At 35.7% G+C, this 249,931-nt stretch overlaps 6 protein-coding genes across 8 annotated transcripts; 5 read left to right on the forward strand and 1 right to left on the reverse strand.

The window, feature by feature from the left end:
• The first annotated feature begins 18,330 nt into the window (after positions 1–18,330).
• Positions 18,331–23,881, forward strand: LOC121409500 (calcium-activated chloride channel regulator 4A-like). The gene is made up of 6 exons (XM_041601418.1): positions 18,331–18,531; positions 18,863–18,997; positions 19,575–19,725; positions 21,385–21,501; positions 22,049–22,270; positions 23,242–23,881. Exons 1-6 carry the CDS (start codon positions 18,358–18,360, stop codon positions 23,739–23,741), a joined length of 1,299 nt encoding a protein of 432 aa, XP_041457352.1. The 5' UTR covers positions 18,331–18,357; the 3' UTR covers positions 23,742–23,881.
• A 31,709-nt stretch (positions 23,882–55,590) lies between these two features.
• Positions 55,591–137,513, forward strand: LOC121406848 (calcium-activated chloride channel regulator 1-like). Its single transcript, XM_041597719.1, has 23 exons — positions 55,591–55,647; positions 56,415–56,660; positions 60,598–60,822; positions 62,023–62,319; positions 77,381–77,608; positions 78,145–78,279; positions 88,559–88,709; positions 90,649–90,765; positions 91,229–91,450; positions 92,439–92,745; positions 109,031–109,145; positions 109,819–110,107; positions 111,030–111,322; positions 116,874–117,119; positions 120,791–121,015; positions 122,175–122,471; positions 125,318–125,545; positions 126,083–126,217; positions 127,202–127,352; positions 129,322–129,438; positions 129,902–130,123; positions 131,104–131,486; positions 137,247–137,513. The coding sequence occupies exons 1-23, from the start codon at positions 55,591–55,593 to the stop codon at positions 137,511–137,513; spliced, it is 4,953 nt and encodes a 1,650-aa protein (XP_041453653.1).
• A 5,754-nt stretch (positions 137,514–143,267) lies between these two features.
• On the forward strand, positions 143,268–145,628 carry LOC121409501 (calcium-activated chloride channel regulator 1-like). The gene is made up of 3 exons (XM_041601419.1): positions 143,268–143,663; positions 143,834–144,122; positions 145,169–145,628. Exons 1-3 carry the CDS (start codon positions 143,454–143,456, stop codon positions 145,471–145,473), a joined length of 804 nt encoding a protein of 267 aa, XP_041457353.1. The 5' UTR covers positions 143,268–143,453; the 3' UTR covers positions 145,474–145,628.
• An 8,169-nt stretch (positions 145,629–153,797) lies between these two features.
• LOC121409502 (toll-like receptor 5) lies at positions 153,798–156,338 on the reverse strand. Its single transcript, XM_041601420.1, has one exon. The coding sequence runs from the start codon at positions 156,176–156,178 to the stop codon at positions 154,241–154,243; it is 1,938 nt and encodes a 645-aa protein (XP_041457354.1). The 5' UTR covers positions 156,179–156,338; the 3' UTR covers positions 153,798–154,240.
• Positions 156,339–156,784: 446 nt separating this feature from the next.
• Positions 156,785–192,485, forward strand: LOC121406849 (calcium-activated chloride channel regulator 4A-like). Its single transcript, XM_041597720.1, has 10 exons — positions 156,785–156,835; positions 181,042–181,293; positions 182,225–182,449; positions 184,810–185,106; positions 185,675–185,902; positions 186,854–186,982; positions 188,920–189,070; positions 189,917–190,033; positions 190,344–190,586; positions 191,166–192,485. Exons 1-10 carry the CDS (start codon positions 156,785–156,787, stop codon positions 191,705–191,707), a joined length of 2,235 nt encoding a protein of 744 aa, XP_041453654.1. The 3' UTR covers positions 191,708–192,485.
• A 10,494-nt stretch (positions 192,486–202,979) lies between these two features.
• Positions 202,980–239,711, forward strand: LOC121408284 (diacylglycerol O-acyltransferase 1-like). Of its 3 annotated transcripts, none has more exons than XM_041599691.1 (18): positions 202,980–203,074; positions 216,695–216,772; positions 221,099–221,186; positions 222,447–222,487; positions 222,910–222,995; positions 223,753–223,805; positions 224,704–224,806; positions 225,932–226,165; positions 227,411–227,467; positions 228,481–228,584; positions 229,748–229,786; positions 230,998–231,039; positions 231,286–231,330; positions 232,814–232,926; positions 233,960–234,025; positions 234,591–234,678; positions 235,654–235,716; positions 236,754–239,711. In XM_041599691.1, the coding sequence occupies exons 2-18, from the start codon at positions 216,702–216,704 to the stop codon at positions 236,916–236,918; spliced, it is 1,458 nt and encodes a 485-aa protein (XP_041455625.1). In that variant the 5' UTR covers positions 202,980–203,074; positions 216,695–216,701; the 3' UTR covers positions 236,919–239,711. The 3 variants fall into 3 exon arrangements, with proteins under 3 accessions (XP_041455625.1, XP_041455626.1, XP_041455627.1); XM_041599692.1 differs by lacking the exon at positions 202,980–203,074 and adding an exon at positions 210,035–211,280; XM_041599693.1 differs by lacking the exon at positions 202,980–203,074 and adding an exon at positions 212,108–212,253.
• The last annotated feature ends 10,220 nt before the right edge of the window (positions 239,712–249,931 follow it).

Genomic DNA, 249,931 nt, shown 5'->3' on the forward strand with positions numbered 1-249,931 from the left:
CTTTCGATAATTATTTTGACTTAAAAAAATAACACTTTGACTTAAAACTTATTAGTTTTACACCTTTTTTTATAAAAAGAACAAACTCAAGTGCGGCATTTGCAATTTGACAATCTGTGTATCTTAATGCAAGCGCGAAGCTGAAATTTTCGATATTCTGAGGGGGAATTTAAGCACTGTCCAACATAAAGGAAAAATGTGGAGAGGATATATGGATCTCACTATGCGAGCGCGAAGCGCCAGCTTAGCTTTTAATGTAGATTTAGACATAAAAAACAAAACATTTGAAGCTATATAACCTTGAACAGGATGGATATTTTTAAAAAAATATATTACTATATGATGCTAATTCCAGCGTGACCCGACAGTTCATCATTTTTCTGACAGGCGTCGATCTCACTAAACATGAATGATGCGAGCTAAAAATTTTGGGTGATTTAGACCTAATATTGGAACATTCTAAATTTCTAATCACTGTCGGTAGATGAAGCCCTTGGAACAGCCCTGGGTGACTCGACATTTACATTTTAATCACTGATGGTACATGAGACAGTTGGAAATTTCCAGCGTGACCCGACAGTCTATAATTTTTCCGATAGGTGTCGACCTCACTAAATGAATAATGCGAGCGCGAAGTGCGAGCTGAAATTTTTGGCAATTTAGACCACAACCGGGCCATTTTACTTACTGTCGGTACAAAGCGCCTGTTCACTTTTAGGCGATTAAGACCGAAAATCAGTAAATTCCAATCACTGTCGGTAGATAAAACCGTTGGAACAGCCACAGGTGACCCGACAGTTTATTATTTTTCGACAGGCGTCGGTCCAACAGCCCCTGCTTTCCTTTTTGTCTCACCTGCGAAGCAGAGTGAGACTATAGGCGCCGCTTTTCCGACGGCGGCGGCGGCGGCGGCGGCGGCGTCAACATCAAATCTTAACCTGAGGTTAAGTTTTTGAAATGACGTCATAACTTAGAAAGTATATGGACCTAGTTAATAAAACTTGGCCATAAGGTTAATCAAGTATTACTGAACATCCTATTAGAGTTTCATGTCACATGACCAAGGTCAAAGGTCATTTAGGGTCAATGAACTTAGACCATGTTGGAGGGATCAACATCGAAATCTTAACCTGAGGTTAAGTTTTTGAAATGTCATCATAACTTAGAAAATATATGTATTGTCTTTCATCTGGGCATGACAAAAATTAACAAGTGGAATGCCTCTGGCCGTCTCACCTGCATCACGCGGTTCAATATAGCAGCAGTGCTGACTTTGAATACTACTCTAACTCACACAAGATGTTCAGCGATACATGGTTACTCTTATGTCCACTTTTTATGAACTAGACCAATAAACTTACAGAGATATGATGGTTATTCAACAAAAAAACCCAACATGGCCAAAGTTCATTGACCTTACATGACCTTTGACCTTGATCATGTGACCTGAAACTCGCACAGGATGTTCAGTGATACTTGATTACTCTTATGTACAAGTTTCGTGAATCAGATCCATAAACTTTCAAAGTTATGATGGTAATTCAACAGATACACCCAGTTCGGCCAAAGTTCATTGACCTTTGACCTTGGTCATGTGACCTGAAACGCGCACAGGATGTTCAGAGATACTTGATTACTATAATGTCCAAGTTTAATGAACTAGACCAATAAACTTTCAAAGTTATGATGGTAATTCAACAGATACCCCCAATTCGGCCAAAGTTCATTGACCCTAAATGACCTTTGACCTAAATCATGAGACCTGAAACTTGCACAAAATGTTCAGTGATGCTTGATTACTATTATGTCCAAGTTTCATGAATCAGATCCATAAACTTTCAAAGTTATGATGGGAATTCAACAGATATCTGCAATTCGGCCAAAGTTCATTGACCCTAAATGACCTTTGACCTTGGTCATGTGACGTGAAACTCGTGCAGGATGTTCAGCGATACTTGATTAACCTTATGTCCAAGTTTCATGAACTAGGTCCATATATTTTCTAAGTTATGATGACATTTCAAAAACTTAACCTCAGGTTAAGATTTCGATGTTGATCCCTCCAACATGGTCTAAGTTCATTGACCCTAAATGACCTTTGACCTTGGTCATGTGACATGAAACTCTAATAGGATGTTCAGTAATACGTGATTAACCTTATGGCCAAGTTTTATTAACTAGGTCCATATACTTTCTAAGTTATGACGTCATTTCAAAAACTTAACCTCAGGTTAAGATTTGATGTTGACGCCGCCGCCGCCGCCGCCGTCGGAAAAGCGGCGCCTATAGTCTCACTCTGCTTCGCAGGTGAGACAAAAAGGAAAGCAGGGGCTGTTGGACCGACGCCTGTCGAAAAATAATAAACTGTCGGGTCACCTGTGGCTGTTCCAACGGTTTTATCTACCGACAGTGATTGGAATTTACTGATTTTCGGTCTTAATCGCCTAAAAGTGAACAGGCGCTTTGTACCGACAGTAAGTAAAATGGCCCGGTTGTGGTCTAAATTGCCAAAAATTTCAGCTCGCACTTCGCGCTCGCATTATTCATTTAGTGAGGTCGACACCTATCGGAAAAATTATAGACTGTCGGGTCACGCTGGAAATTTCCAACTGTCTCATGTACCGTCAGTGATTAAAATGTAAATGTCGAGTCACCCAGGGCTGTTCCAAGGGCTTCATCTACCGACAGTGATTAGAAATTTAGAATGTTCCAATATTAGGTCTAAATCACCCAAAATTTTTAGCTCGCATCATTCATGTTTAGTGAGATCGACGCCTGTCAGAAAAATGATGAACTGTCGGGTCACGCTGGAATTAGCATCATATAGTAATATATTTTTTTAAAAATATCCATCCTGTTCAAGGTTATATAGCTTCAAATGTTTTGTTTTTTATGTCTAAATCTACATTAAAAGCTAAGCTGGCGCTTCGCGCTCGCATAGTGAGATCCATATATCCTCTCCACATTTTTCCTTTATGTTGGACAGTGCTAAAATTCCCCCTCAGAATATCGAAAATTTTAGCTCGCGCTTCGCGCTTGCATTAAGATACACAGATTGTCAAATTGCAAATGCCGCACTTGAGTTTGTTCTTTTTATAAAAAAAGGTGTAAAACTAATAAGTTTTAAGTCAAAGTGTTATTTTTTTAAGTCAAAATAATTATCGAAAGATGTCAGCTCACGCTTAACCAACAGTGATAAAAACGGCTCGGTTTAAGTCTAAAAAATTGTCACCTTGCACTTTGCGCTCTTATCATATATTCAGTGAGATCCATATTCTCTCCACAATTTTCGTTCATGTTATAGACAATGCTTAAAATCTCACTTTCGGGTCAGTACTATACCGACAATTTCGACTCGCGCTTCAGGTTCGCATGTTGTTTTTTTAAGGTACACAGCTTGGTCAATTACAGAAGCAGGAAATAAATTTGTTGAAAAGTAAAACGTGTAAACATGTTTAGTTTTCAAGTTAAAATATCAAAATTTTTTAGTTCGTCTTCGCTCTATTGAGAAATGTATTGAGTCAATAAAAACGGTTTATTAATATGTCCTTTCCCAGAACGGTTCTTTAAGGGTATCGGATAACAATCACATGAATTATAATATACTCATACCATTCATGCAAAAAGTGCTTAGAATGTAAAGTTTTCTGGCCGGAAATCAAAATTTTCAACTCGCGCTTCGCGCTCGCATCAATTGTTTGGTTCTTATGTCCATCCTCTTCATGGTTACAGTCAAATTTTTTGGTCGAAATATATATATATATATTTAGCTCGCGCTTTGCGCTCGCTCTATTTGATTAGTAAGAAATGTATTCTATTAATGAGTCACTGCAAACAGTTAATCAACATGTCCTTTTTCAGAACACTTAATTAAAAGTTTAAGCTCGCGCTAGCTTGAACTGGTCTAATTATATACACATTAGTCTTCCAAAAAGTGCTTAGAATGTCCAGTTTTCTGGTCGGAATCACAATTTTTAGCTCGCGCTTCGCGCTCGCAACGATTGTTTGGTATTTGTATCTATCCTCTTCATGGTTACAATCAAGTTTTCAGGTAATAATTTTTAGCGAGCGTTTCGCGCTCGCATTTTTGGATAGATGATCACTGCGAACAGTCTTCAACTAATCTTTTACTGGCCAGTATATTAAAATTTCAGCTCGCAATTTGTGCTCACATGGATCGTTTAGTTAGATACCCCTCTAGTTTATGATAACAAAAGTGGTCACAATGTTTAATTTTAAGGTCTAAATATGTAAAATATCCACACAAAAAAAATTAGCTAGCGCATTGCGCTCGCATGGTAACGTATATCTAGGTCACATAAAATACCTTAGCTAATGAAAATTTAGTCAGAACAAACCCCCCAAAAAATTTGGCGGCCGCGACTTGGAAATGCGGATGAAAATATTTTCGCCCCCCCCCAATTCATAAAATGTGGAACTGTTCCTTGGCGTGACGAAAGAAAATGGGACTAAAGAGAACAAGATTCATGGTCGCGGGACATCGGTAATCGGTACTGATATTTGTCGGTAATCAGAGCCTCCACACCCCCCTACTGGAAAAGGCCCAGCGACGCCCCTGCCCCTGCTGATAAGCTCTTTGCTTCTTAAGGGGTCCGCACCTTATCTATCAATTGCTAATTTTGTTGCTAATTTTGTTGCTTATTCTATTGTACCCATTGAAGAACAGTGGTGTTTTATTAATATTTATTATGGCCCCCTTTTGGCCATATTGGGCGCCATTAATACCGCTGATCTAAGTAAAAATCCGGGACGGGCGCAAAACGCACGCATATGAACACACACCATTGAGTTATAAAAACCTAACGTATTTAACTCTATGAAATCACCATATTCGAGCGCCAGGAGCTTGCTTATTTTGTTAGAATTACATCTAAACACATGAACTAGTTTTTGTATAGTAATTGTAATCATGAACATAATACGTATATCACTAATTAAAGAACAAGCTGAAATTTTTTGAAATTCAAATCTAAAGAGAGGTATTTTGATACAAAATATTGATAAAATTTAATTCTATAACTTCGTTATTTGTTGAAATTTTCAGCATTTTACTCTGTGAATTTTACTCTATGTATTTAGATATAAATAATTTTAGCCCGGACGATCCCTTTAAGGATTGTTTTTAGGAATTCATGAAGAGCTAACATATCTCACCAATCCACTGATGCGAACGTAAGCACGGATTGGAAAAAAAGGGGGCAGTCATGTAAAAGAAGCATTATATTATAACTGGAACTATAGGGCTATTTGGTTTATTTTGACTTGAAAACGGGATGATTTAGTACAACAGGAATTAATTAGACAATGCGAGCACCAGGAATGATGGACACATAGGCCCTAAGTAATTTATGTTTCATAAATATTTGAAAAATATTTCTTATAATATAATGTAATATAAAGTATAAAAAAGTATAATATAATATACATTAATTTCTTCACCCCCACTTTTTTTCTCCCTTTTCCCGTTTTTTTTTTTTTGGGGGGGGTGTTGCACCCACAAATGTAATAACGCCCACAAATGTAATAACACTTTACCCACAAATGTAATAACACTTTACCCACAAATGTAATAACGCCCACAAATGTAATAACACTTTACCCACAAATGTAATAACGCCAACAAATGTAATAACACTTTACCCACAAATGTAATAAATTTGAAGGGATTTTTGGCGAATCCGTTCTAAACTAAAATCCTATAGTAATGCGTCCATATAACACAAAAGTGCAAAGTCTTTTTTTTCAGACCGGGTTAATAAAACATCAAAGTACAAGTCCAAAGTCTTTTTTCCAGACCCGGTTGTTTAAAAAATCATAACATAAATCCAAAGTCTTTTTTCCAGACCCGGTTGTTTAAAAAAATATAATAAAAGTAAAAAATGTATTTTTTTTCCAGACCCGGTTGTTTCAAAAATTGTGATATAAGTCCAAAGTCTTTTTTCCAGACCCGGTTGTTTCAAAAATTATAATATAAATCCAAAGTCTTTTTCCAGACCCAGTTATTTCAAAATTTATAATATAAGTCCAAACTAAGATACGATAATGATATTCCTGTGGAAAATATGGGAATCGAGCTTAGTCTTTTCTCCAGACCCAGTTAATTAAAACTGGTGGAATTAATGTCTTTGTTGTTGTTTCAACTTATACGGTGTATATTGTGAATATATGCACTAAGAGTAAATTGAGAATCAAGCGTAGTCTTTTCTCTAGACCCGGTTACTTGTTATTTAAACATTATGAATAACAGTTTAAAAACAGTATAAAGACCCCATAATCTTATTAATGCTGGATATAGCGTAGTCTTTCAGCCCGACCATTTTTTTCTTCAAAAAAAAACGCTAATAGTAAGAATTAAAAAAAATCATAGTCTAAGACCAAACAAACCTTCAACCTAAGAACCTGCTTTAAAAGAGGCTTAGAGTGTTGTCTTTATTCCAGACCTAAACAGTTACGAAAAAAAATCTTCTAACATAAGACCTTATATTCTTATTCTCGTGGAATAACACGAGTTTTAAAACGTACTCTTTCCTCCAGACCCGGCTATTAAAAAAAAGTAACTGAAAAACTTCAAATCTAAGACCAAATTTCCAAAGTTTCACCCAGTAAAAATGTGTCCATTTTTTAGATAATACTACTACCCCTACTTACGCGTAGGTAAAGCAGACATCCTTTCTCCAGACTTGGTTACTTTTGAAAAATAAAATAATTTTTACAAATATTCTAAAACGAATACCCAATAATCTAATTACTGTGGAACAACATGAAGACCGAAGATCGACTTTCCTCCAGACACAATTATTTCAGGAATAAAAAATCAATAAAACTCAACCCCCAACAACGAATCTAATAACCAACAATCCTCCAAATTAAGACCATGCATGTAGAAAAGCACATGTTTAGAGCATTGTCTTTATTCCAGACCCGGTGACTTAGTGATTTAAACAATCCTAAAAACAAAAGACTCATATTCTTATTCTTGTGGAATAACACGAGTATTATGCTTAGTTTTTCCTCTGGACCCGGTTATTTAAAAGATAAAGAAATATTGAAAAAAATGACAGCTGAGACCAATCTTCAAAATTAAACCCACTTAAAATGCTTGGGCTTAGAGTGTTGTCTTTACCCCTCACCGACGTACTAGTATATTATAACTTTTGAAACGACCGGGTCTGAAAAAAGACTTTGGACTTGCATTATAATTTTTGAATTAACCGGGTCTGGAAAAAAGACTTTGGACGTATATTATAATTTTGAAACAACCGGGTCTGGTAAAAATACTTTGGACGTATATTATAATTTTGAAAAACCGGGTCTGGAAAAAGACTTGGACTTGTACTGTAATATTTCATTAACCGGGTCTGGAAAAAAGACTTTGAACTTTTGTGCTCTGTGAACGCATTACTATAGGATATTAGTTTAGAACGAATTCACCAAAAATCGCTTCAAATTTATTACATTTGTGGGCATTATTACATTTGTGGGTAAAGTGCATTATTACATTTGTGTGTAAAGTGTTATTACATTTGTGGGCATTATTACATTTGTGGGTAAAGTGTTATTACATTTGTGGGCGATCAAAAATTATTACATTTGTGGGTAAAGTGTTATTACATTTGTGGGCGTTATTACATTTGTGGGTAAAGTGTTATTACATTTGTGGGCGTTATTACATTTGTGGGCGATTGTTACATTTGTGGGTGTAACAGGGGGGAGAGCAACCGTGCCCCCCCCCTTCCTCCGTAGTTACGCCACTGACTATCTTCCTATTCCTAGGCGCGAAATGAAACTTGTCGCTATTTAATTCTGGAAAAAGGATAATTCAGTTATTAGGAATAATTCATGAAAATATCTTATTTATTAATCTAGTACTGTAAGCCTAATTAAATTAAAGGACGAAATTTGTTGATATTTCAAATTCAAATTCAAATTCAAATTTATTTTCATTCTTCAAAATGATACAAATAATTACAAGATAGATTGATTCAATCTAAATAAACAATAGCATGAACAAAATTCAATATTGGAAGAAAAAAATACATATTTGAAAGTAATCTAAATATAAATTAACATACATGTCAAATTAAATCAATATAATCAATATCATTAGATATAATTGAATCAATGCAATTATATATCATAAGAAGAATGGAGGGGTCCACTGAAAAGCAAAGCTTGTATAATGTGGACCCCTCAAAAAATAGATACAAGGAATATAGAAATATACGTAAAGTAATACATGAAGATAACAAAAAGGCAAGTAATAATAGTAAATAACACGAAACAACACAACACATGAACATGAGGTGGACAATAGTACGATAACAACTGCCTAGAATATAGAAAGAAAATAGAGATAGGGAGAGGGATGCAAAGCTAATTTGCTGCATATAATTATATTATATTATGTCTACACATACATACACATCAATACACACACACACACACACATATATATATATATATATACATATATACACATACATACACACATTACAAATATACATACACACACCCCTCCATACACACATATACAAATACACCATTTCACACACATATTAAGGCCTGGAACTAGATATTTCAAGTACTTTTGTAATTATAAAGGGGATGCATGGATTAATATATATCTCACAATTAATGCAAGCGCAAATCACCAGCCGGAATTTTTTATAATCTTTTATGAAAAGGGTAGTTTTATAGATCTATGGAGGTATACATAACCTGTCAATATAAATGCGAGCGCGCAGTGTAAGCTGATACGTTTAGACAATCCTACCTGAAAAGGGATATTTATGGAATACACGAAGACAATAAGGTACTTTACTTGGCAAATCAAATAATGCAAGCAAAATAATGAAAACTCGATGTCCGAGTTGAAGTATGTTCTGTATATTAACTTAAAAACTGAATATTTTAAGCTCCGTGTCACCTTATTGAGTAAGACATGTATCTCATCGAACAGGCAATGCGAGCGCGAAGCGCGAGCAAACTTTTATATAGTGATATGATTTTTGTTACCAAGTCTGCCTCTCACCACATTTTATTCACTCGTCTTCCTCCTCGTATTTTTCCTCTTCCCTTTCCCTTCTCTCTACTCTTTCTCCCTTTTTTTCTTTTCCCTTTTTTGCCCCTCCAATGGGGGGGGGGGGGGCTCGGGCACCCCTGGATCCGCCTAAGTGATGTCTGAGCTGAAATATGTTTTGTAGATTGATTTCAAAACTTGACATTTTAAGCTCCATATCAGCCTAATGAGCAAGATACATGTATGTATCTCAAACATAGAACATGCAATGCGAGCGCGAAGCGCGAGCGAAAATTTTATTAAGTGATATGAAAGATTTTTTTATATTTTTCAAGTCGCCCCCTCACCTTATTTTATTCACTCGACTTCCTTTTTTCCCTCTTCTTCCCCCTCCGCTCTTTTCCTTTTCCATTTTATTTTTCTTTTCCCTTTTTGTTTTTTTTTTGCTCCGCCAAAAGTGAGCCCGGCCCCCTCGGTCCCCTGGATTCGCCAATGAGTGTGGGCAGTTGCCCTAAGAGATTTTGAAAGCTTACATTTTTACTAAAATTTTTCCTAAAATTGATTTAAAATAGTGCACGTAATCCTTCCATTTCACTATAGAAATGCAAAAGCGTCCCATTACAAGCTCTGTCATGTCGCTTCCTTGCTTTTGAGTTTCTTTTAAAAAATATGGGTCTACCCCCCCAAGCCCCGATAAAACACACGCATCATGTACAGGCCATGTCACGTAATATACGATCATTTTGTTCATTAAAGTGCAATACTTCCTTCACGTTTGTTATATAATCATCGTGAAATTATTCTACAATGTTTGGGGCATGGACAGTGTACGACACACCTGTGCTTATCGCAATGCCACTACGACGTGTTTAAAATCAAGTCCACCTCAGGAAAATGTTGATTTGAAACAATAGAGAAAAATCAGACAAGCACAATGCTGAAAATTTCATCAAAATCGTATGCAAAATAAGAAAGTTATGACATTTCAAAGTTTCGCTTATTTGTTAACAAAATAGTTATATGAACGCGCCATTTACATCAAAATGAGAGAGTCGATGATGTCACTAACTCAGTATGTCTTTTGTTTTTATTTTTGAATTATACAATATTTCAATTTTTACGAATTTGAGGATTAGGACCTTCTTGCCTGAAGCTCAAAATGTTAAAGTAATGGAATTCCACGTGTTCAGGGAGGAATGAAAATTCATTTCACATGACAATGACAAGAAAATGAAAATATTTCATATTTCATATAATAAAATACAAAAGAAATAGTGAGTGAGTGGTGTCATCAGTTCCTCATTTGCATACCGACCGAGATGTGCATATAACTGTTTTGTGAAATGAAGCGAAATTTTAAAATGCCATAACTTTCTTATTTTACATCAGATTTTGATGAAATTTTCAGTGTTATGCTTGTTGAATTTTTCTCTTTTTATTCAAATCAAGTTTTTGTTGGGGTGGACTTGTCCTTTAAGAGCTATATACGATCTCACAACTTTTGAACATTTTTTTTTTCAATTCAATTCAATTTTATTTATTTCACTTCCATCAAACAAAAACAAAGTGTATACCATATATAAACATAAGTATTTGTATCTGTTTCAAAGAAACAAAATAATAATACATATGTTGTGAAAAAACACACAATTTGGGCAACACATTGGAGGTTTTAAATAAGTATACTATTTTTCAATAGAAATTAAAATTAAGATGGAAGTGGAGGGACCCACTAAAAAGCAATGCTTGTACAATGTGGGCCCCTCAAAGAAATAGATAACACAACCAATAACAAAGTACAAATACAGATATATGTAATCAAATGAGAAAAAATAAATAAATGAGAGAGAAATAATACTCACAAAATAAATACGAAGTTATCAAAAAATATAGTTTGTATGGGACAAACCCGTCCTAAAATATCCCCACCCTTCCCCACCCCCCGAAAAAGAAAAGAAAAAGGGGAGAATGCCCTGATAGGATGGATGGGTGCTGCTGAACGTAGGTAGAACACATGCAATCGTGGACTCAAGCAAACTGGATTCAATGATGTGTATAAAAGGAGAAAAAATATATAAAATGACCTGGAAAGAATATAATGCGCAAAATGTGACTGATGCCGTAAATAAATAAGTGGTATAGGAAGGCGGATAAGCGAATGCTAAGCGAATCGGAGATCATGTTACGATGATGAGCAGGATGCACCCTCTTTACACGGTATATCAAAATGTCTTGACTAATTCTTTCTTACTTCTCTTGACTAATTCTTTCTTACTTCTCTTGACTAATTCTTTCTTACTTCTTGACTAATTCTTTCTTACTTCTTGACTAATTCTTTCTTACCACTAATTACTAAACCAACGAGAGAAACTAGCCCTTCTGCAACTATTATAAATAATATTTTTAGTAATGTAACTTACCCTGCCCCCATAGCAGGTACAGTGATATTTCTGATCACTTTTCAATTTTTGCGAAGTTGTCTAAAAATAAACTTTTTAAGAATGAATCATATAATACTTCCTATCGTAAAATAACCGATGATAACATTTCCCGTTTAATTAATGACTGGTCGACCATTTTTGACTCCACAGACGTTGATGTAGCCAACGACTCTTTTATAACCAAATTAACGTCTTCTTTAGATACCCATGTTCCTGTTATTACCAACCGAAAATCAAATTATAACAAAATCCCAATACATCCCTGGATTACTAAATCTCTCTTACGATCTATTAACCGTAAAAATAACCTTTATTATAAATACATCTCTAAACCAAGTGAAAGCTCTCGTTCTAAGTACACTTGTTATAAAAACACCCTTACCACATTAATACGTATCGCCAAAAGGGAATACTACATTTCTCAATTAAACATCTACAAGAATGATATGAAAAATACATGAAAGATTATCAATAATGTACTGAACAAAACGAAAAAAAGCTCTACAATCACAAAAATAAAGTCAAACAATACTATCACAGACGACACTAACATAATCACGAGAGAGTTCAATTTGTATTTTTCAAATGTTGGCAACAACTTGGCTAAAAATATACCTCGAACTAACAAATCATTTTCCGATTTCCTCAATGACCCTAACCCAAATTCTATGTTTTTTAATCCTACTAATTCAATAGAAATAATAAATATAGTTAGCAATCTACAGAATAAGAAAAGTCCGGGGTACGATGGCATACCTAACTTTCTACTAAAAAAAAATTATTGCAGCCATCGTTGACCCATTGGTACATAATCTTTAACACCTCTCTTAGCACTGGACGGGTCCCCAATAAAATGAAAATCTCCAAAGTCATCCCACTGTTCAAAAAGGGTGATAGCCAACTCGTTTCCAACTATCGTCCGATATCCTTACTAACCTCAGTATCTAAAATTCTAGAAAAACTTGTCCATACCAGAACAAGTGTTTTTTTCAAATTACACAACATTTTATCAAACTCCCAATTTGGATTCCGTGAAAACCATAGTACTTCCCATGCAATTTTGTCATTTATTAATAAGGTCACCACTTCCATCGATAATAGTTGTCATACTGTTGGTATTTTCCTGGACTTCTCCAAGGCCTTCGACACTATAAACCATGAAATTCTTCTTCATAAACTACGTCATTATGGAGTTAGAGGGAAGGCCTTGGAGTGGTTCAGGAGCTACCTCACTGACAGGACCCAATTTGTATCAGTAAATAATAGCATCTCATCTACTCTTCCAATTACGTGCGGTGTCCCCCAGGGTAGCCTACTAGGCCCTCTTATTTCTATTACTGATTTGCTTTCATTTATACTTTTTGCTGACGACTCCAATATTTTTTTCCCATGATGATATTAACCAACTCGTTAGAATCGTAAATTCTGAACTAACAAATGTTACAGATTGGATCAAGGCCAACAAACTTTCACTTAATCACCAGAAGACAAACTACATGCTTTTTAGTAATAAAATCAATACTCTACCAGACAGTATTTTCTTCGACAATTTTGTTCTTAATAATGTTTCCACTACCAGATTCTTGGGTGTCCTTATTGACAACAAATTATCTTGGAAGCCTCATATTGATAGTATATGTAAAACAATTTCTAGAAACATTGGAATTATTAATAAACTCAAATTTTTTCTCCCTTCTCGAACTTTGTTAACATTATACTACACCCTTATTCTACCATATATTAATTACGGAATAATTGCCTGGGGATGTGCAATACAAACACAACTAAATAGAATACTACTTCTCCAGAAAAGAGCTCTAAGAATAATTTTTCAAACACACTTTAGATCACATACTGATATCTTATTTTTTGAAAATAACATTCTCAAAGTAAGTGACATATATCTCTTTGAACTTAGCCAATTTATGTTCAAATTAAGCAAGGAGGATCTCCCCACTATTTTCTCAAATATGTTCCATAAAAATGCATCAGTACACTGCTACCCAACACGGCAACGACAATATTATCACCTTCCTTTAACAAGAACTTTATTTGCAAAGAACTCATTTGTCTTCTCCGGGCCTGCCTACTGGAACTCTCTGCCTCAAGATTTTAAAGAATCCCCTAATATATCATATCTTTAAACGCAAACTTAAAAAAAATGTTAATTTTGCAATACTCGTTGCAAGCAGATCGTGCCGAATAACTGTTTTTTTTCTTTCTTTATATTCTCGGCGTTTATGTATATGTGTATTGTATGCTTTCATATTATACACATATACATGTATGAATTGTTATTACTTTTTTCTTTTTTTAAATCGCAATTAGCCAAAGTACCTGCTCCTGCTGCCCGCTTTCTTTCTACGTCATGTACACTGCGCTTCTCTGCCCCTCCCCTCTTCTTCCCCTAACCTCCCCCTCCCACCCTAATGCTATAAAACAAAATATTTTTGCATGATCCACCTGTTACTTTTTTTTCGTAAAGTGCACCAAAATTGTTTGTATTATGTTTGTTAGTCGTTTAGCCGTGTACAAACCTTTGAGGGCGTAGGATGGGGGTGCAATAATTGGTGAACTTGCACCCTGCCGCTGAGGCAGAGGAGTTCCGACACTGGCAAGCACCTCTTCATGTCCAAACCAGTTTACGCCCTTGACTTGTAATGTTACAAAATAATCATTTGTTTTGCACGTCCTTAATATGTCCTTAATATGTTATCTTTAAAAGTGAGAGGTATGCAAAATGCAATTAAAAGGAGGAGTAGTTTTCATTGGGTGCGAAACCAAAACGTAGATGTTGTAATGTTGCAGGAGACCCATAGTTGCCAAAAGGATGAAAGCTACTGGGCAAGTGAATGGGGTGGCAATATGCTTTTTTGTCATGGAACGACCCATAGCAAAGGAGTCGCCTTCCTTTTTAGAAATGGATTAGGTATAAACATTAGACAAATATACAAAGACTATTGTGGAAGAATTTTATGTATCCATTCAGATTGTGGAAACGTACATTTCCTTATAGTTAATATATATGCACCAAATATAGAAAATATGCAAATACAGTTCTATAAAGATCTGTTGAATGTTATCAGAAAGGAATGGAATGGTGAAGAACACATAGTAATTGGAGGAGATTTTAATTGTGTCTTAAACCCCAAAATAGATAAAATGGGTGGAACAAAATCTAGTAAAAAAAATGTTGTTGAATGGATCAAAGATATTATGATTAATTTCAATTTGATAGATATCTGGCGAAGTATGAATGTAAATAAATCCTGCTTTACTTGGAGACAAAAAAGGCCTTTTGTCCAGTGTAGGCTAGATGATTTTTTAATAGATTGTGATCTTAGGCAAAAAATTAAGAAAGTTGATATAACTTCTGCCCTACGAACAGATCATTCTGCAGTATGTATGTCAATAAAGTTGAGTGAAATATCCAGAGGAAAGGGATACTGGAAGCTAAATACATCCCTATTGCAGGATGACAATTATGTTAAAGCACTATCAGAAAGTATTAAAGAATGGAAAATAGACTTTATGCATATAGACCCTCAAAATGGGACTGGATAAAGTATCAAATTAAACCATTTACAATTAAATACTCAAAAAATACGAATAAAGAATCTTATCATGCTGAAAATGATCTGCGAAAGAAATTAGAGATCCTTGAAAAGGATCTAACAACCGTGAACAATACAAACAAAATTCAAGAGATAGACAAATTAAAAGAAGAAATTGTTAAAATTGAAAACAAAAAAATGGAAGGTGTTATGGTAAGGGCTAGATGTAGATGGTATGAAAAGGGAGAAAAAAGCAATGATTACTTTTTAGGATGGAAAAAAAGAAACCAAACAAGAAAAGTATGCTATTCTCGTATAAAAGATTATACGCAGGAATTGATTACAAATCAAAAAGATATTTTAAAGATACAAAAGGAGTTTTATGAAACATTGTATAAATCAAGAACAAAAAATGACGCAAACCAGGAGGCGGAGAATTTTTTACAAAATTTACAAGTGCCTTCTTTAAATGAAAGTGAGAGAATTATTCTAGACAAACCTTTAAATAAGAAAGAAATTAAAGAAGCATTATATAGTATGTCGATTAACAATAGCCCTGGAAATGACGGCCTTCCCGCCGAATTTTATAGAGTTTTTTGGAATATTTTAGAAGATATCTATATAGAGGCGGTTAGCCTAAGTTTGGATAGGGGGGAATTTACAACGTCACAAAAACAAGCAATTATTACACTGATTTAAAAGGAGGGAAAAGATGAACGCTATGTAGAAAACTGGAGACCGATCTCACTACTTAATGCAGATATTAAAATTTTATCCAAAGTCTTTGCTACTAGACTCTGCAAATTTTTACCTAGATTGATACATCCATGCCAGAAAGGTTTTATGAAAGATCGATACATAGGTGAATCGATTCGAACTTTCATAGATACTATGTTCTACACAAAAGAAAATGATATACCAGGTTTGCTTTTATTTTTAGACTATCAAAAGGCCTTTGACTCCTTAGAATGGAATTTTATTTTTTTCTACCCTTAGCAAATTTGGATTTAGTCAGAAATTTATAAAGTACATTCAGTCTTTTTATACAAATATCAGTAGCTGCATATGTAGTAATGGACATTCATCAGGATATTTCGATTTAAATAGAGGGGTTAGACAGGGCGACCCCTTGTCCCCGTATTTATTTATACTTTGTATTGAATCTTTTGCATGTGAGATTAAGCAAAGGGATGATATTAAAGGTATTCTTATAAATGAAAATATGATTAAACTGGCCCAATATGCCGATGACACGACATTGATTTTAGCTGACAAAAAGTCTGCAGAGAAAGCATTTTCAGTTATAGATAAATTTTCCTCCTTTTCTGGTGTGAAAATAAACAGAGATAAGTGCAAAGCCATGTGGTTGGGCTCGTTTAGAGAATCTCAAGATAAATATTTTGATATTGAGTGGCCAGAAAACCCAATTAAGGGTCTTGGCATTTTTTTTTCTTATGATACTAACTTAGCTTTAAAGCTTAATTTTGACAGATGTATCAAAGATGTAAAGCGTAATCGTAACGTAATCTTACTCTGATAAGAAAGATACAATATCTAAAAACTTTTGCATTATTAAAGTTCATATTTTGTGCCTCAGTTTTATCTGTCCCTGAATATGTGGTGGAAGAACTTGAGAAAGTTGTACATACTTTTTTATGGAATGGAAAAAAGAACTATTTAAAGAAATCAACATTGATTGCCCCTTATTCTAAAGGGGGGGGGGCTGAATATGATCGATATTCGTTGAATGTTTAAGGCACTCAAAATAAAATGGATAGTAAGATTTTTTGATGAAGGATCTTCTTCATGGAAAATGTATTATAATCATTTTGTAAGAAAATATGGTGGGCACTTTTTACTTTATTGTAATTTTGATAAAAAATATTGTTCAAAGTTAAGATTTGTACCCTCTTTTTATAAAGAGGTCTTATATGCCTATTTTGAGTTAAGAGATCTGACTAACCATGATGCATTTTCTCATGAAAGTATTATTTTGGAATAATAGACAAATAAAAATAGCTGGTTTGAGTTGTTTTGTGAAGGAATTATTCAATATTCGTATTTGGTTTATACAAGATTTATTTCATGAAAATGGTCAATTAATCCCTTTTTTTAAAAGGCAACAAATTGGCTTTAAAAACTATCTTCTTTGGCGTTCAATCGTTTCTGCTATCCCACAGATAGTTAAAGCTCGTTGTTTGGAGAAGCGACATTTGTTTAAAAAATTAGATATTTTTATAGTTTTTGGTAATAAAAAATGTTTATATAAAAATTGTCAACCAAGATCATAAATATGATATTAAAAGAAAATAAATACCAAACCCTACTTCTGAAATATATTGGAGATCAAGGTATGATATAAGTAAAGAAGATTTTAGTTTTATTTATGACTTGCCTTTTAAAGTTATTCCAGATACAAGAACAAGAATATTTCAATATAAAATAAATACAAGATGCCTACTAGTAAATGCAAAGTTAAAGAAAATGAAAGTTGTAGACAATAAGTGTTTTTTTTGTAAACAAGAACAGGAAACAATTGAACACCTACTGGTAGAATGTTCGCATGCTCGAGATTTTCGGAATGAATTTCTAAGAAGGTGGCATACTAAATATAAAAAGGAAACTATCCAAGTGAAGGATGAAGAGATTTCATTCGGAATTAAAAACAAGCAAGATGTGTTATTGAATCATTGCCTTATTGTAGCAAAGAAAACTTTATATCTGTGTAGATATATTAATATCCTTCCTTGTTTTGACTTGTTTATCAGTAAATTAAAACAAGTGTATCAAACAGAAAAATGTATTGCTTATAGGGACACTACTATGTATAGATTTGTTAAAAAATGGAATCTATTAGATTTTGGGTAATGTAGACGAACAGACCTGTATTGGTTTTCTATGTTTCTTTTCTTTTCCTTTTGTTAGTTTTGTATGTATTTTTTTAATCAAATTGTAACTTATCCATACTGTACACTGTTATTTTATATTGTTATTAAACTTGTTTGTGATATGTGTAAAAAAAATTGTTTTGCACGTTATAGACTTTATACTTCACATTTAATCAATGTCATATCAGATTTTGTAATCTTCAATTTTCCTCTAATATTGATAAAGAATTGAAAATTTCGGAGGTAATATTGATCAGAAATCACAATTAACCATGAAAAGCAGCATTGCCACTAAGTCGTTGATTGAAAGCAATTATCATTGCTTTCATGGTCGATCTAAGAAGAATATATTCATGATATTGCCTTACACACCCTTGCAGATTGTAGGTACATCTCTTAAAGTAGACTCTGCTAAGATCGAGACCACCACGATCATGATCGATGCTGCTCTAGGATTGGATACTATCATGACATTCACATGGGCGGCTAATCCCATCATCTTCACTGAATTGACAGGACCAGACGGAACCAGTTTGGACAGCAACGATCCAGAATATAATATGAATACGAGCTCGAAAATTACAACCTTCACCATCGGAGATGCTGAGGTACAATAACTCGATTAGAAAAAGATAAGTCTGAAGCGTGTACATGCAATAAAGAGGGCATGCCTTGGATTTAGTATTGATTAATTGATGGATTTTTCCCCCCAAGTATAACATATGACATGCAAATGTACGATTTGGAGTATCGAAAGGATAATCCATGGAAGCCGACTTGGTTGTACAAAAATAAGACAAATCTGTTGTTTCTATGCCTTTTTTTACGGTAATGACGAAATTCAACAGAATGGAGACTAGTAAAATATATTTGACCGAAGGCAAGATGAATACTTCATGCATATATTTTTTCTTTTCCTTTTACTGTGTCATCTCTTAGCCTGGCTTGTGGGACATTGAAATCAGTAACCCAGACTTTAACAGTTTTGCAGAAGAAGTTAGTATGAACGTAATCTCCAAACCTCGTTCGCGAAATGTTTATCCGCCGGTTGTCAATAGTTTCTTTGGAGCAAAGGTACATACGTTCGGAAATTCATTTTCTTTTATTGCTTACTTCGTCTGTTTTTTTATTGCCTCATTCTGTGTCCAAGAGCCTGTTTCGTAAAACTTTTTGTGATAATATATTTACAATAAGAGTTAAAAGCTATTGATTTTTTTTTAATCTGGTAGTATGAATTTGGTATAGAAACTGTTCATTTGTTATTAACAAGTCTAGATGAACGGGCAAGTCCTTTACGTCTGTTTTTAATCCTTTTAGTAATAGCATATTCCAGTTAAATCTAATATGAAAAACGCTCACTTTTTCACAATATCTTTTTGGTTAACATGTCCAAGCGACCTTATCCTCCCCATTTCCTTTACAATTGAGTATATTCTCTTCCTTTTGCGCCAATACCTCCTTAGTCAAACGCTTATGACTAGAGAACCTTTGGTGATATTGTCTCTCAGCTTGCAACTAGCGATTTGCTATCAGTTAAGTATGATATTGTCGTATTCAAGTGACATCATTTAAAAATGTAAGGATGTGACTGTATACATGTATGTGCTCAAGTATTAACTTTCAAATCTGATATCAACTCCCATCCATTTAGATTGTAAACTACACTTCATTTCCCCTGGTCGAGGTCTATGCCTATGTCCATACCAACTACCAACCGGTGATCGATGCGACGGTGATTGCTACAGTAGAGAGTACAATATCAGGGAATATGACAACCATCCCACTCCGGGATAATGGACTAGGTTAGTCAGAAAAAAAAGAGTCTGAGTTGTCAGAAATTCAGTCTTAAAGTTGTTTATACGATTCCCAAGCACACACGTTTATCATAGTTAGAGCTAGGTGCACACAGGCTTTTAACAAATTTGGGGAACTGATCATTTGGCCGACAAGAGAACAGATTAATCCTCACTAGGATTATTTTTTTACCTATCATCCGAGGACGTCATCGGTTCGGTTAATCATGCCAATCGGTTCCTCGTCTTATTTGTAAGCCGTGTCTATAGTAAACGAATAATTTGTTAAAAATATCTATTCGACCAATTAAATCCAAGTCCCGTGTGTGTCTGTGTGTGTGAGGGTGTGTGTGTAAAGGGTACGAAGTGTCTTCGATTAGCGGACTGTATGCCCACGTTATGTCTAAAAAATGAGCCAGATTGGCGGATTCAATTATACATTTTTAATTTACCCAGCACTTTGTTGAGTAAGTGATAAATGAGTCACCAATTGTCCAATTACTCGAATGTGTGTGTATGTGTGTGAGGGTTTGGGTGTGTGTGAAAGTGTGAGTTTGAGGTATACATTAAAAAAACACATTGGAATATTATTTGTGTGCGTGTAAAATGTCCTTGTGCTTCTCCCCGAAGTAGGCCTATTAAATCCAGGAAAACTCCCAAATTAAGAGAGTAGTGAATAACTACGACAGTAAAACACACATCCATAGAATGCTGGTTATCAAGTTGATGTAATCATGTTAAGATATTACTTTTTTATTATTGTTATTCATTTATTTGTTATTATTATTTTACTTTTTGTGCTTTTCATTTACTGTACTAAGTCATCAGCGGGGTGGATTTTTTTCCCTCACTGGAACTATTTAGTCTTCCATATAGGAAGAAAAATGTTGATGATTATTGTCATTTAGAGGCCTTTTCTATAGTGTAATAGTATATCCAAATAATCTTCAAAAGGGTAAGTATAGATTCGTGTGTAAATCAAAATAATATCATCGGCTACGCGCTTCCAGATCGATTATTTCTACTTTATTTGCATCGATTTCATTCTGATTTTTTTTAAAAATGTACATACTACAAACATTAAAAAATTATTGATTGAATGATTGGTTGGTTGGTTAATTGTATGATAAAGAATTTAATTGACGTTTCAACAATTAAATTACATAGCAAGGAACAGGAAAGCATAATGAAATGAAATTAAATGAAATGACATGTCATGAGCACTTCCTGGAAAGTGTGTGTGTGTGTATTTGAGTTTTGTCAGACGTGTATCAATCAGATATGATTATTTACGTCTGGGACCGACCTTTAACGTCACCATCCGAAAGACGTGACCAGGGCTCGAACCTCTGCATCAATTTGTAACTTCCCCACATAGCTTGGATTACAGGCGCACGCCACAACGCCCGCCACAAAGCATTAATTGTGAATTCTAAATATCTCTGAAGTTACATTATAAATCAATTATTTTTTTGTTCATCAACTATATTATACGAAATGTAAACGTCTTTGAAATATATTGAGATTACTGCCTACATATGAGATTAGCTAAGAAAATGTACAAATAACTAGATTTTAAAAAGGGAAATTGTATGAACAAAAATCCATAAGCCTTGCAGAAAAAAGTTCGCCCAAAAATTTGACTTTCTTCTCCTTCACACTTTTCAGGAGCTGATTTGATCACTGGTGACGGTATTTACTCGGCTTATTTCCTGGACTTCTCTTCAAATGGACGTTATGGCGTTAGGGTAGATGTAAACGGAAAAACAACATCTTCATCAAATGGTGAGTTGTGTATACTTTATCCAATTGAACTTCGTGCGGATCATCAGTTTGCTCAAAAGAAATCTTTTTCTAAAGTTATTTTTGTGTGTTACACTCAGTAAAATTTGTTCCATTGAATTGGAGTGAACATTTATTTTCTTACAATTTGACATTTCTCATATAAATAAAGCAAAAACCGATATACATGTAGAACAAACACAATTAATATCAATACCATATTTAAATCATAATGGAAGAAGGCGTAAAACCCAGAAAAGTTGATAAGTTTTTACCTCCTGAAAAGAAATATGTCCAATATATATAAATATATATATACATGTATATATATATATATATATATATATATATATATATATATATATATATATATATATATATATACATACATACATATGATTGCTTGTGTTGAGAAAACATTAGATCACATTAAGGATTTCTTTTCAAGGAAGAAGTGATTGTTGTACCAAATTATTAATTGAATCAAATCAATATTCGTTTAGATAATGTACTCTATGCAGACGCTGTGATATCTGTTTTCTTGTTTCAGTTGGTCTGAGATCGAAACGAGATAAAGCAACGTTTCAAGGCTTCCAGCGTACAACTACGGCGGGTGTCTTCCAAGTCGAAAACTACTCCCCGGGTCTTAATGTTGACATCTTGGCCCCATCTAAGATCGCTGACATTACGAGCGTTGAGAGAACCTACGATGAGAATAGAAATGTAACATTGGTATGGACAGCTGTAGGGGATGATTTGGACCAAGGAACTGGTATGATGCAGCACCCTTCTCAACCACAATGGCCTGTATTCTGAAGTCGGGTTTAATTTAAACTCTGGTTTAAAGTTGTGGTTTAACTATATGGAAAGCAAGTTGTTACATAAATCTCTAAGAGTAAAGTTTCAATGTACAAGTTCATTTGACTCCCTGAACATTATCAACTGCCTGGGAAGGATAAGTAAGATAGTTGTCTCCACCATTAAATAATAAGTGAAGAGCACATTTAACATGAAAAACATTTACTGTAACACAGAATTTTTAAACATTTGGCTTCCCATAATTCTAACACAGATTTAAACCATGGTCTAAGTTAAACCTGACCTTATTTCAAATAAACATTTATTTTCCTCCATTTTACAAAATTTCTTCATTTTTAACAACAAAAATTCATATGAAATCAATATCCATAAATTATGTAAATATATACAGCTTATGTGTACAGAGGAAGGCGGAGGTCCCTATAGAAGCACATGCTTGTGGCGGAATACGCCTAGAATACTGGCATATGGGTGTGGGAGTAAATGGTCGACTGTGCTTATTAACATAACAATGTTACAAAGAGTGTATTCTGAAGTTTTCGCTCGATTCTGTGATTGAGAAACAAACGTTTTATCACAAAGAAGACAATCACTTCAATTTTGTCGACCTGACCCAAATTTTCAAATGTAAAATCACAAAATGCATCCATTGAAACACGCTTTTGTTTGCTCTTATTCACTCATATCATCATTCATCATAATTCAGAAATAAACTGCAATAGTAACCAACACTTATGGGAGGATATTTATGAACTTTGTTAAAGAGAATAGAACTTTGCAGGAAAAAATATAAGTATTTTTATTATGGAGGTGGCAATCATGAAAATATTGTTAAACAGTTCAATAAAGAATACATCCTCGATCTTAAAGAGTATTTCATTTATTTTGTACAGTACTTCATATTTTTTTTTTATTTTTACACAGCTGCCTCTTACGAGCTCCATTTCTCAGATAACTTTACCCAACTCCGAACCAATTTTACCTCTACTTCTGCCATTACCGATATAGATCTCATAGTCGGTAACCTCTCTCAAGTCGCTTCTTCTGGAAATATTGAATCCATCTCGTTTCTTCTGCCGGATGAAGACTCAGATGCTATCTTTTATTTTATAATAAGAGCCTGGGATGAGGCTGGCAACGCGGGTCCTTTATCGAATATAGTATCCGTCTCAAGGCGCCGTGTACCTCCGACCAGCATGGTGCCGACTTCCAAATCATCCATGGCGCCGACTTCCAAATCACCAGCAAGATTAGAGTTATATATCATATTTATCATTGTAATTTCCTGTATCGTGTTCTTGGCTTTACTCACTTCTTCCATCGTCATTACTGTAATTTGTAGACGTCGCAACCCCAGGAAGCCATCTGAAACGAATGATACTGCTCATATCAATTATGTTTATGAAAATCCAGAAAAATTTTGAAATTAAGTGAGTCATTTATTCGCCCGACGTCCAATTTAAGCATATATCTAAGTTTTGATGATGCAGATTTGAATACAAGAAGAATTCTGTACATTAACGATAAAATTTCAAACACTAATCACCATAACTATAACATGTGTGATAGGTGGATATACATGTATATATATCCTATATATGTATATATAAGTCATATATATATATATATATATATATATATATATATATATATATATGTACATACATGCATCCATAGTTTGAAATATGTATCAGATCAAGCTTGATTTGAAACCATATTTTAAAAAAAAAAACCTATTACTGTTACTCTGTGATTATAATACCCTTGTATTTGCAAACCATTGCTTCTTGTTTTTATTATTTTTTTAACATGTAGTTATAATAACAACGCCAGAGCTTTCAATATATTACTGCAGATACGAATCTGCTCTTTGTGGATTTTTTTTCTTCTGAAAAGAGCTTTTAACTATTTTGGTTATTCTAGTCGACCTAGGCTGACGATGTTTTCATATTGTTTTTAGATTTTACTATTTTTCTCTCATTTATACATTGTCATCCATTTATCAATAGTTTGCCCCTCTGATTTGCAATATTTGTAAAATGGAAATCAATGATACACGCCACAGTCGACGAGTCACGTGATTGTCTGGATCAGCATCTGGGATGAAGATCGCTGTTTCTTCAGATGTGTTACCCGTCATAATCTTAATGATTATTTTCGTTGTACTTCGTTGAGTCTAATATATTTGTATTTACTGATCACAAAACATGTTTACCTATGCTCCTTTATCTGAATACCAGGCGCGTTTTTTGCGCTTTGGGTACTGAAGCCCCCCCCCCCCTCCCTCCCCGCGGAAAAAAGATCCTATATGCATATGTATTGATGCAGTATTCCATTCATGTTGTGCTCTGAAATCAAAGTTCTTACTATTCAAATTTTCTCGGTCGGTAAACGCTCCCTCACAAATTACATTAATGTTCTCTTAAAGTGCGAGTATCTGGAGTCAATGATCTCTTGCAATATAGTAGAATGCCTTGCATTTTTTCTCCAAATTAACCCCCATAACTGACCAGGCACCACAAAACCCACAAAAAGTCGCCAGAAATTAAATTTTAGTTAAATAGCCCTTGTGAAAGAGGAGATTCTAAGCTTATAACTCATCAACAATGATTGACCATAACCCTCTCAAGTAAGAGGAAAATGCTCACTACCATGGAACACTCCTTTTGATTAAAAGGGAATTAACAATCACTTGCCTATTGAAGAGCACTTACTCTTCGACTATTGTGTATTGTATACAAAAGGAAGATTAGAAATAAGTAGAATTTCATTAGTATATAGGAATAATCAGATTGCCCCCCCAAACTTCACACACTGATTACGTACATCCCATCCATTAGTTTTAACAAGTATCAATGTTACATCTTATCCTGTCTTGAATTAATAGGGGTTCAAAGAGAGATAAAAACAAAACATGTTTACAATTAACTCAAAAAGACAAAAAGGTCAAACACTCAGAAATTACACTTTAGATTTGATACATCCCATCCATTAGTTTAAACAAGTATCGATGTTACATCTTATCCTGTCTTGAATGTATAGGGGTTCAAAGAGAGATGAAAACAAAACATGATTACAATCAACTCAAAAAGACAAAAAGGTCAAACACTCAGAAATTATATTTTAGATTCGATTGTTACATCCATTTTTTTAGAGTAAATAGGGGAAAATATACACTTTCAGAAACACTAAAATCTTGAATTCGAGCTTTCTGACCAAAATATTTTTAATTCGTTCTTATTGAAAATCACACAGTGCGACTGTTTGTGGATTTTGTAGTGCTGGATCACTTAACCCACCAACCAAGAATATAACAATACCGTGTTTTGTGAAAAGCGCTCCGAATTTTTGTAATTCTTTAGAATATAGGACATTTTTCATCAGGGAATATACTCCTTGATTGAGACTAAACTTATCTAAAACATATAGTTTTAGTAGAGTCAGGAGGGCTGACTCAGATAGGTTTCGGATGGAGAGAGGGGGTTAAGACAATGCACAAGATTTTCGGGGCGTTCTGAGCGCCAAATTATAATGCGGAATTTTGCACGTGAAGCACACCGAAAAATTTACAATTTTATATGTTTAACAGTATTTTGTGTTAAGTTTCATGTTTCTTTTCAAACAAATTTTGGCAATGGATTCTTATTTTTCATTTTTGTCAAAATTATTGGCATGGTAAATCGATATGTTTGCTGCATCCCCAATATTTTAAGACGTTCGCCCCCATAATATAGATGAAGAATTCTCGATCAAATATTTTTAAAATGCGATTTTTTTTTCGATCGGTCGATAAGCCCCCTCGCACGATATTACTGAGAGTTTTTTGATGGGGAACTTGCTGATTGGTCAGTATAAAGCTATCAAAAATAGCCATTCTCATTGTTAAAAGCAACTTTGAAAATTTGTCAAGCCCCCAGAACCCGCCCCCCCCCAAAAAAAAAAATAATAATCTAGAATCGCGCCTCATAATCATGTGAAATTTATTTATTATTCAGAGATCGGGCACTACTAGCCTGTAACAAATTTGGGTGTGAGTAGTTTATTACTGCACAATTTATAACAAACTTCGATGGAAATTTTGGTGTTATTTACTTTGTTTTTTCTCAATATGTTTAAATCATATATTGTAGCGCATTTTACTTTTAGATCTTCATGACGAGAAACTTGATCGTTCAGTGCCCTTAATCGTATATGTTATCTGGTAAAGGTGGTAATGGTAATGATGCTGATTTTTTTTTACCTGATTGCTAAGAAAGCATGAGTGCTTGTAAGCTAGCGACCAGAGGACTGACGGCGTAAGGTCCTCTCCGAAGGACCTCGTAATGAGGATTAATGCCTTACCAAAAGGGCACTAGCGCACCAAGTGGGAGTCGAATCCGGGTCACCGGAATCCGAAGCCCCCGATTTGTAGACTTATAGATTTGCATAGGCATGAAACAAATCGTTCGGATACTATATTTTCAATTATGTGGGTAAACTTGTCTGCATTGTAGAGCTATATATAAAACAAAATGCGTGTTTCATCCATCTCCATCATGTAATCATTAAAAATAATGTGTTTAAGGTGATTGTTGTTATAATCTTATTTCATTTTCATAAATAAATAACAGGGTTCCATATGGTTTCAATGAATAGTAATATAGACCTACACTGTGGCAATACATTCGAGTGATTATTTTCTATCCTTTGTATGCATTTAACGAGCTGGTAGTTTGATTTTTTTTTAGGTGATGGAGTCTTAATAACTGGAATGTACTTTTGATTCCTGGATGTTGTAATTCATAAAAATTATAGCAGACAAAGATATGCAAGAAAAAGATTCGTGTATTACCATGCAATGACAATGCCACTGAATGAAAGTTGAATTTGATTACCAAGAAGCACATTTATCAAATAAGTCTAAAGCCAAAACAAAATTATACTTACCATGTTTACATTCAGTTGTAACTTTGAAAAACTTAATTTCAACCCATATTATAATCAAGAACACTCGATTTTCAATGTGTTCGTGCATTTTGTTCGATGGGTCACGAGTACCTAAATTACATTGTAGTTATGTGTGTAGTGTGCGGAAGGTGTGGCGTGTGTGAGAGGATGGTGAAAGATCGAGTGATAAGGAAGAGGGAGAGAACATGTACGGTGTGTGTGTGTGGGGAGTCCATGGGGATGATTGTTCGTGTGCTGGTGCATGAACGCGCGTGTATGTGAGGATATTATGTTTTGTGTTTGTGTACGGAATTGTAAAAATTGCACAAAATATACAGGCGGACACTTGCGTGCCATACATGAGAGTGTCTTTGTGTGCTTATATCCTTATTAAGATTTTTATTTCAAAGCTCACAATTGCAAGCTCATATTTTTCATTGATTTGACCTGTTTCAAACCAACTTAACATCATGTTTTTCACTTTGATTATGTATTGAAAAAAGAGGAATCATTTTTTTCGTTTTAGTTATGTCGTTCAGATTTATTAAGAGATACATAAAAGCCAAATGTTATTATTTAGACATATTAAATTCAATCCAATCAACGGCCTTATGTGTATTTCTCAAATCTCAAGTCCAATATAAGGCCTTATCTACTGAAAATAATAAAATAGAAATATTGTTTTATATAACAAACCAATTTTGATTGACGCATATATTCCTTTTTGAATGTGAGGGCCATTCAAAATACAATGTTTTTTACTCCCACAGACCGACATGAAATAATTAAAGTAGTACAAGCTTTAACATCAAAGAAGTCAACAGGCTATGATGGTATTAGTACAAAACTGTTAAAGCAAATTGTAACATATATTGTTTCTCCATTGGAACATATTTTAACTTATCACTCTCCACTGGATGCTTTCCTGATCTATTCAAAATAGCCAAAGTAATCCCGATTTATAAAAAAGATGATCCTACCCAAGTTACAAATTATCGGCCTATTTTATTAGAAAGAATTGTTTACAAAAGATTGGATTCCTTTTTGTCATTTAATAAGATTATTACACCAGCCCAGTTTGGATTCAGAAAAAAAATTATCTACCGATTTCGCAATAACCGAATTGCTGGATAAAGTTGTAACTCACTTTCAATGAAAAAAAAATCACACCATTGCTTTATTTATGGACCTAAGTAAAGCTTTCTATACCATTGACCATGGTATTTTACTTCATAAGCAGTGGCGTAGCTAGGATTTTTTTCCTGGGGGGCACTGGGGGGGGGGTCCTTGCTTTTTCAGGGGGGCACCATTTTTTCCGGTGTGTGTGTATGTGTTACAAGGGCGGATCCGACTTTCGCCAATAGGGGACGGGGACCGAAATTATCTTCACCTATTATTTTCCCCTTTCAGTCACTTCTTAGTTTTATTCTTATAAAACAACATAAGCATGAAATAATCTCATAAGCCTTATCGAGCGATTTTTTTTTTACTTTCATGTGTTTTTTCCTGAAAATTTAATATCCTGGGCAATGTTATGTGTGATCCTGAACAAGATTCGTATGTAACTAGATGGTTACTGCGAACGCCATGCGCGAGCAGAAATTTTTATTAACTGTTCTAGCATTATCGAAAAAGGACCTGTTAAAGACTGCTTACAGTTACCCACGAAAATGATATATTTCAATAATGCGAGCGCGAAGCTCGAGCAAAATTTTTTGACAATCCTACCTAAAAATATGGTCATTCCAAGCACTTTTTGTATTAATAAATGGGATAGGTATGTATAACTAAACAATCGATGCGAGCGCGAAGTGCGAGAGTAAGAAAAGACCTAAAAGTCCTAAAAGCGTAAATTTTGTAAATCATAAATAGGATATAGTTAATTGGGTATTATTGATAATGCGATCGTGAAGCGTGAGCAGACAATTATTGATATTCTGATGTGAAACTGGATAATTTTAATACACTTTGAATAAAGAGCATGCAGGCTATCGTGCATGTTTTAGATTTAGACCTAGAATCTTGGCATTCTGAATACCTTTTTAATGGAACATTATGGAATACACGTACACAATAGGAACTTGGCAAATCAAACAATGTGACCACGCAGCGTGAGCTTAAAAAGCTGATATGCAGACCATAAAACAGATTTGTAAATGTCGATGTTCGAGCTCAAATACGTTTTGTATATTGACTTCAAAACTTGCTCCATATCAGCCTATTGAGCAAGATATGAATCTCATCGAACAGGCAATTCTGGCGCGAAGCGCAAGCAAATTTTTTTACAGTAACATGAAAGTTTTTTTTGTTGCAAGTTTTTTTGTTGCAAGTCTTCCCCTCACATTATTTCATTCCCTCGTCTTCCTTCTCTTATTTTCCACCTTTTTTCTTCTTCTTTTCCCTTTTTCTTTCCTTCTTTCTCCCTTTTTTTTGTTCTGCCAATTTTTTCAGGGGGGGCACACCAAATCTCAGGGGGGCACGTGCCCCCCAGGACCCCCCCGTAGCTACGCCACTGTTCATAAGTTGTATAATTACGGGATAAGGGGCATGGTTTGGTCATGGATTAAGAGTTATCTTTCCGTTAAATCTCCTGTATCGTTTATCAATTGCGGCGTCCCGCATGGTTCTATTCTGGGACCTTTATTATTTGTATTATACATTAATGATATAGTAAATTCATCTTCCATTCTTTCTTTTATCTCATTCGCCGATGATACTAATATTTTGTTATCTCACAAGAACTTACCAGAATTAATAAATATAATGAATTTAGAATTAAATAAATTTCATCATGGTTTAAATGTAATAAGTTATCTCTTAACATAAGTAAAACTCATATTATGCATTTTCAATCATCTCACAGAAATGAAAATTTTACACAAGATATAAAAATTGATAATGTGCCTTTAGATAAAAAAAAGAATACGTAAAATTCCTTGGTTTCACAATAGACAAGCATTTATCAAGGACTCCACACATAAGCAACGTGTCTTCCTCTGTAGCTAAGGAATTGGTATACTATGTAGACTAAAAAAATCTTACCAGAGAAATCTCTTGTTATGATGTATAATACATTGATTTTTACCATATATTCACTACTGTAACCTCATTTGGGGGAATAGCTGCAAGACAAGGCTTAATCATATAATTTTATTGCAAAAGAAAGCGGTTAGAATTTGTTCAAAATCTGCATAACTTTCACATACAGACTCACTTTTTTATCGTCTGAAAATGTTTAAGATAAATGATATTAATACTTTACAAATAGCAGTGTTTATGGATAGATATAATTACGACATGCTACCTCCAGTATTCACGGATTTATTTTGATATAATAACAATTTACACTCATATCCAACAAGAACATGCAGTAATATTCTCTTAAACAATCCCAGGACAATATTTGCACATAAAACACTAAGACATCATGGACCTGATATTTGGAATGCATTGCCAGATTCAGTCAAGCTGACAAGATCATTTTATTCCTTTAAACGCACTTAAAAAGGATTGCAATTAAACAAATACCTAACCAAAAAAGAGAAAATCATTACCATTGTTATTATTATTTTAATTAGACACTGAATATTATCTAGAACATGTATAAATTAAAATCAAACAACAAAACGTGTTATTTATAAAATTCCATGCTAAGGACCAAGCATCTCCCTTGTCCCCCCCCCTCCCAGTCCCTCATGCACCTGCACGTTTAATGACAGTAGACATTTTGGCTATTTTCCAGGGTTGTTACGTTTTCAAGCATTGCGTTTGTGACGACCCTTGCAACCGTCCTATTTATTGTGTAAGATATGTAAGATATGTTTGAGGATTTATATACAATACTATTGTTCATTATCTTGATGTCAAGTTTCAGATATGTATTTTCTTGTCCAGAATTTAGTTATGAAAAATGTTGCAAAAACAAATAAATGAAATGAAATGAAAAAAAGGCGATTTATGGTCAATTGATTATTTTTAGTATCAACATTGAAATCTTAACCAAAGTAATGGTTTTGAAGAGACCATGGTTTTGAAGAGACCGAGTTAATAAAACTTGGATATAAGGGTAATCAAGTGTCACTGATCGTCTTGCTTAACAATATCAAAAGCAAAACATGTATCATATGAATATAAAAAAAAGAGAAAAATATTTCTGAATAATTGTGTAAGCAAAATACACGACATCGTCCTTGAAAATCACTCTAAATCTATTTTTCTAGGTCATTTTTAAAATCTATTTATAAGCGTGACTACTTATACACAATTATAATACGATTATTATTGGCATGTCATCACGTACAACTATTGAATTGATACAAATGAATACTTTTTTCTAATGTGATACGTTTGCAATGGAAAACCGATGAATTTTTCTAATGTGATACGTTTGCAATGGAAAACCGATGAATTATTCATTTATTGTCTTTTTATCATAGTAGCTTGCATTTAATCATTTATTATTTGTATCTTCTCTGTATATGATTAAATCATGTCCTTTGATTTTTGTATGCAAACTTAACATTTTCAACCTGCGAGCTGCCATTTTCATATTGTTTTTAAACAAACAACAAACAACGGTAAGCGAGATTACCGAAGATGCAAATACTTGTTATTACTCTGATGTGTGTTTTATGTAAATAAGGTAATCAGTCTATTATTATTTTCTACGCTTGCTCGTAAAATGTAGGATAAAGTATCGTTCCGGACAGCAAACACAGCGGTGGATCCAGCCTTCGCGAACCGGGGGAGGGGGCGGAATTCAGTTTTTTTCAGCCATATTTTCCCATATCGGCCGCTCGAAGTTAATTTTTGTTTGTTCATTTAAAGGGGTAGTCCTAAATTCTTATAAATATATAATAATGTTAAAATCTTTATTTAAATATTGTGAGTGCGAATCGCCAGCTATTTTTTTATTTTATGTATTTTGTCCTAAAATTTGATCATTCTGGGCCATGTTTCTGATCCTGAACAAGATGTTTAAGCAACTAAATAATTATATTCGAGATCATGAGACCTAAAAACGGGACTTTTTATTCATGTTTTGTAAACCATGGAAAGGATGAGTAATTGGAGATCTTCCTGCATTAATAATGCTAGTGCAAAGCGCGTGCAGAAAATCTAAAAAGGGGGTCAATTTAATTTCTATGTTTCAAGCAATTATTTTTAGGGAGACTGTGAGATGGATGTGGATTGCATTAAGAGCTGATATTATTCATTATTATTACTTTGAGTTTTGACATAGGACCGGACATTCTAAGGAAATTATGTCATGATATGAAAATGATGACTATCTTCCTATTCCTCTTCCTAACCACGAGATGAAACTTGTCAATATTCCATTCTGAAAAGGGGACAATTTAATTACTAGTCTTAATCATTAATCTAATAAGCCTAATGAGAGCGCGAAGTCTATTAATATGATGGCATGAAAACGGGAAATTTCAAGCACTTTAATTTGTAATTATGAATAAGATGCATGAGTTAATTTTTCTTTAACAATTAATGCGAGCGTAAATTGCGAGCCGAAATTTAGATAATATGTCATTAAGTGGGTATTTTAAGTAGTTTGATATAGAATTGATATTGAAATATACATAACTCAACAACCAAATGTGACCGTGCAGCGCTAGCTGATACGTTTTTGGCAATTGGACCTGAGTAGGGATGTTTTGAGAACTTTATGCACTACACGAAAATAACAGGTCCCTGATAAATCAAATCAAATCAAAGCGCGAGCAAAGTATGTTAACATTAAGGCCATAAAACTCACCTTTTTACAGAGGACTTTTTAAAAATCAATTTGTAAATCCAAGAAAATAAAAAAAGTTCTATTTCCGAGCTGAAATATGCTTTGTGTATTGACTTCCAAACTAGGTATTTTAAGCGCTATATTGAGCAAGATATGTAAATCACGTAACAGGCAATGCGAGCGCGAAGCGCGAGCGAAAATTTTATACGTTGACATAACAGATTTTGTTTATTTTTCAAGTCTTCCCCTCATCTTATTTTATTCACTAATCTTTCTCCCTTTTTCTTCTCTCTTTTCCCTCTTTTATTTTCCTTTCTTTATCCCCTTTTTTCTCAGCCAATAGGGGGGGGGGGTGGGCCCCTTGCCCTCCCCCTGGATCCGCCTATAAGCAAACAATTAATACCTCAGTCACATCGGTTCCGCGTGGGTTGGAGGTCTCGTTTTCATCTGGGCCCCGAGTGGGTTCAAGTATAATTTTTTTTTCATCTGGGTTCTTTGTGGTTCCCAAATGGACCCCATGTGGATTCAATGTGATTGAAGCACATTTTTACAACTCCATACTTAACATTTCACTTTCATACTCAAGCCATATCAACTTATCCTATCCTAAACTCCTACATTCTATTCCTAAATCCTTGCTAATCGTATCCTATATACCTATCCACCAAATATATATTCTATGTATTGAGCAAGTTCAATATATATTTGACAAATCGTGGTTAACAATTTCCAAATTTAACCCCAAAACATTCTTCTAAATTCTGAATGCATATCTCACCCACCCAAAAATGCTAACGCGAAGCGCGAGCTGAAAATTGTTGATAATCCGACCTGGAAACTGGAAATTTTAAGCACTTTGTTTAAACATGAACAGGATGGATATCTTTTCAACCAACTGACGCGAATCGTGAGCCAATCTTTTTATATCACCTAAAATGTGTTACTTCAGAAAACGGTCTTTCATTTTGAAAAAAAGGGCATATTTAATCTTGACATGTATATTTTCCAATTCCATTTGAAAAAGAGCACTTTTCATTTTGAAAAAAACCTTGATGGGAAATTGGGGGAGGGGAGTGCTCCTGCCCCACCCCATCGGTTCCGCCGCCCCTGTGTGGTCTGAATCTATGAAAAGACAATAGGGTTGACCACAGTTTGTTGGCACACATTTTAGTATTATGTGCAACGCCTCAAAATGACTTTTTCAAAAAGGGCAGCCAAACTAAGTTTGCCAACTGACATCAAACTGCACAGCAAAGTCGTCAACGTCAGTATGAGGCAGTAACAAATCATACACTTGTTACATCGATACCTATGAAATATTATCCTATCATAATTATTATGAATCCCCATCATTCTCAAAACATAGGGTTGAAATCCCTACCATCATGACCATCTTGATCCCATTTAGAACTACCCATGTAATAACCCGAGTCGAATATTATTGGACCAGATTAAACCCACATAGGTACATTATGTGTATTACCATCCTGATCCAATACCCATCTATACCTAACTGGGATATATCTTTTCACATAAAACCCATATGTTTCCCATATACTAACTACCGTATTCATCCCATTTATAAATATACATCTATAACCAAAGTTGGGTATATGAACGTGATTATAAAATCCCCATGGGTCCCACATTGTATATGGACCGTCTTGATCCCATGTATTTAGAAATACCTATCTGTAACCTTACTGGGATATATGGGCACAGATAAACCCACATGCGCCCCTTATGGTTTTGCCCATGCTCCTGACCCCTTGAAGTGGAATTTATATGGGAAGTATGGGCCCATGTGAGATCGACATGGGACTCAGATGTAAAAACCAAATGGAACTGTATTTTGATGTCGGCTGGGTAGGCTGATCCGGGAATAGCCCCCCTTTTTTGCAGAACAAAAAAAAATAGAAAGGGGGATAGAAAGGAAATAAAAAAAGAAGGGAAAAGAGTCGAGGAAGACGAATGAATGAAATAGAGTGAGGGAAAGACTTGGAAAATACAAAAAAAAATCTTTCAGGTCATTATACATGTTATAAGTTATACAAATTTTCGCTCGCAATCCGCACTCTGATTGCACGTTCGACGAGATACATAACTTGCCTAAAAAACTTATACATACGCATTTCGTTCAGGATCACAAACATTGCCCAGAATGTTCTATTTTCAGGACAAATTTCATTAAATTTCAAAAAAAGAAAAAAAAAACTCACGAATCGAGCTGGCACTATTTCAATAGGGCTTATGAGATTATTATATATTTATGTTGTTTTATAAGAATAAAGCTAAGAAATGACTGTTAGGTCCACCCCTGCAAAGAAACAAACAAAAACAGCATCGAGCGACGGTCAATCAGGGATGGGTGCATTTTTTTGCCCCCCCCCCCATTGATGAAAGCTGAATCCGCCCCTGAGAATCTATGAGCGTCAAAACTTCGAAAGGGCAATTTTGGTGCTTTCTTGGGTGCTAGTTTTCTCCAGATGGTGACTACCACCTGTGGTTTTGTAGTAGTTAAAAAAAACAGAAATAGGAGAGAAAAAGAAAGAAGAAAGAAAGAAATAAAGAAAGAGGATGGTAAAGGACAGAAGAAAGAAAAGTATAAAATAGAGTTCTGGTTCGAAACATGAAAATATGCTATTATAATAAACACGACGTCACCCTACGTCCCTTTGTTACTCTACCAAAGTACGTTGACGCTGGCCCTGAATTCCCCGCTGCGTACATCAGACATGAACTCGTACCAAATATAGAGAACTTACATTATTACAAAGGAGACAAAAGTTGTCTTGATTCTCAATGCCGAGATCAATCTTTTATGATTATTCATAGTACCGTAAAAGACAGCTCCAAGGTTCAAGAGGAGTGATCGGTATTTCGTAATTTAAGACAGAGTACAAAAAAGAAACTTTGTCATAATTTGTTTGAAAACTGTGAAATATGTATCAGTGTTGGTACGTGGAAGAAATAGCTTCAGCTAGAATCTCATAAATCTTCTCGCGGGAAGCTTTTTGGTCTGATACCCCCGAAACCTGATAACTGATTAAAAACCTGACATTAAGTAGTTATTAATAGCATTTCTTCTTGCTTTCATCATCAGAAACATCACAAACACGTTAAGCTATGTTGGAACTTTTTCACTATGCATGGATCTTGGTCTGCCTTGGCCTAATTTTGAGCAGCGAGGCACAACAAGATCGGAATCAAATCATTCTTGAAAATGGAGCATTTCAAAACATTCTTATCGCTATACCCAAAGCGATCAAAGAAGATCCAAGAATCATTGAAAATATCAAGGTAAGAATATTACTTAATATAAGACTTGAGGAGCCAATGGTATGACAACCCCGATTCCGATGACCATTTACAAATATGATGACTGCATCTTGATGATTTCGATCGCTAAATTACCAAATTGAAAATTAGGATTATGATGGACATCTAATGAAAAGTTGTGTACATGAACTGCAGTACATTCTTTAACCAATGAATTTTCTGGATGGGTATTTTGGATATTGGAATATATTCAGCATCGCCTCTCAACTGACAACTTTCTACATCAGCTACATCATGTGTTAATCTTAATCCAGGTGGGTGTTTCATAAAGCTTTTTCCTTTAATAGCTAATATCGACTTTAAGAACGACTGTTGAACCTTTCTCATGCGCTAAATATTCACCAATTAATATTTGATGGTGAATATCATTTACCAAAAGAAAGGATCACCAGTTGTTCTTGAAGTCACTCTTAACTTACGAAAAGCTTTATGAAACGGCCTCCAGGGTCCATTGAAGTATTGTGTAATACTATAATTCACTTTCGCCATGATTTAATGATACAAGCGAAAAGTATATCTAAACTTAGATACCGAAAACAAAATTGGGATAATACTCTGCATGTCATGGATTAATGATCCAAAACATAATTTGTACCCTTCCGCGTAAAAAAGGGTTAGTATGAATCACAATGTTATTATGGTTTTGAAATCACAGGAGATCTTCACAAAGGGGTCGTCCGTCTTATTCTCTGCCACCAATCGAAGAGTCTATTTTGGAAGTATAAAGATTCTAGTCCCCAGCAATTGGACCAGACAGGCAGAATATGAGGTTGCCCAGCTGGAGGCCTATGAGAATGCTAACGTTATCGTTACAGATCAACAGTCTAATCATCGTCCTCACGTTCAGAACCCATCCGGTTGTGGCAAAGAAGGACTATTCATAGAACTATCCAAGACATTCCTGATCGACCCTGAACTGCGTCAAAATCAATTTGGAGATTCTGGTAAGACAAGCGTGATTTATATCATTCCGTTTGTTAAGTTAACTAATTCATATTTTAACGCACATGGGATTCCAAGTAATTGAAATGGAGTCCCACAAGGTTATAACTTGGGCCTTCTTTTATTTCCCGTTTATGTCCGTAATTCCTATGAACCTTTAATCACTAGATTTCCAAACATAACCTAGGGGCGGCAGGATCCCTGAAATAATGAACGATTTTTTTCAGTTTGACAATCTTAACAACTAATTGGTTGAGAAAATAAGCTGAATTTGATATTCTCTGGGTTTACGGGTATATATCAACACCTAAACCAACACACTCTCTTTAACAATCATTCTCAAGCTTTAATGTGTTTGGAGTGGCTATTCAACCGCAGTGGTAATGATTTGTATGAACTTCAAGACGAAGACGAAGAATAAGGAGAAAAATATTGAATGTTTAAAAAGATGTTTGAAATATGAGTAGAATTATGAACAGTGTATCACAAATGTACAATTTTTTTAATTAGATCGTGACATAATTTTGTTCTTACAATAAACACCATTGTCCCCATGATGATAAAGAGAGTATTTTGCTTTATGTTCTCATAAAGGAATGTCCTTGTTTTAAAAAAAAGTTCAATTTTGTCATTTTGCATATTGGAAGATATAGATTAGTTTTACCGTGCACCGCAATGACATCACCAATACAGCCAATTTGAAATTCAAATAGAGATTACTACTTTAAATAATTCCTAACAATCTTATTGATTAGACGATTTCGTTCAGACGTATATCTGTTCCTCTGATTTTTATTGAAACAACTGTACACCAGGAATTGGGTCACCTATTTAATATTTTCCATGTGTAGTACATTCATGACCAAGTAGTGTATGCCCAGGCTATTGTCCAGAAAACATTATTTTAATTTTAATCTAAATCTTTTTTTTTGGTAGGTAAGGTGATTGCTCGTCAGTTTGCCAAACTCCGCTGGGGTGTTTTCGATGAAGATTACGTACCAGGAACTGGTGCTGACCCTTACTACCCATCAAACAATGTAACGGCTACTAATGGATTTGAAGGAACAAGATGCTCTTCAGAAGTTCGTGGAGATCTTCTTGATGAGAATACTGGATCACCATGTCAGAACGATAATAATGGGAATTTACCCGACTCTTGTAGATTCGTACCTAGCAATGTCGGGCAATCAGCTCGGGCATCGTTGATGTTCGCATCTAATATCCACTCGGTAAGATTTAATTCGTAAAAGGGAAACAGGGAATTTGGTGCCTTAAATGACATTTCTATTTCATGACCTCCCCCCCTCCCCCCCAAAAATAATAATAAAAATGAATATAAATTAATAGATAAATAAATAAAATAATAATGTTAATAATAAAGAAAAAAAATTATAGTGATAATAAATAAATACATAAAATCAAAATAAAGGTTACGCCAAATGTTACATCTTTGGAGGTCTCAGCAACACAGTCTCATGTGAACCAATTTCCAGAAAGGGGGGGGGTCAAATTTTTTTATTTCATTTATTTATTACACATGTTTAAAAAAAGGGTAGCCCAATCAGCAGATACATTTGTTTTCACTGGGCCCATTGTAAAATACAATGTAAAATATGCATGAAAATAACCACAGCGATGTATATCAGCCCAGTACAACCAGACAAAGATGATAAAACAAGACTTAAAGTACACTATATACATAGTGTACAGCAATGTGTTCCAAAGTACAAAATAAATATGAACATTTAGAAACCTAAAAAAAATGAGCAAAAACAATAAGTTTGAATAAATAAAATGCATGACAAACAACAATAATTTCATACTTTTTTTCTAAAACAAGTGCACACCAAGTTAGCATTTCCTTTTACTATGTATTTGACAGCAGGATAAAAGAGCATTGTACGTTAAATGCATTGCTCAAGGCATAGGTGCCGCGGCCGGGATCGAACCCCGGACTCCATGTATAGCCAGGCGCCTTAGACCACTCGGCCACGGCACATCCACTGAAAATACTGATCGATTCTTAACCACAAAAGATTAATCTAAAGAATATAGAAAATGTAAAAAAAAAATAATAATGATAATGATAATAATAATTGTAAATTTATATTGCGCAATTTTTATTTGGATATGCTCAACCGCGCATTACAATATATCACAGATAAGCAGAAAAACAATTATTAACAGGATACGCAAAGATTTTATAAGTAAGTTTAAGTTCGCTAAATTGATTGAAGAAAAATAAGTAAAGACTAATTATTTCTACAAAAGAGTTTGGGTGCAGCACTGATAAAGGCACTGTCACCTAGTGTAATCTTTGTTTTACATGGTGGGAGACTGAGGAGCAGTGTGTCATGGGAACTACGAAGCCTGTAAGACTGGGTGGGTGGTTTTAATTTAAGGAGTTCACTGAGATAGGTGGGGGCCATGTCATGTAGTATCTTATATGTTAGGAGCATTATTTTGAATTTGATTCGCTGACTACTGGAAGCGAATGTAGATCGTAAAGTAGGGGCCTTACATGGGAAAATTTGGGGGAATTACAAATGAGTCTGGCACATGCATTCTTAACACGCTGTAATTTGTTTATCTGAGAATCTGGTAAGCCAAAAAGTAGTCCATTACAATAATCCAACTTGCTTGTTACAAATGCATGGACCAGTGTATTGATACATGTGCTGCTTAAATATTTTCGGATATGACATAAGTTGTAGAGATGATAGAAGGCAGTTTTGCATGTTTTTGGATATATGGGTTTCCATGTTTAGCTGCTAGTCAAACCAGACACCAAGGTTTTTTGCAACCATGGTCTGTTTGACTTCAGTATTTCCAACTGTTATGCAATCTATATTTAGTTAAGACACTTGTCTAGGTGGTCTCATGATAAGAAACTCAGTTTTGCTATCATTGAGTTTCAACTTACTGCTCAACATCCATCTACGAAGTTCCTGTAGACAGTGTTGAAGAGCCAAAACACAGGACTGTTCTTGTTCCCTAACTGGGCTGAAGGAAATGTATAATTGAGTGTCATCTGCATAGCAGTGACAATATATTTTTTCAGAGTATGCTTTGATGACCGAAAAATGCTACTAGAATAAAGGGAATAAAGGAGAGGTCCGAGCCTGGGCCCTTGGGGAATGCCCCATCTAACGTCAATTTCTTTGAGGTAATCACTCTTAACTTTTAGTAGGGCTGTTTCTGCACTGTGAAACTTCCTGTAAGCTGACTGTGTTAAGGAGAAGAGTTATTCCTGAATTTGAGCAGTGACTGCCTCTTCAACCAACTTTGACACATTTTGAAGGTTACTTATTGGCCTGAAGTTATTGAAGTTTACTTTAGGTTTCTTTAAGTTTGAATTAGATTTCTTTGGCACAGGCCTAACTAACGCTAGCTTCCAACCCGAATAACACTTGGCATCATGTTATGAGAGATTTATGATTTTCGTAAGCACAGGTAGTAAGGTATCTAGACATTCAACGACCAATCTTGTTGGCATTGGATCGAGGGAACATGATTTTTTGCTAATTTGGCTAAGCGAATCAAAATAAATGTTTACACATTCGCTCTCAGTATAACTTCCATAGATACAAATAAAACAAAAAATACGTATGTGTTCAATCAAAACAAAACTTCTAAACAAGGTATTTCATGAATTCCACCCTCTCTATCATGTCCATCGAATATTAAAACAAATTGGAGTAATAAGGAAAGCTAAAAGAATGAATAATAAATGATTTTTTTTTGTTCTTTTGAAACTTTTTATTGATCAAACAATAGGAATGTACAACAACAAAAATCATCATATAAATCACATGTACAATGGTATAGGATCGGATACAAAAACAATACAAAAAACTTACATGACAGTACATGAAAAGTGGGTAAAAAGTATATTTTTCAAAAGGGGTGCAATTTATATAGTGCAATCCTTCAATATGCCTCTGTTTTGCAATGTTAAGTTCAACCAGTTTAGTACTAGAAATGAAAGTTATTAGCCCTCTTGTATATGGTTATGTGTTTTTACACTTATGTACATAAACATATCTTTTGAACATTAGTACGGAATGGTTTAGTAGCATTTTGTGAGGGCCTTTCCAGTCCATAATGAATCCAAATATCATTATTTTCTTGCCAATTTAAAAAAACAAAAATTGTTGAAAATAATTATTCACTAAGTGGTCTGGTTATGAACCCAGATTTTTTTTCTTGTATACTGCTTTGGATTAAAATTACATAATTCAGAAATCACATTCTCTTGTCATGCTTGTTATAACTGATCTTCATTATTTTTATACAAAAACATTTGTAATGTCAGCCGAAATCCCAGCACGCCAAAACGAGCCAAAAATCTGACGATTGTTAAAATTACGATTATGTTTGTCATCAATTTTTTGTGGAAAAAAAAATCAAATTGATTCAGACTGTTGAAAATGCAATACAAAAATCCCTCGGCATATTCAACATATTTGTGTCGCTGCTCCCACGACACGTTAAAAAAGAATCACACAACTCTATTATCATTAGTTGTATCTTTGCCAAAGATTTGACGATTTGATTCTCCCTTATTTTGGTTTTACATATTTAAACCAACCTGCAAAACGAATTTCCATTATGGAAAATATTTGTGCATAGACTCCGTTTGGTGTATTTTTAAAGATTTCTTTTCATCTATTGCATCTATTGTATTTTGGTATTTGACTTCTGCTTTCTGTACTTTGGGGGATAAATGAATTCTACTTTCTTGTGTGTGTGTGGGGGGTGTTCATCGTTTAGGTTCGGTCTATTTAGTGACAGACCAAGGATTGACCAGTAAGGGGATGGGGTACAAACAGTGGCGTAACTACGGGGGGCATTGGGGCACGTGCCCCCCCCCCCCTATCGGCTGGCAAAAGAAGGGGGAAGGAGAAAAGAAGAGAAACGGAAAGAAGAAATTATTGTTCATTATGATGTTATATTGTATCATAATTATGTTATGTTATAGTACATAAGAAACATGTTTTCATAACTTTATGGTGCTCGCATTGTCTGTTTAACGAGATATATTATCTTGTTGTACAAATCTCCCGTTTTCAAGTCAATGTACATCAAATATTTCCTCGCACTTCTCGAGTTATTGTTTTATGTCTAGTGACATAAGTGATTGCCCCATTTAAGTTCTTATATAAAACATTTCCTGTCCGTGCTTACGTTCACATCTGGTCTCCATTAATTCCTAAATTTAGTCCTTAAAATGTTATTTTTTCTAATCTGAATATTAACAAATTTTCACCTCGCGCTTCACGCTTCATCATTTGGTTAGTGAAATACGCATGGTCTTAGTGATTTCCTACGAACAAGCCTTGGAATGGCCTTCTTTAGGTCTGAATTTTCTAAATTTTCAGCTCGATCTTCGCGTTCGCAATATTTGATTAGTAATATATATGCGTATGCTAATCATGATTACAATGACTACAAGTGCTTCATGTTTTTAGATGAAATTGTAACAAAATCACCTAGCGCTTGGCACTCGCATTAGATGACTATGGTGAGAAATGTATGCTCTAAATGAATTCCTAAAATATAGTCCTTAAAATGTCCCTGTTTAGGGTCAATGTATACAAAAAAAAACAGCTCGCACTTCGCGCTCGCATTGTTTAGCGAGACAGGTATATATTATGATTACAAAACTTTTATTATGATGTCCCTTTTAAGCTCTGAATATCAATTTTTTCAGCTCGCGCTTCGCGCGCTCACTAAATGACTCAGTATATTTGCTGGTGCCTTCCCCCCATTCCGCGATCCACGGCAAGCCACTGGGTACAAATAATTGGCCTACTCAGGTTTTCTTCACAATTTCTGACAAGCAAAAAGGTCATCTCTCCAGTCATCCCCCTTGATGCCAGGAAGGGGGGCAAAATATGCACACTCTATCACATTTTGAAATAATTTTGATACTTTTCATCCAGGAGAGGGGAAGAAGAGGAAGATGGAGGTCTTTTTTCTGGTGGGAGTTTCTTTGGAAAATATTAACTGAAATATATTCAAATTGTCCATGGAGCTCTGTTGGGTGTATTCTAATTTTTTTCTTCAATATAATTATATATATTTTTTTGTTGTTTCCTATTAAAAGTTTTCATAAATTATGATGGGGGCGTATTGGGCTGGGTTTGAGTGTGTGATCCGAGGATGTTGGGAAGGGGTGGGTTGTAGTTGCGGAAGCTGGGATATGTATGTCTTGTAAGTTGTGTACACTATTGCTGATGTACAATGAAGAAATAAATTTAATAATTTATATATATGAATTTTACATTTTATATACGCATGTATGTATATATATATATATATATATATATATATATATATATATATGATTTGATTTGATTTATTGTTTTCTTCTGCATCCATAACATTCGTATAATACATTTTTCATAACATAATAAACATTAATATGTTAGCATTTTTGTTTGGCATGAATTATAAATAAAGAGTACTAAAAAGATAATTGCAGACAAAAATGATTAACTATATGATATTGACAATTTGCAGGAGAAGGATTGTCATCATACGCAGATTGCTTGAAAAAAATGACGATCCCAAACTTAAACTAATTGAATTAATTAATACATTTATAAAGCAGAATGGGCATATATTTTCAAATAGCTGAGGGTGACGGTGATATGATGATGATGTTGATGATGATGATGATGATGATGGTCATGATGAAGATATTGGTAATTACTTAATCAAAGGAGGAATAAATTCACGATAAAAAGGATACGACACAGAAATTTTACTTCAAGTATTCTGATAATAACATAGATTTAACGTTTGCCTTAAATGAATGAAGAGACGAACATTGTTTAACAGGCTCTGGTAGAGAGTTCCAAAAATCTGGACCATTGTGTCTTATGGATCTCTGTGCAATAAGCAATTTGGGGTTGGTTAAATAGAAATTTGAAGAGTTACGGGTTGGGTATGAATGAATAGATGTATTCAGAGTATGAAAATTTTGGAATGAAGGTGGGAGCATGTTATTTACGTACTTAAACATAAGTAGTAAGCTTTGAAGAGTATTTATGTCAAATACTGTTAGAGTCTTTAGTTTATGGAATAATGGATTTGTGTGTGATAAAAATTGGGAATCAGTACAGATTCGAATTGCTTTTTTCTGTAATAAGTATATTGTATTAATTTCAGTTTTTGCACATGTTGCCCAAACTATGCAATACGAAAAGGCAATATTAATGAATTGCATAGTATGACAAGAGTTGTATGTGGAATTATGTTCTTCATTTTGTAAAGTATACCAACGTTTGTAGAAATACTAGTAGTTATACAACGTACATGTTCATTCCAATTTAAATTTTCATCTATTGTGACACCTAAAAACTTTGTTTCTCTTTTCCTTTTGAGAGGAATATTGTCTATGTTTATATTATAAGGAAATTCGTTACCATGTAAGTGTGTATGCTTGAAATATATAAAGTTTGTTTGTCTATATTGAGTGAAAGCTTATTACACAAAGATAGTTTTGGTAATTCACGGTTAATTATATCTACTAAAGTTTCTAAGCTATTATGTGAACAAAAAATGTTGGTGTCATCTGCAAATAATACATATGATAATAAAGGTGTTACAGAAGTCAAATCATTAATATATATTAAAAAGAGCAAGGGGCCTAGGATTGATCCTTGTGGAACTCAGCATTGTATTAACTGAAAATCAGAAGGAATATTATTGTGAATTATATATTGTTTTCGATTGGACAAATAACTCTTAAACCAAGATAGTGTAATTCCGCAAATTCCATAATTTTCAAGTTTTGTAAGTAATATCTGGTGGTCAAGAGTGCCAAAGGCTTTGCTTAAGTCCATGAATACGCCTATTATATGTTCTTTATTTGCCATTGCATTTGTAATTTTATCGTATATTTGTATTAACGCCTGATCAGTCAAATGTCCTTTCCTGAATCCATATTGGTTAGAATTTAGAAAATGAAAATTATCTAGAAACTTATGAAGTCTATTGTAAATAATCTTCTCTAATATTTTGGAAATGCTTGGAAGAATAGAAATAGGCCTGTAATTTGTTATTTCATGCGGATTGTCTTTTTTTAAAACAGGATTTACCTTTGCAATTTTTAGAGAATCGGGACATATTCCAGTGCTAATTGACAGATTAAAAATATGACACAAAGGAGAGGCAATATAGTGTATGATCTGCTTAAGAAGGGAAGTACTAATTCTATCAATTCCCTGTGATTTGCTTGATTTGAAATTTTTTGTTATTTCAATTAATTCCTGAACATTTGTTGGGTTAAAGAATAAAAAAGAGTTAATGGGTGTGGGAAGAAATTTTCCAAAATTTTCAGCAGTTCTGTCAAGTTTGTTTGCCAAGGCGGGTCCTAAGTTAACAAAAAAAGAATTAAAGGTATCAGCTACATCTTCTGAATTTATCGCAAGATTATGAGCTGTGAAATTATCTTTTGGTAATATTTTGGGTTTCTTGCCAATCAAATCATTTATAATCTTCCATGTTGCTTTCATGTTTGATTTGACTTTGTAAAGCTTCTCGGAATAATATAATTTACGAGAAGCTCGAATTGTATTGGCTAGTCTATTTCTATAAGTTTTGTATTTATTTTTGTTTTGAATAGAAGGGTTCTTTAAAAATGCCTTGTAAAGTTTATTTCGGGTACGTATGGATCTTAAAATTGCTTTAGAAATCCATGGCATTTTTGCCTTCTTTCTTTTGACCTGTGATATCAGGGGAAAATTTTTCTCGTAAAATGTCTGCAATTTATTCTTAAAATTTGTGTATGCAATGTTTGGATTAGACTCATGAAATACATCCAACCATTCTTCAATTGCAAGATCCCTTTTAAACGATTCAATGTTATTTTGATATTCATTTCTATACATTGTCGATTTTAGTATATTTTCTTTTGGAATATCATTATCGCAAAATGAAAAAAACCGGCAAATGATCTGATATATCAGATATTATCAGATATCCGCTGGTAATATTTCTGTTTAATAAAAATGCGAGAAACATGCACATTTATACATTAACAAATATGCTGTGAAAGAAATGAATGAAGACAGTGGCGGACCGTGACCCGGAGGAGACAAAGCATTGGAGGGGCATGTTACAATGTTACAACCGATAATGTCGCACCAACGCATAATGTCGCAGCAACGCATAATGTCGCAGATTGCGACATTATACCAAGAGCGTCCGACGCATTTAATGTCGCAGTCAACGCATTATGTCGTAGTTTTTCTAACGCATAATGTCACATGTCGCAACGCATAATGTCGTAGCAAAGTGTCAACGCATAATGTCACATGTCTCAACGCATAATGTCGCAGCGGTAGTTTCTTCAGGACTCGAGCTACAAATAAGATATAAAATATGCTTTCACTAAGTATTTTAAGACACGAGAAAGAGAATTAAGTGATTTGGAAATCAGTATAACTCTTTTATGGATATTTATCGGTTTATTGCCATTTCGTCTACTGCCTTTTTTTCCATTACCGCATGGTCTGATATCATTTCGTCTACCATTAGTTAGTCAACCATCAACATAGTCCAATAATAATTTCGTCTAATTACCATATCGTCTAATAGCCAGTTGGTCTTATAGCCGTTTTGTTTATTATCATTTAGTCTAATTGTATTTTTTTTAATTGGTCCAATATCCACTTTGTCCAACATCATTACGTCGCTTACCTTTTGATCTAATAGCCAATTGGTCTAATAAGGTGTACTCTCATTTCGTCCATGTTCCATTTGATCTATCTTCAGTTGGTTCGCTATCACTTTGTCTAAACCCATTTCGGCTAATAATCAATGCCATAATTTGGTATCGTTGCCATGGGTCCAATCACCGATAGGTCCAATCACCGGTTCCGGGACAATTACCACCCGGACAATCACCTTCTGGACAACTACCCCCCAAGGACAATTACCCCTGGACATTTACCCCCTGAGGACAATTTTCCCCCGAGGACAATTACCCCCTGAGAACAATTACCCCCCCCAAAGACAATGACCCCCCGGACAATTACCCCCTGGAAAACTACCCCCGGACAATTACCCCTGAAGACAGGCAATGAGAATGCGAAGCGTGAAACGAAAATTTCATATACTGTAGTGACATAAAAACAAAGTCTTCCCCTCACCTTATTTTATTTACTCCTCTTTTTTCCTTTTATCTTTCCCCATCTTTTTTCTTTATTTCTCCCATTTTTTTGCTCCTCCATTTTTTTTCAGGGGACGTGGGGGGGTTGGCACTTGCCCCCTGGTCTTGTGCTACCATGACATAAAAATTATGTTAGAATTTTGGGTTTCGTAAAGATTTGCAGATGGAGGTCACTTTTTACGGCTTTCTTACTGCGTTCGTTTGATTCCAAGATACTCGAGAATGCTTTGAGTACTTCTTTCGTCAAACGTACGGCCTGTTACAACCGATAATCGCAATCTGCGACATTATGCGTTGCTGCGACATTAGGCACCTTTTGCAAACCTCTACAACGCGAGATTAGAGTCGGGTAACTCAAAAGTTAACGATTAATCATAGACTCGATTTTCTAGATTGATTGTACATTACATGTAATGTACATTACATGTACATGTAATGTCTTTACATTACAGTCAATACGATAAAACGTAGAAAACTGTTCTACAATCATTGCCAAGCTTTGTGTTACAGGCCCTGTAGATCTTGCTTTTTGTATGCAAGCTCTTTCATACGATACCAGCATGCCATGCCATGCCATTTGCCTACCTGAGCTCGCGGCGGGACTGTACCTGTATCATGGCTATGACTCCAGCTGGCTGGAGACATGCGAAATGTAGATTATGACATGGATAAATAAGTGGTTTTTCAAACAAATCGAGTACATATTGAGTAAGGAAAAACTTACCGAATTAAGGCTTAGATATAGATCATTACAGTCTATCGAATCGATATTGCATTTAATGTGCATTATTTGTGGATCACTGGTAATGGATTCCATGGGTCAGATCACCTCTCAAGCCGAATTATTTCGCATGCGTTGACATATACACAGCATGCAACAGGCCATAAACCGTTTAAATTTGCGGAGTTTTTTCTTTTGCCTGCACCTTCTACACAAACGATATGCCTCTAGCACACAATGTAATGGGCAGTATGTTTTACTTTTCCGCAGAAATGGGGGGGGGGGGGGTTTGCCTGGGGGTACACTTCCATTGATGAGTGGATACCAGGCGCGACTTTGGGGTTTCGAAAAGCACCCTAAACAAGGGAAGGTCTTTTCCAGATTATGAAAATGCATCTCTCAACAAGTATTTGGGTTGTGACACCCTACAAGTAGTGGAAATATATCCCTTTTTCAGTATTTTAATCATCGTTTTTCACACCCTTATCACGCTACATAGGCCTATACGTAACGTACTTACCCACTCTTTCCCTTTTTACGTGCGCCTGGTATCCACCATTCAATGGAAGTGGGTCCCCCGTGCGGCCTCTCGAGCTCTGGGAGGAACCGAATTTGGATTTGGAAAGTCGTCCTAAATCGGATATATCGCTGTTACCATAGTAGCAACCAGAATTTTGCACACGAAACGCAAATTGAATGTTTCCGTTCCAGATGCGAAACGAAAAAAAATCTCATGTCACACAATTTGCATTACAGGACGGAGTCTTACGACCATGACGACGGGCCCAAAAGTCTCTTCCAACATGAACTATATCGTCCTAAATAAGCTTGCGCGTCCTCAAACGAAAGGTCGGGAATATCGGTTGTAACATGCCACTCCAATGCTTTGTCTCCTCCGGGTCACGGTCCGCCACTGAATGAAGACAAAAAAGAAGGCGTATCACCAGATCGAGCTATTTATTTATTTATTTATTTATTTATTTTGTTTTATTTATTTAATACTGCAGGGTAGGCCTGTTCGGTTCTTAAAACTGCTTTACAAAGGCGCCCTGCAGTTTAAAATACATGTCAAGATAACTATAAAATATATCAGAAAAAAAAAACAACGTCAAAAATACAAAATGCAAACTATTTAACATCAGAAACAATTAACATAACAAAAATTTAGAGTGGAAAGTGACAATCTAAACATACAAGTACATAGCAATGTAAATCAATGAAATATTATTTCGCTCTTCATCAATTTGTATGAAAGGCTTTGCATAATTTTTTAAAAACTAACAAGGAGGTACACGTACAGGCTTGTAAATTTGAAGGAAGTGCATTAAATAATTTTGTTTCCGAAATATGCGAAAGATTTTCTTTTATATTCAGTTCTAGCTTTGGGAAGCTGAAGGGGGCATCGCAAAGAAAACCTTGTCCTGTATTTCACAGGCCGTTTACATACTAAAGGTTTTAAATAATTTGGAACTAAATTGTTCATTATTTTATATACAAAAACGCAATACTGATATTTTATACGCTGATCTACTGATTGCCACTTCAGTGACTGCAACAAAGAAATTTGTGATGTATTATAATCTTTTTTCAAAAGCATCCTGGCATATTTATTTTGAAGTTTTTGTATCTTATCTAAATGTATTTTTGCACTGCTTCCCCAAGATGTACTACAGTAATCAATGTAAGGTAAAGTCATATAAAAGTACAGCTTCTTCATGATATCAAAGGACAGTAAATGCCTAATCCGCCTTATACAACCTATTGCTCGAGATATTTTACAAACGATATTAGTAATATGTTCACACCAAGTCAAGCCCGGATCGAGCATGACACCTAAGTATTTAATCTTTTTTACATTTTCTAATTGTATGTTCCTGAATTTCACTGGCAAATGAGCACCCCTCAACTTTATCTTTTGACCAAATACCATGGCTTTTGTTTTTTGCGGGTGTAAATGCATATTATTTAAGTCTAACCATTTACATATTGAATCAAAATCATCTTGCAAATACTTTTGTACCATCTTAATTGATTCACCGTGATTAAAAAAGGCGGTATCATCAGCATAAAGAGACATTTTAAAATGTACATGCAATTTCAAATTACACATGTCATTAATAAAAATACAAAATATCAATGGACCCAATATAGATCCTTGTGGAACACCTGATTTTATCTTTAAAAATTCACTGCGACAATTGTTAATCACTACAAATTGCCTTTTGTCTGTTAAATACGATTCCATCGAGTTGTATTCATTGCCAGTAATACCATAGTACTTAAGTTTTGCAAGTATAAAATTGTGAGGAATAACATCAAAAGCTTTGCGTAGGTCCAAGAAAAAACCACCAGTAACATGTTTTTGGTCCATTTTATCATACAAAAAGTCTGTAATCTCAGTTAGACAAGTGGTAGTGGGATAAGACGGTCTGAAGCCAGACTGACAATTTGCAAGTAGATCATTTAAATTTAAGTACTTATACAATTGATCATGTACTGCTCTCTCTAGTATTTTGGACAGGACTGGGAGCACAGAAATTGGTCTATAATTGTCAATATCAAAAGATCCTCCCTTATGTACAGGAGTAATTCTTGCTGTCTTAAAATCTTCTGGAATAACACTAGTTTGTAAAGTTGCATTAAATAAATGGGTTAAAGGTCCAGCTATACTCTCTGCTGCCAGCTTAAGAAACTTAGGGTAAATACCATCTACTCCGACCGCTTTCGAACAATCAGTATGTAATAGCTCTTTCAAAACATACTCCTTTTTGATTGCACAAAATTTAAATTCACAATCTGGAATAAAAAGAGTTTGTAAATTGTTTAATAAATCTTTCGAGAAATTATTCGAAGGGGCTTGCAACCTTGAGCCGACTTCATTAAAGGCTTTGTTTAGAACGTGAGCTATTTCATTGTTAGGTATTTGATCATCAATTGTTAACTTAACATCATGACTCGTGGTTTTATTTTTCTTAGGTAGAAGCTTCGATAAAATGTTCCAGTTCTTTTTTATGTCATTTTTGCAGTCCTTAAATTTGTCCTGATAATAGTTCTTTTTCAAATTTTTAATCAAGTTATTAGCTCTGTTACGGGAAGACTGAAATTTATTCCACCAATGAATTAATCTTGTTTTTCTAAATTGCTTTCGATAATAATCTCTTTCGCGTGCTAACACCAAATAATCATCATTTATCCAAGGTACCCCTCTTTGTTTTTGCCGCACTGATATCACGGGGGCATGCCAGTCACAAATGTCTAGGAGTGCGCTTTTAAAGGAGTGCCACAATTTTTCAACATCAGTCCCACAGGAATAAAACTCATGCCAATCAACTTTCCTTACATCATCTTTAAATTTCTCACTGTCAAAGTACTTGAAAGAACGATATTTAGTTATTTTGGGAGAAAGGGGTTGATGTTTCCCTTTAATTGCAGTAAAAATCACAGAGTGATCACATAGTCCAGCTGACTGCACTCCTGACTTAATAATATTGTCAACAAGTGCATCAGACTGGCTATGTGGTGAAATTCTAGTGGGTTCAGATATAACCTGTGTCATTTGCATTGTAGTAAGGAGACAGGAAACTTTTCTAGAAAGATTATTTACGGTTTGCATATTACAGTTAAAATCACCAAGAAGGATGACATTGTTTGTAACTGTATACAATTTCTCGAGATTACTTTCAAGACTGTCAGAACAATCTAAATGATTATCGGGTTTTCTATACAATATACCAATAAATAATGAGCTACTATTTCTACGTTGCAACTCCAACCAAATTATTTCTAAGGCAACAGATTCGAGATCCAATCTTCTTATATATGATAAATTTTCTGATATAAAACATCCCACTCCACCTCCATGAGTACATCTATCCCTCCTCTCAAACTTATAACCTTTAACAGAAATCAAGCTATCAGAATGTTCTTTTGTTAACCATGTTTCTGACACTCCTAGTAGATCATAAGGGTTATTATTCAGCCAACATTGTAAATCAGCAACTTTATTAACAATGCTTCTGACATTAAGATGAGCTAATTTAATACCTTTAATTATCTTTTAGAGCAAAATCATTGGTTTCGGTTGACATATCATCATTTGCGTCGACAGAAATAATATTACAGTTATACATGACTTCAGTAGATAGATCAGGATCATTCCAAAAAGGTAATACACTTTGCAGAATGCATTTCGGGCACTGCCAATTTTCAAACAGTTCGTCTGAATTATAGGTCTCTCTTGAGACCCCGCCACAAACTATATGCACCCACTGTGAACATACAGTGCATAACAAAGCCTTTGATTTATTTTAACAGATTTATTACAAATTGAACATGGATATTTAATCATTAAAACTTATGTTGAAATTAGGTTCATATTTTACTTCCACCACTCTAAGCAATTTATATACATTTAACATTTTAATAATCAAATATATAGCAAAACGAATACGTGCGAAATAGCAACAGCAACAATAACAATAAAATGTAAATTGATACATTTCAAAACAAGTGAAAAGTATTACGTGTTAGTTACGAATGTAATTTTATACAAATATACAATAGAATGATAACCAGGTACTAGTAATTAACCTTATTAGAAACAAATCGTACATTTAATAGTGCAATTTAAAAGCAAATGGTAAACAGGAACGCCTGTGTGCTCAATAGCAGACCAAGTTTTGCAGTTCAGTGAATTTAATTGAGATTGTTGTCTCATTCTTTCAATTGATCAAGTTTTCCGAGGTCCTTTACACTTGAAAGAGCAACTCTTTTCCCACTCTTATTTATCGCTGTTATCCTTCCGTCTTGAGTCCAGACTTTGTGGACTTGCGGGAGGTTTCCCTTCTTCACTTGCCAGAATAGCTGAGATCGCTTTCGTGTTAGATTTTCATTGATGTAAATTGAAAGGCCTTTCAGTTTAGCCCTAGATGCATATACAGCCTCTCTTGCCCTGTAGTTGGAAAATTCGATGATGATATTCCGGGGCTTACGTGGCTCCTTCTGCTTGTTCTCAAGCGCAGCGTGGCTGGAAAGGCGGTGAGAACGATCGACGTCCTCTTGTTTCACTGTAACCCTTTGGTAAGAGCTGAGTCATGGTGGCGTTTATTTACCCCAACTTTTCATTCATATACGATTTCTTTGATGGGAATTGGAAGAAAGGGAAAAGAAAGAAGGAATAATGTCATGGTTTTTTCTGGATACTCATTCACATTTAAATATTCTACTTTTGGATACTTTCGTTACGTCTTTCTATAAAATATAGGCCTACTTGTTTGATGTTCAGCATTTTATTTTATTGAAATGAAGTGAAGAATATACATTTTGCTTTGAATTTACAGTTAATGAAATTTGTCTCTTTTTAAATACAAAAAAGTCAGTGTATGAGATAGTTTGTGGGTGTGGGTGTGTGCGCGTGGGGGTGGGGTGTGTGCAGTGGCGTACCGTGGGTCACGGCATGGGGGGCACCAGCAAAAATTCGAGTCACGTAGGGAGTTCAGTTGCCATGTATGCTGACCGAATAGAGATATTTTAAGGACATGCAGTGCCATTAAACGGATATGTATCTCACTGATTAAATAATGCGAGCGCGAAGCGCGAGCTGAAATTTTTTGATATTCAGACCTAAAAGGGACATTATAAGCAATTTTTTTAAAATCATGATACGTACCTGTCTCATTAAACAAACAATGCGAGTGCGAAGCGCGAGCTGAAATGTTTGTATATATTGAACCCAAACATTTTAAAGACTATAGTTTAGGAATCCATTAAGAGTATAAATATCTCAGCATAGTCATCAAAATAATGCTAGTGCCATCCTTTGCTGGTTATGTTAGAATTACATCTAAACACATTTCGCACTTTTTTTGTGTGATAATCATACGCATCTCACTAATCAAATACTGCGAGCGCGAGTTGAAAATTTAGGAAATTCAGACCTGAAAAGAGGCATTCTAAGGCTTGTTTGCAAGAATTCACTAAGACCGTACGTATTTAACTAACCAAATGATTCGAGCGCGAAGCGCGAGCTGAAATTTTTTTATATTGAGATCAGAAAAAATGACATTTTAAGGACTGATTTTAGGAATTCATGAAAAGCAGACATCTCACCACTCAACTTATGTGAACGTTAGCACGGACAGGAAATGTTTTATATTAAGACTTTAAGATAGGACAATCACTTTAAGTGGTCATGAAAAAGAAGCAAATTTCACTACATAAAACAATAATAACTCGAATTGCGAAGAAATATATTAGGCGTACATTATTTTGATTTCAAACCGGAAGGTTTTAGTACAACAGGATTATATATCTCGTTAAACAGTTTATGCGAGCACCAAAAACAATGAAGACATGGGCCCTGAGCAAATAATGTTTCATAAAGTGATGAAAATGCTTCTTATGTAATATAACATAACATAAGTAAAACATGAGAATATCCTAATGAACAATAATTTTTTTTTCCCCACTACGTTCTCTTCCTTTCTCCATTTTTTCTCATTTCCCCCCTTTTTTGCCAGCCGATTGGGGGAAGGGTCCCCCATGCCCCCCTTAGTTACGCCACTGGGTGTGTACGTGTATTTGTGGAAAGAAGGCCTTTATGCCAATGTTCCTTTATATAGGTTTAAAGTGAAATAATTGATCGAGAAGATTGAAGAAATTCTAAATTTCTGATCAATTTCTGGTCAATGTCTTTCATCAACTTTGATTGCTACGCATGCACCTGAGTAAACCAGTGTAAATATTAGTTTTGTTCTTTTCTTTTCTAACAATGGACTCAAACAATAATTCTCGAATCGGGACAGTCCCATCTGTGGCCCAGTTTCTTCATTCAGTTCAGTAGAATAGGTTGTGGGAAAACCAAGAATCAGATCGATGAAAGTTTGAGAGCAATAAATTGAACAAACAGTAAGTTATTTTTGAGCGTTTAAATGTTGAGATCGTGAATAGAGGCGCGATAGCTCAGTCGTTGGATAGAGTAAGATCAGACATCTTAATGGTTGTCTTGCAAATGAGAGAATATCCATAAGACTATTGAATCTAACACTCAAATTTTCTCATTTTCTTATTGTTTGTCCAATTGTTCTCAAAGCACTCCTTGAGTTTTATTTTTCCTTTTCACACAAGTTAACTCGTTCCGCCGGTTTATCACCCCTAACGAATTGGTCGAGTGGTATATTGGTCAAACCTCATGTATTTGAGGCTGGGTTAATTTTTATCGATGTGCGTGTGTTGCGGGGGTGGTCATGTGTGGGTTTGATTCAAAATTTACATGCATGATCGAAACATGACAGCTGAATTTATACAATGTACACTGTTATCAAATGAATCAAATCTTGGTAAAGAAATACAAACCAAAGGCACATACGAATAAAAGTTTTAAAAGATTATAGTACAGTACTGCCAGTTTTCAGAATGAGCCCTATAGAATTTGGAGATCGATGGTACAGGGCTTATTATAGGATACAGGCGGTGGGCTCTTAGGGCAAATAAAACTTCATTAATTTAAAGGTCAAGTCCACCTCAGAAAAATGTTGATTTGAATCAATGGAGAAAAATCAAACAAGCACAATGCTGAAAATTTCATCAAAATCGGATGTCAAATAAGAAAGTTATGACATTTCAAAGTTTCGCTTATTTTCAACAAAATAGTTAAATGAACGAGCCAGTTACATCCAAATGAGAGAGTCGATGATGTCACTCACTATTTCTTTTGTTTTTTATTGTTTGAATTATACAATATTTCAATTTTTACGAATTTGACAATTGGGACCTCCTTGCCTGAAGCACAAAATGTTAAAATAATGGAATTCCATGCACGTGTTCAGGGAGGAATGAAACTTCATTTCACATGACAATGACGAGAAAATAACAATATTTCATATGTCATATAATAAAATACGAAAGAAAAAGTGAGTGAGTGATGTCATCAACTCTCTCATTTGGATGTAACTGGCTCGTTCATATAACTATTTTGTTGAAAATTAGTGAAACTTTAAAATGCCATAACTTTCTTATTTTACATCCGATTTTGATGAAATTTTCAGTGTTATGCTTGTTGATTTTTTCTCTTTTTATTCAAATCAAGTTGTTGTTGGGGTGGACTTGTCCTTTAAAAAGATGCAAGGTACACGACTTCTTGTGATTCTTCTAGATCAATGCAGCATTATGGTTTGGATAGAATGTGGCGTGAAACAATTCACTATCAATTGTATTTGGCTTTTCCCACAAATGAACAGATTGACACGTTCTGCGACAGAAATGCTGATGAGGGCAGGAAGCACAATGATATGGCTCCTAATCTGCAGAATCTGAAATGCGATTATCAGAGCGTGTGGGATGTGATGAGGAAATCGAATGACTTCAGGTCTGGAAACAGCCCTCCCTTGCCAGAGGATACAAACACTTCACCAAACTTTATTGTGGTTCAACCAGAGGGAACTCTTAGGATTGTTCTTGTTTTAGATACAAGTGGGTCTATGGATGTAAGTTTACTCACTCCTTCAAGGAATTTATTTAGATCTGAAAGCTATATCTCCCCAAAATATCAGTCTGCAATAGCAACAAATTTATTTGGTATGTATGTAAAAAAAAGTGAAGAAATCCATTTCAATAGAAACTCTAATTAACCGTAAATTCATAGGCTGATTAATCAAATGATGATGATGATGGGGATGGTGATGATAATGATATTGATGATGATGATAATGGTGATGATGATGATAATGATGCGATGTTGGCTCAGTCGGTAACGCGTCTGCCCGTCGAACCAAAGATCGTGGGTTCGAGTCATGCGTTGTGTGTAAACGTCTCTCCCCTGTTTCATAGATACAGGCTATGTATCAGTGGAAAACACTCCGTCTCTCGAATAGAACCGACTGCGCTATTTGAATAAGAGTAGGGGGAAACCCCGTTGTATAGTGGTCCAACTGCATTCCCCCAACCAGTTATATCGGGAGGAGACCTATGAGTCACAGTTCTGTGTGCGCACCCTTCTAAGCGACCCAGATTGGCTGGCTCCTCCAAAAATGCGCCTTTAAATGTCTTTGACAAATATATGGCGCTATACAAATGCTGTGCATCATTATGATGATGATTTAGTGATGATGATTACAGTGATGATGATAATGGTGATGATGATAGTGATGATGATAACAAAAATATCAATGGTCATAAAAGTCCCGTCAGAGCCAATCCTAAGGTCTTAAGGTCTTAATTTGGGGTGTGGCAGATATCATTTTTAAGAGTGAAATCTTGTGAGGACAATTTAAGTGTTTGAAGATAACTTATACATATATACAAAAGGTACGACGTTATGCGTTGACTTTGACATTATGCATTTGATGTTCACCACGACATTTTGCGTTGGTATGAAATTATGCGACGCTGCGACATTATCGGTCATGTCGGTTGTAACAGGGCGCATTCAAATCAGAAACCTCTAATCGTTACACATCAATCTAGGTAGTATATGAGGAAAATGGTGCATTCACCTCACCTGGGTCGAGTGCAGCACAATGTGGATACATTTCTTGCTGGAGGAAATTACGCTATGGCTGGGATTCGAATTACCCACGACCCTCTGTTTCTAAAGCCCCTTTCACAATTGACGTACGACCTGTTTACGACCGCCTGCAACAGTTTTTTTCTTGTCGTTGCACGATCGATCTCTTGGTGTCTTGCGACCACTCGCAGTCGTTGTAGACGATCGCATGAATTCGAGGTGGTCGGAGGTGGTCGTGACTGGTCGCATCTGAACTTTGAACTTGTTCAAAATCCAAACGCGATTAAATACTACTGATTCACTCGCATCAGGTCGTATCATCGGTCGGGCGATCATCGTGTGAGCGTTGTTCAACGTTGTACGACTTGTTGCAAGAGGTGGCACAACTAAGTATAGTCGCATTTAGTCGACTGGAGGTCGTACAACACTTGAACATGTGCATGAGACCTACAGAGACTAGTCTTGCGACTGGATGCGATTATATAAGACTGTTGCAAGACCGTATGCGACCGTTCAGCCCCTTTCAAAATTGACGTCCGACCAGTTTACGACCGCCTGCAACAGATTTTTCTTGTTGTTGCACGATCGATCTCTTGGTGTCTTGCGAGCACTCGCAGTCGTTGTAGACGGTCGCACGAACTCGAGTTGGTCGTGACTGGTCTCAACAGAACTTTGAACATGTTCAAAATCCGAACGCGGTCAAATACGATCGATTCACTCGCAACAGGCCGTACCCCGGGGGTCGTACCATTGGTCGGGCGATCATCGTGCGAGTGTTGTTCAACGTTGTACGACTTGGTGCGAGAGGTGGCACGACAAAGTAGTCGCATTTACTCGACTGGAGGTCGCACAACACTTGCACATGTGCTAGCGACCTACATGTACAGAGACCTGTCTTGCGACTGGATGCGATAATATATGGTCAATAAGACTGTTGCAAGACCGATCGCAGCGGCTTACAACATTGCACTACCGTTTCATTCGCATTTATGCGACCGTTAAACTCGCAATCCCTCGTGCAACACTCGCAAGTGATCGCACGAGCACAATAAGAGCACATGCGACTTACTCGTGCAACGGGGTTTACTAGTTGTTTTTGTTGTACGACAGCTGTTGCAACTGTGAAAGCCTCTGTGCGATCTTATGAGATGACTAGCGATTGATGCCTGTTGCAGCCTGTCGCACGATCAAAAGGTCGCAAATGGTCGTACGTCAATTGTGAAAGGGGCTTAGGGCAAAAGCTTAAAGACTTATCCACTGGGCCACAACGCTCCACAGCTGTCGTACAATGAAAACAACTAGTAAACCCCGTTGCACGAGGAAGTCGCGCATATGCTCTTATTGTGCTCGTGCGATCACATGCGAGTGTTGCACGCGGGATTGAGAGTGGAACGGTCTCATACATGCGAATGAAACGGTAGTGCAATGTTGTAAGCCGTTGCGATCGGTCTTGCAACAGTTTTTTGGGCCCATATATTATCGCACCCAGTCGCAAGACAGGTCTCTTGTACATGAAGGTCGCTAGTACATGTGCAAGTGTTGTACGACCTCCAGTCAATAAATGCGACTTCTTAGTTGTGACACCTCTCGCACCAAGTCGTACAACGTTGAACAACACTCACACGATGATCGCCCGACCGATGGCACGACCTGATGCGAGTGCATCAATCGTATTTGATCGCATTTGGATTTTTAACAGTTTCAAAGTTCAGATGCGACCAGTCAAGACCACCTCCGACCACCTCGAGTTCGTGCAATCGTCTACAACGACTGCGAGTGCTCGCAAGACACCAAGGGATCGATCGTGCAACAACAAGAAAAAAACTGTTGCAGGCGGTCGTAAACATGTCGTACGTTAGTTGTGAAAGGGGCTCCGTTCTTACTACGATTCTAAAACTAGTTTTATAGTGGAAACTAGTTTAACGTGTAGTGAGGACGGTCGAAGCGATCTTCAGAAAACTACCTCGCGATGTAGTTTTCAAGATTGCTTTGCCCCGTGAAACTGGTTTTAGCCTAAGTGAGGACACAACCGTTCTTCGGGAAGCGATCTTCGCACATTTGGAGCGCGCTACACGCTGCGGTTTCGAATTTCGCGCAAATGTCATGTCACCCATAGCAACAAGATCGTTTTACGTGAAGTGAGTTTAAAGAACATTTTCGTGTTATCAAGTGGGAATGCTGGCAAAGCGATCTTCCAAACTGGTTTTCTGAATCGGTTTTCAGTAAACTAAATTTAGTTTTAGAAAACGTAATGAGAACGGCCTCTACGTATGAACTTTCTTCAGCCGGTACGACGTAAATCCGCAATATATACCAGCAACAAACGTTCCGTTATCATCCGTTAAACGTCCGCTGTATCTTCACTGCATCTTCTGGGCATCCTCGCAACTCAGATCCATTGAAGCTGAACAACAGATATAGGGAGGATAGATTATGTACATCGGACGTCTATACGTCGTTAGTAGCACAGAAATAGAAAAGATGTAAGCGTATGCATCTCGTAAATAAAGTATCCAAAAACCCCCGGTAACCCCTTCGGAGCTGTCATCCACTTCCATCCGTTTTCATCCGCAAGTTTTCCAATCATTAACAGTTTAACATCCGTGCTACGTACTACCAACGTCCGTTCTTTTCCGTTATATTTTCGCCAAATTTTCCCCAAGTTTGTCAATTTCTGGGGCGGATTAAAACGGATGGAACCACCCGCGAAATTTTGCTAGTCCGCTGTGTCTCTTATGAAATCCGTCGGCCAGTGGGACCAGGCCTTTATTATAATCACCTTCATCTATGCCATATTGTTATCATTGCCTCTTTTAAATGCGAACTATCTCTGATTACAACATCATCTTTTTGAACGTTTATAAACTGTATTTTAAAAGTATTTCTTTTGTCACTCTGTTCTTCTGAATTCCAAACAGGGGGAGCGTTTTGAAAAGATGATCAAAGGGGCCTCAAACTTCATCCAGAGTGTAGTGCCTGATGATAATTACGTGGGCATCGTCGAGTTCAGTTCATCTTCCAGAGTTAATTCTTACATGGTTCAATTAATCAGTGTTTCATCAAGGTCTGAATTGAAATCACGGCTACCTGGGTCTGTCAATGGCGCTACGTGTATTGGATGCGGAATTCTCGAGGGGATTCAGGTGTGCATCTTTCGTCTGTCTTTGCTATAATTAATTTTAATTTTTTTCTATATTAAAAATGTAATGCAGTTGTCCACGCACTACTCTGCCATTTTTTCTTTTGAAATAAATCTAAACTGTAATTGAAATAACAGTATTAAAATTTGTTCAAATATATTAAGATGACAGCAAATTCATTCAGACTTTATCAAAAATATCATTGAAGTACATGTAATCATGTTAAGTCAATGCGTTATGTTGCTTATGGAAATTGTCTTCGTTACAGGTCCGAGTTGTAGATAAGAATGGGAATAAAGGCTTACATTGCAGCTTATAATAAGAAGTGAAGAGTGAAAATTATATTCAAGACCACTGTACATCTTGAATAAAATGTTTTTGGTATAGCTTTGATTTTAGTTTGTTCATAATTCCTTGGGGGAACCTATATTTTCACTTGAGGGTGGGGGCATGCATGTGCGCCATGGATTCCAAAGCCTATCGGACGGGCTATCCCCCCCCCCCCCGCCACGCTACCACCGACTGACCAAGAGATACAATATGTCTTAGTCTTGAAGATTCTAACACGGGCATTGTATGCCTTTGAATTAAGTTCTAGATTTTTTAAACCCAACTTGCTTAGCTACTTGATTTCCATGGAAGTGTAAAAGTGCCACCCAGATGTTCATATATTCATTTCGTCATTTCTACATCTCTTAGGGAAAAGGATAAGAGGACGAAAGGTGATCAGATGACAAGATCTTAGATCTCGTCATGTCTGCATCTTATAGAAGAGATGACCAGATGGCAAGATCTCGGATCTGGCCATGTCTACATCTTTTAGAAGAGATGATCAAATGGCAAGATATTGGATCTCGCCATGTCCACATCTTTTAGAAGAGATGACCAGATGGCAAGATCTTAGACCTAAGATCTTGCCATCTGATCGTCTCTTCTAAAAGATGTAGACATGACGTCGAGATCCAAGATGTCATATCTCCCACGTGGGATGTAGACGTGACGAGGTCCGAGATCTCGTTATCTTATCATTTTCCCAATAAAAAGAGATGTAGACATGACGAGATGATTAGGGCCTATATACATAAACATCTGGATGGCACTTTTAAGCTTCCATTCATTTTCATCTACCAAATTACCAAACCTATTCATCTGATAATAGTTCACACTTTTTACATTATGATCCATATAAAAATGTACTCAAAGGTTGCTCAATACTTCGGAATGGATTCCCGAGGCGCCTATCTCATACTCCTCAGCGACGGATTGGAAAATAGGGAACCAAATATAGCGGACACTCTGGGGGATATCGAAAGTTCAGGTGTTATTGTACACACAATTGCCATCTTTCTAGCTGATACTCAGATGGAGGAACTGGCCCAGATGACAGGCGGTACATCGTATACCTGTCCTGATGGAGGCAGTGCACAGTGTGTCATCTCTGCTTTTGTGTCAATAATAGCCACAAGGCCTCAAAGTATTCCTGATTCTGCACCAATACAGGTTAGAAAGTTCTGTATTCAATCAATTTTATGCTGTCATTGTCACTATATTACATTTTATATCATATCATTTCCGTACGCAGCTGAGCCGCGGCAGGAAGTCTGCAGGGACGGATCGTTTTCGCCAATACGGGGGAGGGGGGGGGGGTGAATTTTTTCCACCCATATTTTCCCCGATCGGCAACATAAATATTTGATAATCTCATAAGCCTTCTTTGAATGGCGCGAAGCGTGACCTAAAATAAGGGGGAAATTCATGTATTTTGTCGTGAAAATTTATTATTCTGAGCTAGGTTTCTGATCCTGAACAAGATGCGTATGTAACTAGCTAGATAATTACTGCGAGCGCGAAGCCCGAGCAGAAATTTTTAATGTTTGTTCTGGCCTGATCTTAAAGGGAGTACCTGTCAAGGACTTTTTGCAGTTGGCCATGAAGGCAATAATACGAACGCGATCTAAAAACAGACATTCTAAAAATGGGTCAATTTAGTTACTATTTCAAGAACTGCGTAAGAAAATTATTCAGTGGATATGGATCGCACTTAATAAATGATGCAAGCGCGAAGCGCGGGATAATATCTTTTTGTTTTTGTTATTATTTTGACCCAGGATTCTAAGGACATTGTGTCATCATATGAAAAGGATGAATATCTTCCTATTTCTCTTCCTAAGCGCTATACCATTCTGAAAAAGGGGAAAACTCAGTTATTATTATCTTATTCATTAATCTAATAAGCCTAATGAAAGTTCGAAATTTGTTTAAATTAGGGCCTGGAACTGGGCATTTTAAGCCCTTTTATAACTATGAATAGGATGCATTGGTCAATATACGTCTCACAATTAATGCAAGCGCAATTCGCCAGCCGAAATTATTGATAAATTTTCATGAAACGGGTATTTTAAGTTGTTATATAATTAATATAGGTGTATGCATAACCTACCAATAAAAATGGGAGCGCGCAGCACAAGCTGATACGTTTTGACAATCAGACCTGAAAAGGGATATTTACGAAATACGAAAAAAAATAAGGTAATTTACTTGTCAATTCAAATAATGCAAGCGAGGAGTGCGAGGGAAAATATTGATATTCGGACCATAAAACAGACATTTTACTGAGCACTTTCTTAAATTAATGTGTAAATCAAACAAAATAATGAAAACTCGATGTGCGAGCTTAAATATGTTTCGTACATTAACTTAATAACTGAATATTTTAAGCTTGCGAAGCGCTAGCCAATTTTTTTCTTCCCCTCACCTTATTTTATTTACTCGTCTTCCTCCTCTCATTTTTCCTTTTCTCTTTCCCTTCTCTCTTCTTTTTCTTTTTGGCTCCGCCAATAGAGGGAGGCACCCTTTTGGATCCGCCTATGCCATGTCTGAGCTGATATACGTTTTGTATTTCGATTTCAAAACTTGACGTTATTTGGTGATGTGAATGTCTTTTTGTGTGTGTTTTCTACGTCTCCCCCTCACCTTATTTTATTCACTTTGTCTTCCTCTCCCCACCCCCCTCTTTTCCTTTCCCCCTTTTTTTCCCTTTTTGTCTCGCCAAGAGGGGGGCCTGGGCCCCTCACCCCCTGGATCCGCCCAATGAGTGTGGACAGTTGCCTCCCCCAAGAGATGTTGAAAACTTACATTTCTTACTGATATTTTTCACAAAATTCTTCAAAAAGTGCACGAAATCATTTCATTTCACGTTAGAAATGCAAAAAGCATCCTCCCGCTGAGAGGAGTTCCGACACTGGCAAGCACCTCCCCATGCGCAAACCAGTCTACGCTCTATTTATTTTGCACCTTATAGACTTTGATAGACTTTATATTTCAGCACTTCACATTTATCAATGTCTTAACAGATTTTGTGATATTCCATTTCCCTCTAATTTTGATAGAAAAAATTGAAAATTTCGGAGGTAACATTTATCAGAAATCACAATTAACCATGAAAAACAGGCCTGTCACTAAGTCGTTGGTTGAGTCGGTGGATAATATTATTGCTTTCATGGTCGATCTAAGAAAAAAAAATAATGTAGGATTTGTATAGCCCACGTATCCACCTTGCTAGTAACCCAGGGAACTCCCGACCGCTACGCGAGCGGGAGCCCAGGACCTTACGTGTAATTGACCATACTCACCTGACAAGCGTGAAGTATGGTCAAAATAATTCTCCGAATAAATAGTTAAAACAGAAATCAAGCACTTACCACGATTATATGGATGAAGGTCTAACGAGTGGCAGTTTCCTGACATCTGGACACAAACTGGAACCTCAAAAAAAAACCCCGAAAAGTTCTCTCCTTCTACCCCGTCTCGATCGGCCATTTTTTTTTATGAATCGTAACAAAATGGCCGATCGAGACTGGGGTAGAAGGAGAGAACTTTTTCGTTTTTTTTTGAGGTTCCATTTTGTGCCCAGATGTCAGGAAACTGCCACTCGTTAGACCTTCATCCATATAATCGTGGTAAGTGCTTGATTTCTGTTTTAACTATTTATTCGGAGAATTATTTTGACCATACTTCACGCTTGTCAGGTTAGTATGGTCAATTACACCTAAGGTCCTGGGGCCCATTTCATAAAGGTAGAGCGTCAGCGTCAAGTCCCAAAACAGCGTCAAATTTTCACTTGCAGCGTCAAGTTTAATATTTGACGCTGCAGCGCATTTCATAAAAAGTTGACGCTCCAGTAAGAGCGTCAACTTTTTACTGGAGAGTCAAGTATGGTTACTGGAGCGTCAAATAGGGTTAAATATTTGACGCTGGTCATGGGGGAGCGTCAAGTTGACACTGTAACAGGTTTTTCATTGTTAAGTATGGTGTATGTTGTGCTCAGGCATGCCCACAGGGCTCTTACAAGAGAACGAATATTTGCAGCAATGTCTGATGATAATAATGCCAATAGTAATAAAGAATATATTAAGTTAATGCTTTCTAATAGAAATGCTTATTTTTTGTCCTGCCTACCGACAAAAAAATAAAATGCTGAGAAATTCCTCCGAGACAGCATATTTTTTAGTTTATCCCAGGGCAGGTAAAAAAAAGGAAGATTATACTATCATGACTATAGACAGACTTTAAAAGAAAATGACAAATGGAGAGGATTTTTTTTTGTGGGAAAAAATCATGAAAATAGAGGAAGGTGGATCTATTATGTGTTTAATTCAAGGCCTGAAAAAAAGCCCTATGGCCATAAAAAATGATAAATTGCTTTTTTTCCCCGTTTGTGACTTTCTCAAAAAAAGTTGTGGCTGTGAGTGTTGGCATTGTTGAATCCATTTACTGAATGGTTATTCGCCGTTGAAACTGATAACTTAAAAATAATTTCCATTATGAACAAAAATAATCTTTTAAGGTCATTTTCGATGTTTCATGCATAATTAGAGCGTACAAATTTACTTGCTTCAGGTGATTTTTAACAGCACTGCACCAGCAGTGGCCTGCGCCTGCCTTGTTGTTGATACAACCTTGCATTACTAACACAAATAGTCAAGTGTGGGACTGGGATTAAAATTGTGCTGTAGAAAATTTAGTGAAAGGTGAAATTTCGACGGGTAATAATGAGACCTCATCTTTGTCAAAATAATCTTTTCCCTGCCATAGGGCTAATATAAATAAATTCTCTTTCATAAAACATACCCACTGGAGAAACAATGCTTTGTGATGACAAGGAAAAACTAGAATTTAATTCGTCATGCGGACGAATTAGGTGGTCTGTCATGATTTGTCATTCAGTGTCGGCTAATGTATGAAATAAATCATTTAGATATATTGATAATCTTGATCGTAGACATCCTAAGAATTAGTTTTGACCATTGCTAAATGTGATTATTGATGTGGTGATGACAATCGTCAGACATACATCTTCAAACAGATACATACAAGATAGATGATTATATATATATATATAGATGGATGGAGTGATGGATGGAGCGATGGATGGATCAAGTGATCGATTGAGAGATAAATGATAGGTGGTTATATTAATAAAACATAGATAGACAGACAGACAGACATATAGATAGATAAATAGATAGATAGAGACAAATAGATTGATATAGATAGATAGCCAGACAGACATACATATATAAAGATAGATAGAGACAGGCAGATAGATTGATGGATATATAGAACGATAGATAGATATACATATCAAAACAGATAGATATAGATAGAGACAGGCAGATAGATTGATGGATATATAGAACGATAGATAGATATACATATCAAATATATATTCTCATCTCAATATAAATGCATTGCAAACACTACCGCAAACGGAACATAAATTCGAATTTACAGAGGTCAAAGAAAGTTTTGTATTAAAAGAACTACTCAAGCTTGATGTTTCAAAAGCAGTTGGGATTGATGATCTTCCTCCAAAGCTACTTAAAATAGCTGCCCCACATATTTATAGAGTCCTTACAGTATTGTTCAATTGTTCATTGCTAGAAGGGTACGTTCCCCATGAATTCAAGGTTGCTAAAGTAACCCCTATTCATAAAGGTGGAGACAAAATGGAACTTACTAACTACCGACCTATCTCTGTTCTCCCCATAATTTCGAAGATATTTGAGAAGGCTGTACATAACCAGGTATATACTTACTTAAACAAACATTCTCTGTTAAGTGAACGCCAATCAGGATTTAGACCCGGGCATTCAACTTTAACATGCTTGACTGAAATAGTCGAAGGTATTCTAGATAACATGGATAAAGGTCTGGTCACTGGCGCCATTTTTCTTGATTTGAAAAAAGCGTTCGACGTTATACCACATCGATTGATTATACAGAAAATGTTATTGTATGGTATTGGGGGAGTTGAACTAAAATGGTTCGAGTCTTATCTGTCCAATGGGCAACAATGTGTATTTTTGCAAGGTACTAAGAGTAATTTTCTAACTGTGAAATCTGGAATTCCGCAAGGATCAATACTGGGGTCATTAATTTTTTGTCTCTTTGTAAATGATATTTGTAACTTGCAACTCCATTCTAAGACAAAGATTTCCTTATATGCAGATGACACAGCAGTGTTTCATCATGGAAGGGATTATAAAGTTTGTGAATGTAATTTACAGAAAGACTTTTCCAGTATAGTGAAATGGCTACAATATAATGGAATGTTTTTAAATGCAAATAAGACCAAAACTATACTCTTTGGTTCTAAAAGAAAAGCTCAAAATAATAATCTTTGTATTCACTACAATGATAATATACTGGAATCAGTTAAAAGTATGAAATATCTAGGTGTAACACTAGACAGATGTCTAACATGGTCGCTTCATGTAAGGGAAGTTGTTAAGAAAGTATCGAGTACGATTGCCTGCATTCGACGGATACGTCATTATATTTCCCATAAGAATTTGATCACATTGTACTATTCTCTTATACTACCGCAACTAAACTATTGTAATTCAGTTTGGGGAAATACCTCAAAACAAAATCTAACAAAGCTGCAAAAATTACAAAATAGATATGCACGGTTAGTTCTCCGTGCAGAATACTTTACACCCCAAAATATATTATTGATTAAATTGAAATGGCAGTCAGTAGAGGAAAGAATTAAATATCAGAAATGCATCTTGATTTTTAAAATCATTAACAACCTATCACCACCATATCTTAATTCATGTGTTAGTAAAAGACCGGTATTATATTCTACCCGCTATGCTCTAAGCAGTCCATTATTCATTCCAAAATGTAAAACAGACTTTAAAATGAAAACCTTAGCGGTTTCAGGGGCTAAGTTATATAATAAATTACCCTGTAATATTCAAAACTGTAAGTCTTTGCAAAGTTTCAAAAAGTATGTGCAAACTTTTCAGTTTCTCTTGTAAACATTTTTTTTTTCACGTTAAAATGACCTTTATTAATCACATTTCATTTTGTTTTCTTATTTTAAATTTTTTTTTTCTCTCTTGTAATCGGTAATTGTGTATTTTGATAGTACATATGCTTAATCTTAATATGGATGTCAGTTTGAGTGGAATTATTGTGTATGCCATGTGCATTTTTACCTTTGTATGTATATTTCGTTATGTTTTTTATGTAAATATTTTTATGTGAATGCAGGGCTCTCTGGGAGAGCAGGTCCAGAAATGGACTTGAAATGAGACCACCCTGTTGAAATAAAACTGAAATAAATAAATAAATAAATATGTTATATTAGACAGAGAGAGAGGGATAGATAGACAGATACATATACAAAGTAAGTAAATAGATAGACACATATATGGGTAAATAGATAGATTTGTATCAGATAGCGGATGGATGGATATGATTAGATAGATATAATATACGAAAAAAGTATAATCTGTTTTATTTTGCAATATTTTAGGTATTAATTATTAGAATTGTTATAACTGATCATGCACAAGAGAGTAAAAAAAAAAAATCATGTTCACCCGCGGACTCGAACCCCTGCCCGCATGATTGAATGAGATGCAAGTCTGACGCCTAACCGATTGAGCTAGCATATTTCCCATAGACTTTACACGTAAGCAAATTTGAGAATTACAAGTCCAATTTTGCAAGTGAAATACGGGCATGATCCTGGCATCTGATCAAAAAATGAAGGGCACATTTCCGAAAGCTTAGAATCTAAGCTACAACGTACTAAAAGCTTAAAGAAAACTGACAAGAAAAAATGGAGATATGGCTCACGAAATAGCGGAATGTCGAATCTAGTTTTGAGAAAAAGTCATGTCCCATAGAGATTACACGCAAAACACATGTGATATGAAAAAAGCAATTATAATCTGTTTTATCTTGCTAAATTTTAACTTTTATACCTTTTAATTATCATAAAGGATCATGTAAGAAGTGGCAAAAAGAAAAAAAAAGTGAAAAAAAAAATCATGTTGTTCACCCCAGGACTCGAACCCGCGCCCTTTAGAAAGCAGTCAAAGCCACGATATTCCCCATAGAGAATACACGTAAGCAATTTTGAGAATTACAAGTCCAATTTTGGAAGTGAAATACGGGCATGATCCCGGCATCTGATCAAAAAATGAAGGGCACACTTGCGAAAGCTTAGAATCTCAGCTACAACATACTAAAGGCTTAAAGAAAACTGACGAGAAAAAAATGGAGATATGGCTCACGAAATAGCAGAATGTCGAATCTAGTTTTGAGAAAAAGTCATGTCCCATAGAGATTACACGCAAAATGAGGAAAAATGACATGCCTCTTTTCATCGCTGTTTTACGCAATGATGCGTTTCTCAAAACGAAAATTAATGATTACTAAGGAGAAAGAGTACATTCTAAACTACAACATATCGAAATCTGGGCGAAAAATGATCTATATTTGAGAAGTTACAACCAAATTTGCATAAATTTGATGACGTCATTTTTGAAAAAAATGAAATTTTTAGTTTAGGCGCCATTTTGATGACGTCACGATATAATTTAGGGACAATGGTGACATGAAATTAAATCTACAACTCATACTCTATCGATATATGAAAACAAAATTGGGGTTCAACGGACTATTTAAAGAGCTACAGTGAATTTTCAATAGGCATGTTTTTGCCCATATATGGCCTATAGTGAGAGCTCGCGCACACGTGCTGCAAAGTTTAACGGGTGTTTATTTCGTTATTACTGGTCGTAGAAGGTTGATCAAGGTATCAAATAGTTTAGAATTTTATTATCAATGAAATGATGTAAAAAAAACGGTGTTTCTGCGTTGTGTTAAGGCGTTACGCGCGGAAACGCGCGCGCATGCGTGCGCGCGTGCAAAATTTTTGAAATGCTTAAAATGACCTAAAACGTACTCTCGTTTGGTCAAAAAGTGATTTTGAGCATTTTTTAATTTTGACGCGCGCGTCGTGACCTTCAGGTGACCTTTGATGACATGACCTGATGACCCTTGACCTTAAATTGATGTGATGTTAATTTGATTGATTTTTGATAATTAATAATGGAGATATGATTGATAATGTGATTTTACAAAATGGCGCCTAGATGACGTCATCATGACCTGATGACCTTGAAAAGCTTATTTTGACGTGTCCATGACAGATCCTATGTATGACGAAAAATCAGCAAAATTGATTCAGCCGATTCGGAGAAAAGTTGGCGACAAGAAAATCCGTAAAAATAAAGAAAGAAAGAAATAAGACTAGAATTTAATTCGTCATGCGGACGAATTAGGTGGTCTGTCATGATTTGTCATTCAGTGTCGGCTAATGTATGAAATGAGTCATTTAGATATGATTGATAATCTTGATCGTAGACATCCAAAGAATAAATTTTGACCATTGCCAAATGTGATTATTAATGTGGTGATGACAATCGTCAGACATACATATTCAAACAGATATATAGAAGATAGATCATGATTATATATATAGATGGATGGCGCGATGGATGGATCAAGTGAGGGATAGAGAGATAAATGATAGGTGGTTATATTAATAAAACATAGATAGACAGACATATAGATAGATAGATAGATAGACAGATAGATAGGTAGGTAAAGAGACAGATAGATTGATATAGAAAGATAGACATATTCAAATAGATATATATAAGAGAAATAGATAGATAGATAGATAGCCAGACAGACAAACATATAGAACGATAGATAGACAGGCAGATAGATGGATGGATATATAGAAAGATAGATAAATATATATATCTAAACCGATAGGTATATTATATTAGACAGAGAGAGAGATAGATAGACAGATACATATACAAAGTAGGTAGATAGACATATTGACATATATATGGATAGATAGATAGAGTGAGAGAGAGATACATATTCAAACAGGTAGATATATATTAAATAGAGAGATAGACATTTATGTCATGTAGGTAGATAGATAGACAGACAGATGGATAGATAGATAGAAATATAGATAGATTTATAACAGATAGCGGATGGACGGATATGATTAGATAGATATATTACGAAAAAAAGTAATTATAACCTGTTTTATTTTGCAATATTTAAGCTATTAATTATTAGAATTGTTATAATTGATCGTGCGCAAGATAGTAAAAAAAATCATGTTCACCCGCGGACTCGAACCCCTGCCCGCATGATTGAATGAGATGCAAGTCTGACGCCTAACCGATTGAGCTAGCATATTTCCTATAGACTCTACACGTAAGCAAATTTGAGAATTACAAATCCAATTTTGCAAGCGATAAACGGGCATGATCTCGGCATCAAATCGAAAAATGAAGGCACAGGTGTGAAAGCTAAGAATCTCAGCTACAGCATACTAAAAGCTCAGGGAACACTGACAAGAAACAATGGAGATATGGCTCACGAAATAGAGGAATGTCGAATCTAGTTTGGAGAAAAAGTCATGTCCCATAGAGATTACACGCATAACACATGTGATATGAAAAAAATCAATTATAATCTGTTTTATCTTGCTAAATTTAAACATTTATACCTTTTAATTATCATAAAGGATCATGTAAGAAGTGGCAAAAAGAAAAAAAAAATGAAAAAAAATCATCTTGTTCACCCCAGGACTCGAACCCGCGCCCTTTAGAAAGCAGTAAAAGCCACGATATTCCCCATAGAGAATACACGTAAACAATTTTGAGAATTACAAGTCCAATTTTGGAAGTGAAATACGGGCATGATCCCGGCATCTGATCAAAAAATGAAGGGCACATTTCCGAAAGCTCAGAATCTCAGCTACAACATACTAAAAGCTCAGGGAAAACCGACAAGAAAAAATGGAGATATGGCTCACGAAATAGAGGAATGTCGAATCTAGTTTGGAGAAAAAGTCATGTCCCATAGAGATTACACGCAAAACACATGTGATATGAAAAAAATCAATTATAATCTGTTTTATCTTGCTAAATTTAAACATTTATACCTTTTAATTATCATAAAGGATCATGTAAGAAGTGGCAAAAAGAAAAAAAAAATGAAAAAAAATCATCTTGTTCACCCCAGGACTCGAACCCGCGCCCTTTAGAAAGCAGTAAAAGCCACGATATTCCCCATAGAGAATACACGTAAACAATTTTGAGAATTACAAGTCCAATTTTGGAAGTGAAATACGGGCATGATCCCGGCATCTGATCAAAAAATGAAGGGCACACTCGCGAAAGCTCAGAATCTCAGCTACAACATACTAAAAGCTCAGGGAAAACCGACAAGAAAAAATGGAGATATGGCTCACGAAATAGAGGAATGTCGAATCCAGTTTTGAGAAAAGGTCATGTCCCATAGAGATTACACGCAAAATGAGGAAAAATGACATGCCTCTTTTCATCGCTGTTTTACGCAATGAAGCGTTTCTCAAAACGAAAATTTATGTTTACTGAGGAGAAAGAGTATATTCTAAACTACATCATATCGAAATCTGGGCGAAAATGATCTATATTCATGATATTCGAGAAGTTACAACCAAAATTGCATAAATTTGATGACATCATTTTTGAAAAAATGAAAATTTTTAGTTTAGGCGCCATTTTGATGACGTCACGATATAATTTAGGGACAATGGTGACATGAAATCAAATCTACAACTCATACTCTATCGATATATGAAAAAAAAATTGGGGGTCAACGGACTATTTAAAGAGCTACAGTGAATTTTCAATTGGCATGTTTTTGCCCATATATGGCCTATAGTGAGAGCTCGCGCGCACACGTGCTGCAAACTTTAACGGGTGTTAATTTCGTTATTAATGGTCGTAGAAGGTTGATCAAGGTATCGAATTGTTTAGAATTTTATTATCAATGCAATGATGTAAAAAACGGTGTTTCTGCGTTGCGTTAAGGTGTTACGCGCGGAAACGCGCACGCATGCGTGCGCGCGCGCAAATTTTTGAAATGCTTAGAATGACCTAAAACGTACTCTCGTTTGGTCAAATAATGATTTTGAGCATTTTTTAATTTTGACGCGCGCGTACGCGCGCGTCGTGACCTCCAGGTGACCTTTGATGACATGACCTGATGACCCTTGACCTGAAGTTGATGTGATGTAAATTTGATTGATTTTTGATAATTGATAATGGAGATGTGATTGATAATGTGATTTTACAAAATGGCGCCTAGATGACGTCATCATGACTTGTTGACCTTGAAAAGCTTATTCTGACGTGTCCATGACAGATCCTATAAATGACATGAAATTCAATGAAATTGATCAAGTCGATTTTGAGATAACTTGGCGACAAAAAAATCGTTAAAAATAAACTAGAATTTAATTCGTCATGCGGACGAATTAGGTGGTCTGTCATGATTTGTCATTCCGTGTCGGCTGATGTATGAAATAAATCATATAGATATCATTGATAATCTTGATCGTAGACATCCTAAGAATAAGTTTTGACCATTGCTAAATGTGATTATTGATGTGATGATGACAATCGTCAAACATACAGCTTCAATCAGATACATACAAGATAGATGATTATATATATAGATGGATGGAGTGGTGGATGGAGCGATGGATGGATCAAGTGATCGATTGAGAGATAAATGATAGGTGGTTATATTAATAAAACATAGATAGACAGACAGACATATAGATAGATAAATAGATAGATAGATAGAGACAAATAGATTGATATAGATAGATAGCCAGACAGACATACATATGGAAAGATAGATAGAGACAGGCAGATAGATTGATGGATATATAGAACGATAGATAGATATACATATCTAAACAGATAAATATGTTATATTAGACAGAGAGATAGACAGATACATATACAGAGTAGGTAGATAGACAGACATATATTCATGCAGATCAATATGATCTTCATGATGACGACGGAATATTCATTATGGATGGAATACTTCTGAAAGACGGGAGATGATAAAGCACTGTTAAAAGGGTCTCTTTCATGTATGACAATACATGTGATATGAAACAAAGTAATTATAATCTGTTTTATCTTGCGAAATTTTAAATTTTATACCATTAAATTATCACGAAGGATCATGGACGAGGTGGTAAAAAGAAAGAAAATGAAAAAAAAATCTTGTTTACCACAGGACTCGAACCTGCTCCCCTGTGAAAGCGATTCAAATGCGTTATCCATTGAGCCACGATATTCCCCATAGAGAATACACGTAAGCAATTTTGAGAATTCCAATTTTGCAAGCGAAATACGAATATGATCCCGGCATCTGATCAAAAATGAAGAGCACATTTTCGAAAGCTTAGAATCTCGGCTACAACATACTAAAAGCTCAGGGAAAACTGACAAGAAACAATGGAGATATGGCTCACGAAATAGAGGAATGTCGAATCTAGTTTTGAGAAAAAGTCATGTCCCATACAGATTACACGCAAAACACATGTGATATGAAAAAAATCAATTATAATCTGTTTTATCTTGCTAAATTTAAACATTTATACCTTTTAAATATCATAAAGGATCATGTAAGAAGTGGCAAAAAGAAAAAAAAAACTGAAAAAAAAAATCATCTTGTTCACCCCAGGACTCGAACCCGCGCCCTTTAGAAAGCAGTCAAAGCCACGATATTCCCCATAGAGAATACACGTAAGCAATTTTGAGAATTACAAGTCCAATTTTGCAAGTGAAATACGGGCATGATCCCGGCATCTGATCAAAAAATGAAGGGCACATCTGCGAAAGCTTAGAATCTCAGCTACAACATACTAAAAGCCTAAAGAAAACTGACAAGAAAAAATGGAGATATGGCTCACGAAATAGAGGAATGTCGAATCTAGTTTTGAGAAAAAGTCATGTCCCATAGAGATTACACGCAAAACACATGTGATATGAAAAAAGCAATTATAATCTGTTTTATCTTGCTAAATTTTAACTTTTATACCTTTTAAATATCATAAAGGATCATGTAAGATGTTGCAAAAAGAAAAAAAAACTGAAAAAAAATCATCTTGTTCACCCCAGGACTCGAACCCGCGCCCTTTAGAAAGCAGTCAAAGCCACGATATTCCCCATAGAGAATACACGCAAGCAATTTTGAGAATTACAAGTCCAATTTTGCAAGTGAAATACGGGCATGATCCCGGCATCTGATAAAAAAATGAAGGGCACACTTGCGAAAGCTTAGAATCTCAGCTACAACATACTAAAAGCTTAAAGAAAACTGACGAGAAAAAATGGAGATATGGCTCACGAAATAGCGGAATGTCGAATCTAGTTTTGAGAAAAAGTCAGGTCCCATAGAGATTACACGCAAAATGAGGAAAAATGACATGCCTCTTTTCATCGCTGTTTTACGCAATGATGCGTTTCTCAAAATGAAAATTTATGAGAATTACGGAGAAAGAGTACATTCTAAACTACAACATATCGAAATCTGGGCGAAAAATGATCTATATTTGAGAAGTTACAACCAAATTTGCATAAATTTGATGACGTCATTTTTGAAAAAATGAAATTTTTAGTTTAGGCGCCATTTTGATGACGTCACGATATAATTTAGGGACAATGGTGACATGAAATCAAATCTACAACTCATACTCTATCGATATATGAAAAAAATTGGGGGTCAACGGACTATTTAAAGAGCTACAGTGAATTTTCAATAGGCATGTTTTTGCCCATATATGGCCTATAGTGAGAGCTCGCGCGCACACGTGCTGCAGACTTTAACGGGTGTTAATTTCGTCATTAATGGTCGTAGAAGGTTGATCAAGGTATCGAATTGTTCAGAATTTTATTATCAATGCAATGATGTAAAAAAACGGTGTTTCTGCGTTGCGTTAAGGTGTTACGCGCGGAAACGCGCACGCATGCGTGCGCGCGCGCAAATTCTTGAAATGCTTAGAATGACCTAAAACGTACTCTCGTTTGGTCAAAAAGTGATTTTGAGCATTTTTAAATTTTGACGCGCGCGTACGCGCGCGTCGTGACCTCCAGGTGACCTTTGATGACATGACCTGATGACCCTTGACCTGAAGTTGATGTGATGTAAATTTGATTGATTTTTGATAATTGATAATGGAGATGTGATTGATAATGTGATTTTACAAAATGGCGCCTAGATGACGTCATCATGACCTGATGACCTTGAAAAGCTTCACTGCACGTGTCCATGACAGATCCTATAGATGACATGAAATACAATGAAATTGAGCAAGTCCGTTTTGAGATAACTTGGCGACAAGAAAAATCCGTAAAAATAAATAAATAAAGAAAATTCTGACGAAATTAAGAGGTGATCTGTCATAGACAGACCACCTAATAAAAAGAAAATTCTGACGAAATTAAGAGGTGATCTGTCATAAATGACAGACCACCTAATAACATTTTCTTCTACTCTCTACCAGAATTGCAAGCAATCACCGTGCACCATAGAACCATCACTATGCTTCAATGGCTAGTCTTATGCTGCAGACCCTGTTTGCAGTTGCTAAATAATAATTTCGCTCCCGAAAAAGTTAACAACCCAAAAAAAAAGATATTCTCTTTAAATGTCTTTCTTCTAATTTTGCTTCTCAAAGGTGGGGGCAAAGGTGGGGGGGGGGGGTGGCACAGCCCGGCTGTACCCCCCCCCCCTGATCCGCCTGTGCTTTCTACCTTAACTTGGGACTTGAATTGAAAACAAAAAATGGAGAGAAAGGGGATTTCCCCCTAATCAGCCTCGTACATGACTATTCAAATAATTCGCTGGAAAGTCAAGCTGACTTTCCAGCGAATGTGCTTTTATGAAATGCAAAGTTGCTAGCATAGCAAGTTGCTAGTATAGCAAGTAAAAGTTGCTATTCTACCAGAGTTGCTATGATAGCAACCTGCTATCATAGCATCTCTTTATGAAATGGGCCCCTGGTCTCCCGCCCGCGTAGCGGTCGGGAGTTCCCTGGGTTACCTTGCTAGGTGCTCAAGGCGCTCCTTTATTACCCTGGCAAAGCTAGTCTACCGATTCTGGTGCGCACAGCTTTTTTAGGAATTACTTCCTGCCGGTACCCATTTACCTCAACTGCGTCGAGTGCAGATAAATTTCTTCCTGAAGGAAAATACGCCATGGTTAGGATTCGAACCCACGACCCTCTGTTTGAAAGGCGAGAGTTAGAACCACTAGACCACGACGCACCCAGAAGAAAAATATATTCCTGATATTGCTTTACACACCCTCCTAGGTTGTAAGTTCATCGATCGTAGTAGACTCTGGTAAGATCGAGACCACCACGATCATGATCGATGCTGCTCTAGGATTGGATACTATCATGACATTCACATGGGCGGCTAACCCCATCATCACCGTTGCAGTGACAGGACCGGACGGATCCAGTTTAGACAGCAGCGATCCAGAATATGATATCGATACAAGCTCCAAAATAATAACCACCACAATCGGAGGTGCCGAGGTACGATAACTCGATTAGAAAAGATAAGTCTGAAGTATATAGGCCCTGTAGAGAGTGTGTCTTAGAGTTGGTATTGATTAATCGACTGATTTTGCTCCCAAAGTATAACACATGACATGCAAATGTAAGGTTTGAAGTACATGTATCGAAATACCTGAAAGGATAATCCATGAAAGCCGACTTTTTTATACAAAGAAACCCAGTAATATTAAAAAATAAAGTGTTAATTTAGCACTGAATGTTCTTGTATAGTGACTGCACTTTGAGTGCTAATTTTCTAGTTTTTTAATTTTCTAATTTGAATGACTAAATCGGCACTCAAAGTGCAGTCACTATACAAGGGCATTTAGTGCTAAATTAGCACTTCACTTTTTTGAGTGTATAGGCCTTTTTTTCTATGGTAATGACGATGTTCAACAGAATGAACACTAGTCAAATATATAACAAAATGAAGTTTGACCGAAAGCGAGATTACTACATGCATATTTTTTGAGCTATGATTAATTTTCTTTTCCTTTTACTGCTTCATTTTTTAGGCTGGCTTGTGGGACATTGAAATCAGTAACACAGGCGTTAACAGTTTTGCAGAAGAAGTTAGTATAAACGTGATCTCCAAACCTCGATCGGAAGATGTTTATCCCCCGGTTGTCAATAGTTTCTTGGGAGCAAAGGTATATACGTTCGAAAAGTTATCTCTTTTAATGCTAGCGTCTTATGTCTTTCATTTCTTGTATCTTTTTCATTGCCTCATTTTAATCCCCAAGGGCCTGTTTCATAAAACTTTTTGCGATGATTAAATTGCAATAAAAGTTAAAAGCTATTGAATTCTTTCAATCTGATTAGCTGGTTCATTTCTGGTCTTGATTTTAAAGAAAAATACTTTTAGCATTATATAGCATATTTCACTTAAATGTAATGTGAAAAGTACTCACCTTTATTACAATTTCTTTTCAATTAGGTAGCTTGTCAAAAGTCCATGCACCGTTCTTCATCGTTCTTCCCGCATCCGGGTTTTCGCTTCGGCTTTCCCGCCCAACGTTCCCTTATCTTCAAAGGAACGGCCGCCATCAAAGGCCCTTTAATGCCACCGTTCTTTTGTTCGTCTTTCCTGCAAGTCTTAATTTCTGTCGAAAGGCCGAAGAATCTATTCTAAATAGCTCCCTCTACGACCAAAACAAATGTGTGCCTTCATCATGTTCATATTGACTGTCGGATCGAGAGTTCGGGTCACTGTTCTGAACTGTGGTTCGCATCTATCGGGTGCATTCATAAAGCCACGGTAGCTTAAAAAAAAATCACGCATGTGTCAAAAATCGTTACTGATCTTTCGAATTTGCTGCAATAACCATGAAAACCTCTTTTCTTGCAATTGGAAGACAGTCAATTCATGTTTTAGGTGGGAAAATAAGATTCCACATATTTTCGTTTCGTAGGCCCAAGCCATTCGTAGAATTCACGTCGACTTGGAATATTAATTATTACTCGCATCTCAAACAGGTGTCGAGAACGCCCCCCCCCCCCCCCAAAAAAAAGGAAATAGAATGATAAAATAAATATGACCGGAACAGCTTAGCGCTATCATGGCTATTAGGCATAGAAAGATAAAAGATTTACAAAGATTTATTAGAAACTGTTTTAAATAGTTTTTTCATATTTTTGACGGGCAACCATTTCCCCAGGATAACATATTGTCTCTTAATTTTCTTTATCTCCATGTTTTAAAGGAACGGGACCAAAAGGGATTGTGAAAAGAGGAAAAAGAAACTAAGAGGTCAAAGGGAGAGAAAAGGAAGGGGAAACAGAGAGAAATAAGAAAATAATATTTGGATGGAATAAGAGGAAGGGTGAAAAAATGGAGGAAATACAGTTGAAAGAGTGGAAAAAACTCGAAAATTTGAGAGGGGTTCTCCCGATTTCTGCCTCTGCATCGAAATCAATATTCATGAGAAAGCAGAGTTGTGTCCTCGCAGAAACCGTGATCAGGTGGGGGTGAAATTATTTTATGACTTGCGTCTTCGGAATGAGAGTACGCATGCGCGTGGACTGGATATTTACGAAATTGTGGTCGTCTATTTCGAAAATTGTATGCCATGAATGAATCAGCATCCTCAAACTTCCTGTACCCTTCTATCACTGGGGGATTTAGGGGGGAGCCGCCCTTGCCCCCTTCCATTATGAGAGGCACAATTAGAATTTGTAATGCAAAATGCAGCCAAAACAGAAGAGTGCCCCCCCCCTAAAAGCGGAACCTTTTTTCCCCCTGTCATGGATCCTCCCCTGACCTTTAGACATTATGTTGTATAGATCCGATTCTTGGTTGGATTTACATTTACAAAGGCCCTCCCCCCCCCTATTGGCAGAGCAAAAAAAAGGGAAAGAAAGAAAAAAGAGAGGAGAAAAAAAGAAGAGGAAAACATAAAAGGAGGAAGGCGAGTGAATAAGATGATGCGAAGACTTATTAAATAACTTTAATAATCATTACGCCACTGGGACAACCAATTCAAAGAAATAATTAAATATCAACCTTGGGCGGCCGATCGGGGAAAATATGGGTGAAAAAAAATCACCCCCCCCCCCCCTATTGGCGGAGGCTGGATCCGCCCCTGATTTAGATTTACATTTTATTCACCCTATCGATCCCCTCTCGGGGTATGAGAGTACAACATAAAAACAACATATAACAGACTAAAGTATAACGTATTAAACGTAATGTTCGGAAATGAAGATAAATACCAACTGTGGTAACGATCTGAAAATCAGAATCCAATGAACTTTACCAACGAAGTGTTTGTATAAATGAAAAATATTTGCCAAATAGCCCTGTGAAAGAAAGTCGTAAAAGTGCTGAGAAATGAGCGATATAAGCACAGAATTCCATCAAATGTCAGGTATTTTTCGAGGCAATGTTATAATACACTGTCCCACGTATGCTTTTCTGTTTTAGTTATCATCAGAATTATCGATATTGAGCGGCGATTTCATTATTCTACAAAGATAAGTGTATATTAATGTACTAGGTCTAGATTTATGATGAATATTTCGTATCGAAATCGTCATGTAATCATATTTGAAATTGCGCCTGATACGTTGTGCTGTACATGGTCTATATCCTCCCATAGTTATCGATATCGTCATCACCGCTGTTACTATCGCAATCATCTTCATTTCTCTATTATAAGTATTATCTTCGTTAACATTTCTATTATTTCATTATAATTTTATCATCATAAATCGATGGGGTGGGAGAAGGAGGAGGAGAAGAAGAATTACCAAGGAGAAGCAGACGTACATGTAGAATGGAGGAGCAGTAAAAAGGGATGAGATTAATAATGAGAGATGTGGAAGGATACGGAGAGGAAAAGGAAGATAGAGAAAAAAAAGGAGACGCAAGAAGAAAAAGAAGAAGGCGAAGGAAAAGCAGTAGGAGACGTATAAGAAGGGCAGGTGGGCAGTGATATTAGCATTAGGTCAGTGCTCTAAAATAGATGGAATGTGATTATTTATTATTAATATTAGTTAGTACACTTACTGGCCTAAAAGCAAAAGCAAATAGGGCCATGATATAAGCTTCTCCATCAAGAGAATTGAACATTATTGACCTTTCAGGATTGCTTGGCATTGATATTCATCGAACTGTTCTTAGTCATTGCCCTGGCCTATCATGAAAAAGCAAGATCAGTCACCCGTTTAGTAGAGAATCATTGACAATAGCATGCTCAGCGGGTTCGCCACAGAAAACAATGGGAGAGCTAGAAGCTCACAGTCTTGAATTCCCCATATCCGCTGCCGTGATTATTGTCGTAATTTCAATAGATAAACCTACTTCAAAAGACCGTTGGCCCGCCCGATGGGGAATCTTTTGTAATAATGTAGTGTATTAAAGTATGTGTATGCAGTAACTACCGCCCCGACTTCTGTTGTGCTATTTAAAAGATTTCTTTCACCATCATCGAGTAGCGATTAGCGTGTAAAATCGCATAAATTATCTCACAAAACGGATCTAATGTTCATGATTACCAACATCACCATAATCATTACCATTATCTTTCATTTTTTAATAATAATAATAATAGCGGCATATTTACCCAGGGTAGCCACTTCAGTTCCGAAAACTATTCTCCCAGAGGGCCCTGCTATTATTACCCCGGCTTTAGCACGGCTACCTTGATCGGGCGCTCGAGCATTCGAGGAATTTCTTCCTACCGGGTACCCATTCACCTCACCTGGGATTATATAAACTATAAAATTGATACTGGAGAACGATTGGAAATAGATAATGAATGAATGATGATGATAACAGTGATGATGATGGTGGTAATTAGAACTTTGATATTGTGCTCTCTCATTAATATTGATTTCGATAAGGAGATCGGGAAACGCACGCCATTAATAGTAATTTACATTATTTGTATACCACTTACAAGTGAAGCACAAAATATGTATCTAAACGCTACGGAACAAATAGAAAGAGAGAATGAATTTCACCAAAATTTAAAGTATTTGCACAATTCACAGTAGGCTGTAAACGATATGGGGCTTCGTATGCGGAGGGAAAGGCTATTTAATCCCCCCCCCCAAAAAAAAGTTTTAACATTGACTTGAATTTCTCTCTTGAATCTGCTTGTTTAATACTTTCTGTTAGATTGTTCCAGAGTTGGATCTAGGGGGGGGGGGCATGGGGCCCGCCCCTCCCTCCTCCCTCTATTTGCGGAGCAAAAACAAAACGGGGAAAGAAAGACAAAAAGAGGAAAAGAGTGGAGAAAAAAACATAGAAGGAAAACGATTGAATAAATAAGATGAGGGGAAAACAATAAAAAAAAAATTATGTCATGTCATTATATAAAAATTTCGCTCCTGCTTCACGCTCGCATTGCCTTTTAGGTGATTTACACATATGGAACTCAAAATATCAAATTTTGAAGTCAATATACATAACATATTTCAACTCGGAAATCGAACTTTCATTTTCAAAAAGTGTTCTGTAAAAAATTATTTTTTTTATTGTCTGAATATCAACATTTTCTGCTCCCGCTGCACGCTCACAAAATTTGATTTGTCAGGTACCTATTATTTTCCTGTATTCCATTTTAGTTATCAGAATATCCCTATTCATGTCAGATTGTAAAACATATCAGCTAGCGCTGCACGCCCGCATATATTTTATGACAGTTTATCAACAATTTTCGGCTGGCGATTTGTGCGCACATTGATTGTTAAAAATATATCAACTCAGGCATCTTATTCGTAATTACAAAGTGCTTTAAATATATAATATTGACAGATTTCGCGCTCTGATTAGGCTTATTAATTAATTTAATGATAAATTGTCCCCTTTTCAGAATGGAATATCAAAAAGTTTCATCTCGCGATTTGATAAGAAGAGAAATAGGAAGACAGTCATAATTATCACATGATGGAATATTGTTCTTAGAATATCCCGGCCCTATGTCAAAACTCAAAGTAATAATAATGAATCATATATGTTCCTTTTTAACTGTGATCCATATCCACTCACAATTCTACAAATCTCAAATTTTCCTCGCGCTCGCTTCGCTTGCTTAGCTATGTATTTACCTTTTTCATGATTACAAAGATTGCTTAGAACTTCTATTCTTCAGGAAGAAAAGTAAATATTTTCAGCTCACGCTTCGCGCTCGCATTATTTGATTGTTCAAAATATGTAACGTTTTCATTTACAGATAATTAAAAGTAGCCGTTAACAGATTCTTTGTTATCAGAACGATCAATGCGTACTAAATTCATTCATCTCGTTTAGGATCACAAGCATTGCCAGAATGCTATTTTAGGACAAAATACATGAAACAAAAAATTAAAAATTAGCGCGCGCTTCGTGCTCGCACTATTTAGATTAGGCTTGTGAGATTATTTTACATATATTTTTACATTTGATTTAAAAGAATAAAGCTTAAAAGTGACACTATTTGGTTTACATATTATGAAGCGCCTTCTCATATTCCAATTTTACCTTAAACGTAAGTATTTTATTTTCAAACGAAATCTATGAAAAGGGTGCAGTTAGGCTTTCATTTTGATTCCAAATAGTTTAATAATTGGGATTAGTTGCAAACACGGTTTTCGAATAGAAGGCACATCGGGGAACATCAAAGTATCAAGACAGTCACCCGCGCTGACAAAGTGATAATCTCCCCTTGACATACCCCTACCAATCAAGAGGTCATCTTTCTATTGAAATCCGCAACCCGTCAGACCACCTCTCTGTTCAAGAATATACGTTAATCTCCCCAATCAAGAATGGGGTAATTTAAATCTACCTTGTCAATGGGGGTAAGCCGTTAAATACAGCTTGCAATGCGCTGGCCCATGTCATTTTCAACGTCCGGCTTTCGGGGAATTAAAATGAGCATCAAATGGGTAGTTTTCTTGTTCTCGTTTTGTCCCCATACTAGAACCCTGATTTTGTTTCTTTTCGTAATGTGCATTTTGATATGGTTTCCATTATATTTCTTAACATTAACCTTTATAAAGAGCAATATTACATAAAACCTATTTGGCGTTCGACTGATATTTTATCAACACATTTTTGATTAACCATGTAACTTCCCTCTTTATAGGTCTACTCTTAATGTGAACATTTGAGTTATATTTATTGCCTACCAACTCTCTGTTTACCAGGCTAAAGTGAAGGTCCTCATTTGTGTATGAACGACATGTTCTCATTAAAATACATGTTGTGAGTTTCAAATAAAGAGGACACACTTGTGTAAAAAAATGGCATATTTACATTAAAAAATTTGATAAAGGCTCTCAAAGGGGGGGGGGGCACACGGACCAGATGATCCCCCCGGGATTCACTACATAACTGTACCCTCTGATGTGCAGAATATAGACCCCCGTATAGACCCACTGACTTCTTTTAGTAGAGGTCACAAAATAGACCACAATACTTTTGAGAGCCCAACTATTGTTCAAAATAAATACGGCGCTGATTGGATTGTATTGTGTTACTCCGGCAGGATCCGCACCAGCATGCACTCCATTCTTGTTGATCTGGTATGCTAAATACCTCGGTCACATTTGTTCTAAGGCGAGTCGAAAACAGTCATTTTAACAGTTTTTGGACCTGCTAAATATAGGTTTTAATAAAATGAATAAAACGGCTGTTTTCGACTCGCTGTATGGCCGCCGTAGAGCAAATGTGACCGAGGTATTACCATTTCCTGTATGTTAATTTATTTTTTGGTGCATATTTAAATATGCAAGCTATACAGAATGCAGCTATACGATTAACAGGTGAAGTACAAAGTTGGAAGGGAAACTAGGCCAAAGAGGCTTTCGTATTACTAACTTTACGTCGGTAAATTATGTTTACCTTAGACACTGGGAATCTAATTTGCAATAATTTAACATACACACATTGCAGATTAATTTAAATATTTGATAGGAAGAAGAAATCAACGGCAATATACACGTATTGTTCAAGTCAAACGTGAAGGTTAAAAAAGAATAGGTATAGAAAAGTTTTAGAAAAATTCAAAGGAAGAAATAAAGTTGGATGAAAAAAGGAACCATCAGAATTAAGTTGACAAAATTGAATATTATAAGTAGAACAGGAAAATTGAAAGAAATTTGAAAATCCCCTCCCCCCAGCGGACTGGTTTGAAGGGGTGGGGTCACCATGCATAAAATCATGGTACTTGTTGAGGCCTCAGCCCCAGCCCCAGACCCCCCCCCCTTCGGTTATGTGGCTCCAGGATGGTAATCAAGAACACTAGGTCACAGAGCACTCTAGATCACAGGGGAAATTTATATAAGAGAATAAAGACGGATCCCAGGTAAAAATATTTTATAGATTTTCCTGTCCAATATCATCATGTCGGAGTCACTTAAATGTGTTAACTTGGATTTTCATTCACGCGATATTTTTCATCGGTCATTAAAGTGAAGAATGTGATTAATAGAAGACGCTATAATTCCTTTATAAACACTCAACTATTCATGGTCAAGACTACCTCAACTTTGATAACTTCAATATTCATTTTTAAGTGTTTTTGATTTCGTTCGAAGGTAAAGATGTTTGTAATGGTCTTAAAAAGTAACGAAAGTACTTCTTGTTCTGAATTTCGGGCAATGAAATTCAAGAATTGTGCATTTAAGCTACAATGACCGATATGACAGCTTGAGCATCCAATTTATTTTTTAAAGTTCAAATAAATTATATTTTATTCGTTTGTTTTGCACGGCATCTGTATTATGTGTGAATATATAAGTTTCTAGAATTCAAATGTTTAAACAAATGCAGTGGCGTACCTAGGATTTTCCACAAGGGGGGGGGGCAAAATCGCCCCAAAAGAGTCCTCAAAAAATGACATTTCACAGCAAAAACAAATTGACAAGAGGGCTAAATTAAACATAGACCTATGTTAAGCTCAAATTTGAATTTCAACGCTGCCCTTAGTTTTCAGCCTTTTTTCCACAAAAAAAGTTTGCATTTTATGTTTTAGTGTTTTTTTTTCACAGTAGCGTTTCAGTGTATTGCTTTAAACGCCATCATTTTTGGACCCAGGTATGATTTATATTGCATCTTTTGCGTGGGGTTTTGCATTTCGTTTACAAAGATGTTAAGGTCAATTCCATATCTTTCCTTTTCACCCGACAATGCTGACTCTGCGGGCTCAGTGTGATGAAAAAAAAAATCTTACCCTCGCCTGAACACTTACTTTCAGAAATTCAATTTCTTAACGGTATGTTCTTCAAAATAAAACAACACGCTCGTGCTAAAGGGCTAAAGCTTAATTGTTCTATTAAAGAAATGAAATCTAAATCTTATTGAATTTTGTCATATACTGAAACCCGAAACGAAAAATTATCAAAAAAATGTGAAAGCGTAACTTTTGAAGATATATACCCCACTGAACTACGCACACCGATACAAGGACACAACGATATCCAGATCAGTGACTAGAGATCGCTCGTTTAATAGTTTGCCTAAGACGTCGATATCGTGGACATAGAGGGCGCTCATGTAGAAACATTTTATCGAAGAGCCAACCGGGGGTGTCAAAAGAAAAGATAAAAGCGCACGCTTCCGTTTTCGCTGCAAAAGGGAACGCTGTCGTCTTAAATGGCAAGAGCACTGACCCGTAGGAAAGAAAAATGGACAATGGCACGCTGAGCGGGTTCGCCGCAGAATATAAAGGTAAAAACGCACGCACACCTTTGACAAGCCGCCTTAATACTTGTCCAAGCGACGTTGCCTATCCTTCACTTCTTTTACAATATGAGCATATTCTGTTCCATTTACAACACTTCCTGGGTCAAGAGGTTACCAGGATACGGGTGATACCGGATATTATTTTGTGCCAGACTATAACTGCACCGCTGAAGTTGTGCTAATTTTAATAATAATAATAATAATGATAATAATAATAAACAGTTCTTGTATAGCGCATATCACAATTATGAATAATGTCTCTATGCGCTTCCAAAGGACTTGGATATTATTACCCCAGCTGTAGCTGCAGCACAATGTGGACGAATTTCTTGCTGAAGGAAATTACGCCAAGGCTGGGATTCGAACCCACGACCCTCTGTTTTTATATTTTATACTTCAGCGGAAAAAACAAAGTATGTTATCTTCCATTCCAAAAGGAAAAAAATTGTAAGTAATATTGAATGTGTTAAAATTGATGGCATTGCTATTGAAAGGAAAGATTGTATTAATTTTTTAGGTGTCACTATCCAAGAAAACTTGGAATGGAAAAAACACATTGATAATGTTTGTAACAAAGTTCTAAAATGTATTGGAGTTTTGTACAGACTTAAGGATTTTTTGCCCCTCAGCATATTACTTAATATTTATTATTCTATATTATTTCCCCATCTTAACTATTGTAATATTATTTGGGGTAACACCTTTAAATCAAATTTATCTAAATTATTTATTTTACAAAAGAAAGCTCTTCGTTTGTTAACAAATTCTCATTATATGAGTCCAAGTGCGCCTCTTTTTGTTAAACACAAAGTGTTACCTTTATTTGAGTTAATTCGTTTAAATACATGGATTTTTATGTTTAAATATCACAAAGGCACCCTTCCAGAAAATTTTTCACAAATGTTTCATACAAATTCTCAAATTCATAATTACTCTACTAGACATCAAAACAACTATCGTATTCCTTTTTCTAAAATTAATTTTATTCGCAATTCCATCAGATATATTGGGGTGAAAGAATGGAATTCTCTCAATTCTGATATAAAAAGCAGCACAACACTCTCACGTTTCAAGTTACTTTCAAAGTCATTTTTGTTCAATTATTTAAAGAACTCAAATCCCAACCTGTAATAGTATTTTATCTTCTTTTTTATCTCGTCTTATCTTCTATTCTGTTCTATCTCCTGTGTTTTGCATTGTGTGATGATGTGTGAATGTGTGTGTATGTGTGTGTGTGTGTATTTGTTTATAACCCTTTTTATCAGTTATATTATTTGTATATTTGTAGGGCCCCGGCTATAAGCAGTCTTGCTTCTTAGGGGCCCTGACCATTAAGAAACTTGTAACCTGTTATATTTTGAATTTGTTGTATCATGTTATTTTTGTAAATATTTTTGATGTCTTTTTAATGGTCAATAAATTGAATTGAATTGAAATTGAAATACGTTCACATTATGATTTGAGATCGGAAACCTTTTACAAGTAAATAAGCTGATCCTCGTCAAACCTTTTCCATTGATGATTCAGTCTCGGTTTTCTTGAAGTTATGTAGGTGCTTTCATGTTGATTATCTCCATGATCAATGCTCTATGACTAGAGAACCCTCAGATTGCAACTAGCAATCTGCTTTCAGTGAAGTATGATATTGTCGTAATGGTATTCATGTGACATCATTTATAAATGTAAGGATTTGTCTGTATACATGTATGTGCTCAAGTATTAACTTTCAAATCTGATATCAACTCCCATCCATTTAGATAGTAAACTACACGTCATTTCCCCTGGTCGAGGTCTATGCCCATGTCCATACCAACTACCAACCGGTGATCGATGCGACGGTGATTGCTACAGTAGAAAGTACAACATCAGGGAATATGACAACCATCCCACTCCGGGATAATGGACTAGGTTAGTCAGAAAAAAAAGAGTCTGAGTTGTCAGAAATTCAGTCTTAAAGTTGTTTATACGATTCCCAAGCACACACGGTTATCATAGTTAGAGCTAGGTACAAACAGGCTTTTAACAAATTTGGGGAACCGTTCGTTTGGCTGCCAAGAGAACAGATTAATCCTCACTGGGATCATGACTACACTAGCTGCATTGAAGATGTTGAAACAGTAACTGATGAGGGTTTGTGTGTGGGGGGGGGGGGTGTTTGTGATGACTTATAGGCCTATACGTCTGGACACATTTAAATTTATTTTACCTATCAACCGAAGACGTCATCGATGTATCCATTGCAACTTATCAGTATGATGTTCAGTTAATCATGCCAATCGATTCCTCATCTGAAAGGGAGGTGCCGTGGCCGAGTAGTCTAAGGTGCCGTGACCGAGTGGTCTAAGGCGCCTGGCTATACATGGAAAGTCCGGAGTTCGATCCCCGGCCGCGGCACATATGCCCGAGAGCAAGGCATTTAATTTACAATGCTCTTTTATCATGTTTTCAAATAAATAGAAATGCTATATGCATTATTGGTAACTAGGTGTGCACTTGTTTAAAAAAAAATAGGCGAATACGATTGGACACATTTTAGTTTATTTGTACTTATCAACCGAGGACGTCCTCGGTTCATTTAATAATGCAAAAAATAGGCCTATACGTCTGGATACATTTTAATTAATTTTTACCTATCAACCGAGGATGTCATCGGTTCAGTTAATCATGCCAATCGGTTCCTCGTATCATTTGTAAGCTGCGTCTATAGTAAACGCATAATTTGTTAAAAATATCTATTCGACCAATTAAACCCAAGTCCCATGTGTGTGTAGGGTGCGAAGTGTCTTCGATTAGCGGACTGTATGCCCACGTTATGTCTGAAAAATGAGCCAGATTGGCGGATTCAATTATAAATTTTGTGTGTACCCAGCACTTTGTTGAGTAAGTGATAAATGAGTCACCGATTGTCCAATTACTCGAATGTGTGTGTGTGCGTGTGCGTGTGAAAGTGTGAGTTTGAGGTATAAATTAAAAAAAAACAAATTGGAATAATATTTGTGTGCGTGTAAAATGTCCTTGTGCTTCTCCCCGAAGTAGGCCTATTAAATCCAGGAAAATTCCCAAATTAAGAGAATGGTGAATAACTACGAGAGTAAAAACACACTCTATAGACATGATAGAATGCTGGTTATCAAGTTGATGTAATCATATTACTTTTTTATTATTGTTATTCATTTATTTGTTATTATTATTTTACTTTTTGTGCTTTTCATTTACTATACTAATGGATTTTTTTCCCTCACTGGAACTATTTAGTCTTCCATATAGGAAGAAAAATATTACTGATTATTGTCATTTAGAGGCCTTTTCTACAGTGTAATAGTATATCCAAATAATCTTCAAAAGGGTAAGTATAGAGTCGTGTGTGAATCAAAATAATATCAACGACGCGCTTCCAGTTAATTTTTACTTATTTTGCATCGATTTCATTCTGAAATTAAAAAAATGTACATTATACAAACATAAAAAATTGTTGATTAATTGGTTGGTTAATTGTTGATAAAGAATTTAATCGACTTTTCAACAATAGAATTACATAGTAAGGCGGAATATAGGAAAGAATAATGAAATGACATGAGCACATCCTGGACAGCATTGCATGTGAATTCTAAATATCTCTGAAGTTATATTATAAATCAATTATTTTTTTGTTCATGAACTATGTAATATAAAATGTAAACGTCTGTGAAATATATTGAGATTACTGCCTGTATGTGAGATTAGCTAAGAAAATGTAGAAATAACTAGATTTAAAAAAAGGTAAATTGTAAGAAAAAAAAATCCATAAGCCTTGCAGAAAAAAATGTTCGCCCAAAAATTTGACCTTCTTCTCCTTCACACTTTTCAGGAGCTGATTTGATCACTGGTGACGGTATTTACTCGGCTTATTTCCTGGATTTCTCTTCAAATGGACGTTATGGCGTTAAGGTAGATGTAAACGGAAAAACAACATCTTCATCAAATGGTTAGTTGTGTATACTCTATCCATTTGAACTTCGCGCGGATCATCCGTTTGCACAAAAGAAATCGTTTTTTAAAGTTATTTTTGTGTGTTACACTCTGTAAAATTTGTTCAATTCAATTGAAGTGAACATTTATTTTCTTACAATTTGACATTTCTCATATAAATAACGCAAAAACCGTTATACATGTAGAACAAACACAATTAATATGAATACCATATTTAAATCATAATGGAAGAAGGCGTAAAACCCAGAAAGGTTAGTAAGTTTTTACCTCCTGGAAAGAAATATGTCAAAAATATAGATATATATGATTGCTTGTGTTGAGAAAACCTTAGATCACATTAAGGATTTCCTTTCAAGAAAGAAGTGATTGTTGTACCAAATTATTAATTGAATCAAACCAATATTTGTTTAGATAATGTACTCTATGCAGACGCTGTGATATTTGTTTTCTTGTTCCAGTTGGTCTGAGATCGAGACGAGATACAGCAACGTTTAAAGGCTTCCAGCGTACAACTACGGCGGGTGTCTTCCAAGTCGAAAACTACTCCCCGGGTCTTAATGTTGATATCTTGGCACCATCTAAGATCACTGACATTACGAGCGTTGAGAGAACCTACGATGAGAATAGAAATGTAACATTGATATGGACAGCTGTAGGGGATGATTTGGACCAAGGAACGGGTATGATGCAGCACCCTTCTCAACCACTATGGCCTGTATTCTGAAGTCGGGTTTAATTTAAACTCTGGTTTAAAGTTGTGGTTTAACTATATGGAAAGCAAGTTGTTACATAAATCTCTAACAGTAGAGGTTCAATGTACCAGTTCATTTGACTCCCTGAACATTATCAACTGCCTGGGAAGGATAAGTAAGATAGTTGTCTCCACCATTAAATAATAAGTGAAGAGCACAGTTAACATGAAAAGCATTCACTGTAACACAGAATTTTTAAACATTTGGCTTCCCATAATTCTAACACAGATTTAGACCATGGTCTAAGTTAAACCTGACTTCATTTCAAATTAACATTTATTTTCCTCCATTTTACAAAATTTCTTAATTTTTAACAACAAAAATTCATATGAAATCAATATCCATAAATTATGTAAATATATACAGCTTATGTGTACAGAGGAAGGCGGAGGTCCCTATAGAAGCACATGGTTGTGGCGGGATACACCTAGAATACTGGCCTATGGGTGTGGGAGTAAATGGCCGACTGTGTTTATTAACATAACAAAGTTACAAAGAAGGTATTCTGAAGTTTTCACTCGATTCTGTGATTGAGAAACAAACGTTTTGTCTCAAAGAAGACAATCACTTCAATTTTGTCGACCTGACCCCAAATTTTCAAATGTAAAATCACAAAATGCATCCATTGAAAGACGCTTTTGTTTGTTCTTATTCACTCATATCATCATTCATCATAATTCAGAAATAAACTGCAATAGTAGCCAACACTTATGGGAGGATATTTATGAACTTTGTTAAAGAGAATAGAACTTTGCAGGAAAAAAATATAAGTATTTTTATTATGGAGGTGGCAATCATGAAAATATCGTTAAACAGTTCAATAAAGAATACATCCTTGATCTTAAAGAGTATTTCATTTATTTTGTATTTTTTGTACAGTACATTATAGGTTTTTTTTCTTTCTTTTTTTACACAGCTGCCTCTTACGAGCTCCATTTCTCAGATAACTATACACAACTCCGAACCGACTTTACCTCTACTTCTGCCATTACCGATATAGATCTCATAGTCGGTAACCTCTCTCAAGTCACTTCTTCTGGAAATCCTGAATCCATCTCGTTTCTTCTGCCGGGTGAAGACTCAGATGCTATCTTTTATTTCATGATAAGAGCCTGGGATGAGGCTGGCAACGCGGGTCCTTTATCGAATATAGTATCCGTCTCAAGACGCCGTGTACCTCCGACCAGCATGGCGCCGACTTCCAAATCACCAGCAAGATTAAAGTTATATATCATATTTATCATTGCAATTTCCTGTATCGTGTTCTTGGCTTTACTCACTTTTTCCATCGTCATTACTGTAATTTGTAGACGTCGCAACCCCAGGAACCCAACTGGAACGAATGATTATGCTCATATCAATCACGTTTATGAAAATCCAGAAAAATGTTGAAATTAAGTGAGTCATTTATTCGCCCGACGTCCAATTTAAACATATATCCAAGTTTTGATGATGCAGAATTGAATACAAGAAGAATTCTGTACATTAACGATAACATTTCAAACACTAATCACCATAACTATAACATTTGTGATAGGTGGATAAATATATATCCTATATATATATATATATATATATATATATATATATATATATATATATATATATATATATATATATAAATCCTATGTATACATACATATACATACATACATATATATATGTACATACATGCATACATAGTTTGAAATATGTATCAGATCAAGCTTGATATGACACCATATTTAAAAAAAATCCTATTACTGTGATTATAATACCCTTGTATTTTCAAACCAATGTTTTTTGTTTTTATTGTTATTTTTAACATGTAGTTATAATTACAGCGCCAGAGCTTTCAATATATTATTGCAGATACGGATTTGCTCTTTGAGGATTTTTTTCTGAAAAGAGCTTTAAACTATAATGGTTATTGTAGTCGACCTAGGCTGAAGATAATGTTTTCATATTGTTTTAGAGTTTACCAGTCTTCTCTCATTTATGCATTGTCATCCGTTTATTAATAGTTTGCCCCTCTGATTTGCAATATTTTAAAAATGGAATTTAATGATACCTGCTACAGTCACTGAGTCACGTAATTGTTTGGATCAACATCTGGGATGAAGATCGCTGGTTCTTCTGATGTGATGTGATGATTATTTTCGTTGTACTTCGTTGAGTCCAATATATTTGTATTTACTGATCACAAAACGTGTTAACATATGCTCCTACACTGTTAGAAAAAATAAAAGAAGTTCCTGCAGCAGAGTCTCGACAACACCTGTAATCTTACCGAATTGCGTAATCTTACAGGAAATTTGTATTTGATGTATGGAATCTTACAAATTTCCTTGAATAAAACACCCTTTTCCCTTTTTTTTAAACAGACCTGTTCTATTAAATTGCAGAAAATTTCTTGTTTTATGAATTTACAGAATGATTATTACGCAATTCGGTAAGATTACAGGTGTTCTCGAGACTCTGCTGCAGGAACTTCTTTTATTTTTTCTAACAGTGTATATCTGAATACCAGGCGAGGTTTTGGGGCGCTTTGGTTACTGAAACCCCCTCCCCCCTCTCCGCGAATAAAAGATCCTATATTCGTATGTATTGATTATACATACGCATACATACATACATACATACATACAGTATTCCATTCATGTTGTGCTGTAAAATCAAAGTTTTTACTATTCAAATTCGAAAATTTCTCGGTCGATCGGTAAACGCTCCCTCACAAATTACATTAATGTTCTCTTAAAGTGCGAGTATCTGGAGTCAATGATCTCTTGCAATTCTCTCTGCTTCCTTCCTTCCACTCATTTCTAAACCCACTAGAATAACCAGAACTTCAGCAACTCTCATTGATAACTTCTTTTCAAATATACATTCAGAGTTTAATGCTGGAATCGTTCTGTCAGATATATCTGATCATTTTCCGATATTTATGCATTACACTGATAAATTTCAACCAAAGAATACCCCCAGTGATTTCACAAAAAGACGCGTGTTTAGTGATGAAAACATTAATCGTTTGAAGTTAAGCCTTGAGGAAGAAACTTGGCATGATGTATTTAATAACGAAGATGTTAATCATTCGTATGTTAATTTCATTAACATTTTCATGTCTCACGTAAATCGAAATATTCCTTTTTCTACACATAAGTCTAAAAATTATAAGAAGTCGCCAAGACTTCCTTGGATTACGAATTCGATTCTGCAATCGATAAATCGAAAAAATAGGTTGTACTATAAACATATGTCTAAATGTACTGATCAAACAAGGATTCAATATACAAGTTATAAGAATGTACTTACAAGTGTCATTCGCACAGCAAAAAAGGTATATTATCATGACCAATTTAATCGCTGTCAAAATGATCTAAGGCGAACATGGAAGATAATTAATTCTACCCTTCACAATGGATCAAAGCATCCTAGGATTACTAAGCTTAGGCATGATAATGCTATAATTGAGAATACAGTTCAAATGGCAAATATATTTAACAATTATTTTTCCAATGTAGGTTTTAACCTCGCTAGCCATATACCACCAACAGATCACTCTTTTCATAACTATCTGACTGATAGAAACGAAAGTTCTTTATTTTTCTCTCCTACCTACCCACAAGAAATAATCAAAATAATATATGGGCTGAAATTGAATAAGAGTGCAGGATTTGATGGAATCGATAACAACCTTCTGCAAAAAACTATGAATTATATTGTTCATCCTCTTGTTCATATATTCAATCTGTCTTTATCATCTGGAAATATTCCAGAATCAATGAAAATATCGAAAATAATTCCTGTTTTCAAAAAGGGTGATAGAGAGCTAAAAAATAATTATAGACCCATTTCATTGCTAACAACTTTGTCCAAAATCCTTGAGAAGTTGGTCCACATTCGTACAATAAATTTCTTTCATAAGCACAATATTCTTTCTAATACTCAATATGGCTTCCGAGAAAAGAGTAGCACTACTCATGCAATACTTTCCTTAGTTCAAAAGGTTGCCAAAGAAAGTGACCAGTCTTCTAGTACGGTTGGTTTGTTCATAGATTTTTCTAAAGCATTTGATACTGTTGATCACGACATCCTTCTTTTCAAACTATCACATTACGGCATTCGGGGAAAACCATTGATATGGTTTAGGAATTATCTTAAAGGGCGCTCCCAGTTCGTTTCAATTAATGACAATTTCTCTGAACACAAGCCTGTCCTTTGCGGAGTTCCACAGGGCAGTATTCTTGGTCCACTTTTGTTTATAATTTATATAAATGACATTGAAAAGTCGTCTAGGCTACTTCAATTCATTCTTTTTGCTGATGATTCAAACATATTTTTCTCACATCATGATCCAAAACAATTGACGCAAATGTTAAATCAAGAACTTAAAAACGTTGCAAATTGGATAAAAGCAAACAAATTATCACTAAACCTTGATAAAACTAGTTATATGCTGTTTAGTAATAAATTTGAAGCTTTACCAAGTGATGTAATTTTTGATGGTACTGTCATCCAAAGGGTCCGATCCACTCGATTCCTTGGACTAATCATAGATGACAAGCTTTCTTGGAAACCGCACATTGATAATGTCTGCAAAATCATGGCTCGAAATACTGGCATCCTTGGTAAATTAAAACAATTCTTACCACACACTATTATGCTATCCTTGTATTCTACATTAATCCTCCCTTACTTAAATTATGGACTTATCGCTTGGGGTAATGCAACAAATTGGCTGATCGATAGAATATTTATATTGCAAAAAAGAGCTATTCGTGTAATAAATAATGCAGATTTCCGGGCACATACAAATAATCTATTCTTAAAAAATAAAATTCTGAAAATTAAAGAATTGTACACTTTTCAACTTGGACAGTTTATGTTCAAGCTCAATACTAAACAACTACCTTTGCCTCTAATTGATATGTTTTTAAAAAATAGTTCGATTCATAGTCACTTCACTCGCCAAGCAAACTCTTTTCATTTGCCATTGAACAGGACATCATTTGCTCAAAAAACGTTTATATTTATGGGTCCTAAACTATGGAATTCATTTACAATTGATATAAAACAATGCAATTCTATACAAATGTTCAAAAAACGACTTAAATTATTTCTCCTGAATTATTACTAAATATTCAATTCATCAATTTCAAATTAGGCCTTCAGTGTTAAGTGGAAAACCTTTAATAATTTGTATATACTGTGAATGATTCATATATATATTTTTTAAAATATGATGCATATGATTTGTATAATAATGTATATATTCCATAATGTAAATATTGTTACGTTTTTTGTTTGTTTGTTTTATTTCGTTTTTTACAAAAAAAGGCAATTCAGTTGCTATAAAAAAGTAATTAAAACAATAAGGGGGGCCTACATTTTACAAGCTCTGCTTTTTAGTTGGCCCTCCCTCCCTTTCAAATATTTATATATCTCGATCTGATGATTGTCTATTGTAATTTTAGAATGTAATTTATTTTTTTGTATGTACTTCAAATGTGATTGTAATATGTTACTATGTCAATTGAATTATAATTGTAAATATGAAATTGAAAGTGGAAAATAAATAATTGAATTGAATTGAATATAGTAGAATGCCTTACAATTTTTCCTCGAAATTAATCCCCATAACTGACCAGGCACCAGAAAACCCACAGAAAATCGCCAGAAATTAAATTTCATTTAAATAGCCCTTGTGAAAGAGGAGATTTGAAGCTTATAACTCATCAACAATGATTGATCATAACCCTCTCAAGTAAGAGGAAAATACTCACTACCATGGAATACTCCTTTCGATTAAAAGGGGATTAACAATCACTTGCCTATTGAAGAGCACTTACTATTCGACTATTGTGTATTGTACACAATAGGAAGATTAAAAATAAGTAGAATTTCATTAGTAGGAATGATCAGATTGCCCCCCCCCCAAAAAAAAAAAAAGTTCACACACTGATTACGTACATCCCATCCATTAGTTTTAACAAGTATCAATGTTACATCTTATCCTGTCTTGAATTTATAGGGGTTCAAAGAGAGATAAAAACAAAACATGATTACAATTAACTAAAATAGACAAAAAGGTCAAACACTCAGAAATTACACTTTAGATTTGATTGGTACATCCATTTTTTTTAAAGTAAATAGGGGAGAATATACACTTTCAGAAACACCAAAATCCTGAATTCGAGCTTTCTGACCAAAATATTTTTAATTCGTTCTAATTGAAAATCACACAGTGCGACTTGTTGTAGATTTTGTAGTGCTGGATCACTTCACCCACCAACCACGAATATAACAATACCGTGTTTTGTGAAAAGCGCTCCGAATTTTTGTCATTCTTTAGGATATAGGATATTTTTCATCAGGGAATATACTCCTTGATTGAGGCTAAACTTATTTAAAACATATAGTTTTAGTAGAGTCAGGAGGGCTGACTCAGATAGGTTTCGGATGGCGAGAGGGGGTAAAGACAATGCACACGATTTTCGGGGCGTTCTGAGCGCCAAATTATAATGCGGAATTTTGCACGAGAAGCATACCGAAAAATTTACAATTTTATATGTTTAATAGTATTTTGTGTTAAGTTTCATGTTTCTTTTCAAACAAATTTTGGCAATGGATTCTTATTTTTCATTTTTGTCAAAATTATTGGCATGGTAAATCGATATGTTTGCTGCATCCCCAATATTTTAAGACGTTCGCCCCCATAATATAGATGAAGAATTCTCGATCAAATATTTTTAAAATGCGATTTTTTTTTTCGATCGGTCGATAAGCCCCCTCGCAGTTTTTTGATGGGGAACTTGCTGATTGGTCAGTATAAAGCTATCAAAAATAGCCATTCTCATTGTTAAAAGCAACTTTGAAAATTTTTCAAGCCCCCAGAACCCCCCCCCCAAAAAAAAAAAATAAATAAATAATAATCTAGAATCACGCGTCATAATCATGTGAAATTTATTTTACTTAATAATCAGAGATCGGGCACTATCCTGTAACAGATTTGGGTGTGAGTAGTTTATTACTGCACATTTTATAACAGACTTCGATGGAAATTTTGGTGTTATATACTTTGTTTTTTCTCAATATGTTTAAATCATATATTGTAGCGCATTTTACTTTTAGATCTTTATGACGAGAAACTTGATCGTTCAGTGCCCTTAATCGTATGTGTTATCTGGTAAAGGTGGTTATGGTAATGATGCTGATTTTTTTTTACCTGATTGCTAAGAAAGCATGAGTGCTTGTAAGCTAGCGACCAGAGGACTGACAGCGTAAGGTCCTCTCCGAAGGACCTGGTAATGAGGATTAATGCCTCACCAAAAGGGCACTAGCGCACCAAATGGGAGTCGAATCCGGGTCACCGGAATCCGAAACCCCCGATTTGTAGACTTATAGATTTGCATCATGTGAAATTTATTTTACTTAATAATCAGAGATCGGGCACTACTAGCCTGTAACAGATTTGGGTGTGAGTAGTTTTTTACTGCACATTTTATAACAAACTTCGATGGAAATTTTGGTGTTATATCCTTTGTTTTTTCTCAATATGTTTAAATCATATATTGTAGCGCATTTTACTTTTAGATCTTTATGACGAGAAACTTGATCGTTCAGTGCCCTTAATCGTATATGTTATCTGGTAAAGGTGGTTATGGTAATGGTGGTGATTTTTTTTCACCTGATTGCTAAGAAAGCATGAGGGCTTGTAAGCTAGCGACCAGAGGACTGACGGCGTAAGGTCCTCTCCGAAGGACCTGGTAATGAGGATTAATGCCTTACCAAAAGGGCACTAGCGCACCAAATGGGAGTCGAATCCGGGTCACCGGAATCCGAAACCCCCGATTTGTAGACTTATAGATTAGCATAGGTATGAAACAAGTCATTCGGATACTATGTTTTCAATTATTTGTGTAAACTTGTCATGCATTGCAGAGATAGTCATAAAATAAAATGCGTGTTTCATCCATCTCCATCATGTAATCATTAAGAATAATGTGTTTAAGGTGATTGTTGTTATAATCTTATTTAATTTTCATAAATAAATAACAGGGTTCCATATGGTATCAATAAATATTAATATAGACCTACACTGTGGCAATACATTCGAGTGGTTATTTTCTATCCTTTGTATGCATTTATCGAGCTGGTAGTTTGAATTCTTTTTTAGGTGATGGAGTCTTAATAACTGGAATGTACTTTTGATACCTGGATGTTGTAATTCATGAAAATTATAGCAGACAAAGATATGCGAGAAAAAGATTCGTGTATTACCACTCAATGACAATGCCATTGAATGAAAGTTGAATTTGATTACCAAGAAGCACATTTATCAAATAAGTCTAAAGCCAAAACAAAATTATACTTACCATGTTTACATTCAGTTGTAACTTTGAAAAACTTAATTTCAACCCATATTATAATCAAGAACACTCGATTTTCAATGTGTTCGTGCATTTTGCTCGATGGGTCACGAGTACCTAAATTACATTGTAGTTATGTGTGTAGTGTGGGGAAGGTGTGGCGTGTGTGAGAGGATGGTGAAAGATCGAGTGATAAGGAAGAGGGAGAGAACATGTACGGTGTGCGTGTGGGGAGGCCATGGGGATGATTGTGCGTGTGCTGGTGCGTGAACGCGCGTGTATGTGAGGATATTACGTTTTGTGTTTGTGTACGGAATTGTAAAAATTGCACAAAATATACAGGCGGACACTTGGCGTGCCATACATGAAAGTGTCTGTGCTTATATCCTTATTAAGATTTTTATTTCAAAGCTCACAATTGCAAGCTCATATTTTCATTGATTTGACCTGTTTCAAACCAACTTAACATCATGTTTTTCACTTTGATTATGTATTTAAAAAAAAATCCTTTTTTCCTTTTAGTTATGTCGTTCAGATTTATTAAGAGATGTATACATAAAAGCCAAATGTTATTATTTAGAAATATTCAATTCAATCCAATCAACGGCCTTATGTGTATTTCTCAAGTCCAATATAATGCCTTATCTACTGAAAATAATAAAATAGAAATATTGTTTTATATAACAAACCAATTTTGATTGACGCATATATTCCTTTTTTGAATGTGAGGGCCATTCAAAATACAAAATTCAAAATACAATGTTTTTTACTCCCACAGACCGACATGAAATAATTAAAGTAGTACAAGCTTCAACATCAAAGAAGTCAACAGGCTATGATGGTATTAGTTCAAAACTGTTAAGGCAAATTGTAACATGTATTGTTTCTCCATTGGAACATATTTTAACTTTCTTCCCGTTTTCTTTTCTACTTCTCTTCTCCTTTCCTCGCCCTTCTTATCTTTGTATTGTATTTTGTGTATTGTATATATTTGTCCACAGGCGTATCCCGCCACAAGCATTATGCTTCTAGGGACATACGCCTTCCTCTTTACACATAAGTTGTTTATATTTATATTCTTTATAGAAATTGATTTGAAGTGTATTCTTGTGAACAATAATGAATGTAACTTTGTAAAATGGAGGAAAATAAATGTTTATTTGAATTGAAAAAATTGAAAACTTATCACTCTCCACTGGATGCTTTCCTGATCTATTGAAAATAGCCAAAGTAATCCCGATTTATAAAAAAAGATGATCCTACCCAAGTTACAAATTATCGGCCTATTTCCCTCTTACCATGCATAAAAAAATATTAGAAAGAATTGTTTACAAACGATTGGATTCCTTTTTGTCATTTAATAAGATTATTACACCAGCCCAGTTTGGGTTCAGAAAAAAAATTATCTACCGATTTCGCAATAACCAAATTGCTGGATAAAGTTGTAAACTCACTTTCAAAAAAAAAAAACACACACCATTGCTTTATTTATGGACCTAAGTAAAGCTTTCTATGCCATTTACCATGGTATTTTCCTTCATAAGCAGTGGCGTAGCTAGGATTTTTTTCTTGGGGGGGGGGGCACTGGGGGGTCCTTGCTTTTTCAGGAGGGCACCATTTTTTCCGGTGTGTGTGTATGTGTTACAAGGGCGGATTTGACTTTCGCCCATAGGGGACGGGGACCGAAATTATCTTCACCTATTATTTTTCCCTATCAGTCACTTCTTAGTTTTATTCTTATAAAACAACATAAGCATGAAATAATCTCATAAGCCTTATCGAGCGCGAAGCGCGAGCAATTTTTTTTTTTTACTTTCATGTGTTTTTTCCTGAAAATTTAATATCCTGGGTAATGTTATGTGTGATCCTGAACAAGATTCGTATGTAACTAGATGGTTACTGCGAACGCCATGCGCGAGCAGAAATTTTTATTAACTGTTCTAGCATTATCGAAAAAGGACCTGTTAAAGACTGCTTACAGTTACCCACGAAAATGATATATTTCAATAATGAGAGCGCGAAGCGCGAGCAAAATTTTTTGACTATCCTACCTAAAAATATGGTCATTCCAACACTTTTTGTATTAATAAATGGGATAGGTATGTATAACTAAACAATCGATGCGAGCGAGAGGAAGAAAAGACCTAAAAGTCCTAAAACCGTAAATTTTGTAAATCATAAATAGGATATAGTTAATTGGGTGAAGCGTGAGCAGACAATTATTGATATTCTGATGTGAAACTGGATAATTTAAGTACACTTTGAATAAAGAGCATGCAGGCTATCGTGCATGTTTTAGATTTAGACCTAGAATCTTGTCATTCTGAATACCTTTTTTAATGGAACATTATGGAATACACGTAGACAATAGGAACTTGGCAAATCAAACAATGTGACCATGCAGCGTGAGCTTAAAATAAAACAGACATTTTACAGAGCACTTAAATTTGTAAATGTCGATGTTCGAGCTAAAATATGTTTTGTATATTGAATTCAAAACTTGCTCCATATCAGCCTATTGAGCAAGATATGAATCTCATCGAACAGGCAATTCTGGCGCGAAGCGCAAGCAAATTTTTTTACAGTAACATGAAAGTTTTTTTTTGCAAGTCTTCCCCTCACATTATTTCATTCCCTCGTCTTCCTTCTCTTATTTTCCACCTTTTTTCTTCTCTTTTCCCTTTTTCTTTTCTTCTTTCTCCCTTTTTTTTTTTGGTCTGCCAATTTTTTTCAGGGGGGGGGCACACCAAATCTCAGGGGGGCACGTGCCCCCCAGGCCCCCCCCCCCCGTAGCTACGCCACTGTTCAAAAGTTGTATAATTACGGGATAAGGGGCATGGCTTGGTCATGGATTAAGAGTTATCTTTCCAATAGGCAACAATTCGTTTTTATCAATGATGTTAAATCTCCTGTATTGTTTATCAATTGCGGCGTCCCGCATGGTTCTATTCTGGGACCTTTGTTATTTGTATTATACATAATGATATAGTAAATTCATCTTCCATTCTTTCTTTTATCATATTCGCCGATGATACTAATATTTTGTTATCTCACAAGAACTTACCAGAATTAATAAATATATGAATTTAGAATTAAATAAATTTTCATCATGGTTTAAATGTAATAAGTTATCTCTTAACATAAGTAAAACTCATATTATGCATTTTCAATCATCTCAAAGAAATGAAAATTTTACACAAGATATAAAAATTGATAATGTGCCTTTAGATAAAAAAAGAATACGTAATATTCCTTGGTATCACAACAGACAAGCATTTATCAAGGACTCCACACATAAGCAACGTGTCTTCCTCTGTAGCTAAGGAATTGGAATACTATGTAGACTAAAAAAATCTTACCAGAGAAATCTCTTGTTATGATGTATAATACATTGATTTTTACCTTATATTCACTACTGTAACCTCATTTGGGAGAATATCTGCAAGACAAGGCTTAATCATATAATTTTATTGCAAAAGAAAGCGGTTAGAATTTGTTCAAATGTTTAAGATAAATGATATTAATACTTTACAAATAGCAGTGTTTATGTATAGATATAATTACGACATGCTACCTCCAGTATTCACGGATTTATTTTCATATAATAACAATTTACACTCATATCCAACAAGAACATGCAATAATATTCACTTAAACAATCCCAGGACACTATTTGCACATAAAACACTAAGACGTCATGGACCTGATATTTGGAATGCATTGCAAGATTCAGTCAAGCTGACAAGATAATTTTATTCATTTTAACGCACAAGAATTGCAATTAAACCAATACCTAACCAAAAAAGTGAAAATCATTACCATTGTTATCATTATTTTAATTAGACACTGAATTTTATCTAGAACATGTATAAATTAAAATCAAACAACAAAACGTGTTATTTTATAAAATTCCATGCTAAGGACCAAGCATCTCCCTTGCCCCCCCCCTCCCAGTCCCTCATGCACCTGCACGTTTAATGACAGTAGACATTGTGGCTTTTTTCCAGGGTTGTTACGTTTTCAAGCTTTGCTTTTGTGACGACCCTTGCAACCGTCCTATTTATTGTGTAAGATATGTTTGAGGATTTATATACAAAACTATTCATTATCTTGATGTCAAGTTTCAGATATGTATTTTCTTGTCCAGACTTTTTTTATGAAAAATGTTGCAAAAACCAATAAATGAAATGAAATGAAAAAAGGCGATTTATGGTCAATTGAATTTTTTTTAGTATCAACATTGAAATCTTAACCAAAGTAATGGTTTTGAAGAGACCATGGTTTTGAAGAGACCGAGTTAATAAAACTTGGATATAAGGGTAATCAAGTGTCACTGATCGTCTTGCTTAACAAAATCAAAAGCAAAACATCTATCATATGAATATTAAAAAGAGAAAAATATTTCTGAATAATTGTGTAAGCAAAATACACGACATCGTCCTTGAAAATCACTCTAAATCTATTTTTTCTAGGTAATTTTTAAAATCTATTTATAAGCGTGACTACTAATACACAATTATAATACGATTATTATTGGCATGTCATCACGTACAACTATTGAATTGATACAAATGAATACTTTTTTCTAATGTAATACGTTTGCAATGGAAAACCGATCAATTATTCATTTATTGTCTTTTTATCATAGTAGCTTGCATTTAATCATTTATTATTTGTATATTCTCTGTATATAATTAAATTATGTCCTTTGATTTTTGTATGCAAACTTAACATTTTCAACCTGCGAGCTGCTAATTTTATATTGTTTTTAAACAAACAACAAACAACGGTAAGCGAGATTACCGAAGATGCAAATACTTCTTATTACTCTGATGTGTATTTTATGTAAATAAGGTAATCAGTCTATTATTATTTTCTACGCTTGCTCGTAAAATGTAGGATAAAGTATCGTTCCGGACAGCAAACACAGCGGTGAATCCAGCCTTCGCGAACCGGGGGAGGGGGCGGAATTCAGTTTTTTTTTCAGCCATATTTTCCCCTATCGGCCGCTCGAAGTTAATTTTTGTTTGTTCATTTAAAGGGGTAGTCCTAATTTCTTAAAGATATATAATAATTTTAAAAAATCTTTATTTAAATATTGTGAGTGCGAATCGCCAGCTATTTTTTTATTTTATGTATTTTGTCCTAAAATTTGATCATTCTGGGCCATGTTTGTGATCCTGAAGAAGATGTTTAAGCAACTAAATAATTATATTCGAGATCATGAGACCTAAAAACGGGACTTTTTATTCATGTTTTGTAAACCATGAAAAGGATGAGTAATTGGAGATCTTCCCGCATTAATAATGCTAGCGCAAAGCGCGTGCAGAAAATCTAAAAAGATGGTCAATTTAATTTCTATGTTTCAAGCAATTTCTACATGTTTTAGGGAGACTGTGAGATGGATGTGGATCGCATTAAGATCCGATATTATTCATTATTATTACTTTGAGTTTTGACATAGGACCGGACATTCTAAGGACATTATATCATGATATGAAAATGATGACTATCTTCCTATTCCTCTTCCTAACCACGAGATGAAACTTGTCGATATTCCATTCTGAAAAAGGGACAATTTAATTACTAGTCTTAATCATTAATCTAATAAGCCTAATGAGAGCGCGAAGTCTATTAATATGATGGCATGAAAACTGGAAATTTCAAGCACTTTAATTTGTAATTATGAATAAGATGCATGAGTTAATTTATCTTTAACAATTAATGCGAGCGTAAGTTGCGAGCCGAAATTTAGATAATCTGTCATTAAATGGGGATTTTAAGTAGTTTGATATAGAATTAATATTGAAATATACATAACTCAACAACCAAATGTGACCGTGCAGCGCTAGCTGATACGTTTTTGGCAATTGGACCTGAGTAGGGATGTTTTGAGAACTTTATGCACTACACGAAAATAATAGGTCCCTGATAAATCAAATCAAATCAAAGCGCGAGCAAAGTATGTTAACATTAAGGCCATAAAACTCACCTTTTTACAGAGGACTTTTTAAAAATCAATTTGTAAATCCAACAAAATAAAAAAGTTCTATTTCCGAGCTGAAATATGCTTTGTGTATTGACTTCCAAACTAGGTATTTTAAGCGCTATATTGAGCAAGATATGTAAATCACCTAACAGGCAATGCGAGCGCAAAGCGCGAGCGAAAATTTTATACGTTGACATAACAGATTTTGTTTATTTTTCAAGTCTTCCCCTCATCTTATTTTATTCACTAGTCTTTCTCCCTTTTTCTCCTCTCTTTTCCCTCTTTTATTTTTCTTTCTTTATCCCTTTTTTTCTCAGCCAATAGGGGGGGGGGCGGGCCCCTTGCCCTCCCCCTGGATCCGCCTATAAGCAAACAATTAATACCTCAGTCACATCGGTTCCGCGTGGGTTGGAGGTCTCGTTTTCATCTGGGCCCCGCGTGGGTTCAAGTATAATTTTTTTTTCATCTGGGTTCTTTGTGGTTCCCAAATGGACCCCATGTGGATTCAATGTGATTGAAGCACATTTTTACAACTCCATACTCAACATTTCACTTTCATACTCAAGCCATATCAACTTATCCTATCCTAAACTCCTATATTCTATTCCTAAATCTTTGCTAATCGTATCCTATATACCTATCCACCAAGTATATATTCTATGTATTGAGCAAGTTCAATATATATTTGACAAATCGTGGTTAACAATTTCCAAATTTAACCCCAAAACATTCTTCTAAATTCTGATTGCATATCTCACCCACCCAAAAAATGCTAACGCGAAGCGCGAGCTGAAAATTGTTGATAATCCGACCTGGAAACTGGAAATTTTAAGCACTTTGTTTAAACATGAACAGGATGGATATCTTTTCAACCAACTAACGCGAATCGTGAGCCAATCTTTTTACATCACGTAAAATGTGTTACTTCAGAAAAGGGTCTTTCATTTTGAAAAAAGGGCATATTTAATCTTGACATGTATATTTTCCAATTCCATTTGAAAAAGAGCACTTTTCATTTTGAAAAAAAAAATCTTGATGGGAAATTGGGGGAGGGGAGTACTCCTGCCCCACCCCATCGGTTCCGCCGCCCCTGTGTGGTCTGAATCTATGAAAAGACAATAGGGTTGACCACAGTTTGTTGGCACACATTTTAGTATTATGTGCAACGCCTCAAAATGACTTTTTCAAAAAGGGCAGCCAAACTAAGTTTGCCAACTGACATCAAACTGCACAGCAAAGTCGTCAACGTCAGTATGAGGCAGTAACAAATCATACACTTGTTACATCGATACATATGAAATATAATCCTATCATAATTATTATGAATCCCCATCATTCTCAAAACATAGGGTTGAAATCCCTACCATCATGACCATCTTGATCCCATTTAGAACTACCTATGTAATAACCCAAGTCGAATATTATTGGACCAGATTAAACCCACATAGGTCCATTATGTGTATTACCATCCTGATCCAATACCCATCTATACCTAACTGGGATATATCTTTTCACATAAAACCCATATGTTTCCCATATACTAACTACCATAATCATCCCATTTATAAATATAGATCTATAACCAAAGTTGGGTATATGAACGTGATTATAAAATCCCCATCGGTCCCACATTGTATATGGACCGTCTTGATCCCATGTATTTAGAAATACCTATCTGTAACCTTACTGGGATATATGGGCACAGATAAACCCACATGCGCCCCTTATGGTTTTGCCCATGCTCCTGACCCCTTGAAGTGGAATTTATATGGGAAGTATGGGCCCATGTGAGATCGACATGGGACTCAGATGTAAAAACCAAATGGAACTGTATTTTGATGTCGGCTGGGTAGGCTGATCCGGGAATAGCCCCCCCCCCTTTTTTGCAGAACAAAAAAAATAGAAAGGGGGATAGAAAGGAAATAAAAAAAGAAGGGAAAAGAGTCGAGGAAGACGAATGAATGAAATAGAGTGAGGGAAAGACTTGGAAAATACAAAAAAAAATCTTTCAGGTCATTATACATGTTATAAGTTATACAAATTTTCGCTCGCAATCCGCACTCTGATTGCACGTTCGACGAGATACATAACTTGCCTAAAAAACTTATACATACGCATTTCGTTCAGGATCACAAACATTGCCCAGAATGTTCTATTTTCAGGACAAATTTCATTAAATTTTAAATAAAAAAAAACTCACGAATCGAGCTCGCACTATTTCAATAGGGCTTATGAGATTATTATATATTTATGTTGTTTTATAAGAATAAAGCTAAGAAGTGACTGTTAGGTCCACCCCTGCAAAGAAACAAACAAAAACAGCATCGAGCGACGGTCAATCAGGGATGGGTGCATTTTTTGCCCCCCCCCCATTGATGAAAGCTGAATCCGCCCCTGAGAATCTATGAGCGTCAAAACTTGGAAAGGGCAATTTTGGTGCTTTCTTGGGTGCTAGTTTTCTCCAGATGGTGACTACCATCTGTGCTTTTCTAGTAGTTAAAAAAAAATAGAAATAGAAGAGAATAGGAAACAAAGAAAGAAAGAGGATGGTAAAGGACAGAAGAAAGAAAAGTATAAAATAGAGTTCTGGTTCGAAACATGAAAATATGCTATTATAATAAACACGACGTCACCCTTACGTCCCTTTGTTACTCTACCAAAGTAATTTGACGCTGGCCCTGAATTCCCCGCTGCGTACATCAGACACGAACTCGCACCAAATATAGAGAACTTACATTATTACAAAGGAGACAAAAGTTATCTTGATTCTCTTTTAGATTATTCATAGTACCGTAAAAGACAGCTCCAAGGTTCAAGAGGAGTGATCAGTATTTCGTAATTTAACAAAATGCAAAAAAGTAAGGGGGTTTTAAGACAGAGTACAAAAAAGAAACTTTGTCATAATTTGTTTGAAAACTGTGAAATATGTATCAGTGTTGGTACGTGGAAGAAAGAGCTTCAGCTAGAATCTCATAAATCTTCTCGCGGGAAGCTTTTTGGTCCGATACCCCCCGAAACCTGATAACTGATTAAAAACCTCACATTAAGTGGTTATTAATAGTATTTTTTCTTGCTTTCATCATCAGAAACATCACAAACACGTTAAGCTATGTTGGAACTTTTTCACTATGCATGGATCTTGGTCTGCCTTGGCCTAATTTTGAGCAGCGAGGCACAACAAGATCGGAATCAAATCATTCTTGAAAATGGAGCATTTCAAAACATTCTTATCGCTATACCCAAAGCGATCGAAGAAGATTCAAGAATCATTGAAAATATCAAGGTAAGAATATTATTTAATATAAGATATGAGGAGCCAATGGTATGACAACCCCGATTTCGATGACCATTTACAAATGCATCTTGATGATTTCGATCGCTAAATTACCAAATTGAAAATTAGGATTATGATGGACATCTAATGAAAAGTTGTGTACATGAACTGCAGTACATTCTTTAACCAATTAATGTTCTGGATGGGTATTTTGGATATTCAGCATCGCCTCTCAACTGAAAACTTTCTACATCAGCTACATCATGTGTTAATCTTAATCCAGGTGGGTGTTTCATAAAGCTTTTCCTTTAATAGCTAATATCGACTTTAAGAACGACTGTTGAACCTTTCTCATGCGCTAAATATTCACCAATTAATATTTGATGGTGAATATCATTTACCAAAAGAAAGGATCACCAGTTGTTCTTGAAGTCACTCTTAACTTACGAAAAGCTTTATGAAACGGCCTCCAGGGTCCATTGAAGTATTGTGTAATACTATAATTCACTTTAGCCATGATTTAATGATACAAGCGAAAAGTATATCTCAACTTAGATACCGAAAACAAAATTGGGATAATACTCTGCATGTCATGGATTAATGATCCAAAACATAATTTGCACCATTCCGCTTGAAAAAGGTTAGTATGAATCACAATGTTATTATGGTTTTGAAATCACAGGACATCTTCACAAAGGGGTCGTCCGTCTTATTCTCTGCCACCAATCGGAGAGTCTATTTTGGAAGTATAAAGATTCTAGTCCCCCATAACTGGACCAGGCAGGTAGAATATGAGATTGCCCAGCTGGAGGCCTATGAGAATGCTAACGTCATCGTTACAGATCAACAGTCTAATCATCGTCCACACGTTCAGAACCCAATCCGTTGTGGCCGAGAAGGACAATTTATAGAACTATCCAAGACATTCCTGATCGACCCTGAACTGCGTCAAAATCAATTTGGAGATTCTGGTAAGACAAGCGTGATTTATATCATTCCGTTTGTTAAGTTAACGAATTCATATTTAAATGTACATAGGATTCCAAGTTAAGTACTAGTTTTAAATGGAGTCCCACAAGGTTAAACCTTGGGCCTTCTTATATTTCCCGTTTATGCCCGTAATTCCTATGAACGTTTAATCACTAGATTTCCAAACATAACCTAGGGGCGGCAGGATCCCTGAAATAATGAACGAATTCTTTAAGTTTGACAATCTTAACAACTAATTGGTTGAGAAAATAAGCTGAATTTGATATTCTCTGGGTTTACGGGTATACATCAACACCTAAATCAACACACTCTCTTTAACAATCATTCTCAAGGTTTAATGTGTTTGGAGTGGCTATTCAACCGCAGAGGTAATGATTTGTATGAACTTCAAGACGAAGAATAAGGAGAAAAATATTGAATGTTTAAAAAGATGTTTGAAATATGATTAGAATTATGAACAGTGTATCACAAATGTACAATTTTTTAAGTAGATCGTGACATAATTTTGTTCTTACAATAAACACCATTGTCCCCATGATGATAAAGAGAGTATTTTGCTTTATGTTCTCATGTTCTCTTGTTTTTTTAAAAAAACGTGTCATTTTGCATATTGGAAGAGATAGATTAGTTTTACCGTACATCACAATGACATTACCGCTACAGCCAAACTGAAATTCAAATAGAGATTACTACTTTAAATACCTCCTAACAATCTTATTGATTAGTCGATTTCGTTCAGACGATCTGTTCCTCTGATTTTTATTGTTAACAACTGTACACCAGCGTTTGGGTCACCTATTTAATATTTTCCATGTGTAGTACATTCATGACCAAGTAGTGTATGCCCAGGCTATTGTCCAGAAAACATTATTTTGATTTTAATCTAAATCCTTGTTTTGGTAGGTAAGGTAATTGCTCGTCAGTTTGCCAAACTCCGCTGGGGTGTTTTCGATGAAGATTACGTACCAGGAACCGATGCTGACCCTTACTACCCATCAAACGCTGTAACGGCTAGTAATGGATTTGAAGGAACAAGATGCTCTTCAGAAGTTCGTGGAGATCTTCTTGATGAGAATACTGGATCACCATGTCAGAACGATAATAAAGGGAATTTACCCGACTCTTGTAGATTCGTACCTAGCAATGTCGGGCAATCAGCTCGGGCATCGTTGATGTTCGCGTCTAATATCCACTCGGTAAGATTTAATTCGTAGAGGGGATACGGGGAATTTGGTGCCTTAAATGACAATTCCTATTTCATGCCCCCCCAAAAAAAAAATCACATTCTCTTGTCATGCTTGTTGTACCTGATCTTCATTATTTTTATACAAAAACATTTGTAATGTCAGCCGAAATCCCAGCATGCCAATGCGAGCCAAAAATCTGACGATTGTTAAAATCACGATTATGTTTGTCATCAGTTTTATGTGGAAAAAAAATAGAATTGGTTCTGACTGTTGAAAATGCAGGACAAAAATCCCTCGGCATATTCAACATATTTTTATCGCTGCTCGCACGACACGTTCAAAAAGGATCACACAACTCTATTATCATTAGTTGTATCTTTGCCAAAGATTTAACAATTTGATTCTCCCTTATTTTGGTTTTACATATTTAAGCCAACCTGCAAGACGAATTTCCATTATGGAAAATATTTGTGCATAGACTCCATTTGGTGTATTTTATTAGATTTATTTTCATATATCGCATCTATTGTATTTTGGCATTTGGTTTCTACTTTTCTGTATCTTGGGGGATAAAAATGATTTCTACTCTCATGTGTGTGCGTGTTTGTGTGAGGGGGTGTTCACCGTATAAGTGTGGTCTATTTAGCGAGTAAGGGGATGGGGTACAAAATAATCGGCCCATTTCATAATTTCTGACAAGCAAAAAAGGCCATCACTCTAGTCATCCTCCTTGACGCCGCGCCGGGAATGTGGGGGGGGGGGGGGCAAAATATGTACCCTCTATCATATTTTAAAAATAATTTTGATATTTTTCATCTATGAGAGGAGGGAGATGGGGGTCTTTATTCTGGTGGTTTCTTTTGAAAGATTAACTGAATAAACACAATAAATTTAATAATTTATACATATGAATTATACATTTCATATACGCCTACGTATATATATGATAATAATAATAATGCGAGAAACATGCACATTTATACATTTATACATTAACAAATATGCTTTGAAAAATATGAATGAAGAAAAAAAAAGGTAGGTGTACCTTAAAGCAAGGTTCAACAATGCTATCTACCCTTTGGTAGCAGCCGAGTCATGGTGGCGTTTATTTACCCAAAGTTTTCACTCATATTTCTTTAATGGGAAATGGAAGAAAGGAAAGAGACAGTAGGAGTAATGTCATGGCCGTTTTTTTTTGTCTCACCTGCATAGCAGAGTGAGACTATGGCGCCGCTTTTCCGACGGCGGCGGCGGCGTCAACATCAAATCTTATCCTGAGGTTGTTTTTGAAATGACATCATAACTTAGAAAATATATGGACCTAGTTCATTAAACTTGGACATAAGGTTAATCAAGTATCATCAAACATCCTGTATGAGTTTCACGTCAAATGACCAAGGTCAAAGGTCATTTAGGGTCAATGAACTTTGGCCGGTTTAATAATAATAATAATAATAATAAAGGTATATTTACCCAGGGTAGCCACTTCAGTTCCGAAAACTGTTCTCCCAGCGGCCCTGCTATTATTACCCGGCTAAGCTAGGCTACCTTCTCGGTGCACACAGCTTTTTGGGGAATTACTTCCTGCCGGTACCCATTTACCTCACCTGGGTCGAGTGCAGCACAATGTGGATAAATTTCTTGCTGAAGGAAATTACGCCATGGCCGGTTTGGGGATATCTGTTGAATTACAGTCAAAACTTTAAAAGTTTTTTGGATCTGATTCATGAAACTTGGACATAATAGTAATCAAGTATCACTTAACATCCTGTGCAAGTTTCAGGTCACATGATTAAGGTCAAAGGTCACTTAGGGTCAATGAACTTTGGCCGAATTGGGGGTATTTGTTGAATTACCATCATAACTTTAAAAGTATGTTGGTCTAGTTCATAAAACTTGGACATAAGAGTAATCAAGTATCACTGAACATCCTGTGCACATTTTAGGTCACATGACCAAGGTCAAAGGTCAATGAAATTTGGCCATAATGGGGGTATCTGTTGAATTACCATCATAACTTCGCAAGTTTATTGATCTGACTTTTGAAACTTGGACATAAGAGTAATCAAGTATCACTGCATATCCTGTGCAAGTTTCAGGTCACATGATCAAGGTCAAAGGTCATGTGAGGTCAATGAATTTTGGCCACATTGGGGGGTATTTGTTGAATTACCATCCTATCTCTGTAAAGTGTATTGGTCTAGTTCATAAAACATGGAAATAAGAGTAACCCAAGAATCACTGAACATCTTGTGCGAGTTATAGTAGTTTTCAAAGTCAGCACTGCTGCTATGTTGAATCGCGTGATGCAGGTGAGACGGCCAGAGGCATTCCACTTGTCTGGAGACTCATTCACATTTAAATATACTACTTTTGTATACTTTTGTCATGTCATTCTATAAAATATAGACCTACTTGTTTGATGTTCAGTGTTTAATGTTATTGAAATGAAGTAAAGATTATACAGTTTGCTTTGAATTTACATTTATCAAAATTTGTCTCTTTTTAAATACAAAAAAGTCAGTGTATGAGATGGTTTGTGGGTGTGGGGGTGGGGTGTGTATGTGTAATTATGGAAAGAAGGCCCTTGTGCCAATGCTTCTTCTATAAATTATTGATCGAGAAGATTGAAGAATTTCTAAATTTCTGATCTTGTCAATGACTTTTATCAAATTTGATTATATGCTACGCATGCACCTGAGTAAATATTATTCAGTTTTGTTCTTTTCTTTTCTAACAATGGACTCAAGCAATAATTCTCGAATCGGGACAGTCCCATCTGTGGCCCAGTTTCTTCATGCGGTTCAGAAGAATAAGTTGTGGGAAAACCAAGAATCAGATCGATGAAAGTTTGAGAGCAATAAATTGAACAAACAGTGAGTTAGTTCTGAGCGTTTAAATGTTGAGAGTGTGAATAGAGGCGCGATAGCTCAGTCGGTAGAGCGGGGGTTTTGGATTCCGGTGACCCGGATTCGATTCCCTAGTGGTGCGCTAGTGCCCTTTGGTAAGGCATTTGTCCTCATTACCAGCTCCCTCGGAAAGGACTTTAAGCCGTTGGTCCCCTGGTTGCTTGCTCACAGGCATTTGTGCTTTCTTAGCAGTCAGGTAAAAAACCTCGGTATATTAAAAAACACTCCCCTTTTCTCATTGAAAAATATTCAATTCATTTATTCAATACTTTCATTAAAAACAATAACATAGACAATATATAATACAAATAATTATGACATTAATCGTAAGCAAAATGATACAAAAAAAATCAAGAATGAAAAATGAATTTACTTTGATACATATGAAGTATAAGGAGAGGCAAAAAGGCTGAGCCTTATATAAAAGCCAAGCTCCAAACATGATTATAAACCAAATAATATATTACCGATTTACATGATTTAAACAAAAGATACAATTTTAAAGGGACGTGCATACATGCAATCATCAGCACCTATTCTGAAAAAAACTGGACAGACACATACATACACACCCACAAACACCACACACATATCTTATTGAGTATAGATTATTGCACCTGTGAATAGTTTTTAAGTAAATAAAATTTCATTTTCCTTTTGAAACTATTTAATGATGGACTTAATTTTATTTCTAATGGTATGCTATTCCAGATTTGGGACTGAAAAAATATTATTTTTTAAAATTGATGTTCTTCCTAGGGGAATGTGAAAATTTTCTGCATACCTGGTTTGATATAAATGGATATCTTTATTCAACTGAAAATATTATAAAAGAGAACTTGGTAAGAGTTTTATTTTGTAACATATGAATAAATAAAAATTGCACAATGATAAATATATAAATCAGGCTTTTCACAGAGTTTTCAGTCTATGAAAGAGAGGCATGGTATGGGCAAGATATTGGCTGTGTGTAACACTTGTTCTATTTGTATTCTGCATACTGGAACATGCCCATATGATAATACAATACACCAGCACGTTAAGATATTTTGTTGCAGATGACACCAGTGTGTTCCTTCCATGTAAGTTTATTGTCAATTAAGACACCTATAGAAAAAGTTGTTTGTGTGACGTGATCAATAAATGAGTCTTTTACTTTAATTCTTATTTGAGTAATTTGATTCTTTGTAAATACCATGATTGTTTTCTTTGTATTAAGTCAATGTTTATTATCTTCCAACCATTTTACAATTTTATTGAATTAAAAATGAAATGTATTTTTAAGAACTGTAATGTCTTGGTGAGACATAAACACACAGTGTCATCTGCAAATAATATAAATTCTAATGTTTTAGAAATATTACAGACATCATTTAGATATAAAAGAAATAATAATGACCCGAAAATTGAACCTTGGGGCACTCCACATTTTACAGTCTCTTTCTGAGATTCATACTCATCTAATACTCAGCATTGTTTCGAATATCTAAATAAATTTTAAACCATTCTATTACAACACCCCGAAAACCACACTTTTCTAATTTTTCAACAAAATTATGTGATCAAGAGAATCAAATGCCTTACTAAGGTCTAAAAATAATCCAATTATGATTTCTTTATCGTCAAATGCATTTGATACTTTATGAATTAATTCAGAAATGGCAGAAGATGTGGAGTGCCCTGCTCGAAAACCAAATTGTACACCCCTTGCTTTTGCTCATTCTTTGTCAATCTTGTAGTACATCTTCTTGCATGAAAAGAACATCTGAACTATGGATAGACCTGATAAAAAATCATAATTTAAGTGAAATATTTACAAAAGCAATGGGGTCGTTGGATAGAGTAAGATCAGGGGGCGTTTCATCAATATTTTCGTCCGACAAGTTGTCAGATCTGACAACTTTCCTGGATTCTGATTGGTTGAGAAGCACTGTTACTATAGTAACTGTCGGATAAAACAGGACTTGTCGGATAAAACGACCGACAAGTCCTTTCATGAAACGTTCCCCAGACATCTTAATGATTGTATTGCAAATGAGAGGATGTCCATAAAATTATTGATCTCAACATTCAAATGTTCACAATTTTCTTATTGTTCGTCCAATTGTACTCAACGTACTCCTTAGGTTGTTTTTTTTCCTTTTCACACAAGTTAACTCGTTCCGCCGGTTTCATCACCCTTAACGAATTGGTCTAGTGGTCTATTGGTCAAACCTCATGTATTTGAGGCTGGGTTCATTTTTATCGATGTGCGTGTGTTGCGGGGTGGGTTTGATTCAAGATTTACGTGCATGATCGAAACATGACAGCTGAATTTATACTATGTACACTATTATCAAATGAATCAAATCTTGGTTAAGAAATACAAACCAAAGGCACATATGGATAAGTTTTAAAAGATTATAGTACAGTACTGCCAGTTTTCAGAATGAGCCCTATAGAGTTTGGAGATCGATGGTACAGGGTTTATTACAGGATACATTTTGGGGGGCGGGGGGCTCTTAGGGCAAATAAAACTTCATTAAAGGAAAGATGCAAGGTACACGACTTCTTGTGATTCTTCTACGTCAATGCAGCATTATGGTTTGGACAGAATGTGGCGTGAAACAATTCACTATCAATTGTATTTGACTTTTCCCACAAATGAACAGATTGACACGTTCTGCGACATAAATGCTGATGAGGGCAGGAAGCACAATGATATGGCTCCTAATCTGCAGAATCTGAAATGCGATTATCAGAGCGTGTGGGAAGTGATGAGGAAATCGAATGACTTCAGGTCTGGAAACAGCCCTCCCTTGTCAGAGGATACAGACACTTCACCAAACTTTATTGTGGTTCAACCAGAGGGAACTCTTAGAATTGTTCTTGTTTTAGATACCAGTGGGTCTATGGGTGTAAGTTTACTCACTCCTTCAAGGAATTTATTTAGATCTCAAAGCTATATCTCCCCAAAATATCTGTCTGCCACAGCAAAAAATTTATTTGGTTTTTATGTAAAAAAAAAGTGAAGAAATCCATTTCAATAGAAACTCTAATTAACCGTGAATTCATAGGCTGATTAATCAAATGGTGATGATGATGATTGTGGTGATGATGATGATAATGATGCGATGTTGGCTCAGTCGGTAACGCGTCTGCCCGTCGAACCAAATATCGTGGGTTCGAGTCGTGCGTTGTGTGTAAACGTCTCTCCCCTGTTTCATAGATACAGGCTATGTATCAGTGGAAAACACTCCGTCTCTCGAATAGGACGTTAAATGGCCCCGTGTAGAGGAGCTCGAGTCACCACCTTTGCACGTTAAGAACCCACTGCACTATTTGAATAAGAGTAGGGGGAAACCCCGTTGTTTAGTGGTCCAACTGCATTCCCCAACCAGTTATATCAGGAGAGAACTATGAGTCACAATTCTGTGTGCGCGCCTTTCTAAGCGACCCAGATTGGCTGGCTCCTCCAAAAATGCGCCTTTAAATGTCTTTGACAAATATATGGCGCTATACAAATGCTGTGCATCATGATGATGATGATTTAGTGATGATGATTATAGTGATGATGATAATGGTGATGATGATAGTGATGATGATAACAAAAATATCAATGGTCATAAAAGTCCCGTCAGAGCCAATCCTAAAGTCTTAAGGTCTTAAATTGGGGGTGTGGCAGATATCATTTTTAAGAGTGAAATCTTGTGAGGACAATTTAAGTGTTTGAAGATAACTTATACATATATATATACAAAAGGTACGACGTTATGCGTTGACTTTGACATTATGCATTTGATCGGTTCAACACGACATTTTGCGTTGGTGTGAAATTATGCGCCGCTGCGACATTATTATCATGTCGGTTGTAACAAATGCGCATTCAAATCAGAAACGTCTAATCGTTACACATCAATCAAGGTATATGAGGAAAATGGTGAAACCCTTTTAAACGCCTTTTCACGTTAAAGTGAAACATTGAGTGGATACGCGCATCTGCTCCATGATTTTTTTTTTGCAAGCTTTTCCTTATAAAAAAAGTTTATTTTTGCAAAGTTAAATGAGTTCAACGACGGTGATATTTATCGACTCAGTTGAATTTTACCTTTAATTTTCAAGTTGTTGAATAGCAGCGTCGGGTAGATTTAGATTTCGCTTGTTCCTTTTAATCAAATTAGTACGTAATTTCTTAAAGCCTTAATCCCACTGCATTTACGGATGCAAAGAGGATATAAAACGGAAAAGAATCTTGCCATACGTTGGAAAATGCAATGCATCCGCTGTGCACTCATTGTATACGTGTAACATACGCTTTATCCATTAAGCATCCGTCTGCTGTGATTTCATCTGCGAAGAAAGTTTTGAGCTGCACAAAACTTATAGGTTGTAGGGTTATAGGCCTTTCTCATTACGCTTTCTTGAGACACAGTTCTTGCTACGTTTCTAAAACTAGGTTAGTGGAAACTAGTTTAACCTGTAGTGAGGACGGTCGAAGCTATCTTCCAAACCGGTTCAGAAAACTACCTCACGATGTAGTTTTCAAGATTGCTTTGCCTCGTGAAACTGGTTTTAGCGTGAGGACACAACCGTCCTTCGGGAAGCGATCTTCGCACATTTTGAGCACGCTACACATGTACAGGTAAAACACTGCGGTTTCGAATTTCGCGCGAAACATGTCACCCATAACAACAAGACCGCTTTACGTGAAGTGATTTTGAAGAACATTTTCGTGTGATCAAGTGGGAACGATGGCAAAGCGATCTTCCAAACAGGTTTTCTGAATCGGTTTCCAGTACACTAGTTTTAGAAAACGTAATTAGAACGGCCTCTACGTATGAACTTTCTTCAGCCGGTACGATGTAAATCCGCAACATGTACCAGCAACAAACGTTTCATGTCCGTTATCATCCGTTAAACGTTCGCTGTATCCTTTTTGCATCCTCTGGGCATCCTCGCAACTCGGATCCATTGAAGCTGAACAACAGATATAGGGAGGAAAGATATGGTACATGGTTTCTCTATACATCGTTAGTAGCACGGAAATAGAAAGGATGTAAGCGTATGCATCTCGTAAATAAAGTATTCAAAACCCCCGGTAACCCCTTCGGAGCTGTCATCCACTTCCATCCGTTCTCATCCGCAAGTTTTCCGATGATTAATAATAATAATGATAATAACAATTTTATATACCGCAAAATCGCAAAATTGCCTCAAAGAAGTTAAGAGATTAACAGTTTAACATCCGTGCTACGTACTACCCACGTCCGTTCTTTCCCGTTATTTTTTCGCCAAATTTTCAACAATTATGTCAATGTCTGGAGCGGATTATACCGGATGGAACCACGCACGAAATTTTGCTAGTCCGCTGTGTCCTTTATGAAAACGTTTTGTATCGTCGGCCAGTGGGACCAGGCCTTTATTATAATCACCTTCATCTATGCCATATTGTTATCATTGTCTCTTTTAAATGCGAACTATCTCTGATTACAAACTCATCTTATTGAACGTCTATTAAACTGTGTTTGAAAAATATTTATTTTGTCACTCTGTTCTTCTGAATTCCAAACAGGGGGAGCGTTTTGAAAAAGTGATCAAGGGGGCCTCAAACCTCATCCAGAGTGTAGTGCCTGATGATAATTACGTGGGCATCGTCGAGTTCAGTTCAGTTCAGTTTTTATGTAAAAAAAAAGTGAAGAAATCCATTTCAATAGAAACTCTAATTAACCGTGAATTCATAGGCTGATTAATCAAATGGTGATGATGATGATTGTGGTGATGATGATGATAATGATGCGATGTTGGCTCAGTCGGTAACGCGTCTGCCCGTCGAACCAAATATCGTGGGTTCGAGTCGTGCGTTGTGTGTAAACGTCTCTCCCCTGTTTCATAGATACAGGCTATGTATCAGTGGAAACACTCCGTCTCAATCGAAGGACGTTAAATGGCCCCGTGTAGAGGAGCTCGAGTCACCACCTTTGCACGTTAAGAACCCACTGCACTATTTGAATAAGAGTAGGGGGAAACCCGTTGTTTAGTGGTCTAACTGCATTCCCCAACCAGTTATATCAGGAGAGAACTATGAGTCACAATTCTGTGTGCGCGCCTTTCTAAGCGACCCAGATTGGCTGGCTCCTCCAAAAATGCGCCTTTAAATGTCTTTGACAAATATATGGCGCTATACAAATGCTGTGCATCATGATGATGATGATTTAGTGATGATGATTACCTCAAAGAAGTTAAGAGATTAACAGTTTAACATCCGTGCTACGTACTACCCACGTCCGTTCTTTCCCGTTATTTTTTCGCCAAATTTTCAACAATTATGTCAATGTCTGGAGCGGATTATACCGGATGGAACCACGCACGAAATTTTGCTAGTCCGCTGTGTCCTTTATGAAAACGTTTTGTATCGTCGGCCAGTGGGACCAGGCCTTTATTATAATCACCTTCATCTATGCCATATTGTTATCATTGTCTCTTTTAAATGCGAACTATCTCTGATTACAAACTCATCTTATTGAACGTCTATTAAACTGTGTTTGAAAAATATTTATTTTGTCACTCTGTTCTTCTGAATTCCAAACAGGGGGAGCGTTTTGAAAAGATGATCAAGGGGGCCTCAAACCTCATCCAGAGTGTAGTGCCTGATGATAATTACGTGGGCATCGTCGAGTTCAGTTCATCTTCCACAGTTAATTCTTACATGGTTCAATTAACCAGTGTTTCATCAAGGTCTGAATTGGAATCACGGCTACCTGGGTCTGCCAATGGCAATACGTGTATTGGATGCGGAATTCTCGAGGGGATTCAGGTGTGCATCTTTCGTCTGTCTTTGATATAATTAATTTCAATTTTTTCTATATTGAAAATGTAATGCAGTTGTCCACGCACTACTCTGCCATTTTTTCTTTCAAAATAAATCTAAACTGTAATTGAAATAACAGTATTAAAATTTGTTTGAATATATTAAGATGACAGCAAATTCATTCAGACTTTATCAAAAATATCATTGAAGAACATGTAATCATGTTAAGTCAATGCATTATGTTGCTTATGGAAATTGTCTTCGTTACAGGTCCGAGTTGTAGATAAGAATGGAAATAAAGGCTTACATTGCAGCTTGTAATAAGAAGTGAAGAGTGAAAATTATATTCAAGACCACTGTACATCTTGAATAAAATGTTTTTGGTATAGCTTTGATTTTAGTTTGTTCATAATTCCTTGGGGGTACCTATATTTTCACTTGAGGGTGGGGACATGCATGTGCGCCATGGATTCCAAAGCCTATCGGACGGGCTACCCCCCCCCCCCCTTTGAAGATTCTAACACGGGCATTGTATGCCTTTGAATTAAGTTCTAGATTTTCTAAACCCAATTTGCTTAGCTACTTGATTTCCATGGAAGCGTAAAAGTGCCACCCAGATGTTCATATAATCATTTCGTCATGTCTACATCTCTTAGGGAAAAGGATAAGAGGACGAAAGATGATCAGATGACAAGATCTTAGATCTCGTCATGTCTACATCTTATAGAAGAGATGACCAGATGGCAAGATCTCGGATCTGGCCATGTCTACATCTTTAGAAGAGATGATCAAATGGCAAGATATTGGATCTCGCCATGTCCACATCTTTCAGGAGAGATGACCAGATGGCAAGATCTTGGACCTAAGATCTTGCCATCTGATCGCCTCTTCTATAAGATGTAAACATGACGTCGAGATCCAAGATGTCATCTGATCATCTCTCACGTGGGATGTAGACATGACGAGGTCCGAGATCTCGTTATCTTACCATTTTCCCAATAAAAAGAGATGTAGACATGACGAGATTATTAGGGCCTATATACATGAACATCTGGATGGCACTTTTAAGCTTCCATTCATTTTCATGTGCCAAATTACAAAACCTTTTCATCTTATAATAGTTCACACTTTTTACATTATGATCCATATAAAAATGTACTCAAAGGTTGCTCAATACGATGGAATGGATTCCCGAGGCGCCTATCTCATACTCCTCAGCGACGGATTGGAAAATACGGAACCAAATATAGCGGACACTCTGGGGGATATCGAAAGTTCAGGTGTTATTGTACACACAATTGCCCTCTTTCAAGCTGATACTCAGATGGAGGAACTGGCCCAGATGACAGGCGGTACATCGTATACCTGTCCTGATGGAGGCAGTGCACAGTGTGTCATCTCTGCTTTTGTGTCAATAATAGCCACAAGGCCTCAAAGTATTCCTGATTCTGCACCAATACAGGTTAGAAAGTTCTGTATTCAATCAATTTTATGCTGTCATTGTCACTATATTACATTTTATATCATCATATCATTTCCGTACGCAGCTGAGCCGCGGCAGGAAGTCTGCAGGGACGGATCGTTTTCGCCAATACGGGGGAGGGGGGGGGGGTGAATTTTTTCCACCCATATTTTCCCCGATCGGCAACATAAATATTTGATAATCTCATAAGCCTTCTTTGAATGGCGCGAAGCGTGACCTAAAATAAGGGGGAAATTCATGTATTTTGTCGTGAAAATTTATTATTCTGAGCTAGGTTTCTGATCCTGAACAAGATGCGTATGTAACTAGCTAGATAATTACTGCGAGCGCGAAGCCCGAGCAGAAATTTTTAATGTTTGTTCTGGCCTGATCTTAAAGGGAGTACCTGTCAAGGACTTTTTGCAGTTGGCCATGAAGGCAATAATACGAACGCGATCTAAAAACAGACATTCTAAAAATGGGTCAATTTAGTTACTATTTCAAGAACTGCGTAAGAAAATTATTCAGTGGATATGGATCGCACTTAATAAATGATGCAAGCGCGAAGCGCGGGATAATATCTTTTTGTTTTTGTTATTATTTTGACCCAGGATTCTAAGGACATTGTGTCATCATATGAAAAGGATGAATATCTTCCTATTTCTCTTCCTAAGCGCTATACCATTCTGAAAAAGGGGAAAACTCAGTTATTATTATCTTATTCATTAATCTAATAAGCCTAATGAAAGTTCGAAATTTGTTTAAATTCGGGCCTGGAACTGGGCATTTTAAGCCCTTTTATAACTATGAATAGGATGCATTGGTCAATATACGTCTCACAATTAATGCACGCGCAATTCGCCAGCCGAAATTATTGATAAATTTTCATGAAACGGGTATTTTAAGTTGTTATATAATTAATATAGGTGTATGCATAACCTACCAATAAAAATGGGAGCGCGCAGCACAAGCTGATACGTTTTGACAATCAGACCTGAAAAGGGATATTTACGAAATACGAAAAAAATAAGGTAATTTACTTGTCAAATCAAATAATGCAAGCGCGTAGTGCGAGGGAAAATATTGATATTCGGACCATAAAACAGACATTTTACTGAGCACTTTCTTAAATTAATGTGTAAATCAAACAAAATAATGAAAACTCGATGTGCGAGCTTAAATATGTTTCGTACATTAACTTAATAACTGAATATTTTAAGCTTGCGAAGCGTTAGCCAATTTTTTTCTTCCCCTCACCTTATTTTATTTACTCGTCTTCCTCCTCTCATTTTTCCTTTTCTCTTTCCCTTCTCTCTTTCTTCTTTTTCTTTTTGGCTCCGCCAATAGAGGGAGGCACCCTTTTGGATCCGCCTATGCCATGTCTGAGCTGAAATACGTTTTGTATTTCGATTTCAAAACTTGACGTTATTTGGTGATGTGAATGACTTTTTGTGTGTGTTTTCTACGTCTCCCCCTCACCTTATTTTATTCACTTTGACTTCCTCTCCCCACCCCCCTCTTTTCCCTTCCCCCTTTTTTCCCCCTCCTTTCCCCCTTTTTTCCCTTTTTGTCTCGCCAAGAGGGGGGCCTGGGCCCCTCACCCCCTGGATCCGCCCAATGAGTGTGGACAGTTGCCTCCCCCAAGAGATGTTGAAAACTTACATTTCTTACTGATATTTTTCACAAAATTCTTCAAAAAGTGCACGAAATCATTTCATTTCACGTTAGAAATTCAAAAAGCATCCTCCCGCTGAGAGGAGTTCCGACACTGGCAAGCACCTCCCCATGCGCAAACCAGTCTACGCTCTATTTATTTTGCACCTTATAGACTTTGATAGACTTTATATTTCAGCACTTCACATTTATCAATGTCTTAACAGATTTTGTGATATTCCATTTTCCTCTAATTTTGATAGAAAAAATTGAAAATTTCGGAGGTAACATTTATCAGAAATCACAATCAACCATGAAAAACAGGCCTGCCACTAAGAAAAAAAAATAATGTAGGATTTGTATAGCCCACGTATCCACCTTGCTAGTAAACCAGGGAACTCCCGACCGCTACGCGAGCGGGAGCCCAGGACCTTACGTGTAATTGACCATACTCACCTGACAAGCGTGAAGTATGGTCAAAATAATTCTCCGAATAAATAGTTAAAACAGAAATCAAGCACTTACCACGATTATATGGATGAAGGTCTAACGAGTGGCAGTTTCCTGACATCTGGACACAAACTGGAACCTCAAAAAAAACCGAAAAGTTCTCTCCTTCTACCCCGTCTCGATCGGCCATTTTTTTTATGAATCGTAACAAAATGGCCGATCGAGACTGGGGTAGAAGGAGAGAACTTTTTCGTTTTTTTTTTTTGAGGTTCCATTTTGTGCCCAGATGTCAGGAAACTGCCACTCGTTAGACCTTCATCCATATAATCGTGGTAAGTGCTTGATTTCTGTTTTAACTATTTATTCGGAGAATTATTTTGACCATACTTCACGCTTGTCAGGTTAGGATGGTCAATTACACCTAAGGTCCTGGTCTCCCGCCCGCGTAGCGGTCGGGAGTTCCCTGGGTTACCTTGCTAGGTGCTCAAGGCGCTCCTATATTACCCTGGCAAAGCTAGTCTACCGATTCTGGTGCGCACAGCTTTTTTAGGAATTACTTCCTGCCGGTACCCATTTACCTCAACTGCGTCGAGTGCAGATAAATTTCTTCCTGAAGGAAAATACGCCATGGTTAGGATTCGAACCCACGACCCTCTGTTTGAAAGGCGAGAGTTAGAACCACTAGACCACGACGCACCCAGAAGAAAAATATATTCCTGATATTGCTTTACACACCCTCCTAGGTTGTAAGTTCATCGATCGTAGTAGACTCTGGTAAGATCGAGACCACCACGATCATGATCGATGCTGCTCTAGGATTGGATACTATCATGACATTCACATGGGCGGCTAACCCCATCATCACCGTTGCAGTGACAGGACCGGACGGAACCAGTTTAGACAGCAGCGATCCAGAATATGATATCGATACAAGCTCCAAAATAATAACCACAACAATCGGAGGTGCAGAGGTACGATAACTCGATTAGAAAAGATAAGTCTGAAGTATATAGGCCCTGTAGAGAGTGTGCCTTAGAGTTGGTATTGATTAATCGACTGATTTTGCTCCCCAAGTATAACACATGACATGCAAATGTAAGGTTTGAAGTACATGTATCGAAATACCTGAAAGGATAATCCATGAAAGCCGACTTTTTTATACAAAAAAACCAGTAATATTAAAAAATAAAGTGTTAATTTAGCACTGAATGTTCATGTATAGTGACTGCACTTTGAGTGCTGATTTTCTAGTTTTTTTTAATTTTCTAATTTGAATGACTAAATCGGCACTCAAAGTGCAGTCACTATACAAGGGCATTTAGTGCTAAATTAGCACTTCATTTTTTTTTAGTGTATAGGTCTTTTTTCTATGGTAATGACGATATTCAACAGAATGAACACTAGTCAAATATATAACAAAATGAAGTTTGACCGAAGGCAAGATTACTACATGCATATTTTTTGAGCTATGATTAATTTTCTTTTCTTTTTACTGTTTCATCTGTTAGGCTGGCTTGTGGGACATTGAAATCAGTAACACAGGCGTTAACAGTTTTGCAGAAGAAGTTAGTATAAACGTGATCTCCAAACCTCGATCGGAAGATGTTTATCCCCCGGTTGTCAATAGTTTCTTGGGAGCAAAGGTATATACGTTCGAAAAGTTATCTCTTTTAATGCTAGCGTCTTATGTCTTTCATTTCTTGTATCTTTTCCATTGCCTCATTTTAATCTCCAAGGGCCTGTTTCATAAAACTTTTTGCGATGATTAAATTACAATAAAAGTTAAAAGCTATTGAATTCTTTCAATCTGATTAGCTGGTTCATTTCCGGTCTTGATTTTAAAGAAAAATACTTTTAGCATTATATAGCATATTTCAATTAAATGTAATGTGAAAAGTACTCACCTTTATTACAATTTCTTTTCAGTTAATACTTGTCCAAGCGACGTTGCCTATCCTTCACTTCTTTTACAATATGAGCATATTCTGTTCCATTTACAACACCTCTTGGGTCAAGAGGTTACCAGGATACGGGTGATACCGGATACTATTTTGTGCCAGACTATATGTACTGCACCGCTGAAGTTGCGCCAATTTTAATAATGATAATAATAATGATAATAATAATAATAAACAGTTCTTGTATAGCGCATATCACAATTATGAATAATGTCTCTATGCGCTTCCAAAGGACTTGGATATTATTACCCCAGCTGTAGCTGCAGCACAATGTGGACGAATTTCTTGCTGAAGGAAATTACGCCAAGGCTGGGATTCGAACCCACGACCCTCTGTTTTTATATTTTATACGAATACGTTCACATTATGATTTGAGATCGGAAACCTTTTACAAGTAAATAAGCTGATCCTCGTCAAACCTTTTCAATTGATGATTCAGTCTCGGTTTTCTTGAAGTTATGTAGGTGCTTTCATGTTGATTATCTCCATGATCAACGCTCTATGACTAGAGAACCCTCAGATTGCAACTAGCAATCTGCTTTCAGTGAAGTATGATATTGTCGTAATGGTATTCATGTGACATCATTTATAAATGTAAGGATTTGTCTGTATACATGTATGTGCTCAAGTATTAACTTTCAAATCTGATATCAACTCCCATCCATTTAGATAGTAAACTACACGTCATTTCCCCTGGTCGAGGTCTATGCCCATGTCCATACCAACTACCAACCGGTGATCGATGCGACGGTGATTGCTACAGTAGAGAGTACAACATCAGGGAATATGACAACCATCCCACTCCGGGATAATGGACTAGGTTAGTCAGAAAAAAAAGAGTCTGAGTTGTCAGAAATTCAGTCTTAAAGTTGTTTATACGATTCCCAAGCACACACGGTTATCATAGTTAGAGCTAGGTACACACAGGCTTTTAACAAATTTGGGGAACCGTTCGTTTGGCTGACAAGAGAACAGATTAATCCTCACTGGGATCATGACTACACTAGCTGCATTGAAGATGTTGAAACAGTAACTGATGAGGGTTTGTGTGGGGGGGGGGGTGTTTGTGATGACTTATAGGCCTATACGTCTGGACACATTTAAAGTTATTTTTACCTATCAACCGAAAACGTCATCGATGTATCCATTGCAACTTATCAGTATGATGTTCAGTTAATCATGCCAATCGATTCCTCATCTGATAGGGAGGTGCCGTGGCCGAGTGGTCTAAGGTGCCGTGACCGAGTGGTCTAAGGCGCCTGGCTATACATGGAAAGTCCGGAGTTCGATCCCCGGCCGCGGCACATATGCCCGAGAGCAAGGCATTTAATTTACAATGCTCTTTTATCATGTTTTCAAATAAATAGAAATGCTATATGCATTATTGGTAACTAGGTGTGCACTTGTTTAAAAAAAATAGGCGAATACGATTGGACACATTTTAGTTTATTTGTACTTATTAACCGAGGACGTCCTCGGTTCAGTTAATCATGCAAAAAATAGGCCTATACGTCTGGATACATTTTAATTCATTTTTACCTATCAACCGAGGACGTCATCGGTTCAGTTAATCATGCCAATCGGTTCATCGTATCATTTGTAAGCCGTGTCTATAGTAAACGCATAATTTGTTAAAAATATCTATTCGACCAATTAAACCCAAGTCCCGTGTGTGTGTGTGTGTAGGGTACGAAGTGTCTTCGAATAGCGGACTGTATGCCCACGTTATGTCTGAAAAATGAGCCAGATTGGCGGATTAAATTATAAATTTTGAGTGTATGAGACCGTAAACATGTACCCAGCACTTTGTTGAGTAAGTGATAAATGAGTCACCGATTGTCCAATTTACTCGAGTGTGGGTGTGTGTGTGTGTGAAAGTATGAGTTTGGGGTATATATTTAAAAAAAAACACGTTGGAATATTATTTGTGTGCGTGTAAAATGTCCTTGTGCTTCTCCCCGAAGTAGGCCTATTAAATCCAGGAAAATTCCCAAATTAAGAGAATAGTGAATAACTACGACAGTAAAAACACACTCTATAGAATGCTGGTTATCAAGTTGATGTAATCATGTTTAGATATTACTTTTTTATTATTGTTATTCATTTATTTGTTATTTTTATTTTACTTTTTGTGCTTTTCATTTACTATACTAATGGATTTTTTCCCTCACTGGAACTATTTAGTCTTCCATATGGGAAGAAAAATATTAATGATTATTGTCATTTAGAGGCCTAGCTTTTCTACAGTGTAATAGTATATCCAAATAATCTTCAAAAGGGTAGGTATAGAGTCGTGTGTGAATCAAAATAATGTCATCAACGACGCGCTTCCAGTTAATTTTAACTTATTTTGCATCGATTTCATTCTGAAATTTAAACAATGTACATTATACAAACATAAAAAATTGTTGATTGATTGGTTGGTTGGTTAATTGTTGATAAAGAATGTAATCGACTTTTCAACAATAGAATTACATAGTAAGGCGGAATATAGGAAAGAATAATGAAATGAAATGACATGAGCACATCCTGGACAGCATTGCATGTGAATTCTAAATATCTCTGAAGTTATATTATAAATCAATTATTTTTTTGTTCATGAACTATGTTATATAAAATGTAAACGTCTTTGAAATATATTGAGATTACTGCCTGTATATGAGATTAGCTAAGAAAATGTACAAATAACTAGATTTAAAAAAAGGTAAATTGAATTAAAAAGATCCATAAGCCTTGCAGAAAAAATGTTCGCCCAAATATTTGACCTTCTTCTCCTCCACACTTTTCAGGAGCTGATTTGATCACTGGTGACGGTATTTACTCGGCTTATTTCCTGGACTTCTCTTCAAATGGACGTTATGGCGTTAAGGTAGATGTAAACGGAAAAACAACATCCTCATCAAATGGTGAGTTGTGTATACTCTATCCATTTGAACTTCGCGCGGATCATCAGTTTGCTCAAAAGAAATCGTTTTTGAAAGTTATTTTTGTGTGTTACACTCTGTAAAATTTGTTCAATTCAATTGAAGTGAACATTTATTTTCTTACAATTTGACATTTCTCATATAAATAAAGCAAAAACCGATATACCTGTAGAACAAACACAATTAATATAAATACCATATTTAAATCATAATGGAAGAAGGCGTAAAACCCAGAAAAGTTGGTAAGTTTTTACCTCCTGGAAAGAAATATGTCAAAAATATAGATATATATGATTGCTTGTGTTGAGGAAACATTAGATCACATTAAGGATTTCCTTTCAAGAAAGAAGTGATTGTTGTACCAAATTATTAATTGAATCAAACCAATATTTGTTTAGATAATGTACTCTATGCAGACGCTGTGATATCTGTTTTCTTGTTCCAGTTGGTCTGAGATCGAAACGAGATACAGCAACGTTTCAAGGCTTCCAGCGTACAACTACGGCGGGTGTCTTCCAAGTCGAAAACTACTCCCCGGGTCTTAATGTTGATATCTTGGCACCATCTAAGATCACTGACATTACGAGCGTTGAGAGAACCTACGATGAGAATAGAAATGTAACATTGATATGGACAGCTGTAGGGGATGATTTGGACCAAGGAACGGGTATGATGCAGCACCCTTCTCAACCACTATGGCCTGTATTCTGAAGTCGGGTTTAATTTAAACTCTGGTTTAAAGTTGTGGTTTAACTATATGGAAAGCAAGTTGTTACATAAATCTCTAACAGTAGAGGTTCAATGTACCAGTTCATTTGACTCCCTGAACATTATCAACTGCCTGGGAAGGATAAGTAAGATAGTTGTCTCCACCATTAAATAATAAGTGAAGAGCACAGTTAACATGAAAAGCATTCACTGTAACACAGAATTTTTAAACATTTGGCTTCCCATAATTCTAACACAGATTTAGACCATGGTCTAAGTTAAACCTGACCTTATTTCAAATAAACATTTATTTTCCTCCATTTTACAAAATTTCTTAATTTTTAACAACAAAAATTCATATGAAATCAATATCCATAAATTATGTAAATATATACAGCTTATGTGTACAGAGGAAGGCGGAGGTCCCTATAGAAGCACATGGTTGTGGCGGGATACACCTAGAATACTGGCATATGGGTGTGGGAGTAAATGGTCGACTGTGTTTATTAACATAACAATGTTACAAAGAGTGTATTCTGAAGTTTTCGCTCGATTCTGTGATTGAGAAACAAACGTTTTATCACAAAGAAGACAATCACTTCAATTTTGTCGACCCAAATTTTCAAATGTAAAATCACAAAATGCATCCATTGAAACACGCTTTTGTTTGCTCTTATTCACTCATATCATCATTCATCATAATTCAGAAATAAACTGCAATAGTAGCCAACACTTATGGGAGGATATTTATGAACTTTGTTAAAGAGAATAGAACTTTGCAGGAAAAAAAATATAAGTATTTTTATTATGGAGGTGGCAATCATGAAAATATCGTTAAACAGTTCAATAAAGAATACATCCTTGATCTTAAAGAGTATTTCATTTATTTTGTATTTTTTGTACAGTACTTTATAGGTTTTTTTTTCTTTTTTTACACAGCTGCCTCTTACGAGCTCCATTTCTCAGATAACTTTACCCAACTCCGAACCGACTTTACCTCTACTTCTGCCATTACCGATATAGATCTCATAGTCGGTAACCTCTCTCAAGTCGCTTCTTCTGGAAATCTTGAATCCATCTCGTTTCTTCTGCCGGGTGAAGACTCAGATGCTATCTTTTATTTTATGATAAGAGCCTGGGATGAGGCTGGCAACGCGGGTCCTTTATCGAATATAGTATCCGTCTCAAGGCGCCGTGTACCTCCGACCAGCATGGCGCCGACTTCCAAATCACCAGCAAGATTAGAGTTATATATCATATTTATCATTGCAATTTCCTGTATCGTGTTCTTGGCTTTACTCACTTTTTCCATCGTCATTACTGTAATTTGTAGACGTCGCAACCCCAGGAACCCAACTGGAACGAATGATAATGCTCATATTAATCATGTTTATGAAAATCCCGAAAAATGTTGAAATTGAGTGAGTCATTTATTCGCCCGACGTCCAATTTAAACATACATGTATATCCAAGTTTTGATGATGCGGATTTGAATACAAGAAGAATTCTGTACATTAACGATAACATTTCAAACACTAATCACCATAACTATAACATTTGTGATAGGTGGATAAATATATATCCTATATATATATATATATATATATATATATATATATATATATATAAATCCTATGTATACATACATATACATACATACACACACACACACACACACACACACACATATATATATATATATATATATATATATTATATATATACATATATATATATATATGTACATACATGCATACATAGTTTGAAATATGTATCAGATTAGGCTTGATATGACACCATATTTAAAAAAAATCCTATTACTGTTACTCTTTGATTATAATACCCTTGTATTTTCAAACCAATGCTTTTGTTTTTATTGTTATTTTTAACATGTAGTTATAATTACAGCGCCAGAGCTTTCAATATATTATTGCAGATACGGATTTGCTCTTTGAGGATTTTTTTCTGAAAAGAGCTTTAAACTATAATGGTTATTGTAGTCGACCTAGGCTGAAGATAATGTTTTCATATTGTTTTAGAGTTTACCAGTCTTCTCTCATTTATGCATTGTCATCCGTTTATTAATAGTTTGCCCCTCTGATTTGCAATATTTTAAAAAATTGAATTTAATGATACCTGCTACAGTCACTGAGTCGCGTAATTGTTTGGATCAACATCTGGGATGAAGATCGCTGGTTCTTCTGATGTGATGATTATTTTCGTTGTACTTCGTTGAGTCCAATATATTTGTATTTACTGATCACAAAACGTGTTAACCTATGCTCCTATAACTGAATACCAGGCGCGGTTTTGGGTCGCTTTGGTTACTGAAGCCCCCCCCCCCCTCTCCGCGAAAAAAAGATCCTATATGCGTATGTATTGATTATACATACGCATACATACATACATACATACATACAGTATTCCATTCATGTTGTGCTCTGAAATCAAAGTTTTTACTATTTAAATTCGAAAATTTCTCGGTCGATCGATAAACGCTCCCTCACAAATTACATTAATGCTCTCTTAAAGTGCGAGTATCTGGAGTCAATGATCTCTTGCAATATAGTAGAATGCCTTGCAATTTTTTCTCCAAATTAACCCCCATAACTGACCAGGCACCACAAAACCCACAAAAAGTCGCCAGAAATTCAATTTTTAGTTAAATAGCCCTTGTGAAAGAGGAGATTCTAAGCTTATAACTCATCAACAATGATTGATCATAACCCTCTCAAGTAAGAGGAAAATGCTCACTACCATGGAATACTCCTTTTGATTAAAAGGAGATTAACAATCACTTGCCTATTGAAGAGCACTTACTTACTATTCGACTATTGTGTATTGTACACAAAAGGAAGATTAAAAATAAGTAGAATTTCATTAGTAGGAATGATCAGATTGCCCCCCCCCCAAAGTTCACACACTGATTACGTACATCCCATCCATTAGTTTAAAGAAGTATCAATGTTACATCTTATCCTGTCTTGAATTTATAGGGGTTCAAAGAGAGATGAAAACAAAACATGATAACAATTAATTCAAAAAGACAAAAAGGTCAAACACTCAGAATTTACACTTTAGATTTGATACATCCCATCCATTAGTTTAAATAAGTATCAATGTTACATCTTATCCTGTCTTGAATTTATAGGGGTTCAAAGAGAGATGAAAACAAAACATGATTACAATTAACTAAAAAAAGACAACAAGGTCAATCACTCAGAAATTACACTTGAGATTTGATTGGTACATCCATTTTTTTTTACAGTAAATAGGGGAGATTATACACTTTCAAAAACACCAAAATCTTGAATTCGAGCTCCCTGACCAAAATATTTTTAATTCGATCTAATTGAAAATCACACAGTGCGACTTTTTGTGGATTTTTTAAGCTGGGTTACTTCACCCACCAACCAAGAATATAACAATACCGTGTTTTGTGGAAAGCGCTCCGAATTTTTTGTCATTCTTTAGGATATAGGATATTTTTCATCAGGGAATGTACTCCTTGATTGAGGCTAAACTTATTTAAAACATATAGTTTAAGTAGAGTCAGGAGGGCTGACTCAGATAGGTTTCGGATGGCGAGAGGGGGTAAAGACAATGCACACGATTTTCGGCGCGTTCTGAGCGCCAAATTATAATGCAGAATTTTGTTGTGCACGTGAAGCACACCGAAAAATTTACAATTTTTTATGTTTAATTGTATTTTTTGTTAAGTTTCATGTTTTTTCAAACAAATTTTGGCAATGGATTCTTTAATTTTTAATTTTTTCAAAATTATTGGCATGGCAGTTCGATATGTTTGCCGCATCCCCAATATTTTATGGCGTTCGCCCCCAAAATATAGATGAAGAATTCTCGATCAAACATTTTTAAAATGTGATTTTTTTTTGATCGGTCGATAAGCTCCCTCGCATGATATTATGAGAGTTTTTTGATAGGGGGAACTTGCTGATTGGTCAGTATAAAGCTATCAAAAATAGGCCATTCTCATTGTTAAAAGCAACTTCGAAAATTTATCAAGCCCCCAGAAGCCCCGCCCCCAAAAAACTTTTAATCTAGAACCGCGCCTCATAATCATGTGAAATTTATTTCACTTAATAATCAGAGATTGGGCACTAGCCTGTAACAGATTTGTGTGTGAATAATTTACCACTGCACATTATAACAAATTCGATGGAATTTTTGGTGTTTTAAACTTCGTTTTTTTCTCAATATATTTAAATCATAATAGTTATTGTAGCGCATTTTACTTTTAGATCTTTATGACGAGAAACCTTATCGTCCAGTGCCCTTAATAGTATATGTTATCTGGTAAAGGTGGTTATGGTAATGGTGGTGATTTTTTTTCACCTGATTGCTAAGAAAGCATGAGTGCTTGTAAGCTAGCGACCAGAGGACTGACGGCGTAAGGTCCTCTCCGAAGGACCTGGTAATGATGAGTTATGCCTTACCAAAAGGTCACTAGCGCACAAAGTGGGAGTCGAATCCGGGTCACCGGAATCCGAAACCCCCGATTTGTAGACTTATAGATTAGCATAGGTATGAAACAAGTCATTCGGATACTATATTTTCAATTATTTGTGTAAACTTGTCATGCATTGCAGAGATAGTCATAAAATAAAATGCGTGTTTCATCCATCTCCATCATGTAATCATTAAGAATAATGTGTTTAAGGTGATTGTTGTTATAATCTTATTTCATTTTCATAAATAAATAACAGGGTTCCATATGGTTTCAATGAATAGTAATATAGACCTACATTGTGGCAATACATTCGAGTGATTATCCTTTGCATTTAACGAGCTGGTAGTTTGATTTTTTTTAGGTGATGGAGTCTTAATAACTGGAATGTCCTTTCGATTCCTGGATGTTGTAATTCACAGAAATTATAGCAGACAAAGATATGTAAGAAAAAGATTCGTGTATTACCAAGCGATGACAATGCCATGGAATGAAAATTGAATTTGATTATTTTATCAAATAAGTCTAAAGCCAAAACAAAATCATACTTACCATGTTTGAATTCAGTTGTAACTTTGAAAAACTTAATTTCAACCCATATTATAATCAAGAACACTCGATTTTCAATGTGTTCGTGCATTTTGTTCGATGGGTCACGAGTACCTAAATTACATTGTAGTTATGTGTGTAGTGTGCGGAAGGTGTGGCGTGTGTGAGAGGATAGTGAAAGATCGAGTGATAAGGAAAAGGGAGATAACATGTCCGGTATGTGTGTGGGGGGAGGGCATGGGGATGATTGTGCGTTTGCTATTATGTTTTGTGTTTGTGTACGGAATTGTAAGAATTGCACAAAATATACAGGCGGACACTTGGCGTGCCATACATGAGAGTGTCTATTTGTGCTTCTATATCCTTATTAAGATTTTTATTTCAAAGCTCACAATTGCAAGCTCATATTTTAACATCATGTTTTTCACTTTGATTATGTATATGAAAAAAGGAATCCTTTTTTCGTTTTAGTTACGTCGTTCAGATTTATTAAGAGATACATAAAAGCGAAATGTTATTATTTAGAAATAATCTCTTCTATCCAATCAACGGCCTTATATGTATTTCTCAAAGCTCAAGTCCAATATAAGGCCTTATATACTGGAAATAATAAAATAGAAACATTTTTTTATATAATAAACCAATTTTGATTGACGCATATTCCTTTTTTTTAATGTGAGGGCCGTTCAAACCAATCCACGACAGCAACAACGTTAAAAAATACATAAAATTTGAGAATACACAGGTGTAGTTTTGAATTGTCTTTTACAAAATAAGATGGACTTTAACGGTACAAATAAGTATATTTCATTATAATAATATATGTGAGATAAGGCTTGATTTTGCACAAATTACAAAATCCTTAAAGGCGAAAGGCTTGTGGTGCGTGAAGATCAGGGGGGGGGGGGCACTTCCATTGAGGAGTGGATACCGTGCGCGACCATGGGGTCTCGAAAAGCACCCTAAACACGTATTTTCCATATTCTGAAAATGCACCCCTTAACAAGTATTGGCGTTTGAAACCATACCCTTAACAGGTATTGGAAACAAAACGATACTCTTGGCAAGTATTCCCTGAAATGAACCTCTAAACAAGTACAGCGATCCCGGACAGCGATATTTTATTATGTCACGGGTCTATCGGTTTTACCTTTATATCACACATCATTTGGTTTAATTAGTACGGCCCCACCTCCACACCAAATCGGACCCTAAACACATAGTGTTGGGGCAAAAAGGACATCCTTTATAGAACATTTTAATCTTGTTTTATCATCCCCGCAAATTTGACCCTAAACACGTAGCTTTCCTGGCGAAATAAATACCCCTTTTTCATTATTTTTGTGTTTTTGACACCCTTATTACGTTACGTAAGTAACGTGCCCTATCTTGAAAAAGACATCCTTTTTACGTGTTTTTTTTTATTGGTCGCGCATGGTATCCACTCGTCAATGTAAGTGGCCCCCCTCCCGGGGTGAAAATAAGTATTCGTCCGCCGAGGCGTCAATCCGGGGGGCAGGGGCGATCGCCCAACCAATGAAACTTTTTTTTGGGGGGGCAAACATATCGTTTTGCCCCTCCCCCTATAATTTCACATGTGCAAAAATCAAACAAGATTGTAATGTTACACAGAAATCAGCAAGCGAGATTGAGATACACAACTCGCCATCTTTATTTAAAATCGTGCTCAAAATGTCCGCTTTTCAGAATGGAATATAAAAAATTTAGGAAAGTACGTAAGTATTACTGCAATATATAATAGTGTTCGAATGTGTAGGAGCTGATGGGCCTTAGGGTGAAACAGGGTCTGTACGACTAGCTCAGTTAAGCAATCCAATTAATAAATTATTTACATATATATATATATATATATATATATATATATATATATATATATATATAAAGTAATAGGGTGGAGCGAGTTGCTTAGATTTTAGTTGTACAGACTGTTTCCCCCTGAGGGTTCATCAGCAACTAAATCGATTGGTGATGCTTGCTTTGTGGTTTGCGTACCTTGTCTTGAATGGAGTTGATGTGAGCCCGATGTACACTTTCCTGTCTCCAGATATCACTACCTCGGCTTCATACAGTAGATGACATTGGTGGCCATGCACTTTCCAGGGATCGGGCAGTCTTCTTTCTTTCTGCAGTTGCAGTAGTCCTTGGCTTGGTCTTTGCTAGTGTCTGTAATCTTGTTGTTGTGGGCTTTTATTTACATGCCGAATCGAATCATCCGCCGGATGTCACTAAGAGAATACCGCAGTCCATCCAGACCCGCCTGTCCAACATTTCCAGTAGCGAAAACATATTCAACAGTGCCAAACCAGACTAGGAGAAAGCACTTCAAGATGCTGGACACAAGCCCAAGCTGGTATACTCACCAAGACATTCAACAAGTGGCAGTAAAGAAACCCAACGTCAAAGAAAAACGAAACATAACCTGGTTCAACCCACCATATAGCAAGCATGTTAGGATGAACATCGGCAGAAAGTTCTTGGCCCTTGTGTTACAGCACTTCCCAAAAGAACACCAGCTCCACAAGGTCTGCAACAGGAACACACTGAAAGTCAGCTATAGCTGCATGGACAATATGGCCACAGCAATATAAGCCCACAACAACAATATTACAGACACTAGCAAAGACCAAGCCAAGGACTACTGCAACTGCAGAAAGAAAGAAGACTGCCCGATCCCTGGAAAGTGCATGGCCACCAATGTCATCTACTGTATGAAGCCGAGGTAGTGACATCTGGAGACAGGAAAGTGTACAACGGGCTCACATCAACTCCATTCAAGACAAGGTACGCAAACCACAAAGCAAGCATCACCAATCGGGGGAAACGGCACCAAACTGAGCTCAGCAAGTACGTATGGAGATTGAAGGATGAAGGAACGCCCTACTCAGTCAAATGGAGAATCGTAAGACATGCGCAGCCCTACTCACCAAAAACAAAGAGGTGCAACCTGTGTCTGTGGGAGAAGTACCACATAATCACGGCCAAGAAAGCAGCAATGATAAACTCAAGAACAGAACTCATTTCAACTTGTAAACACAAGAAGAAATTTTTCCTTTCAGGTTATGGTTAACCATAGAACACCCCCCCCCCTTATGTGTCAAACCCACTCCACCCCAACACTACCCCCAATCCTCCTTACTTAGTTTAAATAATAGCCATTACCTGTTCACTGTAGTCATTTATCCCCTTACATTGTGTCTTTTGTTTGTTTGCTTGACTGTACTAGAGTTATTGTTCTCTTTAGCTGTACTTTCGTTCAACATTAAATTTGATTTAGTTGCTGATGAACCCTCAGGGGGAAACAGTCTGTACAACTAAAATCTAAGCAACTCGCTCCACCCTATTACTATACTACGTGAAGCTCCTATATGTACATGTAGTTGAGCACTTTTCAGTAACTGCAGTTTTGTATAGTCATTATATAGGGTGGCGTCGCGCGATAACCAGACTATTGGTGAGAGACAATAAATGCGCTAGGACGTCATTTATATACGCGTGTCATCAAACTTTTGTCTGGCGCGCGTCTCGAGGAAAAACAAAACAAACAACCCGCGGGAAATAAAAAAAAATGTCAGGCGCATTTTTATTTTTCAGAACAGTGGATATTTGCTCGATATATCTGGTGTCGGGTTCGGATAAATGTTGATTGGATTTAATTCCCCTGGCTCAAATTCATGAAGGTAAGTTAAATTATGTTGCAGATTAAGTTGTTTTGTTAAATTCATTGATGATTGTGATGCGAGGAACATGGCAACTTAACACTTGAATGTGAATTTTGTGTTGCGTATTTATTTGAATCGATCGAGAGAGAGCTTTTTAGGAACTTCAAATTACATGAGACTGCTAAAGCGATTCGCGGTATTTGTCCGGCCTTTGTCTTTGACGGCCTTTTTAAGATCTAACTTATGTCTGCCTAGGCTATAGACTAGATCTAGATCTGCACCTAGATAGTCTGTCGTTACATACTTGTATGTAACGACGGACTATCTAAGTAGGTCGGACGGGCTATGTTACATATTTGTATGTAACATAGCCATTTAAGTTAAATCTATCACATGCAATAAGTTTGTAAAAATATGTATTAAAAAAAAATCGAAATTGGACAAGGAGTAAAAAAGCCATGATAATTTAAAGATATGGATTATTTCGGTGAAACAGTTCTATGCATGATTTTTTTTTATGAATTTACTTGACAAACTTATGCAAAAATGTTTCAGCTTGAATGTTATTTTGTATTTTATTACATGCAATATGTTTGTTCTATTTTCCGCCTCCAAGACTAGATATTAATTAATGCAAAAAGGGTGATTTATCATTCACACACGTATGACAAAATAAAATAAGTATGATTTTATGTTTTGACATAAGAAAAATTAAAGTGGGGATGTGACATCATCAGCCCATCTAACGAATAATTATTAAGACGTGCATATATTGCATGAAAAACCCTTTTAGATCTAGTTATCAGATTTTGATGAAATTTGCAGCATTTGCTTGTTGTATCTTAGTACGTTTGATGAGATCATTTAAGCTCGAAGTACCCTTTTAAAATCGGTTAATTATGGACATTTTTCAAATCCCTTCCCAAACAAATTCTTATTTGTCGGACTTCTGATTTTAATTTTTTTCAGAGGGGGTGGGGTTCATTTGTAAGAGGTTCACCAAAACTGTGCAAATGATATCGAAATTATAACTAGAAAACAGATTGTCACAATTTATAAGAAATTTATTAAAAAATAACAATATATATTTTTTGGGGGGGGGGTATTTCTTATTTTTCTACCATCTAGTCGAGCTACATTACATGAGGTTCGCCAACTTTCTACACAAAATCGTTCAATGGTTCAAAAAGAAATATTTTTGAAAATAAAAAAAATTGTATTTTTTTAAAAGTTTTTTTTCTTAAGTAGATTTTTTTTAAAATAAACTTCAACTCTGAAAATTTGTTAACTAATTTGCCTTGTTTTATTTCGTTATGTGAAGCATGTTAAAGGCACATCATGGATCTACAGAGCAACTGTATTAGTGCAATGAGGACAAGGCATCTCAGAACCACAATGCAGCTGACAGCCGCCCTTCAAGAAGTACTTTAAGACTCTGATATGGGATTCACCAATACCACAGCTTCAGGTAGCTTTCCATGCTTTATCCATATTCTATATGGAAATAATGTGCCAGTTTTTACTTTATCATGTCAGTTGTAACCGATTTCTCCACGAATTCACTTAATTGCCGTCTTATAAGATATTGTTTTAAAACTAATTTTACCAGTATTTGTACATGAAATCTCGAATCATTGAAAATATGAAAAAATATGTGATAACCATAAAAATGGAAAAAATATAGAATTTGGATAAAGGCTCATGCAGAGAAAGCTGTTTGCAAGTGATATATCAAAATTAAAAATTTAAATATGAACACCTCATGAATTTGGAGAGATTTCTTTTACCCAACAATAGTTTAATCTTATTATTTTTGGTAGAAAAATATGACATCAGGGAGTACTTCCACCATTATTAGAAATACAAGTAACATTTACACAAAGTCAAAGAGTGAAATGTTAAATATCATGTTGTTGATAAATGTCCATGAATCATGAAGAAATAAGAGTGTAATGTGACTGTTTTTATAACACATTAATATCGGTGAACTTTTCAATTGCATTCATCAAACATGCAGATTCGAGTCATCGGAACGTGGCATTTTTAAGACCGGGACATGAAGAAAGCAAACAATGCAGAGGACGAAAATTATCCCTTTTGGTGACCCTGCTGACATACTCTCTCAGATAATCCCATATATATCAAATGGATTTTCCAAATAGAAGGAATATGATATATGGAAAGATCTTAGATGATGACAAGGCACCTCGGCCTCCCCGGTAGGGGAGGAAATGGAACAATAAATACACGTTTTTCTTTGAATGAACAAACAAACAAACAAAAATGAATTTTTTCGATTAAAAAACATTAAACTTAATTTATAACGTTTGCTGACCAATTAGAAGGATGTCATTGTAGAAAATTGAAATGTGGTAAGTTTGCTACTGTATTAAGGAGTGTGTAATAAAGGCACACACTAAGGAGAGATTGTCGTGTTAAATATCCTTTTTAGTGCAAATTTGGACAGTGGAGAGCGATGCACATCCCTGAGTTTTGCTAATACTGCTGCATAGAAAAGAATAAATGTATGTAGTCTCTTCCATATCAAGAATTAACCTCTTATATTATATTTTTATTCAAGCATAAGATGTTTATAACGCATTTCATTCACACGTGTACAGAGTGTAGCATAGAAAAGAAGAATATGTATTTGTGATTATTTGTTAGTTATAATACCTGTCGTTTTAATATGTGGAGACAAGTTTTTATGCACAGTTTTTTTTCTTTTTGAACGAAGCGCCAAAAAATCATAATCCTTCAGTGATCCAGATAATTTGGCACTAATTTGTGAAATATATTTCCATGACTACCCCATCCCTAAAAAGAAACCAACTGTGGCCCATTTCAAGAAATGTTGATATGATCCCTTGCTCGAATGAAAACTACCATGAAAACAGTGAAACTTCTGCTTCCTGATTCGCTCGTTCAATGAAAGTTGATATTTCGTCAAGAGTTGCTGTCATATTAAAACTTTATAAAATGTAGCTCGCATCAGCTTTTCACTATTGTTTATTGCCACAAAAAAACTTGGTTTTGCAAAATTGAATTTTGTTTGTGTTTATTTTCCAAAGCTTAAGCATGATTTTTTTTAGATTTTACTTTGCGAGAAAGTAAAGTATGGACAAGCAGCAAGGTAGTGTCTGTTTTAGGGGGGGTTATGGGCAGGGACGAATCTAGGGTAGAGGTGGGCAGGGGCTTTGGCCCCACTTTTTTTACCTAGAACGCATGTATAAACATATAAAAAAAATACCATTTGATTGTGATCTTTTTGTTTGCATGGACAGCCCCCTCCCATTTTCGAAAATATTCTGTGGCGTATGTGGGGGTGGGCACCCCCCAAAAAATAATAAGCTACCCCCCCCCGAAAAAAAAAAAATTCAGATAAATAATCCAACCCCATCTGCCCCTGGTCATTGGATCTGGTGATCTCCCATGTTAAAACTACGCGCTATGACAAAATAATGGTCTCAATAAGGGTTTTTTTTTGCATATAATGTGAGTGTGTGGGTGTGGGTTCTAGTGTGGGTGTGGTTGAATATGCATAATAATTTGTTTTATTGTATTCGCCTAGGTGTGTATGTATGAAATTATGTCTGCACTACAAAGATCACCTCGCCTAGGCCAGGTATGTTTGGGCGTTACAAGAGAACCAACATTTCCCTATCATGAAAAGATGAATAATATGCCAGACTACCATGACTACCCATACAGCCAGGCAGGGGGGGTTACACCTGATTCAATTGGCCATATCTCTAATTTAAACATGAATTAGACTCTAATATTTTGTATACACATTGTACATGTGCCCAGGTACCAGAAAACATAATAAACTCAAAATCCAAAATTTCACCTATAATACCCATTTTCCCAGGATGACTCACATATATATATATATATATATATATATATATATATATATATATATATATATATATATATATATATATATATATATAAAATATATAATATGTGTAGACATTTGCGTGTGTGTGTGTTTGGGCTTGTTTGTTTTGTGTGATCCAGTGACTTTGGAACGTTGATTCATGATTTTGCCCCCCCCCCATCTGGAAAATGGATCTACGCCCTTGTTCGTACGAATTTTGCAAATGAGATTCGCAACCGTAACTATTTATATTTATTTGACCCATCATCCCACTTTTCCAAAACAGCATTAATAATTGTTCTGACTGTATTTGGCATGTGGGTAATAATTTGTGTTAGCACAGCACGCATGTGTAAATCTCAAAGTTTACCCTAATGTTATGAGGGGGTTATCCCGGGGGATAAGATGTTTCAACATAGATGAAAATCTGGGAATTCCCCCTCATAAAGTTTTTCAGAGAAAATATTAACTAACTCGTTTACCGCCATTTATATAAAAATATTTAATATAACATTTTACATTATGCATCATCCTCTCTTCTTAGGGAAATCGACATCTATTGAATCTCCGCAAACGATTTTTATGATCATGGCTACAAGCTACTAAAAATGGAATTCTACCATATTGAATAAAACACTAACTAATCAACCCTAACAAATACGTTCCGATTGTTCATTATCTTTTTAAATTGTCAGCTTCAGTCGACACCATGAAACCGGAGGAAAACCGCCAAGCGATGTGTTTGAATCACCATATTTCTTTGTTTTATTGTTTCTTAATCGTGCTGATTGGACTAGAGATCTGTCATACCCAACAGGATCCCAATCCGATCAATCTTGAGAATGGAGCATACGGAACCATTCTCATCGCTATACACAAAGATATCGAAGAAGATCCAAGAATCATTGAAAATATTAAGGTAAGAAATCACCTACTATTTCTATTGTACAGCTCTACCTATCTATCTTATCTAATTTTACTAATTTTATATGGTGTTTTCTTTGTTCGATATTTTTATATCTTGTGATAAAGCACTTTAGAAATGAAATATAGGCGTATTTTTAATATCTGTACCTGTCGTTTTTGTAGGAAATATTTCGGGAAGGGTCTTCCGTCTTATTCTCCGCCACCGATCGAAGGTTTTATTTTGGAACGATCAAGATTCTAGTCCCCCATAACTGGACCAGGCAAGCAGAATATGAAGTTGCCCAGCTGGAGGCCTATGAGAATGCTAACGTTATCGTTACAGATCAACAATCTAATCATCGTCCTCACGTTCAGAACCCATTCCGTTGTGGCCGAGAAGGACTATTTATAGAACTATCCAAGACATTCCTCATCGACCCAGAACTACGTCAAAATCAATTTGGAAATTCTGGTGAGATATTCATGTGTTTTCAATGCCTCCACCCATCGTAGGTGGTTGGTGAATGCATAATGTCATTAACTTGAGTATGTATCTGAATTTAGGGGAAGACAGAAATTAAAAAAAAATCACTTATACATGAAGGAAGGAAAATCCATGCTAGAAAATAATGCTTATTTGGAAGGTTTTAGACAGAAAGATTGATTTAAAACTCTTGCTAACAAATTTTCTTCTTGCCTGAATTATGATAGAAATAGTACATATTAGACATTTGGAATGATACCAAACGGAAATCAGACGAAGACGAAGCAGGTGTCATATCGACAATATGGCGGGAAAGAAAGCTACTGTATCGGGTGAAGGGACCTTTGTGTCTCCTATAATGATAGACTTAACCTTTTGGGGGCAGAAAATTGAAATTTTATTCTTACACCTCTAATTACAAGGATGATTGCTAGGCTTAAACAATAATTTCCACTATCTTAGGTGAGCTAGATGCCGTGGTCGAGTGCCTGTCTAGGCACACTCTTAAAAATGTTGGGCAACGTACTGTCCACAAAAAAATAAGTTTTAAAAAAATAACCCAATTCTGTGTAGTTTTCAACCAATACTATTTAGTTTTCACCAAAAGCACACATTCTTGGTTTAAAACTACCCAGAATTGGATGAAGTTTTAACCAGTCGTTGCATGGACAATTATGTTGCCCAACATTATTTTAAGAGTGTACACAAAAGTCCAGTGTTCGATCCGTCACGGCACCTCCGACCTACATGTATATGACCTTGAGCAAGGTATTTTTAAAAACCACAGTGCTCACGTTAAAATAAATGGAAATGATATGAGCATACTTGGTAGGTGTGTACTTGTTCTTGTTATGTAGTGGGTTCATCCGGGGCTTCATCTTTTCAGATAACGCCTATTATTAATATACTACTATATTTAGAACTTTTTTAACGATTTTTTGTTTTCACTCATATAAGCTTATGATACGATATAAAAGTCTGTCTTGTCGTCTGCATAAGAATGAAATTATTGTTTTGAACATTGTCTTATGTAGGCAAGGTGATTGTTCGTCAGTTTGCCAAACTCCGCTGGGGTGTTTTCGATGAAGATTACGAACCAGGAACCGGCGCTGATCCTTACTACCCATCAAACGCCATAACAGCATTCTTAGGCTTTGAAGGAACTAGATGCTCCGAAAGGGTTCTAGGAACATTTGTTAATGATGGTGGAGGCGTTTGTAGAAAGGATGGCTTTAGTGGCCAACTTGAACCTTCTTGCAAATTCGTGACAGATACCGTAGGGCAAGAAGCCAAGGCATCGTTAATGTTCGCATCTAACATTGACTCGGTAAGATATTAACACATACTATTTTTGTTAACACCCAGTTCCCACTGTCAAGATTTGCGTCACGATTGGCATAGTTAAAGGGATGGTCCGGGATGAAAATCTTTATATTTAAATGAATAGACTAAAATCTACAGAGCAAGGTGTTGAAAATTTCATCAAAATCGGAGAATAAATAAATCAATATTTTGTGAAAACAGTTATATGCATATCGTCATGAATATTCATTAGGTGGCAGGGTTGTGATAAAAAAACGTTTATTAAAAAACAAATAAAACGTTTTTTTTTATTGTTTTAAAACGTTTTTTTTATGAATGACGTAAATTTCTGTAAATCAAAAAACTATACACTTATTAATACAGTCAGTGGCGTAACTACGGGGGGCATGGGGGGCACGTGCCCCCCAATTGGCTGACCAAAAAAAAATGGGGAGGAGGAAAAGAGGGAGAAAGGAAGAGAAACGTAGTGGGAAAGAAGACATTATTGTTCATTACAATGTTATATTATATCATAATTATGTTATTTATAAGTTACATAAGAAACATTTTGTTTTATAACTTTATGAAACATAATTTGCTCAGTGCCTATATCTTCATTGTTCCTGGTGCTCGCATTATCTGTTTACCGAGATATATAATCCTGTTATACTAAAACCTCTCGTTTTCAAATCTATATACACCAAACTGCCAAATATATTTCCTCGCACTTCGAGTTATTGTTTTTTGTACAATATTATGCTTCTTTTTCATTGACTACTTAAAGTGATTGCCCCATTTCAAGGTCTTAATATAAAACATTTCCTGTCTGTGCTTACGTTCGCAGTACTGGATTAGTGAAATATTTCCGCTCTCCATAAATTTCTAGAATCAGTCCTTAAAATGTCCCCTTTTCTGCTCTGAATATAAAAAAAAATTCAGCTCGCGCTTCGCGCTCGCATCGTTTGGTTAGTGATATGGTCTTCGTGAATTGCTACAAACAAGCCTTAAAATGCCCCTCTTCAGGTCTGAATTTCCTAAATTTTCAGCTCGCGCTTCGCTCTCGTAAGATTTGATTAGTGAGATGGTTAATCATGATTACAAGTGCCTTATGGGCAGCGTTTAATGACACTGGCATTAGATGACTATGGTGAGATGTGTATACTCTTAATGGATTCCTAAAATATAGTCCTTAAAATCTTCCCGTTTGGGGTCAATATTTACAAAAATTTCAGCTAGCGCTTCGCGCTCGCATTATATAGCGAGACAGGTAAGTATCATGATTACAAAAGATTGATTATAAGGATACTTTTTAGGTCTGAATATCAAAAATTTAAGCTCGCGCTTCTCGCTCGCATTATTTGACCAGTGAGATACATATCCGTTTAATGGCACTGTCCTTAAAATGTCTCTATTAGGTCAGTATACCTGGCAACTGGGTGCGCTTCCCGCGCTCACTTAGTGACTCAAAATTTTTGCTAGTGCCCCCCCCCCATGCCGTGACCCATGGTACGCCACTGAATACAGTAATATTTAAGCTATTGATGTTTTAAATACATTTTTGAAGTAAGTAAAAGATGACTACAATTTTTGTTACTGAATTTCCAACAGAAAAATTAATATTTCCCCCTAAATTAGTCAATCACAGAAATTCAATGCCTAAAAAACCCAAATAAAAGTAAGTTGGCATTTTATGAAATTTATACCTAATATATGTACATATACAGGGTAGTTTGAGTCTTGTCAATCTGGGGGGGTAGAAGAATTTGCACACTGGAAGAAATGGACATCATCTATGGGGTTTCAAAGCTTAAAATTTGAGGTCTTACATGTACATGCACGTGTTGTGTAACATCATAATAAAAATAGTCTTGAATGATATGGCGTGGCCCTGTCTTGTTTATGGATTTATCATATAAATTTTGAGGGGGCATTGATAGGGTTAAGGTTTGCTAGCTGATTATCTTATACTGTTCAAAGGTAATTTTCTTCATCTTTATTAAGAACAAAGTTTCACTGGCTTTTGTGTGTAACCCAAGAGTCCATACATGCATGTCAGTTTTACAGTCTATTTGTAAAATATTATGCTTGTGCAACACTTCTATTTCATTCAAGTACTACCATACTAATACATGTACATGAGCTTATTTTAAATAGTGTTTCTTTCCCTCTCCAAAAAGTGAGCACAACACTCAGATATGTTTGTTAAAATGAGAATATTATTAGTAAAATATGGATTGATGTGCATAATTGTACAAGGAGGAAAGGGACATGACAAAGTGATGGAGAATAATTGGGGGAAAGAGAAAGAGAAGAAAAGGAGTGGTGTTGAGAAAGAGTTTGAGTTAGTTAGAAGAAAATAATACAAAACCTATGAAATACAAAAAGTAAGAAAAAAAAACATTTATCTAAAAACACATCCATGCAAATCTACAACACACAAGTCTATGAGTGTTTTAAAACACGTTTTTTTGGTAAAAAATACGGGTGTTTTAAAACGCGTTTTAAAACACGTTTTAAAACACATCCTTTAAAACGTGCCAAACCTGTTAGGTGGGCTGATGATTTCACATCCCCACTTTTCTTTTTCTTATGTTATTACGTGAAATAATTAATGTTTCAAGTTTTCATACATGTGTAAATGATGTGTCTCCATTATGATGAAACAAGTTTCGGGAATAAATAACTAATGCACTTATTCAATTGTCAATCCAATTGTTTTAGTCTTTGGTATAATGTTTTGTAATAAACCTAATTTCATTTAAAAAAAACAAAAAGAACAAGTGGGGATATAACATCATCAGCCCACCTAATGAATATTCATGAAGACATGCCTAGAACGGTTTCACCAGAAAATGCAAATCTTTAAAATTCAATAACTTTGTTATTTATTAACCGATTTTGATCAACTTTTCAGCACTTGTGAAATTTACTCTATTTATTGAGATATAAATATCTCAAGCCTGGACCATCCCTTTAATCGTAATCGTAAAGATCTTATCTTATCAGATCAGTTCAGTCAGTGCAATCGTATTAATGATCGTAGAAAAAATTGTAATGGTTCAAAAATTGTCGCGATCAATATCAAACGAAAGGCCGATTGTGGCGGTCGTATAAAGGATCGGGCGACAGTAGGAACGACGTATAAATAAACATGCTTACATCCAGCATTTCCTTTCTTTATTTACCCTTTTCGTTAATACATTTTTAGTCTTTTCTCTCTTGTAATCAAAGCTTTAGTAACACAGATCAAAGTGAAACTAAACTATTTGTTTCTGGAGGCAGTGCCTTTGGGAGAGAGAGGGACTCCCCCATTTGATTTCCCAATTTATGATTAAAAGTCCATTATTGCACTCTGTTGAAAAAGAAACTAGTCTATATCTATTTGTAATTCCTGATTAGCATATGACATACATGAACTTTTACAAGTCTTTTGTATGTCTACGGATTATAAATAAGCTTCCCAGGTTCCCATAACGCAAAGGTTGGTAATTTTATCGTACGCTTAATTTTACGATTAAAAATAATGAACATTTTAAAGTAAATGCTAGCGATCTTAATAAAAAAAATATCCTACGATGATTGTAAAGCAGGGTGACCAGATATCACAAAATTAAATACGGGACAATCGATAAAAATATCAACAAAGAAGGCTACACAGTGTAAGACTTGTGGAAAAAATCTAATGAATTGGCAGAAAGGAGGGTGAACGAAAGAATGAAGGAAAAAGGAAGACAAGAGGAAAGACGAAAGAAAAAAGATGAATTGAGGAGAAAGAAAGAAAAAGTGAAGGGGAAAATGAAGGAAAACAATAAAAAAGAATAAAGAAAGTTAAGAATAAAAGAAGGATAAAAGAAAGAATAAAAGAGAGAAAAAAAATCCGTCATTCTTTGAATTGAATATAGAAAGAAATAAAAAGAAAGGAAGGGAAGATGAATAAAAGTGTGAAAGACAAAATAAAGGAGAGAAAGAAAAAAAAATAATAAAAAAGGAGGAGGAAAGAAAGAATGAAGGAAAGAAAAAGGTTTCCTTCATTGTTTGAAAGACAGAATCAAACAAAGAAAGAAGAAAAACCGGAAGGGTGAAGGAAGGAACGAAGCGGAAGGGAGGGAGGTAAAGAAAGAATTAGAAGGAAAAATAAAATAAAGAATGAAGTAAAGAGAGGGAGGAAAGAATGAAGGGATAAGAGATTGAAAAAAGGAAGAAATAATGGAAGGAGAGGAAGAACGAAAAGAAAAAGTAGAGGGAGAAGGAAACAAAGAAAAGTTTAAGGAAAGATAGAATGAAGGATAAAAAAGGAAGTTTTATAAAGAAGGCAGGTAAGAGAAAGAAGGAAAGAAAGAAAAGAAAGGATTAGGAAAGAATGGGAAATAAAGATAGATGGTACAAAAAAATGGGCAAGCAGAAAGGACAAAAGGATGAAGAAAGAAGGATAGAAAAGAAAGAAATAGAAAGAAAGTTCAAACTTCAAGCAAACAATTAAACAATCCAATCATCTAACAATAATCAAAATGATATTTGATGTTTTTAAATTATATTCTTGAAATTAAAAAAAGCTAAAATGTTTTAGAAATTAAAGAAATTTCAAAGTGAAACATTGTCAACTAAAAATTAAATGATACGTCGCGACATCATACAAGAAGTCTCAAAACGAAAGCTGAAACAATTAGATCTATTCATGAAAACTCAATAAATTGTTCCTCCGATTGCATCTCCAAATTAGTAACCTGAGAATCCATAACATAAGTATACAAATTTCCCACCGATTTTGTGATTATTTTGGTAGAAAAATGTTTATGATGCATGACTTGTTTGCACGATTGAGAATCTGCTCCGATCCTATACATGCCTAGCTAGTAGCCTGCCACACACAGGCAAGAGGCCAGTTCGCTTAATTGCATTGTATTAGGTTAGCAAGAAAATCATCGAAGAACTTGCAAAAGTCTAGCTATCGATTTTATTGTTGTCTCTGCTTCGTCATCTGTTGGCTTTTTGCTGAAAATTCGTCACTTTTAAATGTATCATCTACATTTTGTTCAATATTCTGAAATACGGGACAAATGGCGTCCCGGAAGGGTTTGTCGGGACGCCGGGACAAAGGAACAAAATACGGGATGACCCCGGGAAATACGGGACGTCTAGTCACCCTGTTGTAAAGATTTGTGTTACGGCCTCAGGACACCATTTTATACAAGTTGCTATCATAGCAACTCTGGCTGAAATATCACCTTTCATTGGTAGAGCCAGTCAAAAAGCAAAATTTCCTCTGTTGTCATGGTAATTGACATTGCAACAAGACTTGCTTTCATAGCAGTTTTTTTATGGAAATGGGGGTCCAGATTATAAAAACTATTAATGATTTTAAAGAATTTTCATTATTTTGTTCCAGTGCCTTATTAATATCACCCAGTATACCATTTACCCTTTTGATCTCTTTTAACAGACATCAAGCGATACCATGTAAAATAAACAAAACGTAAACATCATCAATAAAGCAAAAACACACACCATTCATACAGCTTTGATTCTGATTTACCCATGGGTGGTAGATTTACTCATCATGGAAGTGATATTCAGTTCTGTTCATTTTTTTCGTCACTTAAGAAAAAAGTATCTCACCAAATTATACATGTCGATAGTTGCCCCCTAGCAGGGGTTGACAAATCTTTATCTAAATCGTAATTTATATGTATTATTCTATGGTCATGATAAAGAATAGCAGTCGTAGTTGTAATACAGGTGATAAGAAGATGAATATGGGAGGTCATAGGGGTTAAGTTCAGTCACACCAACGATACCAATTTTAGACCGATCGAGGACATTACATTATCCTGAACGACGTAGATTGGTCTGGTTTGGTTTCGTTGGTGTAAATAAGGCATCACCTCTTGTCCTCAGATTGAATTTTCATTCCCCCCCCCCCTTCATCTCGTTGAAGAAATTGGGCCCATCATAGGCCTAAATGAAAACAGAAAAGATACCCAAAATGTGCTGCCGTTTGCGGTAAACTTTGTAATTTCTACGAAATCATTGAAGGTAATCAAAAATTATTTTTCATGATACACAGCAAAAACTGTGGTGCTATCCGGTGTACATAAAGGACCACACCAGTTAAATTGACATTGTTAGTTTAACACCTATAGGTGTTTTTACAACTACTTTCGTTGTTACATTTACACTTATTGGTGTTATATTCAATCTCTAGGGTGTAATTTTAACACCCCAGGGTGTGGTCCTCTGTAGACACCAACTGGTGTCAGTTTTAACACCACAATTTTACAGTGTACAATGTATGCACCACAGGAAGGTGTTGTTAGAGGACCGCGTAAAGTGTGGTGTCAAGTTCAACTTCAGCACCTATTGGTGATATTAATATTATTATGTTTGTTGTATCAACGCAACGTGATGTTGATGAGTGGTGCATTTTTACACTTGCTTTGTGCGGTCTTCACAACACAGTCTAGTGTTCCATATAACACCGTAATTGAACAAAAACAGAATGTGGTGCAATTGTGGGATGAAACGTACCGATGACGTAATGTCATGAATGTTAAAGGGGAATCCAACCCAAATGAAACCTTGTTTTTATAAGAAAAAGAAAAATCAGACAAGTTGATAGGTGAAAATTTGAACAACATTGGACAAATAACAAGAAAATTATGATTTTTTAAAGTTGTAAATATTGGTAATCACTATACCCATGGAGACTTCAAATTGGCCGCTTATGTGATGTCATAGTGATGTAAGGCAAGGACTACTCTTCCATGTACTCCAATACATATTATGGCTAAAATGTCATTTTTCCCAAAAGTTTTATTTCAAATTATATTTTTCTTTCATGAGGACATTAAACAATATACTACCTGGGTTATATTTAGATTACTGCCCCAGGGGAATGGGTACTTAGGAGAAAACCACAAATCCCTGATAATAAAGTACATGGCCTATGGGAAAGTTGTCCTTGCCCCTTGTCATAATTTACTTACCCAGTTGCCAATTTGAAATCTACATGGTATTAGTGATCTCAATTTTAAAGCAGCTATATTTTTCTTATTGCTTGTCCGATTTCTTTCAAACTTTCACCATTCTGTTTAATTCATTTTTCTCCTTCCCAACACAACATTCTATGGCCAAGGCTGGATTCCCCTTTAAAGTGTATACGCATGTATCTACACGTAAATTATTAGTTCGTCCAATAGCAAACATTTTGATGAATATCTTCTGTTAACGATAGAGGACCAAAGTTTAATCTTAAGACAACTTCCTCAAAGATAATGAAAGAGACGTTATTGCTAGGTTGTATTGAATCAGGAAATACGTGATGCATTAACAATAATTACAATCTAAATAAAACAAAAATACTAAAGATATAGAAACAAACTCTTTATGGATGTAATACAAACTTATTTGAAAAAAATATACACTTTTAAAATTCTATTTACAACGCAATATCTCTTTAGGTCTAACAGTAAAAAAATTTACATTGTTAGTTTAACACCTATATGTGTTTTACAATTACTTTCGTTGTTACATTTACACTTATTGGTGTTATATTCAATCTCTAGGGTGTAATTTTAACACCCCAGGGTGTGGTCCTCTGTAGACACCAACTGGTGTCAGTTTTAACACCACAGTTTTATAGTGTACAATGCATGCACCACAGGAAGGTGTTGTTAGAGGACCGCGTAAAGTGTGGTGTCAAGTTCAACTTCAGCACCTACTGGTGATATTAATATTATTATGTTTGTTGTATCAACGCAACGTGATGTTGATGAGTCAATGGTGCATTTTTACACTTGCTTTGTGCGGTCTTCACAACACAGTCTAGTTTTCCATATAACACCGTAATTGAACAAAAACAGAATGTGGTGCAATTGTGGGATGAAACGTACCAATGACGTAATGTCATGAATGTTAGTGTATACGCATGTATCTACACGTAAATTATTAGTTCGTCCAATAGCAAACATTTTGATGAATATCGTTTGTTAACGATAGAGGACCAAAGTTTAATGTTAAGACAACTCCCTCAAAGATTGCCAAATATCAGGTTTATTATGAAAGAGACTTTATTTGCAAGGTTGTATTTAATCAGGAAATACATGATGCATTAACAATAATGACAATCTAAATAAAACAAAAATAGTAAAGATATAGAAACAACCTCTTTATGGATGCAATACAAACTTATTTGAAAAAATATACACTTTTAACATTTTATTTACAACGAAATATCTCTTTAGGTCTAACAGTAAAAATGTCTTACTTCCATAAGGGGATTGAATAAATGAATAATGATATTTCAAATGCCCTTATTTTTTGAAACTCGACAATGAAAAATGATCTTTCAACAGTGTCCGGTCTAGTAGTCTGAAAAATATGGAATGATCTTCCTGAAAATATAAAAATAGTCCTTGTCAACATCTAGCTTCTAGTTTAAACAAAATATACCTACATCTGAATCTCTATCTGCCTATATATTTTTTTTATAATTACCTTGTTTTATTAAGTGCGTTACAAATTCTACAATACACAAAACACGTGCATTTGTTGTTGCATTCCTCTGTAATATAAAAGCCTGCTTTTATTATTGTTTATACATGTTTTATCGTGATAATTCATTCCGTTCTCCCACTTACTATAGCTTCTCTGTAGATCTTTTATTTTGTATTCCCTTCATCTCAAATACGTCACCTCCTTCATAAGTGCAACTAAGCATGTTCTGGTTGAATCATATTTAAACAAAACTTTGGATAAAGTGGTCACGTTACAAAATGTACATCCTTTCGATAATAGACATATGATACTTATTTAGGTGGTACCAGGTGATTGCATCTGAGATTAATCGTCAGATCCTTGACCAATTCCTCCCAGAAGTAATATTGTCCTCTTTCATCGTCTGGCCAAACCAGATATGGCCTATGATCACTGAGAAACAATCTGATTAGGAAAGGAAGTTCTTCCTCTGCGATATCTTCCACAAATACAATAATCATCTTCTCTGTACCGACATCGTTGACGTGATCAAGGACAGTTCGGAACTTCATGAGGAACCACTGATCCCGTAACGCATCACGACTGATCACACAAATTGTCTTGAAACTTTGTTCTGTGGCGTAATGGACAGCGTCGAGATAGTACATGCCAAGCATGAGCTCCTCATCGCCACATACGATTCGATTGAAATCTGGCAGTCGTTCTACCAGAGCTGGTCGTAAATGTTGATCCACCCACTCATCGTCTGCTTCGTGTAGCATGACGGCGAGGTCGTATTGGTATTCTTCTCGGTCGGCGTCGTCGTGTATCTCTTCATATCCAACAAAACAGAGCTTAAGAAGGAACAGGCGATATCGGATCCACCATCTCTGATAGTAGATCAAACCAAGAGTAAGGATGACCACCATAGCTACAACGGTTAAAGAACTGTACAGGACGATGTTTGCATCACAATCGCCTGTAGGATCGAAAGTGATTAATTGCTTGCCCCTAAATGGTTCGAGGGTAGCTTTACTGTCGAGACACGTAGTATCTCTTGATTCTACAATTTCCACTGATGTCCCTTTCAACCAGCTAGGAAGCCATTTTAGATCACAATTACAAACGAACGGATTGTGAAATAAATCAGCCTCAATTAGACTTGATAGTGGTTCAAATGTGCTACGGTTCAGTCCTAATAAACCATTTTCAGAAGCATCAAGATATACAAGACGAGACAAGTATTTAAACACATTTACATCGAGGTATGTCAATTCATTTCCCAACAAAAATAGATATTGTAACTCATATAATTCATCGAATAAACCACTGGGAATAATTGTAAGGTGATTGTTTTGCAAACCCAACAGTGCAAGTTTTTTAAGATCAGCAAATAAACCTATTTCTAACACAAAAAGCGAGCAGCTATCCAAACGTAAATTCTGTAAACTATATAAGTTTTGGAAGAAACCAAGCGGGAGAGTATTCAATATATTACTTGAAAGATCAAGCTGTGATAGATTTTGTAAACCAAAGAATGTAGATTTGTTGGTAGATGAATCCCATAGGTTTTCTAACGTCAATATATTGTCTTGTAGATTGAGTGTTTCTAAAGAGGGCGCTTTATTTCCCAGATTACCAGGTCGAATCAAATTTTCAGGGCAATATGATGACTGTAAGATTAAAGTAGTGAGGAAAGGAAGGTAAGGAAAATGAAAATTCAAAATTTTCGTATCGGACACATCTAACTCCGTTAAAGAATAGCAATAGACAAAGGTGTCATTTTCAATAAATTGAAGTTTGTAATTTTCACTCAAGTCTAATTTCCTTAGTGTTTTCAGTCCATAGAAGATCGAGCTGTTGAGCGATCTAAATTCATTGCTTGCCAAGTTTAAATATACGAGTGAAATGTCCCATGGAGTAGCTTCCTCGTTGAGGGTTACGATTCTGTTGCTATCCAAGGAAAGAGAACGAAGGGCGATCATTCCGTTAAAGATATTTGGATCCAGGACTGCCAGATTGTTTGATCCTAGCTGAAGCTGGCAGACACCTTCCAATCCATCTAGACCAGTGTTTCCTATCTCACCAATACTATTCATTTCAATGTTCACTTTTTTTAAATCCTTTCCGCTGAGAGGTGAAAAGAATCCTTCGATTGGGTGTATTTCGGCGCCTGTTAAATCGAATTCCTCAATATACATTGATAAGCTGATACCTTTCAAGAAATTCTGTATTTGACTACGTGTAACATGCATGATATGTGTATTCATCAAATAAACTTGCTTAACATGCAACGTAGAAATAACTGTGGCTTCAATAAATTCTAATGGATTTCTAGATAAATCTAGGGTGTCAAATTGAATGTTTAATACAAACGACCCTCTTGAAATTTCTCGAAAACCATTTGAATTCAGATAAACGATGTCAAGGGGATTTGAACTAGTCCAGTTTATTTTTCGTATTTTATTGCTGTTAAGACATCATCCGGGAATGTCTCTAAATTAGAAGATGCTGCACTGAAATACGTCAAACTTTGAGAACTAAACATTGACTTCTTGAATACAGGTAAATGAGGGTTACTTTCAATCAAAAGTCTGCCCAGACTCTTCAGGGGCTTAAAAGCACCTTCATCAATATGGGATATATTGTTACTACTTAGTGTGAGAGCCGAAAGACTTGGATACCTTGCAAATGTCTCATTTTTAATGGTTGTTATGAGATTGTTATCTAGTTGAAGTTGTCTGAGATCAGGCAGAAGATCGATAGGAACATGCCTGAAGCCCTTGTTAGAACAGAAAGCAGTTTTTAGACTGAAGTCCTGAGAGCACGACGCTGCATGGATGTCTGTCCTTTGGTGAAGCATTGGAATGATGATTATGGCGAACAACAAGCAGAACTTTGACTTCGTCGACATGTTGACGATTGATGTAACACCTGACTAGAACTTACCGACACGATGTCCACCTTGTCAGAAAAGGATGAAAATAACAATAAAAAATTAACAATGTTTAATTTGTTTGTCTTGTTATGAAACCTCTTTTTGTCTCCTTAAAATGTGTTTTTGGTTGCTGTAGGTTGCACATTGAGCTAACATTTTCGAAGAAGGAAAATATGACAAAATTCGTCATCGATGTCAGTTTTTAAAATTGTTGCGAGCGGAGCGATCCACTCAACCAAAAGGGGCTTCTTTTGACATGTGTTGTTATTGACTGTCCTAATCTATGAAAATTTTATTTTTCATTGATTAGGATAGTCAGGTGGTAACTGTATTCATAAAAAGAATTGATTGTTATATTTTGGTATAAAAAAAGTCCAAAAGAATCACTAAAGTGACAACGCCAAATCACAAAAATTGCATTGTTGGACAAATAAATTTTTCGTCACCAATGGCTGTATATGCTATCCCATTCTTACAAAATTCACTTAATTTTGTGATAGAGATCACCAAAATCTGACACACGGAATATAATCCTTATTATAATCATTATTATCATTATCAGTGCTAAAAGCCCAAAAATATAATACGCTATATACATTACTACATCTACGCATGTTTTTTAATAATAATATATTCATAAGTATATGCATGTTCTTTTATCATGGGAAGGAAATGCAGGAACCCGGAACAAGTGTCACATTTTTCCTACGAAGGAATATCCATATTACATTTCAGTTGTTATTGTTAACGAATTTTTAATGATCATGATGATATGCACTGACATCGATTTTTTTAATCAATTCTTTAATTTCACTTTCATTTTTCCTCGGTTTTCCGAGAACAAAGAACCATCGAGAAAACAGAAAATAAGTTATTATTTATCAATTTATTTGACACCGTAGACCACACCCTACTTATTAACACTCTGACTAGTTTAGGTGTTTAGGGCAAGGCCCTACAGTGGCTGAAATCTTATCTCTCATTCCATTCACAGTCAGTCCTCATAAATGGTGTTACCTCTTCATCTCGGCCACTGGCCTGCGGCGTCCCCTAGGGCTCTGTTGGAGGGCCCACTTTGTTTTCCATTTAATTGACAGGGCTTCAAGATATTCCCTGTTCACTATCATTTATATGCAGATGATATTCAGCTTTTTATATCGTTTTCACCCGATCAAACCAGTGCCACGCAAGCCCTGAGTAATCTTGAAAGATGTATAATGGACATTGACACTTGGTTGAAGTCTAACTCGTTACTTTTGAACCATAGTAAATGTGAGTTTTTAGTTTTTGGCTCAAAGTTTCAACTTAACAAATTCAACATTGATTCCATTTCTATCTCAGGCAATGACATCCCCTTGTCAAAATCATGTCGCAATCTTGGAGTTATTTTTTATGCTCACATGTCCATGTCCAACCAGATTACAAACATTTGCAGATCAGTTCGTTATCAATTGCGCAGTATTGGCTTCATAAGAAATGCCTCACTTGCTTAGCAACAGAGAAACTGGTACATTCACTCATTTCTTCACGATTCGATTTTGGTAATAGCCTCCTTTACAACTTACCAGATTCTCAACTTGGAAAATTGCAAAGGTTGCAAAATGCAGCTGCGCGTATTGTAACTCTATCTAGCAAGCGCAGCCACATCACCCCTATATTGAAAACTCTTCACTGGTTGCCCCTGAAGGAACGCATAGTCTTTAAAATCCTTCTTTTGATTTTTCATACAGTCAATGGAACTTCCCCCAGTTAAAATAAGTCTTTGATCCATCATTACCAACCCTCAAGAAATTTACGATCCTCATCATCTAATCTCCAGTTGCTAAGAAATCATGCGGGGAGCGGGCCTTTGCTCATGCAGGACCTAGCCTGTGGAATTCTCTCCCACACAGTTTGAAAACCCAGACTTCAGTGACCACCTTCAAGGGCAACCTGAAAACATACCTGTATAAAAGTGTTTTTTGATAGACATTGACTTATTGTTCAGACATGTATTATATGTATATGTAAATAGTTTTTGTTGCTCTGCTCTGAAGCGCCTTGAGCATCTAATCAAGATGGAAAGTGGGCTATATAAATCTTATGAGCTTATGTATTATTATTATTATTTGTGGAAGCGCCGTGGTGACTCTCGCTTTGCAATCAGAGGGTCGTGTTGGATCCCACCACGGCCTAGCGTCCTTTGGTAAGGCATCAATCCACACTTTTCCACTCTCCACCCAGGTGTTAAATTGGTACCCGGTAGGATGCAAATGCCTATTAGCCCAGTCATTTTGGCCCAAATTTTGACTAAACTTGGAACAAATTGCAACAGAATTTTTTTTATCACAATGCATTTCTGTGAGGTCCCTAGTACAACATACTAGAAGTTCCAAACTTTCCGAATAGGGGAAAGGCATCTAATTTGCATAAATCCAAGATGGCTGCCAAAATTAATTGATATGCCTCATCCTTAATATTTTTTGTACAGATAATGGAAAAATCTTGAAATGAATACGCAATTCACTATGATTAAGATATCATAAATCGATTGCAATCATTTCCGGGACTGTCCGGTTCATATTTTTCGAAAAATGTGAGAAATTATGCCAAAATTTCCGTGTTTTCGGTCAAAAAATTTGCACGTGCGTTGAAATCTTTCTGTTTTATCATTAACATCAACAACTAATGTAAAATATCAGCATTCGACAAGAAAGGGGATATATCAACGAAAAAATTGATATGCTTCATAAGGTTCTAGGACAATTACTCCCTGGACAACTACCCGGACAATTCCCCCCCGGACAACTATCCCCCAGACAATTACCCCCGGACAATTACCCCGGACAACTACCCCCCGGACAATTAGCCCACGGACAACTACCCCCCTGGACAATTACCCTCGAGGACAATTACCCCCTGGACAATAACTCCCGAGGAAAATTATCCCCTGGACAATTACCCCTGTGGACAATTACCCCCTGGACAATTACCCCCAGAAAATCCTCCCTTCTCTCCAGCATCTATGTTAGAATAAAGCGGGACCCTTTTTAAGTTTTGGTCGGTGGCACAGGTTTTTCGAAATATTTTCTACTTTATCTTACGTTGATAATTTTTTCTTTCTCTTTTATATTGCTCTTTTTCCTGTTCTCTCACTTTCTTCTTTTTTCCTTTTTTTTTTTGTTTAGTGGCGCCTTCTGCATCATGAAAAATGGGGGGGGGGGTCTTGCACCCGAAATCTCCCGTTTGGCTATGCATATATTCATCAGAAAATGTGTAAACTGGCCCTCATACTAAGTTTTCATAGATCAATTGAACACGATTAGTCATAATAATCACAAATGCTGAATATCTCCGATTCCAACTGATCTGATTTTTTAAATATTTATTTTGGGTTCAATTTCAGGAAAGAAATCAGGCAAATAGATAAAACGTAAAAAAGACACCTTTATAGGTAGAAATATATTGAAAGTCGATAACGCAACTATCAACACTAACACTGTCAAGTAGGACCTATAATCCTGTTATTTTAAAACAATTCAACTAACAAGAAGCTAAAAATTATGAAACAATTGGTGCACATTCATGTAAGCTAAAAAAAAATATGCAAAGATGATACACACAAGAACACCTTGTAATTTTATTATTTAGGCCCTAAATGGTAAAATTACAAGGTGTTTGTGTGTATTATTCTTGGGTGAAAGCCATATTAAAGAAGGAAATTAAGTACCAAAATTACTAAATTGTAAACAATATGACATAATCAAAAACAGTGTTTTTTCTAAACAAATTGGCAATCATGATAGTAAACAATTCGCTTAAGGTGCATTTTAAGGACGGTTTGTAAGAATTTATAAAGAAGTAGGCCTATGCAAATCAAATAATGCGACTGAGCAGCGTGAGCTGAAAATAATATTATTTAGCCCTAAAAAGGACATTTTACAGAGCACTTTCAAGAAAAAAATCAATTTGTAAATTGAAAAATAATGAAAGCTCGATATCCGAGATGAAATATGTTTTGTATATTGACTTCAAAACTTGATATTTTAAGCTCCATATTAGCCTATATTGAGCAAGATATGAATCTCATCGAAAAAGCAATGTGAGCGAAAATTTTTGAAATTGCATGTATATATTTTAACCTGAAAATTGACTATTCTGGGCAATGTTTGTGAACCTGAACAAGATGCGTATGTAACTAGATAATTACTGCAAGCGCAAAGCGCGAGCAGAAATTTTTAATATGGTTTCTGGCTTGATCGAAAAGGGACCTGTTAAGGAGGTTTTGCAGTTAGCCATTAAAACGTTACATATTTCAACTATTAAATAATGCAAGGGGCAAAGCTCGAGCTGAATTACTTTTGACATTCTGACCTAACAAAAATGACATTCTTAGCACTTTTTGTAATCATTAACGGTATAGGTACAAAACCAAACAATTGATGCGAGCGCGAAGCGCGAGCGGAAAAAATAATTGAGATTTAAGACCTAAAAATGGGACACTCTAATCATGTTTTGTAAATCATGAAAATGAATGGGTAATTTGGTTTCTTCCTACATTAATTTTTGCCATCTGATCTGGACAATTTTAGCACGTTTTGAATAAAGATGAAGCTGCGTATCTCAATGTTGTGCGCATGTTTTAGAGTTAGACATAATCTGGGCATTCTAATATTTTTATCACGAAAATCGATAATGCAAAGTACTTGATATTCCTGTATGAAAATTGTGAATTTGAGCACTATCTAAAGCATCGTGTAGGAAAATTGTGAAGTGGATGTGGAAAACAATTAATAAATGATGCCAGTGTGAAGCGCGAGCTGATATCTTCTTTATTACTTTAACCTAGGACCTGGGGCGGTATTCTGAAAGCTCAATTAGCGGTTAATTAGCGCTCAATTAGCATTTTGGTATTCTGAAAAGTCACTTAAGTGCCCCTTTCCTTATTTGGCAGGGTTGCGTTGCGCGCACTTGCAATACTACGCGTTATGACCGCGCGAAGACTTAATTGAGTAGCAACCAACGAACGTAGAGGGCAGCAACACACAAGCGTGTTGCTCTAAGGAAGGTCAACTCCGCTCGAATTTTGTGACCACTCTAAAAAATAAGGGGGACTTTTCGGAAATTTGTCGAGTTGATTTTTTTTCATTTGTTAATTTCAAATATTTTTAAATGAACAATTATTAGATCGATTATTCTGGGTAGAAATATTAAAAATATTAAGTTTAATTTTAAAGAAATTATTTAGCTTAAATAATCATGATTTTGACATTTTTTCTCATTTTGGAATATTAAGTCTATGACGAGGATCCCTCTTATCTCTTATTTTCCTCTGCTGAATTTCGCTGCACCACTAATAAATGCATAGACAACCACCGTAATAATCGAGGTCATTTTTCTGGCCTGGGTGCGCCGAGTCTGGGCCGGTCGCGTAGCTAACTAGTGACGTTGATGATGCGCTGGGGCTTCAGTCGACTCGTCATAGATCTTCTAGCAACATAGACAATGACATCTAATTTGCCTGGTCTGATTTGAAGTGCAATTGCTTCAGGGCTGATGTTTATCAACGATGATTGTTCAAGGTCAGATTTCAAATTTTAAATTGCATTTGACTTTTAAGTCTATAAATCTTAATAGAAGAAGCTGCATCCCCGAAATCCGGGTCTAATTTCAACTTCGAGTCCGAGACTATGGACGGCGAAAAAAAAAACCATGCATCGGATGCATTGCATTGGCTGCGCGCTGCGCTGCAGCTGAGCTGCACAGCCATGCAGGTGCTGCGTCGCGTCGAAGGTCGATAATCATTGAGCAACCAAACTTCCAAAGCCAAATTAAAGCTTGAATAAACGGCCACCTATTCACATTTTCCCTGGTTTTCTTCAATAATTTCTAAGAAAATCAGCCAATTGAAGGAAATTGATTGCAATGTTACATCGTTTGCAGAGTGCCATCATCGACATTCGTTTTGCGTTAGAAACCTTAGTTATAGATCTAGGCCTAGACTAGAAATGGGGGCTAGATAGATTAGACCATCTTAATTTCTGATTTTGGGTAGAAAGTAGACTTGATAGACAGCATCCATATCTTAATTTGACCATTGATTCTGTGCAATCAATGTTTAAATACTTTTACATAATTTGTTTGCCATATTGCAATTGGTAAATTTTCATGGGCCTGCATGGCCTGGGCTTGGCTGGCAGAACGCGTTTTTTTTTTTTTTGATAAATTTCGAAAGTGAAAGAGCAAAGTGACTGAGCTCGTCGTGATTTTATTTTTATGCATTTTCTGACTGAATTTTAAAGATTTCATGCCTAACGCTAATGCCTAACGGTAACTTGTCAACCATATAATCTTCTAGTTCTAGATCTAGACTTTACCCTGTATGTAGGCATTTAACGGGCATTTAACGGACTAAAAAATCATAACCTCCTAGCGGCTAGCCCATGCAGACTGGCCTTAATTGAACCAAACTTAGCTTGCATGGACCAACCCTCAAATGGTCTAGATTTAGGCGTCCTATACTATAAAGACAATGTGGAATTCGTCTGTTTTGAGTTGATTATTATTTTAGTATTTTTTTATTGTTGCATAGACTCATACCAACTCATACCAACAAGACGTGCTAGATCTATATATATTCTAGGCCTAGATCTACTTAGATATCCAGTGTGGAACAACATCTTCAACAAACAGATCGAGACTGGTCAAAGCATTTGTCTACAGTCTAGTTAGACAAATAAAGTTTTCTAGATCTTTAGACTTGGGTCTATCGATCAACTAGACAGGAATAACCATCGTTTCTGGGGATTTATTCAACAATTTCTGACATTTTACTTTAATCTCCATCGGTGAGTGAGCCAGCGCAGTTCAGCAGAGCAACCAAAATACAGAGACTGAAGCTTTTGGTCTATCGATCAACATGATCAAGATCTATGTTAGATGTAGACTTCACTTATTACTGATTGGAATGTATTTCTAAATTTATAAGTTTTGGGGAAAATGGTGAAAAGAAATGATAACATACTACTGATAGATACGTGAATTATTTTTTTTAATACCCATTGGCATTGCTGCCTGCTCTAATAAATAAATAAATAAATGAGTCACGGCCTATAATGGACTGCAGATAAATGCTGATCGACGCCTAGCAGAACAAGTACGTACCAGTGCTAGACTATATAGGGGGTTGAAATCTAAGCAGACGACGGAGCATAATGTAGCTTAAGCATAGAATAATGATGGGTTCAGCGAAGAGCCCAGAGAAAATAAGGGGGACATATTCAATCCCGAAATGCTTTGCGAGTGGTCACAAAATCGTCTCGGCGCAAATCACCTAAGTCAGCCGTCTGGTGAAATCGCTGATAACAACAATCACCGATTTGGTAATTATTTTAGTTTCCTGAAACTTGCATTTGTAAAGTTTTAAATATCAAAGTATGTTGTCATGTTTATGTATATCCCTCAACATATTTTTTAATGTTATCTTTGATATCGTTGTAGTCATATTCTTTCATATTCGTTTCTTGATCACTACTAATTTGTTGTTGTATTGGATCGGCATTTGATTTCGTTGTCATGAACAATAAAATATGCGCGCAGCTCAGTTGCATGCGCGTATCGAGTTGACCTTCCTTAGAGCAACACGCTTGTGTGTTGCTGCCCTCTACGTTCGTTGGTAGCAACGAACGTAGAGGGCAGCAACACACAAGCGTGTTGCTCTAAGGAAGGTCAACTCGATACGCGCATGCAACTGAGCTGCGCGCATATTTTATTGTTCATGACAACGAAATCAAATGCCGATCAAATACAACAACAAATTAGTAGTGATCAAGAAACGAATATGAAAGAATATGACTACAACGATATCAAAGATAACATTAAAAAATATGTTGAGGGATATACATAAATATGAAAACATACTTTGATATTTAAAACTTTACAAATGCAAGTTTCAGGAAACTAAAATAATTACCAAATCGGTGATTGTTGTTATCAGCGATTTCACCAGACGGCTGAATTAGGTGATTTGCGCCGAGACGATTTTGTGACCACTCGCAAAGCATTTCGGGATTGAATATGTCCCCCTTATTTTCTCTGGGCTCTTCGCTGAACCCATCATCATTCTATGCTTAAGCTACATTATGCTCCGTCGTCTGCTTAGTCTTAGATTTCAACCCCCTAGTCTAGCACTGGTACTTGTTCTGCTAGGCGTCGATCAGCATTTATCTGCAGTCCATATAGGCCGTGACTCATTTATTTATTTATTTATTTATTAGAGCAGGCAGCAATGCCAATGGGTATTAAAAAAATAATTCACGTATCTATCAGTAGTATGTTATCATTTCTTTTCACCATTTCCCCAAAACTTATAAATTTAGAAATACATTCCAATCAGTAATAAGTGAAGTCTACATCTAACCTAGATCTTGATCATGTTGATCGATAGACCAAAAGCTTCAGTCTCTGTATTTTGGTTGCTCTGCTGAACTGTGCTGGCTCACTCACCGATGGAGATTATAGTAAAATGTCAGAAATTGTTGAATAAATCCCCAGAAACGACGGTTATTCCTGTCTAGTTGCTAGAAAACTTTATTTGTCTAACTAGACTGTAGACAAATGCTTTGACCAGTCTCGATCTGTTTGTTGAAGATGTTGTTCCACACTGGATATCTAAGTAGATCTAGAATAGATCTAGCACGACTTGTTGGTATGAGATAGTCTATGAAGAAATAAAAAAAATACTAAAATAATAATCAACTCAAAACAGACGAATTCCACATTGTCTTTATAGTATAGGACGCCTAAATCTAGACCATTTGAGGGTTGGTCCATGCAAGCTAAGTTTGGTTCAATTAAGGCCAGCCTGCATGGGCTAGCCGCTAGGAGGTTATGATTTTTTTTAGTCCGTTACATGCCTACAGGTAGTACAGGGTAAAGTCTAGATCTAGAACGAACTAGAAGATTATATGGAGTGACAAGTTACCGTTAGGCATGAAATCTTTAAAATTCACTTAGAAAATGCATAAAAATAAAATGACGAGCTCAGTCACTTTGCTCTTTCACTTTCGAAATTTCTCCAAAAAAAATAGGCCCTACGCGTTCTGCCAGCCAAGCCCGCCCAGGCCATGCAGGCCCAGGAAAATTTACCAATTGCAATATGGCAAACAAATTATGTAAAAGTCTTTAAACATTGATTGCACAGAATCAATGGTCAAATTAAGATATGGATGCTGTCTATCAAGTCTACTTTCTGCCCAAAATCAGAAATTAAGATGGTCTAATCTATCTAGCCCCCATTTCTAGTCTAGGCCTAGATCTATAACTAAGGTTAAGTCTAACGCAAAACGATGATGGCACTCTGCAAACGATGTAACATTGCAATCAATTTCCCTCAATTGGCTGATTTTCTTAGAAATTATTGAAGAAAACCAGGGAAAATGTAAATAGGTGGCCGTTTATTCAAGCTTTAATTTGGCTTTGGAAGTTTGGTTGCTCAATGATTATCGACCTTCGACGCGACGCAGCGCCTGCATGGCTAGGCTGTGCAGCTCAGCTGCAGCGCAGCGCGCAGCCAATGCAATGCATTTTTTCGCCGTCCATAGTCTCGGACTCGAAGTTGAAATTAGACCCGGATTTCGGGGATTCAGCTTCTTGTATTAAGATTTATAGACTTAAAAGTCAAATGCAATTTAAAATTTGAAATCTGACCTTGAACAATCATCGTTGATAAACATCAGCCCTGAAGCAATTGCACTTCAAATCAGACCAGGCAAATTAGATGTCATTGTGTATGTTGCTAGCAACGAACGTAGAGGGCAGCAACACACAAGCGTGTTGCTCTAAGGAAGGTCAACTCCGCTCGAATTTTGTGACCACTCTAAAAAATAAGGGGGACTTTTCGGAAATTTGTCGAGTTGATTTTTTTTTCATTTGTTAATTTTAAATATTTTTAAAGAACAATTATTAGGTCGGTTATTCTAGGTAGAAATATTAAAAATGTTACTTTTATTTTTTAAGAAATTATTTAGCTTAAATAATCATGATTTTGACATTTTTTCTCATTTTGGAATATTAAGTCTATGACGAGGTTACCTCTTATCTCTTATTTTCCTCTGCTGAATTTCGCTGCACCACTAATAAATTCATAGACAACCACCGTAATAATCGAGGTCATTTTTCTGGCCTGGGTGCGCCGAGTCTGGGCCGGTCGCGTAGCTAGTAGTAACGTTGATGATGCGCTGGGGCTTCAGTCGACTCGTCATAGATCTTCTAGCAACATACACAATGACGTCTAATTTGCCTGGTCTGATTTGAAGTGCAATTGCTTCAGGGCTGATGTTTATCAACGATGATTGTTCAAGGTCAGATTTCAAATTTTAAATTGCATTTGACTTTTAAGTCTATAAATCTTTATACAAGTCTCCGGATCCCCGAAATCCGGGTCTAAATTTCAACTTCGAGTCCGAGACTATGGACGGCATAAAAAAAAAACCATGCATCGGATGCATTGCATTGGCTGCGCGCTGCGCTGCAGCTGAGCTGCACAGCCAGGCGCTGCGTCGCGTCGAAGGTCGATAATCATTGAGCAACCAAACTTCCAAAGCCAAATTATTAAAGCTTGAATAAACGGCCACCTATTCACATTTTCCCTGGTTTTCTTCAATAATTTCTAAGAAAAATCAGCCAATTCTGGGAAATTGATTGTTACATCGTTTGCAGAGTGCCATCATCGTTTTGCGTTAGACTTAACCTCAGTTATACTTAGATCTAGGCCTAGACTAGAAGAAATGGGAGCTAGATAGATTTTACACCATCTTAATTTATGATTTTGGGCAGAAAATAGATTTGATAGACAGCATCCATATCTTAATTTGACCATTGATTCTGTGCAATCAAAGACTTTTACATAATTTGTTTGCCATATTGCAAGAATTGGTAAATTTTCCTGGGCCTGCATGGCCTGGGCTTGGCTGGCAGAACGCGTATTTTTTTGGAGAAATTTCGAAAGTGAAAGAGCAAAGTGACTGAGCTCGTCGTGATTTTATTTTTATGCATTTTGTAACTGAATTTTAAAGATTTCATGCCTAACGGTAAGGCCTAACGGTAACTTGTCAACCATTAAATCTTCTAGTTCTAGATCTAGACTTTACCCTGTAGGCATTTAACGGACTAAAAAAATCATAACTAGCGGCTAGCCCATGCAGGCTGGCCTTAATTGAACCAAACTTAGCTTGCATGGACCAACCCTCAAATGGTCTAGATTTAGGCGTCCTATACTATAAAGACAATGTGGAATTCATCTGTTTTGAGTTTATTATAATTTTAGTATTTTTTATTGTTGCATAGACTATCTCATACCAACAAGTCGTGCTAGATCTATATATATATTCTAGATCTACTTAGATATCCAGTGTGGAACAACATCTTCAACAAACAGATCGAGACTGGTCAGAGCATTTGTCTAGTTAGACAAATAAAGTTAGATCTTTAGACTTGGGTCTATCGATCAACTAGACAGGAATAACCGTCGTTTCTGGGGATTTATTCAACAATTTCTGACATTTTACTATAATCTCCATCGGTGAGTGAGCCAGCGCAGTTCAGCAGAGCAACCAAAATACAGAGACTGAAGCTTTTGGTCTATCGATCAACATGATCAATATCTAGGTTAGATGTGGACTTTACTTATTACTGATTGGAATGTATTTCTAAATTTATAAGTTTTGGGGAAAATGGTGAAAAGAAATGATAACATACTACTGATAGATACGTGAATTATTTTTTTAATACCCATTGGCATTGCTGCCTGCTCTAATAAATAAATAAATGAGTCACGGCCTATATGGACTGCAGATAAATGCTGATCGACGCCTAGCAGAACAAGTACCAGTGCTAGACTAGGGGGTTGAAATCTAAGCAGACGACGGAGCATAATGTAGCTTAAGCATAGAATGATGATGGGTTCAGCGAAGAGCCCAGAGAAAATAAGGGGGACATATTCAATCCCGAAATGCTTTGCGAGTGGTCACAAAATCGTCTCGGCGCAAATCACCTAATTCAGCCGTCTGGTGAAATCGCTGATAACAACAATCACCGATTTGGTAATGACTTTAGTTTCCTGAAACTTGCATTTGTAAAGTTTTAAATATCAAAGTATGTTTTCATATTTATGTATATCCTTCAACATATTTGTTAATGTTATCTTTGATATCGTTGTAGTCATATTCTTTCATATTCGTTTCTTGATCACTACTAATTTGTTGTTGTATTTGATCGGCATTTGATTTCGTTGTCATGAACAATAAAATATGCGCGCAGCTCAGTTGCATGCGCGTATCGAGTTGACCTTCCTTAGAGCAACACGCTTGTGTGTTGCTGCCCTCTACGTTCGTTGGTTGCTAGAAGATCTATGACGAGTCGACTGAAGCCCCAGCGCATCATCAACGTCACTAGTTAGCTACGCGACCGGCCGGACTCGGCGCACCCAGGCCAGAAAAATGACCTCGATTATTACGGTGGTTGTCTATGCATTTATTAGTGGTGCAGCGAAATTCAGCAGAGGAAAATAAAAGATAAGAGGGATCCTCGTTATAGACTTAATATTCCAAATAGAGAAAAAATGTCAAAATCATGATTATTTAAGCTAAATAATTTCTTTAAAAATAAAATTAATATTTTTAATATTTCTACCCAGAATAACCGATCTAATAATTGTTCATTAAAAAATATTTGAAATTAACAAATGAAAAAAAATCAACTCGACAAATTTCCGAAAAGTCCCCCTTATTTTTTAGAGTGGTCACAAAATTCGAGCGGAGTTGACCTTCCTTTTTTTAATAGAGCAACACGCTTGTGTGTTGCTGCCCTCTACGTTCGTTGTTGAGTAGTTACGAGACTTTTGGTATTCTGAAAAGTCTCATAGCGCTCAATTAGCGGACTTTCCAGTGGGGAAAGATAATGGTGATAAGAGGTCCATTAAGTCTCACCATATCTTGCTAAATGTTGCTTTCATTTCGTATAAATATCATCAAATCGGACCGGTTTAATACTAGGAGGAAGGAAGAGAATAAAGGAGAGAGCTAAAAAGGGAATAGAATAAAGGGGAAAAGGTGGTGTATAGAAACAAGTAAAATAAGGAATAAGGCTAGGGACTATATTTGGTAATAAATAAATTAGAAAAGGGGGAAAAGGAGACAGAAATATTTGTGTATTTATAGGGAAAACATGAATATTATTTTTCCGCATACATTAGTAATTCCGAAGCTTCGTAATTCCGAAGGTTCGGTTATTCCGAAGGTTCGTATTTCCGAAGGTTCGTCATTCCGAAGGTTCGTTAATCCGAAAACGAAATAAGGTTCGTTAATCCGAAAACGAAATAAGGTTCGTAATTCCGAAGGTTCGTTAATCCGAAAACGAAATAAGGTTCGTAATTCCGAAGGTTCGTTAATCCGAAAACAAAATAAGGTTCGTAATTCCGAAGGTTCGTTAATCCGAAAACGAAATAAGGTTCGTAATTCCGAAGGTTCGTTAATCCGAAAACGAAATAAGGTTCGTTAATCCGAAAATTAAATAAGGTTCGTATTTCCGAAAATGAAAATAATTCATTTTGGTAACAAAAACGATGTTGTCATTACAAGATTACACGATATTATGCAATGATATAGTAATAACGATCGATGATGTGTGTTTGGGGCAAAGCATGTATTTCATTAAGAATGGCGCCCTGATCAAGCATAGGCCAATTTCGATTTTATCTGAGCAATTGCTGCCTATAAGCAAATGGTTTAATTAAAGATGCAGGGGATCAAGTGTGTTGGAAGCGTGCGAGCAACCTCTAGATAATAGGATTTGTATTGGAGGGGATGTCATTTTTAATAACGACTTCTGCTGGTAATAAAAATAAAAATAATACTAATAATGGTCCTTGTGAGATGTTGAAAGCGCGAATCGCAAGCTGAAACTAGTAGACATTTCATGTAACAAGATGCGAAGTGAGCATTCGGAGCATTTTTTGTAATCGTGAGAAAGATGTGAGGGCGAGCTGTAATTTGTTTATATACTGACCTGGGGCCCGTTGCATGAAATTTTTTAATATTTTCCAAAATGGGAAAGTTCCTTTTTCAAAAATAAATATGCCGTTTTTCATGTTTTTTCGAAATAAAATACTCTTTTTAAAGTATACAAGTTAAGTTAAGTTTTCAGGCTGGAATATTGAAAAATTTCAGCTTGCGCTTTGCACTCTCATTCGATTTGTGCAATATGCATCCTAAAGAGGTCACTAAATGCTTTCTTTAACAGGTTCCTTTTCTGGTCAGTATGTTCAAGCTCGCGTTTTGCGCTCGTGTTAATTCTTTATTTAGATGCACATCTTTTTAATGACAGCAGAAATCTGCTCGGATTTTTAAAAACTAATTTTCATCTTTATTGAAATAACCTAAAGTTTAGCTTGTGATTCACGCTCGCAACACCTCGCAATAATGCCATTTTAAGAATAACTGACCACAAAAAACGTTATACAACTTCACCTTTGAATTTGTTTTACCAAGCCGCTCGCTCATTATATTCTCTCCCGAAAAATAAAGCCTAAATATACATTTTGCCATAATAAGAAGTCACTTCAAAAAAGTTATTCTCTACTTAATCACTATCAAACAGACAATGACTTCAAGCAGATGATAATCTTCAGGTGAAAATATAACCACAGTCCCAATTTTGACGTATGAGTTTCATTTTTTGGCTTTACCCCCAACAAAAATTCGTTCGGCCGCCCTTGCCTTCCCATCCTCATATGATAACTGAACGGCAACAGTGTCCCCCGCCCCCTCCCCTTGCCTCTGCGTCTGCTTTCCAGGTTTTCATTTTTCGGATTAACGAACCTTATTTTGTTTTCGGATTAACGAACCTTATTTCGTTTTCGGATTAACGAACCTTCGGAAAAACGAACCTTATTTTGTTTTCGGATTAACGAACCTTATTTCGTTTTCGGATTAACGAACCTTCGGAAAAACGAACCTTATTTCGTTTTCGGATCAACGAACCTTCGGAATAACGAACCTTTTTTCGTTTTCGGATTAACGAACCTTCGGAACAACGAACCTTATTTCGTTTTCGGATTAACGAACCTTCGGAACAACGAACCTTATTTCGTTTTCGGATTATCGAACCTTCGGAATAACGAATCGTCGGAATTACGCCACAAATGTTCGGATTAACGAACCCTTTTTCGTTTTCGGATTAACGAACATCGAGGTATAGGCAATTTACGTGTTTCGGAATTACGAACCTTCGGAATAAAGAACCTTCGGAATTACGAAGCTTCGGAATTACGAAGTGTAACCTATTTTTCTATATCTTCTTTTATTATTAGCATCATAAACTATTTTGTTTTTGCACACTTTTTTGACAATAATGAAATTGCCAAATCACGGCAGATGCAGCAATGTGCAGGAGTGAATTAAACCTTGTTTCTGACAATGAAAAAATAAGCATAGACCCCTTTAGTATTTAAACGAATATAGAATAAAATACAAAAGAAAAAAATAGTGAAGTGATGCCATCGTTTTCTCCACCTATAGAAACCTATGTCATAACGTTTGTACATCAAATTTCAATAAAATTTCGGCTTTTTTAAAATTATGCTTGTTTGATTTTTTAAAATATGTTTATTCAAATTTTGTTGGAGAAGATTTCTCATATAAATGAAAAGTATGTAGTTTTTAGAATAAGTAGGAATTAAGTTAAAGAAGACCCCCCCCCCCCTATCATGGCCCCGAGACAGAGGCAAATAAAATATTGTAAAAAAAAAAGAAAAAGAAAGAAAGCTACAAATGGATTCAATGGATAGGGGGTTGTGAAAATCAGAACGCGTTCGAAAAAAAGAGAAAAGCACAAAGGTACAATAAATGAGAGAGAAAGGGAAAAGACAACAGTTAATTTCAACAACATAACGAACCTCTAATCTCCGATGCAAATATGCTTAAGCATTATTTTTCAGCAAAAATTCTTTGTATCAAGATCGTGGTGCAGTGCACCTGCAGCAGCCGGGCGCTGCGCTGCAAGGCAGCAAAGTGAAGAGACACTGCGCGCTAGGAGAAAAAGTTACGTTGTAAGAGCGCATTTGATTGGTTAATTCGGCTCAGTAGGGGAGTGGCCTAAAGGGACTTAATTGAGCGCTAATAGAGTTTTCAGAATACGAATTTGGAGGTACATTAGCGCTCCATTAAATGGGTAACTTAAAAGGATATTTAAGTGGAAACTTACGAGACTTTCAGAATACCCCCCCCCCCTGGACATTCTAGGTCTAAGGACATTTTGTCATCATATTAAAGTAATGTCAACTTTCTTATTCCTCTTCCTAAGCGCGATATGAAACTGTGATATTGTCGATATTCTTTCCTGAAAAGGGACAATTTAGTCATTAAGAATTTATGAAAATATTATCATATTTATTAATGTAATAAGCCTAATGTGTGAATGAAATGTGTTGACACTGAGGCCTGAAAACTGGATATTTTAAGCACTTTTGTGCTATCATTATTAGGATTTGTGAGTTGATATATTGTTAGCAAAAATGCGAGCGCAAATCGTGAGACGAAAGTTTTGGTAAATTGTCATAAAAAAGGGGGGTAGTAGTTTGTTATATAATTTGGCAAATCAAATAATGCGAGCGCATAGCGCAAGCTGCAAGTTATATTCACACCATAAAATGGACATTAAACAGAGCACTTAAAAAATCAGTTTGTAAATCAAACAAAATAATGAATAATGTCCGAGCTGAAATATGCTTTGTATATCGACTTCAAAACTTGATATTTTAAGCTACATATCAGCCTATTTAGCAAGATTTGTATCTCATCGAACAGGCTATGAGATAAAAATTAATATGGTGACATGAAATAAAACGTTTTCCAAGTCTTTCCCTGACCCTTTTTTTCCACTCGTCTCCCTCCTCTTATTTTACCTCTTCTTTTTCCTCTTCTTTCCCCTTTTCTTTTTTTTCCATTTTTTGCTCTGCCAATAGGAGGGGCGGGCCCCTTGCCCCCCTCCTGGATCCGCCTGTGGATGGAGCTCACTTTTACAGCTTTCTTACAGCGTTCGTTTGATTACAAGATACTCGAGTACTTCTTACGTCAAAAGTACGGCCGACCGACGTATGACTCTGTGCACTCCCTTTGTCTCGGGGGTATTTATCCGGGGTAGTTTTCCGGAGGGTAATTGTCCTCGGTGGTAATTGTCAGGGGGTAATTGTCCTCGGGGGGTAATTGTCTGGGGTAGTTGTCCGGGGGTAATTGTCCGGGGATAATTGTCCGGGGGGTAATTGTCCTCGGTGGGAAATTGTCCGGGGTAATTGTCCGGGGGGTAGTTGTCCGGGGGGTAATTGTCCTCGGGGATAATTGTTCGAGGGTAATTTTCCGGGGTAGTTGTCCTGATCCCGCTTCGGAACAGTATTTAACTTGCTTAGAATAAGGGCAAATACATCCGAATGTATTACGCGGTATTGCGATAAAGTGACACCAAAAACCAAACCTCCGTGTCCATGTCTTTTGGGACCTTTCGCAATCATCACGGACGCTAGTATTAGGGTCCCCTAACACAAAAGTTAACGCTTAATCATACACTTGATTTTTAAGATTGATTGTGCATTACAGTCAATAGAATCAAACGTAGAAAACTGCTCTACGATCAATGCTAAGCTTTGTGTAACAGGGGGGTTACAGGCCCTACAAATCTGCTTTTCGTGTGCAAAATCCCTTTCCGCGACACCCGTACCGCATACATGCATGTATATTACGACTGATGGCTGGAGATATTCAAAATGCAGGACCTAAAATAGATTTATGACATGGAGAAGAAAGTGGTTTTTCAAACAAATCGAGAACATATTGAGTGAGGAAAAACTTACTGAATGAAGGCTTAAATATAGATCATTACAGTCCATCGAATCGATATTACATTTAATGTGGATTATTGGTGGATCACTGGCAATTGATCTCATGGATAAGATCAACCTCTCCAGCCGAACATTTCGCATGCGTTGATATGTACACATCATATGCGATACCTTTGAACTCGTTTCCTTTTGTTTCTTTTGTTTCTTTGTTTCTTTTGTTTACTCCTTATACACAAACGATATGCCTCTCGCACACGATGTGAGGGGCATTATGTTTTACATTCCCCAGAAATGGGATTAGATTCAAATTCCGGGGGGACCACTTCCATTGATGAGTGGATACCAGGCACGACCATGGGGTTTCGAAAAGTACCCTAAACATGCTAAACAAGGGAAGCAATTCTTTTCCAGATTATGAAAATGCATCTCTTAACAAGTATTTGACTTGTGAAACCCTACAAGTATTGGATATATATCCCTTATTTCAGCATTTTAAACATCGTTTTGACACCCTTATAACGTTACATAGGCCTATATACGACGTAACGTACCTGCCCACTCTGTCCCCTTTTACGGGTGGTCGCTACTGGTATCCACTAATCAATGGAAGTGGGCCCCCCGGGCGGCCTCTCGAGCTCTAGGAGGAGTCAAATGTGGCTTTGGAAAGTCGTCCTCAATCGGATAAATCGCTGTTACCATAGTAGCAACCAGAATTTTGCACACGAAACGCATATTGAATGTTTCCGTCGCAGATGCGAAACGAAAAAAAATCTCATGTCACACAATTTGCATTGCAGGACTGAGTGTTACGACCATGATGACGGGCCCAAAAAGTCCCTTCCAAAGTGAACGACCGTTGTAAATAAGCGTCCGCGTCCTCAAACGAAAGGTCGGGAATATCGACTACAACGCGATCGCTGGGATGCCTTTGGAGATAGTACAATATATATATTAAATCGGTCTTGCCTCGCCTTCGTTGGTGTGACTAATACGCGTAAATACAATGACGTATAGCGATACAAAGGTGTATATTACTTAAATTGATATGTGGGCAAAGGGCTTTTTCTACATATGAAAGTAACTTTTATGTTAATGAAATCTCTTAGAAAAAGTTAGAGGATGCATTGCTCTGCATGCTGCATGCAATTACGTTCAAGAACATCACAGCATAGTCCCGCAATGGCTTGTCAAAAAATATCATGCATTTGGGAGCCCCTGATGTGACAAAGCTGTGTTTTGCTACAAAGAAAAATACTTTTATTGTCTAGAAATCACTTGGAGGCAAAAGAGCAGGCTTGTCTCTATGAGTTGTATATAAAGAGGTGATGGCACAGCAAATCCTACCCTTTCAGGGGTCTTCCGAAGTCACCAACCCCTTTTTGTATTTTGCTCATTTCTTGGAAAATTCGCACAATTTTTAGCCCCATTGAGGCAATAGGCGTTTCCCCTTTGCAGTAAACCGATTTAATTGTTTTGTAAGCACTTGGGGATGAAATAATAGATTTTCTTCTATCAGCTTAATTTAAAGAAGTGCTGGCACAGCAAAGTCTATCCCCTACGGGGTTTGCTAAAGTCAATCACCCCTTTTCCATATTTTGCCAATTTATGGAAAAATCTATAAATCCGGAGCCCTCATTGAGGCAAAAAGATGTTTCTGCTACTGTGTAAGCCACTTTTATTGTTTTTTTAAACCACTTGGAAACAAAAGAGTAGCCTTTCTTCTATGTGCTACGTATAAAGAAGTGCTGGCACATCAAAGCCTACATCCTTTAGGGGGCTGCTGAAATCACCCCACCTTTTTGCATATTTTTCCCTCCTTATTTTATTTATAATTTATGGGGAAAATCTGCCAATTTGGAGCCCCTATTGAGGCAAAACGTTGTTTCTGCTCTATAGCAAACCTCTTTCATTGTTTCGTAACCACTTAGAGATAAAAAAAGTAGATTTTCCTCTATCAACTACAATAAAGAAGTGCTGGCTCAGCAAAGCCTACCTCCCTTAGGGGTTCCCGAAGTCTCTCCATCCGTTTTGCTTATTTTTCCTCTTTCTTAAAACAAAATCGCAGTTTTTGCCTCTCCCCTATTCAGGCAAAATACATTTCTGCTATATGGTTAAGTCACTTTTATTTTATTATACTTTATTTTATTATACTTCTGAGTACATAGTATACACTAGCGTCGTCTGCTACGTAAACTTAATGAGCGAATATGACCAAAATTAACCATTATGTTTATGCAAATTAGAACACTTTCCCCTATTCGGATTTTCTGGGACTTTTAGTATGGTCTTCTATGGACCTCAAAGAAATGTTCTGCATTGGAATAAATTCTGTTGCAATTTGTTCCAAGTGAAAAGTTAAAATGACTGGACTATATGTATTACGCCTTGCAACTGAGTATTGGAACTCTTGTTGGAGTACTCCATTGTGTGCTGACATAAAGGATCCGATGTCCGGGGTAATAATAATTGCAATGAAAAGTGCCTAGAAACAAAGTGTCACGAGCGCTTTAAAAATGTATCTATCATTATTATTATTTACTGATATTTTTCAAATGACCGTTGAAATCAAATATTGCTATTGTGAAAACATTGTTGAATTTGCTTTTAAAAATGATAATTTTCTTCCTGTCGTACCACTCCTTGTTTTATTATGCAGCTAATATTACAGTGTAATCCACAACACGAACATGTACATATTTCACCCAAAAAACATGCTTTCTACTTAATATTTAATACTAAAAACATGCATTTCATCTGATGTTTACCCAACAAACATGTACATTATGATTTCATGGGCAATCCTGTCAAGGTATACACTACTGTTCATATTTTCTTGTACCTGTTCATAGTTACCTGACAAATAAAATCAATCAATCAATCTACTTCAAGCCAGGTATCAGGTAATTTTCATGAGCTCAATCCTGCTTGGAGCGAATTCTTGATGTTAGCGCGGAGTGATTGGTTTAATTTCATCATGGACCTTCCATGATTTCATTGAAGATAAAAGTGAACGAAAAGTGGGATTACAATGGCTTAATGAGTTGACTCTGCATCTCAAACATGATAATAATCTGATTTTCGTTAGCCTGTATTAAAGAGAAGTGCAATAATTACCTTGATGTGGTGTTTCAACTCGTAAAAGATTGGATGAAAACGAGACCCGTGTTCCCAAATTTCTGTGCTTGTCCTCATAGTCTGGTAGTAAGTGTAAGTGTAAAAATTGAAATTGAAACGTTGGTCACCGCTCGGGTTACACTCGACTTAATAGGATGTACAATCAAACAATAACAATATGTGCATATACGTCCTGTTTTTATTTTCATTCTTTATATTTCTCCTTAGGATTTTCTGTTAATATGTAAGCGTCAGTGTCTCTCATGTATCTTTGTCAACGGAAGGATGCGAGGGAAGTCAGAAAGAGAGAATGGAGAGAGAGAGAGAGAGAATTAAAAGGACATGGGAGACTATATATATACATATATGTGTGCAGGCGCGCCGGAACACTTTCAGTTTTGGGGGGGCAAAATCCCGAAGGGGGCACAATATTTTTGACAGCGTGAGATACCGAAGCGATCGAGCGGGAGGGGGTGTGGACCCCCCCCCCCCCCCCACGGTAAGGACTTTGTGTAAAAATGGAGTATAAAAGTTGCGTTTCTAAGAGCATTCAAAAATAAATTTCTGAAATTCAAACATAGAATTCACTACGAAAGACTATACTCACAATCTATGAGAACCTATGAAATCTACGCGCAAAACGATCGCTTCGGAATGTGTTTGATCAATTAAATTTCCTATATTGACTCAAAATACCAGAAATTACATTTTTCATGCAATATCCTTTCAGTAATATTTATATGTACATTTATACATACAGGGACGACGCGAGGGAGCACAATTATAAGTTTCAAGTAATTCCTGTCAGAACAAGGAGTGTATTAAGCAGAAGAAGCGCAGCAACAGAAACAAAATAAATTCTAATGAATGTCTTTTCAAGTTCAAAATGTCATACTGTTCTGACGTGGCAGACGTCGATAAGCACTTAAATACCCATTCTATGCAAATCACTTCTGACATCAGCATTGGAGATAGTCCCTGATTATCCATGCATTTAAAATCATTAAAGTTTAAAACATTCATTACTCGATTTATGTGTTTCCTTTTTTTATGGCTGGGAAGCACTTTTAGATGACCCCTTCAAAATCTTCTTTTTTCTTTACATATTTTCTGGGGAAAATGTGACCATAACTAGGAAATGATGATTATAAAATTCCAGGAAATATTCATTTGTAAATAATCGTGAACTGATTAAAGGGATGGTCCGGGCTGAAAATATTTATGTCTTAATACATAGAGTAGAATTCACTGAGCAAAATGCCGAAAATTTCATCAAAATTGGATAACAAATAATAAAGTTATTGACGTTTAACATTTAGCAATATTTTGTGAAAACAGTGAGTCGTCATGAATATTCATTAGGTGGGCTGACGATGTCACATCTCCACTTTCTGTTTTCTTATGTTATTACATAAAATCATATTTTTTTCATTATTTCATACTTGTGTGAATAATATGTCTCCCTTATAATGAAATAAGTTGCAGCAATAAATATCTAATGCACTAAATCGGATGTCAATCCAATTTTTCTAGTTCTTGGAGGAAAAAATTTGAATAAACCTATTTTCATATAATAAAATACAAAAGGACAAGTGGGGATGTGACATCATCAGCCCACCTAATAAATATTCATGACGATTGTTTTCACAAAATATTGCTAAACATTTAAATTTAATAAATTTGTTATTTGTTATCCGATTTTGATGAAATTTTCAACATTTTGCTCAGTGAATTCTACTCTATTTATTAAGCTATAAATACTTTCAGCCCGGACCATACCTTTAACAAACTACCGCAGTTCATAATGTACATTATGTAACATTATTAGAAGAAAACAATTACATTCCAATAGCGGATATGGTTGTCGGTACACCGTGTGGAGTTTTCGAAAAAGTGGATAGAGGAAGAAGTGAAATTGATAGGGGAGGAAGTGAACAGTTGATAGCCGAGTAATTTTTTGTTTAAATGCGCGTAGTCCTGAAAAAGACAGTAAACCAGAAAAGGTAAAGTGGATTGAGTATTTGATAGATAAGTACTCCTACTCTGCACTCCATTCACCGACTCAATCTAGCATCTTCTCATTTATCCAATAATCCAATTACTCAAGCCTCTTCAACTCTTTAACCTTTTCTGTTTTAGAGTCATTTTCAGATTCCATATGTTGCGTTCACGCGCGTTAGTGATATCGGGTCCGGTCTGAGCGTTTCTGGGCGACCGCGCGTTTGTTAGCCGACACAACCAGCATTGCATTGGTGAACCACTTTCAATTTGCCATTCGGTTTTTGTCTGATTTATGTATTCATTAAAAGGTTAAACGTTATCACACTGTAATAAGATGGAAAAGGGGCTTCTCAAAGGTATATTTCTTAGAGGGACATGTTCGTCAAAAGACGCGAGGCTTACTATGATTATGTGATTGCCCCGTCAGGGGCGAAATTTTTTCATTTTTGACAATGGAAATGACAATTTTTAGGCAGAAAAGTGCCTTCATCGTTTACTTTTGTCCTTGAATATTTTATCATTTTTTTCTTTAGGGGGCACATTGGGGGGGCAAAATCTCGTTTTGCCCCCCAAAATTTTATTTGGGGGGGCAAGTGCCCCCCCTGCCCCCCCGCTTCCGGCGCCCTTGTATGTGTGTGTGTGAGGGAGGGTGAGGGTGTGTGTGTGTGTAAATTTCTCATATTCAAATATTCGAATTGAAAGTATGGCATGTTCTAACTGGTGGCTTATAAAGTACATTTCAAGAAACTAATCATTTAACGAAAGCATTTCGTTTCTACATACAATTTCCATGTACACACAAACAACTTTTACAGGCAAAGTGACACACCTATCTGACCTCCTTATGATTGATATAAGTCAAATTACTAGACAAAAGTTTAGGAAATTACATATTCAGTTTGTCTTTGTGGGCCCCATAACACGTTTTTATATGAAATGACACAAATCATTTGTGATGAACATAGGTGTGTCATTGTGATATTTGTGTGTCATGTCACACATAAGGTGCCATACGACACACATGGTTGAATACATCATTCGACTCACATATGTCTATTGACTCATTTTAATGAGTCATTAAACTCACTTTTGTCCTAGCTAGGGACAAGTTAATGAGTCATTTGACCTGGAAAAGTTTTGTTTAGTTTAACCAATATTAATGTGTGTCTATTTTAAATGTTCTTACTCTTGGTATTTTTCTGAATGTGCAGATTGACACGTTCTGCGACATAAAAGCAGATGATGAGGGGAGGAGGCACAATAAAATGGCTCCTAATCTACAAAATCGGAACTGCGACGGACAGAGCGTTTGGGAAGTAATTAGGAAATCGGATGATTGGAAAGAGTATGGAAACCGTCCTCCATTGCCAGAGGATACAGAGACTTCACCAAACTTTATTGTGGTTCAACCAGGAGGAATTCTTAGGGTTGTACTGGTCTTAGATACCAGTGGGTCTATGGCTGTAAGTCAAGTATTCCAAAGTTGTTATTATCTTCAACATCATCATCATTCATTCATTTGTTCAATATCACCATATTCACGTAATACATGTATAGAAAACAAATAACTGACCGCTAGGTCTCCAAACTAAAAAAAAGTTAGCGCGAAGAAAATCGTCAAAATACCGATAAAATAAAATAATCAAGTCTTCCTATGGAGTTTTAAGAGCACATATCGCTAATTTACCGAAGTAGTAAAGACTCGGTGCGATGTAGTCAAAATCAAGTTTCTAGCCCATTATAATCAACTTCTGTTTATCCCCTGATCCCGATCTGTCTTAGAAATTTCATTCTTGCCCTGTATTCTACAATTTCTGAATTTCAAACTTTGTGACCCATTTCAAATATACGTCATCCATTTACTGCCTCCTGTGCTGATCTGTTTGACTTTCTAAGGGACGCACCATTAGATATCGAGGGGCTGCAAGTTTTTGCCCCCCGAAAAGACTTGACTTGCTATACAGTCATGCAAAAGAAACAAACTTGGTCCGTATCTGAAAGGTGAAAAAAATGCATCAACCCAAACTACCAGCCCCCCCCCCCCCAACCTGGGTATCTAATCTTGCTCCCTAATTAGAGCATTTCCACAATCACTACGCAGAGAATCTTTTTTTCAAAAGCCCTTCAATGACAAAACAACTTTATTTGTCGAAGATCGGTGACTCAAAACAGCAGTGTCGTTCTGGACTCTGAACTAACGACATATTTTGCAATTTTTCGTCCGGTCCCGAATCTTCGGACGATCTACTCTCCCGTCCACCAACTTTCGACAAAAACCTCTCAGCTGTCCATTGTGATTTGACTTGCATTTAAAAAGGGATCGGTGTGTTGTAGAAAGCGTCCGCCTAGTGATTGCGAAAATAGTTATGCTCATTTCTTTGATTTTCTAAATAGGGAGAGCGTTTTGAGAAGATGATCAAAGGGGCTAAAAACTTCATCAACAGTATAGTACCTGACAATAGTTACGTGGGCATTGTCGAGTTCAATTTCAAATCCGAAGTGGATTCGAATATGACTAAACTCACCAATGCTACATCGAGGGATGAAATGAACTCTCGACTCCCAACTTTAGCTAATGGTGCTACGTGTATTGGATGTGGTATTCTAGGAGGCATCGAGGTATGTTAGTGCATTCTTCTTTATATCAATTATCATTAAAGGGCAAGTCTATCTCATCAAAAAGTGGGTTTGAATAAAAATGAGAACATTATACGAGAAAAAGGTTGAAAAATGTTCATTTATGTTCATCATAAAGCAGTCATATGCACAACACGAGTGATATGCCAATGAGAGAGTCGTTGATGTAAAACACTCATTAGTTTTTTTTTTGTATTTCAATATATGAAATAATGAACTTTAATTTTTTTTACAGATTTTACAATATCATTGCATTTTCACTGAATCACATTAGGTTTCAACAATGGCCATTCCGCGCGCTCAACGAGAAATGCCAAAGAAACATCGAGTAGGTGACATCATGTCGACTAGGATCACTATCATCATAGCGCGTAGTATAGAAAAGTAAGCGCTCAATTATTACACCGGCTTTCGCTCGAGCTGCAATATCAAGAAATGGTTTCTGCTGGGACCTCACGAGTAAAACATTTCCCATAGACTCGTTTGTAAAAATGGTACCGTTAAAAGAAATCATAAAAAATAAAGTTAAAACTAGAGGGTTGAATGCTTACTAGCAGTGGTTAGGATATATATTTCAGACATGCCATATCTGACCAGAATAGGGTACCTTAGACAGCTCATTTAAAAAATAAATCGGCATTTATGAAGACATCAAATTCATCACCTGAAACAGTAAAGTAGCCCTATCTTCCGCTAGCCAAAAAATAGTTCAAAAGTCATCAATGTCTCGTCCTAATTTGGGCAAAGTTCATAATCAATGTTAGGTGGTCAATCATATTCATACACTTTTTTCAATCAAGGATTGGGTCGAATGAATATCTTTTGCCTTCCTGTTGTAATCAACACATGGCTCCTGCTTCATACCCAGTGGCGTAGCTACGGGGGGGCTGGGGGGCACGTGCCCCCCCCCCAGGTCCCCCCCCCCCTGAAAAAATTGGCAGAGCAAAAAAAAAGGAGAAAGAAGAAAAGAAAAAGGGAAAAGAAGAAGAAAAAAGGTGGAAAATAAGAGAAGGAAGACGAGGGAATGAAATAATGTGAGGGGAAGACTTGCAAAAAGAAACTTTCATGTAACTGTAAAAAAAATTTGCTTGTGCTTCGCGCCAGAATTGCCGTTTCGATGAGATTCATATCTTGCTCAATAGGCTGATATGGAGCAAGTTTTGAAGTCAATATACAAAACATATTTTAGCTCGAACATCGACATTTACAAATTTAAGTGCTCTGTAAAATGTCTGTTTTATGGTCTGCATATCAGCTTTTTAAGCTCACGCTGCGTGGTCACATTGTTTGATTTGCCAAGTTCCTATTGTCTACGTGTATTCCATAATGTTCCATTAAAAAGGTATTCAGAATGGCAAGATTCTAGGTCTAAATCTAAAACATGCACGATAGCCTGCATGCTCTATTCAAAGTGTACTTGAATTATCCAGTCTCACATCAGAATATCAATAATTGTCTGCTCACGCTTCACGATCGCATTATTAATAATACCCAATTAACTATATCCTATTTATGATTTACAAAATTTACGCTTTTAGGACTTTTAGGTCTTTTCTTCCTCTCGCGCTTCGCGCTCGCATCGATTGTTTAGTTATACATACCTATCCCATTTATTAATACAAAAAGTGCTTGGAATGACCATATTTTTAGGTAGGAATGTCAAAAAATTTTGCTCGCGCTTCGCGCTCGCATTATTGAAATATATCTATCATTTTCGTGAGTAACTGTAAGCAATCTTTAACAGGTCCTTTTTCGATAATGCTAGAACAGTTAATAAAAATTTCTGCTCGCGCATGGCGTTCGCAGTAACCATCTAGTTACATACGAATCTTGTTCAGGATCACACATAACATTGCCCAGGATATTAAATTTTCAGGAAAAAACACATGAAAGTAAAAAAAAAATCGCTCGCGCTTCGCGCTCGATAAGGCTTATGAGATTATTTCATGCTTATGTTGTTTTATAAGAATAAAACTAAGAAGTGACTGATAGGGGAAAATAATAGGTGAAGACAATTTCGGCCCCGTTCCCTATTGGCGAAAGTCGGATCCGCCCTTGTAACACATACACACCGGAAAAAATGGTACCCCCTGAAAAAGCAAGGACCCCCAGTGCCCCCCAGGAAAAAAATCCTAGCTACGCCACTGTGCATACCAGGGTTGATGGCAGCACAATGTTGCTGAAATTCTTTTTGGTTAGAAAATATGAGGGATATACAGTACAAATCCATCTAACCACGACACATTTTTCTCACTAGTGCGATTTACAAGTATAGGCCTATACTCTTGTTTGTGATCATGGAGACAAAAATATAGCTTTTAAATCTGAATTATACTTTAAAGGTTGCCCAATACAATGGAATGGATTCCCGGGGCACCTATCTCATACTCCTCAGCGACGGAGAGGAAAATGAGGAACCCCTCATAGCTGACACCCTGGATGACATCAAGAATTCAAGTGTTATTATACACACAATCGCCTTCTTTGAAGCCGATACTCAGATGGAGGAGTTGGCCCAGATGACAGGCGGTACATCGTATACCTGTCCTGATGGAGGCAGTGCACAGTGTGTCATCTCTGCTTTTGTGTCAATAATAGCCACAAGGCCTCAAAGTATTCCTGATTCTGCACCAATACAGGTTAGGAAATTTAATTAACAGAGGGAATCAGTCATTTTTTTTCTATTTTTTTAAATCGTTCAAGATTTACGAAAATACCATGGAAAAACTTTTACAAGTATTTCCATGAGGAAACTTCCTTTCGGTTACACTGTTTGGGCCACTAAAACAATAATTTAGAGCCTCAGAATGATCAGCTTAGTCCATGCAATTTATTGCCCTCTTAACAAAGTAAATGGGATTTAATAGCTCTCTATATTTGATCGGGTCAAAAGCTAGAGGATGCCATCTTTCCTGCAGGATGTAGATGATTCCATACGTTTCTTGTGAAGGTGCTGAACAAGCCAGATTTATGACGATGAACGAGTACGGGAACCAGTACGGACTTGAACGACGAATTACAATGTTATCAAATATAGTCCGGTCTTCGGTGAGTGAGAGACTTATAGACTAGGAGCAAAACTATGTCACGGCTTTGCTTTTCGGTTTTATTAGTATCTCAATATTTATGTTTTCACTATGCTATTAAGATTAATGTTTTGTTATTAATTAGAGTTTAAAAAATGTCTCCGATCTTCATACGTTACAGGTTGGGAGTAAAACAGTCAAAGTAGATCCCGGTTCGACTGAGCTCACCACGATCATGATAGATGCTTCTCTAGGATTGGATACTATCATGACATTCACATGGTCGGCTAACTCCATCATAACCATTTCAGTGACAGGGCCAGACGGAACAAGTATAGACGGTAGCGATCCAGAATATAATCTCGATATAAGTTCGAAAATTATCACCATCTCCATCGATGTGGCAGAGGTATATTACAATTCTGACTAAAAACATAATTGTTAATATGCCATTTATGTGATAAATGCTGCATTTTGAAATTCAAAATGGCCGCCATATGTCCTATATTTATCATGCACAATGCTAATGGAGAAATTAATTTTCACACGAATAAGAAACATAAAATGCATGTAATTGTGAACTACGAGTAAAATATTGTCTGACAACATGCTTCATTTCTTTTGTCATGCATGAGATAAATGCTGTATTATGAAATTCAAAATGGCCCCTACAGTGCGTCCCAGAAAAAAACGAAACCGAGATTTAGCGATGATTTATCATAACTTAATCATAAATAAAATAGACAAATGACCTATCAATGTAAAGCTTAGAATCTCCTCTTTCATCTGGTATTACTTAGATTATTCCTCATTCACGCATGAGTGAGCAGAAACAATTTGAAAAAAGGATGCCAAAAACTCATTTTGTGAAAATTAATTTTCCCTATTCATATTGTACATAATAGAGTATACAAGGGCCTATAGCGGCCATTTTGAATATCAGGAAAATAAACATTTTGTCAAAAATTATTTTTTCAGAGAGTATTTTACTCCTGCCATGCAATTTCATGTATTTCATAGAAAATGTGCGGACAATTTTATGATTTTCATGGGTAATTTGCTAATTTTTGTGGCCATATTGGATTTTTCCAATTTGCAAAAAATGCTCAAGGTTACACGAGTGGCGTCATTCAGATTCGCAATCAGCACCCTCGAATTGACAAGAAACCATCGAAAAAAATATTGTATATATATATATATATATATATACAAAAAAACAAGGTAAAGCCTCTTCTATCCTGGACTATGTATTTCACCTTCGATTACTGTATTGAAATCGTTACAAAACATACGATTTTTAAAGCTTATCATGAATTAAAGATATATTATGTGTTGTGACCTGTTTGTCGAATTCTTCCAGCCTGGTGAATGGATCATTGTAATCTTTAACAACCATAATCTCGTGGAAGAAGTGAGTGTGGATGTGAATTCCAAGCAACGCTCTAAGGATGTCTATCCTCCTGTTGTTAGCAGCTTCTTAGGAGCAAAGGTGGGTTCAGTCTTAATTCTTCAGTGTACTATTATACGAGGGGTGACTGAAAAGTTTTGAGCCTTACATAAAAATGATCGAAATTGGGCCATAAAAATCTTTAACATTTCTTAATCCTACCTATTAAATTTCTTGCAGTATCTAGTCTTATGTTGCATGTTCCTAGAATGTCTGTATCAGGTGTCCAATGAAAAAAATGGACAAACCTGCGTATCGAGCTGTCAAGTTTCAGCAGATGAAAGGCATGACCCCAGCTCAGAGTTGGCACTCGATCTTTGAGGGTAACCCATCCAATTTCTTGGAACAATTTGTGACTGTGGATGGGACTTAGGTTCAACGCTATTAGCCTAAGACCAAAGAGCGTCAAAATAATGGAAGCATCCAATTCAAATTCAACTTTAATTCCACAGTGAAAATATGGATATATAATAAAAAAATATTGACATTAAGAGAGATATTTTACATGTGGAGCACAACTACTTGTATTAATTGGCCCAATACTGATAACAATAAATCATATTAATACATGAAAAACGTACAATAGCAAATAATCATAATCAAAAACACAATTACATGTCACCAACCCCCAAAATGCCATCTCAAGTTTATTTATTTATCTTTAATAGACAATAGACTATGATAAATAAGAGTAAGTATCGCTGACCAAGAAATTTGGTGGGTAGGATTTTTAAAAAATGTAAAAGGTTTTATTGCTAAATCTTTATTCTTTCTAAGTCAAGCTCAGAACTTTTCAGCTGCCCCTCGCTTATGCCTTTATCTGGTTAACTGATGAGTTTCTTTATTTCCAACCGTGGTTTTCACTCTCCTTGAAAATTAGTTCTTTCTCCCCCCCCCCTTTATAATGAATAAGGAATAGAACATTTCCATCTACCTCCCCTTGTCGGGTGCATGACAATATTGATAAATTTCTTTCAGAAAAAAAGCTTGATATAATCAATTTGCCTTGTCTTTGTCAATGTGTTTGTATTTCCACCACCTTTCGAAATTCACATGTATTTCCTTGTTTGGCAAAATTAATCTTTCATTAATACTTTTTCATATCCATTGGGCTACAAATGTAGGCCTATTCCTAATGATATATATATTGGAGCATATAAGTCTAATTTAATCATCTTAATGTTAATGGAAATGATTTTTGGACAAATCTCAATGAGTTTTTGTATATCGGTAATGTCATTTTGATTATAACGGTAAACAGATGGAAATCCTGAATTGTGCTTCCGGCACCAACACCAGCACAAAACTTGAAATCACACATCTTTATCTACATCTTCTTCAAATGGTCAATTGTAATACCTCTCAATCTCGAAAATGTTATTTTCCCTTGTCTAGATTTCATTCCTTTTATGGCAAATGCACAGTGCATGGAGACAGGCAGATACATGCAGTATAAGAGCAACTGTAGTAGATCATTATACTCTTTCTATTAACGGTTACGTGTGCACATCATTCCATTTCATTTCATAATTTTATTCGATTTTATTTCAAATGCCAGACATGAAGTGATAAATGAAGATAATGATTTGTTTTACTTGTCACAGTCAATCATCATTTTTTGTTCACTGTCTTCATTCTCATACAATTAGTTCAATGAAATACAAATTGAAAATAATTGAATGTTAGTTAAACGTTCATTATAATGATTATTATAGCATTTAATTGACAATAGTAATGTACCTTAACCTTTCTTTATTGATATCATCAGGAATATGATTATAAAAATTGAAATAGAAAAATTAATTCATCATTCATGCAGCTTCGATTTCAGATCAACCCAAATCAAACATCGGTCTATCTTTTCCATGGTATATACAGTCTGGTATAACTTACAAGTTTTCTTCAAAATCACGTAATGTTCTAAATGCCAGAAAGGAGACTCTTTATCTCTCAACACATATGACTCTCGTTTCTCTTAGATAGTAAACTACACGTCATTTCCCCTGGTAGAAGTCTATGCATATGTCCATACCAACTACCAACCCGTGATCGATGCGACGGTGATTGCTACAGTGGAGAGCACGTTAACGGGCAATGAGACAGTCATCCCACTCCAAGACAACGGAGTGGGTTAGTACTATACGCAAGCGATAATTATGCGAAATACCTGTATCATGATTTCAGTGAAGATATCTGAATTCACTTTAGGTTAAGTTCTTTGCACATAGGTTAGCCTTCAGAAACGATCGGTGAATCAGTGTATAATCAAGAAAAACTGGAGAAAATTACATTTATGGGAACTTGGAGTATCCTATACATGTATAAGTCTTGTCTGTTCGTAGGAGAAAGAGAGAGGGGGATCGAGAGAAAGGAGGGGATGGTAAAAATGGTAAATGGAGATAATAATTGGCTAGAAGTAAAAAGGGAAGCAAAGAAAGAAAAAAGAAAGCAAAGTGTGGAGCGTTGTGGCCCAGTGGATTAGTCTTCGGACTTTGAAACAGAGGTCGTGGGTTCGAATCCCAGCCATGGCGTAATTTCCTTCAGCAAGAAAATAATCCACATTGTGCTGCACTCGACCCAGGTGAGGTGAATGGGAACCCGGAGGGAATTATTCCTTGAATGCTTTAGCGCCTATTTGGCCGCTCAGCTACAGCGGGGGTAATAATTTTGATATTACCACGTATATTTCAGTTTGCCATGAGCACATAATCAATGTGGATTGGCGCTTTAGAAATGGACTCTATATTATTATTATTATTTTAAAGAAATGAAAAAAAGAAAGAAAAAAAGAAAGAAAGAAAGAAAGAAAGAAAGAAAGAAAAAAAAGAAAAAGATGATAGATAGATAGATGAAAAAAAGGATGGATGGATAGATAGAGATAGATAAATTAGACAGATAATGGATGCATAAATAAAATAAGCAAGCCTAACAAACGTCAGCCAAATGTAATTCAGCTCTCATTTATCATTATTTCAGGAGCTGATTTGATCACTGGTGACGGCATTTATTCGGCTTATTTCCTGGACTTCTCTTCGAATGGGCGATATGGCGTTAAGGTAGATGTAAACGGAATAACAACCTCTTCATCCAATAGTAAGTTTTACCATCAACCTAATGTTTAAAAGGTACACAGTGGTTTCAATGCTTATTGGAAACACTCAGTTCCTAGAATATGCTACAGTTAACTTCTTCATTGGTCATGATCTTAGATGTAAAAATTTTACTTCCAAATTTTCATCTGTATCTTTTTGATCGTTATAGAAAAGTTAAACTGTTACTTTTATCTATACCATGTAAATTGTGTAAGATCTGTTTTTGGATTGTAGTTAAAAAAAGACATTTGTATTTTTTCAAAACCCATCGTCTATGATCTATGACATTTTTCTTTTAATTCTTGATCCAGATACTTTATTGAGATCCAAGAGAGCCGCGGGGACACCAACCACTCCACGAACCCCTCAAGGGTTCCAACTTACCACTACGGCTGGTGTCTTCCAAGTCGAGAACTACTCCCCGGATCTGAACGTTGACATCTTGGCACCAGCTAAGATCACTGACTTTAGCAGTGTTGAGAGAACTTACGATGAGAATAGAAATGTCACATTGACATGGATGGCTGTAGGGGATGATTTGGACCAAGGAACAGGTAAAACAAGTTAAATAGACAACTACCGTGGTTTTTTTTTTCATTTGGGTGACTTAGGGGGTGTGTGGCTGTATGTGGGTGTGTGTATAACCGAGTTTTCAGTGGTTATGAACGTTAGGACCGACCTTTAATGCCACCATTTGAAAGACCTAACTTTCTTATTTAACATCCGGGTTTTGATGAAATTTTCAGAGTTATGCTCGTTTGATTTTCTCTTTTCTTTGGTGTGGACTTGTCCTTTAATAATGAAGAAATGACTACAGCAATGTCACTATCAATTAATTTGCTACTTTTGTATGGAGATCTGACCCCCACCTCAAGATAGATAAAAGATAAAAACGTGATTTTCTCATTCCTTGTCTGATCACATTCACAGCCCTTACTGAAATACTGCACTTTTTACCTTGCTTTGTTTTCAGTAATATATTTTTTTATCATGCTTTACTCTGTTGTATAATCGTCTCCTTCGTCTTCATATCCATGTTGCGTGATTGTCATATTATTTCGTTCTGCTCGCATTTCGACATTTAATTATGATCTTTCTTTTTATTTATTCATTACTCTCCCACTCTAATCCAGCTGCCTCGTACGAACTCCGTTTCTCCGATAACTTTACCGAAATCCGTACCAATTTCACCGTTGCTCCTGCCATTCCCGATACAGACCTCATAGATGGTAACCTCTCTCAAGTCGCTTCTTCTGGAAATCTTGAATCAATCTCTTTTCTTCTGCCGGGTGAAGACTCGGACGCTATCTTTTATTTCATGATAAGAGCCTGGGATGAGGCTGGCAACGCGGGTCCTTTATCGAATATAGTATCCGTCTCAAGGCGCCGTCTACCTCCGACCACCTTACCGACTACCGACCTTTCATCAGAAGCAGCATCTTCACCTTCATCCACTGGAATCTTGACATCAAAACAGATATCCACGCAGTCACCCGGAAACCCCGAAGAACCGTTTCCTTTATGGGCTATTATATGTATTATATTTTCCGTCTTCGGAATCATTCTTTTAATCACCATTCCCATTATCATCCGCGTGGTATGTTGTAGGCCGAAATCAAAGAGGGTAACTGGGCCTCATAATGATCACATGAATCCTATGTACGATGGACCGTAAAACACGAGTACAATGTAGCAAGAAGTCAAAGGGGGATAACTTCGTGCAGGCTGCACTCTAGCAATTGTTCATCATCCAATGTTTTCCCATGTACAACAATCAGTTAATGATAATAATATGAACATTTGTAATGCGCCGGTATCCATCATAAAAAGATGCTCATGGTGTAATAAAGAAAAAAAGAAAAGGAAAAAGAAAAAGAAAGGAAGGAAGAAAGAAAACCTACTAAAAATAGGGGTAGAATAACAATTACCTAAAAGCTTGCGTGAATAACCAGGTTTTAAGAGAATTTTTGAAAGTGGTAAGACAAGAAAAATTGAATCAGTAGAAGTTTTAACTGGAATAGAACTGAATAATTTGGCAAGGTTGTTACCGATTTGACCAAAGTGGTCTATGCATGTACCAGTTTCTCCAACTGCACCAACTGCATCGAATCACTGAAACATACTGGTACTATATAGAAATGTCTATAAAACAATGTATACCAGTCTCTGGTATCAACTATTACTCTATGAATCCATTTGATCAAACTGGTCAATAATATTTGTCGAGTATATTCAGGGAAAGTTCACCCAGACGAAAATTTTGTTGTAAAAAATAACAAGAAAAACTTAACAAGTGGAGCGGATCTGGCAGTCTCCGCTTAAAGCTGCATTACGCGATTAAATATAGCAGCAGCACTGATTATATAATAATCTTTCACAAAAACACCGTTCATATGATAGTAACATATTATGTTCATTGACCCCAAATGACATTTGACCTTGATCACTGTGACCTAGGAAAATAAGTGATACTTAATTACACCTTCAACGTTTCATGAACTATATCCATAAACTTTCAAAGTTATGGCACTTCAACAAATACCCTCATTATGGCCAAAGTTCATTGACCTTAAATGACCTTTTTAGCTTGGTCATATGATATGAAACACAAGCAAGGTATTTACTGATACTTGATTACACTTATGTCCAAGTTTCATGAACTAGATCCACATACTGTACTTTCAAAGTTTTGACACGTCAAAAACTTAACCTTGGTTAAGATTTCTTATTGATTCCCCCAACATAATCTAAGTTCATTGATTCAAATGACATTTGACCATGGTCATGTGACCTGAAATTCACAAAGGATGTTTAGTGACACTTGATTACTTTTCTTTTATGTCCACGTTTCATGAACTAGATCTTTAAACTTTCTAAGTAATGATTACATTTCAAAACCTTAAACTTAGATTAAGATGTTGATTTCACCCAACATGGTCTAAGTTCATTGACCCTAAATGGCCTTTGAACTTAGTCATGTGACCTGAAACTCAGATAGGATGTATAGTAATCATACATGATTACCCTCATGTCCTAGTTTCATGAATTACATTCGGTCCATATACTTTTTATTTTAGTTATGATGACATTTCATAAACGTAAACATTTTGTGGCGACCAGGAAGATGGTGGCGATCCTTGCCGCTTCAGAAAAGATCAAGGTACGAGGGAGAAGATTGTAAAGATCAAGCAACGATCAACCACGCTTTTTCGATTTTTGATGATCGCAGCGGAATCGCCATCTAGTAACATGGGGCCAGGTTAAGATTTCAATGTTGACGACGTCACCGCAGTCTTAAAAGAGACGTCTATGCGAGACAGAAATACTGGTGAAGGTTTGACGAATATCCATTTAAGGTGTAAAAAAATATTTGAATTTTAACTGTTTGGTTTGTGACGTCATATCCGAGCATTTTTAGGTAATATAAAATACATAAATTCTATTTTTATTGAATCATGATGACCAAAAAATTTCCTCTTTCAGGAGCGGGTTTGAAATTAATTTGTTGGTATACAAAAGTTAAAATAAAAACCATTTTCAATTTTCTGAGATAATGACATTTCATTGATATTCTTAATTCACACGATACATTGGAAGCTTCTCGCGTAATTATGACGTTACAAATAAAGTAATAAAATTCTAATAACTTTTTTTATTCGATGGATTTTCCTCAAACCTTCACCAGCATTTTCTAAAATTATTTTTCTGCTATTTTTACAATAAGCTTTTTGTCAACGTGAACCTCCCCTTTTTTACTTGAAATTCCTGGTATAAAAAAAGCAAAAGGATAATTTTTACACCATATGGGTTTACAGGTCAAAATTGGCCGGTGTAACTTGTTGATTTAACAACTGGGTCAAACTCCTTGTGATATCATTCTCAATCATCACTCCAGTGACACCCCTCTTCCCACTTCTTGAAACCATGTTCAGGGACCCCCCACCCAAAAAAAAAAAAAAAAATGAATAAATAAAAAATTAAAATAAAAAAAAAAAAAAAAAAATAAACAAATGAATAAATAATAATAATAAATAAATTAATTAAAAAACCAAAAAAATAAGATGAAATAACACATACTTGTCTATTTCCTCGAGCCCCCACCCCCTCGTTCCGCCACTGGCTGGAGCACCAGTAATAATTTGGGGTTACGTATAAACGCAAGTCCCATTTGTTTTGATGAGAGCACCAGAAATAATTTGGGGTTACGTGCAAACATAAGTCTCATCTGTTTTGATGAGAGGACCAACATCACACAATATGGCGTTACATAGTGCAGTACACAGATTATCTCCAGATGTCATCAGAGAAGCGGATTATTTTTTTCAATGAAACTTGCAAGCAAGATAGCGAAGTAACCGAGTATATTATAGTGGCATTTTTGCATTTGAATTCTACTTATTTATCGGATAAACTAAATGAATGCCAATTTTGTTTTAAATTAACCAAGATTCGAAAAAGGGTTTTATTTCATCATTAGAAATCACCTTTGAGTATTCCCCTGTAAATGTCTAGATTAACTTAATATTTTAATCAAGATTCACTGCACACTTGCAGCAATTGCCTTTACCCCCTCCCTCCATAATATTGCCCTATTCAGTGCATTCATCCTCAACCCTTCCCCCCTACTTTCCTAGTCAGTGTTAAGATGCCCATATTTTGAATTACAAAAATGCCGCAATTCCTCCCTTTTCGTTCCTATCCACACTCCCGTCCACACTCCAAATTGGGTGATTCCATACGTGTCGTACGGGACATTTAGAGAACATTTGACCGTTTTTTACAAGAAAAAACTAAAAATATTCCAGTTACTATAGATGATCATCAAGTACTACCAGAGTGTTAGAAAAACCAATACTTAACATGACTTGAATTCACATCCTGTATAATACAGATTTAAATAGTAATGTGTCGTACGAACGCAGAAAAAGTGGCTTTTTTAGAAACCTCAAGTTTGTACTCAAAAGTCTGTGAGTTGGGCAGATAAATTTCATAGAAACTGAACTCAAATTGGCATTCAATTACCCAAGAACAAACACATCTATAAAAGAAAGCAAAATAAACATTCATGAATACATAAAGCAGATTATAATTTTCGAGAACATTGTGGCGTACGGGACATTCAAAATGTGTCGTACGGGGCATCTCTAAATTGAAGCCAAACTTTCTTACTTTATGTCTCTTTGACTTCTTCAGTAACATTATTTGGCTGATGATAATGATAATCCTATCAAACTAAGACATTCACTACGTTAGAAACCGCTATTAGCTGAATATTTCTGTCAATATATCATAAACAAAATAATGTGTCGTACGGGACACTTGTGTGTTGTACAGGCACTTGCGTGTTGTGCTGGGCAGCCTGAATTTAAAAAAATGAACTTTTTATCAATCAGAAGAAGCATTGCCCCTAAATTCTTCCTTTTTTATGAAAAATCTTTTAATAAGTAGTCATTCAGGACAATATAATTAAGTAACCTCAATATATACAATCGGGAGCAATATGTTATCATTTTTTCATGATAGGAAATGTACAAGTGTTCACAGCATTTTGTACGAGCTGAAAAACTTGAGGTTTTGTGTGAAGTTATATTTTAGTGAATTAATTGATGATTTCCAAACACTATTTAAACAATGAATGAATGAAACTTTGTGTAAATTACGGGGCTGAAAAAACAGGGCTGCCCCTATTATGGATGATGAAAATGTTGTAGATATTATTTGGAATATTCAATGATATATTATTCGATTGACCTACAATATTTTCAATCTTCTCGTGCTTTGCAAATAATTGTTTCAGGCGGTGTTTGTATTGTTCCATTGTTCCCCCAATTAAAACATTATCTGTCTTAACTTTTGGTTAAAACTCATAATTTTCATAAAATTTAGGTATCATAGTAACATATTACACTACTTATGACTTATTGAAAGCATGTTGAAATTTATGATATTTTTGAAGTTCTAGTGTGGAATCGCCCAATTGCATGAAATTAAAACAAAAACAGATCGAATGTTGGACATTTCGAACACACAGTCAATGTGGATTTATCTTAAATTTGTGCAACTTTGAGTGCTACAAGCAAATATGATTTATTTGTATTCGAATGTTATAGGAAACATTAATGTGATGCATTCATTCATGACTCCGATGTCTGTCGTTTAGGAGGACATGTTAAACACGTCAAATCGATTTTTCCATATAATATGATTTTCATAAAAACATTTTTTGTCCACTCTTAGCAAATAAATGCAATTGAGCTCGGATGTTGATAAATAAGATGCATGCTTTGCGTACTTTTTTTCAAATACAACCGATTAAACGCCAAAGTTAAAATTTTGTATTTAAACAAAATTTGGAACAAGGATTTACTTTGTAAAGAAAAAAAAAACACTCTCGCGGTTCCTCCTTGTAAAATATAAATATGTTATCAGTTTCTTCCCATTGTTTTGTAGCATCCTTATCGGAACCGATTTAAACGCCAGAAGTGAAATGTAGTTTTTTCAAAAGCAAGATTCGGGACAAGGATTTCCTTTAAGATAAGCATCACTTTTATGTATTATTCTTGCAAATGTTTAATTTTGCCGCAGTGTTTTAACCAAGATACATATATTTTTTTTACAAGTATTATCATGACTAAGTATCTGTAAAAGAAAGATTCAGAGCAAAGATTTCATTTGATATTAGGAAATTATGTCACTTTCTGAGTATTATCCTTGTTCATGTCAAGTTTTACCGCAATATTTTAACCAATGTTTAGTTTTGCCGCATTGTTTTAACCAAGATACATGAATTCTTACGAGTATTATCATGACCAAAGTTAAAATGAAGTATTTAAAAAATCAAAGCAAAGATGTCATTTGATATTAGGAAATAATATAACTTTTTTTAGTTTAATCCTTGTTCATGTCAAGTTTTACCGCAATATTTTAACCAAGATGCAACAAATATTTTTACAAGTATTATCAATATCAGATGAATGGTGTTGTAGCAAAAATGTTGTTCATACATTTATTATGGTGAACGGTAATCGCTTATGCTATACAATGTTGACATTAACATTATGTACGTGTTTGTATATAACCAGAATCCAGAACCAAGATATTTTAGTCTGAATGGCTGTATTGCTTACGTCTGATCCTATTTGTATGAGTATATTTCTACACTGTTAGAAAAATAAAAGAAGTTCCTGCAGCAGAGTCTCGAGAACACCTGTAATCTTACCGAATTGCGAATAATCATTCATTCTGTAAATTTCATAAAACAAGAATTTTTCTGCAATTTAACAGAACAGGTCTGTTTAAAAAGGGGAAAAGGGGTTTTATTCAAGGAAATTTGTAAGATTCCATACATCAAATACCAATTTCCTGTAAGATTACGCAATTCGGTAAGATTACAGGTGTTCTCGAGACTCTGCTGCAGGAACTTCTTTTATTTTTTCTAACAGTGTAGTAATTAAGGTCTTATGTTATGATTATATTAAAGTTTTGTATCAGACATTAAGCAGAAGGATATTCTATGTAATTAAGATGTGCAACATATACATGTATTCATCGTGTTATTAAATTTTGACAACGGTTAAGTCTACCCCAAAGAAGTAAATTTTCAATAAAAAGAGAAAAATCACACAATTATAAATACAAAATCTACCCCCAAAAAAAAAAAAATAATAATAATTTTCAATTAAAAAAGAGAATATCTAACAATCTTAACACTGATGATTTTATCTTTATCGATATCGGATTTAAATAAGAAAGTTGCGACGTAAGAAAATTTCTTATTTTTTTTTGTTTGATGAAGATCCCCACCCCCTTTTTTGTTCAATCAAATTTTGTTTGGGTGGACTTTCTCTTGATATATTCACATCGACACTCGCTCGTTTCCTTGTATCCAAGATTCCTTGTATCGTCTACATCAGATTCATTTGGCAGAAAATTCATCAAGCATTAGATTATATTTGATTTGATTAATTGTTTCCGTTTCACATTCCACAAAAACATACAGCTTAAACATATGAGAAGATGATGACAAAAAATACATATTTTTAGTGTTTTACAAAAAAATACAATATCGTGATATATTATTATCAATTTGTGAAATAAAAATTATGAACAAAAATTTGTAAAGAGTTCCATCTTATTGGTAATGTAACTTCTAATAAGAGGAATTTCAATCTTTTCTCAAATACCACTGGGTGTTACTAACAAGGTAAAATTAAAATTGTGGAACATAAAAATCTGTATCTTCTTTTACTAAAATTATTTTAAAAACAGCTTTGTGTTTTTACTTGTAATGATACATCCTGTTCTTACTAATAGAGAGTACATGGTTAAACAATTGCCTATCGCCCTGGATATAGAAAGACACATTTGAATCAGAGGTGTAAATAACTGACCATTCAGACATTAAATGTTTTAAAACATATAATTTGATTGATTTCTATATCCATTTATTCAGTCAATCTTGTTGTGGTGGTAATCTTGGCCTTGAGGGAGGATTCCTGAATACTCGAAATGAAATAATGCAAACTTATTAATCTTGCTAATCCATAAAATAAACACAGATATAGGTTATCATTAAAGTCCGTTTCATACTGTTATAAGCTTTATTAAAACATTTTTTTCTTTGAAGCCTTATTTGTTTGTTTCATTCTTTGTATAGTGTTTCTTTTGCGTGTGTGTGTGGGGGGTGTTCAGATGGGGGGCCTCTTCTTGCCCCCCCCCCTCCAAAAAAAAAAATCACGACCAGGAAAAAGAAAATAAAAAAAGAGAAATATGATATTATTTTCTGAATATTATGTCAAAATCTATCACAAAATAGGATTTTTTATATCAAAATGTTAAATTTTTTGCTTGCTCGCTGGCAACTTAAAAAACAAACAATTTTGGCCTGTTATTTTGAATAATTCAATATCTTGCCCCCTCCAATTTTTTTCGCTCATCCCCGGTGGATCATCGATGGGAAGGCAGTGTTTCCACAGATCCAAAACAAATTTTCCGAAACTCATGGTGTTTCCTTGAATTTTCAAGTTTTCTTTTTAACAAATATTGGACAATAATACATCGAGCCTAAACTTGGTCCAAGTTACCAAAATCAAGGAATTAAACATTTTTTGTTCACGCACTTTCTTAAAATAGGAACAAATTATGAAATGCCAGCGCGCTTTGCTCTCTGGCAACATAAAATAATAAATTTGAGTAACTTACAGGGGCGGATCCAACTTTCTCCAATAGGGGAACTCGAAAAAAAATCACCCATATTTCTCCCGATCAGCCGTTCAAAGTAGAATTTTGTTTCGTTCTTCGAAGGGGTAGTCCTAACAGTCATAGCTTAATTAATGTTATAAAACAACAGAAATATGCAATGATCTCATATGCCCCCCATAAATAGTGCGAGCGCGAAGCACGAGCTCTTTTTATTTGGAAATTTCATGTAGTTTGTCGTAAAAATTGAACATTCTGGGCAATATTTGTGATCCAGAACAAGCGCGAGCTAAAAGTTTTTTTTAGATCAAATAATCCAAAATTATGTATATGCACTTAGTTTTTAAATAATAAGGTAAGAATGCATACTGATCAATATTTATGAAATAGTATATTTTATGATGAAAAGAAACTGACCCTAAAGTTATTTTCCCGCAATTTCACCGAATGGCTTTCCACAGAAATATACCCGTAATTGAGTGTATCATCCAAATTCCCTTCAGCCCTATTCTGACCAAAGATGTAGACTCTTTCTTCACGAATTCCTTTTTTAAAAAAGTAATGAAATAATTCCTTTTAGTTGTAAATCCTACAATCAATTCATGGAAATTTTATAGCTGCAACAGGCAAGAGGTTAAGTAAAGATAACACACCAATCTTTTGGGCACTTGCTTGATATACGATAGATAAATTTGTCATCCATAATATGAAGAGCTCAGTTGCAAAAGGGGTTAGGTCAATTTTCCATCAAATTTGATTTTTAGGTCTTAATGTACAGATTTTAGAAGCTCTATAAGATGATACCAAAGAAAAGTTGAAATTCCCATTAAAAGTGAACAAAAATGGTAAAGAGAATAACTTTTTTATTCAAAAGAGATTGGATTCATTTCAGTTTGCCAGCAAAAGAGGTTAGTCCACAATGATAATTCAAAAAAAATATATATAGAAAAAAATAGAAGACGGGTAAATTTCTTTTATACCAAATTTTATGTTCACATGATAGGGTAGCACATCATGACAATTTAATTTCTAATAAGAATATTGCAATAATTAAGAATAAAAACGTAATTTTTCTCGGAATGGTCCAAAGTGGACCTAGCCCACTTTGCAACAAAACTCTTCATATATCACAAGTGCTATTTTTTATGTTTTGAATCTTTTATAGACTGTTCATGCAAATTGTGGCCAGACAAGTATCAAGCAACTTGTATGAAGTTTATTTTATTTTCTCCATGCCAAATAGATTTTTGTCGGTTTCAAAGCAATTTACGGGATTTTTTTTTGCAAGTTACCAAATCTACATTGCAGCTCTTGGCTAGTACATTTTTAGTATGTAGACTTTTCCACTCATTCAGGATTATTTAGAAAAGTTGCAAAGGCACTTCCTCTTTTGTTTGCTTCCAAACTTTTAATCCATGTACTGACTCCATAGTGTGTATATGTATCAGGTGCATAACTTAATTCATAAGACTATACCCTCAACACAATCATATTGAGTATTCATCTTGGGCAACAGGTTCATGACAAATGACCTTCGTGGTCCTGCATAGGTTATAACTTATCTGTCAACTAAAAATTCTCAATCAATGTGGAGAGCATTCATTTATGATAAAAATGTTATGAATGTTACCATGTGTTTTTGATAAGAAAAAAATACATCGAAAATACTCTCTTCAGCAGATGAAATTTAACACAAGATTTTATTGGTAAAATAATAATAATAACGTTTTATTTACCCAGGGTAGCCACTTCAATCATAAGACTGCTCTTCCAGCGGGCCCTGCATAACATAATATGTTATTATTACCCTTCTCCAGTCTAAATGCTGAGCGCCAAGCAAGAAGGCAGAAGGTCACATTTTTATAAGTCTTTGGTATGACTCGGCCAGGGATCGAACCCACGACCTCCCGTCCATGAGGCGGACGCTCTACCACTGAGCCAACACGACCGTGATTGGTAAATCACAAGCTTTTCATTTGGTGAAAAGTCTCTACCCATTCAGTCAGTCACTAGTTCAGCTTGAATAAGTAATAATCTTCTTCTTATGGTTACCTACCATCATGTACTTATCTTTGATCTGTTTTGTCCAGTAATCACCTTATAACATATACTGCTCAAATTGTCTTTTCCTGCAGTTAACTATTGTGTGATCTATCTTGTTCAGTGATTATATCTTCATCCACTGCTGCTCGTTTTCTTTTCCTGTAGTTATAGCTATTACATTCACCAATGAACCCATCCCTTGATCCGTTCCAACCATTCCTCCCCTCCCATGAACCATTCTTTCACTTCTGCCATCTTTCCTATCCCACCTCTCCCGCCATCTTTCTATCCAACCATTTCTCCTTTCCCACCATCTTTCCTCTCGGCACCATCCCCCCTCTCGCACCATCCTTCTCTCCCACCATCCTCCTATCAGTGACTATAGTTGGATAGGATATAGTCCTCCCCTCCCACCATCTTTCCTCTCCCACACCTCACCCATGCACTCTCTCACCATCCCTTGATCCGTTCCAACCATTCGATCCTTCTCTCCCAGGCATGATCCTTCACTTTCTCTCCCACCATCCAATGTAACCTCTCCCGGCCATCCTCCTCGGGATCCTCCTCTCTCACCATCTCTCCTCTCCTCTCCCCTCTCCCACCATCCCACCTCTCACACTCTCCCACCATCCCATCTCTCCCACCATCTCACACACATATCTTACAATCTGATTATCTTCCACCATGCATCCACCCCCCCCCCCATCATCCCGGCCACCATCCTTCTCTCCCATCATCTTTCACAACCATTCCTCCTAGCTCTCTCACCATCTTTCCTCGATCCTCGATCAGAAGCGGATCTAGTGGCGGGGGTGGGGGTTGGAACCCCCCCCCAAAAAAAAAAAAAAAAATCCGGGACCATTTTTTTTAATCTTATCTTTTTTTTAAACTTTTGATTTTATTTTATTCTATTTTTATGTATTTATTTCATTTATTATCATTATTATTGTTGTTGTTTTAGATGCAAGAAAACGCCATTTTCACACACAGATTTTCAAAAATTTTCCCTATACTGTGGGAGGGGGACACCCCCCTCCCACACCCTCCCCCCTTGCTCGCTCCGCTCGCTCGGACTCGGTCGCTACGCTCATAGGCGGCGGAAGCGGGGGGACAGGGGGGACGTGTCCCCCCTAAATTTGAGGAAGGGGGACGGTCCCCCCTAAATTTGTTGTTGATGACCTTTTTTTTTTTATTTTTTTTTTATTTTTTATTTTTTATTTTTATTTTTTTTTTTTTGCTTGTCATTTTATTTTCCTACGTCCCCCCTAAAATTTTTCGGGTTGAAACCCCTTTTTTTTTTTTTTTTTTGGCTTGTCAAATTTTTTGGGTTGTCCCCTCCTAAAATTTTTGGCTTCCGCCGCCAATGGCTACGCTCCCTCGCATACCACCCAACCCCCCCCCCCTTTATAAAAAGCTGGATCCACCCCTGTCGATCCCCTCGATCCACGCATCTTTGGCCATAGCTACCCCACCTCATCATCTCTCGACCCTCCAACCTATCCTCCTTGTACATCATCCTTCTCTTTCACCATCGATCCTTAGCTATCTCTTCCACTACCGCCACTTCCCCCCTCCATAGAGGCATGGACCTACATGATAGAGGTATCTCTAATCCATCTCCATGCCCCCCCCCCCTCATACATAGTACCGGTACCGGGTCCTCCTCCCCCCCCCCCCCCCCCCCCCCCCCGATCTCCCCCGCGCGCTCGAGCCAGCTGTATTTTGGTTTGTCGAGCTCTACCTCTTCCGGATTTCGCTACATTTTCTTAGAGACTAAATAAACTACTGTAAACTTCGTATGGTAAGAAACGAAATCGCATTTTTACCTCGAGTTTAGGCAAGTTTATATCTCCTAACTATTGTTTTCATTTTGTAATGGAAATCTAAATGAAAAACGGTATGATATGATATGATGCAATCACTGAATCATTTGGTTCATCTTGTTAGCCAAGTCGAATACGAGCGAGTGGGATTTCTTGTGCACGCCAGTGAATAGGCGAATATCATGATTCTGTGTTTTCTGTATTAATATCGCACACGAGTGAAAACTCTGATTGTAGCACATTGGTTGTGCGAGGGAATGATTTGTTTTACAATTAGGGTATGCTCTCCAAACGCGGATTGCTGTGTGTCATTAAATGAAACATCGGTAAGGGCAATACTACAAAGGGAAGATCGGACACTTCAGCGATTGTTTGAAACGCTCGATAAATGCTCATGGGGAAGGGTGCCCACTAGTGCGTAGCATTGAGTAGAAGTAGATCCAACTAAATCTTCGGCACGCTGAGTTGTGTAACTAACATATGAGGAAAATGAGAGAGGATTTTGGAGATGGCTCAAGGGCCAGGGCAGTGCATGGGAATAATTCCACCTTCTATTACCCAGAAACCTCTGAAATATATTCATCTGGAATTCAAGAAAAAAATATGAATAGATCTAAAATAGTAAAAAGAATGTTATTAGGGTTACCAAAAGGAAAATCTAAGTTTTTAAATCTATGTTAAAAAGCATTGAAAAGTACCTCACCTGAATCAGCATACTCAAAAACCCCAAGTGAATGACTTTTGGTATATCAAAGAGATCTAATTATCTGTTAATCTGAGGCTAAATTAGGTCCGAATTGTGACAGTTTTTGTGTACAAATTTGTAGTTGAAATTTCGTCGACACGCATGCACAAAGCTCGGCACTGAACGAGGGATTGTGGGCGTGTCCTTTCTCGCCTCGGCCTATTGTTACCCAAATAACGAAAGTACGTTCATCGTCCCAGTTAGTCTCGGATCCGAGCTTATCCAAATAAACAATGATTAAAAAACAACCCAAAAATAAAAAGAGAAAAGAAGAAATAAACGGCTCAAATGCAGTCGTTTGGTGACGGATAGTATGCTCTGACATCTCGCTGATATAAGGATTAGACATGGCATAAGTTTTATGCTATGATAACTAAAGCATGGGGGGGGGGGGGCGAGGCACTCTGACTTTCAAAATTATTAATTCTTTAAACATCTATATCTAGACAAGGGAGGGTCCAGGATTTTCCAAAGGGGGAGCATTATTATCTACGGCAGTCAAAAAAATTTAGGGGGGCACCAAAATTTTTGACAAAAAAAGGTTATCAAAGGGGGGGGGGGGCGAAAAAAAATTTGCCCCAAAAAAGTAACGTCCCCCCATAGGCAGCGGGGGGGGGGGGTCGTGCCCCCCCTAATTTTGAGGTGGGGGACGATCGCCCCCCTAATTTTTTTGTTGATAACCTTTTCTTTTTTGCTTGTCAATTTTTTTTTCGTGCGTGCCCCCTAAATTCCAGTGGACCCCCCTAAAAAAATCATGTGGTTTCCCCTAAAATTTGTGCTGATAAACTTTTTTGGGGGGATAGGGCTTGTCACTAAAGTTTGGTGCCCCCCCCTCCCAAAATTTTGCTTTCCGCTGCCAATGGTCCCCACTTGAAATTTAGGGGGATAAGGCCTATGGAGGGCACATTTTCCCGATACAAATTTGATATGCCTTAAAAAAATGTTTTTACCAAAAATGGAAAGTCCTTTCGTCCCTAAAAATTGACAAGCAAAAAATAGGGCCTATTAACAAATTACAATTTTGGCTCTCGATAATTATGCCCCTTGGATCCACCAGTAATCTAAGGGGAATTTTTTTTATAGTTTTGATATGGCTACCTTCTCGGAGGGCGTCCTCGCAGCGGTAGCTGGATAGTGCTGCAAAAGAGTAGGCTTTATACTTCTTTTGCAGCATTAACTGACACTCCGAGACTTATAATTTTACCTTATACTTAAAAAATGAATGATACAAAATAAAACATAAACACTTGTTTTTAGAGTAAGTTGATGTAAAAATATATTCAGTCTGGGGCCATTGGCGTAGCAACGGTGGGCCGGGGGCATCTGCCCCCCTGAGATTTGGGGCCCCCTCCCCAGGTCCCCCCCAGAAAAAATTGGAAGAGAAAAAAAAGTAAAGAAAAAAGGGAGAAAGAAGAAATAAAAAGGAAAAGAAGTAGAAAGACAGAAGAAAAAAGAAGAGAAAAATAAGGAGGAAGACGAGTGAATGAAATAATGTGAGGGGAAGACTTGCAATTTTAAAAAATCTTTTCATGTTACTATATAAAATTTTTGCTGGCGCTTTTCGCCATAATTGCCTGTTCGATGGGATTCATATCTTTCTCAATAGGCTGATGTGGAGCAAGTTTTGAAGTCAATATGCAACACATATTTTAGCTCGGACATCGAGCTTTCATTATTTTTTCATTTACAAAATATAATTGCTCTGTAAAATGTCCGTTTTATGGTCTACATTATCAGCATTTTAAGCTCATGCTGCGTGGTCACATTGTTTGATTTGCCAAGTTCATATTGTCTACGGGTATTCCATAATGTTCATTCCATTCAACAATTCAGAATGCCCAGAATTTAGGTCTGAATATAAAACATGCGCGATAGCGTGCACGTTCTTTATTTAAAATGTACTTAAATTATTCAGTTTTACATCAGAATATCAATAATTGTCTGCTCACGCTTCACGATCGCATTATTAATGATACCCAATTGACTATATCCTATTTATGACTTACAAAATATGAATTGAGTGTCCCGCTTTTAGGTCTAAAATCTCAGTTATCTTTCTCTCGCGCTTCGCGCTCGCATCAATTGTTTAGTTAAATACCTATCGGCTATCCCATTAATTAATACAAAAAGTGCTCAGAATGATCACGTTTTTTTAGGTCGGAATGTCAAAAAATTTGCTCGCGCTTCGAGCTCGCATTATTGAAATATATACCGTCTTCATGGGTAACTGTAAGCAGTCCTTAACAGGTCTCTTTTCGATAAGGCTAGAACAGTTGATAAAAATTTATGTTCAAGCTTGGGGGTACATACGAATCTTGTTGAGGATCACACATAACATTGCCCAGAAAATTAAATTTCAGGAAAAATACATTAAAGTATAAAAAAAAAATTGCTCGCGCTTCGCGCTCGCACTTTTATGAGATTATTTTATGTTTATGTTGTTTTATAAGAATAAAACTAACAAGTGACTGATATAGGTGAAGATAATTTCGGGCCCCATCCCCTATTGGCGAAATTCGGATCTCTTGTGGACACATACACACCCCCTGAAAAAGCAAGGACCCTGGAAAAAAATCCTAGCTACACCACTGTCTGGGGCATGGAGACTTGGAACTCTGCCCCATATCACTGTGCTTGCCTCGCTCGATTTGTATCATAAGAAAAATGTTTCCACATTAAAATACAGATCTAAGTACAATGGCCAGAAATATTAGTACGAATAAGCTAGCAGAATTTGTATCATACCACCCATATAATTGAACGCCAACGAAGGCGTTTCTAAAACCTGTTTGTTTTATCCTACTTTTCCACTAAGATCTATCCCTTTTGCGTGTCACATGAAAGTAGTTTTGTGTGCAGATCTAGCGTACCGGTAGGACCACATGCAGTCATTAATAGGTCTCTAATGTTTTCAACAAATGATGTCTCACTCACGCTTTCTTTAAAATTAATAAATTAGAGTCCTTGTATATGGTCCTGGAAGTGGGGGTGCTCGGGTTGTGACCCCCAAGATTTTTTTTTTTTAGCTGGTGGTGCGTTTTTTTTTGTACACGTACGACAGGGGGAGTGGAGCAAAGTTGAAAGTGGGGAAACAGAAAAGGGGCACTTTTTAGTGATTTTTTAAAGTGGGGGCATTGAGCTCCCACCTATCCCCAGGATCGCCGCCCCTGAACCAGAAGCACCATCCCCTGGAAATCAGTTTAGTATGATATTCGACCAAAATCAACTTATCTTTAGAGAGATAATTTCTTTCCCTTGGCTTTTTTTTCAAAGCCAGCAACCCCTTTAAAAGATATCTCCTCGGGCAATCCTCATGATTATCTAAAAAAAATAGTGACGGATGGTATACCTGGTAATCATATTACTAGCAGTGGCGGTATTGCCACCCCCTCCCAGTTTTTTTTTTTCAAGTAGTTTAAAACAGAAAGAAGAATGACATTGATTTTTGTACCGCATTATATTTCATTAATAATTTCATTGGTAGAAACACACACACAAAATTCAAAATTTCATGTTTAGCCCCTTTTTCAAAACTATTCCGCGGCTCCTTGAAGAATGGAGAGATGGATGAAAGGAGAGAAACAAATAGGATGAAGGGGTTGATTCAGCTTTCGTCAAGGGGGGGGGGGCGAATTCTTTTTTCACCCGTATTTTTCCCCAAGCGGCCGCGCGAAGATGATTTATATTTGTTTCTTTGAAGAAATGTTACTTTTTAGCTTTTGTCTTATAAATCAACATAGATATATAACCCTTTTTATTTAGTGCCAGCGCAAAGCGCGAGCTAATTCATTGAAATAATTATTTTTTGATCCACAAACTTTGAAATTTCTGGGCAATGTTTATCATGAAAAAAAATGTTTATGCAACTAAACAATTACTAAGAACGCAAAGCGCAAGCAGAATTGACATCATATATAGGCACTTTTTGTAACTTAAACAGGATAGGTACGCAACTCAGCAACTGATGCGAAGCGCGATCACAAAATTTGAAGATTTAGACCTAAAAAACGAGACATGTCTATTCGTGTCTTTTTACATCATGCAAGGAAAGGATTTTTTGCCCGGGGATTTTTGTATACGTTTCGAACTGATCAAAAAGGTACCTGTTAAGGACTATTTCACTTAATGGAGACGTTACTTCAACAATAAAATAATGCAAGCGCGAAGGGCGAGCCCGGCGATTTTTTTTGGACTCTTCTAAATAAAAAATGGAAAATTTAAATCAGTTATTGTGACCATGAACAGGATTGTCGCTATAAAACAATTAATGCGAGCGCCAAGCCCGAGCAGAAAAAAAATCGAGATTTAGACCTAAAAAATGGGACACTCGATTCATGTGTTGTACATCATGAAAAGGATGAGTAATAGGGGTTCCTCCTACATTAAAAATGCGAGCACAAAGCGCTAACATAATTTTGTTTTTCTGAAACTGGATAATAATTATTGAAATACTAACAAGTTGAGTATCTGGATAAACATGCGCGCGCGTGTTTCCGATTTATGCCTACAATCTAGGCATTCTGAATATATATTTAATATACGAAAATCCAAGCGAGCACGAAGCGCGTCCTTAAAATATTTGATATTCCGATCTGAAAAAAGGATAGATTTCAGATCAAGTACTTTGTGAGGTGCATTTGGATCGCACTTAATAAAGAGCTGATATAGATTTGACAAAGGATCGGACCTGAAAGTGATGAATATTTTTCTATTCCTCTTGCTAAGCGCGAGATGAAACAAAATGGACAATTTAACCATTAAAATTAATATCTGATCTATTAATGCCTAACGACTTACCTATTCAAGCACGCACGCTCAATGCTAACTGATATAAGATTTTGAGAAATTTATGAAATAGGGCCTTCATGAAGAGTGTAGGTAGTCCACAAATGAAATAATGCTCTAGGGCACAGCGTGAGCTAAAAATGTTGATACTCAGATCATAAGACAAATATTTTACAAAGCACTTTTTTATTGATTCGTGATACCTCGGTCACATTTTTTTCTAAGGCGAGTAGAAAACAGTTGTATTAAACATTTTTTGTGTGTGCCAGCTAAATATTGGTGGTTTCAATAAAAAAGAATGAAATGGCTGTTTCGACTTTCCGCACGCCGCCGTACAAGCAAATGTGACCGAGGTATAAAAAAAAAAATAATAATGAAAGTTCAATGTTCTATAGCTGACTGTAGAGTATATGTTTTGTATTTTGACTGCAAAGCTTGAAATGTCAAGCTGATATATATCAGCTATTGAGCAATATGTACTCATCGAAAATGAGCAATGCGAGTGCGAAGCGCGAGCGAAAATGTCAATTTTGCATGTTTTTTTTTTAAATCATCAAAGTCTATCCCCTCCCTAATTTTATTCACTTTTCTCCCTCCCATTCCCCTCTTCCTTTTCCCCTCTCTTTTCCTTCTGTTTCTTCTTCCTTTCTTAATTTTTTGGCCAACGGGGTGGGGGGTGACCGGCCCCCTGATCCCTTCTTTGGTAGCGATTGTGAAAGCATTTGAATTATTCACCTCACAGTGCATGTTAAACGGGGAAAATAGGAAATGGCTAATTTTGAAAATCATTAATGTGATGGAGCCCTATTCAAGTTTATTTTCATCTATATACACCTTGACAGGGGCTGATCCAGGATTTTCAAAAGTTGAGGCATTCAATACAAAAAAATAAACAAGACCTAGTATACTAGACCCCCCCCCCCCTTTAATAGGTGAAATTTGCTAGGAAAAAAATCATCAAAAGTTGAAAAATAAGTCCTCACTTGAGAATGAACGACAAAATCCACTAACAAATATTTGATATATTACGGGAGGGGGCACCTTTATTTTTCTCCCCTTTCCTTATTCCTCATCCATTCCATAGGCAGATCCAGGTGCCGGACCCAATTATGGGCGGCGGCACCCCCTCCTACTGGCGGTGCGAAAAATAAAAAGAAAGGTATATCATGCTGTTTGTTAAAGAAAAAAAAATCGGTTTTTTAACGGCGCCGATCGGGAGAAAAAATTGTAGCCACCCCCATTAGCAAAATTTTGATCTACACTGGGTATTTGTCTGTCGTACCTCTGAGTAAATGAAACAAAAAAATCAACAAATCACCGTTGCACTATAGTACTAAAATTTTTGCGAGTCTTTATTTTTTAAATATTTTTGTTTATTAATAATGGAGGTTCGCATCCCGAGAATGTGAAATGAAAAAAAAAAAATAAAGTGCACTTAATAGGAAACACTAAACGTCCTTTTCAATTCCAATTAACTTAAAGTCCTTTAAATAAAAAAAAACAAGCATCATTTTTTATACCTTAACTTGTTCATCACGAATACAATGAAACCGATAATTATTTGCTTTGTTTTCGATTAATCTTTATATCATTAATTCACTTAAAATAAAATTCAAACATAAACAGGAAAACAGCACAGAAAATAATATAAAAAATGAATTGCAGTTGTATAAAAACATCAGAGAAAATAACATGACAGCTAAATTCTATCTCGACAGGCACACTGTTCATTCGACCATAAAACAATCGCGCTGTTCCACTCTTTGTATACCCACAACTCTATCAGTATTGTTTCATCTTCATATGTCCTCAATGGCAAGGACACCAGCATAATAAATTCACTTCAAATAACATTCATACATACATATACAGGAAAATATCAAAGAAAATAATATAACAAATCAATTGCAGTTGTATAAAACATGGAAGAAAATAACATGGCAGATGAATTTTATCTCGACAGGCACACTAATTCATTCGATCATGAAACGATCGCGCTGTTTCACTCATTGTACACGCGCAACTCTATCTGAATTGTTTCATCTGTCCTCAGTGCGGCAAACACTAGCAGTGATGATAAGTGCACAAGTTGCAGTTGGACGTGCGCGGAGAATGAATTAAATTCGGCGGCTGAGTCAAGTCTACAAGTCACCAACGAACTTCACGATAGACCACGCCTACTTGCCGAGGTAACCAACGTTGATTGACGGCCCATTTAGTTTTTTGAGTAGTAGGAAAAAGTGCAGGCATGTATAAACTTCATTTTAATTTGAATTCATTCAAAAAAAGCATTTTTCTTCTAATATAGATGTTTCCAAAATATTCCATGTGTAAAACATAATTTTTAAAACATTTATTGCTATATTTTTGTAATGAAAAAAGGATTTCTTACGCAACAACAAGTATGATATGTGTGGGCAAGAGAACTACCGTTTTAGTCATAAACCATATTTTTCATGATTTTATTGTGAGCCTACTCAAAGGATTTTCGTTTATTTTTTATGAATTTCTAGACCATGTTCAACAGCGCCATCTCGAGCTTGCAATAATGCATGCGATCGCACGCATTTTTCTCCATAGCGAATACACGCGACGATAATCGTGGATTTCTCGTGGATTTAACCTCCAAACGTCACTTTCGATACCACATGAAGGTAAGACACTTCATCCCACATTAGTCAAATTTAATATAGACAACAACGAGCCTAAAATTTGTAACTAAGATGAACTAATTTGCTGAGGAAAAGCATTTCAATGCTCATTTTTGCCATCGAGAACAGACGATGGGTGGCAATGCGCACGATTTACGCACTTGCAATTGGCTTTTCATTTGCCCATAGGCTTTTTGCTCATTGGATCGGCCGACCTTTTGGTAACCCTAATGTTATGAATTATGAATATAAAAATAGTCTATTCCTTCACCCTTCACCATTTCTCTCATATGTTTGTACACAACCATATCGTGATACGCAAATGTAAAAAAAAAAAGGTTGTTACTTACTCAGCGCTAAAGGGCTCTCTTCTCAAGCATTTCTTTGCACGCTCTATGTACTGTCCAATCTTCCCTGGCGTTGTAGTATCTTTGGTAAGGGTCCTAAAGCTACATTGTATGCACCTCTCATTGCGCATCCAATTTCAATGGCAAGATGCGCACTTTGTGTGTGGAACTGACTGAGGAGGGTCTGAGTGTGTGTGTATTTTAGTTTTGTCAGACGTGTATCGATCAGATATGATTATTTACGTCTGGGACCGACCTTTAACGTCACCATCCGAAAGACGTGACCAGGGCTCGAACCTCTGCATCAATTTGTAACTTCCCCACAGCTTGGATTACAGGCGCACGCCACAACGCCCAGTGTCGAACGATTCCTATTTTTCTACGGAGGCTGCAATAAATCACTAAATGCAGAATTAACAGCAACTATTTGGAATTTTGGAGTCATATTCACATTAATTTTATATTGTCCTATAATATGAATAATATGAACATATTTTAGAAATTGAGGCACAGAAAATACTATTTCTTTGCATAATAAATCGAGTGTGTAGCTTTAGGACCCCGTCTACATTGGGTGGCAAGATCAAGAGGTGTTCGTGAAACATGGCAGGATTTTCTTATATTGTATAGTGAGTTTTGTGATATTTTCATCTTGGTTAAGGATGTTTACAATATAGATCTGTACCGCAAAAGTGAAAGATAATATTTATCATTTGTAAACGAATTGTGCGGCTTTAGGTCCCCCGTCATATTGTCAAATCTATAATGATAAGAATAATCGCATACATTCGTAATTCCGAAGCTTCGTAATTCCGAAGGTTCGGTTATTCCGAAGGTTCGTATTTCCGAAGGTTCGTATTTCCGAAGGTTCGTAATTCCGAAGGTTCGTCAATCCGAAAACGAAATAAGGTTCGTAATTCCGAAGGTTCGTTAATCCGAAAATGAAATAAGGTTCGTAATTCCGAAGGTTCGTTAATCCGAAAACGAAATAAGGTTCGTAATTCCGAAGGTTCGTTAATCCGAAAACAAAATAAGGTTCGTAATTCCGAAGGTTCGTTAATCCGAAAACGAAATAAGGTTCATAATTCCGAAGGTTCGTTAATCCGAAAACGAAATAAGATTCGTTAATCCGAAAACGAAATAAGGTTCGTTAATCCGAAAATTAAATATGGTTCGTATTTCCGAAAATGAAAATAATTCATTTTGGTAACAAAAACGATGTTGTCATTACAAGATTACACGATATTATGCAATGATAGTAATAACGATCGATGATGTGTGTTGGGGCCAAAGCATGTATTTCATTAAGAATGGCGCCCTGATCAAGCATAGGCTAATTTCGATTTTATCTGAGCAATTGATGCCTATAAGCAAATGGCTTAATTAAAGATGCAGGGGATCAAGTGTGTTGGAAGCGTGCGAGCAACCTCTAGATAATAGGATTTGTATTGGAGGGGATGTCATTTTTAATAACAGCTTCTGCTGGTAATAAAAATAATACTAATAATGATCCATGTGAGATGTTGAAAGCGCGAATCGCAAGCTGAAACTAGTAGACATTTCATGTAACAAGACGTGAAGTGAGCATTCGGAGCATTTTTTGTAATCATGAGAAAGATGTGTATCTTTCTAAAGAATTAATGCGAGGGCGAGTTGTAATTTGTTTATATACTGACCTGGGGCCCGTTGCATGAAACTTTTTACCTGAGAAAACTCAGGTTGTTTTTACAGGAGTTTTTGCCCTGTGCTAAAGTAATTGGCGGAAATCAGACTAACCTTAGTTTTCAGTTTTTACCAGAGTTTTCTCAGGTAAAAAGTTTTATGCAACAGGCTTCAGAAAGTAATATTTTAAGGACTGCATTTAGTGACTCATGAATAGAATATATATCTCACGAACTATATAATGAGAGCGCGAACCGCAAGCTTAAAATTTGTGATATTCCAACCTGAAAACTGGACATTTCATACTTCTTTTTTGTAACCAGGAATAGAATGAGTTCCTCAATAAACAATACTTGATGCGAGCGAGAAACGTGAGCCAAATTTTTTCCGATTTTCCAACCTGAAAACTGGACATTCTATAGCATTCTTGGATGATAATCTAATGGTGAAAATATCCGTTTGCACCAAATTGCCCCTATTGGCCCCTTTTTTTACTTTGCCCCCCCCCCCCCAAAAAAAAACGTTCCGCCGCCATTGGCTAAAACACGCATCGTCTTCATGGCTAACTGCAAAAAGTTCTTAAAATGTCCCCTTTAGATCAGATCAGAGCTTATATATTTAAAAATTCTGTTCGCGCTTCTTGCTAGCAGTTATTATCTAAATTTAGTTACATAGGCATCTCGCTTTGAAGATCACAAACATATTGCCCATCATATTAACAAAAATATAGCTCGCGCTCGCATTATTTAAAAAGGGTTTATCATGTTATTACATATTTACTTTATTTTATAAGGATAAAGCTAATTAATGACTGTTAGGACTACCCTTTCAAAGAAACAAACCAAAATAAACTTTAAACTGCCGATCAAGGAAAATATGGCTAAAAAAAATCCCCCCCCCCCTCTATTTGACGAAAGTTGGATCCGCCGGGAGGGAGGCAGGGGGCATCAAAAATGGAATAAAAAACAGGGGAATTAATATTTTCCAAAATGGGAAAGTTCCTTTTTCAAAAATAAATATGCCGTTTTTCATGTTTTTTCGAAATAAAATACTCTTTTTAAAGTATACAAGTTAAGTTTTCAGGCTGGAATATTGAAAATTTTCAGCTTGCGCTTCGCACTCTCATTCGATTGGTGAAATATGCATCCTAAAGAGGTCACTAAATGCTTTCTTTAACAGGTTCCTTTTCTGGTCAGTATGTTTAAGCTCGCGTTTTGCGCTCGTGTTAATTCTTTAGTGAGATGCACATCTTTTTAATGACAGCAGAAATCTGCTCGGATTTTTAAAACTAATTTTCGTTTTTTATTGAAATAACCTAAAGTTTAGCTTGTGATTCACGGTCGCAACACCTCGCAATAATGCCATTTTAAGAATAACTGACCACAAAAAACGTTATACAACTTCACCTTTGAATTTGTTTTACCAAGCCGCTCGCTCATTATACTCTCTCCCGAAATATAAAGCCTAAATATACATTTTGCCATAATAAGAAGTCACTTCAAAAAGTTATTCTCTACTTAATCACTATCAAACATGCAATGACTTCAAGCAGATGATAATCTTAAAGTGAAAATATCACCACAGTCCCAATTTTGACGTATGAGTTTCATTTTTTGGCTTTACCCCCAACGAAAATTCGTTCGGAAGGCCCTTGCCTTCCCATCCTCATATGATAATTGAACGGCAACAGTGTCCCCCGCCCCCCTCCCCTTGCCTCTGCCTCTGCTTTCCCGGTTTTCATTTTTCGGATTAACGAACCTTATTTGTTTTCGGATTAACGAACCTTATTTTGTTTTCGGATTAACGAACCTTATTTCGTTTTCGGATTAACGAACCTTCGGAAAAACGAACCTTATTTTGTTTTCGGATTAACGAACCTTATTTCGTTTTCGGATTAACGAACCTTCGGAAAAACGAACCTTATTTCGTTTTCGGATCAACGAACCTTCGAATAACGAACCTTTTTTCGTTTTCGGATTAACGAACCTTCGGAACAACGAACCTTATTTCGTTTTCGGATTAATGAACCTTCGGAACAACGAACCTTATTTCGTTTTCGGATTATCGAACCTTCGGAATAACGAATCGTCGGAATTACGCCACAAATGTTCGGATTAACGAACCCTTTTTCGTTTTCGGATTAACGAACATCGAGGTATAGGCAATTTACGTGTTTCGGAATTACGAACCTTCGGAATAAAGAACCTTCGAATTACGAAGCTTCGGAAATACGAAGTGTAACCATAATAATAATAGGCATCTATCTAGAAATATTCTATTCCGAGGCACACAAGAAAAGAAAGAATGAGAAAGTTTGGATGAGTGTCAAAGTGCCAATAACTAATACTGTTAGAAAAGATAAGATTTCAGTTTGGATTTGAAGGTCTCCAGTGATTGTATAATTCTTAAATTTAAGAGCAAATTATTCCATGATGGTAAGCTACAGGATTGGGCACTATTGAAATAAATCTTGAGGAAAGAAGAATTTTGAATTGGCAAGATCAACACTTTTAGACTAAAAATTTACCACATTAGATGATCTGGCTTGGCATTTTTTTTTTTGGGGGGGGGCCATGCATTTGGAATTGGGCCAGTAAAATGGTGGAGTTGTGACATCTGTGTGACAATTTTGGGTATACTATCTTCCTATAATCTTCCTTTAATTTTCTCTGCTGATAATGATAAACATTGCATTTGTTGTGGAAATAAAGCTCATGATGAGAGCACTACATTCATATCAAAGATATTTTAAGAGAAATGTTGCTTCCTCTCTAGTGGTTTATTAGCAACATGTGCGGGGGTTTTTAAACAAATTTTTTATAGACTTCAAAACTGTCCCGTTTTTTTTATATGCACTGTATAAGAACACTTGAATATAGAACAAATTTTAATTTGGCAACATCCAATTATTTTTTTAGACAGTACACATTCCATGACATCCTGAGTGTTATCAAATTTATCAATTTCTTTCCAAAAGTGTCTTCTCCAAAAACCAAGCAGTAGACATCACATGTAATTACAAGATTGAACCCGTATGAAAAAATTAAGTGCGTGTAGTCCACCTTATGCCTTAAAATTCTAGAGAAATATCATTTCACTTGTTTACAACACACAGAAAAAAAATTGAGGAAAAACAAAATAACTTTTTTTTAGTCAAATGAGAGAGTTGGGTCTACCATGATGGGTACCTGGCTGGAATTAAGGGACTTTACTAAGGACTTGAAATGCATGTGCGTTTTAAATGATTACGGCTGCCAAGCTAAAGCCAGGGTAATAATATTTAAGTCCTTTAGAAGCGCATAGAGACGTTATGATTATTACCGGTATGTGACATGCATTAAACAATACAAGAACTATTTATTGAGTTACTTTGAGCCCAAGATTTACGCACTTCTTCTTCTGACCCAGGTTGAAAATGGCTGAAAAAAGTAAAACATCCTTCTCTTCATCAACTCAAGATGACTCTGTATCGAGACCAGACGTCCCGTAAGTGAAACATCTATGTACACCCTCTTGCCTTGGCAATTCAAAGTACAATTGAAAACCCACCTCTTTCAGAATGTTTAACAAGCTATGTTTTAATTTTCTTTGATGTTTATAATGTATATTTAATGTTTGATTCTTAATTCTTTTTCTAACCATATTCCCTGCTTTCCTTATAAATGCAAAAAGAGGTGTTATGCGTCTATTATGAATTGTAGTACAGTGTACTATTATTATTTATTTATACGGTGATTAATGCATTCTAACTCCTGATCCAACACAGTACTACTTTGTCCACTCGGACAGTTTGGTCATATTTGGCATTCTTGACGTACTGTAACCTTGGGTTATTGAGCAACAGTTTGCACAGAAATCGAACTTTAATAATGAAAATTCATAAAAACTAATATTTTGTGGTAATTCATGTTGTTAAAACCTCCCTTTGCCTTATCTTTGCTGATCGGAACAAGAATTGTAAAGTTCATAACAGTGGGAAATCCAGGTAGCCCCCCCCCCCCCCCCACATGCACGATACTTGCTAGTCCTTTGTCTATTTTTTTTTTAGTTCAACATTCACTTAGTAGTAAGCACCTCAAACATGTGAGACCCCATTTTGATTTAAAGATATAGATTGATTTTGTTAGAATTGTTTGTCTTGGACTTTGTACTTTGTTTAAGTTTGTCTATTCCACTGATTGTAGGATTACCAGTACAATTTTAAAGATTATTGCACAATTTGTGGTCAAGTTGATCTGTCGACTTAAAATAGAATGTAAAAGTCTTCCAATGAATTCAATTTTAGTCTTGGCATATTAAAGTAAAAAGTAAAAGCAAGTAAGCAAATAAACATGGTGCTGGTAATGATTTACACCTTTCAAAATATCCCCTATTGATTCTATTGGACTTGATACTGTACATCACGAATCACTTCACAATTACCGTAGAAATGAATAGGAACAGGGAAATTGCCCAATAGAAACTTGTAATTTTCTTCTCTGGTTTCAATATTAAAGAAAAAGTTAATTTGAACTTGTGCTTGGAAACAACTATGTCAGTACATGTTCATGTTTATTTTTTTTTTTTCATTTGCAATGGTAATTTTTTTTGTCTTGCCTGAACGAAGCTCGGCAGAGGCCGAGTGATTACTTTTCCTGTTGGTCTGTTACAAAATTGTTAAAGTTTTTGTTTAACTTGCTTTCATTTTTTTATTTCTGCATCAATGATGTTTAATACTTGGTACATTATGATCCTTGGGTGAGCTTAGGGTTGCAGGGGGCTGGAAACTTTCCAGAAATTTTGGAAAATTTCCATGGAAAGTTTAGGGAATTTTCAACTGTCTGGAATTTTGGGAATTTTCATTTTTTCACAAAAAGTGATAAATTCTGTTCTCAAATACAAAATTATAAATTGATATTGTCAGATATCATACTTTCCATTTGTATTTATACTATTCTTCATTCTTTAAATTGCCCAGGGTATAAAATATTCATCAAACTGTATATCAATTCATTATAGTACATGTATATGCATCCAGTAACATGATGGAGCATTATTTACGAAATGAAGCTTTTCAATTCAACATGAAAAAATAAAACTATGCATCACACTTTTTTTTCCATTTTTCTTTAAATGTCAATGTTCTTTATGTGAGAACCTGCCATTATACAGTGCGTATCAAAAAAAAGTGATCACTACACTTTGAAAAAATACTGTACAATTATACATTTGTAATATCCTGAAGATTGTTCCACATTTAACACTGGTACAGGTCCATTAAAGCAAATGACGATATAACTGTCGAAAGATATTTCCGCTCGAGTGAGCACCACTTACTTTTGAAAATTTAGTGAAAAATGATTTGCACAGAAATTTGAAATAGTTATGCGAATAAAAGTAGACCTTAATCATGAAGAACACATGGAATTTAGCTAGTAAAATTGATTTGAAGATATCTTCTACATTGTTTGACTTGTTTCCTTGCCCCAAAACACTTCGAAGAGTGCATTTCGCCCCACCCCACTCCCCCACACACCGAGGCAATCGTGACGATATTTGCTTTACATTGAGCTGTGATTTGCATGGAATGGCTTAAGCTTGATTTTCATTTTGTTAATCATTTCTAAGCTTGGGAAAAGTGTGGAGAAACAAGTATTAAATGAAGAATGAAATGTAAACCAACTTTCAATGATAAAAACTGAGTAAAAAAATGCTGGAGATGTCTGATATAAACTTTTGTTCAGATTCAGTTATGTCCTCAGATCCAGCTGGCAGAAATAGGGAAAGGGTTGTGCTTATTACATGTAAGTGTTGAAATTTCAATTTGGGTGGCAAAATTGTCACAAAATGCTTGAAGTTATCCGTTTTATTCCAATTGCCTAAAAGTGCAAGGGAAATGTATGATAAATTTTTCGTAGTGTAAGTTTGGTTTCGCCCTTTCCCCTTGACACAGCATGAAAACGAGCATTTCTGCGCAAACAGATTTCTGCGAGCTTTATAGAAATGGACAGTGCTCACTCAAGTGTAACATTCTGACATAACTTTTACTTTCATTGGATAGATGAGACCCAAACCCAAGATTATATGTGAAAAAATTACCCGCATGTTGTATATTTTTTAATTCCCAGGGCTTTTTTTTTGCAGGAGTTTCTGCATTTTATTCAGAAATCAATGATAAATTAACATGTTCACATAATTGAATGAATACAAATTAAATGTGACAATTTAAAAGATACGTTGTAAATAATACAAACAAGACTGATAATTAAATCATACCTAAGCATGTGATATAGTTCGGTAAAATACAGGGGGCAGCTATTATAAGCACAGAGGTGCTTGAAGCAATACATGTAGCTTCAATAACTTTTTCAAAGTGTAAACTTTTTTTTGATATGCACTGTATAATAACATGTTAAGAGAACATTGCCCCCTACATGTAGTCTGCATGCACAGACTCTTATTGAAACTTTGATCCACAAGTGGGACTTCACACAAGAAATTATGCAGAAATAAATGAGAAATTAAGTAATGATAATATAATAATATTGATATAATGCTAATATCAACAATAATATAATAATATTATTAATAATGATCCTCATCTGCAAAAAGATAAGAATGTCCAAGAGGCAGCAATCCATGAACAATGTATGTGTAAAGCATTTGCATTATACATGTACAGCCATTTAACCAGTTATACAGTAAATCAACTTTTACATGTACATGAAATTCATTGAAATTCTGCCTTGTCTGACTTTCTTAGCATTATATTTTGCTTGAAACTTGCTGACAAAGCACAATCAAGCATCATCTGTAAGGGCAATCCTTTCAATTCCTGCATATGAATATCAGAAAATTGCAACTTTTTGAAAATTCCCAACACTTCTTGAAAATTCCCGAAAATTCCCAATAAATTCCCATTTATTCCCATGGAAAGTTTCCACCGCGAAAATTCCTGGGAATTTTGCAACCCTAGGTGAGCTTATGAGAGTGATGGGATCATTTAAGATCATATTGCATATTTTATAGATCGCGAAATCAGGTGAGACTCGTTCCCAAACCACCTTGTTTTCAAGTGAAATGACCTAGCAATCACTTTTCCTGTTAGTCTTGTAGTAACAAAGCTCTTGCGCAAAACAAACATGTAACATTTTGTTCAAATTGCTCTCATTTCTTTATTTTTGCATCAGTTATGTTCACACTTGGGTACAAATACATGTAATCCTTTGGTAATTACATGTGTGTTGTTAAGGATGAAGGGGTCAAAGGTCATCTAGGGGTCAAATGGTCAAATATATAAGGTCCTGTCCATCTTTTTTTCAACTTGCTGTCATTTATTTATAGCTGCATCAAAAATACTTGGTACAAATAAACATTGGTTAATAACCACACATGTGTTCTTGAGGATGATAAGGTGAAAGGTCTCCTAGGGGTCAAAAGATCATATTTCATATTGAATTACCTTGTTTACATTGTTAGCATTAAATTGTTTGTAAATTGTAATCTGATTATCATAATAATTCAAATCCATATTCACTTGACTTAAATTGAAGCAAATTTCTATTTCATTCATTTGATAATTGTAGCACATATCAGTTTGTAATTAAAGTTTTGGGGTTGTTGTTATAATTTGATTTACAATTTAAGTATTTACTTGAATTGAATAGAATTTGTAGTTTTGAACAATATGGTGATATTAAATTCCTTGGGGAATGCAAAAGTAGAATAATCCCACCATTTTTCTTTTGTTCTATTAAGATTTTCTTTTTTTTTTATGTTTACCTCCCCCTCCTCTTTACATCATGCATTGTTATCGTTTTTAATATTCTACAGAATCCACAAGCCAAGAGATTCTCTTTTGAGTCATTCAAGTGGTTTTAACAATTACAGAGGATTTCTCAATCTATGCATAGTCTTATTGGTAGGTATATCATAATTAATTTACATGTTTAAGTCACCAGGTTAAACTGCATCGTTTACAATCTGACTACAACCCATCCTATACACACTTTGCATTAAATACAAAGGTTTAAACAAGTCAAATGACCTTTGACGTTTAGCATAGTTCTCGGAGTACCAAAATGAAAATTCTGTTTTACCGCAAGATTGTTGGCAGACGTAGGTAATTCATGTGACATCAAATATCATATGGAATTGAATTTACTCTTATTTCTACATGGAGGCGTGAAATAGATTGAAAATTTGCTTTTAGAACTTATGCCAATTATTCAATATTTGGAATGTTCAATCAAATACTACGTTACAATTTATTAAAAAAAAAATTGATCACAGAGGTTTGTTTAATGTGTCCTGATTAAGTAAAGCCCCCTGAAATATTTCAGATATTCCATAAATTGAACAATCAAAGGAATAATGGCCATTTTGATTTTCCTAATAACATTTTGAAGACAATGGAATGAAAATCAGGGACAGGTTTGATGTGCTCCTGTTATTTTCTATGATTTCATATTTACCAAAGACATGATTCATCAAGCCTTCTTGTCGGGAGATACAATTTCATTATGCGGGGCTTTTTTCCAATTTCTTAATTTCTATCCAATTACAATGCCATATTGTTGATTATATATTCCTTTATTCTGTAAAGTTGCAGACTTATACCCTTTTTTTCCCTTAGAATGGTTTTCATTGCTTCGCTCGCTTTTATTTTTTCATAGATATAAAAACTTAACATTTACATTATGCTGAGAAATAGTGTGCATATTTTAATTCATAAAATTGACATTTGATAATAGTCACTGTATTTAAACCTTCCAATGGAATTTCTCAATTGGGCCAAAATTAGTTACATTTTCGGGTTTTAGCAGTGTAAACAATGTTTCACAGGGCAGGACATCATTTAACATCAAGTCATTCACTTTTGGGAAATTAGTTCAGTTATGTAAACCTTGAGCTCTATAACCACTAAACTACACCCTAATCCAGGAAGATTATCAACCCAGATAAAGTGGAGTTTCACTTTCAAATTACCATTGTTGACAAATTATAGGTATATCATGCTTTCTCTCAACAAGGTCATTCACACAGTATAAGTACAGTCATTCAGTCGTTGTAAAGTCATTTTGTATAAATGGGGTTTCAAATGTCTAAATATTGTGAAACAAAGGAAATGAGTCAAAAACCTAAGACTAATTTTAAATATTTTCTTTTCTCCAAAATTTAGGGTATGTCTACCAGTAGACTGGTTCTTGAGAATCTGATCAAGTAAGTCATTGATTAAATAAATGCCATTTGAAATTGAAATTTTATGAATCAATTTGCTGAAACACAAGATGTTGTCATATTGATTTAAATACAGTTGTAAAAAGAGAGATTCAAGAATTAACAATATGCAAGAATCAACGATATTCATAAATTGTGTTTTAATAGATGTCTTCCTTTTGGCCAATAACCCTGCATTTTCCTTTCCACAAAAAGTAATGGTTAACAATGCCCAAAAAGGTCAAAATATACCTATTAAACAAATCTTAATAGCAAAAATGATACCAAATCCGATTGCTTGATGTTTTCATAATCCCCCCCCCCCCCCATTTGTACTACCTTGAATTTGTAAATTTTATTTGATTCCCTTTTTTTCCTTTCTTTTCATTTGTATTGATTATTTATTATTATTTTTCTTATTGTAGATATGGCATTATTATGGACCCTATCATGTGGGTCAGTATATTCCTGCAAGATCCATATAGCTGGCCAAACCTCACTCTCCTTATAAGTAAGTAAGATTGAAGCTCATTCCGCTTTGACACTTTAATGCTCAGCAACATACCTCTGCAGTATCTTTTAAATATACAGTAGGATTTGATGCAAGGAAAAATTCTCACTGTAAGTATTCGTGCAAGTAGACCTATATGAAGCATACTTTGAATCTCCTGCCAAATAGAATTAGACAGCCTTGATACTTGTACTGTCAAACATCTTTAAATAGTTAAATCACTGTATGAGGCCATGAGTTGAATTTAGAGTCAGTACTGAACGTCACACGTGTAATGATTTTGAATTAACTCTGGCACTCACAAAAAAAAGTGTTTTTAAACATTTGTCAGATAGGTGCATATGTATGTACATGCAAGCTTCACCTTGTTTGAACAAGTCATTTCATTTCATTCAATATTCAGGCTTTGTAATGCATTGTAGTGACTTGGAATCATCTGGGGTAGAACAGGAAATGATCAACTTCCTTTATCACTTTCCATTATAAAATGTAATTTATTGCAGAGATTGTTTTATGTTTGGTGAAGCAAACAGGATGCATTTGTACCTTTCCTTGACTAAATAAGTCCATGTATGGTGTAACTCATGTATAGGCATATCTATTGTTTTAGGTTTTTTTCAATTCATTATTGCACTATATTAATACTAAGATTAGTGTGGACGCACTAGATTAAATTGAATTGAATTAGATTGAATTTTATCGGTTTTAATGTGTTGTTGTTTTACTGATCAATATTTTTCTTCTTTTTTCATTGCAGTTCTAAGTGGCTTCATATTATATGCTTTTTGGCTTGAAAAACTGATATCCAAGGTATGGTTCACTCTATATACCATATTTTAGTGGTGGTTTTAATTGTGTGAATTTTTAAGTAGACAAAAATTATTTCCACTTCGAGAGTCCTGACATTTCTACTTGCATTCATGACGACTTATAGCAAAGTACTCATTTCTTTAGGGCATTAAAGCTAAAATTTTGCTTGTGGTAACGATCACTCAATAAACTCAAACTGAATCTAACAAGCTTAATACCCCTGTTTGTTTTATGTTTGTGTACATGCATGAATGAACATTGTACATGTCAAGTGAATATGGCAGATAATGATCTATTTCTCATTTACTTGTAGAATAAGCATGGTATTTTGTCAGTATATACAGGTCTTGTTAATGAATACACATGACCAAATGGAATTGTGGAAGAAATTGCTTCAAAGTGACTAGTAATTGTTGTTGCCCCTGATAATTAGTGTATACCGTAATATAAGAACAGGGAATACCTGTAATTTTCCTTGTATCGCATCGTAATTTGCTCCACATTTTTGAAAGACCGCTATGCATAAATTCTTTTGTAAAGCATATTTTCACATAGGACTACGTCATTGAGAGCTTTTCTCTTATGACCAAAAATGCTATTCAAATTTGTAAAGCAAAATTATTCCCTGAACACGGCTTTCAAATCAGTGATACAAGATTTATTCAAGTCTGAATATAAGGATATATCTATAAAAAAATTCATCCCTTCTAATGAATTTTTCTAGTGCAAACATTCTGTCTAAATAATATGAAAATAACTTCAAAGCTTCCAATTATTGTTGGAAGCTTTCTTCAACATAAGCTTCACTATCACAAACTCATGGGAGGGTTTAGAAAATATGTATATTATGAAAAAGAATATCAATCTTTGATTATGATAATAATTTTCTTTTCTTCAGAAAGCCATCAATGAGAGAACAATGACAGTATTGGTGACGCTGAATGTCATGACCGTATTTGTCTTCCCAGTGGTCGTTATTGTGTATTATAAACCAAACCCAGGTAAAATCTTTTTACACATGAATGTATATATCTTACTTGTGTCGTCTTTGTTGTTTGAAGACATCTCTTTGTCTGTGATGTATTCTAAATACATGAGGTATGTTCACTTCATTTGAAGTCATTTAATGATATTCTTGTCAATCAACTAAGTTGAGACGAATTAAAATTAGTGGTGATGATAGAACACTAGAACTCCCCCCCCCCCCCCTCTTCTTGAATAGCATTTATGTCAGTGCTACCATTTGTACTATTAGGAAGCAGGACTGTACAATCATCTTGTTATCTTTGAATGCAAATAAAGTTGTTCACTGTTTATATTGTCATATATGACACCAAACGATGTATTGCGTTTGTTAGAAAATAACATGAAATGAATACAAAATGAAATGAAAAATTGAGATTTCAAAATCTATATTCAGTTCATGCCTATTAAAGGAAATGAGTTATTTTTTATTCAGTGCTATGTTTATAGATTGAACATGCAAGTATTGTGACAAGGGTGGGATTAATTTCTCAATTTAAATGCATGTGATCTATATTGTTTGTGACAGTTATTTTGTAGAAGTGTGGAATGCATGTGAATACTGCCAGAATAAACAGCAAATTTGATTAACTATGCATTTCTTTTTTATTAAACAGCAATTCCTATGTATTTGATAGAGAATCATGTTGCTGCATATTAGGTCTAAAACCCGGTGTGCACTACACAATTTGCTGCATTCCGATTTTCAAAAAAAAATTATTAGCATTTGATATGCACATTCCAATCTATAAAATCTCAACAAACTTTTGATTAGTGGTATGAGTTCTAAAATCAAAATTTCAAGCCTCACCCCAACACCCCCCCCCCCCCCCGAAGGAATAATATTAATCGTAATGACGTCATCTTCTACAATTTGAATAATTTGAAAATTATTCTATGTTACTCTTGCAGTGACATAGAATTTTGATTCAATTATTCCTGGTAACGTGCCAAACTTCAAGTATATTCATTTTACTTCTTTGAACTTTCCTATTTAATGCAATTTGTTTTTTTAAAACATCTGCCTGTATTTGGATCATATAATGTGCGATGGGAGTACTATGCAGCCCCTACAGCTTTTTTGCGCATCTTTTTTTTTGCAGTTGGTTCATTTGTCAGCCTGGGTACTTACTCCATTGTGTTTCTAAAGCTCATCTCTTATGCTGCTGTCAATAAATGGTGTCGAGACGCGCAGTCCAGCGTCAGCAGGAAGACCAAAAAGAATATCACCAATGGTGATGGTTCCCTTTCAAGGCATTCACCCAGAAGGCACTCGACCCCACAGCCCAGGAAGAGGGTATCTAACAGACGTGTTAGTGAAGGATCAAATGTGGATGGTGAATAATGCTTTTCTTCTTTTCAGCATTCTTGTGGTATATCATTGTATATGAAAATGTTTACTCTTGATAAATTTATTTAAGAAGATGATTTATCAATGAAAAACTACTTTTGAACATAAAACACAAAAGCCATCAAATTAATTCATACTAAGACAATTTCGAATTTAAATTCATTTCGGTTTTATTAAAATATACTCATCAAAAAGTTTGAAGGCTAACAATTTAAAGCATAAGATATGACAGATAAAATAAGTATATAACATGCAGTGATCATAAAACCAATTACAAAGAAAAAAAATTCTAAAATGCATTAACATTAAAAATTAACAAAATGGAATTAAAAGTACGGGTGTATATAATGAAACATATTGAATTAAGGAAAGAAAAACAGAACTGGCACGTATATTGCAAAGTTAAAGTCAATATTGCATTGTTACACTATTAGACACAAATCTCTGACCAACCACCACACGCCAAAACCAGAGAACAATATATTCGGTCCACCGAATCCGCTATTCTTTGGTTCCAACAGGCAATAGTGAGTCAAAGAATAATGACCGAAAGTCTGTATGTTGCAATAAAATGTTTCAGAATCAAACAACGATCCATATCCCGTAAATAGACATATAATGACATAACCCTGTACAAATCAATGATCACTTCAGCTTAATCAAATTAATGTTTTTTTGAGTAAGAACAAAATTGATTATGTGATGCCCGATGATACTTAACTAGTGAAATACTGTTCATCAGATATTGCAAACTAGAATTTTTGTATACAGATGTAAGAAAAATTCATATTAGTTATTACATCTTTTCATCTGACTAAGTCTTTACCATGTTTGTCTCTTGCTGTTTGGTTTATTCTCATTGATTACTGTACATTGGATCATTTCAAGTTTGGTGTCTGTGCTGATGTTAATGGTGAAAGCATTATATTGATAGCCTTTTTTAGCTGAGTTTATGAAACTGATTTCTAATCATAGTATTTACAGTTCATTACCTAATGAAATTCATCCCAAGACCAATTTCATTTCAAGCTCCGTGCTGTAATGATATAAAATCAGTCAAACGCTTAAACTTGAAGTTGCCATTTAAAGTTATTATCATTAAAAAAACTATAATCAAATTCAAATTTTAGCGGCCTTCTAACATTTGCATCACCCTTCTGATATGCAAGATTGAATTTGCTATAAACTTCAAGAGTTATTGATAATATTGGATTGTTTTCTATTTCTGTAGCAAATGGGGGACAGACAGAGCAGCTTGTAGAATATCCAGATAACCTAACACTTCACGGTAAGTAAAAAAACAAAAACTTGAGAATACTTCAGCTTTGCCCATTTCAGATGATCTATCTTTACACTGTGGAGAGTAGAATGATATTTTGAGAGGAATACAGCTTAAAATATAAAAAACCTATTAGCCAAACGACACATGGTGTTGAAATTGAATTTTCACAAAGATGGGGTTAGAATGAGTCCTTTGATAGTGATGAATTTAACCAGCAGAAGTCAAAAGAATTGTTTAATGCCATTGGTTAACTAATCCACCTGTGTGAAATACAAATTTTAGCATTTAAATTTTAAACTCATTGGCCCATATTCTGAAGTCTGGTTTAACTTAAACTTGGGTTTACAGTTGTGGTTTAAGTATGGACCGCCAATTGTTACATAAATCACTAACAGTAGAGATATCATAATTCAGCTCAATTTGCTCTCAAATCATTCATAATTGTCTAGGAGGTATAAATAGAGTGAGCGTCTTCACCATCGATGAATCAGGAAAGAGCACAGTGAACATGAGAAACATATAACTCAATAAAAAAATTTAGCACAGAGTTAGACCATGGTCTGAGTTAAACTCAACTTCAGAATACGGGCCATTGTGGTTGATCCCCCCCCCCACCAGACTATTATGGTTATGAAAGTAAAGTGTTTCTGTGTGTTCTTGATCTTTGTTTTGAATGATTTTCTTATATTTTGAATGATTTTGTGGAGCGTTGTGGCCCAGTGGATAAGTCTCTGACTTTGAAACAGAGGGTCGTGGGTTCGAATCCCAGCCATAGCGTAATTTCCATCATCAAAAAACTCATCCACACTGTGCTGCACTCAGCCCAGGTGAGATGAATGGGTACCTGGCAGGAATTCATTCCTTGAAATGCCACCGCACTGTAAAAGGCTGCGGGGCTAAAGCCAGGGTAATAATGTCCAAGTCCTTTGGAAGCGCATAGGGACATTATGGCATAATGTGATTTGCACTATACAAGAACTTCGTTATTATTATTATTTCTTATATTTTCTATTTTCTAGATATGTGTTATTTCATGATGGTGCCCACCCTTTGTTATGAGCTGAACTTCCCACGGACTAAGAGGATACGTAAGAGATTTCTCATACGCAGAGCCATAGAATTGGTAAGCATATATATAGGAACTATAACTGCAGTTTTAGTTGTTGGTTATTAATACAAAACCCCAATGCTATATATGGGCTTGTGTGTGACTATGAATAAAATAATATACTGCATTTGACCATCATGAGAAGAAATAAAGGCAAGTTTGAACAATGTTGGTGGTTTGATAATATTTCATGATTTATCATGGAATAATTCGCTGGACTCATATGCCCGTATTCTGAAATCAGGTTGAACTTAGACCACGGTCTAACTCTGCTAAAATTATGGGAAGCCAAAAATTCTGTATATATTGTATATTTTTTTAGGTTTACTATTTTGTTTCATTTTGCTTTCATAACGCAGAAAAATGCTTCAGTTCTCATTCCCAGACAATTAAATTTGGTGCCACATGAGTAAATAAATATTGAATGTGTACTGTAAGGGATTTGTGCTTTAATTGGCTCTCCATAGTTCAACCACAACTTTAAACCAGGGCTTAATTTAAACCAGAGTTTTCAGAAAACAGATATGTCAAATGAACTTTTTTTCTGTGAAAGCAGATTTCATCTTTATGATTAAATTAATTGAATATTGTGAATCACTGAGTAGTCGGTCAAGAAACAGAATATTTACTTTTGACCCTAAAAAAACTCAGGAGTCAGTGGGGCTTATTCAGCCTCCATTTAAACATTTTGTGCCTTAATTTCCCAATGCAATTTTTTTCTGCAGATTCTCAGGTCTTTTTTCCTTTTCTGTCATGCAAAGATTTTTAGTATGCTGCATGTAACCTAATAGTTGATAAGAAGCAGAAATTCCCCTTATCTGGCATGTTGCAACACCTTCTTTCTCAAAAAATATTTTTGGCAGATTTTTTTTCAAATAATATAATTTCTTTTTGGGTGCGTTGTGGTCTAGTGATTCATGGGTTCGAATTCTAGCCATGGCGTGTTTTCCTTCATCAAGAAATTTATTCAAACTGACCCAGGTGAGGTAATTGGGTACCGGCAGGAAGTAATTCCTCAAAAAGCTGTGCACACCAGAATCAGTAGACTAGCTTAGCTGGGGTAATATAGGAGTGCCTTGAGCACCTAGCAAGGTGGATACGTGCACTATACAAATCCTATATTATCATTCATCTTTATTGTTATAATTTATCTTGTTTAAAATTTATTTTACCCTCAGGTATTCCTTGTTCAACTTTGTTTGTGTCTTGTCCAACAGGTAAGTTTTTATTGAATGAAAAGATTGAAAACTAAGATATCTCCATCCATGGATATGGAGATTGTAACTATTAAAGTGTATTTGCCAGCTGTTGTGATATTAAACGCAGTATGTGCGTATGGTTTTCTACATGATCAAACTAGGATAGAGAAAAGGCTGTTGAAAGATATATATCAGAATTGTCAATTTGTTGAGCATCCATTCTTTATTGGGATCTTATGGAATGATATTCCGAAAGAAGAGTGTGTTGTGTATAGAGTAAAGTCCGATATAAATTATTATATCCTACATAAGTTAAATCCTGTATGCTGATTGGTTTAAATAGCATCATGTGACCAAACATATTCTCACTATTTTGCGATGTCAAAAATGAAACGCCCACCGAAGAAAATGTGCTATTTCATGACGTCAATGATGGAATAGTCGACTATTCCATCATTGACGTCACAGATCATGCAATTTCTTGGGCGCACCGGTCAGCGAGTTGACTCTACCAGGCAAGTCCCGTGAAGGGATGGCGCAGGCACAAATCCGCGTTCCGCTGAGCGCATATTTTTGATAAAAAGTAGATCAGCCTGCGGAGCGCATGATCTATTATTTAACTTCACATTAGGAAAAGATGAACTACGTGTACAAGAGTAGATAAACTATTGTTCTAACTTATTCGGTTATTAAATGTAGGATATAAAACAAATATACCAGGCCTTTATTTCGAAAGTATAGGGGAATTATTTATCCTCGGTTGTACTGGCCAAATTACTATTTTCCCCTCGGGGCTTCGCCCTTCGGGAAAAATAGTAATGCCAGTCCAACCTCGGATGAATAATTCCCGCTATACTTAAAGCATGGTATATTTATATACTATGTTACACACCCACTTTACTTTAGGAACCTATTAACTGTGTTACATCTTGAAGAAAGGCAGATGCTCGAAAGCTCGATGATTCTGGTATAAATCTTGCAAAGGCTCACTCTCCATTTTATTTTCATCTTGAATATACAGGCTTCATCCCTTGCCCCCCCCCCCCCCCAGTTTAAAAGCCTTGTCACTTCTACATCTAAATGAATATTCCCCGTAATCTATCTGTCACAATTAAGTCACATTCAAAATAGTTTTGAATAAAGGATTTTCAAACAAAGTGTAAATACTTAAAGCAGTATTAACTATCTTCACCATTCTTGATACAATGTTTCAATCTGTTTATTTTCAGTGGATTGTACCTACAGTATTAAATGCTTTGGCTCCATTTACGGTAAGTGAAACAGAGAAATGTAGAATTCATGAACATATTCAGCTTGTGCGGCAACTACTTGATAACCTGACATTTTTATAGTGGTTTCCTTTTTGCCAATATTGGTGTCCAATTTATTGAATCTTGCCATTTATAATTCAGCTTTCTCCTTGAAAAACATAATGTCATGATAATGATTTAGATTTTGAGAACAAACTAATATTTAATTAGAGCTAAAGTGTATTTTCTTATTGGTTTGTGTTTTAGAGTCTGGATACGAAAAGGATGTTAGAAAGAGTATTGAAGTTAGCAGTAAGTATGAAGTTTACTCTCTCACAAATGATTTTCAGCTTTTATACTAATTGATATCACATTAAAACCTGTCATACAGCTTATGTTTCTATGTGATGATGTGATATGAAAAGTATCAAACTGGCTACTTGTATATCTGTAGGAATTTCTGTTAGATATTTTGATTTTCATTTGCGTATTGATGGTCTGTAATTACCTATTAAAGGGGAATCCAGCCTTGGCCATAAAATGTTGTGTTGGGAAGGAGAAAAATAAATTAAACAGAATGGTAAAAGTTTGAAAGAAATTGGACAAGCAATAAGAAAGTTATGGCTGCTTTAAAATTGAGATCACTAATACTATGTAGATTTCAAATTGGCAACTGGGTAAGTAAATTATGACAAGGGGCAAGGACAACTTTCCCATAGGCCATGTACTTTATTATCAGGGATTTGTGGTTTTCTCCTAAGTACCCATTCCCCTGGGGCAGTAATCTAGATATAACCCATGTAGTATATTGTTTTATGTCCTCATGAAAGAAAAATATAATTTGAAATAAAACTTTTGGGAAAAATGACATTTTAGCCATAATATGTATTGGAGTACATGGAAGAGTAGTCCTTGCCATACATCACTATGACATCCCATATGCGGCCAATTTGAAATCTCCATGGGTATAGTGATTACCAATATTTACAACTTTTAAAAATTCATATCTTTCTTTTTGCTTGTCCAATATTGTTCAAACTTTCACCTATCAACTTGTCTGATTTTTCTTTTCCTTATAAAAACAAGTTTTTATTTGGGTTGGATTCCCCTTTAAGAAAGGTTGTAGCTTTATTTTAATTCAAGTCTCCCTAATGTGCTTATTGTTTTCTTATGTGTTCATTTTGATTTATTTTCTCTCTGGGATATAGTGTCATTTCATAGATCCAACATAATACATGTCATTATTTTCCTCTAATCATTGTTCATTTCTTGTTTGCCGGGGAGTTTTCGAGGTGATATACAACTCCAAGAATGTTCTGTGATCTGATTGGTCCAAATCGGATCACATGATATTCAGCGAATCGCACTATTGCATCCAAAACGGCCTATCCTGCACTCTGACGTCAGAGTGCAGGATAGTGCGAGGTCTGGAATTATCTAGAATAATCTAGAATTTAGATCAATTTAAGGCAACTCAGTAACATGGGGAGTTGTATAAAATAATGCATGCATTCTAGTGCATAGAGGACCTAAATAATGAACTCAGTGCTCGACTCGCCAAATGGATATACCGCGCTCGGTCTTGCGGACCTCGGTACGGTATATCCATAGGCTCTTCTCGCACATCATTCATTATTAGGCCCTGCATGCACGCGCTTACGTGCATTATTTGTATAATATTTACATTATTGTGTACAGGTGCCCCATTACATATATTGCTTGTTAATCCATATGATTGATATTTTAGGAGAGATTGGTTATTTATTTTCATACCTATTATATTTTTTTTTCACAGGTCCCAAATCACATATGCTGGTTGATATTCTTCTATTCATTCTTCCATTCTTGGCTCAATGTTCTTGGAGAGGTTACAAAATTTGCAGACAGAAATTTCTATCAGGATTGGTGGTAAGGAATGTTCTTTCTTAATCCTGTTTTAAGATCAGCTCTTTGGAATTTCATCCGGTTATTTAGACTTGATTTTTTACTTTATTTTTATTCATTCACTTACCCCAGCTGGATGCCAGAGGCAGTATGTTTTGGGTTGTCCCTCCATACGCATGTCCCCCTTTTTTTTTTTTCTTGCGATAACTACATTTTTTTAGACTGATCATTTTCAAACTTTGTCCAGGTATGCATAAGGAGTGACAATGATCTGAACATATTTTTGAGCCATAAGGTCAAAGATGACAGAGGTCATCCTGGAATATCTTGTTCTTGCTATACCAAAAGAACTTCATGATAAAGCTGATAGACAGTACCAATGATTATATTTTATGTTTGTGAAGTCTTTTTTTTTTAGCTTATAAAAGCAAGGAGCTTGGTGCCAATGGCCCGTATTCTGAAGTCGGGTTTAACTTAAACTCAGGTTTAAAGTTGTGGTCTAAGTATGGGAAGCCAAAAGTTTTATTAAGTTGTATGTTTCTTATGTTTACTGTGCTCTTTCCTGATTCATTGATGGTGAAGACAATCACCTATTTCTACTTCCTACACAATTATGAATGATTTATGAGAGCCGAATGAGCTGAAGTATGATATCTCTACTGTTACTGATTATGTAACAATCGGCTGTCCATACTTAAACCACAACTTTAAACCTGAGTTTAAGTTAAACCCGACTTCAGAATACGGGCCAATGGCTGTATATTCATTTACAATCATGTCTACTGTCTGAGAGTGTGATATCAGTATCGAGTGTCTAGATTATTCTGACACATTCTGGTGGAATATTTGATCTAGATTGATTTGACCATTAACATGAAATTAGGACAGAATTTCATTCTTGCATGAATATTACAATGTCTGCTATATTTTCAGGTTGGTATAGTCTTGGATGCCTGGCAAACTTCTCATGGAAGTTTCCACATTAATGATGAAAATGGAATTTTATTAAATTTGAGTAAGTTTATTATTATGTTTTTATTTCTTTTTTTGTTCACAGGAATGCAGAAACCATAGCATATTTTTGGAAGAATTGGAATATTCCAGTTCATAAGTGGTGTTTAAGGTAGGATACTGGTCAAACTTCTTTGTTTTTCTTTACATCCTAACCAAATTTGCAGCCTAAGTATCACTAGCATGACAGACCCCCTTATGTGCAATTCTTTTGCATATATGACCTCCCGTTTATTTTGCGAATGGCCCTACTTCATAATATATTTTGTTTTCAAATTTCATTACATTAGGAATTATTCATTATAAGGACCGACCACCTTGATTTTGTTCTCTTTAGGATTATGGTAACAACACTTGAACTATTATACGTGGGACAGCTTATCGATTCTTCCATTTAATTTCATTCTCATAATAAAAAAGGCATCCAATTTATTTTTTTTTTATTTTCATCCATGTTATTTGTGAAAATTCATTGATATTTTACTAGTGAAAGTGGTCAAGACATTGTAGGTCTATGGTCAAAAGATGAATGCAGAATAGTGATGAAAATATACATTTTTTCATCACAAAGACATTAAGTTCTTGAATACTGTATGGAATAAATGGTTTTGCTCTTTCACTTTAACAGTCATAGTGTTGGTGTTGTTTATATGTTTGTTTGCTTTGTTATTTTCCAGACACATTTACATTCCTCTTCGATCAAAGGGTATTGACCAGCAGAAAGCTCAAATGATAGTATTCTTAGTTTCAGCTATATTTCATGAGGTGAGAATTCTATAGACACCATGATTTCTTTTTTTTTCACATTTTTAACAACAGTATTTACAGAATTTAATCTCCATGTTAGCTCAAGTAACAAATGTTCACACACAATAGTTAATACTGATATTGCAATACAGCATAATACTTAAAAATCCCTCTTAGGTAAATTATGTGTACATACATATACATTGTTAAATAAACAGAAATTTCTCAAATGGCAGTCAAATCATTGGCTTGACATAATGAGATTGAACTATATATGTGAACCAGTTTGCTTTAAACAGGTCAATTTTTAGCTGACCTAAAACTACAGGGGAAAGTACAGTATGAAATAAAAGAGAAATTCTTTCTTTTTTAACTGGATGGGAAATAGACACCATGATTTCATTATGTACTTGATAGGTTAACGAAAGCAGCAAGCAAGTTAGTAGGAGTGAGTCCTACAGCATGGTTTCAGAAATAAATTGGATAAGCGAAATAATGTTATGATGACAAATGTATAGCTTGACTGTTATATGGGACTTTTTAGGGGTTTGTTTATGTTTAGTGATGGATGAAGTCTGTTTGTGCATCTGCCCAATGTAGGTGGTTGCAAGCTTTCTGTTTTGGGGTCAGCGGACCTTTTGATCGTCCTTCCATGGGTCTGTCCTGATTTTCTTATCACGATAACTGAAACATCATTTTATGGATCAACTTCAAAATTGGTCCAAGAATGCATATAGGAGTGACAATGATCTGATTAGTTTTTTGGGGGGAGGGGGTATCAAAGTCAAGGGTCACAGAAAGCATACCATACATGTATGGGTTTGGGTCTTGTGTTGGTTAATGTTTTGTTGGGCTTTTAAGTTTTTTGTATATTGTCCTGAAAATATGATTCCTCCTATTATTTCATGCTTTTGATATGTGTTTCTTGCATGTATAATGAAAAGAAAGTGTATGATTTCACATTGTTCATTCAAATGTATACCTTCTTTTCAGTATCTGGTGAGCATCCCACTGCAGATGTTCAGATTATGGGCATTCTGGGGTATGATGGCACAGGTAATCTATTTCAATTTATTCAATAAGCCAGTTCGTAGTTCCTTTCTGCGCACGATCAAAAGATTCTGGGCATGATCAGAGGAAGGTTATTTGTACTAAAATGACATGGAGGTTTAAAATCTAATGAGATATGCACCAACTTGATGTCTTGATTATTCATATATTCTTTTGAATTGTGTTTTTATTTACATCGAAAAACACAACATTGCGTCCACGAACGACTGGCATTTCACAGTTTGCCAAGTACAGAGTGCAAAATGCTATGATATGCATTTAAAGTAGGAATGCAACAAATACCTTCATAAAGTGTTCATTGGTGTTATATTCTAGTCACCTGGTCTATTCAATTTCTTCATCATCCTATGTAAGGCATGCTTGCGTAATATCTTGCTTTAAAATTTGCCTATCATAATGAAAGAAATGAAAGGTCATTTGACCAAAATTATCCATGAAGAACTACGAACTGGTCTATTCATTATTTACTTGAAATCTAATCAAGTATATCTTTATGTCAGGACAGAAAATATTTCAATGATAAAGTTCTGAAGGAATAAGTTTCTTAAGAGATGTTTATGACACACCATATTAGTATCTCAAGCAAGGAGTTTTATCAATCACTTATCATTAAACTTCGTAATCTAGGGAGCATGGCTTCAATGAAGCTTCTGAAATCATTGTTTACGATTGGCTGGAAGCCAATTTGCCATGGAAAAAAGAAGACACTATATTCATGAAATCCTTCCCTCAATTATACTAACAAGAATTAATATGATGAATTGTATTTCAAATAGAAATAAAGTTTTTTCATCTCACTGCGAGCGACTAGTAAATAATCTTTTATACCGAACTGCTAAAAGGTACTGAAATCCTTGTATCTAATTGGCTGGAAGGAAGTTTGCCTTTGAAAAAATGCTGACAAACATTTCATGAAATGCTTCCCCGTTTTATACGTAACTGTATAAAGATGAACATGACAGTTGTATTTCAACTAAAAATAAACTTTCTTATCTTGTCTTGCCCTGTTTTCTTTTTTCCAGCTTCCTCTGGCAAAGTTAACATCGAATGTCAAAGGCCATTGGGGTAACATCCTAGTGTGGTTATCTCTAATCATCGGCCAGCCTGTAGCTCTTCTCATGTACTTCCATGACTATTACGTCATGCATGCTGCCACTAATTTAAATAGTACATCAACTACACCCTGAGAATAAGATTAATGGTGATTGTTCATATGAAGAAAAAAAAATTACTGCCAGGAAAATAAATTAGTTACTGATTTTTGCTCATCAAGTAAAAACAAGTTACGAGTAATTTTGTAATATGTACATTAACAACCTTATTTTCCAGCACATCTTCGATTAATCATGTCAATGTATTGATTTGTTGTTCAGCTATGCATTAATTATTGAGGTTTCCAGATTAGGTATTGAAACAAAATCAGTGAAATACTAATTCAAATTTCATTTAAATATATATCAAAGAAGTATGAGAAAAATATTTCATTTGTTCTATATCTTTCCTTCTTGGACAAATATTTGCATAATACTAAAAGATTTCCTTGACAAAAAAGATATTTTTGTATCACATATTTTCATAAATACTAATATAGGTGCATCATTCAATTCAAAGGTTGTGTAAAATCTTCAATTGTGTGTCAATGCTGGTGATACCAGTCAAACAACAAAGGGCTCTTGATTTATTGATGAAAATCCTACCCAAAATTTGATCGAACACCCTTTTATGTAGTTCAAGTCTATTGTTGTACGCATTGCTTGGAATTGAGAGTTACATTGTCCATCTGCAATTTTGTAAAGACAAATTTAATTTGACCATAATCTTGCTATTTTTTTTTCTTAAACTTTCCCAAGTGGTTAAGATTAATATAAAAGTGACTCATTACAGATGATTTAACTCTATTGTAATTTGTATATTTTGTAATTATGACATGTATTATGATGAAAGATGAATTATATTAGATGAACATATTTCTTTTCATCATATTGATCTCAGTTCTATGTGATATATGCCATATGAAAGAAAATGTGAAACACATGCACGCAAAAATATTTTCTTCAGTACTGTATAAAATTTGATAGAATTTTATTTTTACATAATATTTTGTTATGTCATTAATTTGATATTTAAGTAGTTTATTCTGTTGTATTAAAAATTTGATAGAATGATATGTTTACATTGTAATTTGTTATTTAATTAATGCGGTATTTAATTAAGTGGTTATGTTTTGAGTTTGGTATTTAAATTTGATAGAATATTGTTTTTTACAAATAAGTATTATAACTTGTTATTTAATTAAGTAGTTGTGCTCTGTAGTATGTGAGCTGATATACTGTAGCCACGTTGTACAGCGCCAGCTGTAGACAATTATACTAACAGGGTGCAACATTTACCAGGGTGCAAAAAAGGTGATTATTTTTCTGCTTCCCATTGATATTACAATGTTTTGCAAGGAATAAACCGTCACAATATGTTTCCAAGCATTCCTTAGTTTTCAGTATAGATCAAATGAATATTATTTTGATCCTAAATTCACCATATATATCTGATTGATAGGGTGTAGGCATGGAGACTAGTCAGACTGCCCTAAATTACATGGCCCTATGTCATGAGCTACATGACCCTTTACTACTGATGAAACATGCTGAATGATTCAGTGATCCGGGGGCCATTTCATAAAGCTGGTCATATAAAGTTATGAATGACTTTACAAACAAATGTTGATCCTTTCTTGTTCTATCCCCATGTTGTTTGCAAATAGCTTTATGAAACACCACCCTTTTTGCACAGAAATCTTAATGTACATTTCTGCCAATTATACACGTACCAGTGTTTGAAATTGCTAATATAACCATTAACTCAAAACCTCATTGATAATATGGAACATAGACCTCATATATCCTAATTGTTGGCAGAATAGGATTTCTAATTGATAATTTATGCAATTGACAAAGCATTTTTCCAAAGAAGTTAGCCTATTAGGAGCAAAGACTGTAAAAAAAGAAAAAAAATGAGAATCCATTTGCAGAGCTGTACTTACGAGTGGTCATTTGACGTCCATGTGGCTTCATAATGTTAACATACAGGATATGCAGATATCTATCGGTGGTGGTGGTGGTACAGGGTTAATTCATAGTTCTCATGATCTGTCATAAAAAGTTGTAGGGGATCAGTAATTCTAAAATATTTTTAACATTTTCAGATATTTTGATTTTTTTTCATCATCCACCTGATATTGATAAGATGAGTTTGATATTTATGAGTTATTGAGTCGCTAGTAACAGTAAGAAATATCGAGTTTTTGCTTGTGATTGGTAATCGTTCAATTCATTTCGGTTTATTGTATAAAATACTTCCTTGTTAAAACATGTCCGGAGACTGATACAAACAAAGATTACAATGCAAATATAAATTTCATAGTTACATAAGTGAAATGAAATAGTCAAATAATATAAAGTAACAATTGATGTTTGCATATTGCACTTACAAGGTATTTATAGATGAGAGCATGTTACAAAATAAATTCCAAAGATATTTATAAATAAAAGCTATAATATGGTAATGATAACTGAAATACATGCACTAAATTCGATCAACAAATCTATAAGTTGTGAAGAAGGATGAGATTGGGATATGAAATTAAATCGCACAGTGGAAGGTTCACATTGAGAAGTAAATATGAAATTATGTTTTTAAAATATAATTTTAAGGCTAATGTAAGACATCGTGACCTTATTCTTAACCCCAAACTCTTATTACAATCCTAACTCTAACCCTTTGCCCTCTGAGATATAAAGAGCAGAGAAATTGTCACAGGAACACATGTTGTGTCACCTTTGCTTTCCTCATTTCCATCCATATCAGTAGTAGAGTTATAGTTTAATTCTTTATTGTCTTGTTCGTCTTGTGCTCCTCTCATTCTTATCTTCATCTACTTTGTGTAAGATATTTTCGTTATCACTATGATTATGACAGAAAATAATTATTGAGTTTGAAAGAGCAACAACCAATAAATGTTGATGTTAAAGGACAAGTCCACCCCAATGAAAAGTTGATTTGAATAAAAAGAGAAAAATCCAATGAGCATAACACTGAAAATCTCATCAAAATCGGATGTAAAATAAAAAAGTTATGTCATTTTAAAGTTTCGCTTAATTTCACAAAACAGTACTATGCACATCCTGGTTGGTATGCAAATGAGGGGACTGATGACATCACTCACCATTTCTTTTGTATTTTATTATATGAAATATGATTTATTCCCATTTTCTCATTGTCCTTGAAACAAAGTTTAGTTACTCCCTGAACACGAGGAATTACCATCGCCTTAACATTTTATCGTTCAGTGAAGTTGGTCTTTATTGTCAAATCTGTAGAAATTGAAATATTCTACATTTCAAACAATAAAAAACAAAAGAAATAGTGAGAGACATCATAGACTCTCATTTGCATGTCATTGCGTTGTTTTGTGAAAAATAAGCAAAATTTTAAAATGTCATAACTTCCTTATTTTACATCCAATTTTGATGAAATTTTCAGCATTATGCTAGTTTTATTTTTCTCTATTTATCAAAATCAACATTTTTCTGAGATGGACTTGACCTTTAATGATAAGAAAACTATTCAGTTTTTTTTTTAGTTTTTATTTTGGCAATCAAGATTGTTTGCACCTGCAAGTATGCTGTTACATTATCTCAGTCTGCAATATTTTACGCTTTCATTGTTCAACTGATTTTTGCTGTTATAGTTGTAATTATTATTGATGTGATTGATCAAAGTATTGCAATATACATTGGTATGTTTCAATATTAACACAAAAATTATAAGCATTATTTATGTATATATTATGAAGATATGGTGAAGATCTGTAGTACACTTGTAATTATTTGCAAAGTGTTTTTTTTTGAAGATGTAAATGATTGATCATGTAAGAAGTTGCTCAATCCCGAGTGTTTATGAGCAGTATACATGATTATATGATGTGACAGGCCATATAATTGAATTATTCATTTTGCATAAATTGCATAAATAATAAGCATTTTCCTATGAAACAGAATATTACAGGAACATATCATTTTACTTTTAAGTAAAAATGCTGTTGGTTTCGAGTTATGGAGGGGTGGTTAATATGGACTTGTTATAGAAAGCTTTTGCAATCCATCAGTATTACATGGCAATGACCACTCAAGATGATTGTTGCATTGCATTTTATTCAAAACACTCGATCAGGAGCCAATTAGAAGTGCTCTTTCATATTTCAATCAATCTCAAACCTATGTATACAGCCCATATTATGTCTGTTAGCCAGATGGTATATTTTGCTTTGTGTTGATTGCTCAAAGTGAAAAAAAAAAGGCTCAAACTCAAAAGTTTGCATCACAGATCTGTATTGTATATCATTTCATTGATGAATCATTGGGACATTTTCCAATAAAATAACAATGATCATATTTTCTTTTCATGCATGTATCTGAAACTCAAAGATGCACTAGATTTATATCATGTGTTTTTACATAAAAGTGATCAAAACCTATGTAAACATCGACTCCTTGTGACTGTGTCTGTCTTTCTGACGTGTAAGTTACTTTAGGTTTGCTAACAATGAAACAGAATAGGGTCAAGTAATAGGTCCATGATTCATAGAGTCATGAATTCAAGGGTCTGGTATTCATTATGAGAGATGAGGTCCTCTGTTCATTGTGAGAGAAAAGGGTCACTAGTCACAAATTGAAAAAGATGGTCGGTGGTCAAGAAATAGATGGTCTGCAGTCTGACGAATTTTGTTTTAAAGAATATTAACCCTTTTGTCCAATTACTACTATAGCTTCCTTTTCCTTAGATTAGGGAATAATGATCCTTTTATCTTATTTTACATGTAAATTCATTTGAAAATTGGTGCGCAGGAGAAAGGCGGGATTGAATCAAAAGTGACATATCAGGTTCAACAACAAGGGGGCCTAGCTAGGAAAATGTAGGATATTTTGATTGGGGTTGTAAGCCCTGAATTAAAAAAAAATAATTCAAATAAATTATAAAATATTCCCGATTATGCTGCAAACCAAGTCTTGCATGAGTCCCCCCCTTCCCCGGCCCCTTCCAGTCGCGCATGAAAACAAAATCACTCTTTCATCAATAAACAACAAGACAAATGATAATTATTATTGGCCACCGTCATAAAATGCAACATGGTTGAAATGTTCCCTCCTGTGGCTTGTCAAATTTGTTTGATTCCCTCAACATTTCAATTATGCAAGTCAATAAGAAAAGGCGCAACGAGCGGTGAAAATAAGCACCTTAAGTGTGACTCCGTTCACAAGAAACATTATTTTGATCCCGTTGATTAATTAATTCGATATATTGCTTCCGTAAGCATCCAATATCAAAATACGAGCAAGAAAAAATAGGCCAAAGTTCTCTCGTCAAGTTATACCTCGGTCGCTCTACGGCGAATCGAAAACAGCCTTTTTTTTCATTTTGGTACCAAAAAAAAAATTGTTAAAACGGCTGTTTTCGACTAGCTGTACGGCCGCCGTAGGGGAATTGTGACTGCGCCATTATGCCTATTATTCTGCTTCTCATTGATATTACAATGTTTTGCAAGAAATAAACTCACAATATGCTTCCAAACTTCCTTAGTTTTCAGTAAGGATCAAATAAATATTATTTTTATCCCCAAATTCACCCTATATACTGCGCCATTATGCCTCGGTCACATTTCCCCTACGGCGGCCGTTCGGCCAGTCGAAAATGGCCGTTTTAACATTTTTGTACCAAAATAAAAATGGATAAAACGGCTGTTTCGACTCGCCATAAGGCCGCCGTTACGCCGTATAGGGGGGAATGTGACTGAAGTGGTAGAAGCATCCATTTCAAAGTATACAATGGGCCGATATACCCAGTTTTGTTACTTTGCGAATCAACTGCGTTCCGGGTGCGTGTGTGTATTTTGAGTTTTTGACAGACGTGTATCAATCAGGTATGATTATTTACGTCTGGGGCCGGCCTTTAACGTCATCATCCGAAAGACGTGATCAGGGCTCGAACCTCTGCATCAATTTGTAACTTCCCCACAGCTTGGATTACAGGCGCACGCCACAACGCCCAGTTCCGGGTGCGTTCCACCCCGGGGGGGGGGCACTCAGTATATAATGCATAGTGGGTATGTGCCGCGGAGGGGACCCCCATTTTCACACTCAAATTTCCGTTCCAAGGCATAGCATTTTTGTCTTTTTGAGAAAAAGAACAAAGAAAGCCGCTCCAAGGCATGGCATTTTCTTCTTATCGAGAAAAAAACAAGAAAGAAATCCGCTCCAAAGCTTCGCATTTTTCGTTACGCCGTTCCGATCGCATTGAGCTGCTATATAATGAGCTGCAATTTTGGTGAAAAGCGGCCGTAGAGCGCTTTTCGACCATCGCCTCAGCGCGGAGGAGACCGCGCTAGCTGCGTCATGCACTATTGCCCGTTCCATAGGGATGCATATACGCACTCACACGCTGGAGATCCGTTCCAAGGACCCCCGTTTTCACAAACATTTGTAGTTCCGAAGCCCGTTCCGAGGACCCTCCTTTTTACAGTAAGCCCGCTCCAAGGCCCCCGTTTTTTGCCTCGCCCGCGGCACACCCCTACCACTTTTTTGGTCGAGTGCCCCCCCCCCCGGGCGTTCCACATCCCCGGTTCCACCTAAATATAAAAAGTTAATATGCAATCAAGCGCAACAAAATAAACTTTTTCGTGGTACTGAAGAGATGAAATTCAAAATAAAAAAGAACAGAGAGAAGGAAAACAAACATCTTTAATTTTCTCTTCTTACTATTTTTCTTCTTTCGTTTTATTTCGTTTGTCTTTCTTTTCTGTTTATATGTATTCCCTTCTTCAACCGTCTTTCTTTTAATCGATATCTTTTGCGATTTCGCCGATAAATAATTTCGGGTTAAGTGATAGAGTAATAAGCGACGCCCCTGACTTCGTCGTACTTTACTACTTTATCTGTTTGTATATGATGTTCGGGTAACCAAACAGGAACATACGAGTAAAAATTATTATCAGGGGCCCATGTCGTATTGTTTACGAGCCCAGGGGAGTGTTTCATCAACATTTTGTCCGACAAGTTGTCAGATCTGACATCTTTCTCTGACTCTGATTGGCTGTGAGGCACTGTTACTATGGTAACTGTCGGATAAAATGGGACTTGTCGGATAAAACGTCCGACAAGTCCTTTCATGAAACGCTCCCCCGGTCCTGTCGTGAATACAAATTAAATCTTAGTTCAACCATCCAGCCAACGATGCATCATTCATCAATTTGGTTCTGACGCTGTCAATGATCCTCTTAAGAAACCATCGTTCGATAGTTACAATATCTTTGAAGTCACGTTGCGCATGCCCTGTAACTCTGAGCCAATCAGCAGAGCGATGGGCATAACTTTCGCCAGATCGATAGTGCAGCGTGCAAAAGTCACTGCTCAGCTCGCTAGCAAGCATGCGGGGGCTATGCGCAGGCCAGTTAGCGTACCTAGGATTTTCCACAAGGGAGGCAAAACCGAACGCGAAAAAAATTGACAAGGAAAAAAAAAAGGAAAAAGGTCTTTTAGTCATAAATAAAGGATTTCGTACCAGAAAAAAAATGACCTCGTCAGGGGGGGGGGGCAAAAAATAACGTCAAGCACGTCAGGGGGCAGGGATACGTCCTTTGCATGGGTTTTGACTCGTCAGAGGGGGGCCGACTGCCTCCCCCCCCGTAGGTACGCTAGTGGCGCAGGCACTCATTATGCAAGGATTAAACAAAACAAAGAGAATAAGTCATAAAATGCCATATATATGATAGATATTTTAGACATTCGACTTTAAATTTGTGATACGTTTCATCAAGCTCCGGGAGTTTAAAACCATATTGACAGAGTTCTTCTGAAGATAAATTGAAAAAGATATCACTGCACTGAAAATGCCAAAACTGACAATAAGTCAGTGACACGGTGCTGAATTCTGGCATGAAATGTGGTGCACTTGTTCGGGTAAAATAGAGAGGGGGGTGTCCATATATTCAGGAGGACCGAGCAGTCGAGTCATGTGACCAATAGGTAATTTGATATACAGATCCCGATACAGATACACAGTGGCGTACCTGGGATTTTTCACAGGGGGGGGGCAAAATCGTCCGCCCAAAAATTTGACATGCAAAAAAAAAAAAATCAGTGTGATACGGTGCTGTGACCCTAGCTATTTTTGCACCTGCACTGATCCAGTCAAATTGCTACCGAAATCACGTTGTATGAGCGATTACACCAAGTACTGAAAGAAATGTTGAAGCATACCTTTCAAATCAAAGAAAAGGCGTTATTGTTATCAAAATAAATTGAATTAAATAACCTTGGATATTGAAAAAAAAATCATGTGTCTCCCAAATTGCAAAATATGTTTCGCAAGATTCTCTGGCACCAGGGTTCATGATCCTCCAGGTGTATCTTATAGGTCTTAGATCGAGGAACATGAAATTAAAAAATGCAAGCATATTCTTCGAGATTCATTTCAAACTGAATTATTTTCCATAAAAACAGTTGAAATTCATTTAGGGTAGGCAATTTTGAAAAACCTTTTTTTTCTAAGTAATATTTTTTTGTAAAAAGAAATATATTTGTTTTTTATTTTATTTGATTTTATTTATTTCTGCATTCACATCAATATCAGAATTACAAAATACATATATATACAATATTTACAAAGGTAATACATGATTATAACAAAATAATAACAGTCGCATAGTATAAATATTGTAAATAAATATTAACAAAAAAAGATGTGTCGTATATTTTTTCAAAACAAGATTATAAATGAATGCAGGAGACCGCCATCGTGAGCGATTAGGCTTGATGATGATGGAGGCCTCATAAAAGTACGTAATTGCTCTTCATTGATCAAGTGGGTGCTGTGCAGGTGTAGGTGCAGGTGCGGCAGAGAGCAGTTGAGATATTAAGTTTAAGAGGGGGCTGCGTAAGATGTAATAATGTAACGTTTAATATTAGCTTTCAAGGAGTAGGTTGTTGAACATGATTTGATATTGTCTGGAAGATTGTTCCAAATATCGGGACCGTAATGTCGAATGGATTTGTGGGTTATTAATAATTTGGGGTTAGTGAGGTGGAGGTTTCCAGATATGCGGGTTGGGTAGGAATGGACAGACCTGTTGAATCTAAACATATTATTAAAAGACTGGGGAAGTTGATTATTAAAATACTTAAACATAAATATAGCAATTTGAATCTTATTAATATCAAAGATTTTTAATGTTTTGAGTTTGTGAAACAATGGGTCAGTATGAGCCAAGTAATGTGAGCCTGTATACACATACGGATAGCTCTTTTTTGTAGTTTAAATATAGAGTTTAGTTTAGAAGAGCCACAGTTTGCCCAAACGATATTGCAGTATGATATATATGGAAGAACTAACGAAGTGTATAATAAGAATAAAGTTTTATGAGGAAGAAGGAATTTTTAGGTTGAAATGATTCCACTACTTTTTGAAACGCACATTGTAACATGGTGTATGTGTTGGTTCCAAGACAGAAATTCATCCATAATTACACCCAAAAATTTTGAATTGGTTTTCTGTTCTAAAGGCGTACCGTCAATGTTAATGTAAATCGGTGTGTTGATATTATGAGATTGATGTCTGAAATACATAAAATGTGTCTTTTTTGTATTTTACAGAAAGTTTTTTGGCCTTAAACCAGTCAGACACCTTGTACATATCACGATTTACTACATTGTTTAATGAATTAAGGTCTTTATGAGAATAAAATATATTTGTATCGTCAGCAAATAAGACAAATGACAAAATAGAGGAGGTTTTTATATATCATTAATATAGAGTAAAAATAAAAGAGGACCTAAAATCGAACCCTGGGGAACACCACATTGAACTAAAAGAGAATCAGAGTCATTATTATTAAAAGTGACATACTGCCTTCGATTATTCAAGTAATCTTTGAACCATAAGAGAGATTGGCCTCGTATTCCATAATGATTGAGTTTGGAGAGTAAAATATCGTGGTTAAGAGTATCAAATGCTTTACTTAAATCACAAAAAATACCAATTACGTGTTTATTTGCTATGGCATTACTTATTTTGTCATAAATTTGAAGTAAAGCTGAGTCTGTTGAATAATTTTTCCTAAAACCATATTGATTCGAATTTAGAATATTGTGTTTGTTGATAAATTTGTAAAGTCTTGTGTATACTATTTTTTCTAGAATTTTTGATATTGTTGGAAGTAAAGAGATGGGACGGTAATTACTTATTTCGTGGGGATTGTCTTTCTTAAAAATTGGATTGACTTTAGCTTTCTTAAATAAATCTGGGAAAACGCCTTGAGATAAGGAGTTATTAAATATGTGAGCCAAGGGGCTAGCAAGAGGGTGAATTATTTGCTTAAGTAAAAACATACTGATGCCATCAGACCCAGAAGATCTAGAATTGTGAAGGGTACGGGCAATGTTGACAATTTCAGAAGGGTTTGTTGGGGTTAGAAAAAGAGACTCCTGATTTGGATCTGACAGATAATCTGTAAAATGTGCATTGGGAGTATTTATTTTATTTGCTAATTCGGGTCCGATATTCGTAAAAAATGAATTGAATGAGTTTGCATAAAGACTGGGATGAAGTATTTTAGATCCATTAAGAGTAATGTTATCATTAGGTGGGGGTGGGTTTTTGTACCCAAGACTTCTTTAATAATTTTCCAAGTTATATTTGTATTTCCACTGGCATTATTTATTTTGTTAGTATAGTGCAATTTTCGGGATATTCGAATCAATTTAGTTAGATTATTACGATATATTTTATATGTTTTTAAGGAATTATCAGTTGGATTGCGCAAATGGGACTTATAGAGTCGATTGCGTGTCTGTATTGACTTCAGTAGACCTTTGGTTATCCAAGGATTTTGGGGTTTATTACGTTGGGTTTTAGCTTTACCTAAAGGGATATTTTTTTCATAATAATGTTTTAATTTATTATTAAAGTGATTGTAAGCAATATTGTGATTTACTTCATCGTAAACGTCTTCCCAATCTTCTAAAAATAAATCTTGCTTTAATAGTTCTATATTTTGTTTAGATTCTTTACGATAAAAATATTCTTTTTTGGATTTTGGGTAAGATAGTTTACATTTACAAGTTAAAAATATAGATAGGTGGTCCGAAACTTCAGAACAGAGGATCCCTCCGATAGCTTTGCTATTATGGCCGTTCGAAAAAATGTTATCAATCTGAGTTGATGAATTTAAATTAATTCTGGTGGGTTTATTAATGATAGAAAGGAAGCCAAATGAGTACATCAATTTCATGAAATTAGTTGTATTATTATTATCGGTTGAGGGCAAGAAGTTAATATTAAAATATTTTATAAAGAATTATTGTTCTAATTCATCATGAAAGAGGTCTGTATTTGAATTAGGGGGTCTATAGACCAATCCTATGATAATGTTTTTGGAACTAGTATTTTCGATCTCTATGAACAAAGACTCTGCATGAGATAATTTTGCATCAGTACGAATTGTGAATTTAAGATTATGTGAAATATAAAAGGCAACACCACCACCTCTTCTTTCTTTACGGTCTGTTCTTATTAAATTATAATTAGGTAGATTAAAAATATCTGGGGAATTTTCATGTAACCATGTTTCGGTTAAGCCAATTACGGAAAAGGGAAAGTTGTCTAATGAGTGTAAGAGGTTAACTAAATATTCAAAGTTCTTATTTATACTTCGTATGTTTGCATGAAAAAGTGAAATATTGTCTGAAGTATTATTAAATTTGTTTTTAAATTCTTGAGGAGTGTAATATTTGCTATCTTGTGAATTCTCAATAATAATGTCCGGGGTAAAGGTATGTGACTCAGACAGGGGGGCGTGAAAATGTAAAGTACCGGAGGTTTGGAGAGAGGTCAACTGCAAGTGTGCAAGTGGTGCAGGTGATTGTGTGTGTGCGTGAAGGTGTGTTCATGTTTGAAAGTGGTGCTCGTGTATCAGCAATTGGAACATAATATACAAGTACAAAATGAATAAGACCCATCTTGGTCAATGATGAATAGGCAGAAGAGCAAAGCCCGACCACCAAAAAAAAAATACAATAAAACAATTTCAGCAGCAATACTTACAATTTACAAAGGGGGAATCGATACAAGACATAATTAACAAACCGAGCCTAAATTCAGCTATATCGAACATTTGATTATTTACAGTGATTTCTATCGGTAAAAAAAAATGTTTTGAAAGGACATGAATTAGTATGCTTGAGAGATGAATATCAAGAAAAATTAAAAGAAAGAAGGGGAAAAAGCAAACATGATGCCATATCCATTAGCAACGATTAGGTTTCTCACATCTTAGAAAAACAAAATACTGCTAAGACAGTCATAAAACAAACATATAAAAGTTTGTTTAAGTTTGCACTGTAGTAAATGTTGTAGTACAAAAAACAAACAAACAATTGATTAAAAGTATGATAAGCACTGTCAAAGAGACTGGTGGGGACAATAAGGTCAGTGGCTACACGAACCCGCCAACTATTGTTTAATAGAAAGTTTCATTTAGGAGTGGGAAGTGATCAGTGGTGCATAACCATGCCTTAGTGATTGAAACCTGGGGATGTGATAAAGCAAATTGATTACATGAAATGAAGGTACAGTACAAACTTTCAGCATATCTTCACCAGCAGATCGTTTACAAGTCAAATAATGAATTTGGTAATCCACTTTGAGACAATGCTTAATTGGATAGAGACATTAAGCGTTTGGTACACATAAGGGTTGGTGTAAATATAGGGATGAATTCGAGGAGTGGCGGGAAAAAAATACTATATGGAAAAATGTTAAAGTACGTGACTAAAGATAATGGTACAACCATGTAGTTGAAAGGACATATAATGCACAGTTTATACACTTGTATTAGCGTAATCAACATACACAAAAGAATAGTTTTTCCCCTTCTCTCTCCCTTTCTTTTAATCAAAGGATAAATGCAATTGAATTAACAAATTTTCGTCTAATAACAATATAAACAATGAAAGGTTGTTTTATGAATACCGTTGAAGAATGTAATTACAGTACAAGTACAAAAATGTTCACTTGCGGTATTCTGGTTGTTGCTAGCTGTACATAAACTTCATTACGTAATGATTTGTAATTGTAAAGGGACAGAGAACAGAAC

Source organism: Lytechinus variegatus, chromosome 2 (assembly GCF_018143015.1).
Source record: "Lytechinus variegatus isolate NC3 chromosome 2, Lvar_3.0, whole genome shotgun sequence".
Lineage (NCBI taxonomy): Eukaryota > Metazoa > Echinodermata > Echinoidea > Temnopleuroida > Toxopneustidae > Lytechinus > Lytechinus variegatus.

What these genes read in the sequence shown, in the direction of transcription:
- LOC121409500 (XM_041601418.1), top strand. Translation starts at nt 18,358, where the DNA reads ATGATCGATGCTGCTCTAGGATTGGATACTATCATGACATTCACATGG. An exon ending in ATAGTTTCTTTGGAGCAAAG is followed by an intron (nt 18,998 to 19,574) that starts GTACATACGTTC and finishes CCATCCATTTAG; the next exon opens with ATTGTAAACTACACTTCATT. An exon ending in TGATTTGGACCAAGGAACTG is followed by an intron (nt 22,271 to 23,241) that starts GTATGATGCAGC and finishes ATTTTTACACAG; the next exon opens with CTGCCTCTTACGAGCTCCAT.
- LOC121406848 (XM_041597719.1), top strand. Translation starts at nt 55,591, where the DNA reads ATGAGCCCTATAGAATTTGGAGATCGATGGTACAGGGCTTATTATAGG. An exon ending in TGATTTGGACCAAGGAACGG is followed by an intron (nt 91,451 to 92,438) that starts GTATGATGCAGC and finishes TTTTTTACACAG; the next exon opens with CTGCCTCTTACGAGCTCCAT. An exon ending in AAATCAATTTGGAGATTCTG is followed by an intron (nt 110,108 to 111,029) that starts GTAAGACAAGCG and finishes TTGTTTTGGTAG; the next exon opens with GTAAGGTAATTGCTCGTCAG.
- LOC121409501 (XM_041601419.1), top strand. Translation starts at nt 143,454, where the DNA reads ATGAAACCGGAGGAAAACCGCCAAGCGATGTGTTTGAATCACCATATT. An exon ending in GAATCATTGAAAATATTAAG is followed by an intron (nt 143,664 to 143,833) that starts GTAAGAAATCAC and finishes TCGTTTTTGTAG; the next exon opens with GAAATATTTCGGGAAGGGTC. An exon ending in AAATCAATTTGGAAATTCTG is followed by an intron (nt 144,123 to 145,168) that starts GTGAGATATTCA and finishes TGTCTTATGTAG; the next exon opens with GCAAGGTGATTGTTCGTCAG.
- LOC121409502 (XM_041601420.1), bottom strand. Translation starts at nt 156,178, where the DNA reads ATGAATACACATATCATGCATGTTACACGTAGTCAAATACAGAATTTC.
- LOC121406849 (XM_041597720.1), top strand. Translation starts at nt 156,785, where the DNA reads ATGGCGAACAACAAGCAGAACTTTGACTTCGTCGACATGTTGACGATT. An exon ending in ATACCAGTGGGTCTATGGCT is followed by an intron (nt 181,294 to 182,224) that starts GTAAGTCAAGTA and finishes TTTTCTAAATAG; the next exon opens with GGAGAGCGTTTTGAGAAGAT. An exon ending in GCAGCTTCTTAGGAGCAAAG is followed by an intron (nt 186,983 to 188,919) that starts GTGGGTTCAGTC and finishes CGTTTCTCTTAG; the next exon opens with ATAGTAAACTACACGTCATT.
- LOC121408284 (XM_041599691.1), top strand. Translation starts at nt 216,702, where the DNA reads ATGGCTGAAAAAAGTAAAACATCCTTCTCTTCATCAACTCAAGATGAC. An exon ending in TACGCAGAGCCATAGAATTG is followed by an intron (nt 228,585 to 229,747) that starts GTAAGCATATAT and finishes TTTTACCCTCAG; the next exon opens with GTATTCCTTGTTCAACTTTG. An exon ending in GTTTGTGTCTTGTCCAACAG is followed by an intron (nt 229,787 to 230,997) that starts GTAAGTTTTTAT and finishes GTTTATTTTCAG; the next exon opens with TGGATTGTACCTACAGTATT.